The following is a 288,358-nucleotide window of genomic DNA, read 5'->3' as shown; positions in this document are numbered from 1 at the left end:
TCACGCCCCACAAATGGGCAGCTGCTGCAGAGAAGGCCTGTTCTCATGTTGCCACCCTTCAGACCTCTTGTGGAGGAGGCACACGAAGAAGGATGGCGATTGCAGGGTCCAGGTATTGCAGTCCTTGAGGTATTGCAGTCCTGAGCCATGTAGGGCTTTATAGGTCAAAACCAGCACTTTGAACTAGGCCTGGAAATCAATTGGCAGTCAATTAAGTCAGACCAGGATTTGAGTTATATGCTCATACTGTCTTACACTGGTGGGCAACCTGGCCACTGATATCTGCACCTGATGAAGTTTCCAAACTGTCTTCAGAGGCAGCCCATGTCTAATGCATTTGCAGACAAGAACATTTGTTGGAAACTGGTAATTTGATCTGCATGATTTTCTCACTGTCTTCTGTCAAGGTCCAGCTTTTATTCCTGGACCTTGTACTTATTTTTGCCTCTCTTTGATGTGTGGTTCTCGTATATATGGTGCTAATGTTCCTGCTCTCCTGTTTTGCTCTAGGGGAGGGTCAGTGCTTTATGTTGGCTTTATATCTCTTGTTTGTTTTCTATACAACTGAAAATCCAAGAAAAGCTATTTGTGCCTTTGGCTTCTGGCCATAGCCCCCATGGGCGCTGCACCCCCTGGAAAGGCAGCGCCACTCCTCATGCTAGGGAAAAGTCCTGCAATCCCCTTTTCACCTTATTTACTTCCATGTTGCCCCATTTTGTCATCTTTTCTGATGAATAGCAGTATATACATAAATAAGATAAAATGAGGCATTTTAAAACTATTAAAAGTGCCAAAATATGCAAGCAGGAAGAAAATACCAACAGCAGACAGTTTAAATTAAAAGTGGGTTTGTCTTTAATGAAACCTGGAGGAAGAAGTCCCCACATCCAAACAGCTGGTTGTCTGTTGGAAGTCCTGTGGCAGAAGGCATGCAGTTAATGGGAGTTCGGGGCAAAGCAAAGACTTGTGCTTTCATTTCTGTGGGAAACCAGGCATTCTTTCTGTGGCTACAAAAGAAAACCAAGCCTTCATGCTGTGATTAGGGCAAATGTCTGTCCTTCAAGACTCTGTTTATGAAGACAAGCCAATTGTGTTTGAAAAGACCTCCATGTCTTTCTTGTGAACTAATCGATAACTAACATATGGAGCTTAACAATGTTTATAGGGATGACAAAGTTGTCAAAACCTGGTTAATATGAAACCACCACAAGTAGATTTGCAAGGGGGGGGCACAGGAAAAGCTGTATTGGTAGTCAAAAGCCTCCAACATGCTAACTTTTGTCCTAGGGAGACATGGCCCTAGGAATATAAATTCTGAACAGGCTTAAGCCTTTTACAGGCCCAAGTCCTTGCAGACCCCAGACCCATATATACTGCTTCCACAGTGACAAACTCACTCAGTGAAGGTGAGACGTGATTGAGAAAGGTGTTTTTTAACCTTGGTTACTCCCTGCCTGTGATACCTGAGAAGCCAAGGATTTTTCATATGTCATAGAGTATAATGTAGCTCCACAGCAAGGACTCTTGACTTAGGGGTTCCTATGACAACTTATTCCCTGGACTAGGTATAGATTAAACCTGAGGGTTAATGGAAAGGCTAATGTGTTTTTAATGCAATGGAGGATAAAGCTTGGAGGTTTCAGTGTTAACTTAAAGGCACAATACTTCAAAGCCTTCTACATGCACTGCATCAGGAAGATTTTGGGCATCACATGGCAGGACAGAGTCTCAAGCAAAGATGTGCCCTCCCAAGCCCACATTGCTAGCATGTTCACACTCCTGCCTCAGCGATGTCTATGCTGGCTTGGTCGTGTCCACAGAATGGAAGATGGCAGGATCCCTAAGGATATGCTTTACAGGGAGCTGGCTTCAGGCACCAGGCCCATGGGCAGACCAACTCTGCATTACAATGATGTCTGCAAATGTGACATGAAGGCTGGCAACAGTGCCTAGAGACAGGCAGTCAGGTCCTGTATCCACAGCATTGACTGGAGGGAGAATCATTGCTGGGAGGAGCATAGAGAGAGAAATGCCATGGTGCGTCTGCAGCAGCACAACTGGATGCCTTCATTTGCCCCAGCTGCAACAAAACATGTCTCTTCCATATCGGTCTCTACAGTCACAGTAGGTGCTAAACATCTCTAATGTTTTGACTTCACCCCTGAAGGCACACTCCTCCATTGTCTCTCAATGACAGACATACAGGTCGGTGAAACTCAGAAAATTAGAATACTGTATCGTCAAAAAGTGCATTTATTTCAGTAATGCAACTTATTATTTTTTATTTTAGTTTTTACAAATGCTTTCTTTTGGAAATTCCACAGTAATAAAACAAATAGGTACAATATTACAAAAATAAACATCGCTATTACATTTCATTAATTACATTCCATTTATAATTGACCCACCTAACAACAAATAATTACAATTGCAACAAATAAAGGCTTGACATATCTTGGTTGCATGTCATGCATCTAGCTCATATATTGGTTTCACCTTTTAAGTTGCGTTATTGAAATAAATGCACTTTTTGATGATATTCTAATTTTCCGAGTTTCACCTGTATGCCAACAACATGCAATTTATTTTGTCAGTAACGCTGCTTCAAGTTTAAACGCGAACTATACCTATAATTCCCCACAATAGAACTGCTTCTATTGAACCTGTTTCTTCCTTGTATGGCTGCCCACTGACTCTGCCTGTGAAATACCTCTAACCCCTTTCTAGGTTCTTTTTTCTCCACCTGAGGAAATTACATCAGTATATCCTGCCTGGCAAACTCCTAAGCACCATTAGCTACTTCCCTGGCCAGGCCTTATCTGCCACTTAAAACGCCAAATTCTCCTTTTACCATCATCACTTTTTCCTTATTGGCCATTTCTCCTCCCTGCCATGATGCGCTAAGGGTCTCCAGGAGGGTAACCCAATGGTCTGTCCATCACACTTTCCTTTTCTGCTGCTGATGTAGTGGCACTGCCAAGGGCATTGAGGGCTACTTAAAACACTTGGGGCACAGCCCCATTAGACATACTAGTATATGTTTATTAACATTGTTACAAGAGCCACACCTGTTACCTCAATCTCTTCCAAGCAGTAGGAAGATTCCAAGGGGTTCCAGGCACAGGAGCCAACTCCTAGGGGCCGCGAGGGCTTTGTCCCCCATAATAAAATATTTGAAGGGGCCAGGCCTCCCCCAGGGTTGATGGGCATTACCATTCAAATGGTGTGTGTGCACTGCATCATGTGATTTATTATGCGGAGAGGGGTTTTCCTGGGCCCCCACAATATTTTATTCAAGTGTGTCTTTGAGAAAATTAAAAAATTCCTTCAGTAGCACCTTAAAGACCAACTAAGTTCATATTTTGGTATGAGCTTTCGTGTGCATGCACACTTCTTCAGATACACTAGTAACAGAAGTGTCAGACCCTATATATATACAGAGGGTGGTGGGGGTGGGTGGGAATGGGTGATGGGCTGATGGGAGTGGTAAACCTGTAGATGGCTGTTAATGGCTGCTGATGGCTGCAATTAGTCCTGGGCTGAGGTGCTAAAGAAAGCTTGAGAAAATTGTTTGTTAACACATAATTGCTACCTGGATTATGGGGGGAGTGCAGAGTTGACAGCACTCACATCTCAAGAAGGGCTTGTCCTTCACAGCAGCTCAGTATTGCATTCAGAAGTTTTCCAGGCAACATCTCTGTGTCCAGTCAGCCCTCATGGCCCTGAGCTTCAGCCCCCTGCATGGAGTTCTCCCCACCTCCTGCTTCTCCTTCCCAGAAACCCCCTTGGCAAGCAATTCTTTCCCTTCTTTCTGCTAGCTTCCCTTCTCCCCACTGTTCCAAGCCTAGTTTTAAAAGGTGGCAATTTTCCTGCAATGCATGTCATTGCTCCATGTGACCGTGGCAACTTCGTTGGCATGGACCCAATAATTTCACTGTGATGGGCCTTGAACACCTTTTGTCACGCTTAGTGACTTCTGTCCCAGTTGAGGCCCCTGCTTGAAAAGGGAGCTTAACCTGTATTTTTTCCACTGGCCTGGCATCTTTCCTTCCATACTCTAAAAAACAACCTAAATCCTACCCCTTTATTAATTTCGTCTTTTTACAAAATAAGATTTTCTTATAACTTTTTCATAATTCAATAAAATTAAAAAATAACTAATCAAAATAAAAATGAAAACATAAAGAGAAAACAACAAAGAGAAACTAAAAGATAGAAAAGCAAGAAAATGAGGAAAAATAAAAAAAGGACTTCTGCTTTTTCGTCTGCCTGTTACAGAAAAGAAATTATTCGAAATATTCACTCTAGTCTAGAATGATAACCAACTGATCTACTTTCTGTTAGGCAATATTTTCCCAATCATCCAACCTAAATGACTCAGATTAATTCATTTTCTTTTTACGCAAATAATTCAAAAGAGGTTCTCTTATTATTATTAAAATTCAACAATAGTTTTTCTCTGATCAAGTGCACCTGAAAAAATGAGTTCTCAAAAGGGAATAGTTTTTCTCTAATCAAATGTATCAATTTTACCTCCAGTGATTTCCACAACCAGTCTTTCATATTAAACAATAATGTCTTTCCACAGTCCCCTTTTCACCTTAATGACTTAAATGCTGCCCTATTTTGACATCTTTTCTGATGAAAAGATAGATAGGTAGACATTTCTTTTTCTCAGTCCTTCCACACAATGTGTTCACAAAGTAGCTTTCCAGATTTAATTTTTTTTTAAAAAAACAATAAAATCCAATCAAGAAATACTGTAAAAAATACAATAGAAATGATTAAGAATACTAAAATATGCAGCAAGAGGAAAGCGCCAGCAGTCAGTTAAAATTAAAACTTGTTTCATTTTTAATGAAACATGGAGTGGTTTTAATGCAGCTGCAACTGTACTCATTCCAAGTGCCTATTTTATAGTTTTGTTTTTCATCTTTTAATTTTCATCTGTTATTATAATGGTTCTCTCAGTTTCATATACATTATAAAATGAAATAAAAGAACTTTACCAAAAAAGAAACCTAGAGGAGAGCCCCATTCAAAGAGTTGGTTTCCAGTTGAAGGTCTTATGGGAGAAAGCATGCAGTCAATGGGCTTGTGCTTTTGATTTCAATGGGAACCAGCCATTCCTTCTGTGACAGACTATCTCAGTAAGTTTAGTGGTGACTCCTGCATTGCAGGGGGGTTGGAATAGATGGCTCTTTAGGTGCCTTCCAACTCTACAATTCTGTGGTTCTAAGTTGGGAGCTGAGCAACAAGACCCAATCTGGTGTTTTTTAACCTTGCTCTTTTCCTGCCTGTGATACCTGAGAATTCAAGGATTCTTTATACGTCAGAGTTTTAATGTAGATCCACAGCAAGGACTCCTGGCACCGGGGTTCCTATGACAACTTATTCCCTGGACTAAGTGTAGATTAATGATGAGGCACAATGGGGGGGGGTAATTTTTATTATCAAAAAAATGCAATAAGTAATAAAGCTTGAAACTCACTATTACAGGCACATTTTCTGTCAGAAATGATGTTTCAAGTTTAAACAAGAACTGTATTTCATTGAATCATAGAACTGTAGAGTTGGGAGGAACCATGAGGGTCATCTAGTCCAACCCACTGCAATGCAGAAATCTTTTGCCTGCCTGACATGGGCTTCAAACCCATGACCCTGAAATCAAGAGTCTCATGCTCTAGCGACTGAGTTATTATCATGCCCTACAACAAGAGTGCTTCTGTTGAATTCATGGTCTCTGAAATACTGGTTAGAATTGGGAGATGGAAGATCATGGCTGGATCAGGTCAATAGCCCAACTAGGTCTGGGAAACCCTGAAGTAGGACCCGAGCACAAGAGTCTGCTCCCTTCCTGTGGTTTCCGGGAAGTGCTATTCAAAAGCATTACCAGCTCAAACAGTGGAGGCAGAACTAGTAGTCATTGATATCCTTAACATCAGTGAGTTTGTCCCATCCTCCAATTTGGTGCTTTCACATATTCTTGCTGGGTTAAGGCATTGGGGACCTGTAATGGAAAACGGGTCACTATGTTCACCCTCCTAAAGTAGCAAATGTATCATCTCAAATTCATCAACATGAAATGTTGTCTTGTTGTTTGGGATATGAGGAAATGTGAACAGTCTGCTCTTAACATAGCAAGTGTTCTATGGACAAAGCTTCCTAATTATGAACATTTATGGATAGGTGGCTGTCATTGTGAAAGAGAGCGCAAAAAAAATCTGGCTGGTCTCTGCTCTTCGGTGTAGTACGCGCCTCCGCGCTGCTTGCTACCTTTGGAGTTTCATGCTCGAAAATCATCCACAACATTTTTGGAGCCATCTGGTAGCAGCTGTGTCCTGGCTTTCACCTAGGTTTGACTAGAAATGGGAAAACATTCAATAAAGATTACCATCAGGGCCAAGGAAATAATTCCATTCCCAAAAATACCCATATGATTTCAGACTTTCCCTCTTTTTCTTGTCTTTTCTTTTTCACCACTTTGCTTTATTCTGGACCCGCAGATTAGAAAGACAAAAGTGTTTTCTGGAGAGCACAAAGCTGTAAGCTGCAAGGGATAGAGCAAAACTTTCCATGAATTCCTGTTGATCCTGGATTCCTACTTGCACAGCAATATTGATTCAGGACAAATATAGACCATTGGCTGCACTCCGTAGCTTTCCACAGATAGCTTCTCACCAACCAGCCAAAGCAAACCGTACTCATCTTGGGGGCAGGGGGCAGGACGCCATTCTACACAGGGAGACAGCACAAAGCGTTAGAAACTGGGGTGGGGTGAATACTTACACCTACGACCAAATGCCTGGAACGCAATAACTAGGGGACCTTCAACACATCTGTTTTACTGTGTATTCATAATTGTTTTCATGATGCTATCATGTTGGTTATGTGTCATCCTACTGTCAATCCTGTTTGCGCCTGCAAAGGTTTCAGGGCAGTCACACTGCTTTGCTTCCAATCAGTGACTGTCCCATAACTTCCTGCTGAAAATCTGAAATTTTTATTCTCTGTGTTTGTTTGTTTGTTTTGGTGCTACCTTTGTTGTGCCAGAATGCCCTTCCAGATAGCAAAAATGTGATAAGTTCACTTACCATCCTGGTGCAGCTGCATTACATACCCTCCAACATTTCTCTGATTTCTCTGACGTCCCATTCCATAAAGATAATTTTACTGTTTATACACCACACATTTTACTGGGTTGCCCCAGCCACTCTGGGCAGCTTCCAACATATATAAAAATATAATTAAAACATTTAAAAAGTCTTCTATACATGATTGCCTTCAGATGGCTCAGGGGTCGGATAACTCCATACCCTCCAATATTTCTCCAATGAAAATAGGGACATCCTAAGGAAAAGTGGGACATTCCAGGATAGGGTTACCAGATGTCCCTGTTTCCCAGGGACAGTCCCCGGATTAGTGAATAAGCCCCCGGACAAATTCCATCTCCAGAATGTCCCCAAATGTCATCTAATGTCCCCGGGAAACGCAGCAGCGGCAGTCTCAGCAGCCCGGAGCAGTGATTTGAATTATAAAATTGTGGTTTTTCTTGAATCAAAACAAGAGTACCTCTAAACATTTTTTAAAGAAAAAAAGCACTGCATAGATCCAAGCATGCCTGCAAATTGGCCAATGGCAGGCAGGCCTGGTGGCGGGCCTCTCTCAAGTGCAATGCATTCCTAATTATTATTGTATAATTAAAAGATTATTATATGGTAGTAGAAGGTTGTATAATCTTGGAAGAGGGTGTGGCTGAGAGAGGGCGTGGCTGAGAGTATCATGGAGAGAAATTCTGAATTAGCCACTGCACTGGTACTCCCATGACTGCCTCAATATGCTGGTTGATTGTACTTTTAGCTGGTTGATTGAACTTTCTGGATGCAAAGGATGCACTTTCCCACTCAACCTTCAGGGGATACACATCAGAGAACTGGGATGCAGTGGTGTTTCACACTAAAATGTGCCCTTGGCCCACACAGAGGTATTTCTGCACATTGTGTACTTGTGATGTGCAGGATGCTGAAATGTTTTCTACGAGCTGACATAGGTTTTAAGACCACATTACACAAAGTGGTCATGGTGTAACAGGTGCGTCTTCTGGTCGAGTCCGTCATGTGCAAAGCAGTCTCAAGGCTGCACACACCTTGTTTCTCTTAGTCAAAGCAGAGGGGGTGAGGAATGAAATATGGGAAGGTGTATTGAAGCAGGAATCTACTACTGCTTTCCATTGAGGGTTATATCAGAAACACAGAATAAGTGAAGGGATATCTTTCACATATCGAAGCAGGATGTATGGGCCTGGGGTCTGCAAGGGCCTTGGTCTATAAAAGGTCTGAACCTGTTTCTATCTAAAGGACATCTATCTCTCTTAAGAGTGGAAAGAGAGAGAGAAAGTCATCATGAAGGTGGGGGGAAAGGGTGAAGGTAGTATGGAATGTTTGAGGTTTTGAGCAGCTATTCCATTTTCCTGCAAAGCTAGTTTTTTGGTGTCTGTTATCAACCAAGTTGTGACAACTTTGTGTGCCCTGTGTCATGTGATCAGTTATGTGGGGCGGGGCATGCCTGGGCCCCAACAATATTTTATTGAAATTGGCACCCCTGATGCAAGCAGATCACCTTATTGATCACCTCAGAAGAGAGTATGGATGATTACAGGGCGGTCTTCTCCAACACAACTGCTTGAACAGACTTTTACCTTAATCACAATGGGAAGGCTTGGTTTTTATTCCACACACAGGAATAATTTTTTAAAAGGTTTTGCTATACATGACACATGGAACAGCTGCATATTCCTGCATTGCAGGGAGTTGGACTAGGTGATCCTCAGGGTCCCTTAAAGGTAAAGGTAAAGGGACCCCTGACCATTAGGTCCAGTCGTGGACAACTCTGGGGTTGCGGCGCTCATCTTGCTTTATTGGTCCCTTACAACTCTACAATTCCATGATGCTATGACATACTCAGCTCCCTGTCCTGGTCTTTAAACCCCCTTATGGTTTTGCCCCTGCTTTTCTCTCCATTCATACATCCCTGCATATTGGGATAGATGAATCTATTCATTTTGGTCTTTCTCTGTTCCTCATTTCTCCAGTTCTTTTTTTTTTTAAGAATTCATCACCATTTTTGTGCGCACACCTTCTAGTATACTCATTTTTAATACAATTTCTTCTAATGTGTATTTACAATTTCTCTTAATAATGCATTTTCATGTATTTTGAGTGGCTACCCACGAGCACCTCTTTAAGAACAGGATGCTGACCTAGATGGGCTTTTGGTCTCCTCCAAATTCAGGGCTATTCCAGTGTGCTTCTGTTTGTATGTTTTTTTCCCCTCTGGAGAGCTACATCACAAAATTTGGAGAGATGAGAATTTTGAAAGATAGCTACATTTCATTCTGTATGTTGGTTTGGAAAGTGTGGATCAAATATGTGACCCAAATAAAAATGTGACCCAAATTGATTTTTCTGCCATCCCTACAGCTGCATGTGATCTTTGTCCCTCCGTTTCCATCACCCTCGCCTAACCAAATGTCTTCTTGAAATGACTCCATCCTTTACACTTTGTGCTCAGAGCCACCTCCCAGAACCCCTGCAAACTATTCCTCCTAACCTGGGAAGTCTCCAAATATTTTGGACAATAATTCCTATCAGCCATCTGACCACTGACAGTACTGACGAGGGCCGATGGGAGCTGCAGTTCAAAGCATTTAAGAAGAGCCTGCTGGATCAGACCAATGGTCCATTTAGCCCAGCAGCACCTTCTCACAGTGGCCAACCAGATGCCTGTGGGAAAGCCGGAAGCAGGATTCGAGCACTCTGCTTTCCTGTGGCTTCTAGCAACTGGATTTCAAAACATTTAATATCTCCAACTGAGCATAGCCATCATAACTAGTAGTCATTGATAGCCTTATTCTCCATGAATTTGTCAAATCTTCTTTTAAAGCTCTCCAGGTTGGTGGCCATCACTGCTTCCTGTGGGAGCAAGTTCCATAGTTTAACTATGCATTGTACTATCTTTTATCTGCCCTGAATTGGAATTTAGAGAACATAGGTTCAGGAGGTTGGGGGAAGCTGACATAAATGAGTGGAGTTGAAACAAACGTGGATTTTCCACCCCCAGTTTAGTCCACCTCAACTTTCCTCCCATTTTTCTCTTATCATCCCTGTGTTAAATTAGAGAGGATGGTCAAATAAGGAATCTTTGGTTTTTATTTTGCTTTTCAAGACATTCTTACGATAAAGAAAGAAAAAACAAGCCCACACAGCGTTTAGTGATTCAGGTTTGGGGAAATGCTTGCATGGAACTCTTGTGACTGTATATTTTCAACAAGCCTGCTCAGTCACTGCCTTTTGTTTGAAGGGGTTTTTAACACTTTGCCACTCAAAGAAAATGATACCCGGAGTGAACAATCCACCCCTTCTGTGAAAATGTTAATATCTCCTGTTGATATTCGATCACTGTTTAATACAATGGCAGCCCTCGGAAGATTCAGTTTTGGATGGAGGCTTTCTTAGGAAACAAAATGGTAGCCATTCCAATTCTCTTCCCTTTGTTTCATATTGCCCCCAAAATATACCCAAAACAAAACAGCTGATTTTGAGGGGGGGGTGAGGTGTCAATCTGATCCCGTTTCATATCCCACCAGACTGCCAACAAGATTCTACCTCTTGCTGATGTGTCCACAGAAAGTGAATGTTCATAGATTCCTGAATTCTGCTCGGACCACTTCCTTACTTGAGAGTAAAGAAGATACCTTTTTCTGCAGAGGATTAAAAGTACAGGCTCAGCAACAGCCTTGGAGCTACAGCTGATGAGAAAGGATAAACTAGCCAAGCTAGATACAGCACCCTGAGCTTAAGGAATTCAAGATCAGGGTGCATGGAAGCAATGGAGCTGTCCCAATGGGTTGCCACCCACTTGCCAAGTTTTTAAAGGTGTGGTGAGCTTACTTGTGAGACTCTTGTGACTTGCAGGAATGTGGTGTGTGTGCATGCACACTGCATCTGGGAGGATGGGTCTGTTCCCAGTGGTGGAAGTGGTACCTGGTCATGGCTGTGCCCTCTTCTGACTCTGGTTCTTCCAATCCCAGTCAATACCTTCCCTGGAGGCCACTGATTTTTTTTCTCCTTGCCAGGGGATGGGAGAGGTGGGATTCCTGCCTCCCCACCCCGAGCTGCCAAATTCTGGAAAAGGAGAGTACCTACCTCCTCCAACCTCTGTTCCCTGATCTCAACAACCCCATATCGTTCCGCTCCATCCTCTTTCCCCCATTCCTCAAGCCTACCAATCTAAGCCTGAGCTTGACAGTGCCTTGGGACTCATCACACAACAGAGCAATGCCAAGATACTAACTATCAAAGGAGTCCGGATTTCTGGTGCAGAGCTGAATTCACAGACTGTTCAGGTGCAGACCCAGATTTACTGGGCGTGCCACTCCAGCAGCAGCCTCTGCTCATGTGAAGAAGACGCAGCACAGCAGCAAGGAAGGTGGTGTCCGCTGAGGAGGCCTGGTGGTGACCAACAACCCTGTTCACCAAAGCCGTCTCGGCTCCCCTTGTTCTCATCATTGGTTCAAGTCAGGCCAGGGAGGATTATGAAATAGCATTACATGGCAGGCCTGAAAGCCAAAGTGTCTCATAACTGGATGTGTGATTTTTGGAAATGTGCCTCCGACGCTACAGCAAGTCACACACAAACGCTCCTTTCCTTCGCAGAGGCCAGGCCTGCTCTGACAGATGAGAAACCTAATCTTAGCAGTGGCCGCCCAGCCAGCACATGCCTCTCAAAGGTCACCCACTCAAGTCCAAGAACTTGTGTGTTGGAACAATCATCATGTGCAATAGATTTCTATGCTCTTCTCTCTCTCTCTCTCTCTCTCTCTCTCTCTCTCTTTCTCTCTCTCTCTCTCTCTCTCTCTCTCTCTCTCTCTCTCTCTGCCTGTTTCTCTCACTCACTCTCACACACAGAGTTTTAAAACAGAGAACAAGTCTATGGCATTTATTCTATATTAGAATTATTACTATTGCTATCCCTCCTCCTAACTTCCATATGGTCAGCCAAAAGTCTGAATAGTTGTATGCCCGCAGCCAGAAAACATGCCTAGACATGATGTGTTAAGGTGCTTGGCTGAATGTGTGGGGATGTCACCTCAATAGGGACTTTCTGGTTTGGGCAGAAAATAGGGTTGTGTTTGAAAATGGAGTTGTAACAATAAAGATCACCACTAGATGGAGCCCTTACATATAGCTGCTAATTAGCCGGGGGTGGGCAGGCGAGGACGCATCTACAACCCCCCCCCCGGCCCCGGTCATTTTGTTGTCCAGCTTCCCCACATTGATTGAAATATATAAAGCTGATGTAGTGATATTATGGATTTGGTATTGGTTTCCATACCTATTTTCATAGCTGCCAAGTTATCCCTTATTTTAAGGGATTTTCCCTTATGCTGAATAGGCTTCCTCGTGAGAAAAGGGAAAACTTGGCAGCTATGTATTTTAAGCCTTAACTTTTATCTACTTCGTTTAACAATGTTGTTGAAAGATCATAGTTAAGCATAAAGTTACATTAAAACACTTGATCATTATTCCATATTCCACTTTTGCTGTATATTCCTGCGTATAAGACTACTTTTTAACCCAGGAAAAGTCAGGGGTCGTCTTATATGCCGGGTCGTATTTCTTATATGGTGAGTATATCCCAAACTCTATATTTTAACTGGAAAAGTTGGGGGTTGTCTTATACGCCCAGTCATCTTATACGCCGGAATATACGGTTTTAAAAAAAGAAAACGCTCACTACATACTGATTTTGTTTGTCATATTTGTGAGCGGGAAGAAAAGGAATACTAAATCAGCATTTCCACTTTATCCTCCTTCAGTTGCTATTACGATACTTACAAATAAAATTTTCATTTCTGAAAAACTAATTGTTTGTTGTTGCTGCTGTTAGCATTTCATGAATTTGATAATATACACTGCTATTTTTCTAGAAAAAGAGGTGCCGGAACTTACCATGAATGCCTCCCTTGTTCTCTTAGAATGGCAATGGCACCCACGTGAGAGGTGCCAAGCTGAGTTCAGGAGAGTTCCACTTGAAAAATCCCATGATTACATAGTGCCACCTGTGCACATGAACAGGTTTGACAGCTTCCTGCCACAAGGTGCTGCATCTCACAATCAGGGTAGGAAACCTTTTTGATTCCACTGAATCAGTTCCTTATCAAGATCTTCCTAGCAGGCCAAATTTGATGGGCAGGCAGGTCTACCCACCTGTCAGTCATCAATGTTGCTGATGTTACAAATGATGTCAGGCACTTTGGCCTGACCTCTCAGGCAGCAATGCACTGCTAAAAGGAAGTTGTTTTAAGAATCTAGACATAAAATACAGAGGAAACACCAGAGGGAAATGGAGGCAGGAAGAGTAATCAAGCAAAGAATATGCCATTGTCGCAACTATATCATAGAATCATGGGATTGTAGAGTTGGAAGGGACCATGGGGGGTCATCTAGTCAAACCCCCTGCAATGCAGGAATCTTTTGCCCAACGTGCTTGAACCCATAATCCTGAGATTAAGAGTCTCATGCTCTACTGACTGATCCATCATGAGCTATATGTTCTTCAGCTTACTTGTAGCAGGGCAGGCTGGTCCAAATACCCAAGAATACTGGGAGCAGCAGTTTGTTATGGGCGCTGAGAATTGTCAGGAACCTCCTCTCCCAGAGCTACAGTTCTCAGAGTTTCCTGTGAAGAGGGATTGGCTTTTAAACCACTCTGAGAACTGTAGCCCTGGAAGGGTAATGATGGTCTCCTAATAAATCTTGGTACCCTTAACAAACTACTGCTCCCAGAATTCTTTTGGGGGGAGCCATGACTATTTAAAGTGCTATGACAGTGCTTTAGACATATGGTATGGATATGGCCAGAGACAGTAAAGGCTGAGCGCCTACACCAGCATCAGTGATGGACTTTGGACTTTAAAATTTCAGCTGCACCCTATACAACGCCTAAACTCTGTGCCCCACCCCCTGCCTTCTATTGTTCGTCACTGTTGCAGCGCCCTCTTGGCCTGACGCCCATTGCAGGCGACCCAGTCGCACCCCCCTAAAATCTGCCTCTGCCGACATGCTGTCTCTGACAGATTCTCCCCCAAGGGAAGGCAGCCCTTGCCATGAAGAAAGGTCTTCCCACTTCCCCTGCAGCAAGCAGGATATGGAGCCTGAACTAGATGATCTTCCCAAAGGCTTCATAGAAAAAAGGTGGGTTTTGAGGAAGGACTTGAGGGAAGGATGAGAGCTGGTCTTGCAGCAGGCTCCTGGGAGGCAGAGGATGCAGGACAGCAAATGCAGAGAAAAAAAAGCTCTTCAGACTTTTAAGGGGGGTGCTGGAACTAGATGAACAAAGATCACAGTAAGGGATGCTTCAGGATATGAGAGTGGAGAGATAAGGAGGCAAGACCGTGGAGGCTTTCAGGATAAGGATGTCTGGACCTGTGGCGTTCCAGATGTTGCTGGAATGCATCTCCCTCGGTCGCTCTGACCACCAGCCTTGTTGGCCAGGGCTGCTGGGAGGATATGTCCAGCAAAATCCTCACATTTTCTCTGCCCCAGTTGATCTTGTGCCTCATTTTATCATGGAATGGGTTTGCTAGACTGAATCACCTCTACAGTTAGTTGGCTTCACTGAAATCACAGGAGAGTTGGATCTTAATGGCTTCCCACTGGTGCAAATGCTGTGTTGTCTTGACTGCTAAATCCTGCCAAAGGAAACACATTTGTTCGTTTATGCTAATTTCCAGCTGCAAAGCTCAACCTGCTTGAAAACAGGCCAGTTGATAGAGGTGTCTTATGCAATTCAAGAACTGAAAGCCATCAATAATGCAGCTTCACAATCTGCAGGGAACGAACGAATGTGTCTTAACTGACTGGAATTACAGAAAACAGGAGGGAAATTTGGTGCCAGCAACAACAGAAAAACTAGATAGCTGAAGCAGAAGCAGCAGTTGTTCTTAAACCTTAGCAAAGTTATTATTTCTTCTCTTCTGAACAAATTCCTTTCTAGAATAATTTTACTTTCACGCCAAGGTAATAATAGTGCCCAAAATAGTTCTTATTTTCATTTTAAGACTCACCAAACCATGCTGGAAAGTGCATGGCTTAAAAACTTACAAATCTCTGTGTGATGATACAGAATTGACCAGAAATTGAGCCCACCAGAATTTCCTGGTCAGGTACCATCTTCTGGTTGTTTGTTTTTTAAAACAACCTAAAATCCTTCTCAGATGGCAGGTCCTTTGCAGGATAAATATTGGCATTCATTGAGCAGAGGCATTATTCATGCTAGCCCAGGACAGCAACTGGTTGTATCCAAAGGATCCTTCAGCTCACTATAACAGCTTCCATCAGTGGAAGAAGAAGGGGAAGTCAGTTTCAGCTTCCCCAGACTAGTGCACCTGTCAAGGTCTTTGCACCACACCAACCTCCCTGCTGAAATTGCCCCTTTCCTTTGAACTTCCTACAGTGTTCTATGGGAGCAAGGGACTTGATTTGAATTTGGAAATATTGACGTCTTAGTTTTGGTTTAGTTTATATATAATAATTATGCAGTTTTGAGATAATTATCAGCTGGTCACATCTGTTTTGTGGTTGAGTACATTTATATGTGATCTTGGTTTCTTTTGTGTGTGGTCAAAGATCATGGTCATGCTGGCCACATGACCCGGCAGCTGTCTGTGGACAAACGCCGGCTCCCTCAGCCAGTAAAGGGAGATTAGCGCCGCAACCCCAGAGTAGTCCACGAGTAGACTTAACGGTCTTAACGGACTTAATGGGCCTTAGAAAGCACTGCTAATAACAAGGCCAGTGGAAGTGATGATATTCCAGTTGAACTATTTAAAATTTTAAAAGATGATGCTGTTAAGGTGCTACACCCAATATGCCAGCAAGTTTGGAAAACTCAGCAATGGCCAGAGGATTGGAGAAGATCAGTCTACATCCCAATTCCAAAGAAGGGCAGTGCCAAAGAATGCTCCAACTACCGCACAATTGCGCTCATTTCACATGCTAGCAAGGTTATGCTTAAAATTCTACAAGGCAGGCTTAGGCAGTATGTGGACCGAGAACTCCCAGAAGTGCAAGCTGGATTTCGAAAGGGCAGAGGCACCAGAGACCAAATAGCAAACATGCGTTGGATTATGGAGAAAGCTAGAGAGTTCCAGAAAAACGTCTACTTCTGCTTCATTGACTATGCAAAAGCCTTTGACTGTGTCGACCACAGCAAACTATGGCAAGTTCTTAAAGAAATGGGAGTGCCTGATCACCTCATCTGTCTCCTGAGAAATCTCTATGTGGGACAAGAAGCTACAGTTAGAACTGGATATGGAACAACTGATTGGTTCAAAATTGGGAAAGGAGTACGACAAGGTTGTATATTGTCTCCCTGCTTATTTAACTTATATGCAGAATTCATCATGCGAAAGGCTGGACTAGATGAATCCCAAGCCGGAATTAAGATTGCCGGAAGAAATATCAACAACCTCAGATATGCAGATGACACAACCTTGATGGCAGAAAGTGAGGAGGAATTAAAGAACCTTTTAATGAGGGTGAAAGAGGAGAGCGCAAAATATGGTCTGAAGCTCAACATCAAAAAAACCAAGATCATGGCCACTGGTCCCATCACCTCCTGGCAAATAGAAGGGGAAGAAATGGAGGCAGTGAGAGATTTTACTTTCTTGGGCTCCTTGATCACTGCAGATGGTGACAGCAGTCACGAAATTAAAAGACGCCTGCTTCTTGGGAGAAAAGCAATGACAAACCTAGACAGCATCTTAAAAAGCAGAGACATCACCTTGCCGACAAAGGTCCGTATAGTTAAAGCTATGGTTTTCCCAGTAGTGATGTATGGAAGTGAGAGCTGGACCATAAAGAAGGCTGATCGCCGAAGAATTGATGCTTTTGAATTATGGTGCTGGAGGAGACTCTTGAGAGTCCCATGGACTGCAAGAAGATCAAACCTATCCATTCTTAAGGAAATCAGCCCTGAGTGCTCCCTGGAAGGACAGATCGTGAAGCTGAGGCTCCAATACTTTGGCCACCTCATGAGAAGAGAAGGATCCTTGGAAAAGACCCTGATGTTGGGAAAGATTGAGGGCACTAGGAGAAGGGGACGACAGAGGACAAGATGGTTGGACAGTGTTCTCGAAGCTACGAACATGAGTTTGACCAAACTGCGGGAGGCAGTGCAAGACAGGAGTGCCTGGCGTGCTATGGTCCATGGGGTCACGAAGAGTCGGACACGACTAAACGACTAAACAACAACAACAACAACAGACTTAACGGTCAGGGGTCCCTTTACCTCTACCTAAGTCAAAGACAGTTTGATTGTTCAACACAGTAACAAAACATGCTCCTGAAGCACCGTTGGGGGCTTGGCTTCTGTGACTAATAAGCATACTGGGGGCCCCAGTTGTGGTCAGACCATGGCAGAGAAACGGAGGTTAACCTGCCCCACTTTGCATCCCAAAGTCCTGTCAAAAATAACATCCACTTAATCATTAAGAATAAAGCAACAGCCACCTCAGCACATCTAGTGACTAAGGGCACTTCCAGGTGACGTGTTTATTGAGCATTCATTCTGATTTGTTTGCAGGGAGATTTGACCATATTTGGCTATTTAGTGAGTACCCATTCTGATTCGTTTGTGGAGAAGTTAGGGCTGGGGTCCCCAAACTTACCCGGCTTCGGGCCGGTGCCCGCCATGCCGATTGCGCGGCAGGCCAGAGGGTGGGGGAGCGTGCACCCATACGCGTGCACACACGCTATTTCCGGCGCACTTCCGGGTTGGAGGAGCGCCGGAAATAGCTTGTACACATGTGCACAGGCCTGCTCCGACCCGGAGGTGCACCGGAAATGACGCTTGCGCATGTGCACAAGGTGTTTCCGACGCTCCAGCCGCCCAGAAGTGGGCAACCGCACCATTAAGTGCAGGTGGGGATGGCAGGGGTTGCCGGGGGTCACATAAAAGAGCCTCATGGGCTGCATCCGGCCCCTGGGCCTTAGTTTGGGGAAGCCTGGGTTAGGGTGTTGCATCAAAGTAAGTGTTATTCCGCACTTTCCAGTCCATTGCAAAACTATAATCTTTTGGGGGACTTCCAGCGAGGCAAGATGGCGAGCGCCATGGCCACGCTAAACTTCTAGGGTCCACCAGCACCAACCAAGCTGCCAGTCCGGTGCCTGCACTGCCATCACTGCACCACCATGATCAAAGGGGAGCCTGGAGAACCCAAAAAAACAAGCAAAGAGGCCGCATAGAGCCCTGCCCCCATTGATCTTGATCCCAATGATGCTCCGGGGCCCAGAGGTCTCTGGAGCTAAACAAATAACAAAGCAGAGCCCCCGCCCCCGCCCCCGGTGCACCAGCTTACCACTGCCACCACCATCGCCAAGGGAGAACAGTAGGAGGGGACCGGGAATATCAGGGAGGCTGCGAGGGAACACGCAGCCTAGCCCAGGGCCAACCCCAAGCCAATATCCCCAGTGGTTAGCGCAAAAGAGTAGACCAGGGCCCAGTGAGGAACTGTGTGCAGGGGACCACCTTGGGGAAAGGCAATTGCCAGCGGAGAGGCACAGATGGGCACAACAAAACCGTTTATTATTTTTATTATCAGTTCATTTATTATCAATATTTTTAAAATCCTTTGAAGAACTGTAATGGCAGCACCCATGTAGGAGGCATGAACCATTGGAGGCCATTTCCTGGGACTGACTAGGGACCTAAGCCCCCAGGGGCCTCACAGCCCCTTTTTCTGGTTTCCATTTTTTTTCTTTCCCCTTCTTCTTCATTAGTTATATACACAACCCATCTTTTATATTAATACCATTATCATTCAGTATTCATCCATTTTTATTCACTTCTTATTTCTTACTTACTTATTATTATTATTATTATTATTAACCATTTATTATCTTTAAAATGTTTTAATATTTCTCCCCACCTCCCAGCCTTAACTTGACCCCACTCCCTCATCTCTGTATGAATTGAGTGTATACATACAACCCCCATCACCCCTCTCTTTGGCCCCGCCCCATCTGTCTCTTACATGTCTGCCTGTTAGTCCTTTGTATCACCTGTACACTTGCCTGCCTGCCTGTCTGCCAGCCCCTCGCTCCACCATCACCGCCGAGACAAACACGGTGACCCAAGAGACATCACTAAATCACAGCCCATACAAGACTAGAATGGTTGCCTAACCCTGACGCTCTGAAGAAAGCCACTAACAACCCTAAAATTCCACAACACCCAAGAACCACCACCACCTAAATACCAAACCATAACCCCTCCCGCTATAAAAGAACACAGCACACATCCCAAACCAAAACCACCAAGACAATCGAGACGGCACCAACCAGGGAGACAATGAACGACAAAGAGATTGCAACACTCCCCCGTGATGACAACGGTTCAACAATAAAACAGGACCTGAGTGAAATGGAACTGAGAATAGCAGGACTATTGAAGAAAACAGTGACTCCCCTGAAGACAATAATCAGCGACCTGACATCCAAAGTGGAAACCCTCACTGGCACATCTCCACTCTAGAGTTTAGTGATATGCCCCAAACTCACAACAACTGGAGTTCATCCAGAAAACACTAAACAAATGCCTCTCCTTCTCCAAGGGGGAAGCAATCCCGGGAGGTGACCTCAACCTATATATGAGAGGCACCTCCCTGAAAGACATCCAACCCACTACCCTATGGGCAACCTTCCTCCGAGGAAAACTCCAAACAATAAGAGACTCTTACAAACTGCTAAAAATACTTTTAAAAATGGAGGCCTTTGTGACATATTGAGGGGGAGGGGAGAAACCCGGGAGACACCAGCCACACATTCCAGTCTGGGCACCATGGCAGAATGTCCAGATTGGATAACATTCTGTTCACACAAGGCCTGAACCCCTTGGCTGAATCAGTGAACATAGGTAACATCAAAATCACAGACCACGCCCCAGTAGAAGCTACCCTTAAAATAGGAGATGAAACACAAACTACCCTAACATGGTCCTTCAGTCCCATCCTAACCATTGTTAAATTAATCAGAGAGAGTCTGACGTGGACAATATTATAACTCTGCTCCTTTGGGACACAATGAAAGCAGTCACAAGAGGAGCCTGCATAAAAGAGAAAGCATCCCTTGAAAAACAAACCTTAAAAATTAGCAAAAATAGAACAAGGTACCACAGCCCACTCATCACGCTACAAAGAAACAGGAGCTAAAAGACTCCTTGAACTTATAGAACAAAAAAGAAGGGAAATTGACTCACTAGAAATCAACAAAACATTGATCAACATCCTATACTCAAAACAACACTTCTATGAGTATGGAGGGAAAAACTCTAGACTATTAGCAAAGAGATGTAGGAAAATATCACTCAAAACAAGAATATATTACATGACAAAAAATGGCAATACAACATTCTTCTCCAAAGAAATAACCTCAGAAATTGCAAACTTTTACATCAATCTATGCATCTCGCACAACTTGCCTGAGCAGGAAATCAGAAAATTCCTAGCAGGACTGACCATGCCAACCTTAACTGCTGAAGAGCAAGAATTCATGGACAGTCCAATCACCCTGAAGGAAATAGATATGGTCCTCAAAAACCTGAAACCAAACAAAGCCCCAGGCCCAGATGGCTTTACAGCAGAATTCTACAAGAAATTCAAAGAACTCCTGATGAATCCCAATATGACCCACCTATTCAATGACATCATAAAAGGGGCTCCCATCCCCAAAGCATGGACCTCTTCCAAAATAGTCTGTATCCCAAAACCACTCAAAGACAGCCTCAGAGTAGAATCATACCACTTGATCTCATTGATAAACCAAGACTACTAGCTATTCACATCAATCTTGGCTAACCACCTAAAAGTTTTTTTACACAAATCAATAGCACCATACCAGACAGGCTTTGTCTCTGATCGCAATATAACAGACCCCATTAGGAAATTACTAAATCTGATCTAGCACAGCAAAGCAACTAAACTCCCACTGACAATTATGTCCCTAGATATCCTCAAGGCCTTTGATTGCTTAGAATGGAACTACCTATTAGCAGTATTAACCAACATGAAGTTTGGCCCCAACTTCCTACAAACCCTCAGACAAATCTACTCCCAAGCCTCCACAAAATGCAGGATTAACAACACAGAAGCTAATACCATAGCACTCCAAAGAGGCACGGAACAAGGATGCCCACTGGCTCCCTTCATCATGGCCCTGGAACCCCTAACATTCTGAATCCAGGCAGCCCCTGACATCAAGGGAGTGGAAATAAAAGGCAAAAGCTATAAATTAGGGCTCTTTGCAGATGGCCTGGTGGCCATGACACCAGACACCTTAACCAAAGAATCCATAAACACACCAGACACCTTAACCAAAGAATTCAGCACATTTGCAATGGTATTGGGCCTAGAAGTAAACTTTGCAAAATCTGACGCTATGTGCTTCAACACTCACACACACACGCACACACACACCCAATCTCCAAAAAGAATTCACCAACATAAAACTCTTCGGCGCCAAGTTCAGATACCTAGTGGTACAAATAGCCAGAAACCTCAACAAACCATACCACCACAATTACAAACCCCTATAGCAACCTGAAGAGATAGAGCAATATTAACATCACTCTATCAGATAAAATAGCCATGGTCAAAATAATCACCTTCCAAAATTAGCCTATTCCAAACCCTTCCAATCTGGATTCCACCACCAAACTCCTCAAATGGCAGGAAAAAAAACTGCACTCATTTATCTTCTCACACAAAAAGCCAAGAAGAAGCCCCAAACACCTGCATCTCCTCAACTCAGGAGGATAGGGAATCCCCAATATAGAACTATACTACATTGCCAAGCAAGTGTGCCACATAATCCCATACATCCTAGAACAGTGATGGCGAACCCATGACACGCGTGTCAGATGTGACACGCAGAGCCCTCAATGCTGGCACGCGCCCCAATGGCCCATTCGCGCTGTTCTTGTTGTTTTCCCCCCATTTGTTCCCCCACTCCTCCTACAGCTTGTCTCCGCTAGAGCTTGTCTCTGCTGTTAAAACCCGGATATTTTTTTTGGTTGTTGTTGCTGGTAGCCAGAGATTGGTTTTTAACCCTTTCTGTGCTGGTTTTTTTGGCGCTTTGGCAGGCTATGTCGGTGCTGCGTGTTAGTTCCAGCAAAGGTATTATTCATCATTTATTTCTGTTCTCTTCCCCCCAGGGGATCCCCAGGGGATCCCCCAAAAAAAGCAAAGCAACTTTTGCACCTCCCAAAAAAACCTCCAAAACTTTGGTCAGCAGCTCCCCAAAAAAACCTCAACAACTCTGGGCACTTTGTGATAAATAAGTTTGGTTTGGTTAAATAATTGGTTTGGTTTGGTTAAATAATTAGTTTTTTGTTTATTAAATACAGTTATATATTACAATTATGCATTTTTATTATTTAAACTATAAATATCACAAAATTATGTTTTTTTCTCGAAGTAACACACCACCCGAGTTATGCTTGGTTTTTTGGCGAATTTTGACACACCAAGCTCAAAAGGTTGCCCATCACTGTCCTAGAAGATGAGACAAAACAATGCTTGCACTTGGAGACATAATCTAAAACACTCCCTCTACAGCATACCCTTTCCTCCAAAACAAACTAAGAAAAATCCCCACAACGCTAAACAGGTTCATAAAGACCATGCTTAAAGCAAGGATGGAAGAAGTAGGCAAACTGTTCCCAACCCCAACCCCACTAATCCCCCTGGCTCACCACCCACTATTCCACCACGCAGCACAAAATCTCCAGGTAATCTCACTCCAATATGGCTCCCCTTTATCACATACACAGCCCAACAAGACAACAACATGAACCCACCGACAGCATATGATTCAACATGGCTACCTTAATCCAACAACTCCTCCCTCACACACACAAACAAACAAATCCCACTGCAACCAACCAAAGACAATCAACCACACCTTAGGCCACCCCAACCTCTCTCACCTCCAAGGAAACATAACAAACGAATAGAAAGAGACGCTGACTGAAAACCCCCAAATATACACTAAGTAAAAGAATATAAGCTTAACCACCCCATCCCCTCTCTCTTCTTTCCCCCCCTCTTTTCTCCCCAACCCTATACTGCATATATTTGTCTCTCGACAAATGTAACCAATCTGTAGAAAACACAACCTCAAGAAAGAGATAATGCATGTGCTTTTGTAAACAAGGAAAATCTTTAATAAAAATTATTTTTTTTAAAAAACACAACTCTGATCTTTTGGAGAAGTGGATTTGTTGCACAAGACCTCTTAATCAATTACACTTGCACAACCTGAATTTCCTGGTATGTAATCAAATCCCACCTGAAGATTGTGACAGTCTGGAAAGGCCCTCATTTAGTCTATACTCTTGGGGGACCCATTTCATGTGACACAAGTCTTAATTGCCTTTTCTCTGGACTAAAATGCCCCATGTGCTGCAACCTTTCCTCACAGGGGAGTCACTCCCTCCTCTTGATCATTTGGGTTGTCCTTTTCTGAACCTTTTCCAACTCTACTGTATCCTTTTTGAGGTGAGGCAGTACACAGTACTCCAAACACACTGGTGTGCAGTAAAATGGGTTTCCACTTCAGGTGCCAAAATATATGTGGAGAAAAGGTACAGCTATAAACCCTTCTTTCTACAGCACAGTACTCCTGAATCGCTTGGCATGTGTGAACTATGAAGATGGGCCCATTTGAAGCATGAGACAACAGATACAGTCCATTTCCTTCCTACCTACCCACACCCACACACCCTGACCCCATAGAATGAATGCTCCAGTTATAGCTAAAGTTAATTGACCAGAAACCAGGCAAGCCAAGATGTGAGGCTGTGTTGTTTATCATGCCGGGAAATAATCAAAGCAGGGAAAGGGGCTGCTCTGACAGCGCCCACCTTGTAACAGACGTTGCTTGGGTGGAGGATGGTGGCAGGAGGTGAAACATTCCCTTCCTGTGCCTTTGGCAGGTGGATGTTAAATCTGAGCACAATGGTAGAGGCACCTGTTGGGAGCCGAAAGCCCCCTTGAGGGTTTGGCACTAATTGTCCTTTCACAGCTGGGAAGATTATATGTAATCTGAGCACTCTGTGCTGGAGCTCTTGCGGCAGCTCCTGAGAAGCATTTTAAGGAGGCAGGGGGTTGCCTCCCCCACCGCTACCCCCCACCCCCAGGTAGCACCACAATATGATCTTTCATGAAGTTTTCATTTCATCTTGCCCTGCTGTGGCCTGCTTTCTGGAAGTGGGGCCATGAAAGGGGGAAGGAAAGAGGGAAACTTATTCCCCACTCCACCCCACAGGATAACATAATCATGAATAAATTGCACAAGTGTCCTCCCTCTTCCCACTCCATATGAATTTGCTTTGGGAAAGAACTTTGGGGAAACCCTGAATGGAACTTTACAGGCAATGCACAATATGGTTTATGGATCCTTGCAAATATGGATGAGATGATTTCCCCAACTCTGCTCATTTCCTTCATGGTCCCTTTGGCTCATTCTGACTCACATTTGACTTTGGGCTGAGATAAAACACCCCTCCCTCCTCAGTCCATTGCTGCACTCAGGAGGTAGCAAATAGTTCCAGCAGAGGAGGGGGTATAAGCAATTTTGGGGAGAAGTGGGCAATATTTCTCAAAAGGTTCAAGAGGGCTTAATATTATTGGTGGGTGGTAGCAACATTTGTTGTTCATTTTTGCTATTGCATAGCTGTTTGTATTATAGGGGGGAAGTCCCTTCCACTGGCAGCCATGGTTCCCCCCAGAATGAGATGAAATCTTGGGAATAGGGGGTCATCACCAGGCAGCCACAGGAAATAGTTCTTTTCTCTGTCAAAAGGGGGGGGAGTAAAAAACAAAAGCCCTGTGTCTGTGGCCACAGCTGCCACTAACAGTAAAAGTCTCTGCCCCACCCCCCAAAAAACATTATGAGAAATGCTGCTGCCTCCGCTGACTAACTGTAGAAATGACCGCCCTCCCTCTCTGCTAAGCATGAGAATGGCATAGGGCTCAATGAGGGAGTTGGTGGTAATTCTTACTCTTTACACAATCTAAAACCTTTTGGAGTGTGTGAGTGAAATTTGCTGCTAGTGTTAGTTTATATAAATGATGTACTTTTGCTATCAGAGGTTACAGAACTCGCCTCCATGCCCTCTTTAGTTTCACATACCGGTACTTGAAACTAACCAGAGCCGAAAGCCAATCTATCTAGTAAAGATTTTCCCGTTAACTTTTCTTTTCTTTCATTCTTTCTTTCTTCTGCACCTTTTCTGATTCTCTTCCTCCTCCCTTGATTTTTCATCTTAGTCTCAGCAGGGGGCAAAATCCACATCAGTGCCCCAAAACCTAATTAGGCTTTCACACCAATTAAGCTTATTGACACCAGATTTGATACATTCCTTCAGGATGACGGCAAAGGGTTTCTTAACGCAAACAACCCCCTTAAACTAGGTGCTTAGAGAAAACAATTCTCAGAAAGAGAGAGAGAAAGAAATTAAGGTTAACAAGCAGCTAAAATGTGTGAGGAGAAATGCTGATTCCCAAAGGTCCCTTCTGAAGAGAGTCAAACCATTAGCAGAACAAGGCTTTAAAAATACTCTGCAATTCGTTTTTGTAAAGTTTTGCTGAGGTTGTTTGTGACACAGTGTAATTGTGACATTCACGGATGAGACAGAACTTGCCTTTCCTCTCCCACTGCAGCCCCTTTCCCTCAACCCACCAATTTGTTCTAGAGGGACTTCAACCCCCTGAAGCAGGTTTTTTGGGGTGGGGGGGACTGCAGGGGCTGCTGAGGGTGAGGAAGGGGAAGCCCCATTTGCACAAACGGAAGTTTGTTGCACAGATGAGCAGCTGATGAGCAGCTACAGTTAGGTATTGCTCTATATAAATTGGAACATAAGAGCCCTTTGGGGTAACAGAAGCCTGATCTCACAGTGGCCAAACAGTTGCGTGTTCAGACCCAGAGACCTCCCCCCTCAATAGACACATTTGACTCAAATTTTTGTTTGGTTTTTGGCAGAATTTAGGCCACAACTTTATTGATTAGGTGAGTGGTTGCATAGGCTCTGGTTCGACTAGCTCCCTGCACCCTTGCAGGCAGCGCTGACCCAGGGCACCAGCATAGGTCAGCCAAGGGTGAACACCTGGATAGGTGAAAAGCCAGGAACAGACTATGTTCACCACCCAGATGTCCCCCTGGACTCTCGGGGGTTGACCAAACCAGGTGAGTCCCTGGATTCCTTTAACAGAATACCCTTCACATAGGGATGGCAAGACCATTCTCCCATCCCTATCACCTGAACCAGTGCCTATCCGCCACTCGAGCACCTGCGCTCGCCGCCAACCACCACCACCACCTGTAACCAATCCCTTAACCCTGCTGACATGGAGGTCAGCCACAAATCATTCCCAATCACAGACAGATGAACCCCATCAAGCCTGTAAAGGGATGCATCACGGAAGGTAATGCCTAGGTGACTGCTCACAATCCCTGCCCAAGGCCAGAACCTTTTTGACCACAGTGCTCTGGGTGCACATCTTGGCCCCCTCAGTGGCAGCTGGGCATTGGCTACCTCGCCACACGCCACTGCCATCAGTCACCAAATTTTGAGTCTAGCTTTTTTTTCTGGGGGGAGACAGGGAGACGCATACCGCTAAACATTTTGTTAATCTAAGTTTGGCCTCGTTGAGGGATAGTATTTCAATATGAGTAGGAAGATGAGAGTACCTCTAAACATTTTAAGGGGGGGAAGCACTGTCTTAACGCCATAATTGCATGTAAAGAGCAAGTACCCAGGAGACCTGACTGTTTTTGCTTGATTCCCTTGGTGCACGGATTTACTTGGGGGGTGGGAATCAATCTTCCTGGAGGTTGTATTTATTTCAATGCATTACGCCTTGAAAACTGCATCATTACCAACAACAATGAATCTGGTAGCACCTTAAATCCTCCTAGAAAATCTCTTAAGGACAAGCTTTTGTGGATTCTTCTTATGTGAGGTGGGAATACTGCATGTCGTCCAGAGAAAAGACAGAGCTACTGAGGCTCTGGACCCCTTGATATTCCAACCTTTGAACATTATTTTGCTGCCCTGATTAGCATGTGCACCTGAATCTATGTACTCTAGTCCACAAATGTTTGTGTCACCTTACCCCACAAATACTTACTTGAATCACTGGAACTGGCACTGTTACAGATACTACATAATACCCATTCTGCATCCGTAAGAAATCAATCCTTTAATGTGACAGCACTGTGGAACTCCTTGTCTATTGACAGCAGGCAGGTGCTTTCTGCTAAAAAAAATAGTTGTTTAGACAAGTCTACCCAGACATGTATAGACAACCCTGTGAGGTAAATTATGCTAAGAGTCAGTGTGGTGTAATGCTGAGAGTAAAAGAATAGGGGCTTTGGTTCAAATCCCCACTTGGCCACATAAACTCTCTGGCTGACCTTTGCCAGTCACTGTCTCTCAGCCTAGATGCTCAGAATGAGAAACAATCATTGGGGGGTTGTTGTAAGGATAAAATGAGGAGTCAGGAAACCATGTATAACTTTAGTTGCCACCTAGGGACAGCCATTCCATCAAACTGCTTCAGTGGGAGAGCTGGGAAGCAGGGCTCCCTCCATTGGCTCTGTTGCGGCAGATGAGTCCCATCAGGCCTCCTCTTTCCTCAACTGGCACCTGGGGGGGGCAGCCATTCTCTCAGGATGCCTCAGTGGCAGAAACAGGAAGCAGGAGGCTCGCTCGTGTCAGGTTTACTGAGAGACCAGCTCTACCATGTAGATACCTACATTGGCTCTCAGTACATTTCCGAGCACAATTCAAAGTGTTGGGGCTGACCAGTATACCTGAAGGAGCATCTCCACCCCCATCATTCTGCCCGGACACTGAGGTCCAGTGCCGAGGGCCTTCTGGCGGTTCCCTCGCTGCAAGAAGCCAAGCTACAGGGAACCAGGGAGAGGGCCTACTCGGTAGTGGCACCCACCCTGTGGAATGCCCTCCCATCAGATGTCAAAGAGAAAAACAACTACCAGACTTTTAGAGGACATCTGAAGGCAGCCCTTTTTAGAGAATTTTTTAATGTTTAATAGATTATTGCATTTTAATGTTCTATTGGAAGCTGCCCAGAGTGGCTGGGGAAACTCAGCCAGATGGGTGGGGGTATAAATTATTATTATTATTATTATTATTATTATTATTATTATTATTATTATTATTACCAGGCATCTCCTGGCCCTCAGCCTTGCTAGCTGGGCATTTTGTGGGTCTTAATTTAATTTAATTAATTGAGAAGCTTTTTGGCTGAAGAGTGGGGTACAAAAGATCTAAACAAATAAATAACCCCTAGTTTAGCCACTAGTGTCACACAGACACTTGTTCTAGTATTCAGCTTTGAGTTGCTCTCCTATACACACCCACACTCGTGGTGAATATAGATTAATGTAGAAAGGATATTCCTCAGTTTATTTTCACCTCCCTAGCACATGATCTGTGTTCAGCATCTCTTCCACGAGACTAGCAAGAGAGAAACTGGCTCCTGTTTCCCAAAAGATCACATCCCCAAATCCCAATATCACATCTTGTGAGGTAACTGATATAATGCAAAACCATTTTTTCCCGTTCATAAAGACATCAACACCCCTTCCTGCCAAAACATCGACCTTCTCAACAGAGGAATGTTTAATCATGCATACTTGTAACTGAATACTCAAGAACCATGGAATAAAGCTGTAATGTTTTTTTAAGTCTTATCAAGTGAAAATGATAGCAGGTCTGATGGGAAAACCCCAGCTGCTTCACTCATAAACAACAATATGAAGCTAACAGCCCACAAGGGGAAGTAAAGGGGGCTTAGAGCTGATTCTCCACTTCAGGGTGATTTTCAGGGGGGAAGGTGGGGATTTGAGCCATTTTCTAACCTACCAGAATGGCCCATATGAAATGAAAGCATGTGTCACTTTCAAGCCACTGATCAAGCACAACTCACTAGCTATAAAATATAGACAGCAAAACCAGGAGGTTTGCTGAGACCCCAGTACTGTTTCACTTGGGGGGTGACACTGTATAAATACCCTCCAACACACTGCGGGCCAAATCTGGGACACTATCTTCTGGATACAAAATCCCACATGAGTCAATGTGACCCACATGGGATAGTGAACCTGAAAAGGGCCTTTTTTGGACACAGCACCCCCAAAACGCACATTTTGGTTTGCCAAAACCGCTTTTTTTCAGGTGAGATCTTATGAAATAGCAAGGCACCCAAAATGGCTGCTATGCTCTCACTGGGGGAAAAATGGGATGTCCCAGTTTTTCCAGGGCAGTTAACAGGTATGTGTGTACACCCGATATGATTTCATGGTTTGGCCTTCAAGAAACTGAAATTCTAGTAATTTACAGTCCCAAGTTTTTTTGGGGGGGCACTAATGCTGTGCCTGCAGAGATGCAAAGGCCCTCATTGGCACCCCTGAACAGGAGCCCCAGATTATTAAAAAAGAGGAAAAGGAAGAAGTCTCTAGAAAGAAAGTTATGAGGCAAAATGTGCAGGTGTCCTTCTGAGTGATTTCTGAAACATGTGCCAGGCTGGCTGCTCCTGACTGCCAATATCTTTAGCTAGTGAGTGAAGTCAGAACCACAATTAATAAGTGAGTTGCTTAGACACCAAGCAATAGAAACCCCTGGGGTCCTAAATAGTTGCTGTTTTCCCCTCCCCATTAGTGTACTTTTCCTGCTTCAGACTCATTTTCTAATGGTCATTGGAATCTCTGTGGTTTGCGCTTCCCTTTTCCCTAGCATCCAGAATCTTTCTTCTGGTGGGTTCATCTGAGACCATGTATTCCCTAGAAGTGTATGTTAAGTGTATGTTAAGTGTTAATATGTTTTTTTTTTAATTTTTAAAAAATGCCCTCCCCAAAAGTGAAAACTGCAAACAGGCTTAGGAATGTCTTTTGCTATGCAGGGCCTACAGCTAGGCACTCATTAAGTTATCTTATAGCATAGCAGCCAAGTGTCCCAGAAAAAGCATGTCATTCTCTTTTTTCACACAAAATTGTGGCAGCCATTTGGGGTGCCATGATCTTGTACACTCTCACAGTGCACTCTCAGCCCGAAAAAACCACGCTGGGGGGGGGGCTGCGATCTTGCAGCACAAGATCTCAGCTCAAAAAAGCACTTTTGCAGGGCGAGAGCAAGGTGTGGGTCGTGGTCATGTGATTGACCCAGGAGCATGTCCTAGAAGACACACATCCCCGTTTTGGGTCTCCAAAAGATGGAGTAGTACATGTCTACTCAGAAGTCTCTTTGTGTTCAATGTGGCTTACACTCCTAGGTAAGTGGGTACAGGATGGCAGCCTAGGCTTTAGTATAAAGTTGGCATTGTGGAAAACAGGGTGCCTGTGTGTTTCATGGCTATATCTCCACAATCAGAACCAAATCATAGCCAACCATTTCACACACTGATTGATCTTCCCTTCGCATTCTTGTCAAATGCTTACTTTGTGCCATGCAGTTCTCAAAGAACATCTGGCCTTCAACCTATCCTCCTCTCTCAACCCCTACCCAGTTTGTTGCCTATTTTCCCTCTTATTCGCCATGAAAAAGAAATCCTAAATCCCATCATGACAGGACCACACCAGGTGCCTGGTATAACTTCAAGACATTGTTTTGCAAAGCACTCCATTGCTTATTTTTGACTCATTAATTTCCCTCCCAGAAGCGGAACTGGCCTTTTATTTCCTCACTTCCTCATTCACGCAATCATATTTTCTTCTTTTAAAAAAACACAAAACTGTAGAATTTAGTAATATTTCTTTTCAGGGGGTGTAAAGAAAAAAACCCTCAAAGCGGTTTACAAAACAGATTTAAAAAAAAAAAAACCAAAAACCAAGAACAATAATTTAAGATATTTTAAAAGTTCAAATAACAATAGTCTAAGAACAGATTAAAACTCACATGAACTTTCTAAATGTCATCTGGGCAGGCCTTTCTAAACAAGAATCTTTTTAGCATGCACCAAAATGAGTACAGTGAAGGCACCCACCTGATATTAAAAGGTAGGGGGTTCCAAAGTGTAGGTGTTGCCACAGCTGTTGCAGCTCTAACAGCTCCAGTTCTGGGTAAGGCAATCCTGCAAGCAAACATTTCTTACCAGGGACATGAAACTTTCATGCCTGGGTATTTCCACAAGAACTACAATGTGCTGAGGGCAGTGCTTTTTTTTTCTTCTAAAAAAATGTTTAGGGGTACTCTCATTTTGATTCCAGAAAAACACCGTTTTATAGTTCAAACCAGGAAAGATAAATACAGTACAGTAAATGGACAAAAGTACAAAGATTCACAAAATGTTTAGCGGCATGCATACACCTGCTTGCCCCCTCCCCCCAGAAAAAAGCACTGGCTGAGGGCTAGGGTGGTCTCAAATCAGGATGCCCAGCAGGCAGGCACCTTTCTTCCTGCATCACTGCTTCCCTGTTTCCACTGTGAGCCCAGCAGAATGAGGGCTTGTCCACACTTTTGCTTGTCCCATGCCTAGAAAGCATAGGTTTTCTGCTTGTTCCATGCTTTCTAGGCAAGAGTCCGAGCGGTTCTTCGTTTGTCCCACAACTTTCCCTGGTGGAAAACACCTCTGCTTAATGCTGAATCAGAGCAAACATAGACAGCAGGTTTTCCCCGGGGAAAGCAGAAGAAGAAGCGGAAGTGTGGGCGAGCCCTAAGCTGTGTGCTTCAAGGGCAACAGTTAGCATTTGGCATTTAATTTATATTAGTTTGTGGGTGGCAGAAGTTGGGCACACATCAATCAGCTCACCTTGGTGCTTGCTGTTGCCCTACCACACTGTCACTTGCACATCAGCTATCGTATAAGGTTGCTGAGCACTTCATTTTATTTTATAAATGCTTTATTAAAAAAATTGAGAAATCAACAAATTTAACAAAATACAACATGACAGTTATTGCATCAATACTGAAAACAGCTCCAGTGAGTTCCAAAGGAGCCTTCAGACATATATCATAGCAAATGGACTATAAGTCTCTACAAAGATTTTTGTGCAGTTGCAGTGGTCTTCAAGTTTTGTCATCCCTATGTATATATGGGACTAAAGGTTGCCAGACTGCATAGAACAATAATGGGTCCAACTTCCCTTGAGCAGCATGCAGGTAACCAGTCCATTTTTCTGCTAACCTACAGTCTATGCCTTGAAAGTGGAATAGTTTGCAGAACAGAAAAGACAAACCGAACACAGTTATTCAGGATCAGGAAACCAAATGAATATGAAAATGCCACAGTGTCTACAAATTCTCACTTGAACTTTATCCTAGTACATGGTCTAAGTTTGTGAACACATATGATGATCATGTGCAGCAATTTTTGGTGGGATAAATTCAACAATTTTGAATTTCCCCAAGGTAACCGTCAAAGAAAATTATGTATCTATCATTATGCATGGAAAGTTGCCAGCAAAGAAATAATTAACCACCAATGGGATCATCGGCACTTCCACTTGTGCCTAGACTACACAGGTACACAGGCTGGAACAGTTTCCCACTTGTCCCATGCTTTCTAGGCACAGGTCCAAGCACTCTGCCCTTCGCCCCTCTCCTTTCCAAGGGAAAATACACTCTTTAGTGATAGATTAGAAGAAATGGCAAACTGGGGGAAACCCGAATTGTTGTTTGCTCCATCTGAGTGCTAAAGATCAATTTTCCACAGCAAAAAGCAGAGGGACAAGAAGAAGTGTGGATGAACCATCAGTGTTCTGTTCTTGTTGTCCACGAATTCCTTGCTCCTCTTGTGAGATGATGAGGAGCTAAAAGGATTACTCAAAGTCTTAATAAGACCAGCAATAACAATTGAATTAAATACATCAGAAGTGGAAAGCTAGCAAGGAAGTGGTTGGGAGACAAGGGGTCACTGAATGAATATGGGGAGATTGCAGAAAATGTGGGTGAATTATGGGGGTTGGTCTTCACTGCAGAGGGTGTTGGGCAGATACCGAAAGACGGACCACTTTTATTTTTGAAATGCTCCTGAAGAATCATCTCAAATAAAGCTGCCAAGACTTGAAGTTTTAGGGCAAACTGACAAATTAAAAATAAGTCACTAGACCTAGATGGCATACAGCAGAGAGGTGTTATATAATTCAAATATGAAATTGCTGTTCTTTTTTCATTTTCATTTTTAATTGAACTTTTCACTAAAAACAAAGGTCTGGAAAACAGTTAATATGATGCCAATTTTTAAAAAGGGATCTAGAACAGGAAACTGCCAGAAAACAAGAGGGCTGTTAACCTGACATCTGTCCCAGGTAAGTTTCTGGAAATTATTATTAAGTTAAATATTTTAAGAAGAACAAGCATTGCTGCAAAAGAGTTGGCATGGCTTCTGTAATTGAAAGAATCAGCATGGTTTCTACAAGAAGACCACAAACTTATTTGAGAGTGTCAAGAAGCAAAGTCCTTGGCAAAGTCACACCAAAGACTTTTGAGTAAACCTAGATGTCATTTGGGTTAGGAGGATGGGCACTGTTCTGGATTAGAAACTACATTTCGTAGTGAAGCATGAAGCAAAGGGAATTTGCATACTTTGGTTTTAAAAGTGCAGTATTAGCAGCAATAGTTGCAGAAATACCGGTACTTCTATTAGTAAAAGTACAGTTCTCACAGAGGATAGTTCTCACAATTAGGGGATGATTCTCACAATTAGTGCCGCTATTTAAATTACTCATAAAATATCTGGAGTCAGAGTTGAAGACTGAAGTGTTCAAGTTTGAAGACAATACCAAATGAATGAGTTTCCTGCTTTCTACAACTGGGGTACTCCACATGATCTTTCACTTATCCACATCTCTAATGTGTAAGTCTCTATAAGCAAAAAGTACAAACATACAAACTAGCTAGCTAATAACAGCCATGAACCATGGTTACCATTGGATGTAAATGAACAGAACAGCCTAGGTGGTAACCTGTTTTGTCTATTACCCACCCTTGCGTTATATAAGAGGCATTACCTAATAAGGATTATATCATCTTCCATGAGAGCATACTCCAAGGCAGCTAGTAACAAAGGCAGGGCACTAGTCAGACATGACTGATATTTGGCAGCAGAGGGCAAGTTGGGACCAAAGATCTCCCTCCAGTACAGAGCCACCAATTGAGTGTGAGCATTGGCACTGCCGCACCCTCCATACCACTAATTAATTCACCTTCTGGGATTTGTCTTTTGGCTCAGCCATCTGGCTTTGGGGTGTAAGCCAAGTACACCTGCAACTTCCATTGACCTTCAATCCGCAGGAGCTATCCAGATGTTGGGTCTTTTGCTCCGTCAACAAAGAACACACCTTGGGCTTCACATGTTTTATGGTAGCAGGTGCCAATTTTTGCTATTTTTTAAGGAACCGCCCCACAATCATTTTTAGCACCACTACTACAGAAGTGAAAAGATGAAGGAAGTCTGCAGTGTTGGCAGTTTCAGAGACTGAAAGCTACTTTCAGCAGTTTATACTGAATGTTTTCCTTTTGGACTTTATTATGCACAGGCAGATTTTCCAACACTTTGTACTCCTTGTTTTTCATCAGGACATGGTAAAATACATGTATCCACATGTGTAGCATTGTATTTTTAAGAGGAAAACTACATGAAAACAAAGCTTTGTACAGGACTGTATCTTCCTATATGCATAACATTGTAATGCAGTCATCATACAGCCTCGTTGAAGAATTTGTAGTGCTGCATCATGTTCCTTGATTGGCATGAAGTCAGGGAAGGAGATGAGAAGGGGAGGGGAGCAAAACAGAAGGCATGATGTATAAAAGCAGTGGTCATGGCATGGGAGCAAGAAGGGAGAGACACTGAGAGGGGAAATGTGATGGTTGAAAACAATAGCAGAAGTTTGAGTAAAGCAGGGTTGAAGGAAACTAAGAGGAAAATTGTACTTTTAAACAATGGCAGAGGTTTGAGTAAAGTGCTTTGGGATATCTGAGGTCTCTGCATCCATCTCTCTCAGATGAGGCATCTGAGGAATGGAAGAGGGAGACATCTGGGTACAGTGAGATGTGAAAAACACTGAAAGGAAAAAGTGGCTGCTTTAAACAGGTTTGAATAAAACAGGGATGGAAAGACACAGAGGAAAAATCCATTTTAAATAACAGCAAAGTTTTAAACTTATCCCTCTTCTACTGCTCAGCTGCCTCATATGAGGGAGATAAAGGATGTGGAGCCCTCAAATATTCCATAGCACCTTCCCACAAAGTGTTTCTCTCCTAGTGCTATGTCTTCATCCTGAAATTCCATGTTCAGTGCAGTAATGGAGAAGAGTTAGTTTATTAACAAGCAGACACCCATGTAAATACTACTAAATTAAACCTTCTCTCTACACTGCTAATACTGTAACAGTAAAGCACAGAAATGGGAAATCCCCCCCCCAACAATAACTAATTGGTTAAGGAAAACCTGGCAGACTATATTAATGATAAAACTTATATGTGAGAGAAATGCAATACATAATAATCAAGACAGTAAATTTATTGAGAGGTGGGCTTTGTTTTTAAATTTTTGAAATGAAAATGTAAAAGACAGTATTTTTTCCCTTTAATTTGGTCATGGTACTATAGAGTTGTGGGCTTTCTTTTGCTACCTTTCCCCATCCACATGTCATTCTCTTATAGTTTCTTATATTTGGTGCATATAGTTACTCTCCCTTTTGAAAATAGACATAATTTTAGAAAGATTATCTCAGAGTATATTAGGGAAAACACCTATAAACTTATACATATATGGTACAGAACCCCCATACAGCTTTCCCACAGAACCTCCAGGACATTCACATGCTGGAGAAGACATTCACTAAAAGGAATATATGTCCACTTTGCTGGGACTGCCCAGTGGTTAAAGCATTTGGGGATGTAGTATTGGATGAAATATCAAATATTTGGGGAGATTGCTTTTGCCCTAGAACTGGCTCTTCTTACAAGAGTGACATTATACAGCTTAAGCATAAAGAATTGCTAACATTTCACCTAGCAGCTGCACATCTGGCAATAGCTCCAACTTGGAGATATTTACAGGACCTTACCCTTGGACTATGGTACAAGAATGTAGAAAGGCCAGCAATGGCAGAGAAGACAACCCACAACATCAAAGTTTCTCATGGGAAAGAAAAAACAGATTCATTCTTTGGAAGCTTTCTGCATCAAAGATTATGGACTTACAGATAAACTTCCAAAGACAAAAATGTGAATATGGATGTTATGTCTAAATACTAGATCTCCCACTGATGAGGCTTTTCCTTTATGATAACTCCTCCCATGCCTCAACATCTGGAGCTCAAACTTCCCCCTACTTACGATTTCAGAATCCAACAATTGGATGTGGCTTGCCATGAAGCCGAATGGTGGCCTGATTTTGAGTCTCCACTATCCTTGGGATTAAAATGGCTCTGGGCATCTGCAAAAACACTGTTTCCTACCTTCTGAGCACTCTCTCTGAAATGTAATGCTGTGGGGCTTACTTAGTCCCAAAAGTAATCTAATGAAGCTCGATCTCCAGAACAGTCTAGAAGCTGATTACTCAGAACTGTTGGACAAAGCTGGTGAGGAAGGCATGGCACCTGGCGCTTCTAGACAATAAGGCAGTGGTGGCAAACCTATGGCACATGTGCTAGAGAGGGCACTCAGAGCCCTCTCTGTGGGCAGGCATGCCATCGCCCCAGGGGGAAGAAGAGAGGCGGGCTCACGCTGTCCAAAGCCTGTGGCACCAGGGCCTGGCGAGCGAGCGAGAGGCTGAGCAGGCACTGACTTTTGATGCGCCAGGGCCTCCCACCAGTCTGTATTTCTTACTCGGGAGTAAGCCGCCTTGAGTTCAGCAGGGCTTAACTCCCAGGTCAGTAAGCATATAAAGATAGCAACCTAAGAAGGGGCTGCTGGGTTTACATGTTCACTGGGCTTTCCCACGGAAGCCAACAGAGAAATTCATTCCGTGGAGGCTGCGATCAAACGGCAGCAGAAGAAACGGCAAGATTAATAATAATAATAATAATAATAATAATAATAATAATAATAATAATATATTTATGCCCCACCCATCTGGCTGGGTTTATTTGTTCATTTATATTTATTTGTATGTGCGCATGCAGACAATCTTTATTTTTTCATATCAAAAATTGGGAGATGGCGGCTCTTAGTACAGCCCTCCAATGTACACTAGTGGCCAAAATTGTGGAACCTTCTGGGGGGAAATGTATTTCTGAGGTTTGATGGCTTATAACACCACTTTGTTTTGGAGTAACACCAGTAATTTTTTTTCTTCGGGGATGCAGGGGGACGCATATCTCTAAACATTTTGTGAATTTAACGGGAGAAGAAATTCACTGTATTTATTTCCCCTGATTTGAACTGTATTTATTTTCCCATGGTGGTGATTTTATTGAGTCAATATAATGGGAAACACTGGCCTGCAAGCACTCCAATTGGAGAACAGCCTTTACCAAAGGTGTCATGGGCTCTGAAGAAACTCGATATCAGGACACAAGGGAGAAACGTGCTAAAAGCAAGGCACGCTTGGCAAATCCACACTGTGATCAACTCCCACCCAGAAACCAATGTCCCCACTGTGGAAGTACATGTGGATCTACAATTGGCCTCCACAGTCACTTACGGACTCAAAGGCAAATTTTGGGGGGGAAACTTCACTTATGGACAAACTAAAAAATGTCCCATATAAGTGGCACCATTAATACCAGACCTTGGGTGCAAGCCTAAGGTCTGCAATGCCTCAGTGAGCTGGGAGAAGAGGGAAATAGCCCCCCCTTTCCAGGCTACTTCCTCACTCAGCCAGTCACCATGGCATTGATGGTCCAGCTTCCTGGGCGTAGCCAAGGGGAGCAGAGAAGGGTGACTGCGCCCCCAAATCAATAAAGAAAATTAAAAATACATAGCAAACTAAGGTTGCAAATGACCTGCCTCCCCAACAAAAACCCTGGCTGTGCCCATGTCCAGCTAGCAATTAGATTAGAAGTTGAGTGGCTTATGGTCATTCAATAAGCCTTGTAGCCAAGTTTGAATCCATGTCTCCCCTACTTGAATGCTTTGACTTGGATGCAGAGATACAGCAAAATCTTACATAGGTCTACTCAGAAATGTCCCTTCAACTACAATCTATGATAATGACACGCAGCTCTCTCTCTCTTTTTAATTTTACAACATTCATATATAACAGACCAAAGAATATTTGAGCAAAATGATGCACAGAGTAGCAGCTTCAATCAATGCAATACAATACTAAAAAGAAATTAAAAAATCAAACATCACTGGGGCAGCTTTGATAAATATGGTTTTTCTAGCATGTAAATACATCATATTCAAGTAGAATGAGCTTCTCCAAGACAGGCAAGTAATAATAATAGTTTGTGGCTTGAAAATAACAATCCATTTTCTTTTATATTGCTATTTTATATACTTTATATACACAACAGTTTCATTCACACAGAACTCTTATGTGCACATAATATTCACACACAGTCCAGTGGCGACCAACAGTTTGATAGGGCTGCCCACTTACTTCTCTGTTGCATTGACAGCTTGCTTTTTTAGAAATGTCTGGGCAGTTGGAATGTTCATGAACATTCCATGATGCCTCAGCATCTGAAGTAGTTTCCAACAACTCAAGCCAGAGTTCTCACAGCCAATAAGTATTGAGATTTAACTGCAGCTTGTGGTTTTCTTGATTGCCACCTCCAGTTCATCTGATTTAGGAGGCATATTGGATTTCTCCAAACCACTAATCTCCTGCAAATCTCCGTGTTCTGTGTTCCCATATGATATCTCATCCTTCTCACTGATGATAGTGAAATGCCTAAAAGATTTCTGAAAGCTATCCTTGACTCTGCAAATATGTACAGATATTTGTACATTTAGAAAATCATGGCTGAGGCAAAACAATCCACCCAAGACCTCCAGGAAAAGTCACAGCTGAGTAGCTATTTCAACTCAACATTCATTCATAGGCCAAGCCAGATACTGTCTGTCACACTTCATTGTTTTACAGTAAAACTTGGTAATTGCCTCTTAATCACCCTTTTTTATCTTCCCTATTGTTGTTGTTGTTGTTTAGTCGTTTAGTCGTGTCCGACTCTTCGTGACCCCATGGACCATAGCACGCCAGGCACTCCTGTCTTGCACTGCCTCCCGCAGTTTGGTCAAACTCATGTTCGTAGCTTCGAGAACACTGTCCAACCATCTTGTCCTCTGACGTCCCCTTCTGCTAGTGCCCTCAATCTTTCCCAACATCAGGGTCTTTTCCAAGGATTCTTCTCTTCTCATGAGGTGGCCAAAGTATTGGAGCCTCAGCTTCACGATCTGTCCTTCCAGGGAGCACTCAGGGCTGATTTCCTTAAGAATGGATAGGTTTGATCTTCTTGCAGTCCATGGGACTCTCAAGAGTCTCCTCCAGCACCATAATTCAAAAGCATCAATTCTTCGGCGATCAGCCTTCTTTATGGTCCAGCTCTCACTTCCATACATCACTACTGGGAAAACCATAGCTTTAACTATACGGACCTTTGTCGGCAAGGTGATGTCTCTGCTTTTTAAGATGCTGTCTAGGTTTGTCATTGCTTTCCTCCCAAGAAGCAGGCGTCTTTTAATTTCGTGACTGCTGTCACCATCTGCAGTGATCAAGGAGCCCAAGAAGGTAAAATCTCTCACTGCCTCCATTTCTTCCCCTTCTATTTGCCAGGAGGTGATGGGACCAGTGGCCATGATCTTGGTTTTTTTGATGTTGAGCTTCAGACCATATTTTGCGCTCTCCTCTTTCACCCTCATTAAAAGGTTCTTTAATTCCTCCTCGCTTTCTGCCATCAAGGTTGTGTCATCTGCATATCTGAGGTTGTTGATATTTCTTCCGGCAATCTTAATTCCGGCTTGGGATTCATCTAGTCCAGCCTTTCGCATGATGAATTCTGCATATAAGTTAAATAAGCAGGGAGACAATATACAACCTTGTCGTACTCCTTTCCCAATTTTGAACCACTCAGTTGTTCCATATCCAGTTCTAACTGTAGCTTCTTGTCCCACATAGAGATTTCTCAGGAGACAGATGAGGTGATCAGGCACTCCCATTTCTTTAAGAACTTGCCATAGTTTGCTGTGGTCGACACAGTCAAAGGCTTTTGCATAGTCAATGAAGCAGAAGTAGACGTTTTTCTGGAACTCTCTAGCTTTCTCCATAATCCAGCGCATGTTTGCTATTTGGTCTCTGGTTCCTCTGCCCTTTCGAAATCCAGCTTGCACTTCTGGGAGTTCTCGGTCCACATACTGCCTAAGCCTGCCTTGTAGAATTTTAAGCATAACCTTGCTAGCGTGTGAAATGAGCGCAATTGTGCGGTAGTTGGAGCATTCTTTGGCACTGCCCTTCTTTGGAATTGGGATGTAGACTGATCTTCTCCAATCCTCTGGCCATTGCTGAGTTTTCCCTAACAAGAGTAATTAACAAGACAAATCCTTCCAGAGAACCAGACTTTCATTTTTCTCACTCAACACTCAAGCAGGGAGTGTTGTTTGCATCCATTAAAATGCTCCAGAACCACACAACCAATTCACACCAACAGCGTATAATAACTTTGGGCAGCAGTTAAAGAGTTTAGTTTCAATTAACAAACTGCCTTGAGTGTTCTCTAAGTGTTATGGCAGCAGAGTTATAGGTGTAATAAGCAGCAAAGAAGCTTATAGTACCACCCTGTGTGGTAATTTCAATCCCAGCACCAATTTTATTTTGGGACTACATTTGGACTAGGGCAGGGGTCCCAAACTAAGGCCCGGGGGCCGGATGCGGCCCAATCACCTTCTAAATCTGGCCCGTGGATGGTCCGGGAATCAGCGTGTTTTTACATGAGTAGAATGTGTCCTTTTATTTAAAATGCACCTCTGGGTTATTTGTGGGGTCTGCCTGGTGTTTTTGCATGAGTAGAATGTGTCCTTTTATTTAAAAAGCATCTCTGGGTTATTTGTGGGGCATAGGAATTCGTTCATATATTTTTTCAAAATATAGTCCGGCCCCCCACAAGGTCTGAGGGACAGTGGACCGGCCCACGGTTGAAAAAGTTTGCTGACCCCTGGACTAGGGTGTGCCCATCTGATCACCTCACCTCAAAAAGGGTATTGTAGACTTGGAAAAGGTTCAGAAAAGGGCAACCAAAATGGTCAATGGGATTTCCCTATGAGGAAATGTTGCAGCAATTGGGACATTTCAGTCTAGAGAAAAGGTAAATAAGAGGTGCTGTATAATAGATGTTTATAAAATAATGCATGGCATGGAGAATGTTGGTAGAGAAAAGTTTTCCTCCCTCTCTTATAACACCAGAACTCTTGGACATGCAATGAAGCTGAATGTTGGGAGATTCAGGAGGGATAAAAGAAAGTACTTCTTCATGCAGTGCAGAGCCAAACTATGGAACTTGCTCCCACAAGAGGCCATGATGGCCACCAACCTGGATGGCTTTTAAAAAGAATTAGACAAAATCATGGAGGCGAAAGCTTTTAGTGACTACTAGGCACAGTTGCTATGCTCTGCAGAGGTAGTTTTAGGGTAGCACGACCGGTTTTTTAATGTAAGAGACTGAGGGTACCATTTTTTTGCATCACACAGGGCAAAATCTACTGAAATTTGAGAGCCCAAAGTCTACCACTGTGCTCTGCCTCTGTGGGAAGAGGCTGCAATGGTTCTGAATACCAGTTTCTGGAAACCACAGAGTGGGGGGGGGGCAAGAGAGTTCTCTTGTGCTTGGGTCTTTCTTGTGGGCATTTGGTTGGTCATTCTGAGAACAAGATACTAGGCTAAAAGGGTGATTGGCTTTGCCCAGCAGGGCCCTTCTTATGTTCTGATCCAATATTTTAAAAGTCAATCCTGCCCTCCCTCTTCACTGCTTTTTCTCCACCCCCATTCATGCTAGTCAACAAGTGCATTAGAAGGGCCTGTGTGACCCCCACCTTCAGGTATAGCATGTGCCAACTGGGGAATGGGCCTTTTTGGTGGTGGCTTTCTGATATGGAATGCTTTTTAGTGCCAAGTGTATGTATTCTTGGCACCTTTTTATTTTCAAAGGCATTTTACTTATGTTCTTTAAAATGACTGGTCAGCTTTTTCTTCTAAGAATTATGTTTTAATTATTTTAGCCCTCCACCAAAATATTATATTCATGTTCCAGAAGGCCAAGCTGTGCTCTTCAAGGATAAGGTGGTGGTGGTGTAGAAAAAATTACATGATGATTGCTTTAGATATGCAAAAACAAACAAACACATCCAGAATATACTATCTTTGGTCTTTAAGAAAAGATACCTAGGTAACAAAACAAGGGTGGCTCTGTCCATAGCTGCCAAGTTTTCCCTTTTCTCGCGAGGAAGCCTATTCAGCATAAGGGAAAATCCCTTTAAAAAAGGGATAACTTGGCAGCTATGGCTCTGTCTGCTAAACTTACATTTCTGCTTCATGGTGAAAAGTTGGGAGGGACCCTAGTTTCAACCCTAGTTCAACCACCTGCAATGCAGGATTTTGTTAGTTTTGACCTAGTTCTCCAATCTATTACGGTCATCTTGTATCATGATTCTGTCTTCTGCAGCATTAGCTATCCCTCCCATATTGGGGTGATCTGCGAATTTGGTGAGTATCGCATCAGTTCCTTCATCCAAAGTCGTTTATAAAGATGTTGAACAACAATGGGCCCAGGAAAGAACTCTGCAGCACCCCACTTGTCCCTTTTTTCCAGGATGATGATTAGTGAGTACTCTTTGGGTTTGGCCAATGAACCAGCTACAAATCCACCCAACAGTAAGATCCTGAGATCCAACCCAACATTTAGCAGCATCCCCACAAGAATATCATGAGAGACTTTGTCAAAAGCTCTGCTGAAGTCAAGATACACTGCACCCACAGGAGTCCCCCGATCCATCAAACTTGCAGTTATATCAAAAAAAGAAATGAGATTTGTCTGGCATGACTTGCTTTTGAGAAATCCATGCTGGGTCTTAGTAATCAAAGCATTCTGTGTGATTCATTTCCTGTTGGTTATAATGCCCGAGGCTTTTTTTTTCAGTTGGAAATCACTGGCACTCAGTTCTGGCACCTCTCAGGTTGGCACCATTGCCACTCTAACGTGTTAATGGTGGGTTCTGGCACCTCTTTTTCCTAGAAAAATTGCACTGATAAGACCCCTTACAGTAACAATAAAATTATACACAAGATTGATCTAAAAGAACACAGATTGAAGCACACAAGCTAGCCAGATTCAGCAGGAAATTAGCCAAGCTTCTGGCAGGCTCGTTAGTATGTGCTTTGTATATAAAGATTGCATACATCTTAGTGACTCCAGCAAATTATAGACTGTGGCATCGTATAGTGTTTTGTCTTCCTGAGATACAGCCGCTGCTCCTCCAGTTTTTTTCCATGTCTTCGTTGGTAGCAATTGACCCTAGAACCACTTGCAAACATAAGTCAATGTTTTCTTAACCTGAAAGTGGCCTACTGTAAGGAACACTCACTATGCAGCTGCACTCTTAGTCAAAGCCTCCTGGGAGGTTGCAGTAATTACTAAACCTTTTCACTAGTGGAACTTTACCAATGTTAGTACAGTGCTCTCTGGTGGATTGATGTGAGAATCCCATTTAACTCAGCCCATCATTGCTGGTCTTAACAGGCATCACAGGGGAACAACAGAGGGGCTTTCAGCAATGATTCATTTGTTTTTGTCATAAAAACTTGTACACCGCTTGATTGTAAAAAAACAAACAAACCTCAAGGCAGTTTACAAGGAAATGTAAAACAATAAAATTGCAAATAATTAAATGTAACAATAATTTTAAACTTTTCAGAAAGTTAAAATAACAATAGGTTAAAAACAGATGTAAACTCTCCACCAACTTTCTAAGCATGTGGGCAGACATTTCTTAACAAAAAGGCTTATAGCAGCTGACAGAAAGATTATAGTGAAGGCAGGGAGTTCCAAAGTGTCGGTATTGCTACACTAAAATCTCAAGTTTTTACAAATACAGAATAGGTGTCAAAATGTGACATCTGTAGTGGTACCAGTTCCACTGATCAAAGCGGTCAAGTGGGCGTTTATGGGGTAAGATGATATCGCAGGTAAACTGGTCCCAAGTTGTTAAGGGCCTTACATGCCAATAGTTACACCTTGAACTTCACTTGGCAGCCACTTCAGATCTCTGAGCACAAGTGTTGTATACTGACAAGGCCTCAGCATTCGGCACACACTGCAGCTTCTGCATCAATAAGGACTGGTGGGCTCAATAAAACAAGGCATAAGCATTTACTCTTACACAATCATGACTAGGCTTCTATTTGGTCCATAATGGAGACATGAGGATAGGGGACAATAAATAACTTTCCAGAGCACCATCCACATAGATTACCTCAATTCTCTCTTTCTCTCTTCATTTCCTTTAGCAGGTATAAAACTCTGTCTGAAATACATCACTTGCCTCTTAAGATGAAAATCTCGTTTAGGTTGCATGTAACAGTGACAAGGAAGAGTCATCGAATCAAATAAAAACATGCATGAAAGAACCTGATTCCCCCCCCCCAAAAAAATGCTTATTTGACCTCCGCAGTATTTTGTTGTTGTTGTTTAGTCGTTTAGTCATGTCCGACTCTTCGTGACCCCATGGACCATAGCACGCCAGGCACTCCTGTCTTCCACTGCCTCCCGCAGTTTGGTCAAACTCATGTTCGTAGCTTTGAGAACACTGTCCAACCATCTCGTCCTCTGTCGTCCCCTTCTCCTAGTGCCCTCAATCTTTCCCAACATCAGAGTCTTTTCCAAGGATTCTTCTCTTCTCATGAGGTGGCCAAAGTATTGGAGCCTCAGCTTCAGGATCTGTCCTTCCAGTGAGCACTCAGGGCTGATTTCCTTCAGAATGGATAGGTTTGATCTTCTTGCAGTCCATGGGACTCTCAAGAGTCTCCTCCAGCACCATAATTCAAAATTCCGCAGTATTTAGTTGCTCCTTATTTTAGAGCAATCAGAATTAGTTTTCCAGCTATATGGGTAACTTTTTACTATACAAATGTAACAACTACAGTGGATGCTCCGGGTTACGAATGTGATCCATGCAGGGGGCACGTTCGCAACCTGCAGCTTTCGCAACCCACATCTGCGCACGTGCAGGTCGTGATTTGGTGTTTCTGCGCATGCGTGCGTGCCGAAACCTGGAAGTAATCCAGTACTTCTGGGTTTGGCGCGGAGCACTACCCGAAAAGACGCAACCTGAAGCAGCTGTAACCCGAGGTATTACTGTATTAATTTGGTGATAAGGTGAAATATTGCAAAGTGCTGCCTTTCACTTATGGCCTTGTTAGGAATAAACAGTGGCATGACTGTCAGGACTTCTCTAGCTGTGATTTCTGCAATGGAGGGAGTTGAATTAGATGACACTTTGGTATAAATTGTATGATTCTACTATTCTATGACCCAACGAAAGATGCACACTTTTAAAGACTAGTTCACCTAGAAGCCTATAAACAAGTACCAGGTGCACGGGAGCCTCCAGTTGGCTGTTGTGGCTATTTGTCCTGTCAGCTGCTACAGGCATCTGGACAGGCTCATTCCATTCTTCTAAGATCACTGCTGCTGCTGCCGCCCACATGCTCAGCCTCCCTTGGTAGTACCTGGCTTCTTTAGCTAGAAAACCAGCCACAAAACTGGAAAAAACACCAACAGCAGACAAAAGGGGGGGCACAGGTGCTTGAAATGAAATTTAACTCAGGCCCAACACGCCTCAGAAGAAATCCTTCCCCTGGGACACCTTAAACATACAAATAATATATATAAGAAATGAGATAGTCAGTACAAAGTATAACACATTCTCATAGTCTCATGTTGAAAGAATGAGAAACAAAATTATAAGGCTGCTTTTCCCTTTAAAAATTATTAAAAGAATGTATGAAATGTTTAAACATATTTATGAATATAAATAAATCTAGCAAAAACAGGATACCTAAGAATTACAGCTCATCCACACTTCCACTTGTTCCGTGGCTAGAAATCACGGGTCCGAGAGGTTTTCCACTTGATCTGTATTTTCTAGGCACGGGTCCAAGCGGTTGTCCCCTTGTCCCCTCTTTTCCCAGAGGGGGGGGGAGATATTTAGCTCTAAACCAGAGCAAAAAGCAATAGGGAGAAAACCCGAATTTGCTCCGATTGAGTGCTAAATAACAGTTTCCCCATGGGGAAAGCAGTGGGAGAAGAGGACGCGTGGAAAAGCCCTGGGACAAACAACCTCTACAAACTGAGAATTACCACAACAAAACAAAACTGGTTATAAGGCTCAAAGTGTAGCCTTAAAAACTCTTTAAAATGCAGTCTTGCAAAGATACATAAGAAAATTTGTAAAGCATTTTCTTATATGTTTTCTTACAATCAAGCAGTATATAAAATTTGTCAAAATAATCTAACATTTTTTTAGTAGCGATCCTCACCAAATGTAAGTAGTATCCAAAATGAAATAGCTGCAAGTAGTATCCAAAATGAAATATTTTACAATGTAAACTAGGACCAATTGTCTATACAATGACCCTCCAGATTGTCAGACCCCCCAGCCACCCATCTAGCCAACCATGCCAAATAAAAAACAAGGAGCGTGAGCCAGGGTCAGGCCTGAAGAGAAGGGGGTGGCTGGGGGAAGAGACCCTGGGCAGAAGCAGCCCCTGGGGGAGGTGGGGAGGTTGTGGGGAAGGATGTAGCTGGCAAAACCTAGTGCAGCTCGTTTTGCAAATGCCCAAGAGGAAAGGATGTTGCTTCAGTAAGAAACTAAGGAAGGAAGGAGATGTGGCTTTAGTATGGAGCTAGCCACATATTTTGCCTTCTTTATCTGGACTTTCATAAAATCACAGAGTTGGAAAGGACCCCAAGGGTCATCTAGTCCAACCCCCTGCAACACAAGAATCTCAGTTAAAGCATCCACGACAGATAGCCATCCAACCTCTGTATAAAAATCTCCAAGGAAGGAGAGTCCACCACCTCTCGTGGGTGTCTGTTCCACTGCCAGACTGCTCTTACTGTTAGAAAGCTTTTCCAAATGTTTAGTTGGAATCTCCTTTCTCGTAACTTGGTTCACGTTTGGGCAGTAGAAGGCAACAAGGAGCTGATGTTTGTTTGTTTGTTTGTTTGTTTGTTTGTTTGTTTGTTATTTAACTTTATACCTTGCCATTCCAGACTAAGCCACCACCCTTCCGAAATCAGCTAATAATAATAAAGAATGCAAGAAAAATACAATAATTAACAAACAGATAGAAATAGGGATGGTTTCTTTAAAAAATTCTCAGCCTCCCTCACTGCACACCTTTGAGCGGGTACTGAAAACTGACTCCTTCATTGCTGCTTTCTCATGATTAAGGATTTTAATTGGGCTGCTACATATTTTGTGCTCTGTTTATTTATTGTGATATTATGGCTTTACTGGGCTGTGCACTGTTTTAATATTATTGCCAGGTACTTTTATTCATTAATCATAAAATTAATCATAAAAGATGCCCCATGAGGACAACACCAATGTCCTGCTTGTGATCCCTAAAAGTATCCCCAGTATCCTCTGATACTGGAGGTAATATATGACCATCATGACTGGTAGTATTATCCTCCAGAGCCTTTGTCAGAGGACCTTTCTTCCAAGGAAAGTGAAATGTCATACCATCTGCCACAGAAAGAACCCCACAGTTTGGGGTCTGTGATAACCTTGAAGAATTGAACCACTGAGGTCCACAGAGGACCCCCATGCCTCCAGATCACTCTCTGATGCAACTGGCAATTGGGATATGATATGACACACAGAATTGTAGAGTTGGAAGGGACCCTGAGGATCATGTAGTTCTAGTTCAACCCCCTGCAATGCAGGAATATGCAGCTGTCCCATATGGGGATCAAACCTGAAACCTTGGCATTATCAGCACCACACTCCAACCAACTGAGCTATCCTGGGAAGTGGCATATTTGCTTGTCATTTGTGCTCATGTGCTGACAGTGTATCAAAGTTACCACAGCCCCCTACATTGCACAGCAAATTATGATCCTAACAAGGGAGGCTTCCTCCATGTTAAGCTTCCTCCATGTCTGGCTTCCCTGCTCACATAAATCCCTTGGATTGCACGTTGAGTTTGAAACATGGCAACCTGTTCATATACATCTGTACTCAAGGACCCATATCTAATTTGTGTGAATCACAGAGCAAATTTACAACCCTACATAAATAATGGTTTGTTTTGTTTAATAACAATTACATTGCAGGAGTGCAATACCCCTGGGGCTTCCTGACTTTAATTTCTTTCAAATGCAACCTTGGTCTCTTAAGCCTTCCTTCCTAAATGGCTTCTGTCTTTAATTATATTTTTAAACCAAATTAGAACTTAACAAGCACACAATTTCATAAGAAGGGTCTTTTAATTCATGAATTAACAGTCTGAATTTCACAGCATTTCAGTAGGTCAGAATATAATTGCCAGCTCATGATTGCTAAGATCACATAAATGAAAAGCTGTCACTTGTTTTGGTGCATACCTTAAAGTTGTGTTAGCCTGAGCACAAATTATGAATCCATGCAATGTTAAGGAACATTTCTAGAGGAGATGCTTAATTTAAAAGGGGATACTCTTGTGCATGACTGGTGCAGAAATGAGACCAAGCTGGCTAGACTTTGTACAATTAATCATATTTGTCAGAAGTAGCTCTCATCTCACTGGTATAGCAGAGTATCTAGAAGACTGAACTTTGAATTACTGTATTAAGTCATCGGTTTGAATCTCACCTCTCCCATGAAGTCACTTACCATGCGGTCTTATGTTTATTTATTTCATAAAATTGTATCTACTACTTGGTTGTTGTTTTTTTAAAAAAATCCCTCAAAGCAGTTTACAAAAGAATAATATAATAAAATAATCAGTTAAAAACAGCTATTTCAAATATTCAAAAAAGAATAAAACAACAATGAGCTAAAAACAGACTAAAACTTGTGTCCGCATCCTGTAGGTCTGGATAGGGTTGCTGAAACAAACATGTTTTAGCAGGTGTCAAAAAGAGTGCAGTGAAGGTGCTTGCCTGAATTTCTGGTGTCAATAGGCAGGGAGTTCCAATGTGCAGGTGATGCCACACTAAAAGATTAATTTCTTGCAAGTACTGAATGAGTATTATGCGGCACCTGTAATGGTGCCAGTCATAGAAGCCAAATCCTAGGGCAGGGGTCAGCAACCTTTTTCAGCCGTGGGCCAGTCCACCATCCCTCAGGCCATGTGGTGGGCCGGACTATATTTTTGGGGGGGTGGGAGAACGAATTCCTATGCCCCAGAAATAATGCAGAGATGCGTTTTAAATAAAAAGCACACATTCTATTCATGTAAAAACACCAGGCAGGACCCACAAATAACCCAGAGATCCATTTTAAATAAAAGGACACCTTCTACTCATGTAAAAACACAGATTCCTGGACTGTCCATGGGCCGGATTGAGAAGGTGATTCGGCCGCATCTGGCCCACGGGCCTGAGGTTGCCTACCCCTGTCCTAGGGGCTGTGAGGGCTTCGGCCCCCACAACAAAAATTTGAGGGGGCTGAGCCCCCTCCCAGTTTGATGGGCATTCCCATTGAAATGGGGTATGTGCACTGTTCAATTATGCAGGGCGGGGCTTACTTGGGCTCCCACAATATTTTATTCAAGTTGACACCCCTGGTGCCAATTTCACAGATCAGAGTACAGTGGTAACTCGGTTTAAGAACAGCCCTGTTTACGAACTATTCGGTTTATGAACTCCTTAAAACCGAAAGTAATGTCCTGGTTTGCGAACTTTACCTAAGAACCGAAGCTGAATGATGGAAGGGCACTGGTGAGGGGGACCTCATTAGGGAAAGCGTCCCTCGTTTTAAGAACGGTTTCGGTTTAAGAATGGACTTCCGGAACGGATTAAATTCGTAAACCGAGGTACCACTGTAGTTGAATGGGCATATTAAAGGTAAGGTGATCTTGCAGGTAAGCTGATTGCAAGTTTTTAAGGGCTTTATATACTAATGGTAACACCTTGAATGTGGCATAGTAGCAAATCAGCAACCAGTGCAGGTCTCTGAGGACAGCTGCTATATGCTGGGAGGTTCTTACTCCTGTCAGCAATCATGCTGCAGCATTCTACACTAACTGCAGCTTTTGGGAAGCCCCACACGAGGGAAGCCCCACACAGAACACACACTGATCTCTGTACACACTGATCTCTATCTTGGCCTCAGCTTTCCCAATGCAAGTTGAATATAATAATACTGCCCTTACATTGCAGGGTTACTGTAAGAATTAGAATAAGGTATGTTCCCCAGGTATGTTCCCCAGCCAGAACAGCCATATGAGGCTGGGGCTGATAATAGCACAGCCATGGTGGCTGGTGCTGATTGGAGTTTGAGTCAATAGCATCTGGAGACCATCAGCTTGGCTAAGACTGCTCTAGAAATGCTATAGAAATTCTAAGCATTTTTTGTCATCTGCAGTGACTGACCTTAAGTGTTCTTTCAGATGCTCATCTTCACAAGATACATTAATAATTCACAGGGACCAATGGATTCCTTGCTTGCTGAATATCTGTCCCAGCTTTATCAAGGTTTGCTGTCTGTAATATCTGTCCCAGCTTTATCAAGGTTTGCTGCCTGTGGCTCCTTCCACAGACTTGGGGCAGATAAAAGAAAGTTTGTCTTCACACAGCACAGAACTGAATTATGGAGCTCACTTTCTCAGTAGATAGTGATGGCCACCAGCATGGATGGTTTTAAAAGAGGACTGGACCAATTCATGGATAAGGCTATCAATGGCTACTAGTCACAGTCGGAGGCAGTAAAACCTATAAATGCCAGTTGCTGGAAACCACCAGACAGAAGAGGAGAGAGAGCTCTTGTGTTTTGGGTCCTGCTTGCAGGTTTCCCATTGGGGCATCTGGATGGCCGCTGTGAAAACAGGATACTGCCTAGATGGACCATTGTCCTGATCCAGCAGAGCTCTTCTTATGTTCTTATGTTAACATCTTGGCTGATGAACAGTTCTGGAGAACTCAGAAGCTTGCCACACTTTTGCACCCGCAGCTCACCATGAACACCTCCCTCATTCTCTGGCAGTGGCCCTCACCTGAGAGGTGCAGGGGCTGAGATGTGGTGAGTTCCATCTGGGGGAAAAACCTGGAATTATTGCATATGTAAAAAAAATCAGTATGTACAGGGTGAGTCCTTTAAAAGAGGCCCCATGGATACAGAGTACACATGTTGCACGGAGCCTCTTTTAAAAGACTCACCCTGTATTTAAACACGCTGACACAGAAATGGTTGTTGTTGTTTAAGAACCCCACAGTAGTGATCTGAACCGGCTTGTGCATATAAGCCTGGTCATTGGAATCTCCCTGAAGTCACTTTTGGCTGAAACTGTCCCCAAGTCAGTAAATGACCATGGAGCCATAAATTTTTCTCTGCTTTTATTCCTGCCTGCACAGACACAGGAGGAAAGAAGCATTATCGCTAATAAATTGTCTCTCCCAAAGGGTGTTGACTGAGGGACTTTTCAGATTTCCACAGGCTAATTTTCAAAGCAGTAGTCAAGAGGTCACATCCAAAATAAATCCTGTTATTTGCTAAAATGATTTGTGTCCCAGGCTCCTCCAATCCCTGCTTTGAAATGGACCCCCTTAGAGTCTAGAGGGGATACGAGGTCTGAGGGTCTTCTAAGATTTCAGGACGAAAAAGAAAGGGCCTGACCCTCAATAAAGTTAATTTCTACGAAAATAGGATGCCTCACTCAGGCGCATCATCATTTATAAAATATGCCTGACCAAAGGTGCTACGTTGTGACCTAAACCAATTTGCTTTATGGGTTGAGAAGAAAGATGTAGGAACAAAAAGTAGTGAGGACAGAAAAGATTCAGAATCACATGTCCCCAGTTAAAACAGAGCTAGCATTATGTCAATCATTATGACACTAGAGAGACAGAAGGCCACTTCCTAGCGTTCTGGTGGCAAGCAGCAATTGCAGTCTGTCGTGGCTGTGTACATGCCAGTAGGGGAATAAAATCAACATTACCCAATGGTTGTAGGGAGAAACAAAAGCTATAATGTGGGGAGGGCTGTAGAGGTGGCATGGGATCAAGGCCGGTGCTAGGTTTTTTTGCGCCCTAGGCAAGATCACCTTCTGCCCCCCCCCCTTAATAAAAAATAATTTAAAAAAAACGACAACAAAATATATAATAAAAACTAGAAAAAATAAAAAATAGGAAAAATAAAAATAAAAAATAGGAAAAAAACAGCTGAGAGGCGCGGCGAGGTGGCCCCAGGTTCACGCTCCCCGCGCGCCTCTGGAGCTTCGTTTGGGGAGTGTGAGCCTGGCGCCACCTCCACTGCGCCTGTCCGGAGGCCACCTCTCCAGAGGCAAGCGCGCAACAGGTGACAGGCGCAGTGGAGGCAGTGGCCTAGTTCGCCTAAATGGATGCGCCGGCTCTGCATGGGATGCTGGTGCTCCAACGAATGTGCGGCAATGTCACTGCCACCACACAGAAGCAAAGAGAGCAGGCAATGCATTCCTTGGAAGCCAGATCTGCTGCCCCTGTGGCTCCTGCTGCCTGAGGTTGGTTCACTTGGCCTCATGGTTGGGAGAAGAACCACCCTGGCTCTCTACCTTTGAGCTGCAGCCCTTCCTTTGCACAATAGGCAGGGCAGAGTCTTCCAGAGTGTGTAATGGCAAAGAGGTGAAGCATTATATGGTGATCCTTCGTATTATAATTAGGACATTATGCACCTATTCATATTTTCAACTGTTAATGTTGGAAGTATGCAGCAGTCTGACTGCTTCACACATCCAGTCAGGGCAATGTCTGGAAACAAAGCCAAGCTGAGTGTGGCAACAGATTAAACACCCTAACAAACTCAGAGGGAGGGGGGGAATCAGTCTCCCTTAAGCCATCCTGAAAATATCCAAGCATTGCTTCAACAGAGTGTGATGAAATTTAAAAAGATGTCATGTACCCATGTCAGCCACATCTGTGACCCAGATGTTGCATGTAACAAGACCACATGCCTACCTAAAAAGCATGCTTGATGTTGTCTAAGGCTGTGTCACAGGCTGTAGCGAAAGTGAACGTAGGCAAATCCACCTACACACTACTAGCATGGTGTCACATCAAAGTAAAAGTTTCTAGGAATTATTGCCCTCTGAAGTCATTTAATTATGATGAAGTGAACCAAATACTAATGTAAGTGGTACTTTATACCCCAGTGAATTAAAGAATGAGATTTAGTAGAGGTGAGTAAGATTTATGGCCAAATTTCATGCAACTGTACAGTAATTTCATGACACATTTACTACTAGCCTAAGAATGCCAGTTCTTGAAATAATTAAAAGGACACAGCCAAATTCTATCATTTGGCCACTTACAATAAAACATGGACAGAATAGGTTGTTTCTTGATGGATTTACACACTGGATGAGCTCCTTTGCAATTGTAAAAAGGATCAGCTACAAAAATGACCTTATGATTTGGGGGTGGGGAAGAGAGATGCATCCAACAATGGATGTGCACGAATCTCAGCTGAACCAAAACTAACCCAAACTCACTCACCTTCTCCAATGGGGGAAAATGGATGCACGACAAATAAGAGGAGCAGCTTTGAAGTTTATGGTCTTGGATAACAGGCATCTCAATATCTGCCCCTGCCCCTTTTGTTCTAAGTGGCAATTCAGTGACTACTTAATCCAGGGACAGCCAGCTGATCTAGATTTGTCCATTAGAGCAATTTTATTTGATCCTATGTAGCCCTACATAAGTTTAATGAAGAACAATAACAAAAATGTGTGTGTGTGTGGTTTAAAGTGTAAGGGATACTCTCCTTCATGCAAAGGGACCTGAGCCTTCGACATGTATCACCTTTGGCCATTGTCTAAAAGTCAATGTATAGAAGCAGTGAGATTCCAGATTTTTAAGTGCAACTGGATAAGGAGGAGCCCCCACCCCCACCCCACCCAGGCTCCTAGCTGGATCCACATCTAGAATCTCTGGAGTAACTGCCACCATGGCTAAAGGGCCACACAGTTTGCACCTTTCATTTTATGAGTGCCATCATGAGAAAGACATTACATCAGTGGGGGCGCTGGGTGGGGGCACAGAAGGTGTAAATGACTATCAGACATTGAAAAGCTTGTTCATTGGTTGATCAAGTTCATTGGTTTTATTGAATTAATAAAACTAGTTTTAATTGGATTTTGAATAAATCTGCAATTAACTGTTACTGCTTTGAATTTTATTATTATCTCCCTTAGTGGGTTGTGCAAACTGCTATTCTGAATAATGCCTTTTGTAGGGTAGGAGGCACTGGGGATGAGTTTATGGAACCAAGGGGATAGCAACCCAAAAAAGTTTGGGAACCACTGCATGCATGGACTTATCATGGCAGCACTTGCAACTGATATTTGATCTCTTGGGATGTAAACCAAGCCAAAGATGTATATGGAAATCAGTCTGCAAAGCCATTGTCCCTAAATATTATTATTAACTACAGTACAAATAAGAAATTGCACAAGATAAAGATGGATGCTGAAAATGCAAACAGGGTGCAACCCATCAAAACTAAAAAACAGTTCTAAAGCCAAATAATATAGAGAAAGTTTAGTCTGCTATGAACAAAAGATGCTCCCAGGCACCCTTTCCATATGTGGCAGCTGCCTGATGCCTTTGCAATGGTCTTGGAACAAAAAAACCCTGCAGTTGGCTCTTCCCTCCCCTTGAGTTATCATCATCCATGGCACATTTCTTCACACCCTTCATTAAGCCTGATCCTCTTGCTCTTCAGGCAAAGCCAGAAATGATTTCCATCCCGCGTTTCGTATTGCTGAAATTACAGTAACTCCTTACGCTAATGAGTCCTGGTTTAACAGGTCTGTGACTGTACAGTATCAATGAAAGCACAGCTGGAGAAATAAAAGCCATGTAAATAGCTGAAAAGAGAGGTAAAAGTCTGGGCTCTTTTCCAAGAACACTAAACTATAGACTCCCAACATCTGGTCCAGGGTGGACTCCATAGCATTTGCTAAGGGAAGAAAGAGAACAGGAAAGCAAATGAGAGGAGAGGGGGAAGAGAAAGGGAAGGAAAGGGAAAGGAAAGGAAAGGAAAGTTATCAACCAATTTTTTTTCTACAAGGAGTTTGTGCCAACAGGAGTATTTGCCAATGATGTTTCAAGATGCTGCCATTTTAGCAACCCAGCTACAGCCTCCTCTGTCCTGTAGCCTGAGGAAGCCCTCCAGATGTTTTTGATGGCAACTCCCATCATCCCCAACCATTGGTCATACTGGCTGAGCCTGATAGGAGTTGTCTGAACATCTGGAGGGCACCCAGTTAGGGCAGGCTAGTCAACTAAACTAAATGGCTGTAAAGGCCAATTCACTAAATAGTAAATAAATATTCCCCACCATTCTTGCATGGAGTTCAAGGCAACATACATGTCTCTCCACCCCAATTTTATCTTAACCACGACCCTGAGGAACATTAGAGTCAACTGATACAGTATATATGAAGTTCATTGCTTAGGACCATTCTTAGGGCTGAGGGTCACCCAGTGAATTTCCTAGTTTATATTTTATTTATATTTATATTTTATTAAGGTGATTTCAGTTTTTAAAAAATAAACTGATAGAGGAAAAAAGAAGGAAAAGTGAGAGGGAGAAAACAACAACAAAGATACATATAAAAGTGAAAATATGCACACACACACACACACACACACACACACACACACACACACACAAAAGCAATATGCGATATTTCCATACATTCTTGTATAAATTGGTAAAATGGTGTCCTAGTGCTTATAAACTCATTCCGAATGTTATTGCATTCATCCATACAGAGTCTGCACCTGTAAGCAGTCCGTTCATAATTTGCCAGTGATGTCATATCATCAGTCCATTGACTGAAGGGTATCATATTTTTATTTTTCAAATTCCTCCATGTCAATCTCTTGGCCACCATTAGGCCACAGAAAATCCATTTTCATTGTCCCATTGATCATTTCCATACTGCAGGTAAAATAGTTAGATACAATATTCTCCACTGAAAATTTTTTTAAAAAATTTGCACAGTCATAGTTACATAGTCCAGCACTTTCTCCCAAAACTAGTTAAGCAAAGAACACTGTACAAACATAATAAAAAATTCCTTCAGTAGAACCTTAAAGACCAACTAAGTTTTTATTTTGGTACGAGCTTTCGTGTGCATGCACACTTCTTCAGATACACTTGAAACAGTGTATCTGAAGTGTATCTTCAGTGTATTTTCAAGTGTATCTGAAGACGTGTGCATGCACATGAAAGCTCATACCAAAATAAAAACTTAGTTGGTCTTTAAGGTGCTACTGAAGGAAATTTTTTTATTTTGCTTCGACTCAGACCAACACAGCTACCTACCTGTACAAACATGTGTTTCAGAGAGGCATTGTCTAAGCCACATCTCCAACACTGAGCTATCTTAGCTAACCTTTTTTAAACAACCGTAAAGGAGTTCACTGCAGGAGGCAGTGGAAGACAGGAGTGCCTGGCGTGCTATGGTCCATGGGGTCACGAAGAGTCGGACACGACTAAACAACTAAACAACAAAAGGAGTTCAATGAACTAAATATTATTTTCTGTTCTATTAGTCTTAATTTTAATTCTAATGACACCTTAAGTATTGAAGCTAATACATTTTTCCCACTGTCTGGGTAATAATGAAAGTTACAGTTCTTTATTCCGATCATCTCTTACAGTCTGCATATTGAACTTGTGTACTGTTAATAAATATCTATAAAAAGTAATTTCTGGCCTTTTATTTTTGAATGAGTTGTCTATTTGCTCCAATATCTCAGGTATCTCAGAAGCTAAAAGGGCTGAAGGCCCTTGTTAGGAGATGTAGTAATTGAAGATGCTGTCATTGGACTGGATCTGATAGATGATAATTTTGTCTTAAAATAGCAAAAGTATAAAATTCATCTTCCCCATCTATCAGTTGGTCCAATGTCATTCACTTGCTTCCATCCAATTTTTCCATATCAGCGGTACCTCGACTTACGAACGACTCGACAACCGAATTTTTGACTTACGAATGGGGCAAATGGCCACACGCTTACGAATTTCTCGACATCTGAATGGAAACTGCGGCTGTTTTAGATAGGGTTTTTTAAACTTATGAATTTTTAGATGGGGTTGCTTCGACTTACGAATTTTTCCATTTCCAATGCATTCCTATGGGAAATCGCGTTTCCAATGGCGCTTTTGGACTTATGAATTTTTCGACCTACGAAGGTGCCTTTGGAATGGATTAAATTCGTAAGTTGAGGCACCGCTGTATTGATGGTTGTTTAGACCTAAGGGAGAGATAGTGTTAAACAGATGAATGAACTTAGTCTCTCATTGTAACAAACGTTTATCAATATTCTTGCAATAAAAACGATCTAGGGATAACTTCCAAATAACCGCTGGTAGAACACTACATGCAATACAAACACACAGAAGATGACTTCTTGTTTTTTGTTATTTCGAAGTTATCCCCAGATCGTTTTCATCGCAAGTGTAACTCTATCTCTCCCTTAGGTCTAAACAACCATCAAGACTTTATTTCCTTTCTGTAATCTGCCTCATCCCTCCTTGTACCACTGTCTCTTTAAATCTTTAAATTTTTGAGTTGTTATTAGAACACACCCAGTTTCCTTCCTATATATTACAAACACACTTTGGTTATCTAATTTTGATCTACATGTACACGTGTGACTATAAGACTTGGTAAGAATATATTTGCATTGTTATATTTGCCTAGACATGCTAAAGATACCTTAAGATAGTGACATAGATATGCTTGTATAATAATTCAATGTTCTTAGAGGGTCTCTAATGAAGGTATATTTAACTTATTCCAGCTGATGAAGAATCTCCGAAACAGGGCCCTTTCCTGGTATACAGTGGAGCCTCGCTTTACGACTACCTCAGATTACGAAAACCTCTGTTTACGAACGCCGCGGACCCGGACGTGTTTACATCCGGGTTCCGCAGCATCGGATGCGCAGACACGATCTGCGCAGCATGTGCGTGTGCAGAAGTGCTCTATCGGCGTTTGCACACACACAGAAGCGTGCCTTCGGCGAACGAATGCCTCAGCGAGCGAACGCCTCCGTGGAACGGATTGCGTTCGCAAACCGAGGTATCACCTGTATACACTTCATCTGACGTATAAACTTCTTAAATAAATCCAACCACAGAAGAGACTATTTGAAACTATTGTATCATTTGAACCATAAACAGGGATACATTATTACAGCAGCCTGAGTTCTTGCCTTACCACTACTGTATGTGACCTTCAGTCAAGAACTCCAACTTCTTTACTTATTCCCATTCAAATATGGGCAGATGCTGTCTCAGCATTCAGTTTGAAGTATTGTACAGTCTCTGCCCACATTTGTCATGAAAATTCCTTATCATTAAGTAGGGAGACATTGAAGTACCAATTTTCCCTACTTTAGTCGACTTGAGAAATTCACATTCCAAGATAAATGTGTTATGATCGGATACATAACTGATGTCAATACTACAATCTTGAATTTTATCTTACAGTGAGGATGGTGCTAAGAAATAATCTAGTCTAAAGAAATTCTGGTCCAGGGCTGACAGAAATGTGTAATCTCTTTTGGTTGGGTACATTAATCACCATGGATCTATCAGATTAAATTCGTGCATATATTGTCAAAATGATTGCCTGACTAAAGATGTTTTCTTCCTTATCAGTGTATTTCTACCTTACTCAGGAGACAATATTTCATTAAAATCTCCACTGATTATCAGATAATCATAGGAACATTGATTTAACTTTGCAAAGCATTCATGAAACATATCAGGAGAGTCTATGTTAGGTCCATATATATTAACCAAAGTTATTATATTTCCTGAGAATTTAGCACACAAAATTAAATAATGCCCATTTTAATCAATAATAGGCTCTTGTACCTCTAGCACCAGTATGGCAACTCCTCTGGAGTTTCATGAATTGTCAGTAAGAAATATTTGCCCTACCCAGGTTTTTTTTTAATAGTGTTTTGTCTTGGTACATTAAGGGGGTTTCCTATAGGAAAGTTATATCTGTTCCCAGCAATTTTAAATATGTGAGGACTAGATTCTCCTTCTTAGTTTCTTGCAGACCCTTCACATTAAAACTAACAACCTTCATGTTGTTGTTTAGTCATTTAGTCGTGTCCGACTCTTCGTGACCCCATGGACCAGAGCATGCCAGGCACTCCTGTCTTCCACTGCTTCCCACAGTTTCATCAAATTCATGTTGGTAGTTTCAAGAACATTGTCCAATCATCTTGTCCTCTGTCGTCCCCTTCTCCTTGTGCCCTCAATCTTTCCCAACATCAGGGTCTTTTCCAGTGAGTCTTTTCTTCTCATGATGTGGCCAAAGTATTGGAGCCTCAGCTTCAGGATCTGTCCTTCCAGTGAACATTCATATTTGCACCTAATTCAGCACATAAATCACTTCTAGTAGCTAATTAATCCATATATATTTCAAGGATAAAAACCTAACATGTTTAAACTAGAATTTAATAGGTATTAGCTATATGTAGAATCTGTGTTTCCTCACATCTTTTAATACAGAAAATAGCAAGGAATCTGATGTAGGACTCCAGATTAGCCTATTTTTTCATGCTTCTTGCTTAGAGGAAACCACGTGTTTGGTCTGCAAGTTGTTATGTGAAGTCTGAAAATATGGAGATTTTATTTTTCTCGCAAATTAGTGGCGTTTCTGAGGACCGTTCATGTGCTGTTCATATATCAGAGATAGAATCATATCTCTGCTTTCATTGTGGAGAAACTCAATTATAACAGGAGCTGTGTTTCTTCATTGTCAAATTGGGATTCTAATGGCCTGATTAATTTGCAATGGAGTATCTGACCCCAGCTGTAGCAGTTTTCTGAGGAGGTCCTCCAAGAACCCTGGCAGATTGCCTTTAGTTGGAATTTTGCAAATGCCAACTATGCTAAGGTTGTGTCTATGTGCTTGGTTCTCCAGGACTGTTATTGTATTGTTCAAAATATTATAATTGGCTTCCGCCAAGGGTTCCTGGAGAGCTAAACAGTTTTCACAATTTTCTATTCATGTGTATATTTCTGTTACATCTTGTTTAATCTGAGTTGTTTCTGCTTTCAGGCTGGATATCTCCTCCTTAAGATCAATAATTTTTTGATCTAAGGCTGAAACCTTGACATTCACCTGAGTTAATTTATATTGCAATGGTTTCAGGTATTTAGTTTGTGACACAATTTCCTTAAGTGTCTCAGCAATGAAACTCTCTGATGCCATCTCTCTCTCTTTCCCAGCCTCTTCCACTTTCTGTTTTGCCATTTTGCTGCATGTAGTGGGAGTGGGACGGGGGATGGGCCATAGCTGTCAAGTACCCCGTTTTCCCCGGGAAACCCCCGTTTTTACTTACCTTTTCCCGGTGGTCCCCCGTATCACTTTGTCTCCCGTTTTTCTCCGTTATTTTCTCCTGCCGGCAGCCATTTTTTCTTTCTAATTTGCTCTTCTATGGGCACCAAAATGGCCGCCGCCGGCTTCAAAAGTCGCATCTACGCATGTCCGGAAGTGCATAGACGCTACTTCCGGTGTCAGCGGCGGCAATTTGTGTGCCCATAGATGGGCAGAGCGACACCGGAAGTTGCGCCGGCGCACTTCCTGACATGCGTAGGAGCGACCTTTGAAGCCGGCAGCGGCCATTTTTGTGCCCATAGAAGGGCAAAGCGACACCGGAAGTTACGTCGACGCAACTTCCAGCGTCACACGGCTGCTGGTCCCGGATTCTGCAGTCCGGGACTTGGAAGGTAAGGGATGGGCTGGTTGGGGCTTGACTTTTACCATCTCTTTTACTTGCCCTGGCTGACATCAATCAGCTTGCTGGTGACAAGTAGGAGATAGGAACTTCTGGGAGCTTATTAATTGTCTTTGAATTTGAAACGATTTATTACAAGATTTGAACTCCCGCGCAGGGAGCGTGCTACTTCGGCCATCTTCAAAGCCGGAAGTGAACTCGCAAGAAGCCGGAAGTGACATCACAGGCCACGCAGGGCCTAGGATGCCACTTCAAGGCCCTGCAAGGCCTTGGACGGGAATTCCAGTTCCTCGCAAGATCCCAGAATTCTTGTCTGAGTCTTCGCAGGGCCCTGGAGGTAGCATCTGAGGCCCCAGGAGGCCTTGGAAGTGACATCCTAGGCTTCATGGGGCCTCTGACATCACTTCCAGGGGCGACGTAATGTGACATCATGACGTCATGTTATGGCAGTGCTTCTGGGTACCCATGATCTGGGGCCCAAGTTGCCGCCCCTGCTTCCAATACTGCATGTATTATGGGAAAGTGCATGAAAATGAATATACTAGTGAAAATAACATTTGCAAAACTTATAATCTACACCAGAAGTGATTGATCCTGTGCTCTGATCCTGGTCTTCACCCTTCATTACCTTTATTCTTCTTGTTATTTTTTCTTTGTTCTTTTCTGTTAAAATATGGGTACATTCAATAAAAACCTTTTTAAAAAACATATGAAGAAATTGCTTGCAAAAATGTGTGTGTGTGTATGTATATATATATGTATGTATGTATATATATATATATATATATATATATATATATATATATATATATGGATCAATGTAGAGAACTGAATTTAAGATTGGAAAAAAGAACTACTTCTCTCATCAGCCCCAGCCAGAAATCCACCTTCCACCAAGCCAGACTTTGGGTCCATCTGTCTATCTACATTGACTGGCAGGGACCCGAACAGCATCCTTTCCCAGTCTCTACCTGGAGATGCCAGGGATTGGATCTGATCTCTTTTGTATGCAAAATACATGTATCTGTATTTACAGCAAATCCCAGCAGTCCATTGCCTCAGTGTGGCAAAATGTGTACAATGATGTTAAGAGCCATTTCAAGAGCCTTCTCCAATCTGATGCTCTCCAGATGCTTTGGACTACAACTCCCATGAGCCACAGCCAGAGCAGCCATGCTCACATCAGCCCCAGTATCTTCTAGCTGTGCTGGGGATGGTGGGAGTTGCAGTCCGAAACATCTGGAGGGCACCAGGTTGGAGAAGGTTTCTCCGGAGTGTGCCATTTGATTAATACAGTTGTTGCCTCCCTTTCATCAAGGACCATTTACTATTTTTTAAATAAACTGCTAGAGAGAGCACAGACATTAAAGATGCCTATAGCCTAAAAGGAAGTTACATCCACCACCACCACCCCCTCTCTTTTTTTGTTCCTGATTCTCAGACCTCCGGCTTTTCACCACCTGGACACCAGTTCTAAAAGGATGACTTCATCATTTATCATTTTACCTTTCAGTGCTTTACTGAATACATGACCTGCTCAGTAAAATATTTGCAGACTTGGTCCTCTCTGGTCCTCTCCCATTACAAAGGCACGCATAACATTTCACATCACTTTCATGCAGGTGGTCCTAACTCAAGGCCAAACAATATAAAGCCAGGCCAGTTCAGCATTATAGGTGAAGGTATCTGAACTGAATAGAAGGTATACAGTAACCACAGATGCCAAGCTAAGCTATACATTTCAAAGATGGTGCTAATTTATTTATTTGCCTTGCATAGACCGAATCCATCTGTCCAGTACAAATTATCAACTCCAAGCCTTCTAACAATTAGCGTCTCTCTTTTTTTATATTGAAATTGTTCACATATGTATGGAAGAGCTGCAGAAAAGTTATATTTAAAAAAACGGTTCCGCTCTTTCAAGCAATTCCACTCCATTAAGTTTTATGAGTATACATGTCTGGGGAGGGTGAGGGGGTGGGCAAATGCAGATACTTTTCTCTCCCCCCCCCCCAGCTTATTTCAAGAATGTTTAGCTGCACCGAGCTTAATGTCTTTTCAGTCCATTCCTCTGGTTTTCTCTTAATTCAGAGAGAGAGAAATATTTCCTGTCCTAGATGATGTTGCTGTAAATAGATTTGCACGAGGTGCTCTGCTTGTAAATATTCTTCAGGGCAGCCAGGGGGCTGGTAGGGGGGGAAAGGGGCGGAAATGCTTTTGCTACCAGGAAATGGAATGGGTAAGGAGAGAGAGGTGAAAACACAGGCAGGCACAGAAGACTGGCGTGCACTTTTCACAACACCCATTCGTTACGTCATCATGGTGGTGCGTGAGCCACTTCCAACATGTTCAGCCTGCATGCCACATCAGTGATGCCTGTATCTTGAACCAGGTGGGCAGTGCATTGCTGTCCAGACTCGACCACCCAGAACTGGATCCCATGCTGCCATATAGCGATGCGGCTTAGTAATCCATCAGCGGTCTTTAGCTATGCTGTCATTCTGATAATCAGAGTGGTTTAAAAACAATGTGAGTAGATCTTTCCACCTGTTCAATGTGTGTGCTTTATGGATGAAGTGGGAACCGGACCGATAAATCATCATGGGCAAAGAGCACCCTCTAGTCATTTTCAGCTCCATTTCTATCCTAAAATTCAGTGTGCAAGAAAATGTACACTCTTAAACTCAAATCCCCCTTTAAAAAAAATAATATACAGGGTAGGTGTTGTGCTAGATCAGTATTTCACCTGAATAGAATAGAACAGAATTTATTAATTTTGGTCACAGACCAGTTCCAGCTCACATAAAATATCAGGGAAGTCAGAAAACACGATAGGGATACATTCGAATTTGCAATTGGGTATAGCAGGGGCAATACAGATATAGCAGCAGTTTTAAAATATATAAGTTAAATTTTAATCACTAATATTGTCATTTAAGGCCTTAGTCATTATGGTAGCACAGCTTGTTCCCTAAGTTTTATGGCAGTCATACAGAATTTGGCCACCCTTAGCATGATCTCTGGATCCTTGTCCTCTATCATGGGTTTTAGACATTGAAGTTCGGACCTATTTGGAGATTTTTGTATAGCAGGGATGATAAGCACTGAACATATATCCCTGTAGAAACAACAGCGTAACAAGTCATGAGAGACATTTTCTACCTCCATCAAGCCGCAGGGGCAGACTTGTTCCACGTATGGTTTACCCTCAAATCTTCCCTGCAAAAAGGCAGATGGCAGCATGTTTAATCTAGCAAGGGTAAACAGCCGTCTTTATTTAGGTATTTGTAATTTTGACAGATATTTTGCCGAGGTGAATCCTCTCCCATTATCTATATTTCACCTGAATGATTCAACAACAGCAACAAATGGATGTTACCATTTTCACTTAGATTACACGAATGCATTTGGGGTGAATGCATGTGGGCTAAAGTGGGGAGGGCTGCAAGCCTCTCCCTCGGCATCCCAGGGAGGGCTTCTAAGTGCATTAGGAACTAGGGATGAGATAGAACTTTGATTCAGTTCACATAGAAAGGTGAAACCACCTAATTCACACTTTCCGAAACAATATACAAACCGGAACACGGTCATCTTTTAAATTTCACACTTCTTTGAATTTTTGTAATGCAACTCTCTTCTCAAGTAATGTGTACAAAAATGAATGTTTTAGGGGAAAGGGTGCATAAAAATGCACATATTAATGAAAAGAGAATACAAAAAAATGCATGGCAGATGGGGAAATTGCTTTGCAAAATGTGTATATTCAGAAAACCTGCATTAAAATGTGTGTATTATGAGAAATTGCTTGTTTTACTAAATTTATATTCCGCCCTTCCTCCCTGTTATGTACTGAGCTGAATCCTAGAACAATAGGATTCAGAATCAGCGGGAGCTACCCAATCCAACTCCAGGTGGAAGTGAATCCGCAACCTGATTGGCCTGCTGGAGCAGCCAATCAGGCGGCTGGCAGAAGTGAATCTGCTACCTGATTGGCCTGTAGGAGCAGCCAATCAGGCTGCAGGCAGAAGTCAATCCACAATATAATTGGCCCACAGGTGTAGCCCTGAAGTAGCCAATCACGCAAGGCCCATTGTGTAAATAATGTATATAAGCAGATGGTTTTGGGAAAAGAGCCATTCGTCTTCTCTTCTTCTCCTTGATGAATATGAGCTGAATAAAGAGCATGAAATTCACTCTCGACTCCGAGTATATTTCACTGGCGACGAAGGTGGGATCCTGATGAGCTGACCGCCACCACGCACTGCACCGCAGCACCGCCACCTGCTGCACCGCTGCATCGCACCGTGCATCCAGGCTTCAGCTCCAGGACCCAAGGAACCCAGAATGGCAACCGACAGCAGCTTCTTGCCATTCAAACCAGCATCAGGAGACTGGGAAGGGTACGCCGCCCGTTTCAACTTCCTCCTGCAAGCGAAAGAAGTCACCAACGATGCCATGAAGAGGGCGACATTCTTCAGCGTCTGTGGAGAGGAGACGTTTGAAATCGCCCGGGCTCTCCTTGCACCTAGAGATGTCGCTACCGTCTCTTACAAAACAATAATGGAACGGCTGAAGGAGCACTTTTCACCACAGCCCTCGGTGGTAGCTTGCCGAAATGCCTTCTACGCAAAGCGGCAAGCCCCGGGGGAAACCATAACTGGGTTTGTGACCTCCCTCCGCCAAGCCGCCCGGTTATGCAACTTCTCAGAGTTGGAGAACATGCTTCGTGACCGCCTCATCGGTGGCCTGAGGGACGAGATGTTGCAACGACGCCTCTACGCCAAAAAAGACCTCACGTTCCAGATTGCTCTGGAGGAAGCCCTGGCAACCGAAGCCGCTGAGAGGTCAACGCAAGAGGCACGACCGGCCCCGCCATCCCAACCGAGGGTCTACCACGAAGACCTCACCGACGAATCCGAATCTGACAGGGAGGAAGTACACCGAGTACAGCGGCGCACTCAAGCAGCACACACACCACAGCAGCCTCGACGAGAAGGAGGGAACTGTGCAAGCTGCGGGGAGAACCACGAGAGGAGGACCTGTCGTTTCCGCAACGCAGAGTGCAGGCAGTGCAGAAAATTGGGACACATCGCCCGGGTGTGTCGGGCTCGACTCACCCGTCGACAAGCATCAGATGACCGACCCAGGAGCCCCAGGTCACACGGCACCATGCACCAAGGCAACTCGACGGAGCTCACGGACTACCAGGTATTCCAGTTGCCCCATCCCAGCACAGAGAAAATTTATATAGAGGTACAGATAGAGGGAGCCCCATGCCGCATGGAGCTGGACACGGGTTCAACTCTATCCATAATCTCGGCCCGAACATTAAGGGAACTGTGCCCTAATGGGGGTCCCAAACTAAGGCCGGCCCCATTCACCCTCCGGGACTTCCAGAAACGTAAGGTCCCTACAATGGGGGTGGGGACCTTCAGGGTGCAATATCGAGGGCGAAAGCAACAATTGGACTTGCTGGTAGTTAAGGGCCCCTACGTTAGCTTACTGGGACTGGCATGGTTTGGACCTCTGGGGCTAGCCGTTACCGGGGTGAACCGCACTAGCTTACAAGTGGACGTGGACGCCATATGCAAAGAGTTTCCAGGGGTTTTCGATGGGGCATTGGGACAATATACAGGACCCCCCATTGCCCTACAGCTAGACCCCACTGTACGACCCATCAGGCACAAGGCCCGCCGGGTCCCGTTCGCCCTGAAACCCCGCATAGACGAGGAATTGGACCGGCTCGTGGAGCAAGGAGTGCTGGAGCCGGTGCCCAACGCCCCCTGGGAAACTCCAATTGTCACACCCGTCAAGCCTAACGGTTCGGTCCGCATCTGTGCAGACTACAAATGCACCATAAACAAGGCTCTCACGGCCCATGCATACCCAGTGCCAGTGGTCAGCCATGTCCTCGCCACCCTGGCTGGGTCAAAAATCTTTGGCAAACTGGACTTGGCCCAAGCGTATCAACAGTTGCCTGTGGACGAAGCCACAGCAGAGGCTCAGACGATTGTGACGCACAGAGGGGCATTCAGAGTAAAGCGGCTGCAATTTGGCGTTAGCGTGGCACCAGGCATATTCCAGAATCTAATGGACTCTCTTCTTAAAGGGATTCCTGGCGTCACCCCCTTCTTCGATGATGTACTGATCGCCGGGCCCACACCAGAGGAATTTGAGGACCGCCTCCGCTCCGTCCTGCACCGTTTCCAGACGGCGGGCCTCAAGGTGAAGCGGGAAAAGTGTTTACTGGGAGTGCCGCAGGTGGACTTTCTGGGATTTAAGGTGGACGCAGAAGGGGTCCATCCAACCGGTGACAAGGTACGGGCCATTTGTGAGGCCCCAGCGCCCAAGAGCAAGCCCGAACTTCAGTCATTCTTGGGACTATTGAACTTTTACCATGCCTTCCTTCCCCATAAGGCAGCGGTAGCGGAGCCCCTACACAGACTCCTAGATAAAAGGGCCCCTTGGGTGTGGGGCCAGGGACAAAGGGCCGCATTCCAGGCAGTCAAGGACTTGCTCGTCTCGAACTCGGTCTTGGCACACTTCGACGAGAGGCTGCCAGTGGTGCTGGCATGCGACGCCTCTCCCTATGGCATCGGCGCTGTCCTGGGACACCAACTCCCGGATGGAAGAGAGGTGCCGGTGGCATATTTCTCCCAGACGCTTGCTGCAGCCGAACGAAACTACTCACAGATTGACAAGGAGGGTCTGGCAATCGTGAAGGGCGTAAAAAAATTCCATGATTTCTTGTACGGGCGGCCCTTTACCATAGTGACTGACCACAAGCTGTTGCTTGGCCTGTTTGCCCCCGAGAAGCAGACCCCCCAAGTGTTGTCTCCACGTGTCCTCAGGTGGTCAATTTTCCTTGCCGGCTACCAGTATGCACTAATCCACCGCCCTGGGAAGGCGATGGGCCACGCAGACGCACTCAGCAGGCTACCACTACCAGAAACAGGCCCCGACCCAGCGCCTGCGCAAGAGGTTATGACCCTGGAGCTGCTTCCCGACCGACCCATTCAGGCACAAGAAGTTGCGCACCATTCCACAAAAGATAGGGTCATCTCCCGGGTCCTGGACTGGGTGTGGCGAGGATGGCCCAGCAGCAGCCCCGGGCCAGAATTCGCTGGCTACACAAACCGCAAACATGAACTGTCGGCCCACAAGGGGTGCCTGTTATGGGGAAGCAGGGTTGTTGTTCCCCAGCCCCTCCGCAAAAGGGTCCTCACAGCCCTACACGAGACACACCCAGGGGTAGTGAGGATGAAGGCCCTTGCCAGGAGTTATGTGTGGTGGCCGGGGATTGACAGAGAGATAGAGGCCTGGGTCCAACACTGCCAGACCTGCCAAGAATCCCGCCCGGATCCCCCAAGGGCCCCAGTCCAGCCCTGGGAGTCCGCCCGACATCCATGGTCACGCTTGCACGTGGACTTCGCTGGCCCCTTCCAGGGAAAAACATTCTTCATAGTGGTGGATTCCTACACCAAATGGCTGGAGGTCGCACTGGTACCGTCCACTTCTACGGCGGCAGCCATCCGGGTACTACGTAAGCTGTTTGCAACCCACGGGCTCCCTGACACCCTCGTCTCAGACAATGGAACCGCATTCACGTCAGAGGAGTTCCAGACCTTCACAGTGCAGAACGCCATCCGCCAAATCCGCTCAGCACCATTCCACCCTGCCACCAATGGCCAAGCGGAGCGCATGGTGCGGACCACCAAGGACAGCCTCCGCCGCATAACACAAGGGGACTGGGAATACCGTCTTGCCGCATTTCTTCTAGCACAGCACAGCACCCCAAGCACAACGACGGGCCGGAGCCCAGCTGAACTACTCATGGGCCGGCGCCTTGCAACTAGACTGGACCGACTTCACCCCGACAGAGCTCAGGATGAGGTAGTGGTGGGGAAAGGCAGGAACCCCCGGACATTTGTGGCCCAGGACCCAGTGTATGCAAAGAATTTTGGGGCAGGCCCAGCATGGGTACCCGCCACAGTCACCAAGGTGACCGGTCCCGTGTCGTACGAGGTACTAACGGAAGGGGGGCAATGTTGGCGCCGCCACTGCGACCAGCTACGGCGACGATTCCCAGGAGGAACCCGGGAGGAGAGCGGGACAGAGGGGTCCCAAGGGGACAGCAGGGCAGTGAGGCCTGTAGAGTGAGAGGGGTGGGCAGGGGAAGCAGAAGCAGTAGGCACAGAGGGGCGCCCCGAGGCTGGAAGGACACCGGAACCAGAGTCACAACCTAGTGGTTCAGTGGCGCCAGACCAGACAGCCCCGGCACAGCCAGCAGCCTCGGAACACGAGCCAGAACCAGAACCCCTGACCAAGGAACACCCCAGGCCACAACGCACACGGAGGCGGCCAGCAGACCTTGGGGACTACGAATGCAACTTCCCGGGCAGGACTGGAACTTAGAGGGGAGGGGTGTTATGTACTGAGCTGAATCCTAGAACAATAGGATTCAGAATCAGCGGGAGCTACCCAATCCAACTCCAGGTGGAAGTGAATCCGCAACCTGATTGGCCTGCTGGAGCAGCCAATCAGGCGGCTGGCAGAAGTGAATCTGCTACCTGATTGGCCTGTAGGAGCAGCCAATCAGGCTGCAGGCAGAAGTCAATCCACAATATAATTGGCCCACAGGTGTAGCCCTGAAGTAGCCAATCACGCAAGGCCCATTGTGTAAATAATGTATATAAGCAGATGGTTTTGGGAAAAGAGCCATTCGTCTTCTCTTCTTCTCCTTGATGAATATGAGCTGAATAAAGAGCATGAAATTCACTCTCGACTCCGAGTATATTTCACTCCCTAAAAAACCAATTAAAATGCTGGTGAAGCTTATGGCTACTTCTGTAAAACAAACAAAAAACAAACAAAAAATTGCAAACTGACATGGAAATGTGAAGACCTGAAGACTGGAGAATGAGAAGCCACCCTTGGCCTGCTTAGCTCAGTACTGGCCACTCTGATTGGCTGGCCATGGCACCCCAGAGTTTCAGGCAGGGGTCATTCTCAGCTCTACCTGTAGATGCCTTTGAGAAATGAGCTATGGCCCTTCAATTCAGCTGAACAATCTCAGAATCATGCTTCAGACCACCTCCCTCTCCTCACACAGAGCTCAGCAATGAAGCCAGTGCGTGCAAGGATGTTGGCCAGTGGGGAAGCATTCCTCCTTCCCCTCACATTCACCCAGATGCGTGAATAGTTTTTGATCAAATATCATAAGAAAGCTTCTTTTAAAAAGGCAAATTATGAAATATCCCATCATGGTGCAAACACAGAGCACGCTATAAGGTAAGAAGGGAATTGTAAACATTGCAGTTTAGTTCAACCTGTTGTGGGAATTCTAGCCATCCATGAACAGAAATATCTATTTATTGTGGGCCAATTATTAGCGTTAGCTTTAGTATTATTAGTAGCAGTATGATTGATTGATTGATTGATTGATTAAATGTCTATACCACCCTTCATCCAAGGATCACAGGGTGGTTCAATATAAAAACACAAAAATACATACCATAGTCACAAACAAAAATAATAACATCGACCCATCCTATGATTTAAATGACTGTATATTGTCTAATTAGCCAAAGGCCTGGGGGAAGAGTAGTGTTGTTGTCTGGTGCCAAAATATATGTAATGCAGGTTCCAGGTGAGCATCCCTGCAGACAACATTCCACAAATGGGGAGCCACCACAGAAAAAGCCCGCTCTCATGTTGCCACCCTCTGGACCTCTTATGGAGGAAGCACACAAAGAAGGGCCTCAGATGATGGTTGCAAGGTGCAGGTCAGTTCAATGAGGAAAGGCTAGAATGGATGGAAGCAGAAGATATCAAAATATGAGTGGAAATGAGGTAGTAGGGAAGCCCTCCCTGAATCGGGACTATTCAAGGAAGGAAGAAGCCCTGTGGGAATGTGCTTCCCAGGAATTAGACCAAAAGAAGCAAGAACTGGGTGTGCCTTGACTAGGACTGAGCCAGACAGGTAATGTTGGGCACCAAACAGATTTGAAAAGACTTTGAAGGCAGTGCTGGAAGTGCAAAGTGGCAAAGGCTAAGGGTTGGTTCAAGCATTTCTCAAGCAGTGACTATCTTTGGGGGGGGGGTGACAAATGGGATGCAACCCCTCCCCCATGCTCGGAACATGTTGAAAGTGCTCCACATCCATGCACATCTGCATGAGAAGCCTGGTATGGGTGATCTTTTTCTGTCTTTTGTAAGGGTGAAGAACTGTGCAAAGCACACGTAGAAGTCAGTGGTGCTCCTGCACAGCTGTCTTCCCCAACCTGCTGCCTTCCACATGTTCCTCTCCAAATATGGGGGAGAAATTTGATTCCGTTCACACTTAAAGACAAATTTACCAAAACAACATGAGAACCAAAACACACAAAGCCTTCGAAATTTGCACTTCTCTGAAATTTGATATGCATTTCTTCTACCCAAGAATGTTTACAAAAATGGACTGTCTTAAGAGAAATTGCTTTTAAATATGTGTACATGAGCAAGAACTGCATACCAAAAAATGTGCCTGTTGGGAGAAATTCACACTAAAAATGAGGATTTTTGTTTTTTTTTAAAGAAAATTCACAAATTGCTGGATAAATGTGGAGAACTGAAATTAAGATTCGAAAAATGAGAAACTTGGGAGAACCAAAATGGACAGTTCCTTCCACCCTTGTCATGAGTCCCAGCCAGCTTAGCTGAGCTGTCCCCAAGCTACATTGCCTTTCTTGAGTGGCAGGTTATAATACCTTCGTACTTGAAAAGTGAAGCACATAGGAAGCCACCTCCCACCAAGCCAGACCTTTGGGTCATCATTTAGTTGCATGTCTGCACTTAGACACCCTGCCTCACACATAGGGCTACGTGGGTGGTGGTGTGGAAAGGGAATATCCTGTTCCCCGACCATGTTACTTGTCCAGGTGACTGGATCAGAGCTGGATCACAGCATCCTACCTCCATTCATTTTCATGGCTTCTGTCTCTTCAGCCCTTTGTGAACCTGGCTTTCATTCACCACCAACCTGTCTATTCCTCTGACTTGTTTATATATCCACATATTGTTGGGGGGAGGGTTGAGAGAGTGTGTCTTAAATCACACAACCACCTGATTTACATGCACTCGGCCACGTGGCCTCTCTCTCCCCCCTCCCCGTTCCCTCCAGCTACACACACTTGCCTTTCTGGAGCTTGGCACCGCCCTCTGTGTACATTCCTCACATTCTACCAGCGGCTTTGCTTATATAACCTTAAACTACAGAACCTCCCTCTCCTCAAATTGGTGAGCTGCAAGCTTCGCTTCGTTAGACCATATGCTGTCCTTAACCCCCTTCCATCTGGGCTTCCCATATACAAATCTGTCCTCTGTTCCACTGGTTCCTAGCACTTGCTACAGACAGATGCTAAACCCTTCACATCTGCACTGCTGCTTTGCAAAAGAGCTTGTGAAGTGTATTACCAGCGTGTACTGGCATTATGAGCCTCCGTACAAGTTCGTTCCTTGTCACAACTTAAAAAACAAAAAGCATGTGTTGTATCCTTTCTGAGCTTCATCTCCAAACTCAGACAAGACACGACAAAAAAAAACCCAACAATCTGAAAACTGTTCAATTACTGCGACGGCAACTGGCCATGTTAAAATGTTCCTGACAAGGAAGAAAAGTGTGTGGACATTGAAACCAATGGAAGGTAAACTATAAAGCATGACCAAGTAGAAAAAGCTGCAGCAGGGAGACAAAAGAAGATAGACCATCTTCTGCCCTAGGTAGCACGATCCTGGCAGGGCTTAGGACTCGGAGGTGGCAGTCCCTCTCTGCCACAGACTATCCCCCCCCCAAATAGGATTACAGTACTATTCCCATACTTCCCTTTGAAAAAATCTGTTTGGTTAATATTAACTTCCGTTTGATAAATATAGCAGTAGTTCACCCTCTGAGACTCTGGCAAGTTTGTATTTTAATTTAAAGCTGCAAAATGCATCACTTTACACAGTTTCAAAACCCTGACCCAATCTTTCCTGGAAATTTCAGTAGCAAAAAGAATGAGGATTCTCCAGAGGAATCCCCTGCTTGTCTACATTACAGCAAACACTGTTAATAATCTGGCAAGTTTATGAACGTTTGTTTCACTTAAAAGGGGGAAAGTCCCAATATTCAAGAAACTGGCAGAAACAGTCTCTTCATATTTATTAGGTCCAGAATGTGATCCCCCCCCTTTAAATTACGCAGCAAAAGCTACATGGCCAATCCACTTGCCGAATGATTTTCCATGTGGAGACATTAGGGCAACCAGTTGCACATCACCAAATACACACACACACACACACACACACACACACACAACAAAAAAGAGGGCACATATCTGAATAAAATTTGCTTCTCAATTATATGTATAGATGCAAATTTAAAAATAATTAATATAATTTAAATAAAAACTACAGTGCATCTCACCATAGTGGGTGAAGCTGTGATGGGGTTACCTACTCTAGGTGCTAACGTCTGATGGGCAACTTCAGAGCCCCTAATGCCCTCCCTTCTCATTGCTTTAAACAAGACTTGGACCAGGGAGCCTTGTAAATAGAGTGGCACCTTCAAATAGAGGGCTGTAACATAGAAGGGCCACACAAACACCCTAGGCTATGCAGTAGCAAAATGAAGGCAGGTGTATAACTACTAAGTTACAAAAGTACAAAATGTAAGTTCAAAAATGGTGTCGGAGCTGCAGAGCACATGTGCTGACACACACATGTGGTCAGCCTGCAAGCATGTAGCACTACAGCTTCCTGCCGAGGCAGACAAAGAAAATGATATCACAGAGTTCTCTTTAGAAAAAGTGTGAGCCTCGGCCCCTTTGTGTGCTCATCTGGCAAAGCATGAATTGTTGGTTTGTCTCGCATTTTTGCCCCCTGGTGGCTACACTATAGGGTGCCACAGGGAACTGTCTTTGCCCTGGTGCTGTGGAAGGATGTGTGGATCCAGAATTGGCCTCCACAGTCACTTACGGACCCAATGTTAAAACCGTGTTTATGGAAGACAATCTTACTCAGCTACGAGTGATAGAAGAAGAAGAAGAAGAAGAAGAAGAAGAAGAAGAAGAAGAAGAAGAAGAAGAAGAAGAAGAAGAAGAAGAAGAATTAGAAGAATTTAATATCAATATGAAGCCGCTGGGAGCAGTCATTAGGAGTTTCAGAATAAGGCGCCATCAGTATGCTAATGACACTCAATTCTGTACCTGTCAGTCAGGAGAGGCCATGTAGTCATAGTCCCTGACCCCATTGCCTGGACACAGTGGTGAAAGGGATGAAGACAAACAAGCTGAGCTTGAATCCTGGAAAGATGAAGGCACTGTGGATACAGTAAGTAGCTCCCAGGTCTGATAATTTGATCAGTTTCCTACCCTGGTTGGAATTTCACAGTTTCAAGGTCCTTCTGGATCCAGCTCTGTCTCTGCAGGCTCAGTAGCAGAGTTGCCATATGTCTGAAATTTCCCGGACATACCCAGAATATTGTATCCAAAGCAGTGTCGGGCCAAAAATTGGCTAAATTTCCTGGAAATTCTGGACATGTCAGCAGTGTCATTTTTTGCTCATTTTCCTTTTTAAAAAGCTTTTAAAAGCCCCTCTCTTTTTTTTGCAAAAATAGCTCAATAACATTGGGCAAAAAAAGCCTCAACAACTTTGCTTCCCCCCCCCCAAAAAAATAAAACTCAACAACTTTGCCCAAAAGGCTCAACAAACTTTTCTGTCAGGATTTTCACTTTTTAAAATATGGCAACCCTACTTAGTAGCCTCAGTGGCTAGAAGTAGCCTTTTACCAACTGCAATCATTCCTGGACCTGACTGCAGTAATTAAACGTAAAGGGACCCCTGACCATTAGGTCCAGTCGTGACCGACTCTGGGGTTGTGGCGCTCATCTCGCGTTATTGGCCGAGGGAGCCAGCATACAGCTTCCAGGTCATGTGGCGAACCAGAGCAGCACACAAAAATGCCATTTACCTTCCCGTCGGAGTGGTACCTATTTATCTATTTGCACTTTGACATGCTTTCGAACTGCTAGGTTTGCAGGAGCCGGGACCGAGCAACAGGAGCTCACCCCGTTGTGGGGATTTGAACCGCGGACCTTCTGATCGGCAAGCCCTAGGCTCTGGCAAACCCACAGCGCCACCCTTTAAGTAAGGGACTGGTTATTTCCCAGACTGGATTACTGCAGTGTGTTCTATGTGGGGCTTCCCTCGCACTTGAGCCAGAAGCAGAACCCGCGCTTTGGAACTCTCTGCCTATTGATATCAGGCAGGCACCTTGACTGCGCTCTTCTCAGCACATGCTCAAATGTGTTTGTTTAGGCAAGGCTACCCGGATGCTTAGAACGGTGAGGTCATTTTAATAATGATAATGATTATTATTATTATTTATTTCTACCCCGTCCATCTGGCTTGGTTTCCACAACCACTCTGGGCGGCTTTCAACAGAACATTAAAAACAGAATAAAACTTCAAACATTAAAAACTTCCCTAAACAGGGCTGCCTTCATATATCTTCTAAAAGCCGGATAGTTATTCGTTTCCTTGACATCTGATGGAAGGGTGTTCCACAGGGTGGGCGCAACTACCAAGAAGGCGCTCTGCCCTGGTTTTAGTAATCTGTTTTAGTATTTTAACTTTCGTATGTTTTAAAGCATGGTTGTGATTCCCCCCCCTTTATTTGGTTATTTTATCTTTTTGTAAACCACTTTCAGGGGAGATTACACACACACACACACACACACACACACACACCAGACAATGTATAAACTTTATTAAATAAATATGCAAGAGGATTCTCACTTGCCTGCTTTGAATAAAGAAGAAAGAGTCCTGCAGCAAATTTCTGTCCAAAATGCAATCCTCTATTTAATCTATGCATGTTCAATGTTCCCTTAACAAGTACAGATAAAATAGATGGACATCCGGAGACTTTCAGGAACAGGGCTATAAATCTGAACAAGGAAATGAACGTATATTACAAGATGCAGGCTTCAGCAGTGCTAATTCCCTGTTTTAATTTTTTAGGAGTGTAAGGGGTGGTGAACTTCAAGAACTAGGAAATCTACAGAGATCTTTTCCTATAGGTTCAAATGTGTTCTTGAGGCACTGTGTGTGTGTGTGTGTGTGTATGCGCGCACACACACACACACATACACACACACACACACACACACGGTGCCTGCCTTCTGTACCACACAGTGCCTGTCCACCACTCAGCTTGATTAGCACAATAAATCAGAAATCCTGTTTGGCACCAACTGCCCTTCCATTACTGCACTTGCTCTGCTTAACATCTTGAGGACCATCCAATTCATCAGAGTCGCATGCATGGGATTTTTAATCCTTTGATTTCCCCTGTTAACTTTGTTGTGAATATTCTACCTCACATCTTTGCTGGCAGAGGAACTAGATAAAGATAAATAATTTCAGAAAGTCCTTGCGACAAAGCTCCCAAATACCCCAACCCCACTCCTCTTTTTTATTTTTGAAGAGTGGGGTGAGGATGAAGGGAAGGCGGTTAGGGGCTGGGAAAGCTCTCCATTTCACACAGCCCTTAGTTCAAACACTGACACGACAGCCTGACATCCAAGGAAAATTGCCGCAGTATAACTGAGCTCTGTGATGCTCTCTGGAGCCATTAGGAAGATAACCATCTTTAAAAATAATATTTGTTAACTAGATGAATAGCCTATCCGTTATGGCAAGACTTTCTGTCATTGATATGCCTGTCAGTGCTAATTTCTATGCCAAAAAAAAGCAAAACAAAAGTGAATGAGAATTGAATTTCATGTAATTGTTACACAGATGTGGCAAGGTTGAAACGGTGAGGAGAAATGGGGACTTTTCTGAATTAGGCAAAGGAGACAAAATTCCTTTCTGGGGCACTATCTGTTTCAATATCACTCAGTGATTCACAGATACTTTGCTAAATTCTCACTGAAAGTTCATGAGAATGGCTAGCCACACTGACTGGCTGATTTATAGAAGTATTTATATACCGCCTTCTCTTGAAATTCCAGAGTGGTGTGCAGAAATATGAAAATGTTAATGGGTGCTGTACAGAACAATCACTAAAATCACTGCCTACTAAAAAATTTTGTAAAAATGTAAAAAAGGCTTCAACAGACATTTGAAAACCTAAAGCAAAGATATGTGCCAAATCTCTTCTGGGATCATGTTCTATAAAATAGATTGGCAACACTAAAAGCCCAACTCCTGATTGAGGTCAGTCAGGCCTCAGTACTACAAGGACAATCTACAACCAGTGGCGGAGCTTCATGCTCCAGCAATGGGGGGGGGGGGCTGAGCAGGCGGGGTGGGGGTGGTGCGCATCCTGGGGGTGTGGTGCGTGGGCGGGGGGGCAGCTGTGATGGCACCCCACCAGGATCACGCTGCCGGGGGCGGTGCGCTCTCCCCCCACTCCTCTTCCTCCACCAGTGTTTACAACCGCTCCCTCAGAGGATCTTAGCGATCAAGCTGGAACGTAAGGGCTCCAGGATATCCTTAAGATATCCTGCACCTAAGTTGTTCAGCGCTTTGTAAAGCTACACAAGAGCCTGAAAGAATTTTGGCTCATGCCCCCATTAGATTTACCACTAGACATGTGCTTAGGGCCTCAAATTTTTAAAGGGCCCCAAAGTCTTTTATTTTATCTTTTTTTAAAAAAAATTATACACAAACACACCACACTCACACTCAAGCCATACATTTAAACCACTGTACCACTTTAAACAGTCCCAGCTTCCCCCCCCCAAAGCATTCTGGGAGTTGTAGTTTCTTCATTGTGCTGCTGAGATTTGTTAAAACCTCTACTGTATTCCTCTTCGCAGAACTACAGTTCCCGAGTGGTTTAACAGCCAATCCCTCCCTTCAAGAAACTGAGAATTGTGGCTCTGGGAGGATGAATGGGGCCTCCTAACAACTCTCAGCACCCATAAACCCCAGCTCCTAGAATGCTTTGTGGGGGAAGCCATGGACCATTTAAAGTACGTGGGACAGGGATCCCTGCATTGGGGGTGCCTGGCTTGCAACCCCTATTAATTGTGTGCCTGGGGCTCCAGCCCCCCTGCCTCCCCCCCCCCGCTACACCGCTTCTAGATGCAGCTATCAAGAGCAAATCAACCATCACCATAACAAAGGATTGCCTGAAAACTCCTGGCTGGAGCTTCATCATTCAGGTAGTTTGCAGAATGGTTGCAGAACTGCTGAGAATATACCGTATTTTTCCATGTACAGTGGTACCTCGGTTTATGAACACAATTGGTTCCGGAAGTCTGTTCATAAACTGAAGCGTTCATAAACTGAAGCAAACTTTCCCATTGAAAGTAATGGAAAGTGGATTAATCTGTTCCAGACGGTCCGCGGAGTACTTAAACAGAAGCGTTCATAAACTGAAGCAAACTTTCCCATTGAAAGTAATGGAAAGTGAATTAATCCGTTCCAGACGGGTCCGTGGAGTACTCAACCTGAAGCGTACTTAACCCAAAGCATAGGTGTAATTGGTTCCGGAAGTCTGTTCATAAACTGAAGCATTCATAAACTGAAGCGAACTTTCCCATTGAAAGTAATGGAAAGTGAATTAATCCGTTCTAGATGGGTCTGCGGCGTTTGTAAACCGAAAATTCGTAAACCGAGGTGTTCATAAACCGAGGTTCCACTGTATAAGACTAGGGCATTTTTTTTTTTAACCAAAAAATTAGTTGGGGCTCGTCTTATACACGGGTAGTGCTGAGGGGTGTTTTCTTAATTTGGAGTCCACCAAAATGGAGTCTTATACATGGGGGCATCTTATACACGGAAAAATACGGTATGTGTTTGCCCCCAGCTGTGGATCTATCTAGTTTTCTGTCAGCAGAGATCAAGCCCGTTTTGAACTGCTACGTTGGCAGGAGGTGGGACTGAACAATCACTCCGTCCCAGGGATTCGAACCAGCGACCTTCTGATCAGCAAGTTCTAGGCTCTGTGGTTTAACCCACAGCGCCACCCAAAACCTTAGCTTGCCATATAAATTTGTTTCAATTTCTGCCCACTTGCCTCATCCTTTTCTTGGGAGTAGCTCAAGTGAAATCAACGGACCTATTTCTGAATAAGTCATATGGAGCAAGTGCAGCCTTGTTTCTTCAATCATTTGTCACCACCGCAAATAAGAATTCCTTTGCCACTCCAGCAGCCACCTGCTCTGGGTACATATATATATACACTCCCCCTTGATAATGGTAAGACCTTCTGGCTTTCCAATAAATAGTTTATTGACCTGTGTAATGAATTCTAGAGCCGAATACGAGGTTACTAAATGAAGAAAAAAAAGTGGCCGTCTAGCCACATTATGTCAGAGGGAGTAACAGAAAAACTGAATTATTTTGTTCCTATAAATACAGTTTAGCATTTTCTTTCAGGTTAGCTTCCCAATGACTAGCAAGGTTAGACAGACCCAACAAGACAATTCTATGGTAACAGCAAAAATATCATGCCTTTTCAAGACTCCCCATGAAAGAAAGAAAAAGAAAAAGCTGTCTGGTATTTGCCACAGAGACATTTAAAGTGTTGTTTTCTACTGGAGGTATCTGACGTACTGCTAAGACATATAAAATGCTTGGTACTCTTTAAGATTTGCCCTGCTTTGGCATATTTGCACAGGATAAAAACTGCCCTTTTAATGGAAAATTTAAAAATAACTTGGAATACACAGAAAGAACTTCAAAGAATCAAATAATTTAATTTCTGTTGGATAAGGTGAAGACAGATGTAACATTTTTAGAGCAGCGCAGGTGGTTTGAAAGCAATCTTGCTGCATTCAGCAGCATAAATGCATTTTTTTCTCTCCCAGGGCAAACTCTGAAAAACTCTGAAGTTGCAAGTTTCCAGTTTGGGCACTATGGGAGCAAGACGGTTGTGGAGAGCACCTGTCACATCACAGATCCCCTTATGGGACATCTGCACATTCCTGCATTGCATTGCAAGGGGTTGGACTAGATGATCCTCAGGGTCCCTTCCAACTCTACAATTCTATGATTCTATGATTGCCAAGATACCTCACCCATAACCACAAGATATTTGCTTTGTTGTTGTTGTTATTTAATGTGATTGGTTGTGAGGGCTAGGTATCATTTCATCAGCTCCATACACCACAAAAAGAATTTGCTGAACCGCGGAAGTTATTAATGGGGTACCTAAGACTCTTGCAAACTGACTTTCAGACTTTGAAAAGCTGGTATAGCTAGATCAAGTTCATCACTTTTGTTAAATTAATTAAATAAATAGCTTTAATTGGACTTTGAATGAATTTATTGTTGCCGTTTTGAATTGTATTGTGTTACTACCTTACTTAGTAGGTCATGCAAACTGCTATTCAGAATAATGTTTTTTATAGGGTAGGGGGCACTGGGAATGAGTTTAGGGAACCAAGGGGGGGTGGATTTACGGCTGTGCGAGTTATGTGCATGCTCTGGGCCCTGAGCCGAGGGGGCGCTGTCTCAAAGCCCGATAAGCAAAGCACCAGAAGGATCCTTGAGTCCTCCTTCCTCCTCCCTAAAGCCTAGTTAGCGCTTTCCCAGCTTCGGGAAGGAGGTGAGAGGGTTCTAGCACCCTACCAGAGCCTCACACCTCCTTCCCATAGCCGTGCCTTTTTACCAGACTTTGGGGGCAGGGCCATCTTTACCCGGGGGTGAAAGGGGCGCGGGGCACCTGGGCGCCGAATTCTGGGGGGCACCAGATGCCCGCCGCTGAAGCCGCCTAAGCTCTTAACTATTTACCTGTTGTGAAATAATAAATAGTTTTGATCAAGCTAGAAAAACAAAAAGACTTTAGACTTTGTGCGCTCATTTACCAAAGATGCACCACACCAGCAGTGGCGTTTGTCATTCACAAAAAAAAAAAGATCGCCGTCCTCCCCACCCACCCACCCCCAGTTTTCGCACTCCCCCCACCCCTTTTCCCCCCTTTTTGGCTGGACTCTGTGCGAGCTGGAGGTGAACAAACTGAAACCATGAAGCATCCCGATTTGACCAAGACATCCTGGAATTACAGAAGCCATCCCAGCTTCTGATCGGACCCCAGAATGTCCCATTTTTCAGTCCTGCACTTAGGGGTGTCTTAAGCAGGTCGGGTGCCCGGGCGCCATGGTGCGCAGATCGCTCTGGCGCCCCCGCCACGTTTCTTCTCACGGCTGGTGGTTTCCACGCGGCTTTGCCGCACAACGCCCTCCTGCTGACCCGGCGCCCCGCGCCACCCAGCCTACCCCTAGAGCCGGCCCTGCCTGCACTCTCACGCGAGTCAGCTGACAACCGTGAGAGCACAGGACAAAAAAGAGAGCCTTCCTATTTTCAAATCAGAGAGGCGAATGGGGAGCAAGGGGGCAGGGCGCCTCTAAGGCCTCCATTGTGTGGTGGCAAGGAAGCTGCCGCCACACTTCTTCCTCTTTTTGAGAGAGACTATGTCAAGTCTGGTGCTGGGAATGGCAGGCCCCACGCGACTCCTGCCACTTTCTCTGCTGCTCCTGGCTGACCTCATCGCTGCCTCTGAGCTGGAGACCAGCCAGGACCAGGAGCCGCCCCCACTGCCTTAGCAGGAGCAGCAGGATCTGATGCAGCCTGCGGTGCAGAGGCCAGAACTGCCCAGTGCCAAGGTGAGGTGAGGGAGTAGAATACTATTAAGATGCACGTCTTTTGGTCCCAGGAGCACAGTACCACAAGACACGCACCCCAGTTTTCATCAGCAGAATGTTGGAGGGTGTGCTGATGCCTCCCATAGCCTGGTGGGTCAACAAAAGAGGTTTAAAGACTGTCTTAAGGCAATTTTTTAAAAATGTACTGTAAATACCAAAAATTGGGAAACACTTGCCAGCGAGCGCTCCAACTGGAGAACAGCCTTTACCAAAGGTGTCATGGGCTTTGAAGACACTCAAACTCAGGACGCAAGGGAGAAAGGGGCTAAGAGGAAGGCGCGCTTGGCAAAGCCACACCATGATAAACTCCTGCCTGGAAACCAATGTCCCCACATTGGAAAGACATGTGGATCCAGAATTAGCCTCCACAGTCACTTACGGACTCATTGTTAAAACTGTGTTTACAGAGGACAATCTTACTCGGCTACGAATGATCGCCAAGGAAGACAGGAGGTACTGGGTGGAGCAAAGATATTCCATGCATTCCTTCCGTGCCATTTTGCAGGAGAATCTCTGGGCCACAGCAAGTCAGCTAGGAAATAATGCCAGTGCAGGTATGGCTGCCTAAGCAGCTAGCTGTTAGTCTCTGCTGCTATCAGAACGCTGATGTCATGAAGAGGCAGCCTAGAGGATCCTGTAGCCACCTCCTCTACCCACAGACTTCCTGTGTGTCCTGAGATGCCCTCCCAGGGAAAGACACCCTAAAACAGGGTTTCCCAAACTTGGATCTCCAGTTCTAGCTAGCAGGAGCAGTGTTCATGGACGATGGGAACTGTAGTCCAGAAACAGCTGGAGACCCAAGGGGGAAAAACGTGCCCTAAAATAATGAAGATCTAGCTAATTAAAATGAAAATTGCTTTATTGACAGTTGGATATGATGACCCTGAACGAAATCCACATCCATTGGAATGAGTGGAACTTCTACTGTGTTTGATGGCATTCTGCATAAACTCAAAGCAGCTGACGGCTGGTTAATTGCTAATTTTAATATAAAAAGCCACTCAAGATAGCTGTGAATATTCTTTCTTTAAAAAAAATAAAAATAGTTGGATGTGGTAAAAGTCACTATTATTCTCAGCTAAATAGGAAAGATTTTTTACTTTCAAGTCTAAATATAGATTCCAGTGGAAAGCCTCATTGTAACTTGAAGAAATTTGCCAAACATTCAATATAATGTGAATAGCAAGATTTCTATCCAGGTCTGGTCTGGAAATGTGTTATATTTTAACAAGTATTTTGCAGTGGAAAAGTTCTCCAGTCACCATAGACTTTTAGTACCTTTGGAACAGATGTTTTGAAATATATAAGGAAGCAGATCACTATAAAAGGGACATCAAAAAGTTTTACCTCAAAGCTCTCCAAAGCATCCGAGAAAAGCAGGATTAAAGCACATTATATTCCCTGCTATCTCTCTTTTCATCCCATTGCTTTCAAACCACGTGGATCCCTTTTAATTTCTCATCCCCCAGGAATATCATAGACTTATCTGTAACCTCAAGTGACTTGTAGTCCTTATGACTTTATTTTGCATAATTTGGCAGAATTACTTAGCATAATCTGACAGGGCCAAGCTAACCCAAATATTAATTCACTGGAGAAAATTTCCAACACAGGCGTATCTTAGTTGGCGATGGCTGGGGAAACGGATGGCTGCATTTGGTGTTGTTTCCACTGTACATGGCTTATGAAGAAAGGACTTTCATTTGTGGGGCTATGAACTTTTTCTGGGCAGCCTCTCTAAACTGCAGTGGTCTTCATTGAGATCAAGGGTGGGGTACCTTTGCGGGCCCTCCAAATGTTTCTGGACTCCAACTCCCATCAGCCCCAGCCAGCATGGCCAGTGGTGAGGGATGATAATAGCTGGAGGTCCAACTGGAAACCAAGCCTTATGAGGAACAGTTGAGTGAATTGTGTATGTTTAGCCTGCAAGAAGAGGAGACGGGGGGGAGATAGGACAGTGATCTTCAAATATCTAAAGGCCTGTCACATAGAAGATAGAACAAGCTTGCTTTCTCCTGCTCTGGAAGGTAGGATTCAAACCAATGGTTTCAAGCTACAAGAAAGGAAATTCCGACTACCATCAGGAAGAACTGTAGAACGGACATCCTCAAAAGAGGTGGTTCATTGGAGGCTTTTAAGCAGAGGTTGGGTGGCCATCTGTCATATATTAGGGTTTGGAGTTGTTTTTTGCATTTTCCGCCTGGACACTGCTTCCAACTGCAGTATTCTGGAGATGTCCAGGAAAATCCGGACGTATGGCAAGCCTGTCATGGATGCTTTAGTTGCAACTCCTGCACTGCAGGGGGTTGGACTAGATGACCCTCAGGTACCTTCTAACTCTACAGACCTATGATACTATGAACATCAAAGGTCCTCACCCCTAATTTAGACTCTTACTTCTAAAATACCTTCAGATGCAACATTTTCATTTGAATAAGTACAAGCTGGCTGTGAGCATTTGTATCACATTCATATTCTTTCATTTCTTTTTTTATTAAGGGGTTTTAAATATCTTGCAATATGAATGCAGCCAACAGCAGCTGTTTTTGCACAATTTTAATTCCCAGATGACAGATTTACTTGCAAGACGTCAGATGAACTGTTTCCCAAACTTCTGATAGCTGAGACCTGTCCCCCCCTCCCAATATTAAAATTGGAGGCAAAGTTTACTCTCTTCAAAATGGTTTACATCTGGAACATGTAAGCATAAGAACTACTCTTCCAAAGAGGAACCCCACACCCCCAAGGGCATTGCCAAGGGGGCAGCTGCCCCACCATCAAGTAAATAAATAAAAATACTTGGCTGAACAATTGTGTCACAGGCAACTTGGTTCTGCCCCCCTCGACATAAAGCCTGCCCCCCAATAAATCCTGGCTATGGCCATGCACCTCCCTGTGTCTGTATGAATCATTGTTCTTGAGGAACCTCCTAAATGGCAAGTACAAAACAGTGATTTGCACAGAGACACAACAAGCACCCATGAGCGCAGGTCATTCCACCATGCTCCTGCCTTGGGACTGACTGAAAGTACCCAACACATTCAATGCAGTGGTTGGGCAAAGTGAAGGCTGATTGGAAGGAGGCAAGAGCGCAAGAAGGTGAGGGGTACTTCATTGCAATGGTGGGTAGCAGGTTCTAGAGCAGCTGTCACCAAACTGGCACCCTCCAGATGTTCTGGACCACAACTCCCATCAGCCCCAACCAGTCACTGTAGTTCCAACAGCTTCTGGATAAACAGTGGATACATCACTACACTCACTGCTGGAAGGGAGGCCTGGGCAAATCATGCTTTGGTAGCTTCCAGATTGGACTTCTGAATATGGTTCAGAAGCCTTATTCAGCATTGACACAGCAGCTGTGAGAATGTGGGCCAGCTTCCCCAAGTTCCATCTTCAATCAACCTCCGTGGCTGCTTGCCAGGAAGGTTCAGGATGCTAAGACTGTTTGCATTCCATTTGGATCTACGTCAATTCTGTTTGTGTCTTAACTTATGTTACAGTTATGCTGATATGCAGTTCCCTTTCTTAAACTCTTGCTTTTTGATGGTCTGGTGGCTAGATGCAAATAAAAGAATCTGCAAAGCTGAAACATGCATTAGCTTCCAAGTTTGGGCCTCCTGCCTTCAGTGTTTCTAAACAGCACCTTCCCCTTTGGTTCAGGGGTCTACCTTGTTTACCAATACTACCCAAACCAACTAGGTTCATGGCCAGAAGGCCTAAATTTGATACAATACCAGTGTTTGAAGAATGAGACAGAGAACTGGGGAGTAGAATCCTTCCGATCCCGATTTAATCCTCAATTATAGATTTGAGAATGAGATATAAAGGTGGGCAGATCTCCACTGCACCCCAGTCTGCAGATTGATTGTATGATGAGTGGAAACTGGGATAGATTAGGTGAGATAGGGCAACTGTCTGCCTCACACCCACTGGCATGTGGTCCCCAGAGGGCTGGGTTGTATGAATGTGGCCGGGGGGGCGGTTATTATTATTTTATTTAGAGCACTTGTATTCTGCTCTTCAGCCAAAAGAGCTCCTAGAGTGGCTTACATGTAATAAAAACAAGACACTCATTCTCCAGGGCAATTTGTTTTTATGTTTTGTATACTACTTAGAAGTCATCTGGCCATTGTGATATATAAAGACACATATAAATACACAATAAATAAGCTGTGAGCAGTGACCCAGCAGAGGACCAGGCAGAGGCAGTGACTTTATAAACTCCTCAATCTGTTCTGAACTTTTGCTGGATTTGTAGCTCATTGATGCTCCAGTTCTGACTACATCATTGATTCCGGCTCCAGCCTCTCCACCTGCTCCTGTGTGTTTTGCTTCTGCCCTGGAAGCTGCTATGAGATTCCATGGACAGTGGTACAAAACAGTTTTAAATAAAAACAAATGTGAAAATGAATGACATAGAAGCACTGTGGAGACCCTCTGTGGCAGGATACCTTTTTTGCGGGGGTGGGGGGCTCACTGGATCATTTTAATTTAATTAATTCCTTGTGTGCCCTGACAATGAAAGGGGGCGGGGAAACAACCCAAGAGAGTCTTTGTGGCCCACTGATAAAAATGCCTTGGAAAAGCTTACCTAGGACTTCTGAACCAGAAGCATTGCTGAAAAACAAGACCCTGAGATCTTATGATTATGCCCTGAATTAGCTTGCTGACAGCACTGAGATCAAATCTCCCTTTTTTATGGAACAGTTCCCAGGCCAGACAGTTTGGAAGCTTTGGAGCCTCAAACTTATCAAATATGTAGAAGGAACTAACACACCAAAGATCCTACTTACTAAATGGAGGACTCTCACACAGATTAGAAAAAGGTTTTTCTCATCATTCCGTTTTGAATGGTAGGAATGTAGCACTACAAAGTGCTATATTTAATTGCACTCTGTGGATTGCTTCATTCCTGGAGGTGGATAATTCATACATATGGAAAATTTTGGATGACGATTTCGCACTGAAATTGTTAAAATAACATGAGAAGCTTCATAAGTTTCTCACTGACAGACAAAACAGAAAGTCAGTTTGAGGCTACACTCCTTTCAAGTTCATATATGTATTTCTACACACATTGACAATTATGAATGAAGGCTCATCTACACTGCTATTTGTCCCGTGATTTCTAGGTCCAAGAGAGTTTTCTTTTGTCCTGCTTCTTTCCTCAGGAAAACCCACTCTTTACTGCTGAATCAGAACAAACATCAATCTACAGAAATCCTGATTGATGTTTGTTCTGATTCAGCAGTAAGCAGTGGATTTTCCCAGGGAAAAACATGTGGGACAAAAGAAAAAGCTCTCAGACATGTGCCTAGAAATCAAGCGACAAATGGAAGTGCTGGATGAGCCCTGAGTCTTACATTCATGAGGACTAGCAGCTCATGGCATAAGAAGCCAGTTACATTTATAAGGTGTCAAGTATTGTAGTAAAACAGTTCATTATTTACATAGACATTTTAATTACATTTATTAATTGCATAACCCACTTTTTAATTCATAAGAAGACCTACAAGGACAATTAAACCTTAACATCCTCTTTAAAAATTAATATAATATTGAAACACTAAAACAACTGTATAATTCATAAGCCACACATTTCACATTTCATAAGCAGAATCTAAAGTTGTTGTGCCACTTTTCTTTATCAAAGTTCTCGTCTTCATTAACCAGCATCTGAACTCTTGCCATGCTTACACAACCACTCTTAATTTGCCAGGAAGCTGAAATCCTGCATGAAAACTCTTGTATGCTCTCTAAACTCAGCTGTTTCAAAGTTCATCTCCAGCTTAGACCAAAGCAACATTTAGAGCATGAAAACGATTGCTAGGCTAGCACCACAAAGAATCAGTGGGAAGAAGAGTAGCCCTAATAACAGCTGATAAGAGTGTTCTTCGTGCATCAAGATTCATATATGATTTTCTTATTGGCAGACCCCAAAAGACAGAATGTTTAAAGATACAAGTTGCCAAATGTATTTATTTAAAATGATGAACACATTTAGAAAGAATGTTAGTTCCAGAGGCAAAGCACTACAGGGTCTGCAAACTGTGATTGTTGGATTCTGAAAGCGTTCCTTTCTGTAAATTATTTTTAAAACCCCACAAAGACGAAGCTACGCATTATCACATGGGTGACTAAACCCCAGTCTGGGCGAGTGCCTTGGCTCCCCAAGCAATTTTTCTTACTCCCTAGAACCCCACAGATTTTAGTGGTGGCAGTGAAAAGAGGGGAGGGGGTAGAATTAAAACAGACAGGTGGGGTTAAGCTTCTTTGCCCAGCTCAGAACCCTAATGGGGATGTAAATCCCCTCCCCCCGCTATCAGAGTTATCATTTATATGGGAAGAGGAACTGTGTGTCTTGTGGGTCGGGTGAGATGTGTGCAATAGTGTGGGGCAGTCATGCCTTCTTCTGTTGTGCATGCTTAAGAGCAGATGTAGGGAACCTGTGGCCCACCAGATGTTGTTGAAATACAACTCCCATAATCTCTGGCAATTGGCCATGTTGGCTGCAACTGATGGGAGCTGTAGTTCAGCAACATTTGGAGGAGAGGGGCAAAGGTTTCCTTCTGACTGCTGTGGCCGTGAACTCAGGCCCAGAAAGTGTAGCCACTCCTGCATTATAAGGAACACAGGACTGACACTGAAATTGCAACCTCTGTCTCTAGGACACACACACATACCCATATAGCCAGTGTGGTGTAGTAGTTAGAGGTGTTGCACTAACACCTAGGAGGCCATGGTTCAAATCCCTGCTCAGCCATGAAGCTCACTGGGTGACCTCAGGCCAGTCACTGCCTCATAGCCTAACCTACCTCACAGGGTTGTTGTGAGGATGAAATGGAGAAGGAGAACTATGTATGCCACATTGAGCTTCTTGAAGAAAGGTGGAACATAAATAATATTATCTGCTTGACTTCCTGGCATGATTTCAGCATGCATTATTTGTTTGTTTATTATTAACACAGTATAAATAAAATTTATACACTGCTTGATTGTGAAAAACCTTGAGGTGGTTTACAAAAAAGATAAAATAATAAAAAAAATCACTAAGAAAAAATAACAAAACTAATTTTAGTCTTTTGATAAGTGTTGAGCATACTGCTTTATGGTGGTGAGACTTGGGCAACCTACAACCACCAGAAGTGATGCCTCAAAGCCTTACACTTGTGCTGTGTCAGGAAGATTCTTGGGCATCACATGGCAGGATAGAGTCTCAAACAAAGATGTGCTCTCCCAAGTCCACATTCCCAGCATATTCACACTCCTGCCTCAGCAATGCCTATGCTGGCTTGGTCATGTCCACAGAATGGAAGATGGAAGGATCCCCAAGGATGTGTTCTACAGGGAACTAAGTGGCTTCAGGCTATGCATGATGAGCAATTCTCCCCATTTATTTTCTGACTAACATTACTGTTGCAGCAACTATTGTGGCAAAAGACGGAGAAAGACTTACGCCAAAAAGACAATGAAGTTCAGCAGCTATCAAAGGGGGAAAACACAGAGGAACAGACCCGTTCATATCTGTGTCCAAAATTTTGTTCTCTTTTTTTCCCTTTTTCATTTTTTTGAACTCATAATAATGATTAATATTATGGCAACACCCTGCATTGAGGGTAAAAAAACACCCCATAATCCTTTCCCAAAAACATGACTCAGCCTCTTCACTCCCAACTATCTGTGAGATTCCTTGGAAAGAATTTTAGGTCCTTTATGCACAGTAACACATCTTTCCAAAAAACTGTCAAATCTTTCAGTGCTTGATGTGTGGAAGCGATCCAACACAATCCCACACCTGTCGTTGTGTGTCATCAGAGTAACATGCCACAGTTCTGTTCCTTGTAGTTTCCAACAGGGCTTCCAATATTCCCAATCATCGTTACCAAGAATGTGATAGAGCACAGTGTCTGGAGCAAATAAATAAATAAACAGAACAAGTAGGTTTCATCCAAAAGCCAGCTGAAATCAAACGAAAGAGGCCAGAATTCCTGGAGCCAAAACAGGGGGAAAGGCCACCATGGGAATCATGGGAGGGAGGGAGACCCTCCCTAAACAGCAAATTATTTTTTAACATCATCATCATTGTGATTTATATCCCACTCTTCTACTAAAGTGGGGAAAGAATTGTAAATAAAACTGCTGATATCAAAATGTGACTCTATGGTGCAACCACATTTGGATTACTGTGCACAGTTCTAATTGCCTCATCTCAAAAAGAATCATAGAATCGTAGAGTTGGAAGAGACCACAAGGGCCATCCAGTCCAACCCCCTGCCGAGCAGGAAACACCATCAAAGAATTCTTGACATATGCCTGTCAAGCCTCTGCTTAAAGACCTCCAAAGAAGGAGACTCCACCACACTCCTTGGTAGCAAATTCCACTGCCAAACAGCTCTTACTGTCAGGAAGTTCTTCCTAATGTTTAGGTGGAATCTTCTTTCTTGTAGTTTGAATCCATTGCTCCGTGTCCGCTTCTCTGGAGCAGCAGAAAACAACCTTTCTCCCTCCTCTATATGACATCCTTTTATATATTTGAACATGGCTATCATATCACCCCTTAACCTTCTCTTCTCCAGGCTAAACATACCCAGCTCCCTAAGCCGTTCCTCATAAGGTATCGTTTCCAGGCCTTTGACCATTTTGGTTGCCCTCTTCTGGACACGTTCCAGCTTGTCAGTATCCTTCTTGAACTGTGGTGCCCAGAACTGGACACAGTACTCCAGGTGGGGTCTGATCAGAGCAGAATACAGTGGTACTATTATTTCCCTTGATCTAGATGCTATACTCCTATTGATGCAGCCCAGAATTGCATTGGCTTTTTTAGCTGCTGCATCACACTGCTGACTCATGTCAAGTTTGCGGTCTACCAAGACTCCTAGATCCTTTTCACATGTGCTGCTCTCAAGCCAGGTGTCACCCGGAATCCTGTATTTGTGCCTTTCATTTTTTTTGCCCAAGTGTAGTACTTTACATTTCTCCTTGTTAAAATTCATCTTGTTTGCTTTGGCCCAGTTGTCTAATCTGTTAAGGTCATTTTGAAGTGTGATCCTGTTCTCTGGGGTATTAGCCACCCCTCCCAATTTGGTGTCATCTGCAAACTTGCTCAGGATGCCCTCAAGCCCATCATCCAAGTCATTGAAAAAGATGTTGAATAAGATTGGGCCCAAGACAGAACCCTGTGGTTGGAAAAAGAGCTGGAAAAGGCTCAGAAGAGCCACCAAAATAATCAAACAGATAGAGCAACTGTCTTATGAGGAACAAGTAAAAGGAGACATGATCGATTTATATAATATTATGCATGGCATGGAGAAAGTGGATAGAAAAAGATTTTCCTCCCTCTCTCATGACACTTGAGTCTATGGACATCTAAACCTTGGAAGATTCAGGACAGATAAAAGAACAGACTTCTTCACACAGCACATAGTTAAACTTTGGGATAATCAGTCTCATATAGCCACATGCTTAAATATAATTAATGCATGAATGGGTTAACACCATTGAGTAAGCTGTCCTGCCAGGCTTAGCTCACCTTGGGAGGGACTAGGTAATCAAGCCTTTGTTCTTCATTCTACTGAGAAGCTCAACATGTGAGGAGGTCTGAGCTGGTTGCTCCAAGCTCAGACCTCATGTTTCTCACAAGCCACTTGTGGGTTCCTATAGCAATAATTTATGAATTTTCACTACTGTAAACTAGCATAGTTTTACTGCCTGTGCAACCTTTCTGAGTGATGTATGGAAAAGCATATGAACATGGCCTTTGGAGGGTTTGTAAATAAACCATTTTTTAACTTACCAAAATGTGGAAGTTTTGGAACGCACAATGGAATATTTTAAAAGTCTAACAGCCTATATTGCCATGCTTTACTTTGTTGTATATTTTGTATTTTCAAATCTCTGCTGGGGTTCTCTAGCCAAAGAGCACTTGCCCCAAACCTGAATCCTAGCATCCAATAAATTATCCATTTTTTTCTTTTCCAACAGCATAAACTACAGAACTCACTCATATAGGTGGTGGAGAAAGCTATCAATAGCTACTAGTCAGCATAGCTACATTTGCCTCCAAGGTCAGAGGAAGTATGCCAGAATTGCACTGGCAGAGGAAAGGGGGGGCAGGAAGAGCAGTCTGCCCTGGGTGCCATGGGGCTGTACAGTGAAAGGGGCGCTGCTGTGCTGCACTGCTCTTTCTTTTCCTGCTCTCTCACCCTCCCTCTCCATCAGTGCAAGAGTATATGCCTGTGCCGCCGCCCCTGAACCCACTAAGGCATTGTCCTTAAAGCCACTGCCGCGAGGCAGAGGCAGACGAGAGGGGAAAGCGAGCCATCCCACCAGGGCTTGGGAGCTGCGAGGCCGCTTCTCTCTTGGCTGCCACACACTCTGTATCTCTTAAACACCTATACCCGGGTATTCATGGGTTTCTTTTCCTGAGTAATGGGCTGTGTTTTTGAAGTTGCAAACAAATTAACAGAGCAACTCTTCCCCCTCCCTCTCTCTGTGTGTGTGCCCCCTCCAACCTTTCCATATCTCCACCCCCCCTTAATTCTTTCCTGCCTCGCTTTAAATCCTTTCTCACATGGAAAGACACCTTTGGGAAGCGATTTTGCCCTTTCGGCTCCTTTCTCCTAGAATTTTAGTATTGTAGAATTGGAAGGTACCCTGTTGAGGATCATCTACTCCAGGAATGTCCAACTTCCAACAGAGTGCAATTTACTCCCACAAAAAAGGGGGGGCAGTGATCTACCCATTGTATTGACCAAAGTTGTTGAGCTTTTTTTTGGGAAAAGGAAGACCCAAAGTTGTTGACCAGTGACGTCCCACAATCGACTGGTAGATCTGTTGGACATCCCTGATCTAGTCCAACCCCCTGCGAATATGCGGCTGTCCCTTCCTTTTTACATTTCCTCTTAGCCCTCGTTTGCCCCTATATATATATATATATATATATATATATATATATATATATATATCACACACACACACACACACACACTTGCCTCGGATGCTAATCCTACTCAGAGTAGACTCAAATGAATTAAAAATCCAAGCATTCAAATGGTCTGCATTATTTGGAGGGGGGCACTCATTTATTTATAAGTGCTTGATCATAAGGGACTAAATTGTATTGTTGCTGTAAGGACCTTTCATAAAAACTCCTGACAGCAGGCACCAGTGATGAATGGCAGATTTAACATGATGGAGCAAATTGATCATTGCTTTGCCGAACATTGCTTCACGTCACGGTGGTGCTGTCATCACCAGAGATAAATGCCCATGCTGGGGAGATAACAGTTTCCTGGCCTTTGTTGTAAGTCATGGGGATTACCTTGGTATAAGTCAGTAGAATGGGAAAATATCTTCCAGCGAAATGGTAGAACTTGCTGGGCATTGGTACTGTACTGCTTGTGGGTATATTGAATATTAATTGGCACCGTCAATGTGCTCAGTAATGCGTACAACAGTAAAGTGGCATGAATCATGTTCTTACAGTTTGTGGCATAAGCCAGGCATGCAAGCAAGAAGAGAATATTGGATCATATAATCATAGAATTCTACAATTAGTACCCCAAGGGTCATCTAGTCCAACCCCTTGCAATGCAGGAATCTCAACTAAAGCACCCCTGACAGAAGGCCATCCAACCTCTGCTTAAAAACCTCCAAGGAAGGAGAGTTCAAAACCTCACAAAGGAGTCTGTTCTACTGTTGAAGGGCTCTTATTGTGAGAAAAAAATTCCTGATGTTTAGTCAGAATCTCCTTGAATATAACTTGAAGCCATTGGTTTGTGTCCTACCCTCCAGAGCAGGAGAAAACAAGCTTGCTCCATCTTCCATGTGACAGCTCTTCAGATACTTGAAGATGGCTCTCATATCTCCTCTCTGTCTTCTCTTTTCCAGGCTAAACATACCCAGCTTCCTCAACCATTCCTCATAAGGCTTGCTTTCCAGGCCCTTGATCATTTTGGTTGCCCTCCTCTGCACACGTTCCAGCTTGTCAATATCCTTCTTAAATTGTGGTGCCCAGAACTAGACACAGTATTCCAGGAGTTGTCTGACCAAGGCAGATTAGAGTGATACTTCATCTAGAGATCAAACTTCTGTTGATGTAGCCTAGAATAGCATTACCTAAGACACCTAGGTCCTTTTAACATATACTACTGGTAAGCCAAGTGTCCCCCATCTTATACTGGTGCAGCTGGTTATTCCTGCCTAAGCTCAGAATCTTTCAGGCTGAAAGGGACTATTGGGACTTAGAAGAACAGAAAGAAAAATCCCTTCTGATGGCCTAAATTCCCTAAATTCACCTAAATTCCCTGCACTTGAGGAGTATTATGGCTGTCCACAGAAGCTGCATGCAGGTATGAGAGATTACCTCCTCCCTTGCCCTTGTTGCTTCTGCTTTGCACTATTCTTGGGTGCTTTTGCCAGGCAGGAATAGGTGCTTGAGGTCTGTCTGTGGTTGAAGCAAGAGAAACAAAGAACATGATGAGGCATTAAGTAAAGCAAAGAATAGGTGGCGTCTGAGGTGACAGGAACTGAGTTCCTTCCCACCCCTTGGGAAGCAGCAGGGGCAGGTAGGAGAGAAGGGAAGGACAGTCAGAGAAAAGGGGAGGACCATGGCAAATTGGCGGGACTCACATGAGGAACAGCGGGAGGGGTGGCAAACTCAGTTGCAACACAGTGACTGCCCCAGGCAGCAAAAGCCACTGCAGCTATGCCACTGCAGAATTGGACCATGGGGAAATGAATCTGGCATTCACATCAGGCCAACTCATCTCTGCTCCCACCCCCATTTGTACAGCAACATAAGAAAGTGATTGAAACACTGATTTGTGTCACTAATGTGTGCATCACATTAGATGAGTTCAAATTCTTGTCTTATTATGAGGGGAAACAGAACTCAAATCCACGTCTCCTCTTGACTTAGACCAGCTTTAGTCTTGTCAAGCAAATTTGTGGGTGGATGGGTGAGAGAGAGACCATTTGGATTTTTTTACCTCAGGTACCACAGTGTCTTTTGGCTGGACCAGCTTTCCTTTTAATTTTGTGTGCTTCAAAGAGAAAAGTTGAGGGATAGCCCCACCTTTTTTCCACCCCTGTATTTTTGTAGACAGGCAGAAAGGCCTCACTTTTCCAAACAACTTTATGGCAATCTCTTCAAATTACCGAGCCCCATGTAAACTGTGAGATTTCAAAATAGAATTCAGAAAGAAATTGTTTTAAGGCCAGCCAAGTCGTGATACTGTATTTAATCTTTCCCAGTGGTGAGGTCATCTCCCATTACCAAACAAATACTCTAATCAAGAAAAGTCATTCTCCTAGGGAGGTCGCGACTGATGTGCGTTCTTCCTCCCACCCCACCCCCACCCTTCAAGGCCGTCTCCTGCATATAATAAAAGCAATGAAGAAATCACATTAACCTCTATGATACAGAATTTGGCCCCACATTATCACAGGCAAAAAGAATGGGGCCAATGAAGGGCCAGACTTTTATTGCTCTGCCTGTGTAGATGAAAGAGAACCAGGACAGCCTCACCCAGTAAAACAACTCCATAGTACTTCTTCTCTTGATAACCACATCAACAACGAATCTAATTAATTCTGGCAACATTCCATAGGAAAACAACTCCAAAAAACAATTCCACAGAACTGTACACATAGGTTATCATTATCTTAATTATCATTATTATTATCACCTCTGGCCCAGAGGTTCCAGAAAATTGTACTTTGCTATATGCTAACACCAAAGTGCCATTAATATTCTTATGAGTTGGGTCAAGGTCAGTCTGGATAGTGACCTGAGTCCCTTCCAATTCATGGGATCCTGTAACTGTAGGGGTAGAATGTATAAGAGCGAGCTTGCCAAACCTATCCTTTTGTCTAGGAAATGTTTTTGGCTGAGCACCATAGAGCAAGTTGATGTGCCTTCTCCCTCCCCAGAACCACACCTACGGTAGCTGCCAAGAAGGAGAACAATAGCCAGATTAGTGTGGGTGGGCTGAGCTGGAAGCAGGCTTGAAGCTGGAGACACAGATACCTGCTTGCTCTGTGCTGGAACCAAAGCTGTGGCTAATGGAGAAGCAAGTTCCTTTGGAGTGTTGCTGCTGTGAGCCCCTCCATCCTATGCTCAGGTTGTATATATGTGTCAATATAACCATATATCCTAAGGACCCAGTCTCTGCTGACCTTCATTCTCAAGGAAACTGAACTCTGAGCAAGCATGGGGGCCCCTGGAATCTTTTACTTCTCACAGATTAGGGTGGCTTGTGACAATATGTCTATTTAAATCACACCCTGGATAGATTTAAATAGATTTAAAACAAAAAACCCAAAATCTTGGCAGCCAAACAAAGGGGAGGACAAAAATCACCATCATTTATTTATATGCTGCCTTTCCATAGTAAACCATTTCAAGGCAACTCACAACATGAAAATATGCATAATTCACTAAGTTAAAAATGCTCACTCTGGCTTTAGTTTATAGATATCAGCTGCTTTGAGTAAGCATGCCCACTTGAAGCAAAGCTCTAGAAGGGTGAAGGGAGGGACCTATTCAGCACAAGGTCTGCATTCCCTCGCGGGTAACCCTTTTCAGGGGGCGGGCAGGTACAAAACATGGAAAGTACAGTGGGTGTGACTCTTACCTTCGTACACTCGAGGCAGGCATAAGTCAGGGGCTTCTGCAAACACCTCAAGCACACCCTACACAGATAACCTCTCCGTTCACCATCCAGGTGAGCAAAAAGCATTCTCACAGCTCAATGACAGCTCAAAAACACAGAGCAGGGCCAGTGAAGGGTGTGTGGCACAGTTGGACCCCAGGCCTGTAGTTTAACATCAATGCAACAAAGCCAGAATGTGGAGGCATAACTGACATGGATGGGTTGGGAAGGGCCCTTAGTTTTGGGTAGGAAGAAGAAGAGACTGAATCTTGTTTCTAGGTGATGACACAAGAATGTATTATCAAACTGGCCATAATGTATAAATTGACAGATTTAGTAAGAAGAAGGGAAGGAAGAAATAGCAAACCAGCACTAGCAGAGAGAGAATCATTTGATCACTTACTGGAATGCGTGTAAAGGGGATGTGCAATTGGAAAGGTATTTGTTTAAATAGAATATGTGAATCTTATATGTTTCATATATGGCTTGACAGTTTTCAGGGATTCCATGAAGATCTTTTTGTTATGTGATGGGCTTTTGATTACACATTTTAATACATGTAGCAGTACTGATATTAATGGATCTCTATTACCGGTATACTTTACCAAATTATGTTTCTGTTTCAGAAATATCTCTAGCCTGCATCCTTTTCTATTGGTCATTTCTATTTAATTCATCTGGTTTAAAGTAATGCTCTTGTATCTCTATTCTCTTGATGTATGTGCACCATGCTATTTTTAAATTGTTGCCTTGTTCTTCTTTCTTCTTTGGCGATCACTCGTAGCCGAGTAAAATTGTCTTCCATAAACACGGTTTTAACAATGGGTCAGTAAGTGACTGTGGAGGAGGCCAATTCTGGATCCACACGTCCTTCCACAGTGGGAACATTGGTTTCCAGGCGGGAATTGATCGCGGTGTGGATTTGCCAAGCGTGCCTTCCTCTTAGCACGTTTCTCCCTTGAGATCGAGTTTCTTCAAAGCCCATGACACCTTTGGTAAAGGCTGTTCTCCAACTGGAGCGCTCGCAGGCCAGTGTTTCCCAGTTGTCAATGTTTATACTACATTTTTTTTAGATTTGCCTTGAGACAGTCTTTAAACCTCTTTTGTTGACCACCAGCATTACGCTTTCCATTTTTAAGTTCGGAATAGAGTAGTTGCTTTCGAAGACGATCCAGAGCCTACACCTCCTCTGTTTATATGCTAAGGATAAAACATTTTTTAAAAAAATAATCCCTAAGTTAAACCATTTTGTTGGAGTGGAGGAAACCCCAAAGGAAGCATTGTGACAGAGAAAGTAACCTACACAATCTTTTCCCAAGTGTCCTGTCTTGGATCACAGCTGGCAATGGGGAAGGGTGGGTGGATGTATCAGTCTGATACGGTAGTGCTGGCAAGGAGTAGCAAGAGTGCTTTAGCTGCTGAAAGTCTGGCTGGAGTGAGGAGCACTTCATGCCTCAACACTTTCCAAAGGGGATGAGGAATCCTACCCTTCAGCTGATATATGGGACCACCTGCATGCTTAGCCGTTTTGCACAGGGCTGTGAAAGAGGAAGTTTTGCAATGGCAGCCTAGCAGTATATTTACTAGGAATTCCTACGATAGTCTCTTGACACACACCCCCACCCCCACAAACACACCCAATTTCAGGGCCGGCTCTAGGTAGAGTCCTGGTGGCGCAGGGCGCCAGGGCGCAGGGCTGGTAGGCAGGGCGCTGCGCGGCAAAGCTGCATGGAAGCCATGCTGCGCCCTGCGAGGGCGGGGGTGCAGGAGCGATCTCCGCCCCTCTGCACCAGGGCGTGCAACCTGCTCGAGGGGGCCCTGCCCAATTTGCAAAGTTTGAAGCTTTGGCAACTTGGACAAGAGATCACAGCACTCAGGAAGCATAAGAACATAAGAAGAGCCTGTTGAATCAGGCCAATATCCCACCTTGTCCAGCATCCTGCTTTCACAGTGGTTAGCCCAGGCATCCCCAAACTTCGGCCCTCCAGATGTTTTGGCCTACAACTCCCATGATCCCTAGCTAACCAGACCAGTGGTCGGGGAAGATGGGAATTGTAGTCCAAAACATCTGGAGGGCCGAAGTTTGGGGATGCCTGGGTTAGCCAGATGGCTGTGGCAAACCAGCAAGCTGGACTTGAGCCACAAGTGCACTTTCCCTTCAGTTTCCAGCAACTCGTATTTGCTGCCTCTAATTGTGGAAGCAGAGCGTAGCCATTGTGGCTTGCAGTCATTGACAGCCTTCATCATGAATTCCCCTTCTATTCACCCCTGACCCCTCCACATGTGTGTGTGTATATATATGTGTACACACACACACACACACACACACACACACACACACACACACACACTTATACACACACACACTTGTTTTTTGTTTGCGTTTTCACCCTAGGGTTGCAACTTGTTTTCTCTTTTCATCAGACAAGAGTCGGAAAAGCATCCCATTAGAAATTGCCTTTCCTTCAAGCCTGTAAAATAAGTCACATATGTTGATTTCCCCACCTTTGTCAGCTAATCTTTGGACAGGCAAACATAATGGCAATTAACTGGGCTATCATTGTGCTGCTAAAGGAATTACCTGGTTCACAATTAGGCACCCCAAAAGTCAACCTCCTCCACACCGAGGCCTCTGATAATTCCTAGCGGTCACTGTTGTTGCTTCTGCTGTAATTTATGGGAGTCTTTCATTAGAGTCAAGCTTAGCGCAAGGGCTAATTTACAGCCCACTTCGCTACTCCATAGATTCCTTTCAACTGAAGCGCTGTTAAGGCTAAGCAATTCCTCTCCTCCAACATGTGTTTTTGTTAAACATCTGTATTGTATCATTCACCTGGGGACACACAGACTGGCACGATGTATATAGCCTACAGTAAATTTTATGTCCTGAAAAAATGCATGAATTTAAATAACAAAGAAAATAAATAGAGCACTGAACACTGTTGTTGTTTGAAAATTGGAGCATTAAGTAGGTGTATTCAGCTTCATAATCAATACAGTCCAACTTCTTTTTTTATGATACTTTGCAGCATATTATGTGGCCCTTCAGATTCTATTGGGTCTCCAACTCCCAGCAGCCCCAGCAGAGCGTCCTCTTAGAAAGATCTGTCAAAATATAAAAATTAAAAATAAAAAAATTGTCCAGTAGCACCTTAGAGACCAACTAAGTTTGCTCTGGTGTATACATGGTGTTTCTGAAGAAGTATGCAGGCACACAAAAGCTTATAGCAGAACAAACTTAGTTGGTCTCTAAGGTGCTACTGGACATTTTTTTATTTGTTTTTTATTTGGACTGTGTCAGACCAACACGGCTACCTACCTGAACCAAAGATTTGTCAGTTAGTAACCTAAGGGGTAATTCTGTTGACAGTGGGTCAACCAGGTGGTGTTGCCTAGCATCCAGTCTGATTGGCTTGATCTTTGCTGAGATAGTGCAAGTTCTGATTGCCTGTTTAGTTCTGAGGCGGTTTGCTCTTGTATGTTAGTTGTAGGTCCCTCTGCTGTGGACCAAGCCTGATCTACAAAGACAAAACCTTTCCGTTTACTTCAAGATATACACTGCGTTTCTGTCCTGTTTCCCTCAGTGTTAAGAGGATTTCTTGTTTCTCTGGACTCTGGTCTCCGTTATTTAAGTGTCTTTGCTAACTTTCTGCGCATTATCCAGAGTTGACTTTTGCCTATATATCACAGGAGTCAATGATGACCACCAACTTGGATGGCTTTAAAAGAGGATTAGACAAATACATGGAGGAAGAGTGGTATATCAGTGGCTACTAGTCTTGATGGCTATGTTCTGCTTCCATGGTCAGAGGCAGTAATGCTTCTGAGTACTAGTGGCTGGAAACCACATTTGAGGAAACGGCTCTTGTGCTCTAATCCTGCTTACATGTTTCCCACAGGTACTACTATGAAAACAGGACTAGATGGGCTATTGGCCTGATCCAGCAGGCTTTTCCTATGTTCTTATCTACCATATATATGATACTAAGGGGGCGATATTTTGTGGTTTCTTTTTGGGGTTGGGGGGAGAAAACCCTAGTGAGGAAAACTTTTTTTTATTGTTAATTTTTGTTTAAATATAACACCCAGAAAATGTCTCTTAAGGGCAACAGCCACGATGGAGTACATGCCTATAGGAGTGTTAAACTTTGCTACCGTAGTAAAACTGTCAGCCCTGATTATTTAGAAGGTGGCTGCCTTGCAGTCTTGCCTTTCATTCCCTCGTGCAATTAGTGTTCCACGGCATTCTATGTGTATTGCACTTGGCTCCTGCTCACAATCTATCAGCCACGCAGAGACAAACGTTTGGCTTTCCCCTTTCTGGACAACAGTGATTTACTGCGCAGAGGCCTCCCACTGCGGTCAAATAAAATAGATGGAGACATTCTGCATCAAAGCGGTGATAACTCTGTAAGCATCAGTCAGAGACACTTTCAATCCAAAGGAGTTTCTGCTGCAATAAAAGATGCGTGTCCTATAAATCCTACTCAGCTGGGCCGGCCATGTCGTATGGGCTTCACATCATATCCAAGCCCTCTGCATCTCCACTTACTACTCCCTTCAGTTGTTCCCATATTATGTCACAGTGAGAACAGCCACAGTGAGCTAGTGTTGTGCCAAAAACTTCTCCTGCATTTTTTCCGACCATCCTCCATCAAGGAATGGAGTTCAATAAATTTAAATGGTCAAAGGCCATGACAATTACATTATAATGTAGCAGGAAAAGGACACATGAAGAGCCTGCTGAATCAGACCACTGACCAATCTACTCCAGTATCCTGTTCTCACAGTGGCCAATCAGAGGACCTCCATGCCCATTCCTCCATGAATTAGTCTATATCCTCTTTTAAAGGTAAAGGTAAATGGACCCCTGACCATTAGGTCCAGTCGTGACCGACTCTGGGGTTGCACGCTCATCTCGCATTATTGGCCGAGGGAGCCGGCATACGGCTTCCAGGTCATGTGGCCAGCATGACAAAGCTGCTTCTGGCAAACCAGAGCAGCACACAGAAACGCCATTTACCTTCCCGCTGTAGCGGTCCCTATTTATCTACTTGCATTTTGACGTGCTTTCGAACTGCTAGGTTGGCAGGAGCTGGGACCAAGCAACGGGAGCTCACCCCGTCACAGGGATTCGAACCGCCGACCTTCTGATCAGCAAGCCCTAGGCTCAGTGGTTTAACCACAGCGCCACCTGGGTCCCCATATCCTCTTTTGCCATCCAAATTTGTGGCCATCTCTGCTTCCTGTGAGAACAAGCTCTATAATTTAACCACGTGCTGCATGAAGAAGTCCTTTCTTTTATCTGTCCTGAATCTTTCAACATTCAGCTTCATTGGATGTCCATGATTTCTAGTAGAGTCATAATATAACAAACATCAATCATATAAAAGAAATAAAAATCAGAAGTACCATCAGATAGCTCAATCTCAGATTTAAGCTCTGAGTCTCCAAAACTATCAAAAGCAATATTATCTGTCACTTTCTATGCTTTCTTCCAATACCCTTCATGTGTCACAAGTATCAAACAAGATATTCTGTCTAAAGAACTGTTAACATTTTTACTAATCGCAGCTAGATAGGCCATGGTGGAAGGAATTAGACTATCTATACAATCTTGGCAAAAAAAAAAAACATATTTGGTTTAATGCAATCTCAGAAAAGATAACAAGTTAAGACCAGTGCAGGGTAAAGCAAAACCGCAAGATTTCAGTGCAATATGGTAGGACTTTGTGCAATTTACCATGGATCAAAAGATGTACATCTCTTTGCCAGAAAAGGCCAGATCTATATGGACATCATAGATGACACACAAAGATTTTGGTGATTGTTCCACTTCCTCCTTAATATTTATATATCAAAGCCATAACATTGAGGGGAGGGGCACACGTATAATATATAACACTACTGTATTAAGTGCTCACCTACACCTGTGTTGCAGGAGATAAGTTTGGTTACATGTTTTGGTTTTCTTTCCCCTTTATATTTCCATTCTTATCTTGAATATATATATATATATTTATATGTCTATATCTTTTTTTTAAATGAAAGATAAGGATTTCCCCCCCCCCCTAACAATATTATCCACACAACCAGCATCACAGGTTGGCATTGCTGGACACCTCTCAAGGCCTGCACACATTCCCTGGAGTCTCCTCCCTGCTGCTGTTGTCCAACTCTTCATGACCCCATGGACCATGTGTGGCCCTTCAGATGCTCCTGAACTATAACTCCCATCATCCCTCACCGTGGATCATAGAATCCTAGAACAGTAGAATTGGAAGGGATTCAAAGAAACATCTAGTCCAACCCTTTGCAATGCAGGAATCACAGCTGAAGAATCCCTGGCAGATGGCCATCCAACTTCTGTTTAAAAACCTCCAATGAATGTTGAAGACTCACCAAGAGACAGACCCAAGCTTCCCGTTTCAGACAGTTACTGTAATTTTATTCCTCTTTTTTCCTCTTCCATCATGAATAGATTGGTGTATTCTGGGAAACGTTTTTGGTCGGCAACATCCCCCCACCCCAAACATGTAAAGTGATCAAGAGAAAAGGAGGAACTGGAGATATGGCTTATGATGGCAGTCTGATTATTATCGTGGTTTAGTAAGTGTGATTCCCAGGTTTAATTATCTATAAAACCGGTTGTTTAAAAAAGAAAGAAAGAAAGAAAGAAAGAAAGAAAGAAAGAAAGAAAGAAAGAAAGAAAGAGAAAGAAAGAAAGAAAGAAAGAAAGAAAGAAAGAAAGAAAGAAAGAAAGAAAGAAAGAAAGAAAGAAAGAAATGCATTGGAATACATAGACTAACTGGGCTTAGTGTCACCTGTCTGCCCCCTCGCTTGTTTTCCCCACCCTTTGGGGTGTCTTTGACAGGTCACAGAGGATCAACGGCTAGGATGTTTGTCAGGCCCCTTCGGGAAAGTTCAGAGGATCTCCATGACATCATAGGCACGACCCCCTGGCTAATCACATTATACGCTGTTTAACTTAACACTGCTAAGCTTTGTCTGATAACACTGTAAAATACCATTTTATTCTAAATTAGATTATGCAAACCTCTTGGACACTTAGGTCAGTTCTCCTGTGAGGTCCTTGCTCAGATGCCTTTTCTTAACTCCCTCGCCCCCCTTTCCCTGCCTCCCTTGCCCCCAAATTGAATCAGACAGCCAAAAAAAATTGAAATAAAAGACTGTCAAGGCTATTATCTGCATCTATAACTCAACAACACTGGTTGCGGTTACATTGATGGAGACTCTGTGAGTCTGTTCTCGCTCTCTCCCCACTTGAAAAAAATGGGGATTTTGTTTTCTTTCATAGGTACTGGGTTTCATTACAACCTCCTTGTGAGGTAGCATGTTCCATAAACCTGTCTCTTCCATCTACCATAGGAACATAAGGAGAACCTACTGGATCAGGCCAATTGCACATCTAGTCGGGAATCCTGTTTTCACATTGTCCAACAAGATGCCTGTGGGAAACCCGCAAGCAGGATTTGATCCTGCATTGTGCATGGTGTAAGGAAAAATCTTTCACAGACATCAATGGTTGGCACGACCCACTAAAATGAAATTTCAACTTGATAAACACATAGATTTTCCTAGCACTTAAGAACTACTTTAAAACAACAACAACAACAACAACAACAACAACAACAACAACAACAACAACAACATACAGTGGTACCTCGGTTTATGAACACAATTGGTTCCAGAAGTCTGTTCATAAACTGAAGCGAACTTTCCCATTGAAAGTAATGGAAAGTGGATCAATCCGTTCCAGACGGTCCACGGAGTAACCGTTCATAAACTGAAGCGAACTTTCCCATTGAAAGTAATGGAAAGTGGATTAATCCGTTCCAGACGAGTCCGCGGAGTACTTAAACTGAAGTGTTCATAAACTGAAACATGGGTGTAATTGGTTCCGGAAGTCTGTTAATAAACTGAAGCGTTCATAAACTGAAGCGAACTTTCCCATTGAAAGTAATGGAAAGTGAATTAATCCGTTCCAGATGGGTCCGCGACGTTCATAAACCGAAAATTTATAAACCGAGGTGTTCATAAACCGAGGTTCCACTGTATAGGCATATGAAGTGGCAGTCAACAAAAGGTTCAATTTACCCACAAGCTGCAGGAAATACTCTCGTTATTATTTCCATTTTACACACATACACAAAAGTACAAAGTATGTAATGAGAAAAAACTACTTGCATTACCTTACAGCAGCCCAACAACTATAATTGTTTACATGAAGGTATTACAAATCCAGAGCATTTTTCACAACATGGAATAAATCTAATTCCCAAATGCAATACAATTGCATCTTACATACATTTAGCTTGCATGATTTTAACCATATGGGGTTGAAGGCAGGCTGGTTGAATTTGTGCGAGATAAATCTAAGCAAGGCAGAGAGTGTAAAAGCTTGTTTTGCACTAGGGCCGCTTGAGTTACCCAGTACAAAAGGAGCTTTTAAGTTCCCCACCATGCTTGCTGGGCAAGGCCCACTTGACATGCAGGTTCTGGGAGCAGGGGTGCCAACTTGAATAAAACAGGGTTGGGGCAGGTAAGCCCCGCCCCATAACCAATCACAATGTGCAACACAAACACACTTTTTGGATGGCAATGCCCATTAACTTTGGTGGTCCCTGGCCCTCAGATATTTTACTGGGTGGGTGCGTGAAGGGACCTCAGCCCCTAGGTTCCTGTCAGGGAGTGCTGGTGATTCTCTCTCCCTCAACCACTAGCTGTGGGAGTAGCTCCAAGGATCCAAGTACATGTGATTTTCAGGTATATGTGGAACTCTTGGAACTGAAGCCCCATGTAAGATATGTTTGTACTGTATTGCAAGTTTCAGAACTTCAGATATTGTCTTCATTGCCTAAGAACCAAGTGAGGTGCTTAGAGAATAACTGGATGGGATGCAACGTGGGCCTGCAGGGCACTGGAGCAGAATGAGACTCTGGCACTGGGATTTTGGCGTGCCCTATCCCACTCCACGGACCCCTCACTCTGCCTCCGTGGGTGCCTTGCCCTACCCCCACCCCCATGCACGCAGGGAACATGCGCCGCCCCGAGCATCAAAGCAGCTAGCTATGCCGCTATGAATTCATGCAGGTTTGTACATACATGCTGTTTTGCACTTTTACCAAAACCAGGCACATATCCTAGTGAGTTCATATACTACCAAGAAAAGGGGGGCGGGGAATGGAAAAGAAGAAAGCTTCTCTTTGGTGGTATTCCAAGCTGATCACATAACTGAGATGTCATCGCCTGCCTAATGCACAGCTAATGACAGAATAAATGGCTGATTGTGTTACATTAAAGCCACACAAATGAACACAGCAATTCGAGCATGAAACAAAATAAAAATAAAAAGCCACCTTCCAGGGCATATAATGCTGGGAGAAATAAATGAAGGAATGATTAGAGAAAGAGCATTTATGTCAGAAAGTAATCTATCAAGTCTCTGAATAGCAAAAATTCATCTACCCAACCAAGGCACACAATTCATATTCATGTTGGTGACCGAAGATTTTAATAAAATGGGCCCTGGATCCAGCTCATGCCTTAGTAAAGTACTTGATGTACATAGGAGGAAACAGCCACATCAAAAGAGAAACATTTGCCACTGGATGTTTATCTGCATAGTTCTAAGGACATAAGGAGAGTCTGCTGAATCAGGCCAATGGCCCATCTCATCCAGTGTCCTGCTCTCACAATGATTACCCAGATGCCCCAATGGGAGATCAGCAAGCCGGACATAAGCACAACAGCCACTCTCCCCTCCTGCCATTTCCAGCAACTGGTACTCGGAGCATTGCTGCCTCCAGTTGTGGAGAGCAGAGCAGAGCCATTGTGGCTAGAAGCCATTGATTGCCCTCTCCTCCATTCTTTTGTGTTTGATCCAAGGGAAGTTGTTGTGGCCGATCATTTGGTATTTGATCCAGCTCCTATGGCCAAGCCCGTGCAAACCAGGCATAATGGTGGAGGTTTAAAAAGAAAGAAAACTCATCTGGTAAAGGTAATTCCCTGCTTTTGTTTTATATTAGTTAAATGCAAGGTTTGTGGATTTTATTTTACCTTGGATTTTATTCTAATGTTGTAGAATTTCCCCTGACAATTTCAGGAACCTTCCTTCATCCTTGAGTGGATTTTGCTGGAGGATATTGGCCTTGATCCAAACCTCACTGAAGTTAATAGTGACGTTCTCATGCCCATTACAAAAATCATTTTTTTCACCCTTTTATCATTGCTTACTCCCTAAGAAAGTTTTTTTAAAAAAAAAAAAAGAAAGAAAGAAAGAAAGAAAGAAAGAAAGAAAGAAAGAAAGAAAGAAAGGAAAAGCACCAAAACTTTGATATTCTTTTCAATATAATTTGCTTGTTGTTCCTTCTGACTGAGAGGTTACTGAATAAAAAATTGACTCTGACAATGTATTGAATCAGAATCAGAACTGTAGAGCTGAAAGGGACCACAAGGGTTGTCTAGTCCAAACCTTTCTGCAACACAGGAATCTTTTTGCGCAATGTGGGGTATGATCCCACCACCTTGATATTAAAAGTCTCATGCTCTACCCAAGGGATTATGTTTGCATAAGACCATAAGAACAGTCCCGCTGGATCAGAGCCAAGTCCCAGCTAGTCATAGGAAGCCACCTTATGGCAAGTCAACCACTGGTCTCTCTAGCTCTGACTGGTAGTGGCCCTTGAGGCTTTCAGACAGGGGATTTGTCCAGCCTGGAGATGTTGCTGGGGACTGAATCAGAGTTACAGCCCTCCCACCAGCATTATTGGCCAGCCAGATGCTGGTAGGAAGCCTCTAAACAGGACATTAGTTCAACTTCAACACAGTCATTCAGCGTGTCCAGGATTGGCAAGACTACGCAATCAACATGGACCATTAGAACTTAAGAAAAACCCTAGTGGATCAGGTCGTCAATGGCCCATCTAGCCCAGCATCCTGTTCTCACAGTGGCCAACCAGATGCCTGTGGAGAACCTGCAAGCAGGATACAAGCATAAGAGCTCTCTCTCCTCTTTGTGGTTTCCAGTCACTGGTATCGAAGAATTGCTGCCTCTAGCCTTGAAGGCAGAGCACAACCATCATAGCTAGTAGCTATTAGTAGCCCTCTCCTCCTCCATGAATTAGTCTCACCCTCTTTCAAAGCCATCTAAGTTGGTAGCCATCGTTGCCTCCTGTGAGAGTGAGTTCCATAGTTTAACTATGCAATTCCTTGGGGTGGCTGCATTGTCAGTGAAGCAGATAACATACACATTGGGTGACCAACCCTCTTTTGCCTCTAGCTCTGCCCACCACGGGAATGTAGCCCATGGAACGTTGTCCAGAAGGGGATGCAGCCCTCAGACCTGACCAAGGAGGACACCCAACACTTTCCTGGGTGTGCAGGCTACAGAGGAAGGTTAGTGAAAGTGGTCCACCTGCTTTCCAAGAAAGCTATTCTGCCCTTACAGAGAGCTTCAGACTCGGGAACTCCCAATAGCTCTGCTGAACCCCAGAGTTCCCCAGAACACTCCTTGAAAACAACTAGGGTAGCATATCCTGAGTTATACAAACTGCAGTTGCAATTTATTTTATACAATTTAGTATGCAAATTATACAATTTTCATACAATTTATTCTTTTTCCTCCAAAGAGTCCAAGGTGGTGTACATAGTGAGGTAGGTTAAGTGGAGACGAAGTGGCTGACCCATGGTCACCCAGTGAGCTCCATGGCTGGCTGGATATTTGTGCCCTGGTACCAGCTAGCAGCCCAACATTCTAACTACCACAACACTACCCTGGAAATGCCCCTCTTATGGACAGCAGCAAGGAGGAAGTGGCTCTATGTGGATTCCTCCCAGAACTGCCTGAGGTTTCTGAAGTGGCCAGGGTGCTGTGGGAAGGAGGTGGTTACCCAGAGGCGATAAACTGAGGCTACAAAAATCTGGGTTGTACCGTTTCCGAAGGCAGGTGGCTTGGTTCTAGATTTGCAAGCTGCCCCTAAGTTAAAAGCTCTTTGTGTGCAAGCAGGGTCAGCCCTACTGTTAGCCTCAGGCAGTCAAATTCAGGTGTCGTCCAAAGGTAGCAAATCACCATTTAATGCATTCTTTTCCCACTTTTCATAAGTAATATTATTACATTTCTGTATAATATTGCCCTTCATCGGAGGATCACAGGGCAGTTTACAGTATCAAAACTGAAAAAACATTCCATAGTAACAACAAAAACAATTACACCCCCCCACCAGTTTAAAAGGCCATAGATTCTCACAAAGGCCTGGGAGAAAAGGACCATTTTTGGCTGGTTCATTCCTAAGAAGAACGTTTCATGGGTGCCACTACAAAAAAGGCCTGTTCTCATGTTGCCACCCTTTGGACCTCTCATGCCACCCTTTGGACCTCTCATGGAGAAGGTCCAAAAAGAAGTGCCTCAGGTGATGATCACAGGGACTGAATCAGTTCCTATGAGAACAGGGGCACTTGTGGCAGGTTTGTCTCAGACACCAAAATAATTTGGCACGCCTGGGTGTAATGTACCTTAAGGGGAGGGGTTGTGGGAGAAAGCATCACTTGCCGTTCGGCCTCAGTCTGCAAAATTTCTTGCGCTAACCTGCATGCAAGCTAGCACATCAAGATAGAAAGAGTACACTTTTTGATACTGGTGCACTAGTTCACTACATGCAAGGAATTGGGTGTGTGCTTTCGACTGCATTTCCTAAATCCGGCCCGACTCACTCCTGCAGTTTGAAGTGGTGCAGCCCAAGATCCTACCACCTCGTTCGTTGCAATGCGTGGAAAAGTGGCGAGGTAGGCAGGCGGGCCAAGGAGGGGTTGCAAGGAGAAGGCGAGGCGTTTCAGCCCCTGAACAACAGCGCCGCCTAGCCGCCAAGGAGGCCACGGCAAACGGCGGGCAAGCGCCTCCAGCCGCGCGGCGTTGCAAAATACCGCCCCTTTAAAAGATCCATGTGGGGGTGGGAAATGCTCCTTTTATTGCATCAAATCAGGTTTCAAGGGGTTGGATTGTGCCCCCGCGTGCCTCCCCCACTTTTCTTTTTCCTTTTTGCAAAGAGTTCTCTCCTCTCCGCCCAACCCCGCAAGCCCCTCCGCGTCCCGGGCGCTCGACTCGTGTCTGTCTGCAGTTCAAGGCAGCAGCTGCTGCCGCGAGAGATACGGTATCAGGGAGCTCAGAGGCAGGGGGAGGGTGAAAGGGGAGTAGAGGAGAGGCGGGAATAGAGCGAGGAAACACCTGTTCCCAGTGCGAAAAAAGGTGGCGGGGGTGGGGAGTCCACAGCTGGCTTGGAACCCCACACCCACCCCACATCTATTCTCCTATCCAACACCCCAAAGTCGTTTACATATGCACACACACTAGAGGGGTCCGGGTCCCCCCCCCCTCCCACAATAGATCCCAAAATGTGGCAGTGTGCTTCTCAAAGGTGGTGGGGGGAGAGAATTCAGTGCAGCAGGTTCCTTTTGCCTCCTAGGGATACAAACAGGAGGAGGGGAGAGGAGACAGGAGAGAGAAACTCCAGCGGAACGCGCGGTGCAAACTCGAGATGGAGAGGGAGACCTGTCGTTTGCTTCTGGGGTTGTCGCCCACAAGAAGCGCTTTCAGGGGACCCCGGGAGAGGGTATCCCGGCGGCAGTCCGAAGCAGGCGCAGAGTGCTGGGCTCTGCTGTAAAAAAAAAAAACGGGAGGGGTAATCAAACCAGCCCGTGGTTCTGCTTCCGTTGCCTTTTGCAAAGGGCAACTACTTTGTTCCACCGAGAGTCTGTCAGAACTGAAGCCACGTTCCGAGGCAGGAAGGCGACTGGCCAAAGCGAGGCTGGTCTTGGGGGTCGCCTGGCTCAAGCGAGCGAGCTCGACGCCTTTCGCATCCCCCGCGCGCGAAGTTTCATCATCAGCGCTCGGGAAAGGGACCTGCCAAAAAAGCTAGCTTGGCTCGCTGCATTGTGGCGCGGCTTCCTTCCTTTTCTTTTCTTTTTTTAAAGAATAATAAAAGAGGGAGTGAAACGTTCTCTTTCCTCCCCCCGCCCCGCAAAAGAGCCAAATGGATCGCAGAAGAGGCGCAGGGAGCAGGGGGGACCGGGGCAACTGCCAAGGGGGTATGCCAGTGAGGTGTGGCTTGCATTTAAATATCCAATATGTCAATGTAAGGGGAGTGTGTGTGTACGTATATAAAGTCCAGTTTGCATCGGATCGCCGGACAGATCCAGCAGCTATGAAAGGCGGCAGGACGAGGAGGTGGAGGAGGAGAAGCAGGGGGGGACGCGCTGGACCAGGCGAGCCGGCGCAGGCGGCTTGAGCTGGGGAGTTAGCAAGCGCAAGAGAGCGGCGGCGACGCCGGAGGAATCGCAGCCTCCAAGAGGGCAAGAGCTACTGCCCTCCGCTGGACCCGGAGCTCGCGTGGCTCGTTTGCTAGTACGTTCGGGCTTCCCTCCTGTCTCCTCCGGGCTTTGCGCCCCCGCGGTGGCCATGGCCGAGGTCGGCGGCTTCCTGGGCTCCCTGGATTTGGATTTGCACGGATTCTCCTCGACACTTGGGAGCGTGGCGCTCGCCGACTCGCCGGGCTTTTTAAACGAGCGCCTGGGGCAGATCGAGGGGCGGCTGCAGCGGGGCTCTCCCACTGACTTCGCCCACCTGAAAGGCATCCTCCGACGGAGGCAGCTGTACTGCCGGACCGGCTTCCACCTGGAGATCTTCCCCAACGGCACCGTGCACGGCACCCGCCAGGACCACAGCCGCTTCGGTAAGCCGCGGGCGGGGGGGCAGCGGGATTGGGAAGAGGCGTGCGCGGCGCTGAGCGCTAAACAAAAGCAGCGGCGGCACCAACGGCAGAACCTTGAGCTCCGTTTCCCCTCAAAGTTGTAGGGAGAGTTAGCTTGGGATGGAAAAGCGGTTGAGCATGGCGGGGCTGTAGGCGCAAGGTTGGGAGAGGGCATTGGCAGCAGCCCGAGAGGGGCGCCCGCTGGCGGGGGGGGCATGTAGCCCCTACCCGCCGCGTGGGAACTTACGCCCGCCTTTGCGCTCTGTGGAGCAACCTTGCGTCCCCTGTTTACAGCCTCTGTGCTTTGGTTCGCGTCCAAGCCACGTGGTCGCCTTTCCTTCTCCCAAACTCTTTCTTCTCTCTCGGTCCCTGAACCGAAAGACCCCGATTGGAATCTCCCCTCTCTCTCTCCCTCTCTGTTCCACCCCACCGCACCGCACCGTGTTGGTGGAGGAGTCTCCCGTTCCCTTCCCACTAGCGTCCCCACCCCCGTCTCGAAAGCAGGTGTCCTTTTTTGCTCTGCCGGATCTCTCGCGCAGTCACAATAGCCGCGGAGAGCTGCCTTTATGAACTTGTTCAAAGTGCCCCGCCGCCTTGTCCCACATACAGAACTAATTACACTAGTAATATAAATCATCCCGAGCATGGATATAATTAGAATGCTAAATAAATGCGCTCACTCCCCTGCAATGCCAGCATGTTAATTTTCAATTTCCTATTCTCCCACTGCTAAACCGTTTTGCAGGTGCACAAAAAATACTTTAAAAACCAGGCTCTTAAAAAAAAAACCCAACAAAAACAAAACTAGAACCAAAGAGAAGCAGGCTAGGAACATGTTTTCCACACACACACACACACAGGCCCATGCAGCTTACAATAGGGTAGTTTGGAAAGCTGAACAGAAAACATCAGTTCCTAAGTTTATTGTTCTAGCCAAAGGCCATGACAAACTTGTAGCTGTAGTATTAATAAGATAATTCATAACATAAGCTTGGAAAGCAGAGAAGAGGCAGGCAGGTGCTTTTGGGGAAAAACCCACCATTTGCACAATTTTAGACTAGGCACTTCTCTTCCTCTCGTACCTAGTCATTAAGGTCGCAACCCTATACCTGTTTGCATGGACATAAGCACCATTTGATGCACTCAGGCTTACTTCTGAGCAATATGTGTGTAGGGTTGTGCTGCAAAGGGAATTTGAAGCATGAATAAAATGTGGAACCAAACCAACTAAAAATAGTTTCATAACTTTACAACCTTCACATGAAATGAAGTTTCATGATGGTAGGAATGTGATCAACCAACCCTGTCCTTGGTTTATTGAATGCTGGGAATGCTTAGTAATTATTATTTTTAAAATGCATAGAAGAAAGTGAGGTGCAGAGAAAGGAGTGGGGTCTGAGAACCACAGGTGTCTTGCAGGGACTCTCAAGAAGGTCCAACGTGGAGACCTCAGCCATGCATCCAGCAAGTCTGGAATCCTGGGACAGCTGTGAGCACCACCCCTACCCTATTAAGATGTCCGCAGTGAAACCAGTTTTGTTTCTCTCTGTCTTGTTACACACTCATGCTCTGCAAGGAATTGGACACTTTAGAAATATATGAGTTGGTTAGGGGAAAGAAAAAAGGCTTATGGCCCTGTCCACCACCCACCAAGCTAAATGGTGGTTGCTCCCAAGTAAATGTGTACAGGATGTCAGCCTTACTATGAATGGTATCTGCTTGGTTGAATCAACAAGCAAAGCCCTAACCAATAGGTCAGTGGAAGGTACTAATAGGCACAACTAAACCTTGTTTAATTAGCTCCTGAAAGACATACAAGTAATATAATTTCCCTGTTCCTAGGAAGGAGATGGGTAGAAGAAATGCTGTGTACACCTCAGCTAGCTTTGACGCAACCTGGCTACTGCTAGCACCTCCATACAAACACACACAAATTCTAAACAAGCTATGGATTTTCTGCAGCTGCAGGTCAATAAACTGCGAGAGCAACCTTCAGTGAAATATGTTAGGTTTGTTGCCAAGGATTGGCAAGTAAGAGTCTAGAGCAGCTAGCTAGAGTTTAGGAATAAAGAAGAAAACCCTCCCTTTGTTCAGTGACAGCAACCCACTTTTTCGTTTGGTTTGCAAGCTGAGTTTGAAGAGTTAACTGTATGGTGCATTCAATAAACTGAAACATTAGCATTCCACAAGTGTTTCAAGCAGTTGGCATCCAGCTATGTAAATGAGGCCAGGCTTCTGATATAAAATATTATAGATTTCTGCTCCAGGCTTCTCCCAAAGGCAGTGTAAAATAAATAGTTATTTGTAGTAATTGGAGGGCAGAGCCTCAAGGGGGAGGGATCAAACTGGAATCCTCAGGTGTAGATCAAGTTGGCTTGAACTCTAGGCCTGAGAAACTCAGCACCTCAGAGACCTGGCATACTGTATTAAGTTTTTGCCCTTAGCCAATCATGAGCAATTAAATTCCGAAGTTTGTAGTGCATTCAGGCTTCAAGTGGCCTTTCACTCTTATTTTTTAAGAATAAAGCAAGTGGGGAGGATCTCAACAAATGTTTTGCACTGGAGAGTGGAACCTCCATGTTTAGAAGCAGATGCTTAGCATAAACAAATGAAGAGCCTCATGAACTTTCCATAGCCATCTTGCTGCCCACTGTTGAGAACAGGGTGCTGGATCTCAGAACCAGCAGGCTTTTTCTTACCTCCTTAGGGTGCAGGACACATTTTCCGCTGAGTATTCCTTTTGAAACCAGAAGAGGGACTTACTTCTGAGTAAATATGCTTAGGAATGTGCTGTCTCTTGTTCAGAAAATAGAAGCTAGTTCCTTAAGCACATTCAGCAAAAAGCCTCAGCCAAAGAAGGTAAGCTCTGCAACGCTTTTATGGAGGATGCTTCACCAAGTGTAGGGTTTCCCTTTGGAGCTGGATCACTGAGGCTAGCTAGCTGGCTGTCACTGGGGAAGACTTGGGCTGTGAGTTACCGGTAAGAAAATGGACTTCAAGAAGTTAAGCATGATGATTTGGGAGATGTAGCAATGCCCACCAACTTGGATGGGTTTAAAAGACATTTGGGCAAATTCTCAGAGGATAAGGCTATCAATGGCTACTAGTTATGGCAGACGTGGCTACCAAGATCAGAAGCATTATGCCTCTGGGGAACAGAAAAGGGGAGAATGCTGTTGTGTTCCTGTCCTACTCATGGGACTTCCCATAGGCAGCAGGTTGGCCGTGATGAGAAGAAGATGCTATACTAGGTGGTCTTTTGTCTGATTCAGCAGGGCTGTTGTGTTTTTATTAGCTACTGCAGAGTTGTGAGTTCAAATCCTGTGTGCAGAGAGACAGGCCCTGTTTCTTTAGAGAGAAGTGAGCACACCCACTTTGCATGCATAATGTCCCAAAGTAGTCATTGAGAGAAGCTGCTTGTTGGAGTACATGGTACTGAACCATGAGAATTGCCAGGCAACTTCATATATTCAATACTATGGATCTGCCATTGCTTATTACTACCCCTCAGGTAGTGTTACTTTACTTACCTATTAAGGGAAACTTACATGGAGAATCATTTGTGTCTGGATTCTGATTGCCTGGTACTCTGAGTAAGAGTCAGGGTAGTATCCCGAAGGATTGCAGAGAAGGCAGATCTGCAGCCACTTCTGGGTGGGAGGGCTAGAATGGGAGCCTGCTTCAACAAGTTGAAGAAGGTCAGGTGAAATCCATATGATGTGCATGCTGTCCCACATCCATTCATCCCAGAAGAAAGATAATCTGATCTGGTCAAGGCTTGATAAAAGGAAGGGTGGTGGTGATGGGTTCTGTGGACCAGGAGCTTTCAAACTTTCTAGCAAATCAGGTGCTTTCCAGATGTTGTTGTGTACAATTCCCATCAGCCCTATCCTCCATAGCTGTGCTGGCTGGTGCTAATGGGAAATTGTAGTTCAAAACATTCGGAGTGTGCCAGGTTGGTGAAAGCTGAGCAAGCTGTTGAGAACCCTTTCCACTTTGAATCCTGGTGCAGAGGATTATGGGAAGAGTCCTAGTGTGTCCAATCCAATCACTTTATTTCACCTTTAAGCTCATAACAAGAACAAGAACAAGGGCATGCACGATTTAGTTTACAGTTAATAACAATAAAATAAGTTAAAAGATATACAGAATTAGATAAAATTATAATAAAAGAATTTCAAATTACATATAACAAGTTCTAGTGTGTGCAGTGAATTCAGTGTTGGCCCTCACTTTTGCTCTGTGTTAACACCTAACACTTCTCTCCTGGAAAGTGGAAGGGAGGTCTTCTCATGGAGGAATACCTGGTACACTTCTGAGGAATCCCAAACACAGATTGAAAACCACTGCTGCAGATAGCCCAGTTGGCAACGGGGAGGGAAAGAAGGCTATGTATTGCAAAATAACCATGTGTCCCTTCATTTTTATTATTGACATGGTCAAGCACCCAAGAGTGGTTGAAGTGCTAACCAGCCCAAGCATAAACCACTATCTTATTCTCTCAAAAGCTGAGAAACCATCAGCAGAAGGTAGGAGGATAACAGGGATGTAAGATGCATAGTCTCACTGGCTCAAGTCCCGTAGGCTAAAATCCCACTGCCCCCTCTTGCCTAACCACCTGCAAAACTTCAGACCAGTATTGAATTCATTTGGAACGTCTTACAGCATTCCAACAGCCTGTGACAACCTTTGAGGTTTCACCTTGTTGTTGTTGTTTAGTCGTTTAGTCGCGTCCAACTCTTCATGACCCCATGCCAGGCACTCCTGTCTTCTACTGCCTCCTGCAGTTTGGTCAGACTTCGAGACCACTGTCCAACCATCTCATCCTTTGTTGTCCCCTTCTTCTTGAGCCCTCAATCTTTCCCAACATCAGGGTCTTTTCCAAGGATTCTTCTCTTCTCATGAGGTGGCCAAAGTATTGGAGCCTCAGCTTCAGGATCTGTCCTTCCAGTGAGCATTCAGGGCAGATTTCCTTCAGAATGGATAGGTTTGATCCTCTTGCAGTCCATGGGACTCTCAGGAGTCTCCTCCAGCACCACAATTCAAAAGCACCAGTTCTTCGGCGATCAGTATGGTCTAGCTCTCACTTCCATATACCACTACTGGGAAAACCATAGCTTTAACTATACGGACCTTTGTCGGCAAAGTGATGTCTCTGCTTTTGAAGATGCTGTCTAGGTTTGTCATTGCTTTTCTCCCAAGAAGCAGGTGTCTTTTAATTTTGTGACTGCTGTCCCCATCTGCAGTGATCATGGAACTCAAGAAAGTAAAATCTCTCACTGCCTCCATTTCTTCCCCTTCTATTTGCCAGGAGGTGATGGGACCAGTAGCCATGATCTTAGTTTTTTTGATAATGAGCTTCAGACCGTATTTTGCCCTCTCCTCTCTCATCCCCATTAAAAGGTTCTTTAATTCCTCCTCACTTTCTGCCATCAAGGTTGTGTTATCAGCATATCTGTGGTTGTTGATATTTCTTCCAGCAATCTTAATTCTGGCTTGGGATTCATCCAGTCCAGCCTTTCGCATGATGAATTCTGCATATAAGTTAAATAAGCAGGGAGACAATATACAGCCTTGTTGTGCTCCTTTCCCAATTTTGAACCAATCAGTTATTCCATATCCAGTTCTAACTGTAGCTTCTTGTCCCACATAGAGATTTCTCAAGGGACAGATGAGGTGATCAGGCACTCCCATTTCTTTAAGAACTTGCCATGATTTGCTGTGGTTGACACAGTCAAATGCTTTTGTGTAGTCAATGAAGTAGAAGTAGATGTTTTTCTGGAACTCTCTAGCTTTCTCCATAATCCAGTGCATGTTTGCAATTTGGTCTCTGGTTCCTCTGCCCCTTCGAAATCCAGCTTGCACTTCTGGGAGTTCTCGGTCCACATACTGCCTAAGCCTGCCTTGTAGAATTTTAAGCATAACCTTGCTAGCGTGTGAAATGAGCGCAATTGTGCGGTAGTTGGAGCATTCTTTGGCACTGCCCTTCTTTGGGATTGGGATGTAGACTGATCTTCTCCAATCCTCTGGCCACTGCTTCACCTAACCAGTTGCAAATCCCAGCACAACGTCACAGCCTGTGATGTTCATTTAACTCTGTAGACTAGCAGTGAGGAGCCTGTGGCCCCTCTGAACAATGCTGGACTAGTACTGTCTTTGGGAAGGTCCATAGCTCAGTGGTAGAGCATCTGCTTTACTTCCAGAAGTTTCCAGACTCAATCCATGGCATCTCCAGGTAGGGGTGGGAGAGTCCTCTGTCTGAAACCCCGAAGAACCACTGCCAGCTAGTGTAGACAGTACTGAGCTAAATGTACCATATTCCTGTGTTTCCCCTGCCTATTGGCCATGCTGCTTGGGAGTTATGGGAGTTGGAGTCCAGCAATATTTGGAGGGCCACTGATCCTGCATCACAGCTATGGCCACATAACAGTGATGTAATTTTGGGCTAAAAGCTGTAGTGCTCACTTCAGGGCATCCTCAGAAGGTTAATTAAGGGGCTACTCTAGAAGGAGCATTTAAGGTCTAGCAATCTAGGCTGCAGATGCACAAATTGGCTGTACCTCAAAAGTGTACAGTTGTGGTCCCAGTGTCTGTGCTTTGTCAAGAGCTGAGATGAAGCTGAACTGTCCCCAAGCCACGTTGCATTTCTTGAATGGCAGGTACCTTCGTACTTTGAAAGTGATATATGTAGAAAGCCACCTTCCACCTATCCAGACTTTTGGTCCATCTGTCTATCTACATTGACTGGCAGGGACCCAAACAGCATCCTTTCCCAGTCGCTACCTGGAGATGCCAGGGATTGGATCTGATCTCTTTTGTATGCAAAATCCCAGCAGTCCATTGCCTCAGTGTGGCAAAATGTGTACAATGATGTTAAGAGCCATTTCAAGAGCCTTCTCCAACCTGATGCCCTCCAGATGCTTTGGACTACAACTCCCATGAGCCACAGCCAGAGCAGCCATGCTCACATCAGCCCCAGTATCTTCTAGCTGTGCTGGCTGGGGGTGATGGGAGTTGCAGTCCGAAACATCTGGAGGGCACCAGGTTGGTGAAAGATGAATTATAATACTTTTCCATGTGTAAGTGGAGCTGGGAAAGTAGTCACTCTTACTTCTTAGTACCCCCTTTTAAAAATCCCATGCATCAGTTTCACAGTGGAAATGAACAAAGTAAAAAGAAGAAGAAAGAAAGCATATTATTCAGATAAAGCAATTTACCTTCATTCGCCCGTCATTTTTTTTTAAAAAAAAAGGTATTTGGCTTGCTGTTTAATGTTCCAGTTTTTCATACTCCTATTTTAGAAACTGAAAGCAGGATGGTTCATTAAGTATTTAGACTACTAGAGGTTTTGGAATATGTAGTTTGTAGGCAGCATAGTGTCCGGTGGCAGCACCACCCCTGCTAGGGCAAACACTGCAGCAAAGTTTTGCTGCATCAATCAGACACCAGTTATTGCCTTTGCCTGTTCTGCTCTGCCTTCATTGATGTCACCTGAAGCAGGTCACTCCCTCACCTTTTGCACAGCAGGGTCAGCCTTCTTTGTAGGTGAAATGGGAAGCTGTAGATTATACACACACACACACACACACACACACACACACACACGGAGGGGGGGGAGAGAGAGAGAGAGAGAGAGAGAGAGAGAGAGAGAGAGAGAGAGAGAGAGAGAGAGAGAGAGAGAGAGAGAGAGAGCACAGCCACACATACTTTTGGAGGCTCACCTTACATACAGGATGGGTTGGATCCAGACTAGAGTTCCATTCAGACTCATTTAAGGAGGATAAGACAATCAGTGGCTACTAGACATGTTGGTCATGCTGTGCCTTTACACCTGGAGGCAGCAATGCTTCTGAATACCAGGTGCTGGAAACTGAAGGAAGGGAGAGGGCTCTTGTGCCCGGTTCCTCGGTTCCTGTTTGTGGGCTTCCTTTCGAGAGCATCTGGTTGGCCATTGTGTAAAGAGGATGCTGGCCTAGATGGGCCACTGGCCTGATCCAGCAGGGCTTTTCTTACAAGAAATGGGACAGGGGTGGAATTCCCCACCCCACTTCCCACTTCCCCATGCCCTAATGGAAAACGTTCTGGGAGCCGCATGCTAGCAAGGGGGTGGGCAGAAACAGTAGATGTGACTCTTGCCTTTGTGGCGTAGGCTGCATTCCAGGCATGCAAAAGTCAGAGGTTTCTTATGCACCCATTACCACAACCCACCTCAACTGATGCATTATTGGAGAAATTCATGGAGGAGGGTACTATTGGTGGCTATGTCATGATGGGAGCTATGCTGTGCCTCCACACATTTGAAGGCAGTAATGCTTCTGAACAGTGGCTACTGGAAATCACAGGAGAGGAGAGGGTTCTTGGGCTTAAATCTTGCTCCTTGATTTCCCAATCAGGGACCTTGGCATCTTGGTTGGCCAGTGTGATTACAGGATACTGGACTAGATGGGCCACCCACCTGATCTAGCAGGCTCATCTCTATGTTCTTACTATTGCAGTTCAAATACACATTTCAGCCGTCAAAATTGTTTGAGAGAGGCCCAGAGCAGCGTTAGGCAAAGAGCATGGCCTCTGGGAAGTCCCGTGGGCCAGATAGAGAAGCCTGGAGGGCCACATTCCCTTGAGATTGGGCCTGAGATTCCCCTCCCCAGTTTAAATTCACCAAAATGACAACTTACCATTGCAGTTGTGATAGTCTGTGGTACATCATCAATAGGACTCAATGGCTTTGAGTATTTGGAGCAGTGGATACTGTTCCAACAAGAGGCCTTGTGGTGGGTGGGCCTTGAGTGAATTGTGCCAGGGAGTGTGTAGCTGGTCCAAAATGTTTGAAAACTGCTTTCCTTGCCTACCCCAGACCCTGATCCCCCAAACCATTAGCAGCAATTCTGCCTGCTCAGCAGGGCTTTGTGTGTGCTAGTGTGTGTTGGGTATACTCTTTGCTGCTGTTGAAGCTCTCCTGAGATTTTGCAGGCTTTGACATGGACACCCAGTGCACCTGTTTCCAAACAGTTGCCTGGGGGGGCAGTTGGGGGTGTGCGAGAGAGAGATTTAGCTGAAAATTTAGATTTGCAGATACTAGTACAACATGCAACATTGTTCTGAAGCCCCCTTGCCCGTGGATATGGCTGTACGAGGAGAGACAGGTGCAGGCAGCTGAAGTAATCTTTAAACAATTGTTTTAGTAGTATAACAATGACTGGCAGGCTGCCCTGCTCCAATGGAAGTTCAAAGATAATTCAGCTTTTCAGACATCAGAAATTCCAGTCAAATCTCACAGAATGTGATCTGGAGAGGCTCAAAAGAGTGAGTGGAATGAATATCTCCACCACAGAAGAGAAGACAAGAGCTGGAAAAACAAATCATGTTTGGCCACAGAAAACTCCCCCTTGCAAGCAGAAAGTGAATTCTTGACTGAGTCCCAACAGCCACTCCCAGGACTGGTGAACCCTGGGTGTTGGAGGCTTCCCTTGCAAATCGAGCTAGATAATGGCAAAATTCTTTCCCAGACACCATAGTTGGATTTGCATTGCTGTCATTCTTTTTTAAAAAAAATCTGAAGCAGGCTCCTCAGATGTCCAATTTTTTGAAGTTTTATGGCAGCTTTTGCCAGTCTATGTACTACCGGTACAGCTCCAATCAGCCCCAGGCCAAGACATAGAGTTGCAATTTATAGAGTTTCCTGCAAAGAAGGGTTTATGGTTAAACTGTTCCAGGAGGGGAATGAGGGGGGGGGGTGTGTTATCTATGAACAACTCTCTGCATCCTTGACAAACTACAGCTCCCAGAATTCTTTAGGTGAAGCCATGACTGTTTCTAGTGGTATCACAAGTCTTTAAATGTGAGATGTTAGTGTTGCCCAAGTGAACATGTAACTGTTTTTGATCTAGTTACAGGTAGGTAGCCGTGTTGGTCTGAGTCGAAGCAAAATAAAAAAATTCCTTCAGTAGCACCTTAAAGACCAACTAAGTTTATATTTTGGTATGAGCTTTCGTGTGCATGAAGGAATTTTTTTGATCTGTGATTCTTAATGCTCTTCTGTTTGCCAAATGTTTTAACTCTCCCTATTTTATCTGTAAGCTGCCTTGAGTCCCTGTCAGGATATAAATAATAATTATATTAATATATAAATAATATATAAATAATAATTATTAATATGTCTCTGCAGGCAAATGACATATAATTCTTAAACAGGAACCATTGGTTTTGATTTATTTTTTGTATTTCTATGCTGCTTTTCATTGAAATGAATCCCAAGGCAGCTTACAAGCATTTATGTTTAACAAATCAATATGGCCTTTATCACCCATAAAACAATATTAACAGCATTAACAAAATAGCAACTAAGAAAAATAAGCTCAGTGCTGTTAAGTCCATACACACATGCTCCACGCCCCATGACTTATAGTCTTCCACTCAATTCAATTCATTAAAATACATATAAAACACACATAATGCCCATTGTTAAAACAGCTCAGCCAGATGTTGTGCCAGCTGGCATCCTCGGGTAGTGGGCCATAGTGGAGATGGTGGGGCTCTTGGGCAAAGTGAATGTAGCTTGCCCAGGCACCATGGATGAGGAACTTGCCCACATTGCTCTTCATAATAGGGAGGTCCACTCCTACTCGAGGAAGTCCAAGACAAGCTTATTCCTCCAGAATGACAAGTCACAACTGCACTCTGTGTAGTGGCTGCCCACAAGATCCAGCAATGCCTCCATTAATAGTATTGTATCTAAATCACATTGTGCAAGGGTATTCATACATACATTAAATCACTGTCATAAAACTGAAAGGAAACAATAAACATCTGAGTGCAGTTTCCGTCCATCCCCCTCAAATTTTGATAAGCATGCCAACCTCAGTTTGTGTTCATAACAGGGAGGGATTTGTTGTTGTTGATGATGATGATGATGTTCTTAGTTGCAGCAACATCATCTTTCTATCTTAAGCTAGATATAGCTGTGTCTTCTCCACCTCAGTTTCCACCATGGTCTTCTTCAAATAGGTGCCCGAAAAATAATTACAAGCCCTTATAACAACAAAAACACTATAATCAGGCAGAAACTTCTAATTTTCAGTAACTTCACACCACACATTGTTTCAAATACATGCACACAATAACTTCACCACCAAACTGTTTCCAAGAGGCTCAGCAGCCTACGAAAAGGAAGCAACAGGCATGATCCTAGCTGTTATGAGGTAATACAGGCTAAAATAGGCTAATTGCCCATAATAGTGGTCACTCCCTGACTCAACTCTTCCACTGAGCATATTCAGCCTTGCTAAAGTGGTATATCTCATTGGATTATGAATGCACTAAAAAGCATCCTTGTGTGATGAGGAAACCTTGCCTTGTTAGGTGTCCTGATAACAAGGAAGCTACTGAATGCATTTGGCCAACTTAACCTCCCTGAGACTGTCTCAGGCAACATGGGATGGTCAGGCTTGAGTAGGTGTGCTTGGTGCACCTGAGGATGTTAGTACAGTGGGGCAGCATGTGTATGTTCTCTCTCCATACTTTAGTTCCACATGCCATGTTCTCTGGAAGGCATGTAGAGGACTTTCATTTCATCCTATCCTTCTGAGGCAGGAGAAATTCAATGTAGAATGTTCGCTCAGCACCATAGCATTGCCAACAAGAATTTCCGGGGTAGGGGTGCATGTGTCCTTTTTAAAGAGATGCATCATAGCATGTGTGAATACACAACCATCCTTCCATGCACTTAAACAGTACTTTACACGAAGGAAAAGCTTTATAAACAGTACCAAACATGCTTTAGGCATTTAAGGTTGTGGAAGGATGGGTGACATGGAACACTAGCCAATTGGGATTCGTGGTTGGGTACAACAGAGTTGAAGCAATACAGCTCAAACCAAATGCAGTATAGGGTATGTATGCAAGGCAAAGCTCAATGTGTTTCTCTCAGTGCAACTTCTGCAGCCAGAAGCATGAAAACCTTCTTTGCTGAAGAGTGATGTATTTAAAATGAATAAGTAGGGCATGTGCAGGCTTAAGCAACAAGGTGATACCATAATGAACATGGAGTGCAGCAAGGCAGTCACGATGACATACCTGTTCTATGTATAGCCATGACATCGTCCTTACACTTGAGGTCTTGCTAGTATGGCTTGTGAGCTCATGTGTGAGTGAGAAATGAACGGTTCTTCCAAGTGGTACTTTGAGAATCTTAGAGCTAGCAAAAAAGCATGTAAGTGATGTAACCCAACCAGGATGGGTCAAGTGTGCTTGTGAAGGGTTGGATGGACATTCTAGAGGCTCTATAAATAAATGGGAGGAACCATGTGACTATCACTGCTCTTCTCTCCCTGGCCTGTTCCCTTGCTGTTGAATGCAACCTCTCTGTGTGCTGTTAGCTGCAATTTGGGGTTCCTGTTTTGGAGGCCCCTTTTGGCCTCCATGCAAAAGTAGCAGTTCTGGCCCCCTCACTGCCATGTGTCTCTCTGGCCTACCACACCAAATATCCTCATGTCTGATGGAGCTACGCCTGTCCTGGCTGTACCTAAGGAGGTAGTGCAGGGTTTCCCAAACCTGGGTCTCCAGCTATTTTTGGACTACAACTCCCACCACCCCTAGTTAGCAGGACCAGTGATCAGGGATGATGGGAGTTGTAGTCCAAAAACAGCTGGAGACCCAAGTTTGGAAAACCCTACTTTAGTGGAAGGAATGAGGCTGGACCTGATGCTCTGGGCTGCCCCAGAGCTGCTCCCTACATTGAATACTTTATGCTATGATTACATGGACCCCACCTTTGGGAAACATAAGATGCACAACCACAAATCATAGAATCAAAGAACTGTAGTGTTGGAAGGGGTCCCAAGGGTCATCTAGTCGAACACAGCTAAGGAATCCCCAACAGATGGCCATCCAAACTCTGCTCAGAAACTTCTCGTCTCGCTCTCACTCTGGATGCTTCAAGTACTAGGAGCCATTGATAGCCCTCTCCTCCATGAATTTGTTCACTCTTCTGTTAAAGCCATCCAAGTTGGGCAAGCGGCTCATGATGCCCCTATACCTGCCTGACACAACATGGCAGCAACACACCCCTCTCCTCCTGGCCCTAGAAGGAAATGGGGAAATGGGGAAGGGGGAGGCTAAGGGATTACCTACCTGCTCCCCTGTGTTTTAAAATCAGGGGAGACAGGGAGGAAAAGAGAGGCAGCACTTACCAAGAGGGAGGTCCGCAGGATTCACCATCAAGGTCAGTGCCATTCTGGCATCAGTGGCAACAAGCAGAAGAACAGGGTGGGAGCAAGGCAGAGGGCCCACTCCTTTCCCAGCCCAGCCCAGCTCTGCTCACACCTCCACATTAGACCAGCTAAAGTCATATGCAAAGAAATTTGGTTCCACTTGTTGAGAAGCCTCTGGCTGACAGTACCAGCTAATGTTTCCAACAGCTGCTACAAACACCTGTGGAAAGCCCCCTTCCAATCCTCTTTCTGAACTGCTTCTACTCATTCTCCCTCACTATGTAACTGCCTGCCTTTTTCCTGGTTTTTGAGTAGTAGAGAGGAAAACAATTTACAAGCCTTCCTTGTTCTCTTAGCAGCTCTGAGTCCAAGAAGTGGGGTGCTATTGCAGGGAGGGAGAGAACTTGGCAGAGCCAAGAGAGGGTTGATAGGAGGTGAGTGACTGTAGCGACTTAGGAATTGCTAGCTGCTGTGGTCACTCAGAAGCTTTCACCCTTGTGGAATTCATTCATAGTCTTCTCTGTTGAACTGGCCCATAGCAGCTTAATAATCTGCTTTTATGCATTTGTGCAATTCTTACTCATTTTTTTAGGTTAATCTGTGTAGCATAAAAACAGATTGTTCCTCTTATTGTATTTGTGACTTTAATTATTGTATTTGTGACTTAATGTATTTCCTCTTTGTGGTATTTTCCCAAAGTGTTCAGTTTTTCATATGAAAAGTTGGTTCCTCCACCAAGACCTCCCCAATCCAAACAATATTATTATATCCACAAACTCTCTTTAATAAAGCTTCTCCAAGTACTGCTGGAAGAAATGGATTATACTGACCCGTTTTGTACTTGCTTCAGACCACATTTTGTCACTCAAGCTTGGTTTCTCTGATAGATAATCTTGATCAGAAGGGAAACCAGGAGGGGGAGGGGGAGTATGAGGATGTGTTGATTCTCCTTGATTTCAGTGGCTTGGGATACCCTCAGCCACCGAACCTTTCTGGACCAGTTCTGTGGGATGGGGTTGGGGGCATGATGATATGATGGTTCTGATCCTACCTGCAATGGTGGTTTGAGAAGGCAGTATTGGAGGATCTCTGCTGAATCCTATCCTATGGCACTTGTGTTATATTACGGCACTCTCTCCTCCTACCCTACTCCCTAACATCTGTATGAAGTCACAGAGTAAAATCACCTGAGGATTTGGAGAGAGGTGCCGCAAATATCCAGCTCAATTTCTTCTTGTCAGGTGAGGCTGTGAAGGTGCTGAACCAGTAACTGAATATGCGAATGGGCTGAAAGCGGGCCAATAAATTGAAGCTGAATACTATTAAGGTGGAGGCACTGTGGATATATGTGCTTTGGGTTTGGGGAAGTGGTGAACTAGGCTCTGATGCATATTGTACCACCTAACACCCAACACCTCTCCAAAGTAAGCAAATTCATAGCCCTAGTGCCAGCTTTGTCACTGGAAGCCCAGGTTGACTCAGTGACACAGCTTCAGCTGGTTCACCAACTGTGGCTGTTTCCAGACAGAGACAGTCTAGCCATGGTTATCCATTATCTGAAATCTTCCTGCCCTCAAGTTGACATGGAAGCTTCAAGTGATGCAGAATCTGGCTGCCAGACGTTTGATTGCCACTGTTATATTTCTTTGTATACCAGTCATAAGAAAATTTCATTGGCTGCCTGTTTGCTTCTAGGGCCAATTCAAGCTGCTGACACTTGCCTTAAAAGGCCTAAATAGCTTAGGGTTCAAATATCTGAAGGAACACCATCTTAAGGTATACTGTTGAGTGTTTATTTCCCCCAGGTACTGTCTTTATCAGAGCTACATTCTTCAGTCTCAGGAATGAAGGCTTTTTCAGCTGTGGTGCCCTGGCTATGGAGCTCCTTCTCAATAGAAGCCTTCCCGGCAACTTGGTGCCAGGCAAAAACATTTCTATTTGTCCAGGCTTTTAAAATTCTTAAGACTTAGCCATGTTCGTTTTAAAGATGATTTTTTTAAAGGATTTTAATTGTCCTTTTACTGTGATATGATATAAATGTGTTGTGAAGTCTGGATAGATTTTGAATGGTTTTATTTACTGTAATGATGTCCACCAAGAGTGGTGTTGCTTGCATTAAATAACTCTCAATTTTTAATTTCTTTTCAAAGGAATTTTGGAGTTTATTAGCTTGGCTGTAGGGCTGGTTAGTATCCGTGGTGTGGATTCTGGACTTTACCTTGGGATGAACGAGAGAGGAGAGCTGTATGGATCGGTAAGTGTTAGCCCTTCAGGCTTATGGAATATCAAATACTGTTGGAGTGGGTAACATTAAGGTTTTATTATGCCTTGATACTTCAATCTCTCGTGGCTCTGGCTTCCACAGCCACTCCGTTGCATTTGGGATCCCCAGCAACTCATTAGTAACCATGGCAAAATTATGGCACTGAAAATGAGCTGCAGCTATGAGTTGCAGAAGTAGGAGGCTCCACAAAAAGCGAACAGAAGTGTAGGGTCTTTTTGCCCACATTAAAGGTAGCCACCTATGAGGTAGGCAGTCAATGATCAAGTATGATGGGAGTTACGGCTCAACAACATCTGGAAGACTATTATCATTATTTAAGTTACAGGTAGGTAGCCATGTTGGTCTGAGTCGAAGCAAAATAAAAAAATTCCTTCAGTAGCACCTTAAAATAAAATAAAATAAAAACTTAGTTGGTCTTTAAGGTGTACTTAAGTAATTCTTTTATCATTATTTAATGTATTTATATCCCACCTTTCTCCCAAATAGGGATCCAATGGGGCTTACAACACTTTAAAATGTTATAAATTACAAAGTTTTTTGTACTTGACCAGTGGTCAACATTGCCCACACCTTCGTTTTCTATGCCCTGTCCAAATAAGAAGGGATTACAAGGAGGGAACCAGTCTTAACCATAGCTGTCAAGTTCTCCCCCTTTTTTAAGGGAAATTGCCTTATGCTGAATAGACTTCCTTGCGAGAAAAGGGAAAACTTGACAGCTATGTTCTTAACCTCTGTTGGGAGTGGATTCCACAATATGGGAGCAGACACAGAAAAGGCTCTCTCTTGTGCAGACTTCACGTGCATAGATATGGGGAGGGGCTGTAGCTCAGTGGTAAAACACCCAGGTCCCTGTCACTGCTTTAAAAGTAAGCACCACTACCTGCCTTGAGTTATGCCCAGAAACTGACTGGCCATTTGCTGTCCATTATTTGTTTGGGGAGTTTCTGGCAGACCCAAGTAGATCCAAGAGCATGACTGATATAGTGTGTCTCTTTTGAGGTTCTTGTCTTGTTTAGGAAAGCCATGAAACACAAAGCATTGTCAGGTCTGTGGGTATTCTGTGGTTATATTTAAATGCTGCATTAAATATCACCACCAAAGAAAAGCCTGATTTTGTGACTCAGGGTTCATCCACACTTACTGTATGTTTTGCCCTGTGCTTTCTAGGCACATGTATGTGTCCAAGCACTTTTTCTCTCTCTTTTTTTTGCCCTGCCACTTTCCCAAGGAAAGCCCACACTTTATCTCTGAATCAGAACAAATGGCAATTCGGGCTTTCCACAGAATGGTTTTCAGTGGTAAAGTTTTCGCAGGGAAAGGGCTGGGGCCCAAAAAAGTGCTCAGGCATGGCGCTTTAAAGTGTCTAGAAACATTGCACAGAAGAAAGTCTGGATGAGCCCTCAGTTAAAATGTGAACATTAAAAAAAGGTGCACATTTTTTCACTTGCATAATTTCCACTGCTGTTTTCTAATTATTTTGCTACTTATAGTGAACTATAAAAAGCCTCACACACAGCCAGTGGAAATCTTGTTCAGACACACCTCTGGGCTTCTGAGACTTCAGTGAACACATTTTGGCATATCTTCCCAGTCATCTGGGTCAGAAACATTGGAAAAGTCGAAGCTGGGACTCTAGGAAGTTCTATATTCTGCACTACCCTATAATTGTGACATGCACATGGACCTGGCTATCGCTTGGATGCGCTCTGCTTTGGAGCAGCCCACAATTTGGACCGGAAATTTGCCAGTCTTGTTATGGATCTTTCCTGCTCAAATTAGAAAAGAAGTTCAAATGCTCACCTGGGTGTCTTGATAATGCTAATCTGATTTAAAACCCAATTCCAAATCAAAGTCCATTCAGACTAATTATAGTATCTGATTACCCCTCTGTGATGTGCTCTCTTGGCAGTCTCAACAGGAAAGCCAGCCCCATGCTGATTTCCAGTTGGATAATTCCATGCCATAAAAAATCTCTTGACACATACAGGATTCTTACTGGATTCTGCTTTATGGCATAACACTGCAATGCCATTTGATGGGTTGGCATTGGAAAGTTTCATATTTAGCTCTTTCTGCAGCAGAAAAAGATTTTTAAAGACCAAACTAAACGCAGTCATTTTGACATGATCTGGTTGTCATATATCAGCAATGTAAAACAGAAGTGACATTAATGTCAGACCTCCAGCCACTTTCTTAGGGAGAGGCTGTCACAGATAGATGAAGCCTTGGCGATACATTCAGTGATTCAGTTACTTGACAGCGTCCCTGCTCAGTTTTCTTTCTTATATGTTCTTTCATTTTATTAATTTCATAAAATATATATACTACTTGATTGTGCGTGTGGGACCCTCAAAGTGGTTTACTAAAATGGATAAAGCAGTAAAATTATGAGTAAGAAAGAATGACAACAATAAATAAAAACTACAGTATCTAAAAGTTAACAATACACTAAAAACAGAATGTTTTCAGAAGGTGTCAAAAAGAGTATGATGACGATGCCTTCCTGGTGTCAATAGGCAATGTGTAGTTGCAGATAGGGTTGCCAGACTCAATAGAGGACAGGACTTCTGTGCCTTTAATTGCCCTGCTCTCTTTTGAGTCTGGAAACCTTAAAGAGAAACCAGCAGACCCTTTGTTTAATTTCCAAGCAAAGGGTCTTCTGGTTTCTCTTTAAGGTTTCCAGACTCAAAAGAGAGCAGGGCAATTAAAGGCACAGAAGTCCTGTCCACTATTGAGTCTGGCAACCCTAGTTGCAGAACAGGTGTTCTATGGCAATGGAAGTGGTTCAGTGGGCAGATATGGGGGTAAAGCAAAACTGAGGTATATGTAACTGGTGTGTGTGTGTGTGTGTGTGTGTGTGTGTGTGTGTGTGTGTGTTCTGCAGCTTTCCTTAAAATGTCATTTTATTATAAAGCCAATAAAATATTCTACAAAATAAAATAACCCACCGACACCAAAATGTTCAGCATTTGCAAATGTTCACCATGATGGACACAAAGCGGCATCTTGCACAGGATGGAACATAGTAAGCTGTAGTTCCAACCAACCAAATGTTTTCTGCTTTGAATGGCAGAGGCTCTCCAGGATCTGACACAGGAGCCTTCCACATCACTTGCTATCATTTTGCAGTTGGAGGTGCCATTGATCAGGGACTTTTCTGGATGCAACTGCATCATTGCTGGTGTGCGATTATGTTGAAGCATGTTATGAAGGAGCAGGTTCTCAGACACGACTCGCCACAGGCTCACACGGCCACTAGTCCACACACGTTGGCTTTCTCCCTCGTGGCTGCCATGGTGAAGAGGCCTAGTTTGTATGGCATGTACAGTGGTGATTTTCCAACTGTCTGGCATGGGTTCCTCCATGAGATGTGTAGAGAGCCAATGTAGTATCGTGGTCAGGGTGTTGGACTAGGGCCTTGGAAACCAGGGTTTGAATCTCTACTTGGCCCTGAAGCTCACTGGAGTTGACCTTGGGCTAGTCACTGCCACACCCTGAGCTCCTTGTAGGAAAACGTGGGATATATATATATATATATATATAGAGAGAGAGAGAGAGAGAGAGAGAGAGAGAGAGAGAGAGAGAGAGAGAAACAGCAAGCTTCCCTGAAATAAAGGTTGCTAGCCACAACTCCTCTTCTGTCACAGAGCATTGCAAGAGTTCTATCATGCTTGCAGTCCATACAGAGCACCTCACACCATCCAAGGACACCTCCCCAAATAGGAAAATAGCAATTTGCCTTACACTGTCAGATTGCTGGTCAGTTTAGCTCAGCAATGTCCACAGTGCATGGCAGCAACTCTACAGAGTTCTAGATGAGACGCTTATAGCCCTACCTGGATGTGCCATTGGGGATTGAATCTGGAACCTTCTGCATGCAAAGTATATGCTTATGACTGAGCTATGCTTCTCCCCACTCCCCACCCCAAAAAATAATTAGAAACATAGTTGGTTGCCTTAGCCCAAGTTAGGCCATAGCTCCAATCCAGCTCAATATTCTTTACATTGACTGAATGTTGGAAGATTCAGGACACATAAAAGTACTTATTCACTCAGTGCATAAATGGTCTCAGCCCTGTATAACTGAAGGAGCATCTCCACCCCTGTGTTCAGCCTGGACACAGAGGTCCAGCGCTGAGGGCTTTCTGGCGGTTCCCTCACTGTGAGAAGTGAGGTTGCAGGGAACCAGGCCTTCTCAGTAGTGGCGCCCACTCTGTGGAATGCCCTCCCATCAAATGCCAAATGGATAAACATCTAGCTGACTTTTAGGAGACATCCTAAAAGCAGCCCTGTAGAGGGAAGTTTTTTTTTAAAAAAAAAGTTTGATGTTTTATTATGTTTTTATATATTTTGGAAGCCGCCCAAAGTGGCTGGGGCAACCCAGTCAGATGGGCGGGGTACAAATAATAAAATAATTTATTACTATTATTAATAAAATATGGAACTCGCTCCCACAGGAGGCAGTGATGCCAACTTGGATGGCTTTAACAGAAGACTGGAGAAATTCAAGGAGAAGAGGGCTATCAATGGCTACTAGTACTTGAAGCATCCTGGAGTAAGGGCAAGGCAAGGAGGAAGGGTGAAAGCGAGAAAGATGGGAAGCTTCTCCCACGTTTGATCTCGCCACGTCACCCTACACATATACATCATACACTCTATAGTCTGATAGGGGACATTTGCACGCGTGCCCTCGAGCCTGTGCCTCCAGCGGGGGGCGGTTTCACCAACCCCTAGGTACGCCTCTGCTCTTACTGGTAAGAGCTCTCTGGGATTTCATGCTCAACCCTACCAAGAGATGCTGGGGACTGAACCTGGGACAAAGCAGGTGCTCATGTAAGAGGATCCTTGTGGAAAAGTATGTGGGAAGGATTCCCTTAACACTGTGGGGCAGGCAGTAGCATGGCCAGCAGTATATTGTGCAAGGGAATACCAGTCAAGTGAATGGTTTTCTTAAGCCCAAAGGTTAGGAATCTTCTTCCATCCAAGGGCCACATTGCCGATGGGCAAACTTCTGGGATGCTGCATGCCAGAGATAGGTGGAGCCAGAGGCAAAAGTGGATGGAGGAACAGATGTAACTCTTAACCTAAGCCAGCCAATGCACCCATCCCTCTCATCTAGGCAAGCAATAGTTCAGGGGGCACATTCTAGGTAGGCAAAAGCACCTGAGCAAAGTATGGAGCAGGACCAGTGAGAGGATTACAACAGTGTGCCCAACTCGAGATCAGCCTGCCCCCCAGCCATCGAAAAGGACACTCCTGTGAGATGTTCTCTTTGCAAGGGGAAGGCAATAGCTCAGTGATAAAAGCAACTGCTTTGCCTGCATAAGGTCCCAGGTTCGATACCCAAAGCCATTTCCAGATATGGCTAGGAGAAAATCCTGCTTGAAACCCTGGAGATCTGCTGCCAGTTAGTGCAGACAACTAACTGAACTGGATGGACCTAGTCTAGCAGTGTTCCTGTGAAGTCCCATGCTCAGATTAAGCCAGTACCATTGACACAAAAGGATGACTAATTCTGAAGGAGCTGAATCATCGTATCAATATCAGTCAACTATTCCTGGGCTTAACTATTTTAGGGATGTGACCTCAGGATATCCTTACTGCCTTGGGGCATGACCTCAGCCCATGGTTATGTTGCTTCTCGGAATCCCTGTGCTCAGACGGAACCTCTCAGGGTTGTTTTGCTCTTCTCTCTGCAGCAAAGTCCCTAGGAATTAAACCACTGCTATCATTTGCTCTCTAGGGCTCCTACTGAGGACCATTTGCCATTAGCCTTGGTTCTCCTAAAAAGCTTATGAGGTGCTACTCCTGTTTCTCGGGGGCTTATTTGATGAAAAGCTCCTCCATTCAAAGTCATTTATAACCCTTCATTCAAACAAATCCAGATGTCAGGGAGAATGGAGTCATGGAATCATAGAACTATTGAGTTGGAAGAAACCCTAAGGATCATCTGATGCTAGCACAGTGGCCTTCTTTCCATGCTACCTCTCCATGTGCAAAGTCAGCCCCACTGTGTTCTAGCTGCACAGGGTTGCAGCTTGGGGCACATAGGGATTGCTGGGGAAGGACAAATGCAGAGTATCTCATGGGCTATGGCACCCATGCTGCAGATAGACAACAGAGGATGGATACCACTTTCCTGCCCTGCTTGTAAGCTTCCACAAGGCAGCATGTGTTCAGGGGCAGACCCTACACTTTGCATGTCAAAGGTCTCAGGTAGCATCTCCAGGGTAGCGAGTGATGAGGGGCTGCAGCTCAGTGGTGGATCATCTGCTTTGCACACAGAAGGTCCCTGGTTCAATCCCAAACATCTCCAGGTAGGGCTGGGAGAGGCTTCTGCCTGAAACCCTACAGAGTCAGTATAGGCAATACTTTGAAAGCCAATGTGGCATAGTAGTTAGAGTGTTGGATTAGGGCCTGGGAAACCAGGGTTCAAATCCCTACTCGGCCATGAAGCTCACTGGGTGTGATCTTGGGGGTTGGTCACTCCCTCTCTGCCTAACCTACCTCACAGGATTGTTGTGAGGATTAAATGAGGAGCGGGAGAACCATGTATGCCACCTTGAGCTCCTTGGAGAAAAAGGTGGGGTATAAATGCAACAAACAAACAAGGACACACAGAGCCTGAGACCCTGGAGAGTCACTGTCAGAGTAGGACCACATTGCCCAAGATGGAAAGGACTTTATAAACCTTGCTTCTTATATTCAAACAGCATGCTGAACAAAATGGGTCTTTGGGTTGATCCAGCAGGGCTGCCCGTGTGAACAGAATGGTTGTAGATTATTCTTCATAAGTCTTTTTCTCCCCCCTCCCCTCTCTCTCCCTGATCCCCTCTTCCACCCCACCTACACACACAGAAGAAGCTGACAAGGGAGTGTGTTTTCCGTGAGCAGTTTGAAGAAAACTGGTACAACACTTACGCTTCAACCCTCTACAAGCACTCTGACTCCGAGAGACAGTATTACGTTGCTTTAAACAAAGATGGCTCTCCCAGAGAAGGATACAGGACTAAGAGACACCAAAAATTCACTCATTTTTTACCAAGGCCTGTGGACCCTGCTAAGATCCCTGCAATGTACAGACATCTCTTCCACTACAGGTGATGTTCTCTGCAGCTTGAGCAGCCATTGTGTATATATTTACTTGGGTTTCCAAGGTTTCTGCCAGGACGCTCCATCCCATAGCCATCCCATCGTTCTTAACAAATCTGGATACCAGATAGAGGAAGCACTGCCTATTCCTTGGAGTTTTCTTTCCTTTTCTTTCCTTTCTAAAGGTATTATCTCGAGGTTGAGTTTACTCCTGTGGCAGGTGAGGATAGGTGCAGGGTGGGAGCAGAGCTTGGAAACCCCTACATAAAACCATTCATTAGTTCAATTACTCTCTTTATCTGGTGGGCTAAGAGAAGGCAAAAATTGACACGGGGAGAAAAGATTATTTCTGAAATGACAACCACCACTGCCAGCACCAGTTCCCAACCACGCGGCCATGGTGGCCACACCACAGAAGACCACAGCAATGACTTGTGTGTACTGCTCACAGGCTTCGAATGGTTATTAAGTGGGTCCACAGAATGGATGGGGCCTCTTCCTATTTGACACTCGGATTCTCTTGAGGTGGCCCTAACGGACTCGCTCTATGTTGCTAGGCCAGAACTCCTGACTGTAGGCTCTAGCTGATAAGACTTCCATAGTGGGAAAATGGAGGGCAGAATCTAGAGTATCCAAACCAAACCTTACATCTGGCAATCCTGGGTCCAGAGGGACATGGAGGGGGGGGACGTTGTGTGTGGGCACACGTGTGCATGTTTCCTGCTGTTGGAATAGGAACAGAGGAGGGTGGGCCAAGGACCTTAACATTCTTAACACAATCCTGTTCCTAAGGACAAAAATCTATTTATAAAATGTATATGATATTTATTTTATATATTTATTTATTTCAAAAAAAATTGCTATTTTTAAAATGAGAGATATTATGGCCCAACTTTTATCAGGAAGGGTAAGGTCCTATTGGAATAGGAGGGAGGAGAAATGAGTTTTAAGAGCTTTTTGGCAATAAAATTGTCTTTATATATTGCGGGTGGCTTGCTAATTTATTCCAGTCACATCCATTGTTAATTATGAGGCCCCTCCAGATAACTTTTCTTCTTCTTCACACGCATTCAAGATGAGTTGTTCTTTTAATGGGATCGATACTCCCACGTTCATAGATTCATGGAATTGTAGAGCTGGAAGGGACCCTGTCATGGACTGGCTAGACAAAGAGAAATGGTGGGAGGTACCAGCTGGGGAACCTCCAAGGGAAGAAGGCTCAGAGTCCAGGGAGTGGTGGTGGGACTATGGTATGTGGTCAGAGGGAGAAGATGGAGCAGACCGGGAGGAGGAGGTGTCAGGGGCTGAAGAAGTAACAGGATTTAGTTAGCAGGGAAAGGCTGTGGCAGAGGGCAGTCCAGAATCAGAAGTGGAAGCAGGAAAGGAGGGGGTCAAGAGGCAGAGATGAGGCAGGCTGCTGAAGAAGCCAGGGGGTCTCCCCCTTCTGCTGCGACCAACTCCCTTCTCCCCTGGTCTCCCAGGACCCGAAGAGGTATGAAGAGGTCGGAGCAAAGACGGACGCGCCGGCGTTGTCTCAGATTGCTCAGGAAGGACCCAGGAGAGGAGGAGACTTAGTCAGCTGTGGGAAGGCGGGGACCTTCAGGATTCACAACTGCCTTATAGGGGCAAAACCTACCAAGAAGAGTTGCTGTGCTCATTAGGCCTGGCACTCCTGAGCAGGCCTTGTCTCTAATAAAGAGTTAACTTCACTTACTCTGTGTGATTTATTGCTGGCTGGCTTCCAGACACCCTAAGGGTCATCTAGTCCAATACCCTGCAGTGCAGGAATCACAGCTAAATAATCCCTGACAGATGGCCATCCAAGTTCTGCTTAAAAACCTCCAAGGAAGTAGAGTCCACCACCTTCCAAGGTAGTCCACTCCACTGTAGAACAGCTGTTCAAGTTGATTTGCACCCTCAAAACTTTCAGGATAGTCACATTACATGAGTAGCAATCCATCTGTGAACCAAAGCCTTTCAGCAAATATCCTGAAATATTTCACTTAATAAATTATCCAGGTTTTAGAATATGCCTCTGTTGCACTATAGCATCTTGGCAACATCCTGATTTGAAGTTGCTTCCTTGTGGTTTAGCCACTCCCACATACTTCCTGTGGCTGTTGTTCTTGCGGAACTGAACAAAGGTTTAGCACAGCAATTGCAGCCCAAACATTAAGACTTAAAAAGTGGAAGTATGGTGCTGGCATGCTGTCACAATGTAAATCATTTACACTTAATTGAAAGAGGTGTGGAGACGAAATTGCTGCCCACCTGCTGTCTTTTGCTGCTTGGTGGAAGCTTGGGGACTTTGGTTGTGTGTGGAGTAGTGGTGGGGGAGAGATTCAATTCAGTCCACACCTTAAAAGCAAACCGACCTGATATGAACTTCCTGAAGCAATATGAGAAGCAAAAGACAGCCAGGTTTTGAAATTGACACTTCTCTGAATTTTGCAAGGCAGTTTCGTCAGTCAAGTAACCCGTGTGAAAATGCATACAGCTAGGAGGAAGTGTGCATAAACATGCAAGGACGCGTGAAAATAACATACAGAAAATGTGTTATGTATGGGGAAACCGCTTAATAAAAATGTGCATATCAGATAAATTTGGATAAATTTGCCTTCAAGTGAAAAGGATGGGACAAAAATCACACAGTGGTGCTTGTGGAGAATGGAGTTTAAGACTGGAAGAATAATACTGAGATATGGAGAGAAACCAAGGTTATCAGTCACATATCCATTGTCAGGAGGGTCAAGAGGAAGCTGATCCCGTTAGGGTTTTGTTTTGTTCAGGGAAAGTGAAAGTAGCCCAAGCAACACACATAGCAAGGGGAGGGCTGTGAGGGTGAGTGGAGAAACAAGGGTGGTGTGTGCGCTGTGGGTGGTGTGTGCAACTGAGTAGTGGGGACCAGACAGGTCTTTTCCTCCCTCTCTCCTTTGCCTGCTCAGCTGCAGGGTGCAATGAGCAAAGGAGAAGAAGCCAGATCTCTTGTTGCAAATGAGAGACAAGAGTAGCACGAGGGGCAGCTTCAAGTGAGCAGGGGTGGCAAGACATCACAGTGCAACTAACAACTGCTGTGGGGAGGAGGAGGTGAGAGAGGTCAGGTGACAGAGACAGAAATGGTGCCATAAGAGGAGGAAGAGGAGGCTAATGCAATAGTGCAGGAGAAACATGGCGGTGTCAAAGAACATTAATGTCTCAATAGAAGGAGCAGGCAGCCCAGTACAATTATAAATTCGCACTGGGAGCATACACCAGCAATAAGACACCTACCTGGATATGCTCTAAGACCATAAAAAGAAGCATAAAGAACAGGAGTAGAACAACCAGTTAGCAAGTAAGAGAGAAAATAAGATACTGCAGAAGAGGATGGGCTTCTTAATTATGATGCTTTGAGATGGGGTGGAACCCAGACATTCTGCTGCCTAAGGCAAAGGAAAAGATGGCACCCTCCATGCCATGAACAGAGACTAACTAGACTGGCAGTTGAATCTGACTTCAACCCTGGTAGTGAGGTAACATACACTACTGCCCCCTGGGGGCAGCAAGCTAGTTTACAGAGGTTCTGGGACTCACATAACTCTGCTCTCCAACAGAGGGGGATGGCGGCCTGCCCCCGCCCCCGCCCCAAAATTTTCCACCTGAGGCGATTTCCTCACTTTGCCTAATGGTAGGACTGGCTCTGCTCAAAGGTAAACATCAAATGGGTTTCAACTAATTTGCCTTAAGGTTTTCTGATAGGATCTTAAAGCTGGAAGAGTAATTATGATTTATGCCAAGCGAAGCAACGGGAGCCTGAACAGCTTAACCATTGATGGGTGATTTCATGTGAGCAGACCCCACTGTCTCTTTTTAATTCAGTATATCCATCTGCAGCATAAAGAGGTTAGCATTGTGGGATCCATTTCTTCTTTGGGAACTGTCTTATACGGTAATTTCCCCTAAACACACACCATTTGCAGCTGCCTATGCCAGTGGGTCCCCCCAACTCTAATAAGCTTTTGGGAAGCACCAGAGGAATAAATGAAAATCAAGTGCCCTGCTTTGCAAAAACAGAACCAACAGTGGATACATCTCTGCATCCATTTCTTATTTACACATCACTTTCCACATACGTAGCAGCCTGCTAATGTGAGCTAATGATCTCCATTTATAAATGGGTGTAGAAGGCAGTGGGGAGGAACACATACAGATCAACGAGGGCAGAGGGGTTCACTCTTTTGAACCTTACAGAGCTGAGTCTAGCTGTAGGCAAGTGGGTGAACATATGGGGGAATGGTGGAAGCTGCCTTATGCCACGTCAGCTCATTGGTCAACCTAGCTCAGTACTGTTGACAATGATTGGCAGTGGCTCTCCAGGGAGGAGTCCTTCCCAAACCTACCAGGAGAAGACAGGGATTGAACCTGGGGTCTTCTGTGTGTGAACATTTCCCACCCACCCCTCCTCCAACATTCTCCTGCACGCCAGCTCCGCTTTTGCGTGTGGTGCAGGAAGATCAGAATGGAGAGTTTGTGTTCCACATGAGACGGTCAGAAGTTGAGCACCGGCTGGACTGTCAAGGGCAGAGCTTGTGTACATGCATGCCCTGACCCATTTTCAGCCCTTGTCAGATACACCAGACAACTTGTCAAATACACTGAAGTTAGAAGCAGTAATGCTTCTGAATATCAGTTGCTGGAAATGCTCTTCTGCAACAGGTTTCACTCTGGGAACTCTGGGAAGAGGATGCTGGACTAGATGGGCCACCGGCCAGATTTAGCAGACTAGATGCATAGGACTTTTCTGTTCTACTCAACCAACAATGAACTAATAAATCACTTCTTAGAATATAGTAAATGACTTTGTCAGGCTGGAAAACCAAAAGTGACTGGCTGGGAGAGCTGAAAGTGACAAAATGAAATTCAGCCTAGACAAATCTAAAGTTATGCATTTAGGCACACATACATAAATAACAAGAGACACGGGTGGCGCTGTGGGTTAAACCACTAAGCCTAGGACCTGCCAATCAGAAGGTCGGCGGTCCAAATCCCCACGACGGGGTGAGCTCCCGTTGCTCGGTCCCAGCTCCTGCCTACCTAGCAGTTTGAAAGCACATCAAAGTGCAAGTAGATAAATAGGGACCGCTCCGGCGGGAAGGTAAACGGCATTTCCGTGCGCTTCTCTGGTTCGCCAAAAGTGGCTTACTCATGCTGGCCACATGACCCAGAAGCTGTACGCCAGCTCCCTCAGGCAATAATGCGAGATGAGCGTCGTAACCCCAGAGTCGGTCACAACTGGACCTAATGGTCAGGGGTCCCTTTACCTTTACCTTTACATAAATAACAATCATATGTGCAGGCATAGGATAGCTACATATGTACATGGATTGCTGTCTGGACGTACAAAAAAAGATCTCAAGTTTGCAATCAAACACAAGCTGAAAGTGAGCCAGATAAAATAAAGCTAATGTGTTTTCACACATTACCTTTAATGTGTTTTCAAGCTGCATTAATACAGCCATAGCTTCTGTTATGTACTGAGCTGAATCCTAGAACAATAGGATTCAGAATCAGCGGGAGCTACCCAATCCAACTCCAGGTGGAAGTGAATCCGCAACCTGATTGGCCTGCTGGAGCAGCCAATCAGGCGGCTGGCAGAAGTGAATCTGCTACCTGATTGGCCTGTAGGAGCAGCCAATCAGGCTGCAGGCAGAAGTCAATCCACAATATAATTGGCCCACAGGTGTAGCCCTGAAGTAGCCAATCACGCAAGGCCCATTGTGTAAATAATGTATATAAGCAGATGGTTTGGGGAAAAGAGCCATTCGTCTTCTCTTCTCCTCCTTGATGACTATGAGCTGAATAAAGAGCATGAAATTCACTCTTGACTCCGAGTATATTTCAGCTTCCAAGTCACAAAGCAAGTAATCATTCCACTTTACACTGCACTTAACTAGTCAGATCTCACTTGGCGTATTGTGGGCAGTTCTGCACAACATGGGAAACAAGTTCAGAAGAAGGGTGATGATGGTGGTCAGGGGCATGGGGAATAAGCCCTATCAGGAAAGGTTGAAGGACTGGGTGTGCTTCACCTGCAAGAGAGATTACTCTTGTAATCCCTGGAAGCCTTTATTATTATTATTATTATTATTATTATTATTATTATTATTAAGTGACAGAAAGGAGTAGAGCAACAAATGTGAACTTTACAAATGTGCAATAGACTCAAACAAGTGACAGCAGAAAAGGAGAGACGCATTTGCCCCCTACATTTGAAGCAGTATCATACCCAGGTCCTTTTTTCAGTTGGAACTCTCTGGAAGTCAGTTCCAGCACCTCTCAGGTAGGCACCATTGCTATTCCAAGAGAACAAAGGAGGTGTTCATGGTGAGTTCAAGCACCTCTTTTTCTAGGTTGGGAAGAACTGATCATATCACTTCGACGTCACAGCTTTTTCCAAAGATTATGGGAAATGCAGTTTTCTCATTCTCTCCAAAAACTAATTCTGTCTCCTCTGTTATCTCTTACACACAGACCACATTCACACAATATATTTATGATTCCACTTTAAACAATCAGGGCTTCCCACAAAGAATTCTGGGAGCTTTAGTTTGTTCAGGTTGCTGCAAGTATCGAATTCCTCCTTCACAACAAGCTGAGAGTCAAATGTGTCCCTTTCCTTTGCCCTGTTTGCATATCCTTCTGTGAAGGCTTAAAATCTCTTTTCCCACTTTAAATGCCATCTCTAAAAAATGGTGTAGGAATTGTGTGGCCAATATTTTTCCACTGCCGAAAACATTCTCTCCTATCCTATAGAGCAGGGGTGGCCAACTCCCAAGAGACTGTGATCTACTCACAGAGTTAAAAACTGGCAGTTCAGTGTTTTTTTTAGGAAGGAGGAACTCCCATTTTTGAGGGGTGCAGGGCAAAAGTGTTGAGCTTCTTTTAGGGGAGTCAAACTTGTTGAGCTTCTTTGGGGGGAGCCAGTGATCTACCACAGATGTTCAGTGATCTACCGGTAGGTCACGATCTACTTGTTGGACATGCCTGCTATAGAGCATCCACTATATATAAGTTTTAAATATCACAAAATCTGGGAGACTCTCACATAGGCTCTGGGAGGCTCCTGCAAAATCTTTCAGGGCCATTTGAGTTCTCACAGGAACCTCCCAAAGCCCTGTAAAAAGCCTGAGAGCTTGGAAGCTCTTTTTGAGTCAGGAAAACCCTGTGCAAAAAGAGCTTCTAAGCTGTCTGCCTTCTGTGCATTCAGTTTGTGTGATTTCAGACATCAACTACCTAAAGGTTTTGTATTAATTTTAAAAGTCCTGAAGAGTTTAGCTCCAAGGTGTCTCAGGGTTGCCTGAGTCCTTATGTCCCAGCTCAGTCACTGTGATCAGTGGCGTAGCAAGGGGGGGCGTGGGGGCGGGCTGCCCCAGGTGCCACCCTGGAGAGGGGGTGACACTCCCCCCCCCGCAACTCCCAAGCCGAGCCCCGCTGCCCAGTAAAAAGCCTCGCTCGGTGGCTGGCTGCTCGCTCACTTGTTCAGCGTGCGTTTTGCTTCCTCCTGCTGGGGCGGAGGCAAGGGGTGGGCCAGGGAGGGGCCTCACACGCCCCGTGTGCACAGCAATTTGCCGCTCCAGGTGACGCAGCAGCTTCCTACGCCGCTGACTGTGATCATCTGCAGGAACGTTGTTGGTCGTTCCCCGAGTTGGTGAGGCTTGACAACAATGAGAAACTGACCCTTTGGTGTCATTTGCCCAGTCCTGTGGAACACCCTGCCAATAGAGATTAAGTGGGCCTTCTGTGCCAACCTTTAAATGCCTGATGAAAACTTTTTTTAAGAGTGTATCTCCCACAATGGTTTGTTGATGCTTGTTAACATTTTTTGCTGTTTTAATGCTTTTATTGCATGGTTTCTATCCTTTTAATGTTGTAAACTGCTTTGATATGTTTGGTGAATTAGTGGTGTATTAATATTAGTAAAATGTTATTATTTATTAAATTTTTATACCACCACTGAGTGTCACAGGGCGGTTTACAATATAGCAACACAAAAATACATACCATAATAACAAACTAAAACCACACACACACACACACGTTTAAAAGGCCAAAAATTATTTAATTAGCCAAAGGCCTGGGAGAAGAGGAATGGTTAGCCTGGTGCCTAAAGATACATAATGCAGGCACCAGGTGGGTGTCCCTGGGCAAGTGGGGAGCCACCACAGAGATTAGCAATTGGCCAGTAGTTAGTTAGGTTTTCAAAATCCAGCAAGGACTTCCTGAGGAGTGGTTTTAATACAGCATGCTTCAAGCAGGCAGGGACTACCCACTCTCGCAATGAGACATCAATCACTTCTCTGGCCCAGACAGCCCAGACCCCTGCTAGTTTTGTCAGACAAGGGGGCCAAAGGTCCAGAGCACAAGTGGTTGCCCTGACCTATCCACATTCTTGAGGCTTATTAGCGGAAACTCAACCAACATAACAGGACTAGACAGTGTTCCGGACACCTCAAGATTTGTCCGCTTTCGGGATGCCTTCCAGCTCCACAATTGTATGATTCTCCACCAGTGCCCTCATCCTAACAGAGAAGGGGGGGAAAGAGGAGGGAACAGCGGAGGAGGTTTAGGGTGCCCAGGGGGCTGTGTTGGCAAAAGTCATGACAGGAGGTGCTTCTGGATTCTGGATCGCATTAGTGCAGTCATGCTTTTTGAATCTCTGTCTTGTACATATGTATATAAATAAACCCTGTAAAAACCAAGTGCAGGGTTTGGAGCTGCTTACTCGTGAGGAAGCGACTAATACCATTACAATTATGCACGGCATAGAGTGGATAGATTTTTTTCTCCTTGCCTCGTAATGCTAGAACTTGTGGACACCCAATTAAGCTGAACATTAGAAGATTTAGGACAGAGAAAAGAAAGGACTTTCAACTATGGATCCCACAGGAGGCAGCAATGGCCACTAACCTATATGGCTTCAAAGGATCATTAGACAAATTCATGAAGATGGCTATAGCCTATGATGGCAGCAATGCTTCTGAATGTCAGTTGCTGGGAACCACAGATGAAAAGGTTCTTGTGTTTGGGCGTTACTTGTAGTTTCCCCCAGGCATTAGGGTGGCCAGTGTGAGAACAGAATGCTGGACAAGATGGGCCACTGGCCTGACCCAGCAGGGCTCCTCTGGTCTTCTGCATGTGTCCCTTCCCTTCTGGGTCTCAAGCATTGCTTGAACTCTGGGGATTCAAGCACACTGTAAAAGGAACTTTCGCAGCTGCCATCCTCCCCGAGCCTCCTGCACACACACACACACCCCAAGAGAATCAGGATACACTTCTCTGCCTGCAGACCAGTTAAAAGCAGCTTGTTCTGGTCTCTATGATGCTGGGTTCTAAGCACATTCAACACAAGGCCAGACTTCCCAGCATTTCTGCCACATTGTTTGCAAAATGTTACGAAGTTAATTTTATCATTGGCCACTGAGCCAAAGCTATCAGAACCGCCAGAAAAAGGTGATTAGATTTCCTTCAACACCTGAGACCCGCAACTCTTGAATCATTTAAAGCTCTGGACCAGAGTGGAAAACATCTTTCAATTTCCTTCTGGACAACTTTCTGGGGTCCACATACCCCAGGTGGGAGGGCTACAGGGACAAAGCGGCAGAGCAACAAACGTGAACTTTACAAAAGTGCAGCAGGCTTGTTGCCTTACATATGCACAGACCTCAATCCAGACAAGCAAAGGGCACTAACAAGAGTTCAATGATATGTTCCATTCAGTCAAAAAAACCCAAGGGGGGGGGGTTAGCTGGCTGGTGCAGGTTGTGGTTTGGGTAAAGTTCAGAGGGCCATAGAGGCCTAGATCATATCTGACCCCTGGGCCCAAGGCTCCACACTCCTGCTCTATAAAATGTCAGTATGAAAACCCAGTAACCCCTGTACCTTGCTCCCCACCCCATGGCACTGCACTATGAGTTGCTTCCTGAGGTTCCAGTACTTGTGCCCCCCCCCCAAAAAAAACCAGATTGTGTGGCAAGGCTGATTACATGTCATTTTCTTTGGATCAGTATTCCTCCAAGATATGGTGGTATGATTAGGTGGAAAGATTCATGCAATAAATCTTATCCACGTGGTTGCAATATTCATACGTTCTGCACCACGAAAGCAGCAGGAAAGCGGCTGTGGCTGTTTGTGAAAGCAAGACTGGGTTTCCACATTTCCAGTACTAGTTTTTAATACAGCTTAAGTTTTAAAGGGTGCTATTTTTCAATCATTAATTTTTTTAATCTGACTAAACCTCAAAAGATTAGAGAAGCAGCAAGATGTACAGAAAGCACATACTGCTCTACAGGGTGTGCAGGATGAGAGAAATGGTGTTCCTGGATCCAGCTCAGCTCAAGGCATAAATGTATAGTATTAACCCCTTCCTCTCGCACACACAAAATTCACAATGGCATCTCTCTCTACCTATCTCTCTAAATCCAGCAAAACTTTTGTGACCATGAATATGAATGGAAACACTTGGGATACCTTTGTCTTGTTAGGATGGATATTTGTTATTTTTTAAATTGGTGTTTGAATCGCAAAAGTTGAGTTCCATGAACTGTACCTGTGAACTGAACTGAAGGTTCTCCACAGCAATTAAAGCAAGTTATCTGGTAAACCTGCAAAGGAAAAGCTGCTCAAACTGAGCCTTAGAGGGAGCTGTTGGAATGGATGAACTAACAAGAGCATAATCCATTTTCAGGTGCATCTCACAATACAGTGGTACCTTAGTTCCCGAACAGCTTAGTTGTTGAACAAATCGGCTCCCAAACACCACAAACCCGGAAGTGTTCCTGTTTGCGAATGTTTTATGCAAACAGAACATCCAATGCAGCTTCCGCTTGACTGCAGGAAGCTCCTGCAGCCAATTGGAAGCTGCAGCTTGGGTTTTGAAGGGTTCCGGGAGTTGAACGGACGTTGTACCTCTAGTTACAAACTTAATTCATTCTGGAGGTCCGTTCTTAGCCTGAAACTGTTCTTAACTAGAGGCGTGCTTTTACTAATGGGGCTTCTTGCTGCCACTGTGCCGCCAGCAAACAATTTACGTTCTCATCCTGGGGCAAAGTTCTCAACTCGAGGTAACTCTTCCAGATTAGCGGAGTTTGTAACCTGAAGCGTTTGTAACCTGAGGCGTTTGTAATGCAGCTTTTGGGAAGTACGTTTGGCCATGATGAATATGGGTCATAGATATTAGTCTTTCAGGAACATTACTACTCAGACAAAGTTTATGGTTTATCAAAATCTAGGGGTTTCTTAAATCTCCCTATTCGGCACCCACCAGTTAGCTATGTCAAGAGCATCACGTGTCGTGTTAGCAAAGCAGCACAACAAAAATTAATGCATTTTGGTCACTTTATTAAATCAGATATTAAATAGCTTTAACTACCAAACAGCACTTCGAATGGTGAAAACACAGATAGCGTATTGCCATACTTGAATGCTTCTCCTTAGAAACACGTTTCCAGTCCTTAATATATATTTTACAAAACAGCCTTATAAGAAGTGACATATTTTCTACAGTACTCTTATGATATTTAATACACAACTGAAAAACTGTCTTAAAAACAGAATAGAAACAAAGGCCAAGTCTTAACAGCTGTATGATTTCAGCAGCCAAAGCTGGTCAAGGGACTGAAACATTACTATGCAACTGGGACAAAAACATGTACAATATCACAATACTAAGCAAAAACGCTTTACATCCAAAGGAATAAACAGGTTACAAAAGGTGGAGAATTTAGCAGGCAAAACTGTATTACGAGCAACAATTTATCATCTTATATAAGCTATTTCAACTAGGTAAACATTAAAAACAAATATAAAAATGAGTTTTTTAATAACTGATGACATTTCTGTCATTAAATGTTGGTTAAAACTTGACGCTATACTAAAAAGCACGTTATTATGCAGCTATATGTCAAGTGAGAAATATGTATGAAAAGTGGTCCAAGTTTTAGTTCAATGCTTCTTGTCTCCAAGACATCCTCATCCACTCCAGTTGCCTTTTTTTCTGTTGTTGTTGAGGTTGAGAAAAAGTGTTGTCTTTTGAAAAGTTGGCTAAGACTTTTGTCTCCTGAGTTGATCAAAATGCCACTCAGATTCCCAGCTCTATTTTTACAAAATGTAGGAATATCCTGGGCTGCTACCATTTGCCTTCAAGCATTTGTCTCAAGGAATCTATTTTCACTTCCTCTGAAGCAAATATAGCAATCTTTGAGCATTTCCCTTCTCACCAAATTAAAGAAGTGAATCACGCCACTAGCTGAAATGGCTCAGGATGTCTTCCCATTGTAAAAAGAGCTGAAAACAGCAACTTATGGTTAAATCTGCTGCAATGATCAAGCTGTATTCCTATAACCAACCAAAGCGTTTTCACTGCAAAATTGAATCTTTCCCCAAATTAGCATCGCCTGGGTGCTGACTGATTTACTCAGATAGGAGATATAAAACCCAACCATTCTTCTAGAATGATTCATAAACCCAAACTTTTATTATTATTATATATTTATTTATACCCTGCCTTTTTTCTGACAGGGACTCAACACACATTATAGATAAAAAATAAGAAATTTTAGCCTACAAATTAGCAACTTGCTTTTTCAGTGGTGTGAATCCTACCTAGCGTTCATAAATCTCCAAAATAACCTTACTCTTTACTTGCTCCTTCTCCAATGCCTCATATGCAACTGTCATTTAATTTTATGCCTGCATGCCAATAGCTGTATTTTCTTCTGGAGACATCAGCTAGAGTGATGCAAGAAAAAGATTTGGTGGGTCTTCATAAGCCCAGAAAACGGACAACTATTCCAGGTCCATGTTGTAAAAGTAGCTGTTAATGAAGTGTAATTATTTAGAAATTTACTTCTCCCTCCAGCACAGAAACAAACAAACAAAAAACAAAAAAACCAAGCTGTTTATTCCACTTTCATATTTATATTTTTAACAAAAGGAAAATAGGGTGGGACAGGAATACCTATAAAACAAGGAATTATTTCACAACTCTGACAGTACTGCAAACTGTGAAAGCACATTCCTTCATGTGGTTAAAAAGCAAATGGTTCTAGCCATTTCAAAACTGCTTACTGAAGAAGGGCTCAATCCTAACCACTGCCACCATATTTGAACCCCAAAGTACCAGGAGTATATTTCTCTTAGTCCGTCCACCACCATCCTACTGCCGGCAACAGGATGAGACCCTAGCACCAGCATAAAGGAGTAAAAAAATGTGCTTTGTATCGGAACCAGCACATTGTGGAAGTATACTGGTGAAGGATAAAAGATTACTTGATATTATTCCATCAGATACATGAAATAAAAGTGGCAGAAGGCTAGAGGAAACAGCAACTTCTCAGGCTTTAACTTAAGGCTGCAGAGAGTTTCTACAAAAACCTGCATGACTTGGTAGTTTCAAAGCAGTAGTATTTAAAAATATTGCACTCAGTTCTGTTTTAAGATTATTTAAAATCGTATGGTTTTCCGCATCACAAATTCTAAAATTAGAATAAATTTCCATGTCAGTTGTCTTTACACTTCCCATTTTGTGAAAGATTATAAAACGTTCCATAATTTGAGGAATCAACTTTAACAAAGAACTCAGCTGTGCACATTTGTGTGTGAGACAACCAAAATATACAGATCTGTGTTACTTCACTAAGTTTCTCCCATTTGATGGCTGTTTTTATGGCTATTAACAGCAAGCATAGGAGTTTAAACAGGAAACCTGTACAGCCCCTAATGTTATGGAAAGGACCTGTTTTCACTGAAAACAACTGGATATCTCCTGTACTCAACACATGTAAGAAGATTCTAGGCAACACCACTAAATATCGGGGGGAGGGGAACGTTATGTCTTATTAAAGCAAAGTGAATACATTACAATGGAACATGCAGATTAAGCTGGGGGAGCAGGGCGGAAATCATTCAAACTATTTAAACAGTTGAGTTCTGTTAAGCCATTGATTCCTAAAAAAATAAAAAAATCTCTCTCTCACTCTGTGATTTTAACAATCCTTAAAAACATTTAGTGCAAAATAATCACATTGGTTTCCCTTGGGATGGTCCTGGGCCTTTGCCACTCATTGGAAGAGGAGCCCGCTGCAAGGGGGGTGGGTGCTGCATTGCACCAGCAACAGATTGATACATCCCTCTCATATCTATCTGTTGGAAGTTGGAAGGATTCATAATCAAACCCGGCTTTGGCATCATCGCATGACTCATGGCTGCTTGCTGAGCCACGTGCTGTGCTGCTTGCTGGTAGGTCAGCTGCTGTGGCTGCTGTTGGCTGTACTGCTGATGGAGTCTTCTGCTCATCAGAATCCTCTGAACACAACCAATTAGCTGTGGAAGGAAAAGTGGAGCTGTTACAAGGGCATGACCTGTCTCAATAATGCCTTTCCCTTCAGCCACAGTATCCCTGACAAATTGATTTTAACCTGAAACTTGATACTTCTTGCACTGCTACCACCATCACTAATGTGGTGGCATTTTCCAGCTAGTGACTGGAGGCACCAGTTAGCAATACCATTTAGGACCACAGTCCCCTAATGGCTCACCCATTTGTGTTGCAAGCAACCTTTGTCTTGGTTGCCATGGGGGCAAGCACTCTCCTGTGAAACTGCTCCCATATACAGTCATACCTCAGGATACGCCCGCTTCATATTGGGTCTTTTCAGGTTACGGATGCGCCGAACCCAGAAGTCCTGGAATGGGTTACATGCGCAGAAGCACCGCATTGCGTCACACGCATGCAGAGATGCAGCGCTTTATGTTGCGGCCTTTTCATGTTGCGAGCAGGCCGCCGGGATGGATCCCATTCGCAACATGAGGTACCACTGTATCAGTTACAACATTCTCTCCTCTAGTGCCATTTTCCATCTCTCTACCCCACCCTGTCCATCACCCTAAAAATTCTTATGTGAATGACCAAGCATATTATTTTCTAGAGATTAGCCCACACATCCCCAAACTGCGGCCCTCCAGATATTTTGGCCTACAACTAATTTGAAGAGGAGGAGAGGAGTTTGGATTTGATATCCTGCTTTATCACTACCCAAAGGAGTCTCAAAGCGGCTAACAATCTCCTTTCCCTTCCTCCCCCACAACAAACACACTGTGAGGTGGATGGAGCTGAGAGACTTCAGAGTAGTGTGACTAGCCTAAGGTCACCCAGCAGCTGCATGTGGAGGGGAGACGTGAACCCGGTTCCCCAGATTACAAATCCACCGCTCTTAACCACTACACCACGCTGAAGACACAGTATCATCAGATTTTCAATTCCGTTGTTATAACTAGCTCACATTCTTGAACCATATAAAGTTCCTTTCTCTTTAAAACTAAATAAAAATAAAAATTAACATTTTCAGTACCACATATGGTTAAAACTCACTTGAACAATACCTGTGCATAACATCTTTTTTCTGCAGCAGGATTATTTGGCAAGGTGATAAAACACCCAGCTCTCACCAAGCTAAATCTAAGCCATTAAAAAAGAGCTGGTGCAGATTAGGAGCAAGGAATGGCAAGCTGCATCACACCATGTAAATTACAGCTCAAGCAATTGCATGGATGCGTCTAATCTGCAACTGAGACCTAGGGAAGTGTAAAATTGATATCCACAATGCTAATAAAGCACTTGGGGTGGGATAAATCAGTTAATAGCTCCCCTTTTCAAATGAGCTTCTACATTACTGCCCTGTTTGTTGTTTCCATGTGTCTACCTGAATCAAGAAGTGTTTGTGAGTCTTACCATCTGCTGCTTTGTCAGGACATCATTATAGATGGCCTCCCGGCGCTTAACATCCAACTCCTGGGTTGCTTGTCGGCTTAGAGCTAAAGACTGGACCTGGGACTCTGTGAGCGTCAGATTCTCCTTCCACTGCAAATGAAAACACAACAGAGGGTTTTAGCAGTAGTTCTTATAGAGCCTTAATTTGTCCTGGAATGTGTCAACAGAGTTTTTGCCTTGAGTATACAGCAACTCAAGTTTTCAAAAAATGGTCTAAAATAAATCTGCTGAGACACTGCAACAGATTGCTCTGGCTGAAGTCAGGTCACTGCGATTTTTCATTCATGTGCAGGTTTTGTCTATCCACATATTCTTCATCTCTACTTGAGTGTCTTGTTTGGTAGTAATGCTGTAGAGAGGGAAGGGGTGGTGCTCATTCCAGTTCAACAGCTGCAGAAGGGCTGCTTGGTCAGAGGCACCCACCTTGGACAAGACATGTGAGACAGATGAGAGCAATGTGCCCCAAAAGTCTTTGATATCAGATGGAGAAGGTAAACAAAGACGGGAGGAGAAGTAATGGTTCTCTGGGTAATCTACCACTTCCTCAAGGATTATGCCTGCCGAATGTACCATGGCTACAATTCTAAAGAGGATCTAGGGTTCTACAGCGCTGTGTTAGGTACCTCTCTGACCTTAACATGCCCAACAGATATGCAGAATTTTCCCCTTTGAATGGCAGCTGGTAGACTGGGGAGAGGGAAGGGAAGAAGGGAGAGAGTACAAATTGCAAAGGGATAAGGACTATTTGGAAATGCAGGTAGAGAAGTAACAGACAGTCATTTTATTAAGCTGCTCATAAAAATAAGCATTCATAAAAATTAAAGTAGACCATCCTGATACAAAATTATGCAAATAGTTTCAGTTCATAATATAAATCCTAAATCTTTTACAAATTGAAAATGGCATATTTTGCTTGGCTGCTGACAAGATGATAGTTTAGTATCATTTTAGCACAAACCTTATTTATGAAGTCCTCCCCCTCCCCCCACAAAATATATAGATGTCATCAATTAAAATGAGTGCCAGTGTTGACAATCATTGTCTGCAACAATATTAACATACACTCATGTCCAACCCACAACCTGCAACTCCAAACCATTTAAAAGCTCCACTGATTTTGACTGATGAATTAGAAGTATGTGCCTACATCTCCAGAGAGAAAAAATAGAACTTAACTGTGGCTGGATTGTGTTCTGATGTCAGTCATCCCATTTAACAGTTAACTGAATACTATGTGATACTATACGGGAAATCAGTTTAGAAGAGGTTATTTGGCCAAGTAATAAAGAAACAAATTAATGGAGTCATCCTACATAGGCCTCCTTGAAAGAAAGCTCCACCAGATACAGTATAGTTTATAAGTAAATGACCATAGGACTGGGCTTTTTAAATGCCTGAAACAGATTGCTTCCTCACAGCACTGCAGCCAATTGATTAACCAGCAATCTCAGTATTACTGAAGGAAGGGGGGGAAACATACTGAAAGCTATAATCAGCAATTGATGCAGTTCTCTGAAAAATATACAACCTCAGAGCAAAAATGGCACTTATCACTAGTGAGTTTACTTACTATACTGGAAATGATGTCTTCAAGGGGTTGAATTCTTGCTCCAGTAACATTGTTGGTAGCTTCCAAAACTTTTTCTCTGCCTTGATTAATGAGGTCCTGTAAGAAAAGTATGATTAAGAGTGGCCGAATAACTATTGTTGTTGTTGTTTAGTCGTTTAGTCGTGTCCGACTCTTCATGACCCCATGGACCATAGCACGCCAGGCACTCCTGTCTTCCACTGCCTCCCGCAGTTTGGTCAAACTCATGTTCGTAGCTTTGAGAACACCGTCCAAGTTTAAGGTAAAGGTAAAGGGACCCCTGACCATTAGGTCCAGTCGTGACTGACTCTGGGGTTGCGGCGCTCATCTCACGTTATTGGCAGAGGGAGCCGGCGTACAGCTTCCGGGTCATGTGGCTAGCATGACAAAGCCTCTTCTGGCGAACCAGAGCAGCACACGGAAACGCTGTTTACCTTCCCGCTGTAGCGGTATCTATTTATCTACTTGCACTTTGAGGTGCTTTTGAACTGCTAGGTTGGCAGGAGCTAGGACCGAGTAACGGGAGCTCACCCCGTCACAGGGATTCGAACCGCCGACCTTCTGATCGGCAAGCCCTAAGCTCTGTGGTTTAACCCACCTGCGTCCCTATAACTATAACTATAGATTAAGACATCTACAAATACAGCGAAATTCCATTCCTAACTAGCTTCTTTATAATGCTTCCATATGAAACAACTACAGTGTCCAATCATACACACTGTTGGGCTACTGAATGGAAAATAATTTCATACACTACTGTGTTTCTCATGCAAATAATTTAATTGTGAGAGGCAACTCTGCTCCTCTGGTTTTTATTTAACTACATTAAGGAGCAACTTTCGCGAAACAGCCTAGATATGAGCATCTTACAAGTCAATGCACATAGCACTTTCATTGTGAAGCAAAAGAACTAGGTTCATTGTCGGGCACAATAATATGACTACGTAAGGCATCCTCAGCATGAAGCAACTATCATGTTAATGGTATTTGAGACTTTCCCACCTACCTCAAGCTGCTGGTTGCTCATAGCAGACAATGCTGCCAAATTGAAAGGAATATATGGTGCCTGAGCATTAAAGTTGGTGGGGAACATGTTTGCCCCCATTGGCATGTTGAAACGCATCGTCAGGCCCTGAAAAACAAAGGTAGCTCTTCTGAGTATTCAAAGCTGAAGGTATGAGAATATATGACTGGTACTCACTTGAATAGTAGGCATGTACAGTGGCACCTCTACTTACGGATGACTCTACTTACAAATTTTTCTACTTACGAAGCGAAAAAAATAGTAAAAAATGGTGCGCTTACGAAATTTTCGACATCAAAACGGCCTCACTGCCCTGCGCTCGCTGCCGGATCAAGCCCTCGCCGCTGCGAGGCTGGCCTTCTGCTGGCCTCGCAGGATTGGGCTCTTGCCGCTGCAAGGCCAGCCTTCTGCCAGCCTCGCGGGACTGGGGCCTCACCACTGCCGCCGCTGCGAGGCCGCCTCTCCTGTCCTCAGCTTCTCTGCTCGGAGCGCAGCCGGAGCCGCCATGCGGAGGAAGTGCCCTCCGCCCCTCGCCGTCGCTCCAGCCTAGGCGCTCGCCCACCCGGTGTCGGGAGAGGCTCCGCATCACCGCCGCCTGCACCGTGTCTGCGCGAGCCCAAGTCCCACTTGGCCGACCGTGGGTGCCCTGGCTCGGCCTCCGACGTCGCCAAGACTGCAGCGGTGGCAGCGGCAGCGAGGGCTCGATCCCGTGAGGCTGGCAGAAGGCCGGCCTCACAGCGGTGACGAGGCCCCGATCCTGCAAGGCCGGCAGAAGGCCAGCCTCGCTGCAGCGGTGGCAGTGGCGAGGCCCCGATCCCACGAGGCTGGCAGAAGGCCAGCCTCGCAGCAGCAGAGACAGCAACAAGGGCCCGATCCCGTGAGGCCGGCAGAAGGCCGGCCTCACAGCATCAGCGGCGAGGGCCCAATTCAGAGGCGGCGAGCGCAGGGCAGCAAGGGAGGTAATGCTCCGGAACTAATTAATCCGTTCCCAGTGCATTCGTATGGGAAACCGTGTTTCGACTTACAAATGTTTCTACATACGAATGTGCATCCGGAACGGATTAAATTCATAAGTAGAGGTTCCACTGTATTACCAATTTTTTAATGTTTAATATTTTATTATGCTTTTATATTTGTTGGAAGCCACCCAAGTGAGATGGGCAGGGTACAAATAAAATAGTAAGAATAAGATTACTACTAGGTTAGGCTCTGGGCACCTTCCCCTTGAAGAATGTAGGAGTGTAGTTTAGGAAATAGGCTGCTACCTTCCTCAGTTCTGCACTCACCAAGCACAAGTAGACATCAGTCATCACAATATGCTTATTTCAATAAACCAAACCAAAAATTTGGGAGGGCTTTCTAGTAATTGGAGGGGCAAGGAGATGTTTGGTCTTTTACAGATAGCAATGGATAACACTTATTTTTCTGGAAATACACTGTGCAGTTTTGTTTAAGCCCCAAACCAAATGTGTGCAATCATAGTAAATGCCTTAACAAGGCACCGAAATGATATATTCAGAAATGGGGCATGGGGCATGAAGAATTCCTGATTTTTGCTTATCTTTATTTTGCATGTGTCCTCCCTTCCTGTGTGGTTTATATGGAGCAGTGCTTCATTGCCAATCCAGTCAATAACAAATTAGTAGTACTGGGGTAGGGCAGTGAAAATAATAAGAGCTTTTCACATTTAACAACCAAACTCTACAAGGATTTCTCTAGCAAATGCATTTTTTGATCACAGGCCAAATCAATCTACTAAAGTCTGTCCATACTGGAAACTCAAGGCTCCTGTTTTCTGAGGTATACTTCTTGCCCAAACATACAGAAGATGCAGAACAACTGTCTGAGTCACAGAACAAAATTGCTCTAAATCTGCACTAAATGGCTTAAGGCATCCTACCTTCTTTTCAGCTTCATATTCATCCCAAGCCGCCTTCCTCTCCTCTTCAGTCAATTCTTCTTCCTCTTTGTGGTCCAAGAGGGAATCATGTTCATGATAGCCCACTATATGTTCTTTGCAGATCTGGAGGAGTTCAGCTAGAATTGTATCCTGGTAAACAAAAATGCCAGAACATTCAGTAAGCACATATAAAAATTCTTTAATGGCAATTGGCGGATCCTGATGCATGCTTCTCATCAGGGGATATTAAAGCAGTGGAAGGAGGAAAGTTTGTTTCCTCAGCAGTCTCATTTCTATGGTCTAATCAAGCTTTTGGTGAATTTTAGCTTTTGAAGTCCAATTTGGTCGTTGTCCCCATCCCCCCAGGGGCGGGGAATGCAGTTTTTAACTGTGCAAGTGCACTCCTATCCACCGCAGAAACCTGGGCATCCACCCTCAAAGCTGATTCCAGAAGCACACCCAAACTGTGAACCTGTGTCAGGGGGGAGGTGTTACAGGGCTAACAAGACAAATAGGCACCTCGTCTTCAGGTGAGATATAACCTCCACTTTTAAGTCACAAAGCCCCAAACACATCCACAGAATAAAACTGATCACAAAGCATAGCAGTAACTGGGAAGAACAGAAAACTAGAGTAGTAAAACTATGTAGATGGATGTTGAAAAAAGGCCAGATTCAAAAATTAAATTAGCACAAAGGCGCTCTCTTCCATGCTATGTAAGAGGACTTAAAATGGCTGGAGAGTTCTCAGACATGCATTTGCCTTGGTTCCTATGGTAACAATACTGTTGAATACAGTGCAATTTAATCCATATATACCATGCCAACAGAGTCATCAAAATGTGGTTTAAATTATATGCAACTGGGTAGATCTGCATTTCTTTGTCTGAAATGCAACTTGTATTCAATGAAGGTCAAGACTTGAAAGGTAAAAACTTCATAAACTATTTATTGATGGTCTCCCACACTTCAAAATGCATGTTTAATGCAGGAATTTGTGTGAAGATTTATTTCAAAAATGTAAAATATCTTTGCTAGAAGATACTGCCCTTTATAGATGTCACGAATACCTTTTTTAACAGTATCGTACAAAATCTCTCAAGCTGCTTTTCAAATCTATACATTGAAAAAAACCTCTAAGTTTCAGTATAAAGACAGCTTGAGCAAAAGCAACAGCATGCGTAGAAAAGTAAGAACCACAAAAGTATCTCACTAACAAGTTCAGCTTTGGGACACAATGTATGTCCATCTTTTAAAGCCAATTTCTAAAAAGTTAGGTAAAAGGTAAAGATAAAGGGACCCCTGACCATTAGGTCCAGTCATGACCGACTCTGGGGTTGCGCGCTCATCTCACATTATTGGCCGAGGGAGCCAGCATACAGCTTCCAGGTCATGTGGCCAGCATGACAAAGCCGCTTCTGGCGAACCAGAGCAGCACTCGGAAACGCCGTTTACCTTCCCGCTGTAATGGTATCTATTTATCTACTTGCACTTTGAGGTGCTTTTGAACTGCTAGGTTGGCAGGAGCTGGGACCGAGCAATGGGAGCTCACCCCGTCGCGGGGATTCCAACCGCCGACCTTCTGATCAGCAAGCCCTAGGCTCTGTGGTTTAACCCACAGCGCCGTCTGTGTCCCCTGCATCTAAAAAGCTACCCCCCAAAAAATCACCTCTATTTTCCAACTTATTTCCTCCCCAAAAAAAAACTCTGAATTTTTTTCATAAAGATGATATCCCAAGAAAGTTTAAGTTGTGTTCTTTCAATTTTCTTTTAAGCATGGGATTAAAATGTTTACTTTTTCAGTTATTTTTTCAGTTGAGATATCATTTTAGGTACTTCTCACCTAGTGAGTTCATGAACCAATCTGAAAGTTGTCCAATAACTTCAAGCTTGTAATCCTAAGCACACTGCAACATCACTTTCTATTTAACCCAGGGGTAGGCAACGAAACCAACCTGCCAAATACTCCATCTTCAAACTGATGAGCGAGAGAAACTTGTTGGGTGCAATACAGATCAGAGAATGTAACATTAATTATGTAAGTTATGTAATTTCACCACAGCAGATAACAAGATGAATAATGCATTTTGGCAACAAATACAGTTTAGAATGGAAAGTTATGCCTTCTCAATATCTCTACGCAACAGCACTTAAAAAAAACCTCAACAACCACCCACCAACATGCCCCAATAAAACATTTCTTAATGTTTGCATGATTCTTGAAACATTGTTTCAATGAACTCATCAATAAACACTTCAATATTGATAGGAATACTGTTTTCTGATGTGAATTGCACTCAACAAGTCTCCCTTCTTTTCAAAGCAAAGAAAACACAATGCAAATTGTTGTTAAAAAAAAATCCACAACCAATTACATATCATCTGCAGAGTGAAAGCATCAACCGCAAATAACCCCCCCCCCTTTTTTATGGATTGATTTCCATTCCGGACATGGTACAAATAAATGAACTTTGGCAATTTTTGCAATTCATCAACATCTATACTGTTCAGTACTCTACCACATTCAGCAACATCTGATTTCTTTATCGCACACTGTGGTGTAACATCAGTACATATGGAACTAAACATGGAAACAAAGTAAGGAGAGCTGAAGGGGGAGACTAGGAGTCGTGGCCTTTTATATTCAATTTACTTTTACCAAAGTGACCAAATAAGGGTCAAAATAGTGAATCTAAAAGGCTGAGCTTTTTGTTCTTGTATAGATAGAAAAAAATGTATACACTGATTATTGTTTTTTTAAAAAAAAAATTGGAACCCTAACCTGCAATTCTGGAAGCTTCAGCAGAAGTTTAGCAGCATAGGAAATTTGTAAAATAAGGTAAAAACACAACAAACTCCTGGCAAAGCTTCAGGTGTGGCTGCACTGTTCTAATCATTAGGACTGCTTGGTAATGTAGTATTAAGTGCAACAAAGTGAAATCACTAGAAATTATGGGAGTGGGGAGTCAGAATTCATCAGGGCATTTTATTCAAGGAGCAATCTCCCAGGACTCAAAAATTAGCAGGCAATAAAAGCCAACAAGAGTTCCAAGGAATGTACAATATGGAATGGCACTGAGACATTGTTAGGTAGCTCTCTTGGTCAGGCAGTAATAAATCAAAATGAATGAAATGAAGTAGTTAAAGAGTTCCTAATGTACAATTGAGGACCCAGGTGTTTAAAAAAGGAAACTTGGCAGAGAAAGCCAAGCCAGCTAAATAAATCCTCCAGGAAATGAATCCTCATACAAATCTGAGAACATTATTAAGCCATTATGAAACTAAGAAGCTGGATGCTCTGCAATCCCATGAATGAGGCAACCCTTCACACTTTGAGGCACTTGTCATGGGAGAGACTTGCAAAAACCACTTCTGCGATTTAGGTAAACTGTTATATGGAAAGCAGTTCAGGGATTAGCAGCAGAATGATGACTCCATTAATTACTTTTCTCAGGTCACGCCTTTTATTCTGGGGGAGATTTTGTAATGCTAATCCATCCCGTTTCCTACTTCAATTTCACAGTGCCAAATTTACAGGTGTAATGCCTGGGTTTAGGAAATGCAATGTAGAAAGAAGCCCTGATTTGTCCAATCTCTCCTACTCTCTGGTTCATCCAATCTTGCCCCCTCCCTCAATGCCTGATTTCTGCCCGAAAATGGCTGCTGCCTACTATCAAACAAGCAAGAAAACGTAGTGAGTAAACTCCTGATGTTCTGAGTTTATAGTGAGGATTAGGCATACTTATTTTCACATAGTGAGCAAGTGGATCGGGACCTTCATGTACTGCTCAAGACAGACAGAAGGGCTAAAAAGATCCTTGGTTTCATTCTGCATAACAATTCATATTTACTCCCTGCTCCCCCCACAAAAAGACACATAACTATATATTTTTGTATTGTAGGTGTTAATTGTACATATTGACTTACTTTTGGTAACATAGGTGTATCCCTTTTTTTCTTCTTTTCTGAATTAGGATCATCCAACAAGTCTGGCTCAAAAGTATACAGCTCAGTGAGTTCATTCATGGTAAAGTGGCGTTCAACCTGCTGCTGATCAACCACCCGGAAAGATAGTGACTGTTTAGTTACTTGCCGGTCGTAGATCTTGTCTTCCATTGTTCCCTTTAAAACAAAAAATAATTACAATTTATGTCCGCACGCACACTTGAGAGACCCCAAACACCAACCCAGAGTTCCCTCAAGCTCTCTGCAACACACACACACACACACACACCCTACTGCTGATGAAAGGGATACCCAATGAAGCTGGTTGGCAGTAGTTTCAAGACAAAAGAAAACACTTAACTCACCTGATGCAAAAATATGCCATTCTTTCAAACCTTATTGAATGCAAGGCGGCAAGTAAGTAAATAATTTTTTTGTTAAAAAAAAAAACCTTTCAGAATTCACTGCAACGAAACATGTGGTGGCGGCAGCTGGTTCAGATGGCTTTAAAGGGGGAATATGAGAAATGCATGGATAATTGGATGGAACCTCTATCTTTAGAGGTACTACACCACTGAGTTGCAGGAGGGCAACTTTTGTGTGTGTCTGCTAAAATGTCAAGTCACACAGCTTGAAAGAATAAACAGTGGTACCTCAGTTTACGAACTTAATCCATTCCAGAAGACCATTCTTAAACTGAAACCATTCTTAAACCGAGGCGCACTTTCCCTAATGAGGCCTCCCACCACCAGTGCCCGTCCACCCTTCGGATTCCATTCTTAGACCAAGATAAAGTTCTCAAACCAAGACACTATATCTGGTTTTGTGGAGTTTGTAAACCGAATACTTCGTAAACAGGGCTGTTCTTAAACCGAGGTACCACTGTACATGGTTGGTATGGTTGAGTTTTAGAACTTCATGTTTTCTTCTTGCTTCAATTTCTTAGTCTAAAACTACACTGAAGCTAACAAATACGTGAAGACAATAAACAAGGGTGAATCTAGTCATACCACATTATTTTCCAGAAAATACTGTTGAACTTATCTAGAACCATACACACATCACATGGAAAGCCTTTAATTCAAACCTACCTGAGCCAAGAAGCGGTACACAAACACTGGTTTATTTTGCCCAAAGCGATAAACCCTGAAAATACTCTGGATATCATATGATGGATTCCAAGAAGCATCAAAAATAATTACTCTATTTGCAGCCACCAGGTTTATTCCAAGGGATCCTGCTTTAGTAGAGATAATAAACAAACGGCCTCTGCAAAAAGGAAAGTAAATTTTAATTCCTCTCACAATTATTCCTAATTAATTTAAACAGTTTCTTCCCTCCCCTCCCCAAATAAAATGAATATTCATTAGTTTGAGTGACAAAACAAGATTGTTGTTGTTTAAAAATGTGATATTATTGTGTTTTATTTTTGCAATATTTATAGTGTGTAGTATTTTTCATCTGATTGCTCTACTGGGAAATTATCATGCCTCTTACACAACCTTGTACCTTATTTCACATTGGCCCATAATTTAAATTTGTTGCTTGAGTGAAAACAAAACTTGGCAGTTACTGTAGTAAATGCCACTTTGATGTCATAGTAAACCATATTATTATTGCAGGGAAAGGAGAAGGACGGGGGAAGATGTGCCCATAAGGAGCTCCCAATCACCAAGCCATGGTTTAGTAAGCAAGTCCCAAGGTATCTGAACAGTTTGTCACACTGAAAAGCAAACAAATTTTAACAGGCTGGGGTGATTGTTGGTTACACTGCGGAAGCAATCTGCATTCTGTGGAAGATAGTTATAAATATACATCAAAAGGTTTGAGTGGAACACTTGAAATCTTGGAAAACTATACGTAGTGAAACAGACTACGTGCACACAATACTACTTGTTTATCTGGTTTTTTTTCTTCTTTTCTTTAATCTGTATTCTCTTTTGATGTTAATGTACTATAAGGCAATTCTTTTTTGTATAAAACACCTAACAAATGCAATAACAAACAAACATGGGGGGGGGGTGTTAGTGCCACATACCGTATTTCTCCGAAAATAAGACACTTATACAGTATTTATTTTTCCTCAAAAACACCCCACTATGGCTTATTTTCAGGGGATGCCTTATTTTTTTCCTCCTCCTCCTGCCACGGCCGGCATTGCTGCTGCGCCTATCACTATTTATTATTCTCAGGGTATGGCTTATATTCTTTGAATGCTTAAAAATCCTGCTATGGCTTATTTTATGACTACATCTTAAAATAGGGGAAACAGGGTAGATAAGCCTGATCAAATCTGAGCGAAACTGCAAGTTACAATAAGGATTACATAAGGATTTTTTTTAGTTCAGCGCTCAAATACAGAGGAATACTAGAGAGATTTACATTACTATGGTCAGAAATTGTCTAAATGCACACATGTGTTGTGAACAGCAAGTTTGTCACATCAAAGGGTGGGACATGTGGCAACACAATCCTATAATCAACTAACTCAACAGGAAGCCCTTAACGTAGCGACCGAAGCCCTTTCTTAAACGAAATCCAAACATCAAATGCATTTCTTCTCATTAAGAGCGGAAGTAACTAATTATGCCAGCAGCAGGGACCAAAGCAAGGCCGGAAAAACAAGGACAGGAACTGAGTGGGTTAAAAAAGGCCACTTTATGGATGGCGGCTGGAACAGCAGGAACAGCAACCCCAAGTCTCAGAGTGCTGAGCTGCTGCTGTGGCTAAGATGGCTATTGGGGAAGGACAGCGACAGTGCATGCTGCTCCACCCACTGTTGTCAACTAGTGTGTGTGGCAGGAGTATCAGCCCCCAAATTGAACAGGCTCTTACCCCAAGCCACCACCCCCTAGGCACCCCTGTGGTGGTATGTAGAAAGATCACTCCCGGTTATGATCCCTGTACATAGCACCAATAGATATCAACAATGCTGAGGCAGAAAAATGGGCAAAAAAGACAAAATGCTCCCAAAACACCAAAATTTGGTTGCTAATGAAAATTTGGGGGGGCGGGGCGCTAATCAAGAACACAGGTAAAAATCCTTTGTGGTCCTGTCACAAATGATGAAGAGGTCTTTAAATAAGGAGGGAGAGGAAGTCAAAAGGCACTGACCAATGCCTAGGATGGATCCCCAATAAAAGACCCAGGAGTTAATAAGAGGGGTGGGGAGGGTAATTATGTCTTAGGTCTACTCCAAGCCAATCACACACCACTAGTCAATGACAGGCTGGCTCAGAAGAGTCACATGGACTCTGGGTGTAGTAGGATGGCCTAGCCCAACTGGGTCTTCCTGCTCTCCTGCCTACTGCGTGGTCTGGTCCCAAAGGAGGATTCTTGCTGAAGTCAGAATACGTATTAACTCTCCAAAATATTTTATTGAAAATAACTGTTTTTAAAATGTGCTTTAATCTGGTTTTTAGCTTATTGTTGATTTTAATTATTGTTTGAAGGTTATAATTTTTTTACAGATAAATTGTTCTTTTTATAAAGCACTTTGAGAGTTGCTTTTTTAAAAAAAATCAAACGCTATATAAATTTTATGAAATAAATAAAGCAAGTTAAAGATTTGTAATTCAATATTAAACCTACTTACATGGAAGTTAATTCCCACTATTTTTATTCCCTGACAATGCAACACAGGCTTTTTCCTGGGCAAGTGCATATAGGACTGCAGTCTGTGGCATTAATAAACTAGCTTGGGGAAACAAAGTGTCCCAGCACCTACAATTGCTTCACAGGGCTCATTTCCTAGATGCATTATAATGGTTGGAAAAGATACATACTTATATCGCTTATATAAATTTAGAAGCAGAAAGGGGTGTGGGTTTCTTTTACCTGACATTAGTTACATCATTAAATTCTTCAGCCCACTTCTTTCTTGACTGTGCTGTTGTAGAGCCATCTAAACGATAATAATCTATATTTCTGAACCATTTCCCTTCACCTAGGAATTAAAAAACTCAAATTATTATATATCATTGAATAAGACATAGGGGCAAGTCTTATGTTTACCCACCCCCGTAGTTCTTCCTCTTTAGCTTCCCTGATGAGCAGCATAATCCACAACGTTTGCCCACACTGTATCCCTGGAAGGTGTGTTTACAATGTCCAAATTCTAATGTGAGCTGCTTGCAGGATATGCATGCTTCAAACAAACAAAGTTGTGACAGAAAGCTTAGCTCGACCAGAGTTTAGTGATGCAGTGCAGCAGAATTCCACCAGGGTGCTTGGCTGGAGCCTCCCTCTGATTGGCTGTGGGTACAGCTAGCCAGAGAGGGGTTGAGCTAGCACTTTGGGGGGTTCTAAAGAAAAACAGTTCGAGTTGAGAGCTGGAGTTCTTGGCGTTCAGCTGGAAAGGAGTATACCTCCTGAGCTGTGTAACATCCACTCTGAGGAAAATATCTGCAGCCAAAGAAGAGTAACTGGGAAGCTGAATTGGGGACAGGAAGAGGAGACTTGTTACAGAACACTGTACTTGGGTCTCAATTCAGTAAGAAGGGAAGGGAAGAGAAAGAGAAGAATCCCAAACCAGTTAGGAGAGGTATGGTGATCCCTTGATCTGTTATACTGCCAGAGGAGTCTCAGGAGTGTGATTTATAGAAGGTTGGGAAACTGACAGAAAGTACCACCTTGTTTAAGAGCCCAAGTATTAAGACCTAAGCTATAACACTCAAACAGTTATCTTAATAAGCTGAAATCAAAAGAAGCTGTGGGTTTACCACCTTGTTTACAAGCCTGTAACACATAAACACACACATACAGTTTCTTGAAAGTATCCTATCTCCTAACACATCTTTTATTTTACCAATTTTGTTCTGTAAAATAAAAACCTTTCTCCTGTTGAGCTTCCCTAAGTCTCCAAGTACCAGAGTTTTTCATATAAAACCCAAAAATTAAACAGTACAGTGGTCCCTCGGTTTAACAACAGCCCTGTTTACAAACTATTCAGTTTACAAACTCCGCAAAACCAGAAGTAGTGTCCCAGTTTGTGAAGTTTACCTCTGTCTAAGAACGGAAGCCAAACAGTGGAAGGGCACCGGTGGTGGGAGGCCTCATTAGGGAAAACGCATCTCGGTTTAAGAATGGTTTCGGTTTAAGAATAGACTTCCGGAACAGATTAAGTTTGTAAACCGAGGTACCACTGTAGTTAAAAATGGGTTCTCTCACAATTCTTCCATTTCTGCAAATCTGGCATTTCTACACTTGCCTTTATATATAATAGGTTTGTCTTCTTCTTTATCCCGGCTTGCCAACTCCAGAAAATCTTCTATCAAATCCAGTGATATCAGAGACTGGCTGAACACTAAGCTGAAAGTTGAGAAAAAGAGACATAGTTACTAGTTTTCAATTTAACTAGCACACCAATTTGCCTCACCACTCTTAGTCTCATTGACACACTTCATGGATATAAAGCAGAATGTTAATCTAAATCTGCCAATTCTAAAAAGCCAAGTCTGCTTAAAGCACAAATGCTTTGGAATCTTTCCAGAATGACTCTTACACTTTATCCCCGAGCTCCTCAGCCATGCGAAGAATTTCAAAAAGAAGCATCATCTTTCCAGAATGCTCCAACACTTCAGCATCAGCATCAGTGACAAAATCCTTGTACCAATCTGGAGCTGGGCTGCCTGGGTTGGAAGGGGAAGCAGTTTTACCTACGGGAAAATACAACAAACAAACAAAAACCTTATTATATGTATCTTAAGACATTTTTCAGGGTTGTTGTTGTTTTTTACTGTGGTAGATTTTATGCTACTTTTATCCTGTTTTACAGTGGAACCTCGGGTTGCGAACATGATCCGTGCAGGAGGCACGTTCGCAACCTACAGCGTTTGCAACCTGCAGTGCCGCTGTGTGACGCGATTCAACGCTTCTGCACATGCACGAGCGCTGAAACCCGGAAGTAACCCATTCCGGTACTTCCGGGTTCGGTGCGTCCGTAACCTGAAAACGCGCAACCCACAGCGATCACAACCTGGGGTGTGACTATAAATGCCTGTAGCAGTAATGCTGTATGTTTTGCATCATGTATTTTTGTCTGCCTTGTTGACATATTTTCCAGAAGGCCTAAATCAGTAAGCAATACTTTTTCAGCCTTAACTGCAAGAAATGCATTTCAAAAAAGCAAAAGGGAAACGTCTTCAATGTTGGTTTTAACTAAAAATTGCTTACCAACCATGTTTTCTAATATAGTTAACACAATATCTGAATAGCTTACACAGCTGTCATTTCCTCTGAAACATGATCCATTTACAACATTTGAAACTCAAATTACAGCAAGGGCTTAAAACTCTTCAGGAGAAGGCAATATTCCCCAAGCGCTGCCAGCTTGTGCTGGCCGGGGGGTGGGGTGGGCCTTGCACACTTCTCTCCACCACACTTTTTCCACCACCCTCCCACCGTTCACAACTGGAGGGAATTCATGGTGTTAGCTCCGAGAATGACATGATTTTCTGATCTGATTTCTGCATATCAGTGGAGGCTTCTCACCAAGTGGAGGTGGTGCACTACCCATCCTAAACCCCCAAAGATGGCTCTTTTTAAAGAACTCAAAGGCTAAGCTATCCCTATGCCAAATTCATAGAATCACAGAATTGTAGAACTGGAAGGGTCCTGAGGGTCATCTAGTCAAACCCCCACAATGCAGGAATCTCAACTAAAGCATTCAAGATAGATGGCAATCCAACCTCTGCTTAAAAACCTCCATTGAGGGAGACAAGGTTCCTGTCACGAAGTTCTTCCTTATGGTTTAGTCGGAATCTCCTTTCTTGCAACTTGAAGCACTGGTTTGGGTCCTACCTTCTGGAGCAAACAAGCTTGGTCCATCCTCCATGGGACAACCATTTAGATCAGGCATCCCCAAACTTCGGCCCTCCAGATGTTTTGGACTACAATTCCCATCTTCCCTGACCACTGGTCCTTTTAACTAGGGATCATGGAAGTTGTAGGCCAAAACATCTGCAGGGCCGCAGTTTGGGGATGCTTCCTTTAGATGTTTAAAGATAGCTATCATATCTCCTCTTAGCTTCTTCTTTTCCAGGTGAAACATACCCAACTCCCTCAATCGTCTCTCTTAATGCTTGGTTTCCAGACCCTTAATCATCTTGGTCTCCCACTCCTCAGCATACATTCTAGCCTTTTTAAATTGTGGTGTCCAGAATTGGGCACAGTATCCCAGGTGTAGTCTGACCAAGGCAGAAGAGGATAGTACTATTTCTTCCCTTGTTCTGGATGCTGTACTTCTGTTGATGCAGCCAAAACAGCATTAGCTTTTTTTGCTGCTGCATCACCCCTACTCGTGTTCAGCTGGTTGCCTACTGAGACCCCTAGAACAGTCCCACATGTACTACTGGCAAGTTAAGTGTCCCCCATCTTATAATTTTAAAGTTGGTTTTTCCTACCTAAGTATAGAACCTTACATTTGCCCCTATTGATTTTTTTTTTGTTAGTTTGGACCTAGTCTCCAATCTGTTAAGATCATATTGAATCCCGATTCTGTCTTCTGTGGCATTAGCTGCCCCTCACAGTTTCAGGTCATCTGCAAATTGGATGCTGCATCCTATTGTTGACTCATATTAAGCATGACTTGTTTTTTGAGAAACACATGCTGGGTCTTAGTAATCACAGCATCCTTTTCTAAGTGCTCACAGAGTGACCATTTAATCATATGTTCTACAACCTTTTCTGGTTTCAACTTCAAGCTCACCAATAGAAACCTGGGTCCTTTCTTCCCCTTTTAGGACATTTGCTTATCTCCAGTCCGCAGAGACTTCATCTGGCTATAAATAGATAGGCTTTAAGAGTTAATCTACAAGCTCCTTTAGTACCATTGGGTCAGCTAATCAGACCCTGGAGATCTGAATTCATTTAAAGTAGCTAGCTGTTCCCTTACCAGCTATTTTCCTAGCTTGGGAGGAGGTCTGCTATTTAAAATTTAGTGAGGGAAAGGTTTAACTGTTGCACTCAAGAGTTAGCTGTGATGCCTTTTGGACTGTTGAACTATTTTGATGTGAAACTTTAGATCCGAGTTGAATTAAAATTGGAAAATACTGGAGGTCCATTAGCTATCTGCATTCCTTTCACTGTGATGACTTCCAACACACACACAAATACATCTACAAATTTATAACTTGATACAAGATTCCAGGGTTGACTTTATTTATGTTACCTACATTCTTTAGGCAGTACTATAAATATGTGGCTTTAATTTTACTTCAGTCGTGTGTTATTTATTGTTAAATTTGGGGGGGGGAGTCTTGAAAACTTTGATATGGTTACTAATTGCAGCATGCTCTTCCACAGAATTATCTTATTGGTAGTCCAAAATACTGACTTGCTAAAAATAAGATATACACAATAAGATAAGCAAGAAATAAGGCACAAATATACCTAACGCTCTCCAAATTAAAGGTAAGAAGCCTGGGTGAATTTTTTTGCCTGATGTCTGAAAACTGATAAGGATGGCACCCTTGGGGAAAGCATTCCACAGGTAAAGAGTCACCACTGAAAAGGCCAGTTCTCATGTTGCTATGTTCCCTTGTATGGGATGCAAAGGGCTTACGGAATACAGCAATCAAGTAACATCTTAAGGCCCTGGATACTGTGGGGAGAGGAAACAGAGTTCATATAAATGAGAGCTCTAGACCTTCCAGCTACTTTTAAGACAGAATTGTTTGTAATGCTCCCAACCTAATACATCTCTCCAGCCTGATTGGCAGCCTGACTTCAATAGAATGCACTTCCTAGAAAGTAGGCCTTAGATTGCAGTCCTTGATCACAATCCTAAAAGCATATGCATGGGCCATAACCACCACCACCACCCCAAAAAAAACCTTCCCAGACTTGCTTTTCACTAAGTTTGTCATTGGTGTGAGCTTTCGTGTGCATGCACACTTCTTCAGATACACCGAAAGCTCATACCAATGACAAACTTCGTTGGTCTCTAAGGTGCTACTGGAAGGGATTTTTTTATTTTGTTTCGTCTACGGCAGAGCAACATGGCTACCTACCTGTAACTAGAATTACCAAATGTTAGTTCAGCTAGGAGAGGAGCTGCAAGGAACAGTTCTGCAATCCTCTCTCAAGCAGTCTTTTTGGATGTTTAAAAAATTGCTATAATGCCATTTTAACACATTCTACTTTAGGTTACCTTTAAAAAATATTCAAAAGTTACAGCTGTTGAAAAATCAGGTGACCCAACTAATCTCTGGTGTCAGCTTTTTGGACCTTGTGATACTACATTTCTGTTTAATTTTCACTGGTTTCCGGTTCATTTCCAGGCCCAATTCAAAGTGCTACTTAATACCAATAAAATTCATAAATGGACAGAACCCAGATACTTGAAGGACCTTTTGTTCCTGCATGAACAAGTCTACAAACTGCATTCACCCTTAGAAGCTTTGCTATGTGTTTTGCCACTGGGAATATGGCATGCGATGTTTTCAGTCATCGCACCAAAACCTCCCAAGAGAAATCAGGTTGATTTCCCCATTAATTGCTTTCAGGAAGGTAGTAAAAATATGTCTCTTCCACCTTTGCTTTATTTTACTTTAACAGATTCATAAGCTGCCATTCAAAAACCATTCACCCCCAGAAACAGAAACCACTACCTTTATGCGTCTACTGACTTGTTTTAACCCTCTCTAATTTTGTATGATTTACCATTTATTTTGATTGTGTTGATTTAATCTAAGCTTTGTGGGCCCTTCTGAGAGATGACAGTATTTAAAATGCAGGATGAATCACAAGTGTATGGATGAAAGGAAGATCATTATGGGCCTGCACTGGAAGTGATTCAAGTTTTGTAAATTACTTGGATGCATAACTTACATCAGTGATAGGCAACCTTTTGAGCTTGGTGTGTCAAAATTCGCCAAAAACCGATCATAACTTGGGTGGTGTCACTTCAAGAAAAAACCCCATAATTTCACGATATTTATAGTTTAAATAACAAAAATGTATAATTGTAATATATAACTGTATTTAATAAACAAAAACTAATTATTTAACCTAACCTAACCTAACCAAAAACCCCTTATTTATCACAAAGTGCCCAGAGTTGTTGAGCTTTTGGGGGGGGAGCTGCTGACCAAAGTTGTGGAGGTTTTTGGGGGGGGATGCAAAAGTTGCTTTGCTTTTTTGGGGGGGTGCCCCAAAGCTGCTGTGCTTTTTTGGGGGGGAAAGAGAACAGAAATAATGATGAATAATCAAAGCACCAAAAAAGCAGCACAGAACAGGTTAAAAAATGAGTACTGTTACACCCAATCATAGTCTGCCAAAGTGCCAGAAAAAAGCACAGAAAGGGTTAAAAAACCAAACTCTGGCTACCAGCAGCAACAACAACAACAAAAGGATCCGGGTTTTAATAGCGGAGACAAGCTGTAGGAGGAGCGGGAGAACAAATTGGGGGGGAGGGATAACAACAGTGTGAATGGGCCGATGGGGCGCGTGCCAGCAGTGAGGGCTCTGCGTGTCACCTCTGACACGCGTGTCATAGGTTCGCCATCACTGACTTAATCAAACTAATAATATTTTGTGAGCTACTGAGGGAGAAAGGTGTCGTATAAGTACTTTTTAATTGCCTGATTTACTTTGTTTAAAACATTTTTTCCCATTGCTGCAATACAGTGGTACCTCGGGTTACTAATGCTTCAGGTTACAGACTCTGCTAACCCACAAGTAGTACCTTGGTTTAAGAACTTTACCTCAGGATGAGAACAGAAATCACGTGCTGGCGGCACAGCAGCAGCGGAAGGCCCCATTAGCTAAAGTGGTACCTCAGGTTAAAAACAGTTTCAGGTTAAGAATGGACCTCTGGAACGAGTTAAGTACGTAACCAGAGGTACCACTGTATAATATAATAATAACAATAATAATAATAATAATAATAATTCATTATTTATACCCCGCCCATCTGGCTGGGTCTCTGCAGCCACTCTGGGCGGCTTCCAACAGAAAAATAGAACACAGCAATCTATTAAACATTAAAAGCCTCCCTGAACAGGGCTGCCTTCAGATGTCTTCTAAAAGTCTGGTAGTTGTTTTCCTTTTTGACATCTGTTGGGAGGGCGTTCCACAGGGCAGGCGCCACCACCAAGAAGGCCCTCTGCCTAGTTCCCTGTAACTTGGCTTCTCGCAACGCGGGAACCGCCAGAAGGCCCTCGGTGCTGGACCTCAGTGTATATACGAGGTATATACTGGTATAACAAGCTGGTATCAGAGGAGGACACCCAACATTATAGTTTCTACTTGAGTCCTGTAGGGGTGAATTTCCTCTACAATGGTGTGAAAATTTTGAAATTTAGCTGAAATCCCTCATTACCTTCATCTGACTTTACAATGGCTGGAGGATTGTTTATTGGTTCTTCTATGTTTCCTTCTCCACCTCCACGAGATCTTGAATTCCAGACTTTAATCACTTCAACATCATTATCACTTCCACTTTCACTGCTGCTGCTCTCCTTTTTTTTACCCTTCGGTTTTTTCTTCCTATAAGCATAACATTTGATGCTTGTTATTATAAAAAAAAACTTGCAAAAGTTGGGGTGTTTTTTTTGGGGGGGGTTATATGTTGTTGTTAAATAATGCAATTCTACAACAAACACAAATTCCACCAACTCAGAGTAAATACATTTACAGTTTATGTAGAACGGTTTTACTTACTTGATCTCTTCCTCAGAGCTTAAGCTCATTGATGTTTCTTCAGAATCAGAAGCTATGAATTCATCAAGACTATCTTCATCAAAATAGCCCTGAACAAAACACCAAATTGCATATTTTTTAGAAGAGGCATTTTCTTAAGTTTAGCTGTCCTTGCTTAAGCGTTTAGAACATCTGCTCACTCATCTGAACAATGCCAGGGTGAGCAAGGGACTATTTTGGTAATGACAAAACACATAGGAAAAATGGTCAACAGTTACAACATATATATATATATATATATATATATATATATATATATATATATAATCAAGCTATCAAACCGTAAATAAATTTCAGTTATTTCAGTGAAGCTGTCTAGGACTTGGCATGTTTCACTGAAGCTTTCATTAGAGACAGACATATGTGATTTACCTTATTTTCTTTACTAATATAGTCCAGCTGTAAGCACCAAGGATGAGTCCAAATTCTGCTTAACATCTGGAAATCCTGGAAGAGCTTAGCTCCAGCTTTGCCTCTTCCACCTTCATTGCTGTTGCCGACACCTGACAATAGAGTTCAGAAGTTAAACTAAAATATTCATAGTTAAAGTTTGCCAAATTAGCATTTGCTTCTTAAAAATACATCTCTCCTGCCTACCTCTCTCAAACACAAACAAGCTTCTTCCACAGATACAACATCTCTTGTAACAGAGGAAGTTATTTAAATGACTGAAATCAACATTTTCTTCCACTTAAATTCTTAAAATTTTATAATTCCTGCTGTTCCTCATATTTGATAAACTGTAACAACTTATCTACACATATGCTGTTTAATTTCTTGTCAGTAAGTTTTGGAGCTTATATGTTTCTGAATTCCAGTTTCTGCAAACCATGTGGGGTGGATGGGTCTTGTGCTTAGTGCCTCAAAAATTTCCAGAATTTACTATAGAAATACTTTATAGCCTGTGCAACATTCAGTATATTGGTGATATTTTTTTTCAACATCTTAAAACATTAACAATTCCTTCTGAATGGTGCATATTGGTGTACTTGGGCTTGCCACTCCTCCTCACACTGCTCAGCAGCACTGCCAGCCCACACACCGTTATTGCCAGCCCCCTCCATTTACTTCTGGCCAAGAGGGTTTGAAATTAGCAGGGCGCCAGGCACATTTTGCACCTAAGATTCTCCATTTGTGAGCACCTCCAAAAGACTGGGTGCCATTTTTTTTGCGTCTGGCTGACATTCAAGGATTACTGACATGTACCGTGTTTCTCCAAAAATAAGCCATACCCCGAAAATAAGCCATAGTGATAGGCAGTTTAACCTTGTAGGTTAAACTGTACCATACTTAATAAATAAAAAAGACATCCCCTGAAAATAAGCCACCGTGTGTTTTTTTTGAGGAAAAATAAATATAATACAGTGTCTTATTTTTGGAGAAACACGGTATGTGCTTTGAAGCCTCAAAGTAAATGTTAAGGATAGACAATATGTTATGGAGTTTAATTAAAAGAAAGAATAGAAAGCTTGGAAAACTGGAGTATGGTACCAATTTTTTGTTGTCAGCACCAAATTAAACATGTATTAACAAATTCTGCTAAAAATGTGATATTAAAAAGTGTCCCTTATGTGGATTGCATATCAATTCATGCTTATCACAATAATAAATATAAAGTGTTGCTGTCCCCCCAATGGCACCCACAACCCAGGTCCCAGAAGCCATTTGGTTCCTAGCTTTTCTATCCCAGTTTCTAACACTGCTGGCCAACCCTGCTCCCACTACACCTCATCCAATCCTCCCTCCCTCAACATCTCAACTCCTCCCTTTACACCTTGCCCTACAAAAATATTCCCTTCACAGCTTGTCCAAAAATTCAAGCTCCCTTTCACAGCTCATTCCCACAATAGCCTTCCCCCCATTCCCTCAGAGCATGTCCATAAAAGTTGTCTTATCACACTTTGCTCAGCCCACCTTCCCCCATAGCTTTTCCAATCCCCCTTCTCTCATGCCCTTAAAGTTCACCCAACCCCAACCCTGCATCACTTTAGAGCTTACCCCACCCCCACCCCCAACCTTGCTGGCAGAGGGAGAATGGAGAAAGATTTCCTCTCCTTCATCCCGCTCTCTCCCATCAGCGGAAGCAACAGTACAGGAAGGCTATCAGTCTTGGGCACATTCATACTCAATCACCAGCACAAATATAATATAGAGATATACACTACAAGGGGTAGGGAAACCCATATGAATGGAAGTCAGGTATGATCGAAGGCAGCCCTTAAACAGAGAATTCTCCAAGCCCAATAAACTGTTGAGGACCTTGAAGACAATCTAGTTCAATGCTCTTCCCAATATAGTTAATCCTGACCTAGAGTATTCCTAACAGATGGCTGTCCAGCCACTGCTCGAAGACCTCTAGCCAGGGAAATCCCACAATTTCTCTAGCTCATTGGTCCCATTGCCAAGGTACTCTTACTGACAAGACATATCTTCTCACGTTCAACTAAAATCTATTCTCTTATAACCTAAGCCAGGCTTCCTAAAACTCAGTCATCCAGATGTTTTGAGACTACAATTCCCATCATCCCTGACCAGTGGTCCTGCTAGCTAGGGATCATGGGAGCTGTAGGCCAAAAACATCTGGAGGGCTGAGTTTGAGGAAGCCTGACCTAAGCCAATTAAACCTAGTCCTATCCTCTGGAGCAGAAGATCAAGGTTCTGCTGTGTGAGAGCCCTCAGTCTTCTCCAGGCTAAACATACCCAGTTGTTTTTCATACCTTGACCACCTTTCACTGCCTTGTGGGATTTGATCGTGCAATCCTAGATTACATACACTGAATTTTTCGCTAATAGGCATTATCAAAATGCACTGCCCACATGGGCCACCTATGGGTCCAGCGAGTAAATGCAAATCCACTTCCACACCACACACAGTCAACAATATCCCATGGATCAGCTCTTTGTTGGCATTAAAATCTGACAATAACTTTCAAAGCAGCCTTTCCCCTGAATGCCTGCTGAACACACAAACTGCAGCATTTCACATGCAGAGTCTAAATTTTGAAGCTAGTGTAGAAATTTTAAAAAAACTGTCGCAGCAATAAGCCTCTGGACCAGTTACACCTGCATCCACACACAGAGCTCAAGGATGCAATGGAATCAAATCAAATAAAGTCCAAAGTGATAATGGATCATCACTTACCTGTTAGATTATCCAAGTAGAACTGATACAGTTTACACTGAAGAGGAGTCATTCTAACAGCCAGAACATATTCATATTTTGGTGGCAGGAACTTTGTTAATGCTGTATAATCTTTCCTCTGTAAATTGTAAGTATTTTTTAATGTGCCATAGAATATTGTTATAGAATAGTACAATTAGCCAACCAACTAAATATTGGTCAGCTCCAAAATCTAAACTACAGAAAACAAAACTTGGTGAAGGACATTTATAATGTAGGAATCTACAATCCAGAATTCAAATGTTTATCACATAATGGAAAAAAAATGTGCTGGCAGCCATGTGTCCGACCATGTGTGGTCGGACTGGTTGGGTGGGCTGACTGGTTGGGTGCAGAGTGTGGTGAACACTTTGCTGATGAAGGGGTGGCCCCTACTGCACTGAAAGAGGCAGTGGTGCAATTGCTCCTAAACAAACCAGCCCTGGACCATTTGGATTGGAACAGCTATTGGCCAGTTGCCAATACCCCCACCCCCATTTTAGAGAACGTGGTGGATAGCGCTGTGGTGGGGCAGCTGGAGGCATTCTTGGAGAACACAGATTATTTAGCTCCATTCCAATCTGGGTTCAGGTCTGGCCACGAGACTGTGTCAGCCTTCTTCACCCTGACATTTGCTGCATAACATCTGGATCAGGAGAGGCAGTGCGGCCCCTGGGCGATTACCTGGACACAGTAGTGAAATGGATGAGGGAAAACAAGCTGAGCTTGAATCCTGGCAATATGGAGGAACTGGGGGCAAGCAGCTCCTCTATCTGAGAAATTGATCAGTTGCCTACCCTGGATGGAGTTACACTCTCCCTGAAGTTCAAAGTTTTGAAGTGCTTCTGGAACCAGCTCTGACACTGGAGGTTCAGGTAACCTCAGTGGCTACAGGTTCCTTTTACCAACTGCAGCTGGTTCAACATCCAGTCATTCCTAGACCTGGCTACAGTAGTTAAGGCATTGGTTACTTCCAAGGGTAGATTACTGCAGTGTGCTCTATGTGGGACTTCCCTTGCACTTGATATGGAAACTGCAGTTAGCACAGAATGCTGCAGCACGACTGATGACAGGAGTGAGGCTTTGTCAGGTTATAACATCTGTGCTCAGAAATCAGCACTGGATGCAACTTTGCTACTGGACCAAATTCAAGGTGTTATTAGGATATAAAACCCCTAACAACTGGGGCCAGTTTATGTATGAAAGTATCCCACCCCACATGTGCCCACTTTGATTGGCAGAACTGCCACTACTACAGCTGCCACATAATACCTGTTCCACAATTTTAAGAACTCACCAATCATATAGAGTAGCAACACCTGCACTTTGGAACTCCCTGCCTATTGAACCTTTTTCGGTGCCTGCTAAAAGCATTCCTGTTTAGACAAGCCTACCCAGATGCGTTGAATGTTAAGGTTTTAGTATTTTAACTTTCTTTTTGTAAACTCTTTGAGGTTTTCTACAATCAAATCAGTGTATAAATTTTATGAAGTAAAAATTATTTTGATTTAGGCAATGGAACACATTGTAATTATAGACCACACATCCCTTTCCTCTCAGAATATTTTACTATTGATTCTGTAAATCATAAAGCTGCATCCTATACTCCTTTATAAGCCACTGTGACAACTTAATAGTAATTTTTCTTTTCTTTTTTTCTGCAAATTCCCATTGTCATTAAAGAACTGAAAGAGGTGTATCTTTGGTTAATAAAAATAGACAGAATCCAAAAGCTGTTAAAGGTTACGTAATCCTTAGCTCTCATAGATTGCAAGGCAATAAAAAACAAAGATTCACATACCTGAACGCATCCATTTAACATTTCGTACAAGATGTGGGCACGCTTTTTCATCACCCTGACATCAGCCAGGGTAGAGTCCGCACACTGACCATTCTGGATGGGATTTATAAATCGATTTCGGAACTCCTTAATTGACCCAAGCAAATTCTCCTTGATAAAGTTAACCATGCAGTGATCTAAGGAACCACAAATTAAACTTTAGCTTAATAATAATAATAATAATAATAATAATAATAATAATGTTATTATTTGTACCCCGCCCATCTGGCTGGGGTTTCCCAGCCATACTGGGCGGCTTCCAACAAAAATTTAAAATACGTCACACATTAAAAACTTCCCTGTCCATATAGGTTTCTATGCCAAAATAGCTCCCATGAAATATTTTTAAAATGCACCATGTCATTTCCTATTTGGCAAGCAAGTTCAAAAGAAAACAGTTTAAGGAGGCACTACAATATTGTACTCTGCATACATTAATACTTCTGGAAGCCCTGGAGGGTCCAGCTAGGACTCTCCTCTCTGCCTACTGCAAAGCTCTTCCAGGTCGTTTGAATCCTGCCTTTCCACGGCACAGGATTATAGCCTTGCCTGCTTTGCAGACTACGTCAAACCTGTTAAGTATACAATGCTTGCATACCCATATTAAATCATATGAAGTATATTGCTAAACAAAGACAGGAAATAAACCTAAGCAAAGTTCTCTCAAGCATATTTGATAAATGTGGTAACACTGTGCAGGTAATAACAGCTGAAGCACAGACAAAGTTTAATAATTTCAATGGATCTACTCTGAGTGTGACTGACACAGGAAATAACTGAATACACCTGAGGATTACAAGTGAAGAAGAAAATCAAGACTGCAGGAATACTCACTTCTTCATATTAGCAAAGCTTTTAAATTTTATTTTACTGAAATCACAGACCTATTTAAAATAGATGTTCAGACAGGAAAGAAAAAACTGAGGGGACTGCACCTGGCTCCCAGAGTTCTTTGCTCTCCTGCCTCCGTCCTGTGTTGAGGGATGTTACCCAACCCATTCAGGTCATCAGGAACCAACTCAAATTGTACTTACATTCTATGAGGTTGTTTTGCAATGGAGTTCCTGTAAGAATGATCCTCCTCCTGGATCTTATAGAATTCATAGCTTTAGAAACAGCAGAAGCTTCATTTTTCAGTATGTGTCCTTCATCACATATGACAAAGTCAGGGCCTGGTTTAAAAAAGGGTGGGGGGAAGAGCCTACTTTGAATCTTGCTGACACCAAGAAGAAATACTTCACAGGGTTCTTACAAACATACAGCTTAACTGCCACTTCTACTTTTATCCAGAGGTAACTACACCTCCAAAAGGGAAGCATACATGCAGTCTTTTGATGTGGCAAAACATTCACTCATTTGAGTCCAGATGGAAGATACACACTTCCAGTCTGGAAAGGACAAGTTCTCTATCTGCCCTGTACTGCCATGGCACCTCTCTGTGCTCAAAGTAAGATCTTGCAAGGAAAACTGCTCATGTGCAACAGCTTTTCAATGTGCATAATGTGACCCTCCTGAGAGTGGTAGATTATTACTGGGTATTTTATACTAGCTATGATTTTCCTTGACATTTTCTCAAATAGAAAACAAGAGGATTACCCTTGGTACTTTTTAATGCCTACAGGCCAGAAAGGCAAGAGAAACATGACAATCACAACTTTAATAGATATATGCAAGAAACAACATCACTTGATCCAAGAGCTTATTGAACATTATGTGTTGGTCCACGGGTTACAAAACACAGCGTTCTGTAGCAATTCCCTTGAAAAGTGTCCCAAAAATTAACCATGCAGATTCTCTCTAGCGGTATTTCTCAATATGCATTTATAATTCCAGGCTATACCACCATCTACTGGAACATAGAAATAAAGTCAAGCTTGAATATAATCCTGTAGAAATGATCATTCTCCATAATTAATTTTCAGCAATATCCGAGTCAAGTTAGCAAGATGGGCAACACCTTGTACAAAACTATGTCTTGCAGTTAACCATTTATCCAAGCTGAAATAAAATGCCTCCTGGCAGATCTATTCAGTACATTACTCTTACCCTACATGTACATGTTAGCAGTCATTAGGTGACAAGGCAGTCTTTCAAGTATTGGAGGGAGGGTGGACAAATATATGGAGAAAACTAAAGCAACAACGAAAACAAGGCAACAGTTCCTACATACTCAGGGGACTCCCTTGGTACACAGGAATGCATATAGATGCAATATAGTAACAGAAAAAGTAAGGATTAAATACAACAGACTACAGAGAAAGATTTCAATCCTCAATCTAAAATGCTATGCAGAAACATCATCATAATATAGATATAAACAACCAATCATATATAACTGATCAACAAAATAAGAAACACTAAATGTATTACTGCAGCATTTCACACATCATCATTGTTCCAGGAATTACTGTAATAGGAAACCCCAAAACAGTCTGACAAGAAGACTGTGTGCTTCCAAGACATATGACATATTGAGGTATCCATTGAGAAGGGAGAGGGGGAGAGAATGGGAGGCAGCTGGGAATATGTGGCCTCTTCCAACTCCTAACAACTTAAAGTAAATGAACCTGGATGATGAGTCTAGAGTTGGGGAGTTGCATGCCATGAGGTACAAAAAACTTCCCTTCTTGCACTATACAGGAATGTTTTAGGAGGACAGAAAGCAAAAACACCTTTCCCCACTCTCCAGAACCCCCAACCACCAGCATTTTATTTCAGAAAGTGTAGGAAAGAGGAGAGCAGGAGGTCTCCCCTTTTCTGAGATTTCACTTCATGTATAGTCTGAACCATGTTTCAATGCTTCTGGCATGGTTGGAATTCCTCTTGGGAAGCTAGGGAACACTGCAGAGTTTTGTCTCTGTGTGGAATTCCAGCTGCTAAAGGGATCCACTTTACACATACCCGCATCCAAATATGTAATGGATGAACTACCTTTCCATCAATGTCCCCTGCAATAGAGGAAGCATCAAAACGATCTGATCACTGTGACCAGCTCACATAAAATGATTTACATAACGTTCTGGCTTACCTGGATCAACCAGTGCTTTGTTAAATATTTCCTTGAGTTTCCTGCTCTTCACATTTCTCCCTTGTGCAAGGTTACGGTACATCTCATAGCCTATGATCATTACACCTCCTTCATCCTGCCATCTTTGGAGCAGATAGCTTCTCTCTTGAGGGCGTTTCACTGTTGCTAGTTCACAGACCTTGTGAAAACAGACAAAAAAACTGAATTTCCACCCCAACCAAACATGCCATTAATGTACTTGCAGAATGTAAATATTGAAAATGCTCATACTCAATGGATAAACTTCTCACACATTTAACACAAATGTTATTGTTTGCATTTCTTAATTATGTAATTTGTCATGATTGAAACTGAATGTACCCTGAAGTCCATCATGAATTATACATACCTCAAGTTTCTCATCGTCTTCTAAGCCTTCTTGCCATTTCTCAAATTCATTCAACCAATTCAGGGCTGTGTTCAGCGGACAAACAACAAGAGCTGTCCTGAAATCCATCTTGTCGCACAGAAGAATAGTATGAAGAAAACTAACTACCTTCAAAAGAGCAAAAGTCAAACAAATCACCTTTAATATATGTCTTCACATTTTTATAAAGAAAAGCAGCTATGAATACAGTGGATGCTCAGGTTGCGAACGTGATCCGTGCGGGAGGTACGTTCACAACCTGCAGCGTTCGTAACCCGCGTCTGCGCAGACGCGGGTTGTGATTCGGTGCATGGGCAAAGTGCAATTTAGCGCTTCTGCACATGCGCTGAAACCCAGAAGTATTCTGTTCAGGTACTTCCAGGTTCGGCGCAGGACGCAAGCTGAAAAGACACAACCTGAAGCATCTGTAACCCGAGGTATGACTGTATGCTTTTTTAAAAATGTGGTGACTAACATGAGGCAAAACTAGTTGATTTTCATAATGAATTATTTATTAGGGGTTTGTGTGTGAATCAAAGCCTTTCTCCTTATATTAAGCTTGCTGCATGTATGCAACCAACTAATTTTGCCTTCTTCCAATATAACTGTTCAGTGGATAATCTCTCTCTAGGTAGTTAAACTAACTGCCAGATGTTTGGGTGTGAAAAGGACCTTGTGCATAGAATGTTAATCCATTCCAAGATGTACAACTTTAGTGTAGGAAAGCCCAAGGAAACACTGGCACTTAAAGATATACTTGTATTCAGATTGGGAGAAAAATGCTACCCAGAGAGACAAGAGATACCCCCCCTCAAACACTCAGCCATCCAAACTTCTGATGGTAGAACAACACATGCATAGCCTTTTACTCATTTATTGGGTGCAGTCCTGATACTTTCCTATTATGTCTTCTCCCCTGCAAGGTTACAGAATTTTCCCAGTACAAAGTGCATTTTGTTATACCTGGAAAAAATGCAGTATTTCCCTAAGATAGCACATCTACTGCTTTGAGACTGCTTTAAGGAACAAAATTACACAAGCATAATAGGGAGCCAACCATCACTTCTGCTATAAGCTGTGACGGGCATGTGCATATAACATGATATTTTGTGCGTTATTTCTCAATTTTCTTTTTTAATATTGTTTTAGAGGCTGTGTTCAATTATTGTAATACTACTGTACAACAAAGGAGTATTCTTCCAGTAATCAACACAGCTACGCTATCCTTCTGCCACTGTTCTTTTTTGAAAGATGTAACATTTTGTGTGTGCATGCGAGCAGTTAGAAACTCAGATATATAAGCTAGGCGCCAAATGGCTCCTTAAACTAAGGTTACAGTCGCCAAAATGGAATGCCTAGTTACCATTTTTGGGTAAGACAGCTATAAGGTCTTACTTTTCAAATGATGGACTGACTGTGATTGATTCTCAGTTAAACATCTGGCTAGTTCAGGTGACAACCTTGAGCTAGGTCAAGAACTTTGAAAACTTGAAAGAAAAGTCGCTTGAACCAGGGACAGTCCACTTATATGTTGGCCTATTCCTACCTCTTTTTCTTAATGATGACTGCCCCTGCTCATGCTGCACAGAAAAAGTGTTTCGGTTCTTGAAATTCATTCTGATTGTGCAGATAAAATATAATGGATAGAATTCTACAGGATGTGGTATTAGTGTGCGCAAACAGTCAAGATGCAATAATCTCAAGAAATGCACCTCCTAATGGTAGAGATATCAGGTGCCATCCTGGTGCCCAGGCATCTTCACTTGATCACAAGTGGTCTAATTTCAAACAGTGTGTGTGTGTGTGTGTGTGTGTGTGTGTGTGTGTGTGTGTGTGTGTTTAAAGTCATGGTATGTATACATTCCCATGCTATAGAGGGAATGAACTGCAACACAGGTGCAATATGTCACTGTAGTATAAACAGAACGTTGCATCAGCACAGGGGAGGCTAAAGTTCAAATTCCCAGATCAACTATCAAGCTCACTGGATGATTTGGGGGCAAGCTATTTTCTCAGTCTTACCTACCTCACACAATTGTTCAGAGAATAAAATTGGATACCTACCCTTCTTGTAAAGTGTTTGAACCCCTTGGAGGAAGAGTGGTATCAAGATGTAATCTTCCCTACACCAAGCTATTCTCCCTACAGTGACTACAAATAAACTGGATATTGTATTATTACCTTAAGATGGAAACTGTAACAATAAGGCTAAAAAAGGCAATGGGAATAAACACACAAATAGTCGGGAGAAGGCTTTTACATTTACATGATGCTGCTTTTACCAAAGCTGGAAGAAGCAAGTTCTATCCCTGCCAACAAATCCTTGAAACATACCTGCAAGGTCTTTCCCAGACCCATACAGTGGGCAAGAATGCATCCAGAGCCTGCAGATTTCCTTGTTTTTTTCACAGATTCACAACAGCAATCCCACATAAACTGTACACCTAGAAGTAATATTTTCAAAAGATCCTTAAAGAAATATTAAATACTCTGCACTGCTTGTTTTTTTTTTAAAAAAAATCAGCAATAAACAAGCACTATTTCTTGCTTAGGCTTATGATAGCAGTCACAGAACACTGCAACATCTCTCTAACCCTACCAGTTAAAAAGGTCAACTCATGGAAATCCAGAGTTTTGGGGGCAAAGCTCCTACCACAGTTTCTTACCATCAACTTGATGTGGCTTCAGCTTTGTAACTATGTCACGATGAACTTGTACTATAGGTTCTTTGGTTTCTTCATCTTCATCTAAAACCAGCTTAGTTGTAATTGGACATTTCATTGGTGTATCTTCTAGTTCTATCACCTGGAAAGATTTTTGTGTGCCATTAATTCAAGCTGTTACAGAAGCAACAGAGCTAACACCAGAATAAATATTGTGAAGCCTTACTTTTTCAGTTGCAACTATATGGATTTATCCCAAGATATGAAACAATTACTCTCTATTTGACAAGGAGGGTTCCAGGCCAAGTCAACAAATGAGGCCTGCATCATAGTCACAGACTTCATTGAAAAACTGCAAATTGGTGCTTCATATGTGTGGGGGGAAAGTGTTGGAAAATGGAGGCACTCTGGTCAAAAGAAATGAGCTAAAGCATAAATAATATTTAAGCTAGAAATGAAAGTGCCCTGGGTTAAATCTATATCCTGTTTCTGGGGAATGCAGTAATGCTTGCTTCTAACCTGCAAACAGTTGCATCTTTGAATAATTTGTTCTATGCAACAACAGGAGATTCTCTTAATCACAAGCTAGTAGATGTAATAAATAACAAGATGAAAGATTTTAAAAAATATTAAAAGATGATCCAAAATTAACTCCCTTAAGAGAATCAAGTATTTTTGTCTTAAGACAGTCTTTAAAAGGGCAGCAATTTTAAACATTTGTAAAATGTAAGACATACCCTGAAAATAAGACGTACCCCCATGCCTGCCAGCTTGGGGCCTGGAACTGGCTGCTGCTGCAGCAGCAAGCGTGTGGAGCGCCCAAGCCAGCGGCTGGGCCTCTGCCGAGCCTGGCCGAGGAGCCTTACATCCCAATGCCCGGAACCGGCGGCGGCTGCTGCAGCGCCGAGCACACGGCATCGCCGAGCACTCGGAACGCGCAGCAGCGCCGAGCGGAGCCCCTGAAACAGCGGCCGGGCCTCTGCTGAGCCCGGCCGAGGAGCCTTCCACCCCGCCGCCTGGAAGCGGCGGCGGCTGCAGCGCCAAGCACGCAGCATCGCCGAGCACTCGTAGCACGCGGCAGTGCTGAGCGGAGCCCTTGAACCAGCGGCCGGGCCTCTGCCAAGCCTGGCCGAGGAGCCTTCCTCCCTGCCGCCCAGAACCACCGCTGCTGCAGCGCCAAACGCGCAGCATCGCTGAGCGCGCAGCAGCGCCAGGCGGAGCGCCCTGCCATCCCGCCACCCTGAACCAGCTGCTGGAGCGCACCGAGTGCTCAGCAGCTCGGAGCACCCAGAAGCGCCCTTGCCCCTTTCTTCTTCCCTCTCTTTTTTCCCCCATACGCCCATCCTGTCAACAGCATATCCTCTGCTTTACTGGTAGGTGATAGAGATAAATGAGAGAAAAGCTACATCAGCAGAAAATAGACAGATTTCTGTCTGACCTTTATTTCCTAGGAAAGTCTTCCAACTGCAAAAGTAGACTGCAGCGTTAACTCAAATCTCATGCACATTCAAAGAACTTGCTTTCCCTCAAAGAATTCTCGGCATTATACAGTAGTTTGCTCCTCAAAAATTTACAGTTCCCAGCCAACCCTTAACAAACTATATTTTTGCATACATTGTATTGTTCTAATACATACAACAGCCTTGTCAGGTAGGACAGAGCCCAGCAGCGCCGTGTGCAGTGCCCAGCAGCACCCTGAGCCAGCGGCCTGGCCCGGCCAAGGAGACCGTAAGGTAATAAAAACCATAATAAAAAAATAAGACATCCCACCAAAAATAAGCCACCCTGTGTTTTTTTGAGGAAAAAAGTTATAAGACAGTGTCTTAGCACTCTTCTCGATTGGAAGTGGTAGTAATAATGGACTTCAATACAGAGAATTACTGGTGATGTTACCGGCTGCTGCTCAGCTTGAACTACCATATTTTTCGCTCCATAAGACACACTTTTTCCCTCCCAAAAAGGAAGGGGAAAAGTCTGTGCGTCCTATGGAGCGAAGACAAGAGCCAGAGCTGCGCACAGCGGGAAACCGGCTCTCGGGATGCTTGCTTGCTTCTCCCTCTTTCTTGCACTCTCTCTCACCCCTTCTTTCCTTCTGTCCTTCCTTCCTTCCTTCTCTCTCTTCCCTCCCTTTCTTTCTCTCTCTCTCACCCCTTCCTTCCTTCCCTCCTTCCCACCCTCCTTCCCCCTCTCTCTTTCACCCCTCCCTCCCTCTTTCTTTCTCTCTCTCACCCCTTCCTTCCCTCCTTCCTTCCCTCTCTCTTCCTCTCTCTCTCTTTCACCCCTTCCTTCCTTGTCTCTATTTCTTTCTCTCACACACCCCCCTTCCTTCCCTCCCTCCCTTTTCCAACTTGAATAAAATATTGGGGGGCAGGTAAGCCCCACCTCACATACCGTATCAGCCTTTCTCAACCTGTGGGTCCCCAGATGTTGTTGAACTACAACTCCCATCGCCCCTAGCTTTTCTTGTTTTCCTCCTCTAAAAATTAGGTGTGTCCTATCGTCAGGTGTGTCTTTTTGGAAGGGGCTTTCTGTGCCCACAGAGAAGGAATGGTACAAAAAGGTGGGGAGGACAATATACTGTATATTCCTGCGTATAAGACTACTTTTTAACCCAGGAAAATCTTCTCAAAAGTCAGGGATCGTCTTATACGCCAGGTCGTATTTCTTATACGGCGAGTATATCCCAACCTCTATATTTTAATGAGAAAAGTTGGGGGTCGTCTTATACGCCCAGTCATTTTATACGCCGGAATATACGGTAATATGAACTCTTGACCCAACACAGGCAAGTCATTAAGGGGTTTTACAATCAAGCAGTGTGTAAATGTTATAAAATAAATAAAAAGTAAATATGAAATAAATAAAAAGTGATATGGGCCAATTTTGATGTTACATGGTTTCTCTTCATTAGGTATATCAATAAAACTCCCTGGGCTACCAGTGTCACCAAACAACATAACATTACCGCTAATAATGAGAATGATGACAGTAGTACTTTTTATGGTTATTTACATTTCATTCAGTAGACAAGTTGTTATCTTCATACCTATTTTTGTGATTTTGTATGTATACATTTTATGTAAAATTTTATGTAAAAGTTTCTAATAAAGCTCTACAAAAATTCATTTAAATTTTTTTTTGAAGGGTTCATTGTTGAGGACAAAGACTATAGTTCAGTGGAATAACACATGATGTGCATGTCTATGTTGCTATGTTCAACCCCAGTACTCCACATAGGGCTGGGTGAGATTTCTGTCTGAAACCTTAATGAGCTGCTACCAGTCAGTGTAGAAAACACTGAGTTAGATACACCAACAACCTTAACAGTTCCATGTTTTTACAAAGAACTGGATAATCAAGAGTAATTTTTCTTGAAGTTGCTAAATTTAACAAGTGTTTTCTGAACATTTTTGTACTTTTCACACATGGGTACTATCCAGCTTGTGTTGCCCCACTGACAGAAGGCATCCATGAGCAAAACAGGGAAGGAAGCAATTTGGGAGGATTCATCTGGTCTGGAGGACAGCTGAAAACTGTCCTCCATAGGAACAAAGGAAGCTACTTGTGATCAATTCAGGCTGCTGGGCCATCTAGTTCAGTATAGTTAACACTAACTAGCACTGGCTGTTCAAAGTTTCAGACAAGTTTTCCTAGCCCGACCTGGAGGTACCCCTATTGTTTAAAATATCAACTAGAATGGACTTGGGTAAATAAAAATATCATAAGCATATGTCTGAAAGAGTAGATTGTTGGTAAGAGCAATAATAATAAATAAATACGTTAAAAATGTTTATAACATTTCCCGGGAAACGCTATTGCACACTGAAGTTTTCTATTATAATTCCCTCTTAGAGCTTTCAAGGTATTACCAGCACCTGGTAGGATTATTAAGATTCCCCAGCACCAAAGTTCAAAGCTAACAACAAACTGACTAATCCCTGATGCCCTTTGTATATAATAAGCAATCTTACTTCTCTTAGCTTCTCCCTCTCACGTTCCCTTTCCGCGATGCGCCGTCTTCTCTCTTCCTCTTCTTTCAGAGCATTTTGAGTTTCTCGTCTGAGCTTATCATCTTTAAGTATCTTCCGTATTTTTTTCCTGCCTTTCCCGGGAGATTTTGAATCATCATTATCATCATCATCAGAATTACTCTGTCAAAATCAGAAGAAAATACTGGTTGAAGGTCTACCATATTTAATAGGAAACAATGAATAGTCTTGTAAATAAAGACGCTAATATGGACCTACTTACTTAATACTTAAGATGCGGGTGGCACTGTGGGCTAAACCACAGAGCCTAGGGCTTGCCGATCAGAAGGTCGGCAGTTCGAATCCCCGCGATGGGGTGAGCTCCCATTGCTCGGTCACAGCTCCTGCCAACCTAGCAGTTTGAAAGCACGTCAAAGTGCAAGTAGATAAATAGGTACCGCTCAGGTGGGAAGGTAAACGGCATTTCCGTGCGCTGCTCTGGTTCACCAGAAGCGGCTTTGTCATGTTGGCCACATGAACTGGAAGCTGTATGTCAATAACACGAGATGAGTGCCGCAACCCCAGAGTTGGTCACGACTGGACCTAATGGTCAGGGGCCCCTTTACCTTTACTTAATATTATATTAAATGGTGCCAAATATTAGTAGTGTACAATACACGGCAACCGTAGCTGAATAAAGTGCATGAGGAAAAAAAGTTTTCAAAACTGAATGGCTAGTTTGTTACTATTTTATTTACTTATTCTAGTGAGCACTTACCAAACAAGGATGCCCTTACTGTATTTCAGAAGCACCCTAAATACCCCAAAGTTGCAACACAAACTGTTTTTGAAGGTCCATCTGTTTCAAAAGTGGCTTGCCATGCAGTGTAGGACTGCATGGGAATCAAAAGGAGGGAATCAAAAGTAAGACGTGCAACAGTGGCAAACTACAATTTATTCTGAGTACAGCAATTGCAACGTGTTGCAGGAATAAACTCTTCATGGGGGATATTTAATTCCTTCAAAAGCTCCACCAAATATTACCATATGGCAGCCGTATCAAAGCATATTCTATTAGATACTACCAATTGAATCCAACCATTTGTCTTACCTGAATGGGTGTTACTTCACTACCTATTGTCCAAGGCAGAAAACAGGGTTCAAGGCTGCTTCCTGCCCTCATTCAATCCATTTTCTGACGAGAATGACACAGAGCCAGAGCAGATGATTAACAAAATGAATACTGGAAGAAGAGAAGTCAACACATGCACAAACAAACTTGAACCAATAGACAAGAGACATGGACCTTGGCAAAGGAAAGAGCCTACATAGATTTGCAGCCCACCCATAGAAGTGGGTGGGGCTTGTGATGGTGTGACATCCATGAAATTGACTATTCAGGTGAGACCAACAGTCCACTTTCTGTGGGTGGCAAGCCATCACATGGAATGTACCAAAGCAGACATTCCCAATAGGTTTTTTTTTGGGGGGGGAGCAGAGAATGTATGAATTAGATCTGCAGAAGCACCTGTTCTAAAAACTCGCCACCCAAGAGAGGCATCTGCATATGCAAATTTATCCATTTTGTAATGCTTAGCAAAAGAGTTTGAAGTAACCCATGCCGTGGCCTTGCACATGTCCTGAAGCAAGGCATTGGTCGCAAAGGCCACCACAGCCATAGCTAATCTAGTAGAATGGGCTATGATATTTGAAGGCACAGGTAAATTAGACTCGTAGCCAAAAGAAATACAGGCTTTCAGTCAACAAGTTATTGCAGTTCGAGAGACCTTCTTGCCCAAGGTTTGTGGATGAAAGGAGACAATATTTTGTGCAGTTAATATACACTTCAATTGAAGGTCCACTGGTCAGTGAGGTAGTGTCATGCCTTCTCAAGATCAAGAGGATGACTTAGATTTGGACAGAAAGAAGGCAAAAAACTGTCCTGGGTTGTGATGAAAAGCAAGAATTCCCCTTGCAAATGAAGGCTGGATCGGTTCAGAGAACCACAGTGTCTTTGAAGACACAGAAGTGTCAGTCAGTAGACAGGGGTCCCAGGTTAGAAACACACAAAGCTGATGTGATGGTGATGAGGAAGAGCACCTTAAAGGAAAGAATTCCTAGAGGAACAGTGTGAAGCTCAAAGAAAGCCACTGGAGAGCTTGCATCACTTTGTGAAAACTCCTAAGATGGAAGGCAGTGTGCTACAGGAGGCAAGAACAGGGAGGCATATTTCAAGAAGTAATTCATCAGTGGATGGGCACCAAATGAAGGAGCAACCAAGTCAAAAGTCACAATGGACTTGGAGGAAATGGCTGAGATGTGACATCTAAATGTATTAAGTTTCCAAGCCAATTTTCAGAAAATACAGCATTTGTTGAACAGTAACTGTTTGGGATGGAATTACACCTTCAAAACAGCACCACTCATGAATGGTTTACCACATGCTCTGGTATCTTCTATTGGTCAAATGTCAATGGGGTACTATAATAGTAGTTGTAACTGATTAGCCCCAGGATGGAAGATTTATTACACCCTGGATTAGAAAGAGTTAATCCAGCTTCAGTTTAATTGACAGCGCATCTTTAGGAGGCGGGACGGTGCCCGGTTTAAAAAGGAGGGAATAACTGTTTTGGCAGTTGGAAGAGGGGGAGTGTGCTGTAGTTTGTAAACTAAGCTTGTAAACTTATGCATCGTTAAGAAAAGAAAAACCTATGTTCTCAAGAAAATAAAATTCATCTTCATTTTGTGCCAAAGAGTATTGTCTTGGTTATTCCAGCAGCATATTAAAACTCACCAAGGTGGAGACTCAGAAAAGGGCAAAACTTACCTAAGGAAAAGGGGATAGTTTGTGTCCTAGAGTCACACAGGAAGGGGAGTATGGTGAAAACCTAGAGTGCCACAAGTTTGCCAGGGTGATATGGCAGACTGATACAGTGGGGATCTGAGTTGAGGGAGTCCCTGTTCTGGAGGCAAGAGGTTGTTCATTCAAATAGCCCTGAGTGTTTGTGACATCAGGCCACAAAAGCTGGAATTAGACTCTCTTTACTGAGAAGCCCAGAATTGAGAGGTTTATTTTAAGGCGTAAGGAATTGAGTAGGGATTGCTTTACCCCTGTACCCTTTTGTCTCATAATCTATCGGCAACGTCGGCGAGGGGGTTCGTCGCAGTAGTCACCACCTATGCAGTAAAGAATACTTTAGATGGCTCCACTCAAATTATAGGTTGTCAGGCCAAAATGGCACCAGCAGTAATGAGGCCATTCCAATCACGGCTAACTGAAAGTCTGGGCCATAAGTGGAAGAAGAGGAAAGGCAAACAATAATCAAGGGATGGGGGCTACGTAGACAGGGCACTGATGCCCAAGAGTCCCTTCTACTTGCTACCTTTCACTGAACTTGGGCAGCTTAGTCTTCTGAGGTGTGGCAAACAGATGCAGTTGTTCTAAAAACTCGCCCTGGCAACACCCCAACCTTAAGAGACTGGCATCTGGCATGATCAGGACCCTTTCTGGATCCCTAGGTAGGACCCCTTTGTTGAGATGTTGAATGGCGGTATACCAATAGTGAGAGGCAAAGAAGGTAAAAGGAGCTTGTGCTAAGAGTTGGCAGAGTATAGCTGGTATGACAACAGGAACCATTGGTTTTAGCATGTGTGGTGAAGAGCCCAAGATATGACCAGGATGGTTGACAGAAAGAGGCCTTGAGCCAGCAGCTAGGCTGCTTCAAACAAGGTGAGAAAAAAATAGTGAGAAATTAAACCAGGGGGAGAGAGAAAAACCATAGAATAAAGGTGAACTTTAAAAAACATATGATCAAGGGAATAAAAGGCTAAGACACAGTGATGGAGGAAAGCTTAAAAACAGTAACACACTCAACCACTCACACAAGTTAGAAAAACTCACAATGGGTCTAAGGTCAGCAAGAGAGACAGGCTAAGTTAAGAGCAAAGCTGGATATGTCCACCCCAAGATGAAGGCAGGAAATGGACTGAATGAGGGCAGGAAGCAGCCTTGAACTCAACTCTATAATCATTTATTTCCTTGGACAATAGGTGGCGAAGCAACACCCATGTGATGGCCTGTCGCTCACAGAAAATACCAAAATTATAAGAAAGCCTTGTAAGGAGCTGCAGCAGTAGAGGGAATGGTGTTTCTACATTCAGGGTGAAGCTCAGTCATTTTTGCCACTGCCAGGAAATACATGGTTAAATTCAATGTTGTTACATATACAGTGGAACCTCGGTTTGCAACTACCTCAGTTTACGAAAACCTCAGTTTACAAATGCCGCGAACCCGGAAGTGTTTACATCCAGGTTCCGTGGCGTCGGATGCACAGAAGCAAACTGCACAGCGCATGCGTGCATGCGCAGAAGCGCTCTACTGGTACTTTGCGCACGCGCAGAAGCGTGCCTTCGGTGAGCGAATGCCTCGGTGAGCGAACGCCTCCGCAGAATGGATTGCATTTGCAAACTGAGGTACCACTGTACAGAAAAGAAATATTACTTTTGTATGCTGCTACTTCTGTCATTATTTTGTTATTTTAGTCTCCCTCTTAATATGAAAGTGTTCCTGAGGTTTTAATTTTGTGGTGTATTGCTGTTCTCCTTGGTGTAAGCTGCTTTGAACAACTCTTTTTGTGTGTGTGTGTGGAAAAGCAGCATATAAATAAAGTGATGGTAATTTATTTCACAAGAATAATAAAGAGAGGCCAGGATCCAAAGAGCTGCTTAGGATCATGCAAAGGACTTAAAGCATCCTACAGAATGACAGTTCTGACTCCCTCACTCACCTTGAAGAGTTGACCCATCCCTCTGTCATATTAAACTTTTTTTAGAAACTCTCTTCGGGTTTAAATGGAGTTTGCCTTTTACTGTGGGGGAGAGGCACTATTTGACATGTGCACTCTAAATCCTCAAGGCCACAGAACTTATTTCTGTGCAATACCTTGTTCTCACTGGATGAATCCTCCTGAACTTTTATGCGTCTTCTTTTCTTCTTCTGCTTGTAACTTCGCTGATTTTCTTCTAATTCAGCTTTCTTGGCAGATCTGAAACATTGAAGAGGATTCACAGATCTTCTGTTCCTGGATTTTCTGCTCAATTACTACTAAACCAACAGATCCAAAACTGAAAATGTCATTTTCACTTCCTCTGCCAGAAGATTAAATATATCATGCATCAATTTGAACACAAGAACTGTAGCTGTTGCTTCTGCTCCTTGTTATTAACTAATTAACTCCTCTAGTTTCATCTGCACCAACATTTCATAATGAAGCACTATGATGATGGCCTCTTTTCCTATGCTCTACTAAAAAACTAATGACTCAGATAACCAAGAATGCACTCCTGCTTAAGGAATTAAGAAACTGGTAGTTGCAACAAACTTGAAATTAATGACCCCTGAATAATGTTTATAACTCAATGAACTGTTTTGGTATACGAACGTAAGAACAGCCCTGCTGGATCAGGTCAAAGCCCCATCTAGTTTAGCACTCTGTTCTCACAGTGAATAACCAGGTGTACCAATGGGAAGCCGCAGGGATGCGGGTGGCACTGTGGTCTAAACCACTGGGCCTCTTGGGCTTGTCAATCAGAAGTTCGGCAGTTCGAATTCCCGCAATAGGGTGAGCTCCCGTTGCTCTGTCCCAGCTCCTGCCAACCCACCTGTTCGAAAGCACAGCAGTGCAAGTAGATAAATAGGTACCACTGTGGCGGGAAGGTAAATGGCGTTTCTGTGCGCTCTGCCTTCCATCAGTGTCCCTTTGCGCCAGAAGTGGTTTAGTTATTCTGGTCACATGACCCAGAAAGATGTCTGTGGACAAATGCCAGCTCCCTTGGCCTGAAAGCGAGATGAGTGCCGCAACCCCATAGTCGCCTTTGACTGGACTTAACTGTCCAGGGGTCCTTTACCTTTACCCTTTTCCAATGGAAAGCCAGCAGGCAAAACATGAGCACTATAGCACTGCAACTCTAGCACTTTATCTTCACCTGCAATTACCAGCACCTGTGATACCCAGCACTTGGTATTCAAATCCATGATGCCTCCAGCAGTAGAGGTAGAACATTCTGTGGTAAACTTGTGGTAAAGTATTTATATTAATGAACTACTTGTTGACTAATTGTTGACCTAATATTAGGTCAGTAGAGGAACACTGATCTGAAGAGATTTAAGGGTTGTCTGTTTTACAACTTAAGCTGAAGATATATTAATTTTTTAGAATTGATAAACTGCTTAAAACTCTTAAAAATCTACAACATTATGCAGTATCATTATAAGCAATATGAACAGTAAAAACAGGAGAACTGCAGTATACAGTAAAATAGTAATATAAGGGCAAATATAAACAATGTCTGATCCATTTCAAATTGGTTTCCTAGCTAAGCCTCACATGAAGTTTGATGCATTGACTTGTGGATTTCCTATCTACCATTGCCTTTTCCTAGGCTATGGACCAGTTCTGTTCTATTTTGGGGTGGGGTGGGGTGGGGGATTTCCTGTGTCAGTTTCACACATTTTCATCATTCATTAATCTGTTTTATCAAGCTTTTCTATATCAATCTGCATTTAGTCCAATAAGACACATTATGTTTGTTTGTATTTTGTCCTGAAAGGCATGCTAATTTATACGCATTTTGGTACCTTTCTGAACAAAGTCCTACATAAAAAATATGGAGATGTTTAAAAACTAAAAACCGTGCTCTAGTTTGGAAAGTGCAAACCAGGTTGGTTTACTTTAAAACATGGACTGAATGAGTTATCCTTCAGTTTTCAAATCTCCCCCCACCCCACCGAAAAGAAAGAAAGATATGCAATACAGTTCCTGGCTGAAAATCAAACTCTCAAGAGCATATTTTAGAGTGAAGTACCTTGTTCTAGGACGCTGATCATCTTCAGATTCACTGACTTCTTCACTGACTCCAGATTCATTTGCTTCCGAATTATCTGAATCCTCACTGCTTACTTTAAGGTTAAACAAAAATTGGTATCATAATTGCTGCATCAGTAGCAAAACACTTGTAGTTAAGTACAGGACCATTATGTATCAGCATTTTAATAGAAAGCCAATAGAAGTACAGTTGACTCACATCTTGCATGCAATTAATTTGCAAATTTTCAACTTTATTTATTTTGGTCCAGGAACCAAGAGAATTCAGTTTGTGGCAAAGGGCAAACAGGAGAGAGGGTAATAAGAGAGATTTAAATCCTTTCACCAACCACAGTTACCCACTCCCTACTACTAACCTTGCAACTGCTGAAATACTCAGCTTCACGCAAGCCAGTCCACAGCTGAGAACAGGAGTAATCTTGTAACCTCTACACCTGAAATGTACATCTCTGGAGTGCAGAACCAGATAAAAGCAGATACTGGACCACTGCTACATTTTGACTGTTTTAATGTTTTTTAATTGTTTTAACTGTCTTTAATTCATATGGTGTTTGTCCAGATAAGACTGAGCAACTTGTTGGTGGGTAGTTCCCTAGACTGATATTGCCTGCTCTTAATGAGGTAACATATCCTCTGATGCAGCTAGTACTGCAGATGGGGGGGGTACCTATGGATCCACTGTTGGCACTTGTGGCACAGGTTGCCTCAGTGGGGCAGCATGCCTTCCACTAGTTTCAGCTGGTGGCCCAGCTGCGCCCCTCTCTAAACAGGAGTAGCCTAACTTTTGTTGCCTAGGCTCTGGTAACCTCTAGGTTAGACTAGATTAGTTATATGTAGGGCTGCCTCTGAAGTTGGTTTGGAAACTTCAGCTAGCACAGAATTCAGTGCCCAGGTTGCTCACCAAAGCAAGATGGTTTGAGCATATACAGTATTGCCTATCCTGGCCCAACAGCACTGGCTGCCAATTAGTTACTGGGCCCAATGGAAAGTGCTGGTTTCAACCTATACAGGCTTAAACAGCTCAGGACCATTATACCTCAAGGACTGCCTCTCTCCATATGAACCCTTAGATCATAATTTGAGACCTCTCTTTGTATGCCTCCTCCATGAAAGGAGTATTCCACAGAACTGGGCCAGTGACACAAAATGGTCAGTTTCTCATTGTTGCCAAACAATTCTCATTGTTGCCAAGTAAGCCTCACCAACTCAGGGAATGACAAACAACAGTCCTGCAGATGAGTTGGGACATAAGGACTCAGGCAACCCCTGAGGCACCTTGGACCTAAACTCTTCAGGGCTTTAAAAATTAATACAAAACCTTTAGGTAGGTGATGTCTGGCCAGTTGAAATCACACAAATGAAATGCATGGAAGGTGGAGAGCTGAAAAGCTCTTTTTGCACAGCTTTTTCCAACCACAAAGAGCTTTTAAGCTTTCAGATTTGCTTACTAGGCTTTGGGAGGCTCTTCTAAGAACTCAAATGGCCCTGAGAGATTTCGCAGGAAACTCCCAGAGCCTGCATAAGTCTCCCAGAGCCTGGGCCTTGCTTCAGGGGGTAGGACTCATTCAGTGTGCTGGCTCCAGAAGGAATAGGTGGCCGTGTGAGTACGTTCAATGGGGTTCTTTTTAACCATATGTGATTTTGACTACATCCCCAGAATGTGCCCACCCACACACACAAGTTGCAAGTCAACTGTAAAAATATGTCCAATATTACGAAAAATAACAAAAAGGGAAACGTAGAAACTGTGGCACCTGCTGATCACACATTGACATGTTTCAGAAGAAACACTTATTTCATTATTTAAATGTGGGTGAAGAATAATGAGGGTTTAGGACTTCCGAGTTTCTAATAAAAATAGCAGAAAGGGGCTAAGAAAAGAACAGAAGATACTGCTGGTATTTACCTGTAAGGTATTTCAGAGGCAGTAGGACACCACCAAGTGGGTATTGTGATCCTCCACTTGCCTGAAAGCAGTTCACTTTTTCCTACCTTCAAGCAAGTGAAGGATAGTGGCATCCTAGTGCTTACTGAGTAAAGATATAAAGCTGTTTCAACAGGTATATTATTTTCAGTGCTATCTAAATATAAAACTCATGCTAAAACAATTCAGCAGAATTAGGCAGAACAGTGAAATGTAATTATCTTATATGTATAAAAATAAAACAATAAAAACGAACAGTAGCAGACAATACCTGACTTTGGTAAACTTCTTTTTTAATTGTGAAGAAATGGAAGAAAATAAACAGAGAAAGTGACACCGGATGCAAAACACCAGTGCAGTCTCAATCTGCTTGCATTCATGCCCTCTAAATACTTATTAAGGCCAGAATCCAAAGAGCTTACTTAACAAGTGAAATCCTAGAAATGTCTACTCAGATGTTAGGCCCAACAAGGCTGCAACACCATACACACCTACCTGGGAGTACGCTCTATTGATAACGAGACATACTTCCAAGTAGATATACATAGGATTGCACGGTATGTGTGTCTGTTGCCTGGCACGTATCCAGTGGGATTTCCTCTTCCACAGTAATCTCCCATCCCAAACAAAGAACACAAGTCAAGAGCCTCCTGGGGATGCGCAAGCTAGTTCTAAAACAGGAAGATAATTTAAAGTTCTAAATTAAGATTAGAATAAACATTTGGGAAAAGGTGAGAACCCCCTAAATCTATGTTTTTATCATTTCAAGACATACAATGTTCTTAAGTTCGCATGCTGAATCATGTGGCATCATCAACATGATTTCAACTATCAAGTAGCAGCTGATTCAACAGAATTCTAAACTCGCTGCTCTATTATTATTATTATTATTATAATGACCAGGATGCAGAAGTAATTCCACAAGGTCAAGGGGTTTTAAGCTTCTGCATGTTCAACAACAACAATCTGTTTCACATGGCACTTGTGAGATTAGATAAAACTGGCCATATTCAGGGTGATATGGTTGTAGTTTGGGTAAGTGATATGGACTGCCATTTTTGTTTTTATGTTTTATACTATAATGGTCATTGGCCTCAAGCAATAATAATTTGTCTCAATGTCATGGCAAAATGATTTTGGAACTGAGGAAAAGTAGTTTGCGAATCATTAGATCTGCTATTCAAGTAAACAATTCTCACTGGGCATTCCCAAACCCTTGGGGAAACAAAAATACTCTTACTGGCCTGTTTCTCCAAACCCAATACCCAACTAAAGTATCCCTTTCCTGAGTAGTTTGATCTTCTGCATCATGCTACCTGATTTCATCTACTCTAATCAATGTTAGACCCATTGGAGATATGCCATTATCAGTTAGGGATTGGCACACACATTTTAGAGGTTTCTGCTGCATCTACCCCACTACTTCATGCTCATTTGTCCAATAGTACTGGCATTCTATTGTTGTACTTTATTGATATACTTCAATGAGACTGTAAACAGCTTTGAAAGACCATTTCCTGATAAGCGGTAAATAAGCCTTTCATGTGAATACATAAGCATTTTTAATTCTTGCTTCAAGAAGTGCCAGAGTATGGATTATCAGCTATTTGACAGATGCATTCCAATAAAGTAGCAATAAGAATTGTACCACCATCTTCAAGGACCAATATGTTAGCAATATAATGGCTGCCTATAGAGCCCCTGGTATGTAGTCACACATCACACATTTTAGATTTTGTACCTTTCCTTCTGTTCCTGCGTTTAACTTCTTTTGCCTCTTTAGATTTTCCCTTTTTCTCTTCCTCAGACTCTCCATCACTCGTGGTCAACTTATGTCTTAACAAGCGGTGCCTGTATCTGGGTTTCTTAGCCCCATCAGTATCTGAATCAGAGTCAGACTCATCTTCCTCTTCATTCTCTCCTGTCACAAAAAAGGGGGGGAACCAACATAAAGCTTCTCCCATACAAATTATTTTTCCAGCTCATATCAGTATCAAAGGGAGGTAATGACAATACATACCATGTACATTATGAAGGACTTGAATTTAGCAGTTATTATTTTATTATTTATTAAATTTATTCACTAAGCAGAACACACTCCAGTTCTTTTTAATATGTGAAGGATATTGTGAATATAATTAAGTATTCAAGTTATATTAAGAGTGTCATAGGATCGAAGACACTATATGAACACTTCAGCACAACCTTACACTGTGAGCAGATGGCTATAATAGCTATCTGCTCACTACTAGCTGCCATATGAGTTCAATTAGAGCTTCTTTTGGTCTAAAATGAGGTGCTGGTACTCATATATTGATGAAAGTGCTGTGGGTACCAGCACCAAATGGCTGCCACATGTTCAGAAAAAAGGAGTTTTAGTACTTACTGTTAAGAACTGTGAGAAATACAGTTCTGAGTTCTATGTTTGGTCAATTTACATATTTTGTTTAAAAGATGCTTTGCTGATTAATCTCTTACAAAATATTTTGAAATGACAATGGATTTGAAAAGAACAGTACCTCTGTCTGGCAGAATGCCCACCCAGTTCACTGATCACATTTTTGTACTCTTATTGTACTACTATGTGGTGCTCACCATTGTCACCTCTTTTTTCATAATGCTTTCCTTTCTTCTTTTTCTCTTCATCAGATTCTTCATCAGAAGAAGTTTCATCCTCTGAGGAAAGATTGGCTTTGATTTCTTCTAAAAGCATTTTCTTGGCAATTCTTTGAAGTAAAACAAAAAAGGTGTATTCCATTGGTTCAACAATAAAAATCAGTAAGTGCCAAAGTAAATGCATAATAACTGAGCAAGATTAATGGTTGAAACAAACCTGAACTGAGAATTTTAAGAACTGAGCAAGAGTAAAGCTGGAAATGGAAGAGTAATTTTGTGGATTAACCTGCTTGTGGAAGAAAAGGCTGGTTTTCCCCCCCTAATAATGTCCAAAAAAAACCCTTGCAATTTCAGAAGTATTTATTTTGCTGACTTGGTACCATGACATGGTTACACTTTTATATGCCTCCTTTCTGTGTCACCCTCTTTGAGACATCATCATAGCTATACAGCAATATCTAACTGAATATCAGATTCCCACATCAATCTTGGTAGCCTCCAAAATATCACAAGAAATCCGTATCTCTGAAGGGCAGAAAACCACATCCCAAAAAAGTATTTTAGATTATGGCAGTGGTCTATCCAACAATCTCCTTACAGATTTAGTAGTTTATAAAAAAGACTGTAATTCTATGGTCACCAATTGCAGAAGTGAGTCGCATGAGTTATAAAAAATAAAGTGCATTCAAACAGAATTAGTTACAGAGTTCTTGATAAGGACTCAATCTGTGAATCACCTTTTTAAAAAAAATAATCCCACATCCCTTGACCAATCAAGTGAGCTTTATTCACTCACTCATTTGTTTGTTTGTTTGTTTGCATACTTATGGACTGACTTTAATTTATTTACTTTATTCACTTATTTGCTATTAGCATACTATTAAGCTACTATTTACTTACTATTATTTCCTCATATATTCACTTATTAACTTACTGTTAACTTATTTACTTGCCTACTTGTTTGTTTGTTTGCATACTTATGACTGACTTTAATTTATTTACTTATGTACTTATTTACCTATTTATTCACTTGTTTGCTATTAGCATACTATTAAGCTACTATTTACTTACTATTATCCATTTATTTATTTACTTATTAACTTACTGTTAACTTATTTACTTGCCTGTTTGTTTGTTTGTTTGTTTGTTTGTTTACAAGAAAAGACAAACTATCTCCCTCACAGTAGGATAGCTTTGGTGGATGTAGGGCAGAATTCTGAAAGCAACAAGTCTGAAGCCAGCCAAATTAGTCCACTAGATCCCAATTATTTTCAGGCCACCACCCTCACAGTTCCATAAACTCATTTCCTGTGCCCCTACCCTATAAAAAGCAGAATTCAGAATAAGGGTCTTACACAACCCACAAAGGAAGATATTAACACAATAAAATTCAAAATGGTAACAACTGCACATTTATTCAAAATACCATTAAAACTATTTAGTTTAATTAATTCAATAATTTGATCCATTGATATCAGATATTGCATGAAAAATATTTCATGCATTATTACTAAAAAAAATAGTAAGGGTGAAGGAAATTTATAGCATAAAGTGTTTATATATAACTACTTACCAAACATGCACAAACCTTCACCTACCACAGATGTACTGTAACTAATTTATAAGAAAATCAAAAGCTATTACCAATGATTGGCTATCTTGTGACTCATGACAACTCAAAATCGTAAATACAAACATTACCAAAGGAAATAGCTTTGAAAGTGAAAAGAGCAGTAAAACTTTAAATATAACACAAGGCTCTAGTGATCAACATGCTTGGATGGGCCCATCTCCAGTGCCCCCCTAGGAAACGCATCACCCTCTGTAGGGCAGTACCATTCACTCTGGGAACTACTGTTTTAGTCCCAATGAAATATGCTGAGTGCCATTTATTAATGGGACTTTTGTTCACTTCTTTCTCTTGCTTGAACTTTATTATATGTATTAGCACGGTTTGCATGTCATGGTAAATAATAATTATTGCTCTAACATAGACATGGTGATCATTCCCACTTTGCAGAAGTAACAAATCCATGATTTCTGGTTTAAGTGTTGCATCCAAATTGGATATCATGGTTTGTTTGCTCAAACCATGACTGGTAAGCTAAGAAGAAAACTTGGTTTCACCTCATGACTTGTTGCTCTTGCCCATACTAGGTCAGGAGCCATCTGTGCATTCCTGGTAAATCATTAATTTTGTTTAATTTTGTTAATTTTGTTTACCCTAACATGTGAACAAAGTGACGGTTTTAAATCATGGTTCTGGTTAACCACTGCACTGTAATAAAACAACTTCTGAAGAAGTGTGCATGCACACGAAAGCTCATACCAAAATAAAAACTTGGTTGGTCTTTAAGGTGCTACTGAAGGAATTTTTTTATAAAACAACTGTTATTAAAACAACTGTTATTACAGTACAGTGTTGACCAGAACCATGATTTAAAACCGTCGCTTTGTTCACATGTTAGGGAAAACAAAGTTAATGATTTACCAGGAATGCACAGATGATTGCAATCATTTGTAAAGTATTTGAGGGATGAATTCCTGCTCTTTCATACAGAATTTGATTAATGAACGGGCACTCCTTTGCAGTTTTATCAAAGTCTAGGGCCTCCCGCTTCTGCCCCCAATAAGCAGAGCTGATTAGCACATTAATACCTGATCATTTCATTTACAGCATTGAAGAGAGACCACCTTTTGCCCCATTTCAAATATTGTGCAGTCATTTGCAGTTATAACTACAATGCAAGATTAATACAGTGGTACCTCGACTTACGAACAACTCAACAACTGAATTTTTCGACTTACAAATGGGGCAAATGGCCACACGCTTATGAATTTCTCGACATCCGAACGGAAACCGCAGTGGTTTTAGATAGGTTTTTTCGACCCTATCTAGGGTCGAGATGCGGTTGCTTAGACTTACGAATTTTTCCATTTCCAATGCATTCCTATGGGAAATCGCATTTCCAATGGCGCTTTTGACTTACGAATTTTTCAACCTACGAAGGTGCCTTCGGAACGGATTAAATTCGTAAATCGAGGCACCACTGTACCATGCATGTGCCTGCTGCCTTTTCCATAGACATCAATGGCAACTCCTAAGCTGACTCACTCACACAACCAACAAATCAATGCAATACTATTGATATTGTGGGAAAGAAAGTGTTATGCAATTTGCCAGCACATGTGCTTGCATCATGCAGACTTAATGCATCTGAAAGAAAATGATAAATCCTTAATGCATGCACAAGTCTTCTGTGATATGTTGGCAACTCCAACAAGACACAAACTCACAATTATTTATTTGACATGCTCCTAAATTGCTTACAATACACGCTTCTTTCATGAATGATGTTTCATGCTTTAACACAGCTTTAACCTAGCGGACCACAAAAATGACTAATATGTGGACACTTTTTTAATATGAAAGAAAATACCTCAATAAATTGTGCCCTAACATCTTAGTAGAAAAACTGGCAGTCTACATTTCTTAAATTAAATGCTTGGACAAGAAACATGTTTTACAAAAATTTATTGCATCCATCAAATACTTCAAAGGCATTGTGCATGAATACACTATGAATCTCTTAATGAACAAAAATAACTCCAAACATATTAAAACAGTAAGTACTATTTCAAATTTCAGACAAACCAAGAAGAAACAAATACACACCACATTGAAATATGACACTCTGTGTTATATTATGACCCACTAAAATATTGCACTTTGGCAAAAGATTTTTCTACACTTTAGTAAGAAACATGTTAAAATAATAGTTTTGTCAGAAAAAGAAAGCTGTAGGTACAGCCTAAGCTGTAACATTACAACAAATATCTAGCATCCCTCTTTGGCCTGGTGGAAATGGGTCTTTTGACCAAAAAAAACAAGCAACCATTAAATTGCAAACCTAAGTGCATTTACTTGAAAGTTTGGGATGGGTGTATCAGGGAACAAGTCACCGAACTGTTAACAGTAGTCACTATGGTTGAGATCCGAACAGCCCCATATGCTGGCAGAAAGAATTTTGGTGTGCAAATGGGATTGGGAAATACCCCAAGCTGCATCCCTTTATTCCACAGCAGTCAATGCTTGGGGATGAAGGGTTGGGAGGAGGACCAGAAGCGCTCATGTCTTATGGAACTCCTTAACAGCTCTTTGGATCTATCTAACATACATAGTCAGTGAATAGACTCTTTAAATTGCATTTTCTTAATTCTGGTACAACACGATTTTCTTAATTCTGGCACAACATAAAGCATTGCAAAAAGATATAATACAAGTCAGCCAAAATTCACCTTGCATACTGGTGAAGACTATTTGCTGATGAACACCAACTCTATCTAAGAGAGGTAGATTTATTCTTTCCTGGATTAAACGGTACAAGCAGGTCCACTATCGGAAAGCTCATTATCCAAAATCTCAGTTTTCCAATACCCAAACATCACTACAAGAATGTCTGATTCAGGTATCTTAGCAGCCAGTTTTGCTATTTGGCAGCAGCCATTTGGGGGCAGAAACCATGGATGGAGCAGTGCTTTTTCTTCTAGAAAAAAAGTGCCAGTACTCCTCATGAAGTTGTTACAGTAAGTGCCACAATTTTAACCAGTACTTTTCTTCTAGAAAAAAAGTGCTAGTGCTACACACCCTTGAGTACCCCCAGAAAAAAAGCACTGGAACGGGGGGGGGGGGAACCATTGCTTCATCCATGGTTTCTGCCCAAAATGGTTGCCAAACAACAAAACTGGCTGCTCAGATATCTGATTTCAGGATCTAGGGGTCTTAGATTCATAAATTAGATGCACCCCAAAAAAGCTAACACTATTCAGCATCAACAGACGTATAGTGCCCAAATCAAGGGAAGTAATAGTACCACTCTATTCTGCCTTGGTCAGATCACACCTGGAATACTGCATCCAATTCTGGGCACCGCAATTTAAGAAAGATGTTGACAAGCTGGAACATGTGCAGAGGAGGGCAACCAAGATGATCAAGGGTCTGGAAACTAAACATTACAAGGAGCACTTGAAGGAGCAGGGTATGTTTAGCCTGGAAAGAGGAGACTTGAGAGGAGATATGATAGCCATCTTCAAATATATTAAGGAATAGCACATGGAGGAGGGAGCATGCTTGTTTTCTCCTGCTCTGGAGGGTAGGGCTCGAACCAACAGCTTCCAAGTTACAAGAAATGAGATTTTGACTAAACATTCGGAAAAGCTTTCTGACAGTAAGAGCTGTTCAGCAGTGGAACAGACTCCCAAGAAAGGTGGTTGACTCTCCTTCCTTGGAGGTTTTTAAACAATGGTTGGATGGTCATCTGTCATGGATGCTTTAGCTGAGATTCCTGCATTGCAGGGGGTTGGACTAGATGGCACTTAGGTCCCTTCCAACTCTAAAATTCTATGATTCTATTAAAAAGATCAGATATATCAGCGAGCAGGAGTGATTGAACAAATCAATTTTACTTTTGTTTAGCTTTTGTTAACTGGCTGCAACAGGTTCAGGCAAAAAATATAGGTTAGAAATGTTTTCATAAGAAAAAATGGAAATCATCAGCTTGTTATGCAAATGCTCACCTGACAAACAATTTCCTGGGAACACATTTTGTTCCGATAGCGGGACCTGCTTGTATTCATTATCTCCCCCCCCCCTTAAATACAATTCCAGGAACTGACGTATTAGATATTTCTTTATGATTTCAAGATACATCTGCTATGTATTAAGAAATAAAGTATAATACTCCATGCTATGTATTAAGAAATAAAGTATAATACTCCATGCTATGTATTAAGAAATAAAGTATAATACTCCATGCTATGTATTAAGAAATAAAGTATAATACTCCAAGCAAGCACCTAACAACTTTCTAACAAAAAATACCTACTAAAAATTTAAAATCTATTAATTAAAAAGGGACTCTAGTTTGCATCTTTTTTTAAAGTCCCATTTTGTTCAAAAGTATGCTCATCGTTTTATACTGCCAATCTTTAAACAATTATTTTAAACATTCCTTTATACATTTGTTTTAACGCTGTGTGTGAAAAGCAAGTAACAGCTAGATTAGCAGCATTTTAATCTATATCCAGGTGCATATGGCAGAACAAGTATTAATATTCACTTAAGGGAGAGACAAATAGCTCTCCTCTGTATGTAAAAGCCAGATAAATTGATAACAAACAATTCTTAACCCCACAAAGCTGATTGCACATATCATTATCAAAGACACCTCATTCCAAAACATAGTTATTGAGTTTTGTAGAAACAGTGCCCAGGAAAGAAACTTCCTGTGGTAACCAACATTAGAATTTAGATGCCTTGGTAGTAAGTATTCTTGGTATTCCAACAAATCTCCCAACGAAAAATTCACTTTACTTGAATGTTTCTTCCTCTCTTCCCCCCACCCTCCAGTCTACTATTTGGCAATTTCTTCTATTATAGAATTTACTTATTAGGAAACCATATGGTAGGGCTGGGTGAAATCTGGTTTTCAACATTGTGATATATCATCAGCTAAACATGGCGATATACTTATATATCACAATGTCTGAAATAAAGATGGAGTTATGTAGAGACATGGCTGGCTTCATGGTTTTTCCCACATTATGATTTTTTCCAGCAGCTGCTCTTGTGATTCGCTTCCTCCTGCAGGAGACAGCGGAAAGCTGAGCCAGCAGAGTTAAGAGAGGCTCCAGGAATCAAGAGAAGCAGTGGTTGGCTTTACGGTTTTTCGCACACTGTGATTTTTGCACAGTGCACACACACACACACATCATGATTCACAATATACCTTGCCAGGTCAAAAATTATGAAACCATTATTACGATATGGACTTCAAACCTGTTTTGCATGATGTTTTGATAAGATCACCCAGCCCTATCGTATGGCGTACAAAACTAAAATCTTTTAACTACAACAATACGTTAACATTGCACTTTAATATCATATATGCATACATGCACATGTTTAATTTAACATGTGACTGAACGCCCCCAAACAATGCCAATAAACCTCAATGTCAGAAATGGGTGGTTTTTTTAATAAAAAAAACTTTAAAAAAAACAGTCATTCATTTTATTAATGCCACCAGATATTCACTTTTAAATTTAAAAGTGAATCATTCTGGATACAACAGAACGGATTTCTTCAGAAGCATGGCTCTACTTTCTAATCAGATTTTCTTAAGAATGAATGAGCAAACCAACTCAAAAAAATTCAATACCCCAAACAAAGATTTGTGTCACAATACCAGCTAAACGCTATTTCTTATTCCTACAGGTAGCCATAATTATCAAATTGTGTTCAAGTTACACAAAATCTGCATTTTACATGGAAACTTAAAACAGACAGTGCTGCAACGCATTTATAACACACCCTATGCAAGGTGTGTGAATTATCACTATTTTCTTAGTTTCTTTTCATTTCTGGATTTGGGGGTTTGTTTTCTGGCCCCTCGTTCAAACTTGCGGGAAGCCTGTGAGCGAGTCTTTACAAGGCAGGCACTTCTGGTTTTTACAACCTGCTTGCTGTTCCGTTGCTCTTGTTTGCGCCCACGCCTAGGGTGTGTTATAATCTTTTTAAAGTCCTTACGGATGGAATCATACCTATTCTCAGGATCATCGTCATCATCTTCCTCCTCTTCCATTGGTACAGTCTGCGATTTATTGTCTCCTTCGTCTCCTTGGGAAGGGGGGAAAAGGGAATATATTTGGCACAAGCAGAATAAACTTTTGTCACATCAAATGCCATGAGATATCACCAGTCACCTGAATAGTGATCATCAACGTTTCTTACAATTACTAAATTCAACTCATCCTTTTCTAAGGACTGCTATTAATTAATTAATTAATTAATTAAGCACAGAATAATAAAAGTAATAATAAACAGAGGAAAAGAAAACTAATACCATTTGTGTATTGTAATGATCACTGTAGTTTACATGCACGAAAAATAGCTGCCAATTGTAGATTAACCAGATTCACTGTATGTAATATTATACTGATACTCTACAGATTTGGGTCAATTCGCACTCATCCAGAAGAACCAGTCCCTCCAATTACAAAGCACAGAAGTGCAAGAAACAGGAAGAACAGAAAGAGGGAGGCATTCTTTCTGAGGGTCCACCATTCTCAGCTTAGCTCCCTGCTGCAGACTTGGCGGTGGGAGGAAGGAAAAGAAACAGTTAGAAGGGTAGGCAAGACCTTCCACTCTCTTACTCTTATAGGTGTGTCTTCTCTTTCTGCCCACCTCATCCCAATGTTTTCATTCTGATCTCCCCATTCACAATCTTTTAAATTAAAATTCATATGCTCTAGGAATAGCAAATATAATTTAAGATTGTTACTTAAATGTTTATAGTAACTCCAAGTGAATTCAGTGTCCCATGCCAATAAAAAATGAGTTATAACAAGCTACTGAGAAGCAAGGAGGAAGTATCAGCATAATCATTTAAAAAACATTTAAGTATCCAAAAAGTGCCACCCCTCTCCCGAAAGAAAATAACCAAATGAAGATGAAGCATGCCCTACAGAATGTTGTCAGTTTGTGAAGAGGAGGGTGAAAGGAAAGCAATTTGTCCTGTTTCTACTCCCTACAGCCCTGAGAGGAGCTGGAAGTCACCCATTTGAGAGGAAAGGGTGTTTGGTCAGAGCTATGGTTGAGAACACTTGTTATGGAGTGAAGAGATATTGCAACTTTCTGTGCATGGCTATTCTGTGCCTAAGGTGGAATTAGTTAGTACCCTGAATACTTCCCTCTTCCAAATTACCAAGAAACTGTCAACACATGTTGCAGCTGTTCCAATACTGACAGAATGAACTTTCAGTTTTAGAAAAGGGACGGTGCACCACCATCAAAAGCTGCACTGCAGTTAACACATTTAAGTTTCCTACCTTCCATTTGTGTTGCACTGCAGTCCATTCCTCATTTACATATTTTTCTTCCTATCACAGCCCTCTAATCCTAGGCTGCTCTGACCAGAATCCAATTGCTGCTTTTAAAAACCCCAAAACATCAACATTTTGCAGTACCAGTATCTACTAGATTTCTTTTCACATGTTCTATCTAAAGCTATTATCCTTCAATATTTAAATCTAACAGTGCTCCTCTCTTCAAATATTTAAGTTACAAAAGGAACTATTATCATCATCATCAATTGAATTTATATAACCGGGGGTCTCAGGGTGGTTCACAGAATAAAATCAAGATATAAAACCACAAAATACCTAATAAATCCAGGAGTACCGCCAAGCTACGAACCTGCTCCTTCAGAGGAAGTGTAACCCCATCAAGAGCAGGCAACCTCCCACCCATCCGGCCTAGGGAACCACCCATTAACAGTGCCTCAGTCTTATCTGGATTGAGATTCAGTCTGTTGGCTCTCATCCAGTTCATTACCCAGGTAAGGCACTGGTCCAGCACTTCCATTGCCTCACCTGCAGATGTAAAGGAGAAATAGAGCTGAGTGTCATCAGCATACTGCTGACAACATACTCCAAACCTCCAGATAACCCCACCCAGTTTCATGTAGATGTTAAACAACATGGGGGATAGGACTGAGCTCCACAGGAACTCCACACTGAATGTTCCACAGGGCTAAAAAGTATTCCCCAAGCAACAGCCTCTGGGAGTAACCATCCTAGTGGGACTGGAACGACAGCAAAGCGGTGTCAAACACCCCTTGTTTGAAGAGTCGCTCCAGAAGGATACCATGGTTGATGGTATCAAAAGCTACTGAGACGTCAAGAATCATTAACAGAGGCAAGTTTCCCTTGTCTCTCTCTAGACAGAGGTCATCATACAGGGCGACCAAGGCAGTTTCTATGCCAAAACCAAACCTAAACCCCAATTGAAATGGATCCAGAAAATCAGTTTCTTCAAAGAGCACCTGGATCTGGTCTGTGACTACTCACTCCATGACCTTGCCCAGGAAAAGGAGATTAGCAACTGGCCAGTAGTTAGTTAGGTTTTCTGAATCCAGGGAAGGTTTCTTAAGGAGTGGTTTTGCCACTGCCTCCTTCAAACAGGCAGGGATCACCCCTTCTCGTAAAGAGACATTGAACACCTCCCTGGCCCAGCCAGTTGTCCCCTCCCTGCTGAATTTCATCAGCCAAGAGGGGCAAGGGTCTAGAGCGCAAGTGGTCGCCCTGACTGATCCAAGCACTTTGTCCACATCCTCGAGCCTTACTGAGACTCATCCAACACAACAGGACTAGACCAGGCATAGGCAAACTCGGCCCTCCAGATATTTTGGGACTACAACTTCCATCATCCTTGACCACTGGTCCTGTTAGCTAGGGATGATGGGAGTTGTAATCCCAAAACATCTGGAGGGCCGAGTTTGCCTGTGCCTGGACTAGACAGTGCTCTGGACACCCCATGAGATCCATCTGCAACAACAACAGTCAAGCAATTTTATCCTCAAAATGCTTTGCAAACAGATCACAGCAAGCTACCATTGGTTCTATCACCTCCTTTGGGCCAGCCTGTAAAGGGCCCCATACAACCCAGAAAAGCTCTGCCGGATGACATGATGAGGATGCAATGGAGGCAGCAAAGTATGCCTTCTTTGCTGTCTTCACTACCACTACGTAGGCTTGATAATGAGCCCTTACCAGTGTTCGGTTGCATTCATTTGGATCTTTCCTCCACTTGCGTTCAAGCTGTCTCCTAGCTTGTTTCCTCGCTTTAAGCTCTGGAGTATACCAGGGGGGCAATCCTCCTAAAGACTGATCAAACTCTAAACAAACCACACTGGGCTATACCACATCTGCTTTCTAGCCCTGATAAAATCAATCACCCAGGAATCAATTACCCAGAAACTACCAGGAATGTTTATAAATCTGAACAGCATCATATAAGTGCTCATCTTTCATACTACAGCAAAATTCAGCTTAACTGTGACTATCTTCTTAAGTATTTGGAAATTATGAACTGTGGACAAGTATGAGAAAACTTTAATTTACTCAGTTTTAGAGAGAGTAAAGGGAATCATAGAATCATAGAGTTGGAAGAGGGCCATCCAGTCCAACCCCCTGCCTTTGGATCCCACCTTTGGAGGGGGGATCCAAAGGAGATACTCATGGTATATCCAATCAATGAACTAGTGAACATTCAGATTTCATCTATCACTGTCCTTTTCACTCCTCTGTGAGACCTTCTGAGGTGACATTCAATATAGTACAGTGGTGTCTCGCAAGACGAAAGTAATTCGTTCTGCGAGTCGCTTCATCTAGCGAGATTTTCGTCTTGCAAAGCGCAGTTTGCCGCGACAAAAAAAAGCCGAAAAACTTCGTATTGCGAAGCGCCGAAAACATCGCAAAGCGCTTTCGACTTGCGAGTTTTCCGTTGCGCGAGGCATTCGTCTTGTGAGGTACCACTGTAAATGCAACTGGACTCACAGCACAACTAGACACAAGCCTAGTCAGAAGTCAGTCTCATTTTCTTCCATGCAGTTTATTCCTAAATGGGTATAGGATTGAAACCTTGGTATTCACCTTATCCCAGAGACAGGAAACCTGTAGTTTCCAGTGTTGTACTCTAGCTCCTATCTGCCCCATGTAGCATGGCCAATGGCCAGGAATGATGTGGTCTGGAGCTAACAATAAGGCAAGAGCCACAGGTTCCCCATCTGTAACCTACTTGGTCCTGGTTCCTACTGTATATACTTAACACTGCTGGACTGAATTTCACAACTGAAGTTACAATGGAAGTGCATGTTGAATATTATTGTTACACCATGAACCTAGGGATGCAATTCTAGGTGACTTTAGCAGTAAGACAAATTCACAATTCCATAGGTCAAGTACTTCTTTACAAGGCACATAATTAACCTTTGGAATTCACCTCCACAATATGTCTGGATATCTCTACCATAGAAGACTGCTGGAGAGAATTAGACAAATTCATGGAGGAGAAGGCTACCAATGGATTTCAGTTTCTGGGGAACAGCAGGAGAGGGCTCTCACACATGTCCTGTTTGTCAGCTCCCCAGGACTTGGGCACTGTAGGAAACAGGACAGTGCTATAGAAATCAATTTGAGTGCTATAGAAATCATAAACATTTCAGCATTTTTTGAACATCATTTAAAAACCAAAATAGGGTTTTGATACATGATTAAGTATCAACTAAAAAATGGAAATTAACATCTTAAACTGCAAAACCCATACATACACCATGCTAGTAAGGATTTCCAACTACATTCATACTTTAAGAAACTTGTTTTATCAGAGAAGTGTTAGAATTTCTAAATTTGGCTAAAAGGCAGCATTAATAACAAAAAAATTAGATTTAAAACATTTGCACACCTGAAGACTGACAAAATCCAATTGTTGCTGGTGCCAATAAACTTTCTGTCACGGGCTTAATTTTCTGTTCATCACTGCTTGCCTCGCCTGCTGAATTCAGGTCCTCGTTTTCGGCTTCATTGGATGATGATGGTGATGTGGTAGCGGAATTGAGGGTTTCATTCTTTGCCTTTTTAACATTAATATTCCCTCTCTCTTTAAGATTACTCTTGGAATTTCCCTTAGTGACTGCCCCTCTCTTTTTTTTCTTTTTCTCCTCATACAAGTCCTCCTCAGAAGAGGAAAGCAAGTCACCTCTAACTTGTTTGGAATTTCTTCTTTTGGGGCTTACTTTTTTCTTTTCTCTAGCATTGTTTCTTTTTGCATTTAAATTCTCTTCTGAAGTATCACAGACCTGTTCATTTTTGGGAGATTTTGCAGTGTCTGAAGCATTACCCTGCAACTTCTTAGAAACCCTTTCTCTTGAGTTCTTTTTATTCTCAGCAGTACTTTGTTTCTTGCCTTTACTTCCAGAAGAACAACTCTCTTTTTCAGGAGAAAGCTTCTCAATTTCAGAAGAGGAATCATCTTGTCCCCTTGTGGAATTTTTTCTCCGATTCCCACTTTCCTTTCCTTCTGTGCCTTTTTCACCAGTTTGTTCCGGCTTTAGTGACAGTCCTATATCATCAGAAGAAACATCACATCCTTCCTTTGCCAGTGGTTCGCTTATCTTGCCTGAAATGCTACTCTCTTTTTCTGGAGACACATTCTGTTTACCTTTGGAGGCTCTGCCTTTGGAATCCCTTGATCGCCTCCCCTTAAAACCTAGCTCTTTACAAGGTGCATCTTCTAAAGAATTGTCTAGCTTTTCTTTTTCTGAAGCAGAGACTTCAACATCATCAACTTCATTGCACACTTCACCCTTCTGCTTTGAATTTCTTTTTCCTTCTTTAATTGGCTCCTCTTCTGAAGAATCATTATCTTTCTTTGGTTCTTTTTTTGTAGCTCTTCTTGCAGACTCTGTTTTACTACAATTCTCTCTCTCCAACTCAGAATCATTATTGGAAGAATCTGAACAGTTCTGGCGTTTTTTTTTCGCAGCAGCCAAGTTCTTCCTTGATTTTTCATCTTTAGCATCGATATCTGATCCGGAACTAGAACTTTTTCTTTTACGCTTTCCATTGTCCACCTTCACTGGTTGCTTCTTTAAAGCATTTAACACATCCTTGGATGTTTCACTGTTGCTGTCAGTATCTGAAGTACTGTGGCTCCTTGTGGTTGTTGCTTGCAGGATTGCAGGCACCTCATCAGAATCAGAGCTTTGGTCCATTGTGTCTGGTTTGTTTGTCTCAGAAAATGTGTTAGACTGAGGACTGTGAACTGTAGTAACAGGAGAGTCTGGCTTATCTTTTTTCCTTTTAGATTGTGTGGATTTTCTCCTTTGTTTTTCACTGTATGCATGATTGCTGTCCTCTTCTAAATTACATAGTAAGGTGTTTATGTCTGTTGGGCGTCTCAGAGGTGTAGTTTTAACACGTGGAGACCTTCTGAGATCATGATCTTCTACCAAAGGAATAATTTTACTTCCAGGTGAACATTCAGTGCCATGATTTTCTTTCCCGTCTTCACACTCATCTCCCTTTTCTGGCTTTCCATCTGAATCTTCAGCTTTTACAGAAGAACTAGAGAGGGAAACTGGAGTCAGTTTCACAACCAATGTTTTTGTTACTTTTGTGGTTGGTATCAATTTCATTCCTCTCCTGCTATCTTTAGATCTTATATCTGCATTTACTGCCCCTTGCTCTGTTGCTCTACTTCCACTGCCCTGTTCACCGGCAGCTTTTTGTGCTTCCATACAAGATTCAAAAATATCTTCAGGAACTGATGAGGGAATTGATACAATATCCATATCTGTTGCCTCAGCTCTATTGGGTTCATACTGAACATCAATTTTCACAGCTTTTTTATCTTTACAGTTGGGTTTTTTGCTTCCTGATTGGTCGATTATTGGTGCATCTGGATCTGTATGTTCACTGACTTCTAATCCAACTTTATGCTCTTTTATTTCTTTCCCTTCTGTTTTCTTCTCTTCACCGGTATCCAAATTAATTGCAGTTTCACTCTCTTTGGTGTCTTTTTGCTTAGTTTTAGAATCTAGAGACCGAATCTCAAAATTCACACCTTCGTCCAATGCCATATGAGCCTTTTTTATGTCACTCAACACAGATTTAAAAGCCTTCAGCTGACGTAAGTGCACTGTCGGGTTTATTTCAGAATTTTCAATTGCCTGCTTTAAAAAATTAACAAAACTAGCATTCATATTTGTTGTCGTTTCAACCAGTTTTTTTGTTTTTTTAAGCAGGACTCTTGGCACCATCAGTGCTTTGTAGGAATAGGTTAGAGCACCAGAATGTGGATGATTTTGTTTCTTTTCTTCTCCATTGCAACTTGAACTATTTTTCTTTGGAGAATATTTAAGTGCATTATCATATATTTTACCTTTGTCATTGTCAACTCTTATTCTCTTTTTATTTTGCTGTAATAATTGTTCTAAATTTTCAAACACACTATCACAGGCAGTAACCAAGTCCAGCAAAGGTTCTGGTTGGCAGATATAGCAATGCCATTGACTGTTTTCATCCAGTATGGTTGATAGTTCTTTTCGTCCTAAGTTTCGTAATATACATTTTTTGCAGAAGGCGTTATGGCAAAAGTCACAGCAAATTAAGTTTCCACCTTCAGCACACCATCTGAAATTAATAAAGTTTGAATATTTTTTTAAAAAAATATGATGGCACAAATTAAGAAAAACTCTGTTACATAAGTATCTAAAGTCAGTTATTGATCATCAAAAATATTTCTCAGAAGTGCAAATAGTTATGCTGATATCAGAAAGATACAAGTATCCAGAGAAAACAAGAGAAATTTAGTGCTATTTTCACAAATACTGCTTTCAGGCACAGCTAGTGACACATTTGCCTCAACACACATAATGTCCTGCACTGCTAAATCCACATCCTCCCCCTCAATTTTACTGCATCTGTGTTGTACATGCACAGTGGCAAGACAGCATGCAAGTTAAATAAGAAAAATCATAGATCATAGAATTAGAGTTGGACGGGACCACAAGGATCATCCAGTCCAACTCCCTGCAGTGCAGGAATCTTTCGTCCAACAAGGGGCTCAAAGAAAACAGGAACATGGAGAACTTGAATATAATTTTTTACTCCATACTAACTTTCCATTTCTTTCTGCAGTTTAGAATTCAGCTATCCCCCACAGTCTAGGTGCCATCCAGTTGCCTTAGATTATAACTCCCATTCACCCAAGACAGCACAATCACTGGCTGGGGCTGATGGGAGTTCTAGTCCAAAACACACAGAGGGGAGGTACCTGGTTGGGAAAGGCTGACGTAACCAATTGGCTGGCATATATTTATACTAGCAAGGGGGGAAATGGTATACAAAATGTTATATTGTAACCATAGAAATGTTTTAATCAACTTTATACAATGCTATATACATTGTATATTTAATAGAACATTAATAATTTAGGTCAGAAGCCAAAAGAGCACTTGAGACTTGGGCTTTTGACTTTCTTCAACAAAGAAGCCCCAGTATAACTACTCTGATATTTCATTCAGTTTCAAAACAGCTTGCCATGAGTCATGAGGGCAAAGTGCTGATGAAGAAACAGAAATCCAGAAATCACTTGCAGTGCAAGTAACAAGCTGCATGGTTCTTTATATCTGGACTATAAATACTGACAAGCAATTCAAGAAATGTACTCGCTAATACTGATCAATGTAGGCTCAAATATACCCCTGTTCACTCTATAAAATTTTAGGATATTGAGGAATCTTCATACACCTACCTACACTGTTCATCAATTCCATCTGCATCACGGCTGATGTCATCACTCATATAATATTTGAAGCAAGTCTATGAAGAAAATAAATTTCTTCTTTCAGAAACCTTAAAATTTTTGCAGACTATGCAATATAAACACTAAACATTATTATTGACCTCTTACTGCTATTAAAGTGAATAAACTTTGCACAATAGAAAGAAACTTCTTCACACTCAAGGCACTGCCAGGCAAAATTTATTCTTAATGTGGAGATTAAGGATACTGGTGCACTGTATTCCATGTAAACAGTATTTGGGGGGGGGGCTTATTCTGTCATTTGGCTTTTCTAAGGACCAAGCGTGAAGGTTCTGAAATATTGGCTGATTTTTTTTCTAGGGCTACATTTAATTGCTCTCCTTCTCCTCAACTGGATGGCTGGGTTTTATAAACAGCTCTGCCACTACAGGGAAGGAGCAATGTAAACATTAATACATGTCCTTTTTTTAGAGATGTGCGAAATAGATTTACTTCCATCCTACTAAAAACATCACGAAGAGTCAGACACGACTAAACGACTAAACAACAACAACTAAAAACCAAGAAATAACTTTTGAATGGCATCTGGCCAACTTACTGGCTGACATGAACAAAATAATAATAGAAACACTTGCTAAATTTCCCATTGTATTGTTTTTTAGTTTATATAATATGTATTTTAACTTTTTGTATGTTACAAATTGTATGATTTTAGTGTTTTCTTTTGTCTGTAAATGTATTATAAAATTTGTTCCTGCTTGCCCATGGAGCACCAAAGCATGGTTTATTGTTAAATGCAAAAATAGCCGCCGCCCCCCAATAATTAAGCCATCTCTCTAAAGTACTATAGAACAGGGGTCCCCAGACTTTCTGCGCGGCGGGCCGGTGCCCGCCGCGCCGACCGCGCGGTGGGCCGGAGGGCAGGGGAGTGCGCGCGCAGCGGGCCGGAGGGCGGGGGAGTGCGCGCCCGTGCGCATGCGCACACGCACACGGGCGGGAAAAAAATCGCCAAAAATCGCTTGTGCGCATGCGTATGGGCCTCCCCCGACCCGGAAGTGCACCAGAAATGACCTCTTCCGGGTCGGGAGAGGCCCATACGCATGCGCACAAAGGATTTTCGGCGATTTTTTGCCGATTTTTTAGATCGTCGCTGCGCCGCGCGCCGTGAGAGCGGGTGGCGGCAGCGGGCGGCGGGAGTCGTCGCGGGCCGGATTGGAAGGCCGATTGGGCCGCATCCGGCCCGGGGGCCGTAGTTTGGGGACCCCTGCTATAGAACATGGCAAAGTAGAGAGTTGGCTTTTCTGTGGTGCTATCAAACTATCTAACACTTCATTTATACCCTGCCTTCTGATTTTAAAAATGTCTAAGTGACCAAAAATGAAATCCACAATAGAACAATATGACAATGGACTGGAGGGTGGGACACAGAGACAGGACCTGCATATCACAAGTATCTAGTGGAAGCAGGAAATGAGACTCTCTCTCTCTCTCTCTCTCTCTCTCTCTCTCTCTCTCTCTCCCTATGTATATATGTCCTATGCACAGAGATGCATTCCTTTTTTCTTTCACTAATGCATCCAGATTGTGTCCAGATGTCGCACTAAAAAATAGTTTAGCATCACAAGAATGAGCCATAGCAAACCCCTGGCATAACCGCAAGAGGGAATTCAGAACCGCTCACTTCTGGTTAAGCAAAAATCTTGCTGGGTCATCTGGATCCTAAACTGTGGTTACTGTTACGAGTAATTTGAATCAAACCATAGGTGATGAAATTGGCTTTTACAAATCAGTTAACATTTACAAAGTTTGTCAAACCATATAACATAGCAGACTGAGATTAAGCAAAATTGAAGCTTCCGAATACCTCCTTGCAGTGAAGTAGGAGGGGCAGGCGCACATGTCCCAGGGCTCATTGCAGTTCATCCTCATCATACTAACCAATGCATCTTCCCCAGAGAAATCTGCCTCAGTGAAGGCTAGGATACCAATATTATGAATGGGAAAGATATATAAGCTGTCCTCCTTGGACCCAGTGTCACCAAGTGCAGTAACTTACAACTTATCACTGAAATAAAAGACTGTCATTCCCTTACGTATCTATCTGCACCAGAGGTCGGCAGCCTCCGGCCCACGGAGACTTGTTTATCCAGCCCACGAGCCGCCCGGTCACCGAGCCACCTGCTTGGCAAGTCCCCCACATGCTGCGCTAAACCGGCGCAGCGCAGCACAGAGACACGCCGAGTGGTGCCGGAAATGGCACCTGCATATGTGCAGATGCCAGAAACAGCCTCTGTGCATGCCCAGACACCAAAAATCGCTTCTGCGCAGGTGCGATTTTTGGCTTCCGGGCATGTGCAGAAGTGATTTCCGGTGCCCCAGACATGGGCAGTGTGGCACTGGAAATCGCTTCTGCGCATGTCCGGCCCATGTCCAGCCCACGGACGATCGTCCGTGGGAATAATCTGGCCCACAGCTGGAAAACGTTGCCGACGCCTGATCTACACAATGAACCCTATTTCTTGTGGGTAGCAGGTTTTGTTCCAAGCCTGAATGAAAAAAATTCTATTTACACATAAGAAGGTATACACACACATCCAACATTTACATACCTTACATATAAGTACTTTTAATGTGGGATGTCTATAGATTGAATCCTTTTGAAAATGATTCACCTGCTGACCACAAGCTGTACAGCTCACAATACCATGTAGCCCTTCCTCTACAAAAAAAAGTCAGAAGGACCATATCAATTTTTCTTCCACAAAAACCTTTTTCCAACACAATTTAGCTTGCATGTCATTGTTAGAAGGACTCAAAGTGTCACCACTTCTGCAATATTACCAACTACAGAGGTATCTTAAAAGAAAACTGTTGTAACCAGTTAATAATTATTTTCTTCCCCCTGAGGCATTGGATTCACACATAAATATAAAATTAGCTACTTATGGAATGGCGCAACCTAAATAATCGGTAAAAAATATTAAAGATTGACTTCACAGATTGCAATCCTGCATTCTGTTTTGCTAGAGATTTAACAACTGCATTGGGAGTTTGATTGGAAGTGTGCAGAATTGCTGTCTACGTTGTGAGCATAAAAATTATATTTAATTCACCCAAGAGAACAAATTTATGAAAGCTTTTAACATTATTCACATTTCAAATGAGGAAATACTAAAGAATAAAATAGAGGGGGAAATGTTGTAGTATAATTATTTTTTCAAACAGAACAAAAACACCAAAAGAAAAATATTGCCCCTGAACAATTACTGTGACCTGCTAAGCTGACTCCTTTACATCCGACACACAATAATATACCCTTCATCCAACCTCCCATTTATCTTCTTTCTGCTTCACTATCTCCCTAATCATCCAACTGATATTAGGATTTTCTGTAATTCATAGAGCCCCCACAAAAGGGGCTCCTCTTTTCTGATTGCTGTTTTTCAACAACTAATTTTAGTTATACTGTAATTCTTCTGCAATCCTATTATGATGTAATATTAATAACATATTACTGTATTATTGATTGCAGCTTTAAAAAAAATCCACTATGTTGCAATCATGGGTTTGGGCATCCAAAAATAAAGTTGCACATTACAGGAGGCAAATTATGCAAAGAACTCCTCTTCTAAATGTATCCCACACTCTGTTCTTCTCTCACTACAATAAATTTATAATTTGAAATAAATTGCTATTGTAATGCTGAGCTAATGCAAGAGCCCCCAAACCTGGTGGGGCTATCAATGGTCCCTTGATCTTTGTTCCCATCAACAACTCAGCCTTACTCCTTGCTCCCAAATTCCTTTAATGGCATAGTTGCCCTTCTGCACTTCTGGTGAAACTCTTCTAGAAATCATTGCTGCCTAGGAACACAAGAACTGCTGCACTAGGTCAGACCAAGGGTCCCATCTCATTTTCCAGCAGTCTGTTTATAACAGTGGTCAATCCAGTGTCTCTAGAAAGCTCACAAGCATCAAGAATGCAGAGGTACGATAATTCAGACTTTTTAATAATAGAGTAATTTAAATGCATCATTGAACTTAATTCAAGTGCATTTACCTCCACGCTTCTTTTGAGTTTCAGGTTTTGTTCTAGCAGTATTTCTGTTCCTAAATTCAGGTCCTTTAAAGTCATCTTTGTCTTCATTACGTACTGGCTCTGGCTGTACAACAATTGTACCTAAGATGACAATTTTAAAATTACACCAAATTATTAAATGCAGAATTGTAAGATAAAAGTCTAGCAGGGTTTTCCTATACTCTTACTGCAAGGATGACCAATTCATCTAACACAAAAGGCATCAGAGTTATACAGTACATGTGGTTCACATAGTGCTGGGCATACAAATATGGAGATTAACATGCTATATACAAAGCCTCAGAGGGAAATTGCATACATTCATGTTCCATATCTATCACACAGAACTTTAGCACAGTTCTGGCAAGACCATCAGAGGACCAGGAAAAAAATAGTTATGGGTTACATTAAGCCTTAGGCCACTAGCCATCTATCCCTACTCTTATAAACAGATATCCAGGTGGCAATGCTTCTATTAGTCCTCATTCCTTTCGCCCCATATTTATGCTGAAAGTAGACTAAATTGCCATGTTCCCCTTACCCTCACTCCCATGAGATGGCCAGGAACGTTCACAGCTGTCATTATATTAGACCATTTGAAATTAAGGTTGCAACTATTTGTCAGAGGTGCACTGCAGAAACCAATCACAGCAACTACAAGTGGTCTTCCCTCTCTCAAAATACATTCAGTAATACAAAGCATGGACGATGACCTTTCCAGGATGTTTTACTGACTGCCACTTGAGACAAGGGGGGAAATCACAACAGAATGGTGTGTGTTATACCAGAAGATGCTAATGGTGGTGATACATGACCTCCCTAAAGAAGGCAACAAGATGTCCTGGGAGGTGTGCTGTTTTTCAGGTGCAAAGATTCACAAAGTTGCCAGGTCTTATAAAGTCCACTGACCACAACCCCTTCCTTATGATTTATGAAAGTACAAACAATTCTGTCAGTCACAGCCATCAATGTATAGCAAAGGACTCTGGCTGGGAAACTGAAGGGCCTTGGGGCACAGGTGTTTTTTTCATCATTTCTTCCTGTTGAAGGTCATAGCCCAGGGAGAGGAAAATACTGAGGTAGAGCACTGACTGTGAGGTGGTGTCATCAGGAATGTTTAGGCATAGGCATCTTAAGACCATGTTCTCCATTTCCTTGAGAAAGAACGTCTGGCAAGAGAGGAGTTGCACCTCAAAGTAGTTGGAAATGTGTTGGCTGATAAGTCTCAAAAACCTGACTAACAAAACTTTAAATTAAATCTTAAGGGGGAGGGAGACAATATTAGAGATGACTAGGGAACAAATGATACGGGGGATAATAGCTTCATTGATGCATAGGAAACTGAGGCAGTGCTACAGAAACCTGCTAAAGGGTAGAAAACTACAAGAAGGAAGCAGCTGGAGGAATTAACGCAGGATTTCAGTTATCTCTATACCAATGCACAGAGTATGGGAAACAGGCCAAAAAAAATGAGCTCTTTATGCAGGATGTCAAATATGACCTAATAGGCATTACTGAAACTTGGTGGGATGAGAGTCATGACTGAATGTAGAAACTGAGGGGTATAACCTATTCAAAAGGAACAGACTAAACCAGTGGTTGTCCGCCTGGTCCCTACTGCCCACTAGTGGGCATTTTAGGATTCTAGGTGGGCGGTAGGGGGTTCTACGGCACAAGCTGAATCCTCCTTCCATCAAGCACTGGTGGGCGGCAAGGAAATTTTACCATCAAGAAAGATGTATTAGTGGGTACTAGGTATAAAAAGGTTGACTACCCCTGAACTAAACAAAAAGGGAGAAGCAATATATGTAAAAGATGATCTCTTCACAAGTATATACCATTACCTGGAGCACGGAAGGCAGATTGATATATGGGTAAAAATTCTACAAGAGTGAAACAAGAATGACCTATTTGCCTTCCTACAGCAGACTGCAAAACATTCAAAAAAGTGAGATAAACAGTAGAAATAATGGGAGACTTTTCCTGCCCCAGGGGGCAGGCAGGTAGGACTCAAGCCCAATAGCTTCAAGTTATAAGAAAGTAGATTCTGAGTAAGCATCCTGGGGAGAACTTTCTGATAGTAAGATCCGTTCAATAATGGAATGTATTCCCTAGGAATCATAGAATTGTCGAGTTAAGGGACCCTGTGGGTTATCTAGTTGAATTCCCTGCAACACAGGAATCTCAATTAAAACATCACTGACAGATAACCCTCTGCTTAGAAACCTCAAATGAAGGAGAATCCACCACATCCTATAAGACATGAGACATAAACATGAGGCTGCTCTTTTAAGCAGCAGCACTCAGCAATATTGCAACATCCATTCCTAGTCCAATGATGGGGCTTCCCAATTAGCTAACTGTAGCAGACCCCTCCTTCTTTTTCAAAAGCCAACCCCCTACTTTTGGAAATCGTGTTATCACATGACCCAAGCAAGATGCCCCCAAAAAGCAGGATGTCCCGGACAGTTGATGCTTATGTGGCATGAACCACCAATTGGGAACCATTAGTGTTGTTGTTGTTGTCATTTAGTCGTTCAGTCGTGTCCGACTCTTCGTGACTCCATGGACCAGAGCACACCAGGCACTCCTGTCTTGCACTGCCTCCCGCAGTTTGGTCAGACTCATGTTCATAGCTTTGAGAACACTGTCCAACCATCTCGTCCTCTGTTGTCCCCTTCTCCTTGTGCCCTCAATCTTTCCCAAAATCAGGGTCTTTTCCAGGGAGTCTTCTCTTCTCATGAGGTGGCCAAAGTATTGGAGCCTCAGCTTCACGATCTGTCCTTCCAGTGAGCACTCAGGCTGATTTTCTTCAGAATGGATAGGTTTGATCTTCTTGCAGTCCATGGGATCAGCCTTCTTTATAGTCCAGCTCTCACTTCCATACATCACTACTGGGAAAACCATAGCTTTAACTATACGGACCTTTGTCGGCAAGGTGATGTCTCTGCTTTTTAAGATGCTGTCTAGCTTTGTCATTGCTTTTCTCCCAAGAAGCAGGCGTCTTTTAATTTCGTGACTGCTGTCACCATCTGCAGTGATGATGGAACCCAAGAAAGTAAAATCTCTCACTGCCTCCATTTCTTCCCCTTCTATTTGTCAGGAGGTGATGAGACCAGTGGTCATGATCTTAGTTTTTTTGATGTTGAGCTTCAGACCATATTTTGCGCTCTCCTCTTTCACCCTCATTAAAAGGTTCTTTAATTCCTCACTTTCTGCCATCAAGGTTGTGTCATCAGCATATCTGAGGTTGTTGATATTTCTTCCGGCAATCTTAATTCTGGCTTGGGATTCATCCAGTCCAGCCTTTCGCATGATGAATTCTGCATATAAGTTAAATAAGCAGGGAGACAATATACAGCCTTGTTGTACTCCTTTCCCAATTTTGAACCAATCAGTTGTTCCATATCCAGTTCTAACTGTAGCTTCTTGTCCCACATAGAGATTTCTCAGGAGACATCTTTCTTTAAGAACTTGCCATAGTTTGCTGTGGTTGACACAGTCAAATGCTTTAGTTTCTGGAACTCTCTAGCTTTCTCCATAATCCAGCGCATGTTTGCTATTTGGTCTCTGGTTCCTCTGCCCCTTCGAAATCCAGCTTGCACTTCTGGGAATTCTCGGTCCACATACTGCTTAAGCCTGCCTTGTAGAAATTTAAGCATAACCTTGCTAGCATGTGAAATGAGCGCAATTGTGCGGTAGCTGGAACATTCTTTGGCACTGCCCTTCTTTGGTATTGGGATGTAAACTGATCTTCTCCAATCCTCTGGCCACTGCTGAGTTTTCCAAATATTTTTAAATAGTTCGACTGGAGTATCATCACTTCCACTGGCCTTGTTATTAGCAGTGCTTTCTAAGGCCCATTTGACTTCACCCTCCAGGATGTCTGGCTCAAGGTCAGCAACCACACTACCTGGGGTGTACGAGACCTCCATATCTTTCTGGTATAATTCCTCTGTGTATTCTTGCCACCTCTTCTTGATGTCTTCTGCTTCTGTTAGGTCCTTTCCACTTTTGTCCTTTATTATGGTCATCTTTGTACGAAATTTTCCTTTCATATCTCCAATTTTCTTGAACAGATCTCTGGTTTTTCCCATTCTGTTATTTTCCTCAATTTCTTTGCATTGCTCGTTTAAGAAGGCCCTCTTGTCTCTCCTTGCTGTTTTTTGGAAATCTGCATTCAATTTCCTGTATCTTTCATTATCTCCCTCGCATTTTGCCTGCCTTCTCTCCCCCGCTATTAGTCTAGGATTTTGCAAATAATTATTTGCCCCACTTCCAACACAGTTATCACAGAAAAACATCTTACAGATGTTGCTGGGTTCCAGGATTCAAATTCAATTCAAATTCAAATTCAATTCAAATACCCATCATCCCTGACTATGGGCCATGCTAGCTGGGGCTGACAGAAGCTGGAATACAACAATGTCTGGTAGCTACAGACTACCAACCATGTCTGGTGGCTACAGACTAGCCATCCCTAACTTGAAGTAACAAAGTTGTAAAGCAGAGAGGGAAAACATGTTTTACATGTTTTACATAATGAGGGGTTCGATATTTTGTTGCTCTGAAGCTTTAAGAAAATTCCCAGTGATGAGTTATTGACAAAAGGAACAAAAATAATTCCCAGTTTTATCATCGTTTCACTGAAATTACAAGTTTCAATGCTTCTAGGTAGCGTGTCCAGGCAGTATCCTAGCTAAATTTTAATATACACAGTATACTGTTAGAATATTTTGTAATTTATGAAATAAGTTACCTTTAGGTAAGCTTTTCATATCAACTTCATTTTCGGAGTTTTCATTTGAAACATCTTGATTTGTGGTTTCATCTAAGGTCTGTTCATCATCTGAGCCAACATACTTTGTTACAACTGTAGGTTTCCTGCATGAGCAGCAAACATATTTATGCCATCAGTGTGATAACTTAAAGATATTTAAAACAATGCACAAATTTGCTGCTGCTTAGAACACTGCAGCTTCTAAACCCAGTTTATTTTACTGAATAAAAAAATTAAAAAGTTGTGCCACATTTATACTACAACCAGTACATGTGAAGCCAAATTATCTCCAACATTCTTTTAGACAACAGAATCTAGTGAATAGTATTATATAGATAGGCAATATAATGGCCAATGAAACTGAGCTGTAAGATGTGCAGATTACAAACACTGAAAATATAATGCCAAATTTACATAATGTAACCATTACCCATTACTATTTTTATTAGTATGTGTAGTGCTTATATGTCAAAGTGGCTTATTACTAAGAAAGTCATATTTGACCCATTTTTGAAAGCTTAAAGGCTCACTGAATTACATGAATTATTAGAAAAAGAAAACAAGAAATACCACTATGAATTATTAGAAAAAGAAAACAGGAAATACCTTCATTTATTAGTTCATCATTCATTCAATTTATATACCACCTGGAGTAGGAATAGGCAAACTCGGCCCCCCAGATGTTTTGAGACTACAATTCCCATCATCCCTGACCACTGGTCCTATTAGCTAGGGATGATGGGAGTTGTCCCAAAACATCTGGAGGGCCGAGTTTGCCTATGCCTGACCTGGAGTATTAATTCCTTATTTGTAGTGAATCTGTTAAATATTTAGGTATGCCTATACCAAAAAATATAATTTGATTAAAGGTAAAGGTAAAGGACCCCTGACAGTTAAAACCAATTGCAGACGACTCTGGGGTTGCGGCACTCATCTCGCTTTACTGGCCAAGGGAGCCGGCATTTGTCCGCAGACAGCTTCCAGATCATGTGGCAGCATGACTAAGCCGCTTCTGGCAGAACAGCGCACAGAAATGCTGTTTACGTTCCTGCCAGAGCAGTACCTATTTATCTACTTACACTTTGACGTGCTTTCGAACTGCTAGGTGGGCAGGAGCAGGGACCAAACAACGGGAGCTCACCTCATCACAGGGATTCGAATCTCTGTCCTTCTGATTGGCAAGCCCTAGGCTCTGTGGTTTAGACCTCAGCGCCACCCGCGTCCCTTATAACTCAATTAGTAATATGCAATTTAAACAAAATATAAATAGAGGTTTCTTCAAGTATTGATAGATGGGAATCATTAAACTTTACTCATTGGGGGAAGGTGAATACTTTCAAAATGAACATTATTCCCAGATTAATTTATATTCCAAGAGGATCCTAGTTCATATATCTGGAAAATATTTTCAGAAAATAAGAAAATTTCTAGGGAGAGGGTCTTCGATTTTGAGGATATCTTTACAGAAAATGCAATTACAAATTAAAGGAGGAAGGATTCAGGATTCTGAATCTGGAGCTATATTATCATGTACATTTATTGTCAAGTATTAAACGATGAAAGCAAACGGTGTTATTTTTCCAATTTGGACAACTTTGGAATATATATATACAGTAATACCTCGGGTTACGAACGCGATCCGTTCCGGATCGCAGTTCGTAACCCGAATAGTTCGCAAACCGAGCGCGATGGGCGCCGCCATTTTGCGCATGCGCAAATCGCGCGCACGCGACGAAAACACTTCCGGGTTTGCGCAGTTCGTAACCCGAACTGTTCGCAAACCGAGGTGGTCGTAACCCGAGGTACGACTGTATAGCACTTTTCTTTGGTATGAGTATGAGGATCAAAATATATTAGAACTCTGGTATCTCTCAAAATAATTAGAGTGGTACCTTGGTTCTCGAATTTAATCCATTCCGGCAATCCGTTCGACTCCCAAAATTGTTTGAAAATCAAGGTGTGGCTTTCAATTGGCTGCAGGAGCTTCCTGCACTCAAACAGAAGCCACGTCGAATGTTCGGCTTCTAAAAAACGCTTGCAAACCACAATACTTACTTGAGGGTTTGTGGTGTTTGGGAGCCAAAACGTACAAGTACCAAGGAGTTCGAGAACCAAGGTACGACTGTATGTCTGTTACAAAGTTATGGAATATGATGTCTAATAAAAACAACATGACCCCTTTACCCACAGTAAATTGACTTTATGGAGAAAGCCATCGAAAATTTAGAAGAATATGGTGATAAGGTAAATTGTATGGACGTAGGTGTATTGACTTTGGATCAACTGAAATATGACAATGAATTTTTACATTGTGTTATGAGATAAATATCAGCTATCAGATGTAATCCAATGGCAATATTTACAACATTTTTTAACAATTATGTTTGGACCAGAAGCATTTTTAGCTTCTGAGACACCTGAGATACCAAAATAAACTGGTTAAATCCTTTAGAACTAAAAACCCATGATTACTTTTTAAAGATATTTGTTACGAATAAATCAATTTCATATGGAGATGTTAAGAAATTAATGGAATAAAGAATTGGAGGTTCCTATATTGCCTTGACAATGGGAGTGTTTTAACTTCTATAGCAAGGGTGTCAATGAACCTTAAATCATTACTTATACAACAGAAAATAATATTTAGAATTTATTGGTCTCCACTACGTTTGTATAGAAAAAGACTGTCTGAGACAGCAGTATGTTGGAAATAATGCTTCTTTAAAATACACATTCTTACAATATTCTATATTTACTATGTTTGGAAGAAAGTAGTGAATTATATAAATACGGCTGTGCAAAAAAAGCTAAAATTTTCAGATTATCAGGTTCTTTTGAACTACATACCTACTGTATGGAATTTGACAACTGGACAACGTAATTGGATTCTCCATGCTCTTACTATGGCCAAAAGACTGAAATTGCTGCACTGGAACATTAAATGTATGGCTCGACTTATTCAAGGGATTGAAGCTGATTACTGTGGCCACCTATAAGCAGATTGCTTATAGACATAGACTTTGCATGGATATGTATAATGGAATTTGAAACTCATTTATACAAAATACAGTAGGTTTAAAATTGTGTTTGATAACTGTTAAATAACATTTGTTTTAAAATATACAACACTTCTTTCTCTTTCTCCATTTTTAAATATTAAAAACCTCACTTTCTATGTTTTGTATTTAAGTTTTTAAAAATAAATAAAAATTTAATGAGGGATTGTATACCACCCTTCTTTCAAGGATCACAGGGCAGGTTACAGTATAAAAACAGAAAAATACATAACACAGTAACATGTACTATTTCTTAAAATGACCACCATGGAATATAACAGACAGTGAGTTGTTCCTTCAGACTCACTGTAGCAAGCAATTCAAACTGGTAAACAGAATATCAAACTAACCTTTTGGAACGTGGTGAGCATAATGATTTGGACTTTTCAGAAGAACTGCTACCCTGAATATGAAAGGGAAAGGAAACACAAAATCACAAGCCATATACAGTCAAACCTAGGTTTACGCCTACCTCTGTTTGGGACCACTTTGGCGAGCGACCGCCGCGGACCCGGAAGTGTTTACATCTGGGTTCCACGGCGTCAGATGCACAGACGTGATCTGCGCAGCTCGCACATGCGCAGAAGCGCTCTATCGGTGCTTCACATACGCACAGAAGCGTGCCTTCATGGAGCAACCGCTTCGGCGAGGGACCACCTCCGCAGAACAGATTGCTGTCGCAAACCAAAGTACCACTATACAATTAAACATCCCTATGCATGCACATCAATTTATACATAACTTACTATGAAGTTTAAGGACAACTCTACCCTACTTTTATATATGTAAATGTATCTAACTGAGCTGGTGCTTTAGATTAGAAACTATAAAATGCAATGGAATTAAATAATTGTATAAAAGTAAACACTAGACTCCAAATCTCGATCTTACCAACTGCTTTCAGCCACAATAATGAAGTATAGCAATGGCAGAAAGGTTTGCACATCTATAAATTTCATACAGGAAAGCACTGTCCATCTGAACAATATAGTTTGCATGAATATTATGAACCACAGGGCAGAACATACAATCTTTCTAGGTTAAGTAATCCTAAAATCAGTAAAATTATCATCCTCCACAAAATTGAAAGTCACAGTTAAGATGCTTAATGGGCACAAACAATTAAAAAAAAATATTTGTAAGAAGAAAATTGCCTCTGAAACAAAAAAAACAGAAACCAATAGCTGGATCTCAGAAAAATGAAAGAATTTAAAAAATACAGAATTTATATGCTGAATATAAGATAATTCCTCAAGTTTTCAAAATACCAAAAAATAAAACCAAGTTATTATTGTTGTGAGTTATCTGGTTCATTTGTTATCATTGGCTTATTAAAGCTGCACTATACATCCTGGGAATTCCAAAAATTTAATCAAAATCATTTCTAAATAGATGCTCTATACAAATTCACTCTCACACACCATGGAGAAATTAACCTAAGCAATCTGAGCGCCTATAAAAGCAATCACCACTTTCCACAACTGTTTTTCATTATTATCAACTAAGCTACTAAATTGTTCTTACTTCTTCCCTGCAGTTTTCCATTTGAGTTGGAACTGGAGTTGGAATATTTTCCGTCATACCAAATTTATCTGTAAGAAACGGATGAAAGATATTCATGTGTAAAGATGGCTAGTAATGATTCAAAATACACAAAACAGCAGGAATGCATATAAATACACTGTAGGCAAAGTACAGTGGTACCTCTGGATATGAACTGGAGGTCCGTTCTTAACCTGAAACCGTTCTTAACATCATCATCATCATTCTTTATTCGACCGTCAGTCAGAAAACCCGTTCTTAACATGAGGTACCTCTTTAGCTAATGGGGCCTCCTGCTGCCGCCGCGCCGCAGCCACACGATTTCTGTTCTCATCCTCAGGGCCGGTGCGTCCATTTAGGCGAGCTAGGCAACTGCCTAGAGCGCCAAAATTGAGGGGGTGCTGGGCAGCCGGACAGCCTGCCCCCCGCCCCCTCCCGCGTCTGCAGCGGGGCGTAGCACCGGCCCTGGTCAGACGGGAGCCTCTTCTGCCAAAGAAGGGCGCTTTCTGGCACGCCGCTCGCTCCCCCCCTCAGGAGCCCAGCGGATTCCCCAGTGGGCGGGGAAAGGCACAGCCTCTCCCTTTCGCTGAAGCAACGACGAGTGCGCCCAGTGCTCCCTTCTTCTCTAAGCCGGGGCAGACAGTGCACGGAGACCAGCCCCCGAGGCGGGGTCGCCCCGCCCCATGCCGGCCTCGCTCCTCCTCCTCGGGGGGACGGGAAGACCGCCCCGCGCTACAGTCTGTCTTCTGCACAAGGGGCCGCTGAGGGCCTTCGGAGGGGCCAGCGCCAGGCGCGCTGCAGCCGACTGCCTCCTGGCGCCCACCGGACGCTGGCTGGGCGAGCGGGCGAGCTCCCCGTCGGGCGCGCCTCCACCCCAAAATGCCCACCCCCCCTCCGCTCATGCCCCCGTCCCGGCGGGTCCTGTCCACGGGGGTGCAGCAGCGCCGCCAGCAAGAGGTCTGCCACTGCGATGGCCTACACACGCGACCGCTTCGTGCTCCGGATGGCACCCGTGGGAGGCCGCCGCGCCACTGACATCCACCGGCGAGCGAGCCCAGAGCCGGGTCTGGCTTCCTGTTGAGCGGGGGGGGGGCTGCACCTCCGGGACGGCCCACGGCCCTTGTGAGCTTGCCTACGGCTCTCTTGAACCAAGGGTGAGGTGAGCAGATGGAGTGTTCCTGGCTGAAACTGCTTGTTAACAAGGCCGTCCTGTTAACTCTTCTCAAGATATTGAGCCCAAACCTATTGCTGCTTGCATGAATAAATTGTGCTGTGTGAAGAAGTTCTTCCTTCTGCCCTGCATCTCCCAGCGCCCACCTCGACCGGTGGCCTCCTTGGGTTGCAGTTTTGTGAGAGAGGGAGAAGAGCTTATCTCTCGTTCCTCTGCTCTACATAGACTTAGACATCTTTCTCATTGCCCCTCACCCACCTTTTTCATGGGTTAAAAAGCCCTCATGGGGGATGGATAAAGGAGTCCCACTTTGCCACCCGTTGACTATGTGAAACAGAAACGCAACAGTCATAGGAAGACACCTCTGCCATTTGCTAGGAATTGCAAGTGGGGAGAGGAGAGGGTTGCTGTGCTCAGGGTCTCCTTGTGGGCTTCCTAGATCCTGTGGGAACAGGATGCAGGGTGGCCTTCTTTGGCTGATCTGGAAGCCAAGCTCTGCTTCTTTACTTTTTGCATATGTTTATATTGTGCCATTAAAAGACAGGAAATGGCTTTTCCTTTTCCCATCCGGAAAAGCAGCTGGAAGAGAGCCTGTCCTGGAACAAAGTATAGCATGCATTGTCCATGACCACAAACAGTTCATATGCAGCAGCCCTGAGGACTTCTTTCATGATAGCCCACCTCCAGCTGAGCTCTTATGAAGTCTGTAATGGGATCTTAAGTATAAAACTAGAGGTGAACTCCATGTGCTTCTTCTGTGGCATATGGGCATGGCATGTGGGCAGGAAACTGCCAGCACTACAGCCACTTGGTTTATTTACTTATATGGTTTGCATTCCACTCAATTGTCAATGTCTTATGGGTGGGTAATAAATCCTTTGCCCCTGCCTACAGGGGTTTAGAGACCCACAAGTAAATCATATATCTATATCTGTATCTGTGTGTGTGTGTGTGTGTGTGTGTGTGTGTGTGTGTGTGTGTGTAGGGATGCGGGTGGCGCTGTGGGTTAAACCACTGAGCCTAGGGCTTGTTGATCAGAAGGTCGACGGTTCGAATCCCCGGGGTGAGCTCCCATTGCTTGGTCCCAGCTCCTGCCAACCTAGCAGCTTGAAACCAAGTCAAAGTGCAAGTAGATAAATAGGTAGCCCTACAGCAGGAAGGTAAACGGTGTTTTCATGTGTTGCTCTAGGTATGAAATTGTTTTATGACTTGTTTTCACAATTTTAAAAAATAAATTAACAATTTCAAATTCTGTGCTTTTCATTCTTCCTATAATACTTCTGTGTTTGAAATATGATTGGGGGGGGGCAGAAGGTGATCTCGCCTAGGGCGCAAAAATCCCTAGCACCAGCCCTGCTCATCCTGGGGCAAAGTTCTCAACCTGAGGTACTATTTCCGGGTTAGCAGATCTGCAACCCGAAGTTTTTATAACCTGAGGTGTTTGTAGTCCAAGGTACCACTGTACTATCTTCCACAAACAACTCAAACTGATCCTGGCTGGGTTGTACTGTATTTATTTAGTACTAGATCAAATCAGAGAGAAACACTAAAGACCAAAGATTCCCTTCAGAAAATAAAATCAGATTGTCACAGAGTACCTTTAGAAAGTGACAACCGACAATGCATGCTGATTCCCCATTTCCCTCTGGAAAAAGTGGGGGACATGGGAGAGAGAGAGGAGTGTCAGCTACTAATGAACAAAGGGGTACTTCTTCCCAAAGGTACACAACAGTACATGCTCCCCCCACCTAGTGTTTGAAATTCCCATTGTTCTAGGAGCATTTTGCGACAGGGGATTTCATTAGTGCGAGCAGTTTCTGAGCTCTGGCTACAGTATTGCACCTAAGATTTCAGATTAAACCTGAAGAGTGGAAGGAAGACCTTTTTCTGTCTCCCCGCTTCCAGCTACTCTCTGAAGACTAGAGAAGAGAATATTAGGGGGGTGGGCAGGTGAAGGACCAGACCATGTGAAAAATGAACACATTATTTTAGCTGCTGTTCATTCATTTTCAGCTTTGTATTCTTGTTATAAGAAAGTATGCCTAGACATTTCGTTCTTGCACCCATAACCTAGGTTTAAGGTGCCATTTAGCTTCTGGCTTTCATATCTCAGTTTCTAACGGTGCCTCCACCCCTCCACATTTCCATGGCAACCACATTTTTTGCTTGGACAAAAATTAATCCATATCTGCAATTTGTGGGAAAGAATGATTCTCCAATGCAAAAACTGATGGTCATCATTTTTAGCACTAATATTTGCATAAAAATGTAAATCAGTCAGACTGTTATTGTTTATAGACAAGGGCAATTTATAATGCAAATCACAAAAAAACAAAGACAACACAAGAATAAGATAAATCATACAATTTTTCAGAACTGAAAGTTATCAAAATTTAAAGTTGTAAGTTCTCCTGATTATTTACATTTTTAAAATACCCTTGACAGGCAAGAGTTTTGAGTCAAAAAAGTTCAGCATAACTTTCTCATTGCTAGGACATATAAGGGTACTCTGCAAGTAGCATTATATGTTCCTCATTTACCCAGCTTTGGAAATGCAGTCCAAGGGCTCTATATTGTGCCAGAGCCCTCATGCCTCCTTCCCAAAGCTTGGCAGAATCCCAATGCCCTGGTGCTGTCTTCCCAAAGCCCAGTAAGCATGGTGGCACCTTCCTTACCAGCCTCCAGTAAGGCACCTCCTCACCTAAATCGATCTCAAGACCCTCCTGCGACCTTCCCAGACTCCGGTAAGCTAAACTAAATAGTTTTGCTGAATGGCTTGACAGAATGAACATACAAGGAGCAGAGATCTGAACAGGTTTTAAATAGTAAGGCTGTTTACCTATAGTTAATCTTGGAGGAGACTTTGCATCTTCAGATTCTTCTGACGAGTGAGCCAAAAAGTCATGAAGCTTCTGCACCAATGTAGTCAACTTGCTTTCACTGTTTTTAAAAAAAATGCACCATTTGAATGTTTGCCTTTTTGTAAATATTGTCAACTGATGACATGCAATCTCAAAATCTCTCAAAAATGGCATAGTGTCCAGTTTTCAAGACTTCTCATGAAACAAATGTAAGCCTCAAGTGAAAGGGGGAGTGAAGGATGGGGGGAGAAACAAACTCATTCTGCTCTCCTATCTTCCAAGGTGTACACACTTGACTGTTATGCATGTTCTATCTATCCTCCTTGGAATGTTCTATGGCCCAATGTCTGAGAAGCCTAATGACATTCTCGTCAAATCATTTCAGAGCCAGGACTAGGCCTGGGTGATGTAGTGACTTGTCGCCCAGGACCAGTATGAGGAACAGACCACAATGAAAGCTTCACTCAACAATATATCACTGGTAAAACTGCTGCTGCTCCTAAGACCCTCTGCTGTTGGCTACCGTAGCCTTGTCCAACTTCAGGGAGAGAGGCATGGGGTAGCCTGCCAACCCTGCACTAGCAAAGGCAACCACAGAAAGGAGCCCTGAGGCAAGGATATCAGGGCTGGCTCAGAAGGTGAGCAACAGGCTGAAGACAACTGCATTGGCCCCAGACCACTAAGGCACCTGAGTGAAAATGTCTCAGCTCCTGCAGTGAGAGCTAAGGAAGTTTCACCCTGTGCCTCACTGACTGGGGCCAGTACTGCTTGTTTTAACATCACAGTTCATTGTTTGGTTGAGGATACATTGCAATGTTGAAAACCTAACATTGCCCAGCCCTAGTCAGGACCAGCATTAGAAACTCAAATATAGGAGCTAGGTGCAAAATGGCTCCTTAAACCAGGGTCACGTTCACCAAAATGGAATGTCTAGTTGCATTTTGGAGCCAGAAGGCTCAAAAGTTTTATTTTTCCATTCAACTTTTTGGGTCCTAAAATTCATTCTGATTGTGCAGATAAAATATCATGGATAATTTTCTAAAGGATGTGTTGGTCTGTGAAAACCGGCAAAATCCAAGGATCCCAAGGCTTGAACCTCCAGATAATGGAGACATCAGGTGCCATCCTGGTGCCCAGGCATCTTCAATTGGTCACAAGTGGCTGATAGCCATGTGCAAAATGCACTTGGTGCCTGGTTAATTTCCAATGCTGGTCAGGACTAATTCTGACAAGATAAATCAGGAAAGAACAGTTCCATCCATGGACACTCCAAAAAGTATTCAACAAAACTTAACAAAGGTACTCCCTTTTGCATGCAGTGTCTGCAAATATGAGCATATAACTGGGATGTGAAATTTTCTGTGTAGTGAGCCACCACATGGATCAAGAGCTTTAAAATACAGCTCCTGCTACATTGTCATGCCCATGTTAGAAAACTTCTCTTCCAAGAATCATCTGGCTGAGGATGAAACACAATCTTAACATTTCCCTCAAAATATGAGTGTTTACCAAACATTTTAACATACAAGAACCACTCTAATCAGAACAATAATGAACAATAATAATAATAAATTTTTATTTGAATCCCACCCTCCCTGGCCAAGGCCGGGCTCAGAGCGGCTAACATCATAAAAACAACATAATATGCATAAAAACAGACATCAATTAATTAAAATACATCTTAAAAATTAATTCAGGCAAGTTAAATCTGGGCAGGTGGCAATTATCAGGTTGGAGTTGAGAGCAGTTAATACTTGCCAGGACCAACTGTTTCCACTGAGCATACAAGGACCTATGAGTGGGTTGGGGGCCTCCTTCGGGTTTGTTTTATACAAAGGAAAATAAGTCAAACTGCATCCTGCCCAAAGGCCTGGCGGAACAGCTCCATCTTGCAGGCCCTGTGGAAAGAGGTCAAATCCTGCAGGGCCCTTGTCTCTTGCGGGAGAGCGTTCCACCAGGCTAGGGCAACGGCCAAAAAGGCCGTGGCTCTGGTCGAGGCCAATCTAATTTCCCTGGGGCCCGAGATCTTCAAAGTGTTGTTGTTAGCAGGCCATAAGGTCCTCCGTGGGGCATACCAGAAGATGTGGTCCCGTAGATACAAGATTCCTAGGCCATATAGGGCTTTAAAGGTTAAAACCAGCACATTAAACCTGATCCTGTACTCCACTAGGAGCCAGTGCAGCTGGTATAGCAATGGATGAATGTGATCCTGCAGCGGAGACCCCGTAAGGAGTCTCGCCGCGGCATTCTGCACCCGCTGGAGCTTCTTAGCCAGTTTCAAGGGCAGCCCCACGTAGAGTGAGTTACAATAATCAAGCCTCGAGGTGACCATCGCATGGATCACAGTGGCGAGGTCAGGGTGAGAGAGATAAGGAACCAACTGCTTACCTCGGCAGAGATGAAAAATGCCGCCTTTGTTGTAGCTGTAACCTGCACCTCCATAGAAAGGAAGGCATCAAAGATTACACCCAAACACTTGATGGAAGTCGCTGGCACTACTTGCGCCCCCGCAAGGGATGGGAGTTGGTCTCCCAATCCCATATCATCCCAACCCAGCCGAAGGACCTGTCTTTGAGGGATTTAACTCCAACCAGCTCCCACGTAGCCATCCAGCCACAGATTCCAAACATTCTATCAGTGTGTCTGGGGCCGAGCCAGGATGCCCTTCCATCAACAGATAAGAGTTGGATGTCATCAGTATACTGATGGGAACCAAGCTGGGTGCATAAAGATGTTGAAAAGCATTGGGGAGAGAATTGCGCCCTCCACATACCAAGGAGTAGCGCAACAACAGCTCTCCCCCCCCCCAGCACCACCCTGTCCCCAACCAGAAAGGAATGAGTGCAGCCATTGAAGGACTGTGCCCCAAATCCCCACGTCGGCGAGGCGGTGGTCTAAAAGTTCGTGACCATGTCGAAGGCTGCTGACAGATCTAAGAGAATCAACAGCCCCGACCCACCTTGATCCAGCTGCCTACGGAAAACATCTGTTAGGGCGGCCAGAGTCGTCTGTCCCAATTACCAGAGCAGAAGCCAGACTGGAATGGATCTAGAGCTGATGTATCATCTAGAAATCCGCCAAGCTGTTCAGCAACCGCTCTCTCAATCACCTTACCCAGGAACAGAAGACTCGAAACTAGGTGGTAATTGAATAGTTCTAATGGATCTAATGACATTTTCTTTAACAGTGGAAGCACCACTGCCTCCTTCAATTTCCCAGGGAATGTCCCGGTTTAAAGGGACAAATTGATGATCTCACTCGGGGGGGGGGTCCGCACCTCATCTGAACATGCTCTAATCAGCCAGGACGGGCATGGGTCTAGAGTGTTAGGAGTGTTAGGATCTCCTGACAAGCGACATGAAGCAAGGCCAGGGATGCAGAGCTGCAGTGCAGAGATGGTAACCAGCTGTTCCAGTGCTGAGGTGCAAGAATCTTTTGTGCTAGATTCTGAGGCAGAAGCACACCTTTGTGGAAGAACTGGTTCACCTCGTGTACACCACAGAAGGAACTGCTCCACCAGTCAAGTGGAAATTCCCTTGGAGGTGGTGGGCTTTCTGGCACAGAGGAGTTTGTCCACATCAGCTGGGAGTATCCAGTTGAAGTGGTCCAATAGTGGACCCAAGGACAGTTGAGGGACCTCCAGTTCCGTTATTGTATCCAAATTGGCAGGGAGGTCATGGCGGAGCATCAGGACTTTCTCCGCAAAAAAGCTCACAAATGTCTAACAGCTGTGTGTCTGATTTATATTTAAATTGGCTGTCCCTCTAGGGACATTAGAGACCTAATTATACTAAAAAGTTGTGCAGGGCGAGAGATAGCGGATGCAATGGAGGCTGAGAAGTAGGACTTCTTAGCAGCCTTCACTGCCATCTCATAGGTTTTCATAAACGCCCTATAAGATGTTCTTGAGGCTCGGTCGTGGGCATCCTGCCATACTCGCTCTAGCCCTCTGAGGTCCCGCTTCATTTTCCGGAGCTCCTTGGTAAACCAGGGGGGCCAGTTTCTGTGGGGTCACAGAGGGTGCCTAGGTGCGATCTCATTGATGGCCAAGAGCCGGGTATTCCAAACCTCAACAAGCTCAATGAGTCGCCAGGGAGAGCAGGATCCAGCTAGGCCTGACAGAATCAGGATCCAACAGCCTTCGCGGGCGAGCCCAAATAGGCTCACCACCTAAGCAGGGTAGGGCCTTGAAGTCAATCCTGGATTTCAGAGCATAGTGATCAGACCATGACAGCTCCATAGTGGGGGACATGATCACATCTACGCCTGCGCCGAAGATCTGGTCCAGCATGTGGCATGCTTGATGTGTGGGGCCCAAAACAAACTGGGAGAGCCCTAGCGTTGTCATGGAAGACTCATTATTAAATGAGTGGCTTGCATGGCTAGGTTATCCAGACATGCTAAGGAGAACAAGAATCTCCTACTTCTTTCAAAGATGGATTTTAGGGCAAGTAGAGAACAAAAGGAGATAAAGAGAAGGAGAAGAAATCCAGTTAATAAAAACAACAAAAGTCTTTCCAGTAGGCACTTTGTAGATTTTGTGCCAAGCAGAACTGATTTGTCCACTTGAGAGATGGTGAAGGGGAATGTTTTAATATATATATATATTGTATGTGGATATATGGTGCGGCTTTTTGGAAGTGCACCAGTACTTCCTTTCTTTAGGATGAGCAGATTTATTGAAATCAACTGTTTCTCTTCTTGGGGGCAGGGAGGAGGAGGAGGAGGAGGAGGAGGAGGAGGAGGAGGAGGAGGAGGAGGAGGAGGAGGAGGAGGAGGAGGAGAAGAAGAAGAAGAAGAAGAAGAAGAAGAAGAAGAAGAAGAAGAAGAAGAAGAAGAAGAAGAAGAAGAAGAAGAAGAAGAAACCACATTTCTCAAGATTCTGTATGCAGGCAACTCCCCATTTACGTGCATTCAAGGCACGCACAACTGCACATGCATGAATCACTGCAAAACTGGAAGTGGCACAAAAAGGGGCAAAAACAGCCCTAAAAGAGTATGACAACGGCAAAAATGGTGGGAAAATAGCATCCAGCATTCCCAGGAGCCTTGGCAAGTGCAATACAGGAGAGTTGGGAGTTTGAACAAAGAGGTTTGGAGGGAGCAACTGTGGTGGAGTTTCCACAGGTTTAGTGTGTTTGCAGCCTTTTTCAATGATGCTCCCAATATGCGCAATTTCTCTAAAATATGTTGCCTCGGAACATAACCCTGGTTTAAATGGGGAGGTGTCTGCACTTAAGCTCTCCCCCAGTTTTCTCTAGGCTTAATTTAAAATGGAAGGGTTTGGGGGAAGAGAAACCTTGGCAGGCAAAGGCAATCAAGGTTTTCTGTAAGGCAGAGGATTTTTTTTAATGTGTTCCACTTGTGTTTGGTGTGTTAGCACGTGTTAGTACTCTAGGAAACTCACTGGGTGATATTGGGCCAGTCACAGCCTCTTAACCAACTTCACAAGGTGGTTGTAAGGATTAACTGAGGAGGAGGCTAAACTGTGTACCTCTTGGAGAAAAAGAAGGGATACAAATGCAGTAAATAAGCTCTTCTGCTTACCTGCTTAAGAAGCCTGGGGCCAGCCTGGGGCCAGCCTGATGGAGATGTCAGTCACCACCCAGTGATCTCCACATGGTCGCAATTGGACCCACACCCAAAGCCCATAGTGGATTTAAAAATCATATACGGTAATTAGAAAATCTTTGTATAAGGTGTGGATAAGATATAAAGATCTATTAGAAAGAAGAACACCTAGGTGGATTTCACCTTTAGAGGCTAAGGCTTATAAAAGATTGAATATGGAAATTAATTGGTTGAAATATAGTGATTTGCTGATTGAAACGGAAGATAAATTTAAATTAAAACCTTAAACATTAATTAAATTAACACCTTAAAAATAAATTGAATGATTAATCATCAGATTAATTAAATGTTTAAGCTGGATATGAAAAATGCAGGAAAAATGCAGGATTTCAATCAGAAAAATCTAAACTGGAAATCGAATTGCTGGACACTAAAAGAATCTTTCTAAGATGTACAATTTATTGTTGGAGTGGCATACGAAGGATGAACAAGTTAAAGCCGTTATGATAGATTGTGCAAAAGATTGGGGTATAATATTATGTGTGAAGATTGGGAGAGATTGTGGAGAAAGAAAAATAAATTTACTGCATGTATAACCTTGAGGGAAAATATGATGAAAATGATGTACAGGTGGTACTTAACACCTGTAAAGGTAGCAAAAATATATCGTACATCTGATAATAAATGCTGGAAATGTAAAGAAAAAGAAGGGACCTTTTACCATATGTGGTGGACGTGCCCGAAAGTAATAGACTTCCGGGAGAAAATTTATAATGAGATGAAAAAAGTGTTGAAAGACACTTTTATTAAGAGACCAGAAGCCTTTTTACTGGGAATCGTGGGGAAGGAAATCGTCAAAAAGAATATTACATTCTTTCTGTATGCCACAACGGCTGCGAGGCTACTACTTGCTAAGAACTAGAAGAGTCAAGAGTTGCCAACAATAGCGAATGGCAAATGAAGATGATGGAACTTGCCGAACTGACTGGGAGACTCCGGGATCAGGGAGAAGAGATGGTGGAGAAAGGTTGGGAAAAATTTAAATTGTATCTGGAAAAATATTGTAATATTTAGTAATGCCAATAGAAGTAGCTACAGGCTTTTCAGAATTTATCTAGAATATAGGTTAAATTTTAAGATGCTTTATGGAATTATGATATGAGGTAATAGTATAAAGAGACTGCCAAAGAAGATTAGATTAGTGAAATCAGATGGAGGGGATTTGAGGAAGTCACCGATGGATGTAAAGGATATGTCATGATATATTAAGATGTTTTTGTTTTACTTTTGTTTCTTTTTTCTATGTCTTTTTATAAAACGAATAAAAAATATTATTTTTTTTTAAAAAAAGCAATTGAACCCACACCAGTTGTGGGTCCAACTGCGGATTTCTTACACTGTAGAATAGTCATCTAGGCCTCTCTTCAAACTATTGTGTAACTCCTTCTAATCAGTATGTTTTTATGCGCTCTTTAACAGCCAGAAGATGGGGCAGGATGCAAACTTACAAATATAAATAATTTAGTTTCTTTACAGGAATAGTATTCTTTTGTTTTACCATGTTTCTACCAAAGTCCATTAAAATTGAAGATACTAATCACACACAAGATTACTCTTCTTCAAAACATTGACCATACACATTTTAAGAACTACGTAATTCTGCAGTATTAGCAATTATAATATTCCAGACCTCGTGGGAATAGATTCCCAATAAAAACTTACAGGCAAATATTTACTTCTAATCTATGGCTGGACTTCAGCTTTGCAGCTGCTGGTCCTAACATCTCAGTTCAGTTCATTTTCCACTTAAGTGAGCTACATCCCATCCCAAACCAGCAATCAACTTCCAGGTGTGCCTTGTTTGACACCTTTTCTTCCTTTCCACGGCTTGTCTACCATTTCTTTCCCACAGTACAGCAGCTTTACCAAAGGAACACATTTGTGTCTGCCACAAACCCCTATAACAGCTCAGTCAATTTCCAGACCATTCAACGCCATCACAAAAACCCCTAGTGGATTACAATCAGGGTGGATTTGATTTAAATCAAATCTATTTAAATCACGATTTAAATCACTTGTTAGTAAGACTTGATTTAAATTACTAGTCAGGCATTTCCGTGAGCTGCTCTGGTTCTCCAGAAGCGGCTTAGTCATGCTGGCCACATGACCTGAAAGCTGTACGCCGGCTCCCTCGGCCAATAAAGCGAGATGAGCACCGCAACCCCAGAGTCAGTCACGACTGGACCTGATGGTCAGGGGTCCCTTTACCTTTACGACTTGATTTAAATCTTTTCTTTTCTTTTTTACAGAAAGACTTGCTGGTATAATCTTAATAAAGGTAAAGGTAAAGGGCCCCCTGACCATCAGGTCCAGTCGTGTCCGACTCTGGGGTTGCGGCGCTCATCTCGCTCTATAGGCCGAGGGAGCCAGCGTTTGTCCACAGACAGCTTCCAGGTCATGTGGTCAGCATGACAAAGCTGCTTCTGGCGAACCAGAGCAGCGCACGGAAACGCCGTTTACCTTCCCGCCGGAGCAGTACCTATTTATCTACTTGCACTTAGACATGCTTTCAAACTGCTAGGTGGGTAGGAGCTGGGAATGAGCAACGGGAGCTCACCCCATTGCAGGGATTCGAACCGCCAACCTTCTGATCAGCAAGCCCTAGACTCTGCACCACCTGGGTCCCACATAATCTTAATGTTTACAACCATATAAAGGTTTCATTTTTGGAATAATAAATTTTCAGAATAGTTTTTACAATTATATCAAAAATGGTTATACTATTAGAAATACAAAATTACAAAATTATTGTGAGGTTTAATAAGTTAACTGTTTATATTTGGACAACTTTTCTGCTATACTTTATTGGAAGGAGAAAAAGAATCATTTCCTTCATAACAATGTATTTAATTAAAGCAATAATATTATAGCATATGTATCCATGTTTGTTAACTGATGTGGTTAAACTTTTTTTAATAAAAAAAACCCTTAGACTTAAACAGAAAGAAGCCTACAAAGAACTATATTGCAAGGTTAACATGCAATGGAAAAAAGAGTTCCAAAGAAAGTAACTAGACATGACATAATTCACACAATTAGCAATTATGTTAACCATTTTTCCCAGAGTAAATAACCATGCAGTAGGAGGGAAATCCAATTCAGGTCTGCAGCAGGGTACCCCACCCCTCCACCAGGGTCCAGATCCAGATCCACCCTCCTTGCCTCCCAATTACTCTAGAAATAAGCTGGAAAAAGGAGGAGAGGTTACTCTCTGAGTAAGCTGTTGCTTCTTTGGTTTGTTGCTTGCATTACTGTATTGTTTCATTTTATTATTTTATGTTATTATGCTTATTGTAGTAGTCGTCTTACTATTCTGCTGGAGACCATAGGGACATAAAGTTTATATACAATGTGTTAGATATTTACTTACATAATTTGCAAATAAATAAAATTTGAAAACAAATGTTTTACAATGCAGTATAAACTAAGCACAAGCACTGGTTCAAAACAAGCGCACAGGTAAGACAACCAATAGTCAACCTAGCATGTACATGTGATGTCTTAAGCCAATAGTATATGAATCATCAGCATTTTAAAGAGCAATATGCTTTTATTCACATATCCATTTCAGATCCCATTTTCAAGCAACCTCTTAATAACTTATTCAAAATGTTTCCAGGACATAGATAATGTGCTCTACTATGAATTATTATGCTCGGAAGGGAAAATAGAAGCATCTCTCATATGAACCAATATATCACGTTACAGTAGTTAAAACACAGGGCGACAAATCTGGTATACTTTCCATGCAAACAATTGGTCGCAGAGCACACTTGTGGTGGTTAATAATTGCTATTATGTATACAGTATGTGTGTTTTTGTGTGTGAGTATCTCTCTCTCTCTACTGCACATGTAGGTAACTATGATTTCTTCCAACTTTTGCACAATGGCACTTACCACCAGGTAGGCAACAAGGAACTACAGCCCCAACCCTCTCTCAGTTAACCTTCCGAAGAAGCCAGGACGGTAATGTGTGACCCCTCCTCCAGATGTTGCTGAGCTGCAACTTCCATCATCCCTGAGTACTGACTACGTTTTGAGGAACGTCTCTGCAATTCAGTAGTAAGGCAGTTGCCTTTCATAGAGAAAGACAGAGGGTTCAACGCAGCCCAAGCAGCTCCAGGTACAACTGGGAAAGATTCTTGTCCAAAACAATGGGCAGCCGCTGCCAATCCACACGGAGGCAACACTGGGCTAGACGACCCTCCCCACAACTCAGTACAAAGCACAACTCAGTACAAAGCATGGACGTGGTCTGTAGCTGGGAGGCAGAACAAAAATATTTAAAAGTGCTCAAATTCAACCCTCGAAATCTTACCCTAATCTGAAGCCCCGGAGGGCTGCTGGCGCAGTCAACGCTGCGCTACCATGCACCGGCAGCACGGCACGAGGCGGCTTCCATGTGCGGAGGCGGCCGATCAACATCAACCATGCCGCTGGCCCCCCGACGACCGAGGCCTGGTTCCGGCAAAGGATAGGCCGCTCAGGAACCCTATGAGCAACGCGCGCGCGCGCTTGGGTGGGCGTGGAAGGGACCCCGCTATTCTGATCAGTGGCCAGCAAAAGGGGAGGGTGGCAGGGAAGGAATGGGACGGGTAGCAGGTTCTGCGCAGGGAGCCACGCCCCTTTCCTCCGCAGTGGCCCCGCCCCCTCGCTCGCCAGGGGAAGAAAACGGCGCCTCTCAGGAGGGGGCGCAGTGGAGGGGGGAGGGGGACGTCCGTCTCACACTGGGCATGCGCAGGCGGGAAGGGAGACACCCGGCCCTCCCCAACCTACCTCCCTCCCCCACCCTGCGCTGCCGCTGAAAAAATGACCTCGTCTGAAGAAATGGCGGGAGGAGCCGGCGGGAGTGGGGTGTTGTCTAATTTGTCCCGCGCGCCCTCTCGGCAGGCCACGCGCGTGAGGCAGAGAGAGCGATTGCCCCTCAGCTCCGGCTCCTCCCCCGCCCCACCCCCACGCCTTCCCATTCCTCACCGCCCGCCATGACCGGGAGAGTAGCGAAGCGACGCCGCGTACCTCACGGACTCCGCAGTCATCTCGCCCCCACTTCTGTCACTTTCTTCCAGGACAGTGGAAGGCGAGCTTCAAGCCCTGGTGGGAAACAAAGCGGCTGGCGCGGCCATCCCCATCGCTGCAGTCGCCATCTTGTCGGCGAGTGTGAGACCAGCCTCCTGCCGCCTTCCCTCGCCCACTCCGGTGCGCCTGATAGGCTCTCGGAGGCCCGCTTCTTTTTTTTCTATTGGACAAGGCAGGGCTCAGTCTGTTGCTAGGGTCGTTTGCGTCATCCTGGCATCGTCGCCACTCCGGATTGGCCGCAGCAGGAGCTGCCGTCATTTAAAGCTGCGCATGACGTCATGGCGCGGGACGTTAGGCTGCCTCGCTCGCTCTCTGCGCTTGTGTAGCTTCAGCTCTCCAGCGTTGTAGGGGAAAGATGAGTTGAGCTGTGACTCTGCGGCCGCAGTGTCACCTGCTCTTTCCTCATCCCAAGTGAAGGTCAACCGATTCATCTTGACCTAGCCAGAAACTTACTTTCCTACAATACGTAGGGCCTGTGGTTGTTGCGTGTTTGCAATTTTCCTTTATTGTACCGTTTAATATTCTATGCAATAACATTTAGAAAAATAAAAACAGTCAAACACTGCCCATAACTAACCTATAGTGGCTCTTTTGTGAGAAATAATCCAGCTAGAGTTTTTCAGGTATTTCAGATCTCATTTTCGTTTATTGCAGAAATTGTTTCCCTACAACATGTAGCTACAGTTGCTTCTGTGTGTTTGGAATTTTCATTTTTTCCCTCTATAATTGTACAATAAATTTTAGAGAGGGAAAAAAAGTCCAGCACTGTCCATGACTACCCCATAGTGGTTCTTCTCTATGAGAGATAATCCAGTTAGAGAATTACAGATTATTTTTTCTCATGTAAGATATTATTTTAACTGAGAGTCGGCAAGGATTTTTCATTGCTGAGTACAGTATATAAAACTTATGCTAATGGATTCAGAATAGGGTTTCTGCTAAATATGTTCCTTTTCTTTGGCATTTATTTTATCCATTATTCATAAATATTTAACATATAATGCTTCTCAAACCAAATTATACATTTGATCAAAACTTCATTTTAAACAAAAATGAATTTAAATTTGGTGATTACAAATAGTACAAGAAGAAACAACAGGTAAAACTATGGCCATTGCTTTTAACCAGTCAGCAATGATAGCACCAAAACCATTTTCCTTCAAAAGGGAAATGAATTTTTGTTTGTCAATAGTGTTGTGAGTTTTGGGTGTTAGCCTCCATGATGCCTGAGGCGCTTGTAATTTCTGGAGTCCTGGATCCAGCAAAGGTTAAAATATAATGGAGGGTTCCATTGTTTGTCAGGTAGTTTATTTGTGAGTTAATGGCTTTAAGTACTGTTGTTAGTATAACAAAAGAAGAGCAAATGGATGGGGCCCTTCCCTCACCTGGCTGGTAGACAAAAGCCTGAGTGTGTGACAGCTGAGAGCAGAGTAAAAGCAGAAGCTGAGTGTTGAATCCAAGCCTGTGACTATGAGAAAAGCAAGACCTTTTGTGTTGATAATGCTATGAGCCCAACCCATCCAATGGAGGCTCAGGTTGTACATGTGCAAATAAACCATATATCATACAGACACTGCAGTCTTCGCTGCCCCTCGTTCCAAGGAGACCAAACCCTCGGTAAGTCTCTGGAACCCCTGGAATTTTGTGCAACTCTGAGGTTGGGGTGAGATTGTGCAACAATATGATCTGAAGGGGCAAGGAATGCTACAAGCTCCCAGCTCCTATGAAAGGACACTGCTCCTAATTTAAATTCCCTAATTAATAGAACACAGGTGCCGCTGTGTTCTAAACCACAGAGCCTAGGGATTGCGGATCAGAAGGTCGGCGGTTCAAATCCCCATGATGGGGTGAGCCCCCGTTGCTCGGACTCTGCTCCTGCCAACCTAGCAGTTCGAAAGCACGTCAAAGTGCAAGTAGATAAATAGGTACCACTCTGACAGGAAGGTAAACAGCCAGAAGTGGTTTAGTCATGCTGGCCACATGACGCTGTACGCCGGCTCCCTCAGCCAATAAAGTGAGATGAGTGCCGCAACCCCAGAGCTGTCTAAGACTGGACCTAACGGTCAGTGGTCCCTTTACTTTAGGGACTTTACTTTACTTTACCTTTAGGTCCTAAATTAAAATTAGCTGCAGGGGGGTAAAGTTAACCAAAACAGGGTCTCAAATATACCAATGTTTTTAAAAAGAAATGTACAAGTTGAGCAGCTCAGCTGTGAACAGAAAGACAACAATGCCCACCCCAAAACTTAACCCAAACAAAATCAAAACCCTTGTCCCTAATTTTTACCACTTCTTAACCAAGCAGTGCATACTGGTATCAGTGAAAAGATACAGCAGAGAGCACAGCACTGCTGCCTATCATGGGTGGATGCAACAGGGGAGCAGGGAATTGGAAAACAGTGGCCTGAGGCCCAGCAGAGAGATCTGTAAGGGCTGCATTTGGTCCCTGAGCCTCACATTCCCTATCCACACTCTAACTCAACAATAAACTACGATTCCCAGGGGATGCCATTTCCTGGTATCAATCCAGGCAGCAAAGTGTCTTCAGCTTTTGTCCCTAAACTCTGACAGTCTTCTTACCAGGCAGTGCAAAATGGTGTTTGTGAAAAGATACAGCAGAGGGCATAGCACCGCTACCTTACCTGGGTGGATGCAACAGGGAGATAGGGTTACCACCATGCAAGGCCACACTTGACATCACAGTACAGGACATGAAGTTACCTGGCATTTACCCTTTCGGATAGGCTTATGTTTTTCACCGTATTGTGGAAAAGGTTTAGCTTGACCCTATGCTTACGCTCTTTCCTGTTCTTTCTTCATCCTATTTTAAAGCACTGAATAATCCTACAGGAAGACTACCAGCCTCATTTTGTAGACAGCAGCATGTTGCAGATTGCCTTGCCAGATAAGGTTGTATGCATAAGCAACTGATGAGCTATAGTGAGCCAGACTGTTGGTCCTTCTAGCTCAATATTGTCTACACTGCCTGGCAGCAGCTCTCGAGGGTTTCAGCCAGTGCTCACCCGGTGCTGCCTGGAGATCCAGTGATTAAGCCTGGAACCTTCTACATGCAAAGCAAATGCTCTGCCACTGAGCTATGGCTCCTTGCAATTAGTTCAGATGTGGTGGAAGATGAAAAACAGACTATGAAAGAGGAGGAGTTTGGATTTGATATCCCGCTTTATCACTACCCGAAGGAGTCTCAAAGTGGCTAACATTCTCCTTTCCCTTCCTTCCACACAACAAACACTCTGTGAGGTGAGTGAGGCTGAGAGACTTCAAAGAAGTATGACTAGCCCAAGGTCACCCAGCAGCCGCATGTGGAGGGGCGGGGAAGCGAACCCAGTTCACCAGATTACGAGTCTACCGCTTTTAACAACTACACCACACTGTAGTGTGATAATAAAGAAAGAAAGAAATAACTTTTGTCCAAAATGTACAATTTGTTATTAGAGTGGGAAACAAAAGACAAGGTTGTTAAAGCCTCAATGACACACTGGGCAATAGATATAGGTCATAATATACATTTTAATCTCTAGGGGAAATCTCGGGAAAAGTGATTTGAAGTTCACAGCTTGTTATTCTTTGAAGGAGAACTACTTGAAAATGATTTACATATGGTATTTAATTCGAAGTAGGCTAAGATGTATAAGACTGAATCAGTTAAGTGCCAGAGATGCAAAGAGGTTGAGGGAATGTTTTTTCATATGTGGTGGACTTGTAAAAGGGTAAAAGAGTATTCGGAAATGATCCATAATGAATTGAAAAAAAATGTTTTAAAATCATTTCTCTCCTGAAAAAACAGAGTTCTTTCTGTTGGGGATAATCCAGACTGCCAAAAAAAAAGGTTATTTATGTATGCTACTACTGCGGGCCGTGTTTTGTTAGCCCCAAAATGGAAAACAAGCAAGGTCCCAACCAAAGAAGAATGGCAACTCAAGATGACAGAATATGCGCAGCTTGCAGACTCAACATATAGAATAAGAGAACAAGAAGAACATGTGTTTAGAGAAGATTGGAAAACGTTTATTTAATATATGGGAAATAAATGTACAGCTGAAAACGCTGGCAGTATTAAGATAAATTCAACAGTGTAAATAACTTTTGATGGATGCAATAATGGAATACTGAATAGTATAGTCTTTGTAAAATATGCAGGCATTTATGATATGTAAAATGAATCATGGAAAGAGAAGAATGGAAGTCATTGATATTTTAAGGATGTAAAAATGAGTACTTTAAATTGTAAAACAGAAAATTAAATAAAAATTAATTGATTGATTAATTAATTGATTAGATCTTGCACCTCTTTCCAAAACAGAAAAGAGTCTTGCGTCACTTTAAAAGACAAGCACATTTTATCGCAGAAATATTAGTGCCATAATTCAGGTCTTTAAGGTGCTGCAAGACTTTTGTTTTTGCTGCTTGAGACTATCATGCTTAGCTGCTAGGAACTAAAACTAGATTGAAACATCTCAAATATTGGCAAAGAACAATTAAGTGTTGAGAGTGTGAGGTACAGTGGTTGGAAGAGTGTTGGAGTCCAAGATTCTAATTTCTTTGCTGTTGTTTAGTCGTTTAGTCGTGTCCGACTCTTCGTGACCCTATGGACCATAGCACGCCAGGCACTCCTGTCTTGCACTGCCTCCCGCAGTTTGGTCAAACTCATGTTCGTAGCTTCGAGAACACTGTCCAACCATCTCGTCCTCTGTCGTCCCCGTCTCCTAGTGCCCTCCATCTTTCCCAACATCAGGGTCTTTTCCAGGGAGTCTTCTCTTCTCATGAGGTGGCCAAAGTATTGGAGCCTCAGCTTCATGATCTGTCCTTCCAGGGAGCACTCAGGGCTGATTTCCTTAAGAATGGATAGGTTTGATCTTCTTGCAGTCCATGGGACTCTCAAGAGTCTCCTCCAGCACCATAATTCAAAAGCATCAATTCTTCAGCGATCAGCCTTCTTTATAGTCCAGCTCTCACTTCCATACATCACTACTGGGAAAACCATAGCTTTAACTATACGGACCTTTGTCGGCAAGGTGATGTCTCTGCTTTTTAAGATGCTGTCTAGGTGTGTCATTGCTTTTCTCCCAAGAAGCAGGCGTCTTTTAATTTTGTGACTGCTGTCACCATCTGCAGTAATCAAGGAGCCCAAGAAAGTAAAATCTCTCACTGCCTCCATTTCTTCCCCTTCTATTTGCCAGGAGGTGATGGGACCAGTGGCCATGATCTTGTTTTTTTGATGTTGAGCTTCAGACCATATTTTGCGCTCTCCTCTTTCACCCTCATTAAAAGGTTCTTTAATTCCTCCTCACTTTCTGCCATCAAGGTTGTGTCATCTGCATATCCGAGGTTGTTGATATTTCTTCCGGCAATCTTAATTCCGGCTTGGGATTCATCTAGTCCAGCCTTTCGCATGATGAATTCTGAATATAAGTTAAATAAGCAGGGAGACAATATACAGCCTTGTCGTGCTCCTTTCCCAATTTTGAACCAATCAGTTATTCCATATCCAGTTCTAACTGTAGCTTCTTGTCCCACATAGAGATTTCTCAAGAGACAGATGAGGTGATCAGGCACTCCCATTTCTTTAAGAACTTGCCATCGTTTGCTGTGGTCGACACAGTCAAAGGCTTTTGCATAGTCAATGAAGCAGAAGTAGACGTTTTTCTGGAACTCTCTAGTTTTCTCCATAATCCAGCACATGTTTGCTATTTGGTCTCTGGTTCCTCTGCCCCTTCAAAATCCTGCTTGCACTTCTGGGAGTTCTCTGTCCACATACTGCCTAAGCCAGCCTTGTAGAATTTTAAGCATAACCTTGCTAGCGTGTGAAATGAGCGCAATTGTGCGGTAGTTGGAGAATTCTTTGGCACTGCCCTTCTTTGGGATTGGGATGTAGACTGATCTTCTCCAATCCTCTGGCCATTGCTGAGTTTTCCAAACTTGCTGGCATATTGGGTGTAGCACCTTAACAGCATCATTTTTAAAAAAACTTAAATAGTTCAGCTGGAATATCAGCACTTCCACTGGCCTTGTTATTTGCAGTGCTTTCTAAGGCCCATTTGACTTCACTCTCCAAGATGTCTGGCTCAAGGTCAGCAACCACACTACCTGGGGTGTACGAGATGAAATGTTCCTTTCATATCTCCAATTTTCTTGAACAGATCTCTGGTTTTCCCCATTCTATTGTTTTCCTCTATTTCTTTGCATTGCTCGTTTAAGAAGGCCCTCTTGTCTCTCCTTGCTATTTTTTGGAAATCTGCATTCAGTTTCCTGTATCTTTCCCTATCTCCCTTGCATTTTGCTTGCCTCCTCTCCCCCGCTATTTGTAAGGCCTCATTGGACAGCCATTTTGCTTTCTTGCATTTCCTTTTCCTTGGGATGGTTTTTGTTGCTGCCTCCTGTATAATGTTACGAGCCTCCATACATATTTCTTCAGGCACTCTGTCCACCAAATCTAAATCCTTAAACCTGTTCCTCACTTCCACTGTGTATTCATAAGGGATTTGATTTAGATTGTATCTTACTGGCCCAGTGGTTTTTCCTACTTTCTTCAGTTTAAGCTGGAATTTTGCTGTAAGAAGCTGATGATCTGAGTTACAGTCAGCTCCAGGTCTTGTTTTTGCTGACTGTATAGAGCTTCTCCATCTTTGGATGCAGAGAATATAATCAATCTGATTTCGATGCTGCCCATTTGGTGATATCCATGTGTAGAGTCGTCTCTTGTGTTGTTGGAAAAGAGTGTTTGTGATGACCAGCTTGTTCTCTTGACAGAACTCTATTAGCCTTTGCCCTGCTTCATTTTGAACTCCAAGGCCAAACTTGCCAGTTGTTTCTTTTATCTCTTGATTCCCTACTTTAGCATTCCAATCCCCTGTAATGAGAAGAACATCCTTCTTTGGTGTCATTTCTAGAAGGTGTTGTAAGTCTTCATAGAATTGGTCAATTTCAGTTTCTTCAGCACCGGTAGTTGGTGCATAAACTTGGATTACTGTGATGTTAAAAGGTCTGCCTTGGATTCGTATCGAGATCATTCTGTCATTTTTGAGATTGCATCCCATTACAGCTTTTGCCACTCTTTTGTTGACTATGAGGGCCACTCCATTTCTTCTACGGGATTCTTGCCCACAGTAGTAGATAGTCATCCGAACTGAATTCACCCATTCCCTTCCATTTTAGTTCACTGATGCCCAGGATGTTAATATTTATTCTTGTCATCTCATTTTTGACCACATCCAGCTTACCTCCATCCATGGTTCTTACATTCCAGGTTCCTATGCAATATTTTTCTTTGCAGCATCGGACTTCCCTTTCGCTTCCAGGCATATCCGCAACTGAGTGACCTTTCGGCTTTGGCCCAGCCGCTTCATCAGCTCTGAATCTACTTGTACTTGTCCTCCATTCTTCCTCAGTAGCATGTTGGATGCCTTCCGACCTGAGGGGCTCATCTTCCAGCGTCATAACTTTTATAAGCCTGTTGTCTTTGCCCATGGAGTTTTCTTGGCAGGGATACTGGAGTGGCTTGCCAGTTCCTTCTCCAGGTGGATCACGTTTAGTCAAAACTCTCCACTATGACCTGTACATCTTGGGTGGCCCTGCATGGCATAGCTCATAGCTTCTCTGAGTTATTCAAGCCCCTTCGCCACGACAAGGCATTGATCCATGAAGGGGATTTCTAATTTCTACTTGGCCACATAATTCACTGGATGACCTTGGGTCAGTCGCCATGACAACCTAACCTGACTCACAGGTTTCTTATGAGGATAAAATGGGGAAATTATGCCACTTTGTGGGAAATGGGTAATATATACGTATATATAAATATTACACCCTATTATGGTTAAAATTTGTCACAATCTTGCAGACTGAAGTCCCATGGAAGATGGAGTGTGCTTGTTTCCTCCTGCTCTGGAGGGTAGGACCCGAACCAGTGGATTCAAATGACAACACCATTTCCCACATGCCTTTAGTTGGTGGGCTTCATGGCCCCTAGGAAATACCAGATTTTGCAAGCATGAAGTCCTCCTATCAGCGGCGTAGCTAGCCACCTGGCTGCCCGAGGTGGCAAACGCGAAGGCACCCCGCCAGGGGGCGGGGTGTCCGTCAAACGCATATGTCGTGCGTCAAGACGCATGCGTCATGATGCACAACACACGCATCATGACATGCGACACATGCGGCGCATGCGCACAGGAGGCATACAACGCGGCAAACCCCGAGAGCAAGCCATGGAGTGAGGCAGTCTCACTTGCGTCAGGGCATCTCCTCTATGGCAGCGGCTGCTTCACATGCCCCCCAACCAGCCTGCTAGTGTGCCCCCCTGCCCCATTACTAAGCCACTGCCTCCTGTGACTGTGACTATAAAAAAAACCAGTGTGTGCTTAGTCTGTGGTCCACTTCTTACGGCACGGGTGTCAAACACAAGGCCCGGGGGCCTAATCCGGCCCGCCAGACCTCATCATGTGGCCCGCGTAGCCGCTGCTGACAGTAGCTGCTGACAGTAGTTGCTGACAGTAGTTCTGGAGCCTGCGATTGGCCGAGGGTCAAAACCGGAGGCGGGGCTGCAGGTGGAGGCCGGGGCGCTGGAGCCGCGCTGACGGCCTTGGCCAGGGAATTTCAATTTCGAATGAGGCTGAGGGAGGCAGTGGCTCAGCGGCCAGATGGGGAAGTGAGATGCAGGAGGAGGAGGAGGAGGAAGCCCGCCAAGGAGGTAGGAAAGCCCTACAGGCGCCGCCGGCAAAGTTGGTGCCGGGACAGAGCAGCACTGGATTTTTTTTTGGCGGGCTTTGTTGTTGTCTCTGAGAGCGAGTGAGGCGGCACTGGGGAGCCGCCGCCCGCTGCTTCCCTTCCTCTCCTCGGCTGCATCCGGGAGGTGGGCGAGCGAGCGGGCGAAAGGGACACGGAGTGAGCCTGAGGGGGAAGTAGGCGAAGCGCAACAGTCACTCTCTTGATGGAGCCAGGTTTCTCTTCCCTCTTCCCCCATTTTCTCCTCATAGACACTCGGGAGGGTGCCTGGCTTTTGCTCTGCCCCCCACCCCCGAGCCGCTCTTTGGCTTCTCAGTTCCGGCGGAGCTGCTCCCCGGGGGGCGGCCGGGAGGGAGGCAGCAACGACGGCACAGGTTCCTGCTCTTCCCGCTCTGCCGCCGCCTCCTCTCAGCCCCTCGTGATGTAGGGCTCCAGATGGAGTCGCCTCGCGGTTTGAGTAGGTGGGAGGGGAATTTTTTTGGGGGGGGGGAGGTTTTCAAGCCTCCTCTGCCTGCAGTCCCGGTAGGGAGAGGCGGCGGCGAAGATGACAACAGCGCGGGTGGGGGGAAGAGCAGCTCTGAGGCGAAGATGCACATCCGCTGGGGCTGCCGCCACCTTCCTCCTCGGGAAATCCGCTGCCCTCCCTCAGCGCGAGGGGAAGGGACTCTGGCGCTGAGGAGGGAGGATGCAAAAGCAAAGCAGGGAGTTGGCGCTGCACCGCATGTTCCTGCCCCTCTCCAAAGCATGGGGTGGGTTGCAGCGTGTGGCATCCTGCCTAGCGGGGTTTGGGTGTGCGCAGGGCGGGAGAGGGAAGCCCTCTTTCCATCTGCAGGTTTTCAATCCCAGCAGTGGCTTTCTCCTTCCTGCCGAAGGTTTAGTTGAGCCCCCCCCCAAGCCGTCGATCCCCACCTTTTGTTCAAATTTCCCTCGTTTACATCCCCTCCCACACACGCGCCACGACGCAGGAATGTGATCCGCGTGGGGGTGGGAATGAGCTTACATTATTACAAAAAACAGTAATAATTGAATGCAGTGACAATAATTTATGATAATAAAGAGTGGACACATAGGCCTACAGACACAACCGGCCCTTTGAGGGTGACCAAACTGCTGATGCGGCCCCCGATGAATTTGAGTTTGACACCCCTGTCTTACGGTAAGCCTTTGGACACATCCAAACTAATTACAGTATTTGGATCTCATACTGAGCTCTTCCTCCCACCTCAAGAAAAGGTGCTACCGGTAGATAACCAGGGCCTTTCCCCCCCAGCCAGAACTCACCAGAACTCAGTTCTGACACCTCTCAGGTGGGCGCCATTGCCATTATAAAAGAAAAAGGGAGGCATTTGTGGTGAGTTCCAGCATCTCTTTTTCTGGAAAAATAGCACTATCACAGTATCTCATAACAGGATTGTAATTATGTTCACGGTGCATCCTTACAAGTATTGGAAACATTCATTTACATTATGGCATTTATTTAACATAAGGAAATTGAAACATGGGAAACAATTCAGGTGACTTTTGGCCAAAAATGTTGATTTAGCAATAATCAATCTCTAAGCTACAACAGAACTGGTCATCTTAATACCGGAAGACACATCCAGGTAATAGACTGATCTAGCACAAGTCAGTTCATATACCTAACTTCTGAGCGTTTCAAACTACATATTAACTATTCCTCACTGCTTACCCCAGTGACCATGTGTCTTTTGGGCTAAAACTGGGTTGGTTATCTTAGCTGTCTGGGGACTTGCTTGTGTCCTTGTGTGCTTTACCATGTGCCTTCCTACAGCATGCAGTCTGAAGGGGAGGAGTTGCTGCTCAGAGGAGGTGAGGCTGAAGGGAGGAGTGAGCCACTGACCTTCTTGGGAGTGGATATATCAGCCACCAGTTCTACATAGCTGCTCTCTGTCTCCAGGAGCTCGCAACCAGGAGAGTTTGCCAGGGCATTTAGCTGAAGTGCTTGAGAGGGGACCCCAGAGAACTACACCACAGTATACAAGGCAGCAAAAAACATGGAAGGTAATGGAGCTGCTGCCGTGACTTGCAGCACCTGTGGTATGTTTGTTATTCTGCCTGAGAAGGCACAGCGCTACACATGCAGCAGGTGTAAGCTAGTTGCCTTGCTGGAAGATAAGATACAAGTGCTTGAAACCCAGCAATCCACATCGCAAGTCATTGAAAAAGATAAAAAACTTCTGAATAAAGCAATGCAGCCTACCGTGGAAGAGCAACACAGTGAGGGTACCCCTATGGAGGTAGACGAGCACCAAATGCAGAAGGCAAACCCTGGAGACGTGACACCCAGAAGCGGAGCTGTCGGGAACCAGGCAGCTGCCCAGGTCCTTCCCATGGATGTTGATTCTGGGCCACAGCAACAAAGTCAGGCGTTGCAGATCTTGGTGGTTGGACAAGGTGCAGCAAACAGAAGGATTCATACCACTTCTCAGAGGAGGAACCAGCGCTTTTTTGCAGCCATGACTCGCCGGAAATTGGTTCCAGTTCCGAGCAAGTGGGCACCATTGCGATTATAAGAGCACAAGGGAGGTGTTGGTGGTAAGTTCTGGCATCTCTTTTTATAGAAAAATAGCACTGGGAGGAAGAGACGTATGGTGGTTCTAGGTGGCTCTGTGGTGAGGGGGGCAGAGGGACATAGCTGCCAACCCTTCCTTTTTTTGCGGGAAACTCCCTTATTCCAAGACACAGCTGTCAACTTTCCCCTTTTTTGCTGGAAATTCCCTTATTCCAGCGCTGTTTCTCGCTGCTATCCTGGATTGTTAGATATACCGTAGACTGTCCCCGGGACAGGTGAGGCTGCTGATCCCTTATTTTCAAATCCGAAAGTTGACAGCTATGCAGAGGGAGCAGTGTGTAGATGTGACAGAATGTCCTGAAAGGTGTGCTGTCTTCCAGGTGCAAGGATTCAAGAAGTGACAAAGAAGTTGTCAAGTCTTATCAAGCCCACCGACCACAACCCCTTCCTTTCTGATCCATGTGTGTAGAAATGATACTGCCAAACAATGTACAGCATTGATACTGCCAGACAACGATACAATGTACAATGTACAGCATGGGACTATGAGACTCTAGGTATGAAGCTAAAAGGCTTTGGGGGACATTGAAGGTAATGGCCCAGGGTGGAAGAGGAAAATATTGGAAGTAAACCACTGGCTGCACAGGCAGTGTCATCAGGAAAAGTTTGGCTTCTCCACTTCCAGGGAGGAAGACGTCTGGCAAGAGATGGGCTGCACCTCACATCGGTTGGGAAGAATGTGTTTGCTAGGAGTCTCACAAACCTTATCAGAAGAACTTTAAACTGGGTCCTGAAGAGGAGAGAGACAATATTTCAGAGTGCGGGAGTGGGGGCAGGACACAAAGTACTGGGGATAATAACTTCATATATATACCTTAGAGACCAACCAAGTTTGTTCTGGGTATAAGCTTTTGTGTGCATGCACACTTCTTCAGCACACGAAAGATTATACCAAGAACAAGCTTAGTTGGTCTCTAAGGTGCTACTGGACATTTATATATATATATATATATTTCGACTGCGTCAGAGCAACACGGCTACCTACCTGAATCTAAGCAAAATTTAAAAACATTTCTTCAGTAGCACCTTAAAGACCAACTAAGTTTTTATTTTGGTATGAGCTTTCGTGTGCATGCACACTTCGTCAGATACACTGAAACCCAATACAGTGTATCTGATGAAGTGTGCATGCACCCGAAGGCTCATACCAAAATAAAAACTTAGTTGGTCTTTAAGGTGCTACTGAAGGAATTTTTTTAATTTTGCTTCGACTCAGACCAACACGGCTACCTACCTGTACCTGAATCTAACTTCATTGATGTGTACAAGAAACTGGTGTGGTGCTTTCAGAACCTGCTAGCAAGCAGGGGGAAAGGAAGCAAAATTCTACGTGTTGCTTCTAAACTTTTAACACTTCTGTTTCAAGCAGTGCACTGCAAACTGGTGTCAGAGAAGGCACACTCTGAAGGCACCACATTGCTACCTTTCATAACTGGATGCAACAGGGAGGTAGAGCTGCCATCATGCCTGGCCACACCTGACATCAGTGTGCAGAAGGTTGGGTTACCTGACTCTTACTTTGGGCATATAGGTGTATCTTGTTTTATTTATTATTTATTTTTATTTATCGTATTTCTGTAAAGGTTCTCAAACTAGATCATAATATGGAGAGCAGACCAACGGAGGTTACAGGTGATCTATAACAAGAAATGATCAGGCAGCGTTTATAAAAACTAGGCGAGCATCAGAAAATATTGGTCTAATAGTTTTAAATAAAAATAAAGACCAGTTTGTGACCTTATCCTTAGATGCTGAAAAAGCTTTCGATAAAATCCATAAACATTATATGCAGGATACATTAAACAGATTCAGGTTTTCTTTGGAATTTATTAAATGGGTCAAGATGCTATATGGTGCACCTACCGGTATGTCAAGAGTTAAAACAACAATTGTTAGATGAGAATGATATAACAGGTATGTTATATTAAAAGAAAAATACGGTACCAATTGGGCCGGATTCAGCCCAATGGCAATACTTGCAGTTGCAACATACTGTATGTTACTATATTTTGTGCGCATCAGCAGCTTTTACAGCAACTATGATGCCTCAGATATTAGAACAATTGTCTAAATCCATTGAGATGAAAAAGCGAGTGGTTGCTTTTTTTACTGGTTTCAATTAGTCAATTTGATGTACAACTTCTGAGAAACAAATGGCATAATGAACTGATGGTTCCTATGTTACCTACACAGTGGGACAACGTTTTAACTTTGGTAGCTAGTGTGTCATTAGATTATAAACAGTGCCTTACACAACAAAAAGTAATGTTTAGAATTTACTGGACTGCTCTACGTTTATACAGAAATGGACTTTCTACGACAGCATGCTGCTGGTGATGTGATAAGGAAAATGCTTCTTTGAAACGTTTGTTTAGGCAATGCCATACGCTTTAAAAATTTTGGAGGGAAGTATTAAGATGTATAAATGTTACTTTGGGAGAGAAATTAAAATTGTCGGATGACAATGTTATTCTAAACCACATACCAATGTAAATGGACTTTTCCACACCTTTACTTCTACTAAAAGACTTATATTGATACATTGGAAAGAAAACGCCATGGCCGTCTCTGAACGATGGTTGGAAGATATGACTACACTTGCAAAATACGAACCATTTGCTTTTAGTTGTAGATTGTGTATTGATAAATATGATATTTATGATCCATTTATAATAAGCAAAATGATTTATTAATACATTTACACTTGAATAATTGTAATTGTTATAGACTTACATATTGTTCTGTGCCACAGTTTTAAGTACTTTTCCCTCTTTTCAATTTGTTTTGCTTTGTGTTCCCATTCCCTCACCTTTGTTATATTACTTCTTTACTGAAATGTTATAATAAATATAAAAATGCTAAAAGTTAAGTAAAAAATATTTATTCCTGCATTGCGGGAGGTTGGACTACATGACCCTGGGGTTCCTTTCAACTCTACAATTCTATGATTTTATGAAGAAGACCTACAGAGGACTCGGCAAGAAAGGACTCGTTTGCACCACCTTGACCCCTGTTTGGGTTGCTCTCCCATCCAGCAAGTGTTTGTGTGTGTGTGTGTTCTGCCTGCATTCATCTTGAGTGTTGTCTGTACTGGTATGTTTGCTGCATGCCTGCTGGAAAGACATTTTTTCTGGCTGATTATGGGTGTTTTGTACTGTTTGGTTGCTGGCTGAGTGGATACAGCTGGGGTGTGGGTGGGATCCAGGGCCTGCTGCATGTGGCAAGGTTGACCCCGAATGTGGTTGCTACTTTGGGTTGCCACAGGGCAGGGGTGCCCCCCACTATCAGTCAAGATACAGTGGTACCTCAGGTTAAGAACTTAATTCGTTCTGGAGCTCCATTCTTAACCTGAAACTATTCTTAACCTGAGGTACCACTTTAGCTAATGGGGCCTCCCGCTGCCACCACACAGCCACCGCACAATTTCTGTTCTCACCCTGAGGTAAAGTTCTTAACCCGAGGTACTATTTCTGGGTTAGCGGAGTCTGTAACCTGAAGCGTCTGCAACCTGAAGCACCTGTAACCCAAGGTACCACTGTATAGAATTTGCAGGCCACTGTGGTAGACAAGCCTGTGACTCTCACCCAGGGTGAAAGCCCGATTGAGGGGGAAATTGGTTTAGTGGGGTTCCCCTTAAGTGAGAGGCAAGGGGAGGAGAGTTGAAGAGGATTCACCATCTTCTTTCTGACAATGTGGGATGCACATAATACTGGGCCTTAGTTTTCTGCCTGTGGCCCTCAGCTGTACACAAGGATTAAAAGTGGTACACTAATGTGTCTGAGTGGGCAGGTAGCAAGAAGTGGTGAAGTTGCTGCTCCAATCTCATTGATTGTGGGCAGAGGAAGGTACAGTTGGAGTGGCTCTCCATTTCTAGATCCAGCCCTTTGACTCCTTTAGCATATTCACTGAGCCCTCTGGTCTAGTGGTGCTGTTGCTGAATGCCAGTCCACCATAAGACTATGCTTATCCATGATCTGATCATGGATGAATGGGCAGATCTGGTCTGCATTACCAAGACTTGGTTGAGTGTTCTGGGTCAGACTGACATTACCCAGCTGTGCCCAACTGAGTACGTGGTACAGCAGCAGGCCATGGTCTGACTGTTATTTGGCGAGGGCAATTCCTGGCAGGGTGGTGGGCCCATTCAGATGTGGCTGCCTCTTCCCCCCCTGCTCTGTGTGTCCACCACCATGCCCCCCCCTTGCTGCCCTTCGCTTTCCCTCCCCTCCCTGCACGCTATTTTCCTTCTGCAGTTTGTTCTTGCTTTTCTGCATTCATGCTTTCCCTCTCCACGCCATTTTCCTTCACCATTTCATTCCCCCTTGCTTCAGCACATTTCTCCTCCCCATTTCATAGCATCTTTACTTTCCCTTCCTTTCAAATGAGCAACTCGCAAAGTCCTACTGAAGTGCCATGCAGCATGTATGCAGCTGCCTCCTGATAGGCAGGCTCCCTCTCAGTTTTGCAAGAGAGGAGCTTCAGTCTCTCCATCCAACTGAGTAAGCAAGGGTGCAAAGGTGAGAAAGAGGTCATTCAGCAGAATTGGGGGGGGGAAGCATTGTGGGGGAGGGGGAGGAAGTTGGGGCAAAGTGAGACCACAGACCACAGCACCTTTTCTCCAGTCAAGGACACATTTCAGTGCGTCAAACACACTCAAAGAGGTTGCAAGGCAGGCCCAACAGAGACCTGTAAGGGCTGCATTTGGTCCCTGAGCCTCACATTCCCTATCCACACTCTAACTCAACAACCTTAACAAACTACAATTCCCAGGGGATGCCATTTCCTAGTATCAATCCAGGCAGCAAAGTGTCTTCAGCTTTTGTCACTAAACTCTGACACTCTTCTTACCAGGCAGTGCAAAATGGTGTTTGTGAAAAGATACAGCAGAGGGCATAGCACCGCTGCCTTACCTGGGTGGATGCAACAGGGAGATAGGGTTACCACCATGCAAGGCCACACTTGACGTCATAGTACAGGACATGAAGTTACCTGGCATTTACCCTTTCGGATAGGCTTATGTTTTTCACCGTATTGTGGAAAAGGTTTAGCTTGACCCTATGCTTACGCTCTTTCCTGTTCTTTCTTCATCCTATTTTAAAGCACTGAATAATCCTACAGGAAGACTACCAGCCTCATTTTGTAGACAGCAGCATGCTGCAGATTGCCTTGCCAGATAAGGTTGTATGCATAAGCAACTGATGAACTATAGTGAGCCAGACTGTTGGTCCTTCTAGCTCAATATTGTCTACACTGCCAGGCAGCAGCTCTCGAGAGTTTCAGCCAGTGCTCACCCGGTGCTACCTGGAGATCCAGTGGTTTAGCCTGGGACCTTCTACATGCAAAGCAAATGCTCTGCCACTGAGCTATGGCTCCTTGCCATTAGTTTAGGCATGTGTGGAGGATGAAAAGCAGAATATGAAAAGAGAATGAATGAATGAATAAACAGATCTTACACGCGCTTTCAAAAACAGAAAAGTCTTGTGTCACTTTAAAATACCATAGTTCTAGTTCAGGGGTCCCCAGACTACGGCCCGGGAGCCACATACGGCCCCCGGCTCTTTATGAGGCTCTTTTATGCGGCCCCTGGGGCCCTCCGTCGCCCGCTTCCGCCGCCTGCTCTTACCGGCGCGGTGTGGCGCGGCTGCCAACTTCCAACCTGGAAAAGCGACGGAAATAGCTTGTGCGCATGCGCAAGCGTCATTTCTGGTGTAAGTCCGGGTCAGAGGAGGCTTCTGCACATGCACACAAGCTATTTCCGGCGCTTTCCAGGTCGGGAGTGTGCTAGAAATAGCATTTGTGCATGTGCATGGGTGCACACAGCCACGCGCTCCCGCACCTCCAGCCCCTCATGCAATCGGCACGGCGGGCATCCGGCCCAAAGCCGGGTAAGTTTGGGGGCCCCTGTTCTAGTTACAGGTAGGTAGCCATGTTGGTCTGCCATAGTTGAAACAAAATTTTAAAAATCCTTTCAGTAGGCCCTTAGAGACCAACTAAGTTTGTCATTGGTATGAGCTTTCATGTGCATGCATACTTCTTCAGATCAGTTTTGAAGAATTGGCCTCTAAGGTGCTACTGGAAGGATTTTTTTTATTTTGTTTAAAATATCAGTACATTTTTATGGCATCAATCTTTTTAAAAAAGAATGTATGTTATTGATTTTCAATAGACATATAAAGACTACCATTGAATCCCAAGCATAACCAAGCAAAAATGGCCTTAAGCGGTCTTCTGTATTAAGTAAATGCAAATGTATTTGTATTAAGTAAATACAAATAGCATAACTCACTTGTGCAAATAACTCACCCCCCCAACAGGGATACATGTGTCAATGGAAGTTTAATCAAGGAAGCTGACTTCTTGACATAACTAATAAACATAAACCATGTTGTTTCAAACTGTTATAAAATTTTAGGGTGCACACACATAACAGACATACACTTCACCCTTCAGAATTTCGGAAATATTCCCTGAGAAAATTACACTTTATTTTAGCAAACAGAACAATCCCAAAAGCCATCTTGGCTCTCCTAATGACTCTAAATATTTATTCTGCAGAAGGAAATGTCTTGGGAAAACCTTTCCCAGTAGTTCTTTTCACTTACAAATCCTGTCTTAGGAACATATTTTGTGTATGAATAGGGTAGGCCTGTGACCTGGATTCAGGAACTAAGTTATTTACCATCTCAAAAGAATGGCTCAGGCCCGCCTGGTAAATGCAATTAGTGGCCATGATCAGGTATCTTGCCAGACAAGAGACAAGCTTTACTCTCAAATTTCTGTTGTAGACAGCCTCTTTATGTAACAGGTGTATGTTTTTGGGTGGTCTTTGGCTAAGGGGCTGGGCAATTTCTAAAGTCTTTAAAAGTTCTTGCACACCCTTGTTCTGGGTCCTCACTGCCTTGCAAGGGAGGGTGGACTCTCCTGCAACAGAGAAAAAAGAGATCTGCCTTGTTTTCCCTGGTTCCTGCCTCCATCTATAATGGAGATAATGGACTTTGGGAACCCTGAGCCCCTTGCTGGTGAGCTGGGCTATAAAAGCCAACCCCACATTTTTCTGTAACAAAAATGTCCTTTTTAACTTGACCCTTAAGCATTCTACTGTATTGAGATAGCGACTCTAAGTGTGCTTTTTCTCAAATTCTAGCAAACCACTTTTGGATAGTAAGACCTGAACCTATCTTCCACTCGACTGCTCTTTATATCTAAGGAAGTGGAGAGAATGAAGCACGTTACCCTTGCAGCAGCCAACAGGAATTGCTATCACTTTCTAATGAAAGAAGAGCTAGTTCTGTGTAGGGCACAACCTGTTGATGTACAATAATAGATATTTCTTTAGAAATAATTTCTCAAAAAGTTTGGATCAGGGCCTACGCCCGTCAAATATGCAGGAAATATGCATCCGTGTATGTGGCACTAAGTAAGATGGTTAGGACAGAAGAGAAGGAGATAAACTTAGTGGCATGGAGGGAAAGCTTGTTCAAATAAAAGTTATTTGTTTTATAATTTCCTGCTTGATCCTTAATGATAAATAACACCAGCTGAAACATAGTGCATCTCATACAGTACATGCACATCTTGATCTAAGCAGCAAATGAATTCCTAACTGTTGCCCAAAGCATAAAGAACGTAAGCATGACCAATTTGCCACAGAACTCACACCAAATGCAAAGCAAGAGAGAGAGGCTTGTCTTGAGGTAAAGCCTTTATTGGTTCGAGTGTTGTGTAAAGTGAAGTTGCTTGTTGGAGCTAGGAGAGCTAACTAACCCTTGGAAATCTAGGGTTTTTGTACTTACAGCCAATGAATATTAAAGGAGAACAGATGAGCAATTCTTATAAAAGCAATATTTATTTTTGGTAGTCTCTCTATTAAAATCCCGACAGTTTCCTCTGCTTAATTAGTAGTTGAAATAATATTGTTATAAGGACCCCCCCAAAAAACCGAATAAATTAATCAATGTAAGGATGTAGCTAATTATTTTGGATTATTGAAGATAAAATTCCAGGCCAGTGGAAAAATACAGGCTAAATTTCCTTTCCAAACCAGGGCCTCACCTCGTATAGAGGCATTAACATGACAAAAGGTGTTGATGACCCCATCACAGAGGAATCCTTGGGCCAGGGCAGGCAGGGGTTGCCAAGGTGACAGGGAGAGGGAAGGCTTTGCTCACAGGAAAAATGTGCCTCTAAAAAAACTAGACTTGGGATAGCAGGCAGATGGGAGGGGTTGGGGCAGGGATTTGCTGGGAAGAAGAAAAGAGAAAAGGCCAGAACTATCTTTGCTGCTGACTGCTGAGGCGGCAACCAAGAGACTGGGTTATATTGAATGAGATCAACTTTACTAATACCATGATCTACTACAATGATAAATCCTGTATAAAGTACAGTTTGACACCCCTATTTACAAATCTAACAACACATCCAAAGTGACTGGAATGTTTAGCAGATTTTTATGCTGCATTGGTTTAAAACTCACTTTGCACAAATAATCACTGACCTCTGAAGTATAAGGATTATCTGAGGAATAGAGACGAGAATAAAAAACTAACAAAGGCACTGTGAATTTTCTGAGAGGCATAGCACATTTTACCATTTCTGACTGATTCCCGTAACAAAGTTATGTGCTTTATGTTTATTTAGTCCTTGAGCCGTTTAATGAGGGTGAAAGAGGAGAGCGCAAAATATGGTCTGAAGCTCAACATCAAAAAAACTAAGATCATGACCACTGGTCCCATCACCTCCTGGCTTTAAATAGAAGGGGAAGAAATGGAGGCAGTGAGAGGTTTTACTTTCTTGGGCTCCTTGATCACTGCAGATGGTGACAGCAGTCACGAAATTAAAAGACGCCTGCTTCTTGGGAGAAAAGCAATGACAAACCTAGACAGCATCTTAAAAAGCAGAGACATCACCTTGCCAACAAAGGTCCGTATAGTTAAAGCTATGGTTTTCCCAGTAGTGATGTATGGAAGTGAGAGCTGGACCATAAAGAAGGCTGATTGCCGAATAATGGATGCTTTTGAATTATGGTGCTGGAGGAGACCCTGAGAGTCCCATGGACTGCAAGAAGATCAAACCTATCCATTCTGAAGGAAATTAGCCCTGAGTGCTCACTGGAAGGACAGATCCTGAAGCTGAGGCTCCAATACTTTGGCCACCTCATGAGAAGAGAAGAATCCTTGGAAAAGACCCTGATGTTGGGAAAGATTGAGGGCACTAGGAGAAGGGGACGTCAGAGGACAAGATGGTTGGACAGTGTTCTCGAAGCTACCAACATGAGTTTGACCAAATTGCGGGAGGCAGTGGAAGACAGGAGTGCCTGGCATGCTCTGGTCCATGGGGTCACGAAGAGTCGGACACGACTAAACGACTAAACAACAACAACAACAATGTGTGATGTCCCAGGACATTGATAAGCAAGTCCCAGTAAGTATCTGGGAGGGGATCCTTGAGTACCTGGCGGGGGGAAAAACAATGGGTCCAGGTGTGTGTATTGCCTCTGGCTTCAGAGGGTCGGGAAAGGCAGGAGATGGTACCTGAATGGATTATGGATATGCAGAGGAGCACCACCCTGGCTACATGACCTCTTGCTTAAAGGATTATGGCTGTTCCCTGCATCCCTGAGAGCCCTTGGCTAGAGTAGCAAAAGGGGGCTTCATTTAGAAATACAGATACATGGTATTCATTCATAAAGAAATATGGTTACATAGAGTCTCAGGCAACAGAGAAAGGGTAGGAAAGGGAGCCTTTATTACACAGGGCTTGATCTTGAGGGGTTCGATCGAGGGGTTCGTGTTGGTGCAATACTAGAGTGGTCTTGTAGGATCAGATGGGGTCCCCTTGAGGGCATTTGTGTCAATATTGATTCCCAAATGAAGCCTCGTTTGGGTGCCCCCCCCCTATAAAATTCCCTAACAGCTTATTAGGCTGGTAGTATCATAGAATGCAACAACTGATTGGCCTGCAGGAAAAGACCAATCAGGCTCCAGGAGGGAAGCAGACTCAGCCAATCAGACGGGACTCATTCTGTAAATAATGTATATATAAGCCTGAGGTTTGGGGGGCATTTCATTCACTGTTTTACAAGCTGCAATAAAGAGCATGAAGTCACTGCAGGACTCTGAATATATGTGGCTGCATAAGGAGAATGGAGATTTAAAAAGGTTTTCTTTTTAAAAAAATGGAAGAAAGGAAATCACAAAGGAAGTGTATACACAAGTAGCCAACAGTTGCAGGGAGAAGGTGAGGCAGGCCAAAGCTCAGGCTTGCAAGAGAGGTTACTTTAAAAAAAAAAAGGTTTCTTTGGCTATGTTCAAAGCAAGAGGAAGAACAACCAAGTGGTAGGTCCTCTCGGTGGAGAAGACCGAGTGAGAGAAAGAAGATAGAGCTGCTCAACCCCTACTTTGCCTCTGCCTTCACCTAAACAGAAAGCAGTGCCCAACCTGGTGATAACAGAATAAACAATGCAGGGAGGAGATCCATATCAAGATAGGGAAACTAGCTATTTTAAATTAATTCAAATCTGCAGTGCCCAATGAGCTGCACCAAACGGTACTAAAGGAGATGGAAACCACAAGAGGGGACAAGGCTCTTGTGCCCATGCCTTGCTTATGGGCTTCACTTTGTGGGCATCTGGTTGGTCACTGAGAGAACAGAATACTGGACTACATGGCTCATTGGGTCTGATCCAGCAGGCTCTTCTTATGTTTAATGTATTTTTAACCTTCTGTTGAAAGCCGCCCAGAGTGGCTGGGGAAACCCAGCCAGATGGGCAGGGTAGAAATAATAATTATTAGGGGGAACCCTATGTGTTTTTTTAATGGTTGGAATGTATCCTACTGTACTACCTACCACTACCCACATGGGTCCCTATGAGGGAATGCAGTCCTCCAGCTGAAAAAGGTTCCCCAATGCTCTTAAGATATAGCAAGTAGACCTGTAAGAGCTCTAGTATTATCTGTCCTTGGAAGGGATCTATGGTGAACATACACTCTGTTCTCCAGCTTCCTTGCAATTACTAAATGTTCTAGGACATCATCAGACTCAGGTATTAGGAGGTAAGCTTTTTCTTCATTGAAATATACCAGATGAATTATTTTTCCCGTAGCTGATCTTTATACTTCCTTGATAAGGAGCTTTAGATTAAATCAATGTCAGGCTGACAATATCATTAATGGCTGGAAGGACGTCATTGGTGTTGGGGCTCGTATTTGGTTCATTATGCACAGGAGGGATCTTTTGCTTGTTACACCATCCCAGCAATGCACTTCCTTGGGGCTATGGACCACCTTTGGGGACCCTCTCCAACAGGAAGGTGCTACAGAAATACGCTGTTGAGTCTGGAGCTTTGCCTGAGCAACAAGGCTTTCCCGGCTCAGCTGAAGTTGTGTTGCATCCCTTGTCTCGGATACACTTCAGACACCTGCTTATGGCTCAACCTTGACATTTACAAAATATCATCGCTGCAAACAATCCCTATGCTTCTTCCCAGGGCTGAGCTGTGGGCAACAGCCTGCAGTGAATCATGACCAAACAGCATGTTCAGAAAAACAAGATAGGCCAGAGCCCTAGAAGACCTTATTTGCTTGAACAAAACACAACTGAGATGAAAAGTTCTCATATGGTCCTTCCATCCCAGGACAAGCCAGAGGCTAGCATATATCCAGCTGGTCTTTCAGCAATAATGGACACCCATCATCTGCAATCAAACCTTCCTCTCCTATATCAGTCTCTACAGCCATGTCAGGCGCTGTGACTCTCCAACTGCTTTGACTTTACCCCCAAAGGCGCATTCTTCCATTGTCTCTCAAGACCAGGGCTCGGAAAGGTTTACCTTGTCTGGGCCAGTTCACTCCAGCAGAGATCCCTCTGCGGGCCAAAGCGTGAGCGTGCGCACCCGTGATTTCTGGCGTCTGTGCAATGTGATTTCCGGCATCTGCGCATGCACAAATTTCTGATGCTGCAAAAGCGAGTCCCTGCACTGCGCCAGTTTAGTGCAGCACACAGGGACTCGCCAAGCAAGCGGCTTGGTTCAGGGGCGCCTCAGGGGCCAGTTAAATGACACCCGTGGGCCACTTGCGGCCCATGAGCCTTAGGTTGCAGACCCTTGCTCAAGACAGATGCCAACAACCTTCCTTGGGGAGGCCATAGTGGTGCAGCTTGCCACATGGGCCAGTGGTCAGAAGTTCCTAAGGCTAGATAGGTTGTCAACCTGCGTGTTCCAGATAGGATTCTCTGCAAGCCACATGACGGTTATGCAACAGATGAATGTGTGTAGCATGAACACGAAGCCCTGCAGGGACACATCTTCTGCAACTGTCAAAGGCAGAGAAGCACTTTTGAGGTGGTTAGCACAGTGGTTCCCAAAGTGGGTTAGTAGGAACCCACTCCATCCCTCATGCTGTTCAATGAAGGCTTTGGTTTTGTTGTTGCTGGAAGTTAGCAGACAGGAATCCCAACATCTGCTCAGTCAGGCGACAGCTGACTTCAGGGGCCTTGCTGCTACCAGGGCTTGGTGTTAGTGATCCTTCCACTCTCTGCTCAACTACTGTAGGAGAATATGAGGGAAAGCCTCTCAGAATTTATGGTCTATTAAATGCGGGGACCATGACTGTTGTTGTTGTTGTTGTTAATACTGTGTATTATTATCCTCTGTATTATGTTTTTATTATTACGCTGTGTAAAGTTTGCTCTTAATGTTGTACAACACCCTGGGACCTTTCGATAAAAGGAAGCATATAGATCAGGCATCCCCAAACTTTGGCCCTCCAGATGTTTTGGACTACAATTCCCATCTTCCCCGACCACTGGTCCTCTTAGCTAGGGATCATGGGAGTTGTAGGCCAAAACATCTGGAGGGCCACAGTTTGGGGATGCCTGATATAGATAAAAGAAACAAACTATAAATACAATGTGCAAGTGGGATGGCCACTCTGCAGACCTTTCCAGAATGAAGTCCTGGATGGTGTTAGTACTAACAATGTTTTCACTGCTGCAAACATTGCTTGTTAGAGTAAAATGTGATAGAGCTAAATGTGGGCCACTTATAGATCATCTCAGTCAAATGCACCTAAAAATATTTCTATCAAAATGTAGCCTTTTGAGCAAGTCTGATTTATGTCAAGTTGAGGCTTGCAGAGGGGAAAACATCACAGTGGACGGTAGTCCACAAATGACATTTTAGAGATGTGATAAAGTTCAGAAACACAACAGCAGGGGTAGGTAAAATATTTATTGAAAGTTGTTCAAAATCCATTGTAGTCCTTTCAATATCCATGCTACAACTGAATGCTGTGAGCTGTATAAAAATGCATTTTTAAAAATATTTGTGGAGTCAATATCAAAAAATAGACTAATGGTGTTAAGGCACTTGAAATATAATTAAATATAGCAAATTTGCATAAGAGAAAACTACTTTGTTCAGTATAGTAGTAGTTACCTCTATTCATCTTTTAATGAGAAACATAATTTCCCTTACTTTCCCCATACCCACTCCCTTCGAGAAAAAGCACTATGTTTTTCTTGTTCTATGTTGTCAATTACACCCAGTATTAGGCCTGCCTTGAAGGAGACAGTGTTATCAAGCCAAGAAGCAGGAGTTTGAAATTAATACAGTTCCTAGAATCCTTTTAAGATTCCTTCTAGATCCAGTTCCTAGTATCCGCATGGGCTGCAGGATGAAAATCAAGCAGATCATTTTCTTTGAACATGGAAGGAGCTGGGGAAAGCAGCAAAGCAGAAGAAACAGAGGCTTTCTTATAAAGCTTACAATCACCAACTAAGATTCATTATACATATTGGGATCTTCCCTCTCTCACCCCACACATTTCCACTGCATTCAGAGGTAAAGAAAAGCAGTGAAATATTATTACAAGGCAATGGCAAAAGCACTGACATGTTTGATGCTTTGTCCTGCATTCTGCATGCAATATGTTCAGATTTAAGAGATGTTGTCCCAAACTGGCAATGGAAATCAACTCCGAGAGACAGGTTTCCATGTGAAAACTGTTCTGTGAGTCAAGTCTCAAATGCACTGAAGAGTTCTGTGCACGACAAACCACACACACACCACCTAGAACAGTAGGCATGTCATTAACATACTGGATCAGGGCCTTATTTTCAGCCCATAGCAAGTTGGCAATATGAATAGCTTCACTTGTTTGGGAGACTAACACAATAGCAAATTAGTACTATCAAGGCTGACCACACTGACTTTGTTTGGCTGGTGAATGTGTATACAGCAGACTGCTCTGCACAGAGAATCAGATCCAGGCTGTGCACCTTTTAACACAAATTGTTGAGGATTTTTCTTTATTGAACAAAGGTCTGCTGAGGCTACAAGCCCAAATGAGTTTCAACATCAGAAAACACTTTATGGTAGTCATGAGCATTTGCACTGTGCATGGAGTAAGAGGACGATGCACATTACTGAAGGAGTTCTAGTGTAGATTACAAAGCGAATGAATGCAACTGGGTCCCCCTCATAATTATGACAGCAGTATTGTTGAAAGATACTCCAAGGGTTTGAGAGAGAGAGAGAGAGAAAGGCTTATGGAAGTCACATTCAAGTTATGTATTTTTAAGTTATGTACTTTTTTTTAAAGCCACTTCTCTTCTCAGGTGGCTCTGCATTGGAACATGTTGCACAGAAACCGAGGTTAAAATTTTCTTCATAGAGTTGGATGATCATCTAGTCCAGGGGTCCCCAGACTTACCGGGCTTTGGGCCGGTGCCTGCCGCGCCGACCGCGCGGCGGGCCGGAGGGTAGGGGAGTGCGCGCGCAGCGGGCCGGAGGGCGGGGGAGTGCGCGCCCGTGCGCATGCGCACACGCACACGGTCGGAAGAAAATCGCCGAAAATCGCTTGTGCGCATGCGTATGGGCCTCCCCCGCCCCGGAAGTGCACCGGAAATGACCTCTTCTGGGTCGGGAGAGGCTCATACGCATGCGCACAAAGGATTTTCGGCGATTTTTTTCTGATTTTGAAGGTCGTTGCCGCGCCGCGCGCCGTAAGAGTGGGCGGCGGCAGCGGGCGGCGGGGGTCGTCGCGGGCCGGATTGGGAGGCCAATTGGGCCGCATCCGGCCCGGGGGCTGTAGTCTGGGGACCCCTGATCTAGTCCAACCCCCTGCAATGCAGGAATCTTTTGCCCTACATAGAATCAGATCACCTGGAAGCTGAACATCTGCCTTACAAAGAGGGACCTACTGAATGCGTCTGCAATGAGTCCTTTGCAATAGGGGGAGAAAAATATGGGCAAAATGTACAGACCTTGTAGGTGCTAGAAATACAATCCAGTGTATATAACAGTTAAAGCCACAGCCCAAAGGACTGTATGGAGAACTGCACATGCACACTGTACTGTTTTGGGGCACCTCCCTCCCTTGTGAAAGCAGCCTTCCCTATGCCCCCCACCCCACTAAAAGCCACCCTGAAATGCAGGTGAACTATGAATAGGTCCAGTAGTTCATGAAGCAACAAGTGGTGGTAACTGTGATTATCAGGGTGTCTCTATGCATAACACAGAGGCACTAACATCTGCCGAAAAGAGGGCCTTTGGACTGTTGCCTGAGAATTAAAATTTAGTTTTCTTTTAAACTAATCAGAAACAAGGAACCCAGATGCAAAATTATACAGTGGTACCTCGGGTTACTTAAAGTAAATGGAGAAAAGAGCATGTATCTTAATACTCCCCATGACTTTTAGGGCAAATTGTCAAGGCACTTGACATCTTTGGTTTGGTGTCCAACAGTCTCATTCCCATTCATTTCAAATGGAGGTAGCATGGTCCACATATTTCACGCTTCAGGAAAACAGCAGAGATGCAACATTCTTTAGCTCATTAGGAAGCTGAGAGAGAGAGAGAGAGAGAGAGAGAGAGAGAGAGAGAGAGAGAGAGAGAATGAGAACACACACTTTTCAGGTTACCAAATCAAAATAAGCAATTATTGCTCACAAATCCTAAAGACTCAAAGTGAACACCCACTGATTTTAAAGAAATTTAAAATGTACCTGGCATCAGAGTATGCTGCATTTAAATTTTAGTTAGCATCATTTGGGAAGTGTGACAGAAAACATGCCAACAGAACAGCAGCAGATGAATTCTTAGCTCAGGGTCCTCTCCCTCCAAGTCCCACTTAGACAATCTGTCTGCAGGCAGGAACCTGTGCATTCCATTTGTATACAGCACGCAGGCCTAGCATATTTTAGGGACTTGTCCAAATACTTGTCCAAAGTATGTTTTTTTTCTTTAATCACAATACAGAAAAGGTAGTCTTGTCTGGTTTTAAAATAAAGATTCCCCTCTGTGGTTTTAACCCTGTGATGTACTGCATTGTGCCTTCTGAATGGCCATGCTTGCTTCCCTTGATCTGGTTTATTTATCTTCTAACTTGCTTGTTTTAAAAAAAAAATCAGTCTAATTCATGTTACAGGTAGGTAGCCGTGTTGGTCTGCCGTAGTCGAAACAAAATAAAAAAATTCCTTCCAGTAGCACCTTAGAGACCAATTAAGTTTGTCATTAGTATGAGCTTTTGTGTGCATGAACACTTCTTCAGATACACTGAAACAGAAGTCACCAGACCCTTATATATAGTGAGAGGGTGGGGAGGGGTATTACCTCAGAAGGGTGGTGGGAATGGGTGATTGGCTGATAGGCGTGGTAAACCTGTTGACGACTGTTAATGACTGCAACTGGTATCACAGGAAAAAGCAAGGGGTGAGATGGCTAAAAATAGCTTTATCATGTATAATGAGATAAGAATCCAATGTCTCTATTCAGATCAGGTCTCTCCATGGTTTTTAAGTCTGGTAATAAGTTACAATTCAGCAACTTCTCTTTCCAGTCTATTTCTGAAATTCTTTTGTAATAAGACAGTTACTTTGGGATCTTGTATAGAATGTCCTGGGAGACTGAAGTGTTCTCCTACTGGTTTCTCTGTCTTGTGATTCCTTCAGTGTATCTGAAGAAGTGTGCATGCACACGAAAGCTCATACCAATGACAAACCTTAGTTGGTCTCTAAGGTGCTACTGGAAGGATTTTTTTTATTTTGTTTAGTCTAATTCATATTCTTCATAAAACATCAATTTATTTCTTTAAATAATCTTTTTATTAAAGATTTCTTGGTTTATAAAAGTATGTGCAATGTCTCTTTTTTCAAGTTACCTTTTCTACAGACCAGTAACATTAGTGTTACTTCATAAGACACCAAATAGGGAAAAAAGTGACACCATGTTCAGGGTTCTCTGTTAAAGTATCATTAATAGTTTGGAATTATCCAAACAAACGATGCAAGTTTCTTTTCAGATGTGCTCAATGTCAAAATACTATTAAAATGCTATTTATTGGAATAAAGGAATTTTAAATAGCAAAAAATACATACCTGTATGGATAGCCATGGTACTTAGCTCTAAATATTGAGAGCAGCCAACTGAAGAACAAGACCACCAAACCGATGCCAGCCATACACATTACTGCAGGAAATAAACCACAAAACGAAGTCAGCTTGCCAAAACAGCATGAAAATAATCTACCATGAAACTGAAATTTAAATAATGCTTACTGATTGTCTAACTGCAGTTTGAACGGAATTAATTTGTGAGAAAACTGTCAAAAGGAGCAAAAGAGGCCATACAACTTAGAAAACCAGCAGTAGGTAACAAACCTATTCTTACTGACAACACAACTGCCAGAGGAAAGTTTTCCCAAGTACCAAAATATTTTTTTTTACAAACACATACACACACCTGCTTTTTTCCATCCTGGCATTCCCGATTTAAAAATGCAAGCACACTGCATTCCAGGCACAGGAAAGAAAGAAAGGAAGGGGGGAATGCTGTGGTGTCAGAATTGATCAGAAGATGGCGCTGCAACCCAACATTACCATCCCTGCCAGGTGAAGGGAAATCTGGTACTTACTTTTTCTCTTCATTACCTCCAGGTCAGAAGTAGCAGCTTCATGCAGGAGCACCATCCCAAGAGTAACACCAGCATCTGAGAAAGCTGTTTAAGGCTAAACCACTTCAACAGGCTGAACAAAAGTACGGCACATTCCTATCCAGTTTCTTAATGCTAAGCATTTAGAAAGATCCTAACTTTTGCTCTAGTTGCAGAGTTTGAAAGACTGAGCCAAATTTGAACTCAGCAACTATGTCCTAGCATTCTGGGTTGAACTACAAAAAGAGGGAGGAAGGGTAAGAGTCATTACGTTTTAGGTCTCTGCATTCTTAAAACCTTGCTAGATTCCCGCTCACCCCACCTGACTTCTGTTAGCTGAGCAAGTAGCTACTGCACTGCTTTGTGCTTTTTATCTTTTATGCACGATTGGAAGCAAGAGACAGTAGTGAGGGGAGCTGGAGGGGCAAATCACTGAATTAGGGATGGGGCGGGCAGCATAAGTTACACAATGTTAACCAAATCAAAGAATTCATAGCGGCTTATAAAGACAAACTTATTGAGTCAAAAGCTTTCATGGATTACAACTGACTTCACAAGCAATGCTATTTTCAGTTTGTACTAACAGATATAAACTCAAGAAGCATAGAGAGGGAAATGCACAGTCTGTGGCACTTTTGAAGTTACAATTAAAAGCTTAAACTTACACAGATAACCCCAAGGACGTTTATAACAAGAGTTAAAAGTACAAACATTCTAAGCATGCCTGTCCTTAAATATAACAGCAGTCCTACTGAGAGAGGAGCCACTGAAAATAATGGACACACATTTAGATCTATTCATTTCACTGAGTCTACTCTTAACATAGTTTGCTACCACCTATATGAAAATCTAGCAGTTACAATGATTTTCCATCCAGATAACCACACTTGACTGGCATCAGAATTCAGCAACTACTTGCTTGATCTGATCAATGATTTCTTTAGAAGGTTGCAAAGTCACTGATGCAAGCCCCAGGAAACTTTGGCTACTGTAGATCTGGTTGAAAGGCTTTCATGCTTAAGTATTTGTTGTTAAGAAGGATACTAAACAACAGAACAATGTGTGTTTCAGCAACAAATTGAGCTTGACTGCTCCCATGGATATAGCTCTGCAAGAAAAGGGTTTTAAAAATTATGCAGTTTTGATCATTTCATATTTGATTATAAAATTCCTGAGCTAAATTTGCACATGCTCACACACAGATCTACATGGGGATGAAAAGCCAGGTTCACTTAGTCTCCAGACTTGCTTAAAAGGGATTCTCACGACTGCAAAACTGTTCTAATCAGTAGTTATTCCCATGGCATATTACTGTGGTACCTGGCTTTTCAGGTCAGCTAATGCTGCATGTGATGGTCCATCTCCTGCCAGGAACTACAACAATATTTCAGGATGTGTAACAACGATTGCTTTCTACATTTAAAATGCAGGCTTTAACCTACAAAGGATAAAGCTCAGTCCCCGTAGGCTAGAGACTGCTTTGTTACTGTCACCTATAACAATCTCAAAAAACAAGGAAAACAAATATTTCAGCAATTCCATCTACCCAAGAGCCTAAGAGAGTCGGAGAGAAGCAACTGTACCTAATTTAGCCAAGAGAGGAGCAAACTAGTGGTTCCCAATTAGTTAAGTTCTGTAGACCCCCTTTGTTTCAAAAGCCAAGCCATGGACCCCCACCTCTTGAAAATTTTGCTCTCTCTATAGTACTTTCTGTTATGTGAATGGTGTCACAGGCCCCCTGGGAACCACTGCTTACTGGAGCATCATGGTTGTTATAGCATTTTTCCAAAGCATTTGCACCTGCCTTGACCAGAAGTTGGAGCCATAACTCAAAATACCATACCTCCCAGCAAAAGGGAAATCTATCGAGTTGGTTTATGAAATGCATATATGCATTTTATAGACAACTAAAAAAAAACTGCAGAAAAGATTTGCTTCCAAGGAATGCGGTTTCATTTTCTCCCTAAGTATAAGATATGCAAAGGAGCAAAAGGGCCCACTTAAAAAGGTTACTGGTCTTTCTAACACACACTCCTTATCCTCCTTTAAGAATTGTGCAACTTCCATTTAAGTGTATTCAGATTAATTTACTATCAGTGTTTGGCTTCTGAAGTTGTTGTTTTGTTTTGTTTTAAAAAAATGTTTATTAGTTTTGCATATATAAGAAATGAACTTAGAATAACGAACGCCCTGTAAGACGAAATTTTCGCTTAAAGAAAGGATTTTTTCTAGTGAAGGTTGCCTTGCTAGACGAATTCATTTTACGAAAAATTCATCTAGCGAATCACGGTTTCTGATAGGAATGCATAGAAATTCAATTAATGCGTTCCTATGGGCAAAAATAAAATCAAAATAATTCAATGCATTCCTATGGGATTCGCTAGACGAATTTTTCATTATAAGAATAGACCTGTGGAACGAATTAAATTCGTCTAGCGAGGCACCACTGTACATTTGATTTGTATCCACGCAGTTGGTCCAATCCCTGGATTACTAGTAATACTGAATGATCACATCTTGCACACAATTAACTAGCACAATTTCAACCTCCGTGACTGAAAGCTGGCCAGTTGAAAGCCCACAAATTAATTGCATGTAAGTTGGAGAGCTTAAAAGCTCCTTTTGTTCTGGGTTTTCTTGGCACACAAGTAGATTTTAAGCTCTCCACCTTGCTTACCAAGCTCTGGGATGCTCTCACCAGATCTTGTGGGAACGATTGCCCTGTGAGATCTTGTGAGAGCCTCCCAGAAGCCACAAGAGAGCCTCCCAGAGCCCAGTACGCAAGTAGAAGAGCATAAAAGCTCTCTGCCTTGCTTGTGGGGGCAAGACCTGTTCAGTGCACCAGCTATGGGAGGTAAAATTGCTCATGCAGGGGTTTTTGTTCTGTCCCCAGAACATAACAAGATGCGATCGTACTTCATACTTGTCAGGGCCGGAGTCAGATGCAAGTCAGTACGAAAGACGCAAGGCTTCATTGTCAGTGAAGCTAACTCTTTATTCAATGAAACTTTATACAACTCAGCAACATTTCCCAGCAGGTATCGCCACTATGGAGCAGTTGCCAGGACTGAAGAGCCTTGCACCCTTTGTGAGGCTCCTCCTCTCCCAGATAGTTCCCAAGCATGCCTCTAGTCCCTGTTCTGCCCTACTCATTATTCTGCATATTCTTGGAGACCAAGAAGGAGGGGAGCTTGTAACAGCAGGAGAGGGAGAGTCCCTGGATTCTTTAGCAGTCTCTTGATCCCCCTCCTCTGCTTCAGCCTCGGAGTCTGAACTGCTCCCTATCACAAGCGCTTCCTACTCACTAAACCCTGTTGCACCTTCCAACATCCAGCCCTTCCTTCCAAGTCTCTCCCCCTGACCTCTCCTCAGCATCCCACCATCAATCCCCTGGCTCTGAGCCTTCCTGCTCTGGGGTTTCCATTGGGGGTTCCCCGGCTGGTGCCACCCACTATTCCCCTTCAGCCAGCCAGTCCATGATATCACTGTGCAGAGGTGATGTGGTGTAAAGCCATCCAATATTACATAGTGTCTCACCCCCTTGTGAAGTCAACTGAAATAATAGTGTGGCAAACAAGGCTTCCATTGTATATATGTATAAATGTTAGAATCATGCTTTGCCAATTTTAAAAATGTCCAGTCTTCAATCATTCTCGGTATGAATCTAAATAAGTAGAGATGTGGTGGCAGATTAAAACTCGCAGCAACTTGCTAAACATCTGGGCCTGCACAAAAAGCAGCAGGGGAGACAGAGCTTCATGCAGGAGCTCTGATTGCAAGTCATGTGCCAAAATAACCACAGAACTCCCCTGATCAAGGTTTAAAGTAGATTTATAAAGAAGGTCCCCTTTGCAAGTTTTCAAACAGAAAACTCAATTCAATGTGCTTCTGCACTTTTACTAAACATGGGCTGGCACTGAACTCATCTTACTCATTGAAATTAATGGACATAACTTAACCACGTTCCTTAATTTCAGTGGGTCAACTCTGAGCAAAACCAAGTTGAATACAAACAAATCCAGGATACATAAATTTTGAATTGAACAGTATGTAGTGAAAGCAAATAGGAGGGGGAAATGTATGTATTTTTAAAACTGAAAATGCGAGATTTAGCATTACTGTGGCCAACAGTTTGTGAGAATCCGAAAGCAATGAAGTGTTGCTTAAAATAACCACACAATTTTCACTTTTAGCACAGCCTAGAAACTCTCAGTTTCACATTTAAGAGGCCTGCAGCTATGAAAGACAGAACCTTTAACAATAAACTGAAGGAAGGAACATGCCTAATCAGGGACCTCGTTAACAGGCAGTGTGTGACAAAAAAAAAATTTCAGGAGAGAAATGTATACTAGCTACAATAATCTACACCAGTAAAAAGTGTATCACCTATTCTGAATACTCCTGTTCTGTATCCATTACATATTCTGTACCTCCTATTTTGAATACACCTATCCTGTATCAGTTACACTGGCAGCCCCTTTGCTTCTGGACTCAATTCAGAGCTGGTTGTGGCCTTTAGAACCCTAAATCGTTGGAGACTATATTGTCTAAAGGACCACCTATACCTGTATGAGCCTGCCCAAGCAGGAGCCCTGCTCTCTGGTCCATCAAGCAAGAGCTATTAAACAGTGTGAGTGCAAGGAATAGTGCTTTCTCCCGGGGTGTGAATCTCTGGAACTCTTTGGAACCAGAGAGAAACTCTGCTGGTCCTTAGAAAGTCTCTCAAGACACATTAATAGAAGTCTGTAGTTGAGTTTGACACTTGAAAAAAAATACTTAGTAGCTGCTGCTTTTGTGGGATGGGGGTTGTATGTTCAGGTGTTTTAGAGTTTTACAAATGCACTTGAAAGGGTAGTATATGCTGAAATGTTAACATATTTTAAAAAGTGATACTGGAGTTCTGATGTTTGTTTTTTAAATGAGCACTTACCACTTGACCTGAATGGGGATTCTTATGAGCATATGGTGGCCCTCTGATGTGGTTCCACATTTGCCCTGATGTCATTGCCAGAACGAAACACTGGAAACAACAGGTTGAGAAATCAGCAAACATGTAAGCACCAAGAAAGACATCCCTGAATCAAACATTGCTCACCTTCTAAGTGACCTCAAACAATGCTGGTCATTAATCTGTGTCCACTATTTCCCCACAGCTTTAAATTTCAGATATATTCTGAGCCTGTGCCCTAGTCGAATCCTCAAAATGAGTTTGTATTTAATTTATGCACACATCATGATTGCATATTACACAATCATGTGACATAGCCAGGAGCGTCCTGTCCACAAGTGAACAATACTGAACATGCCCCAAGCAAAGCAATTAAAACCCATTTTTTTTCAATCCAACAGAAAACAATAATTTCACAACTGCATCTTTCCTGCAATAAAAGAGCTCCCACTAAGGGAATGAAGCTATTTTATTTCCTTTAAAATGTAAACTCACAACAATTTACAAGCAAACAAACAAAAAACCTTTTGCCACAATCTTAGGTGTGGGGGTGGGGCAAGAATAGTATTCTTCAGATCTCCCTCCCCAAGGACAGAGAGGTTCAAACTCAGACAAGAAGATCTGACCTCATATGCCTGCTCTATGAAGCTGCAGAAAGGTCCACAGCCATTATCACTCTGACATCAGAACTCTGACGCTGGAGAGAACAAGAAGGGATATTCTAGAAATGGCAGTGGATCTGCAGGATCCAAAGCCATCCTGTTTGCTAATACTCCCTTAGTATGGGGAACAAGCTACAGCAGCCCTTCCATCTGAATCAGTGGAAAAGAAACTGTTATTAAAAACCAGAATGACAATCTATTTTTTAGACTAAAACACAATACAGCCAGATCGTGGTAGATGCATGCAAAGAATAGGCCAAGTGATGAGGAAGGTTGGGAGAGGGATCCTGGGGAGAAAAGAGGAAACAAAATGGTTACAAGGTACTGTAATTTGCTTACCAAAGCAGCAAAAGCCCAGCCTGTCTTGTTATACAGAAAATCCAGGTTGCTTCTTCTTAAGTATACAAGTCCGCCAATAACAGCGAGCAGCAGCCCCAACATCAAGGGCCCAGCATAGTTTGGAGGCCTTATCACACGGATCTATGAAAGTCAAAAACAGTTTGCACATTAAAGCAAACTGGAATAATTCTGTACAAAAATATATAGGCACCAATAATTCCTGAAAAAGTTTTACTACTAGAGGGATAGGTAAGTTTTTGAAAATGCAGCAAAGCTACTTCAACTTCTTTAAAAAAAAACAAACCTAAAGTGTTCCATAAGGAAAATTGCTTTTGAATAGCAACACTGTATACAAATAATTTCAATATTTTAATTACATTACACTCTGTTGTTCTCATAAGCTACCTCAAAGTAGGTTGCAATTAAACTATATCCAGGAAGCATATTACAAAAACATCTGCTTTAAAAAGAAAATGTTTCATCTTGTGTATAAAACCTCAGAAATAGCACGGAATATACTGGACACGACTAAACGACTAAACAACAACAAATACTGGACACCAATGAAATTGAAATTTCAAATTGAGATATACCACTGAGGCATTCCTGCTCCAAGTTGTAGTCAATCTTACCTTACAGGTAAATGGTGCAGATGCCCACAGATCTCTAATAAGAACCTTTATACCATTTAAAGCTGCATTTATTATATGCATACTTATGTGGGAACAATCCTCACTGAACACAGTGGACTTACTCCCAAATAATCATGTATAGGATTAAGCTGCAATAATAATACAAAAACCATAGCAAAGGGTTGTAGCTGGATTTTAGAATGCCCCGAAAATAATTTGAAAAGTGACATGAGAATATATTTACTAAGTATTTTTTGAAAGACACTCCAATCACTAACAGTTTTACCAGGATGCTCATGACAACTGGGAAACAAAATTTGCAATTGCCTCTCCATAAAATTATCTAATAGTACAACCCACTGACCCTTTCTCCATCCACCATGGAAAACATGATTTCGTTGAGCACAAAAATAAGACTAAGTAAACTGTTCTGGTTTAAAAGAAATAATTGTACTGAGTGTATGCATATGGTGGAAAAGATGGCCAAGTGCTCATGAACTTGTTCTCTTTGTGTGGCAGTCCTGCTGTTTGAGGCTAAGATGAATGGTCAACAGAACAATAATATATTTATTTATTTATTTATTTATTTATTTATTTATATTACAGTTAGAAGCAAAACACTGCACAGAAGTTGAAGTCTGGCCTTTACTTACATTGACATCAGTTCTATCAGCAACCCAACGGGCTATCTGTTCAGCAGCAAAACCTCGTACTTGCAGTTCGTATGTGTCACCTTTTTTCGGTTTCCCTTTTGGTGGGAAATTAATGAAGGTTGGAGCAGAGTTCATGTTGAGCTGTATTTTTTAAGAAACACACAGAAACATACTGTCACTCAAATTGTTTGTTACCTAAAATCCATGCTCTGAAATGGAGCTCAGATTCTGAAGTTATCCAGGCATTATAACCTGTGAACCAAAACACATAGGTCTATGTTGCATGCAAACTCCACTGTCTCACATAAATACCAGTAGTTGTACTATCAGGTTACCAGAAAAGCTTTTTTCTTACCTCCCACTCCACTTAGTCTGAAATGCTCTGGAGAAGCAAGTTATTACTTAATGTGCAATCCTAAATATTAGAGCAATATTATGTTTATGTTACTGACTCCCCAGTAAGTATAAACATTTTTTAAAAACAAAACAGTAATGCACATCTTTTTCTTAATCTTACTCCACAAGTATAACTACGCAAGAAGCACATTACCATTTGAAATACATCAGAACCTTCATCGAAATCAACCATGGCAAAAAAGATCCTGTTTGTGAATGCACTTGAGTACCGCCATGAGTTCGCCAGAATCTGATATTCTTCATCAGCTTGCCTACAAAAAAATGTAAGAAAGTGCTGTTCAAGCATCTAACCATGTCACAATTGAAAAACATTTAGCCCATCAGATGTTTCAAGAAAGTAAGCCCACACTTTCACACTAGCTGTAAGAAAAAACTTGAACAGCAGCAATGATCATGCAGCCACAAGTCACCACTACAACAGAACAGCATCTGAACTGACAGGGATGCATATACTTCCTGGCATTCCCACAAAGTTGCAATTTTGCTTTCTTTGGAGAAAGCCTTTTAGATAGTAGGATTCAAAGAACCACAATCACTCAGTCTCAGCTAATGTAGTACCAATAAAGAATGTCTTTAGCTGGATCCCTCATGTCAGTGAGCATTTCTTTGAGAATATTTTTATAATTTGAGAACAGATGGCACTCCAGGTGTAAGTAGAATTTAAATCTTTAATGCTAAATGCTAAACCTGTTACAGTTGGCACTTCAAATGTGCGCTGGTAGAATTTAAGTCTCTGATGCCAAATGCTAAGTCAATTAAAGATGATGGTCTGTGAATCAGCTGCTTGAATAAGGTTTAGCAAGCACAATCCCTACACGAATTGTTTGAAGATACATTCTTTCTGTCAAATTCTCTTCATAAGAAGCAGGCATAGTAATGTTAACATAAAAGCAACTCCCTGTGTATGACTTTATATCATTTATAAAAGAATTATTTTCAAAATATCACAATGATTAATTGCTACTTCATCAATCTTTTGGTACACCTGATTTTTTGAATGCTAGCCTGGTGCTTTTCCCTTGAGTACAACAGTATAAGCTTGAAGTAAAAAGGATAAAACAAAGAAGAAATACTCTGACACAAAAAAGCATACAAGGTTTTCTGTAATAATGAATTTTCAAGTAATTTAAATCCATACTTGCACACAACACATTGTCTGTGAGGCTGAAGTGCAGTGAACATAACAATCACAGAGTAGTTTCTTGGTGGTGCCTTTATAAGACGACGAAATTTATCACCGTTCAATCGAATAACCGACCGTTTGCTAGCCCATTCCATCAGCTGGTTCACTTTTTCTGAAAGAACCATCTAAAACATAAAATTGGAAAGAAAACCGTTTCTGTTAAACAAGTCTTCTACTAGGAGTCTAAACTGCTACAGCTTAATCTGAACAACCATGCATGACATTTAAATATGTATTAGCTGTATGATCCCAGAATCAGACCCAGCTCCTAAACTATGTTGGGACACTGAGAATGGAATACTTATGTCTTCTCTTTAGCATTTCCAATATGTTGCAATTTCATCTCCTTCTCAGTACCATTTCTTCACAGCAACTTGCATTGATAAACCGAGGTGAATATTCACTTCCTCAGTGCTGCTTGCAACAGCCTCCCCAATTTCGTGTCCTACAGATGTCGGAAGACTACAACTCCCATCAGCCCCAGAAAGGGTGGGTAATGGTCAGAGGCCACGGAAGATGTCCAGATTATATGGAATACACTAGGCCTGTTCACAGCATTCAGACAATGCAACAAGCCTTTGATTCCATGAACTTGGCCACACAACATATGGTCTGTATAGACATGCCAAGGAAGGCATCCTTAGATGCTGCCCCATTTTCAGTTCTCTCGGTCATCACCTGCCATTCACTTGTTGTTGTTTAGTCGTTTAGTCGTGTCCGACTCTTCGTGACCCCATGGACCATAGCACGCCAGGCACTCCTGTCTTGCACTGCCTCCCGCAGTTTGGTCAAACTCATGTTCGTAGCTTCGAGAACACTGTCCAGCCATCTTGTCCTCTGTCGTCCCCTTCTCCTAGTGCCCTCAATCTTTCCCAACATCAGGGTCTTTTCCAAGGATTCTTCTCTTCTCATGAGGTGGCCAAAGTATTGGAGCCTCAGCTTCACGATCTGTCCTTCCAGGGAGCACTCAGGGCTGATTTCCTTCAGAATGGATAGGTTTGATCTTCTTGCAGTCCATGGGACTCTCAAGAGTCTCCTCCAGCACCATAATTCAAAAGCATCAATTCTTCGACGATCAGCCTTCTTTATGGTCCAGCTCTCACTTCCATACATCACTACTGGGAAAACCATAGCTTTAACTATACGGACCTTTGTCGGCAAAGTGATGTCTCTGCTTTTTAAGATGCTGTCTAGGTTTGTCATTGCTTTTCTCCCAAGAAGCAGCCATTCACTGCCTAAGAGTCATAATCGTCGGATCATCCTCGCAGCGTAGGCAGCGCCCGTCGCTACCCTACGGTGACAGGAAAACGCGCCCTCTTCTAGATATCTCTTGCTAAAATCTGGCGACACTAATTCGCTTGCGCCTATAGCTGCAGCCTGGTCATGCATGAATTAGGCGAAACGTATTCTATTTAATTGCAGTGTAACTGGCAGCAGCCAACAACTTTTTCATTGATTATAATCTTCTTCATCATCATCACTTGTTATGAATCAATCTCTCCACCAAGGGGAACTCTGCGGCGGCAACTTAACAGCAGCAGCCTGAGAGAGAGGAGGACTCGGGCCCGAAGACTCCCACAGGACTGCAGTGGGAGAGACGAGCGGCGATTAAGCGGTGAAAAGTGCTTGAGGCGCAGGGGCGGCGGCACTCTGCACATGCTCGGCAACCCTGTAGTCCGTCGCGCGCACACAAAGCTCCTCCTAGGATAACTGCCGGCCTAGCAAACAGTTGTTGGCGAGGCTCCGTAAATTGGGCCCTGAGAGTAAGAAAGGTGGGAGGTTGGATGACCTCGGTGTGCCCCTCTCCCTCTCCTCCTCCCCGCCTGGATCGCGACCGCATCGGCCCTCCTCCAGCCGGCCCCACTCACCTCCTTCTTCTTCTGCCCTCCGACGCCGGAGCCGGCCAGCACGGCCAAGAAAGCCAGCGCCAGAACCCTCAGAAACGCCGCCATGACTGAACCGGCCTCCCGTCCTTCGGCGACAGGCAGAAAAGACACTCACGGGCAGCCCGGCGCCCATAGGCCAGGCCGCGCGTCGGGCCACTACCGGATTGGGTGAAGGGAACTTCCGCTGCCTAGCTATTGGTCCCCTGGGCTTCTTCCTCTTTCGCTAAGTCTTCGCCCCTACCCGAACTTTTACTTTTTGGTCTGGAAGTGGAGGAGAAAGGAGTTCGGGAGGGGAAGGGAGGGGGAGGGGGAAAGGATGCGTCAGACTCCCGTTGACAAATGAGAATGGAGTAAGCTGTTGCGATATGATTGGCCGCCCGAGACCGGTTGGGCGGACTTCGTGTGGTTACCTCTAGCCACTCATAATCAGGTTCAGGACAAACACCTTACCAGCCGGCTAACATTATAATGCTAAATTATCATGATGTTTCATACATCAAGTCTTCCAAAACCAGGTGCCTTACAGACAGGGCTAAGTAAGCTGAAGCCTGTTGTTGTTGTTCTTGTTCTTGTAGTTGTTGTTTAGTCGTGTCCGACTCTTCGTGACCCCATGGACCATAGCACGCCAGGCACTCCTGTCTTGCACTGCCTCCCGCAGTTTGGTCAAACTCATGTTCGTAGCTTCGAGAACACTGTCCAACCATCTCGTCCTCTGACGTCCCCTTCTCCTAGTGCCCTCAATCTTTCCCAACATCAGGGTCTTTTCCAAGGATTCTTCTCTTCTCATGAGGTGGCCAAAGTATTGGAGCCTCAGCTTCACGGTCTGTCCTTCCAGTGAGCACTCAGGGCTGATTTCCTTTAGAATGGATAGGTTTGATCTTCTTGCAGTCCATGGGACTCTCAAGAGTCTTCTCCAGCACCATAATTCAAAAGCATCAATTCTTAAGCGATCAGCCTTCTTTATGGTCCAGCTCTCACTTCCATACATCACTACTGGGAAAACCATAGCTTTAACTATACGGACCTTTGTAGGCAAGGTGATGTCTCTGCTTTTTAAGATGCTGTCTAGGTTTGTCATTGCTTTTCTCCCAAGAAGCAGGCGTCTTTTAATTTCGTGACTGCTGTCACCATCTGCAGTGATCAAGGAGCCCAAGAAAGTAAAATCTCTCATTGCCTCCATTTCTTCCCCTTCTATTTAAAGCCAGGAGGTGATGGGACCAGTGTCCATGATCTTGGTTTTTTTGATGTTGAGCTTCAGAAGCTCAACAAGCTGAAGCCTAGGGCCTCTAAATCTAGGGGACCTCATCAGCCAGCCCGCTCCCCAGCGCCACAGTCCCCACTCTCCAAAATTGCAAACCCATGACTTCATGTAAGGACAGGGCAACTTGGGCCTCTAAATCTAGGGGGCCTCACTAGCCCACCCACTCCCTAGCGAGCAGTCTCCCCTCTCCCAAAATTGTAAACCCAAGACTTCATGTGAGGGCAGGGCAACTCGGGCCCAGCAACTATGAGACTCAGGGCTAGCCAGTGGGGCCCAATTTGAAGCTCTAGGGCCAACTTGGAATCTTAGAGATATAAATACAATGAATCTAGATTCCCCTGGTGCAGGGGCCCCCTTAGGAGCGGCCTGCAGGGCCCAATTTAGCCCAATTGCTCCAATTATCTTAAGGCCAGCCGTGATGAGATTGTGCAGGGGTTGGGCTGACAAGCGCTGCCACTTCTAGGTCCCTGGTATCACTATTCAGAGTACAGACTCAAGGACTTGTTATGGAAATAAAGGGGGGCACTTATTGGAAATCATTTTTGTCACCTCAACACCTCTCCTCCCTCAAAACCCCGGGACAATGAGCCTTTGCACTGTTAATGGAGAAAGCTGGGGAATTGTATCCCTTCTTGTTTCTATTGGCAAAAATTGTTGCATTGTTGCAAGAAAGGGTTAAAATTGTATCCCCCCTTGTACTTGACTGTGTTGGACTACTAACCTTTGAAAATCACATAAAATCAATGCCCTAACCAATTCTCCTATTTTAATGACATTTTGCTTCAAAAGAACTGGAATCTGTGTTTATGCTACATTTTTGGACCTGTGTGCTAGGTCAATTTCACAAGGTCAGCAAAGCCCTTCAGAAATCAGACCTGTTATTGAGTTCTTGTGCAAGTTTGTACAGTTCACTCCTGGATTGTTTAAGGAAAATTAGAGATGATTTTGATGAGCTTGAGAAACAAGCAAAAGCCACCTTGCCAAATGTCAATTACAAAACAAGGAGACAAAGAGTGAGGGAACGGCAAAGAAATGACAGAAGTGCACCTGATGCCTTAGATGCACTTTCTTCAAGAGATAGGCTTAGGAAAAAATCCTTTATTCCTATATTAGATGTACTTGAAGCCAATTTTAAAAGAAGAAGTAATGTGTACAGTGGTGTTGCACAATTGTTTGCCATTCTTGCAAATCTGACAACATCTAAGCAAGAAATTCAGCAAGGTGTGGAACTGTTGATAGAAGCATACCCAGAAGATATTGACCTGAAACTTATTGATGAACTTTTGCACTTTCACATGTACGTGACACAAAGCCATAGGTTTACAGCAGAGCATTCTCTGTCTCATACAGACCTTTATCAAATTATATACAAGGACAAAATTTATATGGCCTTTCCTAATGTGGAAGCAATCTTGCAGCTATTTCTTAGCCTTATGGTCACTAACTGCTCAGGAGAGAGGAATTTTTCAAGACTCAAAAGAATTAAAAATGAATTAAGGGCCACGATGTCTCAAGAGTGGTTGTCCGCACTGAGCATTCTGTGCATTGAAAGTGACAAACTTAGCAAACAAATTTTCATGAAGTTTTGGATGATTTTGCTTTGACGAAGGCTAGGAAAAAACATTTTAGCCTTACTGTATTTGATGGTTGTAGTATACTTCTTAATATGTACTTTAAATATGGTCTGAAGCTCAACATCAAAAAAACTAAGATCATGGCCACTGGTCCCATCACTTCCTGGCTTTAAATAGAAGGGGAAGAAATGGAGGCAGTGAGAGATTTTACTTTCTTAGGTTCCATGATCACTGCAGATGGTGACAGCAGTCACGAAATTAAAAGCAGAGACATCACCTTGCCGACAAAAGTTCCTTTAGTTAAAGCTATGGTTTTCCCAGTAGTGATGTATGGAAGTGAGAGCTGGACAATAAAGAAGGTTGATTGCCGAAGAATTGATGCTTTTGAATTATGGTGCTGGAGGAGACTCTTGAGCAGGGGTCAGCAAACATTTGCAGCTGGGGGCCGGTCCACTGTCCCTCAGACCTTGTGGGGGGGGCGGACTATATTTTGAAAAAAATATGAACGAATTCCTATGCCCCACAAATAACCCAGAGATGCATTGTAAATAAAAGGACACATTCTACTCATGTAAAAACATGCTGATTCCCGAACTGTCCACAGGCCGGATTTAGAAGGCGATTGGGCCGCATCCGGCCCCCGGGCCTTAGTTTGGGGACACCTGCTCTTGAGAGTCCCATGGACTGCAAGAAGATCAAACCTATCTATTCTGAAGGAAATCAGCCCTGAGTGCTCACTGGAAGGACAGATCCTGAAGCTGAGAGGCTCCAATACTTAGCCTACATCATGAGAAGAGAAGACCAGGAGATTAAAAGCTACTGGAATAACATACATGAAGAAATTAAAAAACTATTTAAATAACCAATAAAAAAAGACTGGAAATATTTTTGCTAAATATGTCACAACCAGAAATTCAAAAAGAAACAAAATATTTACTGCTGTATGCAATGACCGCGGCCAGGGTATTACCGTAGTAGCAAGAAAGTGGAAGAGTGAGAACCTACCCATTAAAACGGAGTGGCAAACACTCATGTTAGAATATGTACAACTGGCAAAACTTACTGACTCAGTAAGGGGATCATCAACACAAAATGTATCCAAGGAATGGAGTGTTTACAAAAAAATATTTAAAAATGCATTATCCTAATAACTCCATACTAGCAGATATAGAATACCGTTTGAAAATATAAAGTGAGATCAGGAAAAATCAAGGAAAGAAAGGAGGAAATTTATAAGGCAGGCCCGTGGAAAAGAAAGAATTTGCTATTGTATTATTAGAAGTATGGGAAGTATCTAAGAGGGAAGAAATAGGATAAAATACAAGGATGGTATACTGTTCACATTGCGAAGAAGAGTTTATTTTGAATTAAGTATTTTGTTTTTCGTACTTTTTCTGTATGTAACTCGACAAGAGGAAGAATTTGTGCTGTATTTGTTTCACATGTATATTATGTTTTGTATTATTTTAAATAATAAAGTATTTTTAAAAATTCTTAAAAAAAGAAAAAAAGAAGAAGAGAAGACTCCATGGAAAAGACCCTGATGTTGGGAAAGATTGAGGGCACAAGGAGAAGGGGACGACAGAGGACGAGATAGTTGGACAATGTTCTCGAAGCCACCAACATGTGTCTGACCAAACTGCGGGAGGCAGGGGAAGACAGGAGTGCCTGGCATGCTCTGGTCCATGGGGTCACGAAGAGTCGGACACGAGTAAACGACTAAATTACAACAACAACATGTACAAGTCATACCTCAGTTTAAGTATGCCTCAGTTTGAGTATTTTCAGTTTAAGTACACCACAGACCCGTCTGGAACGGATTAATCCACTTTCCATTACTTTCAATGGGAAAGTTTGCTTCAGGTTAAGTACGCTTCAGGTTAAGTACGGACTTCCGGAACCAATTACACTCATACCTCGGGTTAAGTACGCTTCAGGTTGAGTACTCCGCGGACCCGTCTGGAACAGATTAATCCACTTTCCATTACTTTCAATGGGAAAGTTCGCTTCAGGTTAAGTATGCTTCAGTTTAAGTACTTCACGGACCTTCTGGAATGGATTAATCCACTTTCCATTACTTTCAATGGGAAAGTTCGCTTCAGGATAAGTACGCTTCAGGTTAAGTACAGACTTCCGGAACCAATTGTGTTTGAAAACTGGGATACCACTGTACTTTAAGACTGACTTTTTAATGACAACATAAAGTAGATTCTAAAAGTGCCACACTGACAGGTAACAATGGTCATATTATTTACACTTGTGTGTCGAGGTCACAGGACCCCCCCCCCAATAATTCACACATCACACAGCAATTTAAGTTTAAGCTTTTTGGCATTATTTTGGCCACAACTTTATTTAAAATACAACCAAATGTGAGTGGTTGCTTAGGCATTGGTTCATCCATCTGTCCCCTCGCCCTGGGACAGATCTGACATCCCTAGCCGTCTAGGGAAGTCAGTAGGTAAACACCCCCTGAGAGAGGATGGAGCCGTGTCTCAGGCCCTTCACCTCTCCCCGAATGTTCCCCGAGGCTCTTGCTCTTGCATGGCCCTAGCCCCTTGCGGGAGTACAGACGAGAGCCCATCAAGCCCCAGGATTCCTTTAATGGAATACCCCTATAAGCAGCAGCAATTTTGAGGGGTAGCCCCAGCCTTTCCATACCCCTCCACCAACCAATTTTTTAACCAATGCCTAACCGCCAACCTTACAAGTTGTGACGATTTGCTCCGCAGTAGGCATAAACCAAATGGCAACAACCAATCAGCCAAATGGACAAAATTCCTACCAGGCCCCTGCCCCAAAGCAGGCGACCCCATGATAGGCATAGCAATGTCAATTGCAAAAGGCCCTTAAAAAGGGTGGCGGAGCGGGAGATCCGTTGCACTGGAAAAAGTGAAAGTAAAAGCTGCCCACTAAGAATTTATACCCGCTATTGCTATCAATCATTAACTTGCAACATAACTCTCCCCCCAGCAACAAAAATGCCCAATCCCCCTGTGGCCAGCAACGCAGGGGATGTCCTGTTAACCCCTCGGCAACACCTGCTCTCCATGAATGTAGAACCCGCTTTCCCCGGCAATATAATTTGTAAACTCAATGTGTTTTTTTAAGAATAACATTACAACTTCATTTTCCTAAAAATTAATGCTTATTCCACAAAAGGTTTACAAAGTTCAGTTATTGCAAAAGCTTTTCATTGTTAATTTTATGCATTTTTAAAAATCACCATGGTATTTGAAAATAACATCCTATGTCCTTTAGAGGAGAAATTGAGAACTGCACAATTTTAAATACCCATCATCATCCTTGGCTTCACTCAATTTTGTTAATAACACACTCCCATTTTCTTCTAGTCGTGAGGGTGGGGGATGGGGAGGGCCTCACAAGTGGAGAAGCCTAGGGCCTCTTTTCATCTAAATCCAGCCCTGCTTATAGATGTTGCTGCTGGACTCCCAACTCCCCTCTTTCCCCTTATCCCTAACTCTCAGGCCTGCTGTCAAGGGCTGATAGGAGTTGGGATTTGGGAAACCAACTCTAGGTGCTGTAAATGCACCCAAGGAAGGGAGCACCTGAAGGTTCAGGTGTGAACCTTGCACAGAAAGGGTGTGTATTTTAGGGCTACGTGAAAACTGAACTCCCAGGATTCCTCGTTCCATTTGTGAGTAGTGATATTGGGGGTAGGGTGCCATTTTCCTGAATATTTTGAGTGGTGGTGGCAACTCAGAAAATTTATCAGAAACACTCCCTTGGAAAGATTTTGGTTAACATGTGATTTAGAAGGGTCAAATAACCAAGGAGCATATTTAAAAACTAGCTGGAAGGTTGGGGAGGAGAATGGGACACAAGGCTCAAGGGTGTCTCCTCTCTCTCCCCCCAGTGCTTTTTTTCGCGGAGGGGGGAACGCAGGGAAACGCATACCCCTAAAGATTTTGTGAATCTAAGTTTGGCCTCATTGAGGGGCAGTATTTCAATACGAGTAGGAAAATGAGAGCACCCCTAAAAAATTTAAGGAAAAAAGTACTGCTCTTCCCTAACTTTACCTTCGCAGCATCTGCCAAAAAACCCCACATTGTGCGATAGGGGAGGCAGAAGACCTCCAGGTTTTAAACTGAGCCAAAAGAGATAGCAATAGCACGGATCAAAGAAACTCCTCTGAAGGAAACAGCTAACTGAACTGGTTTCATGGGAAAGAAAACATTTCACAGGATTCCACAGCAGATTGTGTGGTCAAAGCCTGGCCAAGGACTGGCCCAATGGACTCTGGGCTCCAGGCCAGCTCTCTCTCGCAGGGTTACCTTCAGGCAGCTGCACAATCCTGGCCCACCCCTTCATTTATTCCTCACAAAGAAGGCAGAAGGATCTAGGCTCCCCCATAGTCCCCCCCCTACATCCCAGCCTTGCATCCCTCAGTGACATGGAAGGAAATAAGGTAGGCTGCAACTGGGATTCAGTTTACAGCACCAACTTGGAACACACCTGCATGGCTGGCTACCTGGTGGCTCCTCATTTGCCATTGTGTATTATAAATTCCAGTAGTTGTGATGTTCTTGCCTTTCCTTTTTAATGTGTGGGCAGTAGGCTTCCTTGTATGATGCATCCACATTTTCTCTTCACCTGGGTGCTCACCTACATTCACCACCTCCACACATCTTTTTTTTTAATGGTTTTTTTGTGCTCCAAGGGGCCTTTTTTGGTGTTATATTTTTCATTACATGGAAGGCCCACCTTTCCTCCAAGGAACTCAAGGTGGTACACATGGCATGCTCCCCCTTTCCAAATTATACTCACAATAACTCTATGAGGTAAAGGAGGCCGAGAGCCCAAGACCTGGCCAAAAGTCATCTGGTGAGCTTTATGGCCGAGTCGGGATTTGAACCCTGGACCCTTGGGTTCAGTGGACTCCTATTGTGTTCTTAAACTCCCATCATTATCTCAGAGCACAACCACATTACTTTTATCCCTGTTACCTGAATCCAAAAACACACACATTAGGAAAAATTGCCAGTATCAAGGCAATTGCTCAGACCATTTTAAACAGTGATGGCTGCCCCCAAAAGT

The 288,358-nt window shown here is 43.2% G+C and overlaps 3 protein-coding genes across 9 annotated transcripts; 1 reads left to right on the top strand and 2 right to left on the bottom strand.

Annotated features, from left to right (window-relative positions):
- Nucleotides 1–110,505: 110,505 nt before the first annotated feature.
- Nucleotides 110,506–137,035, top strand: FGF16 (fibroblast growth factor 16). 2 transcript variants are annotated; one of them, XM_035113551.2, is made up of 4 exons: nt 110,506–111,068; nt 126,445–126,548; nt 133,440–133,678; nt 135,152–137,035. In XM_035113551.2, the coding sequence occupies exons 1-4, from the start codon at nt 110,795–110,797 to the stop codon at nt 135,243–135,245; spliced, it is 711 nt and encodes a 236-aa protein (XP_034969442.1). In that variant the 5' UTR covers nt 110,506–110,794; the 3' UTR covers nt 135,246–137,035. The 2 variants fall into 2 exon arrangements, with proteins under 2 accessions (XP_034969442.1, XP_034969441.1); XM_035113550.2 differs by having other exon boundaries at nt 133,437–133,678.
- A 7,994-nt stretch (nt 137,036–145,029) lies between these two features.
- On the bottom strand, nt 145,030–240,602 carry ATRX (ATRX chromatin remodeler). 6 transcript variants are annotated; one of them, XM_035113553.2, is made up of 35 exons: nt 240,427–240,602; nt 229,757–229,857; nt 225,729–225,796; nt 224,555–224,607; nt 221,128–221,252; nt 216,351–216,470; nt 214,901–215,010; nt 212,280–212,347; nt 208,428–211,156; nt 203,726–203,801; nt 196,103–196,233; nt 195,249–195,428; nt 191,564–191,657; nt 189,642–189,744; nt 184,703–184,882; nt 180,735–180,873; nt 180,403–180,512; nt 178,051–178,197; nt 177,663–177,840; nt 175,669–175,806; nt 174,596–174,771; nt 172,777–172,894; nt 170,007–170,137; nt 169,596–169,684; nt 169,255–169,421; nt 163,435–163,588; nt 163,141–163,241; nt 161,769–161,877; nt 159,023–159,200; nt 157,914–158,108; nt 153,988–154,137; nt 152,070–152,195; nt 151,046–151,141; nt 149,437–149,565; nt 145,030–148,028 (listed from the first exon to the last, which is right to left on the bottom strand). In XM_035113553.2, the coding sequence occupies exons 1-35, from the start codon at nt 240,444–240,446 to the stop codon at nt 147,726–147,728; spliced, it is 7,092 nt and encodes a 2,363-aa protein (XP_034969444.1). In that variant the 5' UTR covers nt 240,447–240,602; the 3' UTR covers nt 145,030–147,725. The 6 variants fall into 6 exon arrangements, with proteins under 6 accessions (XP_034969444.1, XP_060126175.1, XP_060126177.1 ...); XM_060270192.1 differs by lacking the exon at nt 240,427–240,602 and adding an exon at nt 239,729–240,270; XM_060270194.1 differs by lacking the exon at nt 229,757–229,857 and having other exon boundaries at nt 240,427–240,601.
- Nucleotides 240,603–265,028: 24,426 nt separating this feature from the next.
- MAGT1 (magnesium transporter 1) lies at nt 265,029–280,719 on the bottom strand. Its single transcript, XM_060270163.1, has 10 exons — nt 280,448–280,719; nt 278,535–278,704; nt 277,530–277,647; nt 276,980–277,120; nt 275,695–275,835; nt 274,676–274,765; nt 270,790–270,853; nt 269,728–269,802; nt 269,192–269,282; nt 265,029–267,658 (listed from the first exon to the last, which is right to left on the bottom strand). Exons 1-10 carry the CDS (start codon nt 280,529–280,531, stop codon nt 267,643–267,645), a joined length of 990 nt encoding a protein of 329 aa, XP_060126146.1. The 5' UTR covers nt 280,532–280,719; the 3' UTR covers nt 265,029–267,642.
- Nucleotides 280,720–288,358: the final 7,639 nt, after the last annotated feature.

Source organism: Zootoca vivipara, chromosome Z (genome assembly GCF_963506605.1).
Source record: "Zootoca vivipara chromosome Z, rZooViv1.1, whole genome shotgun sequence".
Taxonomy (NCBI): domain Eukaryota; kingdom Metazoa; phylum Chordata; class Lepidosauria; order Squamata; family Lacertidae; genus Zootoca; species Zootoca vivipara.
This window is presented reverse-complemented; position numbering and strand designations above follow the sequence as displayed.

Coding starts and splice junctions, on each gene's coding strand:
- MAGT1 (XM_060270163.1), bottom strand. CDS start 280,531: ATGGCGGCGTTTCTGAGGGTTCTGGCGCTGGCTTTCTTGGCCGTGCTG. Junction 277,648..278,534: donor AGACAATGTGTTGTGTGCAA/GTATGGATTTAA, acceptor ATTTTTTTGTAG/GCAAGCTGATGAAGAATATC. Junction 269,803..270,789: donor ACACATTGTTCTGTTGTTTA/GTATCCTTCTTA, acceptor CAGCTTTCTCAG/ATGCTGGTGTTACTCTTGGG.
- FGF16 (XM_035113550.2), top strand. CDS start 110,795: ATGGCCGAGGTCGGCGGCTTCCTGGGCTCCCTGGATTTGGATTTGCAC. Junction 111,069..126,444: donor CCAGGACCACAGCCGCTTCG/GTAAGCCGCGGG, acceptor TTCTTTTCAAAG/GAATTTTGGAGTTTATTAGC. Junction 126,549..133,436: donor GAGGAGAGCTGTATGGATCG/GTAAGTGTTAGC, acceptor CTACACACACAG/AAGAAGCTGACAAGGGAGTG.
- ATRX (XM_060270192.1), bottom strand. CDS start 239,835: ATGTTGATCGGCCGCCTCCGCACATGGAAGCCGCCTCGTGCCGTGCTG. Junction 195,429..196,102: donor TGAAAAAAGAGGTGACAATG/GTGAGCACCACA, acceptor TTTTTGTGACAG/GAGAGAATGAAGAGGAAGAT. Junction 151,142..152,069: donor TGAGCAACCAGCAGCTTGAG/GTAGGTGGGAAA, acceptor CTTTTCTTACAG/GACCTCATTAATCAAGGCAG.